This window comes from Macrosteles quadrilineatus, unplaced genomic scaffold (genome assembly GCF_028750875.1).
Source record: "Macrosteles quadrilineatus isolate MER2022 unplaced genomic scaffold, UCM_ALF_1.0 Scaffold_2__2_contigs__length_208266976, whole genome shotgun sequence".
In the NCBI taxonomy this organism is placed as follows: domain Eukaryota; kingdom Metazoa; phylum Arthropoda; class Insecta; order Hemiptera; family Cicadellidae; genus Macrosteles; species Macrosteles quadrilineatus.
This window is the reverse complement of record NW_026542595.1, coordinates 105976516-106264873: the sequence shown is the minus strand read 5'-3', so window position 1 is coordinate 106264873 and position 288358 is coordinate 105976516. Positions and strand designations below refer to the sequence as shown.

Sequence of the window (288358 nt, the reverse complement as noted above, 5' to 3'; positions counted from 1 at the left end):
TTGCGTTGTAGTAGTGGATTGTCAATGAATCTAAATGTATTTAAATTGGAAGCTAATTTGTATAATGGAAGGGACAGAAAGTTATAGGAATCTAAAAATATTAAATCATCAACAGAGAATGAAATGTACTTTTCCATATCTTTGGCTATGCAATTTAATTTACGACCAAACTTTGCAAACTTTCCCAAGTGTTGCATTATTAAATGACCCTCATAATTTTTTAAGTTATAGAAGAATACTGGGATTTTCTTTGTTACTTTATAGTTTAAATTACAATCATTGTGGGCAGCTCCACGGTATCGGCCAGATGAATGACAGTGATCACGTACCCTATCAAAATATAAGGGCTTTTCGCAAATGTGACAGTGTGTTGAGTTTTGGAAAGATACCTCTTGCTCTGGAGTCATTTCAAGAGGAATATATATCGACATTTGACTTTTAATGAAGTCATAAGTCTCAAACAACCGTTTGAAAAACGCATCCATAAAATGTTCACCACTATATAACTCTTCAGAAATAATCTTAGACTCTTTCACTACAAATGCAAATCCAGATGGAGTATGGTTGTTTGAGTTTATATAGCATTCAAAGTCTGCATAAATTACAAATGGGGCTTTAAGTTAATATTTATAGTTTTTAAATTGTAATGTATCTTGTTTAGACATTTCCACTCGTTGGGCATCAAAGTTTTTACAATACATTATGTGACGTTCTAATTTATCATTAGTGTAAAAATGTTGTAAACACAACTTACAAAAATACTTCTTGTGGTCTTGTTTTGTTGACCGTAGCATTAATCTATCAAAATCACGAATTAAACAGTAATGTGATTTACGACCTTGTTGTAATAGTAATAAATCTATGTGAGTACTACTATTCAATTTGGTTGTTCTTAATGGATATATACATTTCTCATCTTCAACCCCAAATACATTAACACTTATATTATTTTGTCTTTCAAATTTATCTATATCAGATATATTCACGGGATACTTTATGTTTGTCATATTCAGCTGACTTTCATGTGGTACATAATTGGAGACTCTATTAGGATTTTTATTTTTAGCATTCCTTGGATATAAAGCTGCTATTATCGACCAAAAGAAGCATTTATTATCAGAATGTTTTATATTTAACACTGCATAATTCGATTTAATACTCTCTGGTGTAGGGATATATGACTTTGGAGTTAGGGGCTTATACTTGTAAACATGTAACTGCTAATATTTAGTATGGTCATAAATCCATCCACTGCCTTGGGCTTGATTTTTGTGCATGGATGCATCAATCTTTAAAAGTGCATTTTCAATTTGAGGCTTTAAATCTCTCTTCTCAATAGTTAAGGTAGTAAGGCTTCTAAAATCCGCAATACATTCTTTCTCATTAACTAATTTTCCATTTTGATCCATTGAATATTTCATAAATTTAATTCTCCTAATTAAAGTCCATTTTATCGGAAGAGGACAAGACTTTAGAGTATTTTCAAGGTCAGCTCTAATCGATTCACCGACAAATTTAATCATTGGATATGGACATTTGATGCAAGAGTTGGCGTGTCTTTTAAAATGTACAACAACATTCGTTTTACAGAAATTAAAAGTCTTGTGACTTTGTAATATATGTGATTTTAAAGCCACATTATTATCACAGATTAAATCGCAAACTTTGCACAGTTTCACCTTCATTTGATGTTTCAACTTGTAGTGTCGAATCAAGTTACTTTTGGTGGAGAGCGACACGGAGCAGTGTTGACATGACGGCTTCATTATAAGGTCTCGGGCTGATGTCACCTTTATTTATAGACTTTTCGAAATTTTCAAAAATTTTTAACCAGAAATTGTGAAATTTTCAAATTTTTTTACTAGAAATTAAAAAAAATCAAACAATTTAACTAGAAATTACTTCAACAGGAGGTCACCCACCCAGGACTTAATCAAGAGCTGCCACTAGAGACGAGAAAACCGACCATGAGTCGGGAGCGAGAAGCCTGCCCATGGGTCGGGAGCGCGACCGGGAGCACGCCATGAGCCGGGAGCGCGCTCGAGTTCGCGTGCAAACCTCACTCGATTTTGAGAATATACATGTGAATGGATGTGGATTTCAAATAGTAATAGAGTTGTACAATGGTATTGAACATTGTATAGGCTTGTATAGGCCGAGAGCTGGATTTTTAAAAAAGTGGTCAAAAAAAGCTCACCATGTTAATCTTATGGGAAAAACGTGCCTAAAGTGGCTTCATACCGCTATATTGCCACTACTTTACATTTACACCTGTAACGGTCAATAAATGTAAGAAATAGCTTTTTTAGCTTGATATCGAATATATTTATGGGGAATAAGTAAGAAATAAGGTTTGACAATTCTATAGGGATATGTGGGCAAAGATCAGGACTTTTGGAATTGGTGACCAAAAAATTATCACCATGTTATTCTTATGGGAAAAAACGCCCCAAGTGACGACTCTTTGTCCTATTGCCACTACTCCACTAATCCACGAAATTTCACTTCAAAACAAAACTACTGATCATAACCGATTCATCGTGAATATATTGCGTCTGCGTCTTGCCGATCCGTCGTCGACTCTTCGGCAGTGACAGTGGTGCTTGGGCTTGGAGGTGGCGCGCCGGCAAGCATGACTCATACTCATACGTCTTGTACAGCTAGCGTCAGCTAAGCTGGCTCATGGTGGCCTGTGGGCCTGGCGCGGCACCATAGGCGGGGGGAGGGTGGAAACTAGCTTAAGACCGTTCTGAGAACATCGGACTGTCAGACGTGAGGTCCCGCGTTCCGACCGGGCAACTCTGCGAACATCTCGGCTGACTCACGGTTTGACGTCCTAAACAAACTATGACTAATAGAGAGGGCGCTGTTATGACAAATCTTGCACGTTCCTAAGCACTGTGTCTACTCAGTAGTGAGTTTTGCTTGTGCAGTGTCACAGTGGATCGTGAAGTGGACTGTTTTCATAACGAAACGTGTGTGAGTTTTTTTGTCATGGCAGAATTTAAATCGAAAGTAGGGATTGGTGGTAAGGTTTTAAATAGTCAGAGTAGGGAAATCGTGGCAAATGTTTATACATTTATGAAAGAGGAGTGCAAGAGCGGCATTACAATACCACTACAGAAGGCGAGGGAGCGGACCGCAGCAGCAACCGGTGTATCTCAACGCTCTGTTACCCGGATAAACAGCGAACTAAACGCTTTAAAGGTGAGTGAGGATGATAATAAATCTTTTTTAACACCTCACAAAACAAAAAGGAAGAAAAAGCCGATTACTGGCCTAGACCATTTCGATGAATGTGTGGTTCGTAGGACTGTCTATGAATTTTACATAACAGAAAAAAGACTGCCGACGTCAAAACTGTTGCAGAATTCTCTTAAAGAAAAGTTGAACTTTCAGGGAAGTCAATCAAGTGTTCGGAGGATTTTGAAAAAATTAGGATTTTCCTGGAAAAGGACACAGAATAATCGGAGGATTCTAATTGAAAAATCTGAGATTAGGGAAAAGAGAATAACTTATCTCCAGTCACTCAAGCGATTCAGGTCGGAAGGGAGACCCATCGTGTACATGGATGAAAGTTACGTATGTTCAGATCACGTATCTGGGAAAATGTGGTCGGATGGATCAAATAATGTTTTGCATACGCCCGTGTCCAAAGGAGAAAGACTGATAATAGTTCACGCTGGAGGGGAACAGGGGTTCGTCCCAAACGCTTTGGCCATGTGGAAGGCAGGCCAAAAATCCGGCGACTACCACGACAACATGAACAACAAAAATTACATGCAATGGGTCATAAATCAACTGATACCAAACTTAAATCCTAACTCTGTATTGGTTATTGACAATGCGAAGTACCACAACAAGCAAATTGATAAGGCCCCGACTTCCAATAGTAAAAAAGAAGAAATGACAAAGTGGCTTTCCGAGCACAACATTTCCTACGATCCAACAATGCTAAAACCTCAACTTTACAAACTCATTCTTCAACACAAACATCGATATGTCAAATATGTCCTGGATGACATCTTGGAAAGGGAAGGCCACAGTGTACTGCGTCTGCCCCCGTATCATCCTGATTTGAACCCAATCGAGATGATATGGGCAGATGTAAAAAACTATGTTGCATCACACAACACGACCTTCAAATTGTGCGATGTGAAAAAGCTTTGTGAAGAAAAGTTTTCTTCGATATCGCAACAGGATTGGGAATGTAAGTGTAGGCACGTTAAAAATGTGGAAAATGAATACGCCGCCAAAGAGCCAGCCATCGATGAAATAACGGAAAGTTTTATCATTAATGTAGACGACAGCACCAGCGACGACGAGGGAACGAGCGACTCCGATGAATTCAGCGATATGTCTGGGATTGAGGAGTTATGATGGACCAACTCCTGATGGACCCATGGGGTTTGTGGCAGTTTAGTTCTATTAAGTTATTTCTTGTAAGAACATTTATTTGAATAGTTTTTTAATGTATGATTTAAAAGCGCAACCTAAGCACCCATGCTCCCTAGTTACATTAACAACTGTTCATAAAAAGTGTTTAGAAAGTTTAGTTTATTAATTGTTAATGGATGCAGTGCATACAACCATACAACACATCTAGCATTTTGTATGCCGTCTACTGAAGCGCCTTCAAGAGAGCAGTGAGGGCAGTAGACGCAACCCGCATGACGGCAGACAATATTTTTAACCTAGGCTAGTACAGAATTTCTATCTATCGGTCACGCGCCAGCTTAGCTGACGCTAGCTGTAGTCAGTCGGGCGCGAGGCTCAGGCTCGGTCCCGTCACCCCGCCGCCTCATCAAACGATGTTTTGCATTTGCACTCTTTTGGTCGATAATATTTTGTACGAATGAGATTCTCGTTTTTAAAACCGGATATCTGTACTTTATTGTATTATTTTCTTTCTTTCGCAAAAAGATTTACCTATTATTTAGCGTGATTGGTTTTACACCTCGCGGCGCTCTATCCTCCATCCTAAGGACGGCACTGATTAAAACAAAATAAACCAAATTAAATTTTCTCTCTCATCAACAACGTCTTCTTCTACAGTTGAGGGAGTTGAAGGGGGGGTTCTGTCAATCAGCCAAATATAGAACATTAGTCAGCTTCTCCTGTCGCCGAATTGAGTTCCAATTCTGATTTAGAAGACGATGAAGAAGAAAATCATGAAACTTGCGATGCAGCTAAACAACAACTCGGGTGCTTTATTTGTCCAAACGAAAGTGACCCAATCACAATTAAAAAAGCTTTCATGGAAATACATCCTATTCAGGTTGTAGAAGGAAAAGGTGTGAAATTGTCATTTGAGCCTTCTAAACTTTATTACACACTTGCCAAACGGTGAAAAAATACACAGAAAGTGGTTATCATATTCAATTGAACTGAATAAAGTGTACTGTTCGAGCTGTATGGCTTTTGGAGATAAAAGAACATAGAGACTCCACCTTTGTTGCTGGTTATGACGTGTCTTCAAAAAATGTGTACAAGTCAATAGAAATACTCGAAAATTCTACTCATCATGGACTTGCTGCTAAAGCAGCTTTTCAGAGTCAAAAGGGCTATGATATTGCAACTCTCCTTAATACCAAACAAACTAAACAGCAAGAAAGTGAAATTCGAACCAGAAGATTAGTTATCCAACGATTAATCGACATAGTTTTATTTATAGGAAGGCAAGGCATTGCCTACAGAGGTGACAAAACAGAGGCAGCCTACGCTCTAGATTCTTTGCAAAATCATGGCAACTTTCTTGAACTGGTTATGTTAGTGTCAGATTATGACGTTATTTTACAAAGCCACGTAACAAGCTGTATCAAAGACAGCAAAAAACACAAATTAAGAATAAATGAGAAAAAAATCCACAGGGAAGTGATTAAAAAAGCCCGTTGGACGAGGATCACTGTTAACCTTTTTGTCAAAGACTTTCATTAATAAGTTAATCAAGACGATAAGCTCGATGGGACGAAACATTATTTTGAAAGACTTCAAGGATAGCATAATCTATAGTGTGATGGTTGACAGCACCCAAGATATATCCGTGATGGACCGACTGGCAATATGTGTCCGCTATGTCGTCCAAGGGAAAGCATATGAAAGACTATTAGATATTGCCATTGTTGATGACTCAAGTGGACCTGCATTGTATGAGCTTATTAAATCTAAATTGTCAGAACATGGCATTGCAACAACAAATATAGTTGCTTGTTCATTTGATGGAGCTAACAACATGAAAGGCTGTTACAATGGGCTACAAGCCCATGAAAGACAATAAAGATCTTTATACACACTGTATGGCACACGTACTAAATCTAGTTGTAGCTGACTCAACAGTTAAGTTATTACAAGCTGAGAACTTGTTTTGGCTAGTTGAAGAATCAGCCGTTTTCCTAAGCTCATCGCACAAAAGAATGACGGTTTGGGAAAAAGAAACCAAAAGAAAACATTCCGCTCATGAAAAACTGTACAGACTCCAGAAAATAGGAGCAACGAGGTGGTGGAGCAAACATAAGGCTCTGTCGTCAATTGTTGATGAAGAATTCTTAAACAGTAATGACAGTGTAAATACTGCTAAATTCTTTAATTTTATTTCTGTTTTTAATGTAATTTCTGATGGAAATTTTGACAGCAAATCTCGGGTCACAGCAAGTAACCTGATAAGTCAATGGTCCAAATTTGAAAATCTGTTCATGTTCGTTTGTCTTACTAGATTTGTTTTTGATCACTTCCCCTGTTTCAAAGAACCTGAAATGTAAAACAATTGACTTAGCTTTGGCTTGGAAATTAGTTGATAAACTGCTCCAGCAAGTTAAGGAGAAAAGGAATGACACTTACTATGAAATGTTGTACGAAAAAAACAAAAACATATGCAAGAGCAGTCAATCTAAAGCTTCAAGAAAATGACATTAATGTCCAGTTAGAGTTGGACTTTGAAAGAAAAAGAACTTCAAAGAAAAAATTAATGCCCGGTGAAAAATCAAAAGATCAAGCTGAATTCATCTCTACAGATCAGCAATACAAAATTGTTTATTTTAATATTTTAGATTGTGCGAGAATGAGCGTAGAAGAAAGATTTAGCACAAAGATTTGTTACAGGATTGTTCTTGGTTGGACCCCAAAAAGTTTGAGTCTATCTCTAAACTAGAAACATTTCCCTTAGAAGCCTTGCTTACCATTTCTAAGTAGTGTAAAATTGAATTAAGTCGGCTGTTAATAGAGTTGCAACAATTTGCACAATACAAAAGCTCCATACCAACAGAGTCCTATAAGAAGTACGACGGAGACGGAGACGTGTAGGCCCTACACCGACGAAGACGACGAACACGATTTGGAAAGGGACCCAACCGATGAAGTGGGACTTAATGCCGATGTGAACTGTTCTAATAACGGACAATGTTATGTTATCTGTGTCTATCTTGCGCTTTTTCTGTTTTGTATGAACTAACTACTGAATCTGGACTTTTTACTAACCTGTACATTGCGTACAAATTTGTAATAACGATTCCTTGTATTCAGGTGACATGCGAAAGAGTGTTTTCCAAACTTAAGATAGTAAAAAATCGACTTCGGTCGTCTTTGAGCCAAGACCTTAGGCCAAGATTACTTTTTATGAATGTTGCGAGGGATTTGTTTTATGAATTAGATAAAGACAAAATAATAGATGCAGTTGCTTCAACAAGTGAATTGCTTACAAGGAAACTTATACTTTAAGGCAAGAGGAGTAGTAACAAAAAAAAAAAACAAAAAAACAAATAACGTCAATTAAAATAAACCACTGTCATTCTAGAGGGTAATTGTTAACAAATAAATAAACATGATTAACGATGTTAGTATTATTTTATATATCCTAAATTTGTCATTATTTTTACTACATAAAGCGCTCAGCAACTGTGAATTATTTTATCACTTATAATAAAATACATTCCTTAATTTTAAAACGTTTTCAATTATAAGCAAATTTACATTAGGCATATGCTGCAGTCTTAAAAATAATGTAAATATCTTACTTCAATTATTGATTAAGTAAAGAAAGAAAAAATAGTATAAAAATATGGCTGAATTAAGACTTCCTAATTAGTGCCAAAATAGCGTTACGTCATTTTCGAGCACCATGCTATGGAAAATAATACCCCGGTAGAGGGCGCCAAATGTTCCCAGTACGGGTCTGACTATGCCTAAGAAAGGCAGGTACCGGTAGTGTGATTTAATGGCATATTTCTTGTCACTGATGAACATTTTCAGATTAATAAATTAAGGTGGTACAAGTAATGTGGAGTTAAACATTTACGAGGCCAACCAAACAAACAACAACGGAAGGGGGTCGTAGCAACTACATCAGGTTGTGTACGACAATCTTTCTCGATCTTTATTTGCTTGTTTAGAGTTAAGTTTTTTGAGTTACAGAGAATTTTCGAATTAACATAAATATTACCCGGGTTCTCTGGTTTGCAATCCAAGGTAGATACATATTTTTTTTGTAAAAGAAATTTACAAATAAATTATGCAAGGTAAATTATAATTTTTTTTTGTATTTAGCACAACGGATTAATTAAATTCTATAATTTCTCTTTGTCTTATAAAACTTTAAATGACCAACGAAAAAGCGTAATTTGAGATCTTCTCTTGTAGCAAGCATCCTCTAAAACAAGGCCACGTCTTTGGTGCGTGGCAACGTCGCACCGGCTGGCCTATTGCATGGCAATAAAAGAAAAAAAAAAAACGAGTGTAATCATAAGCATTGTGAAGATGCTCTATTTGAATAAGCTGTTTAGGTATACCGGGACTGCGGCGTTGCCACTTTTGCCTCACCGAGGCCTTGTAGTAGAGGAGACTTTGCTTGTAGGTATGTCTTCTGACCTGACAAATTGTCCTTTCTGATGGAGTATAGATTCTAAGGTTATTTTAAAGGTAAGAAAAGTTATAAAAACCACAATTTAAAAAGCAAGCTTTTTACACTTTAGCTATGTATTGCAATACGATTTAACCTTTACACACAAACGAAAAACTTATACTACCGAAGAACTGCCTTCTTCCATAGATTTCTCTTGCACACAGTTCAAGGAAGCAGTAAAGGAATACGTAAAGGAAGGCTTTTCGATGTCAATATTTAGCTTGGACGTTGACGACTTCTCTAACCCTGCTGCGTCCGTCCCGTGCATCACAAACTGGAAGTCTATTGGCTCTAATAGACAAATCTGTCTAAGAGACGTCACATCAGCACCATCAGCACACTGAATCTTCAGCTCAATTTGACTCAGAGATATACTATAATTCCATCCATCCTCTCTAACTGTAAACATACTGTCTTGACTGATATACTCTCTCAGTATACTCTGTAAATTAAGTTTGACAAGAGTCAGAACAATGAGAGCCTCTGGACGGTATGTTTCAATACAGCGGGTTTCCATTATGTTGAACTTTGCAGTGAGATGGTCAAAGTCTACCACACAAAGGACACCGTAGCTTGTAGGAACTATGGAGCACAACACGTGTGGTAAAGTCGTCAACAATCGAGAGACGCAGCGAAACATTGAGTCTACATCGGTCGAGTTTATACCTCCCAGAGTCGAGGTTATATATTTTGAAAGCTTGGTGAAAGTGCTTTTAAGTCGATCTCTTCCTAGAAAACATCTTTTTTTAGCTAACCTCGAAGTGTTGTCGAGTTCTGCTAACCATGAATATGATATGGGAGGCAAAGAGTTGTTTAGAATCAGCGGTAAAGTAGCTGCGTCTAAGACTTGAAAGATTCCCACAATAAACCTCAGAGAGGCTTCACCCCTCAATGCTCTAGGTAGGCGATCCTCGTGGATATTTAAAAGTTTCTGCTGACATTTCTTCAATGCTGAGTTGGCCCTCTTGCACATTTTGTGTAAAGCCATGGCTTTCACGTACTTCCCTGCTTCATCGAACGCTGAACAAGTTTTGCGAGCATTGTCGATTTCGTCCCAAGGTAGTTCATTTATGATTTTGACAATTATTTCTTGAGGAAGTTCCAAAATATGTTTATTACTCACGTAATTACTTGACATTTTGTATTTTTGGATTTTAATTGAATTTAAAATCAGCTTTTTAAAATGTAAATCTCTATGGAAACCGTTTAAGGTGTTTAAGTAAAATATGTTTTGAATTTAGTATCAACAAACTTGGTAAATTACTGAATTCTCAGTTTTCCGGTGAGGCCGCGTCAAGTCGTTATCTACAATATGCCTAGATAAGATGCTTCGAGAGCCGTGCTGGAAACGACCGTGGCTGTGGAATCAGCTGCCTCGACACTGGTAACTGGGCCCCTGGCTAAGCTGCGGGACAAGGTGGACCTCAACGCGGCGCTGGACCGGCTGACGGCTTCTGCGGCACGTGGTGACAGTGACGCCTTGGACTCAATCCTCAATGAGAGTCTGCGTGGTGAGACAAACACAAACGCAACCTGAGAGTGAGTAAATCTAGTCTTAATGGGGAGGGGGTGGGGTTCAGATAGGTGGGATTGATCTTGAAATTGTAAAAACAGTCTCACTGATTGAGGAAGAGTTGACCTCGGGGATCCGCCCACTACCGTTCCGCCGCCAGGTTAACTGGCTGAGGGAAGTGGCAGAGACAGTGACCTTTGAGGCTTTCAAGTGGGACGTGAGGGGTAGATTCTCGAGGCCGCTCCCAAGAGACAGGAAATTGGCTCTCCTCGGGCTGCGGATGGGACTGGTGGGTGGCAGTCAAGGCCGCAGGTGGGGCAGGGGAGCTCAGAGACCTGGAGGCCGTCCTCGCTAACATGGCCTTGGCCCTGGTCGGGACCTGGCTGCACGGGGTGGGTTTGATATAGTCAAAGGTTTGATTTAATCGAAGTTGCCATCATTCAGAGACTGTTACGCCGCAACAAAAGGAAAGCGGTAACTCAAATTCTAGGTGGTGACAGCAGAATCTACCGTGGTGGAATGACGCAGTGGTGGAAGATCATTTTGAAAGGGTGTTCCCAGCTGGCGACTTTCAAGTCGGGCCAACTCCCCAGGTGATTCATGAAACCTGTATTCCTCACGAACCAATTGATGAAGATCGTGACTTGGTGGGTGAGATAACCCTCAGGGGTCGTCAGGGAAGAGTCTGCTAGGCCGGGCCCGCTGGGGTGGGCTGCCAGTACTGCACCTGGCCCTGATAGGTTCCTTTATTGGGCGCTCAAGAGGGCTTATCCAGAAGGTTTGGTGCTGGCGGCCACCTTCAGCCGATGCCTTGCACGGACCCGGCAAACTTGAAGAAAACCAACATTGTGCTCATCCACAAAAAGGTGACGCTCATAACCTAGACAAGTGAAGGAAATTGACCCTGGCTTTGTGCATTTCAAAGGTGTACAATGGATTCCATAATTGGCAGCAAGTGGGCTAGGAACGTAAGAATTTCCTGGCCCCAGAAAGGATTCATGGAACACGAGGGATGCTAGGAGCACAACTTCATGATTCAACCAGCCATCGATAACGCTAGGAGGGGAGGCAAAAGAGTCGTGCTTGCATGGCTTGACCTCTCCATCGCCTATGGTTCTGTACCACACAGCTACCTGTTTCATGATATTCAGATCCAAGTGTTTACTGATGTGGTGAGCGAGCTCTAACACAGGTCATCCACGAAAGTTCGCACATCACAGGGTTTTACCGGACCTATACTAATTGAATCAGGGGTGAAAAAAGGCTGTTGAAGGACCATACAGTGTAGACAACGATGAAAGGGATGTTGTAGGGATAGGTGAAAGTTGGTAAGACGATTCAAATGCTGTTGGACAGGCTGTTGAAGGACCATACAGTGTAGGCAACGATGAAAGGGATGTTCTAGGGACAGGCGAATTTTGGTAAGTCAAATCAAATGCTGTTGGACAGGCTGTTGAAGGATCAGGCAGTGGAGGCAACGATGAAAAGGATGTTGTAGGGACAAGTTTGTGTTGTTTTGACGATCCAAATGCTGTTGGACAGGCTGTTGAAGGACCATACAGTGTAGGCAACGATGAAAGGGATGTTCTAGGGACAGGTGAATTTTGGTAAGTCAAATCAAATGTTGTTGGATAGGCTGTTGAAGGATCAGGCAGTGGAGGCAACGATGAAAAGGATGTTGTAGGGACAAGTTTGTGTTGTTTTGACAATCCAAATGCTGTTGGACAGGCTGTTGAAGGACCATACAGGGGAGACAACAATGAAAGTGATGTTGTAGGGCTAATAATCGTGGTAAGATGATACAAATGCTGTTTGGCAAGACTCTTGAAGGAACAGACAGTGAAGACATCGATGAAAGAAAAGTTGTAGGAACCAGTGAGTGTTATTTTGATGATCAAAATTCTGCTTGACAGACTGGTGACAGACAATACAGTGGATACAACAATGAATGGGATATTGTAGGGTATTGAATACGTGTTGGTAAGACGATCCAGAAGGTGTTGGACAGGCTGTTGAAGGACCAGTGTAGATTTCAATGAAATGAATTTTGTAGGGACAGGCGAGTATTGGCAAGAGGATCCTAAAGCTGTTGGATAGGCTGTTGACGGACCATACAGTGGATAAAACAATGAAAGTGATGTTGTAGGGCTAATAATCGTGGTAAGACGATCCAAAAGCTGTTAGATAGGCTGTTAAAGGACCATACAGTGGAGAAAACGATGAAAATGGTAATAGGGAAGGGCTGGTTGGGAAAGGGCTAATAATCGTGGTAAGACGATATAAATACTGTTGGGAAGACTCTTGAAGGAATGGGCAGTGAAGACATTGATGAAAGGGAAGTTGTAGGGACAGGTAGGTGATCAAAATGCTGTTGGACAGGCTGTTGACGGTCCATACAGTGGAGAAAACAATGAAAGGAATGTTGTAGGGACAGGTGAGTGTTGGTAAGACGATCCAAATGCTGTTGGGAAGCAGGTGGAAGACCAGGCAGTGGAGACAATGCTGAAAGGGATGTTATAGGGACAGGTGAGTGTTGTAAGACGATCCAAATGCTGTTGGACAGTCTTTTGAAGAACCAGGTAGTGGACACAATGATTAAAGAGATGTTGTAGGGACAGGTGGATGCTAGTAAGATGATCAATATGCAGTTGGAGATCCCGTTGAAGGACCAGGCCAGAAAGCTGTAGAGACAATGCTGAAAGAGATTATCTAGGGATAGGTGAGTGTTGGTAAGACAATGCTAATGCAAGAGGCAGTTAAAGGACCAGGCAATGAGGCTGTTAAAGGACCAGGCAATGAAGAGAACGCTGAAAGGGATGTTGTATAGACAGGTGACTGTTGATAAGACTGTCCAATTGCTGTTGACAGGCTGTTAGAAGACCAGCTAGTGGAAACAGTATTGAAAGGGGTGTTGTAGGGACAGGTGAGTGTTATTTTGATGATCCAAATTCTGCTTGACATACTGTTGACGGACAATACAGTGGATACAACGATGAAAGTGATGTTGTAGGGCTAATAATCGTGGTAAGACGATCCAAAAGCTGTTGGACAGGCTGTTGAAGGACTAGGCAGTGAAGAAAACGATGAAAGTGATGTTGTAGGGCCAATACGTGTTGGTAAGACGATTCAAATGCTGTTGGACAGGCGGTTGACGGATCGTACAGTGGAGAAAATGTTGAAAGGGATGTTGCAGGGACAGGTGAGTGTTATTTTGACGATCCAAATTCTGCTTGACAGACTGTTGAAAGACCACACAGTGGATACAACGATGAAAGTGATGTAGGGCCAATACGTGTTGGTAAGACTAGCCAAATTCTGCTTGACAGACTGTTGAAAGTCCATACAGTGGATACAATGGTGAAAGTCATCTTGCAGGGAGAGATAATTGTCAGTGAGACAACGCAAATTCTGGCTGTTGAAGGACCAGACTGTGGAGACAACAGAGATATTGTAGGGACAGGTGGGTGTTGGTAAGACAATCTAAACTAGTGTCCCTGTTGCTCGAATTCAAGCAATTGCTAAGTATTACAGGCGCTATTTTAAAATAAAAAACAGTCATAATTTCTGATGACTTAAATAAATTTAATTCAAAGATTATGGAAACAGACCCTACTCAAGATGTACATAACAGATTGATATAACCAACATTTATTGTAAATATCTTATCATTTTTCAAAAGATGATCTTAGTATTTTCTACAAATAGTCTTACTCATAGCCGCATTAGGTTGTCCATAATGATTATAAATTTCTAAAAAAAACATCTTTATTTCATCATCTTGTTGGTGTTCTATGACTTTCCTACAAGTTTGCAAATCGGCTTTTTCTAGTAATGATTGCTCAAGAAATGCAGTAGTGTTAATTCAGTTTTCTTTTTAGTATAACAATTTATCCAAGCTCTCTCCCTTTTTTCCATTGTAATATTTACGCCAACCCAAATAGTAAATATTTCATTTCAATCAAGCAAGTAGATGTTTTTAGCAAACTGTTAAATAAGCAAACTTATTGACTGTTTACAATTAACATATGTTCTTCTTTTCACTTTTAATTTCTGACAACAGCTGGAGTTTCAGAACAATGTTTTTTTCCCATGTTAATCTTATGGAGAAATATGAAACTGTAAAGGGCCCCAGGGCCTCACTCAAGTTTCCTGCACAACTTCATGTTACGCTCTTTCCAATTCAGTAGTTTCGAAGGAGTAATTGTCACAAAAAACCTGCTTGCGTATTAAATGAGTATATATAGATTCTGTTAGGCAGGCTGTTGAAGGCTAGCCAGTGATGACAATGTTGAAAGGGTTGTTGTAGTTATGACAGGCTCATGCAGTGAAGGAGGCGATGCAGGTGTTGGCAAGTCTGGTGATACATGAACTGGTACTGAAGGTGTTGGGGTGGTTGGCAAATCGTTGACAGTTTCAGATGAAGAGAAGAGCAAGTCGCTGTCAAAAGTGTGTACAACCACGTCCAGTTCCACTATATCTTGGATGTCTGCGAGAAATGAGTCTGTCAACTAGTATGTTGGACAAATCTAGATCGACAAAACCACCATTTTCAGTCCACACATTGGAAACTGCTTCGTCTGCTTTTGGGGCTTCTTCTGGTTCATCCAGTTGGTTATACAAAAACTCATCAGCTTGTACTTCAGTTGTTTTATCACGGTCAGATTCATGTCCTAACTTTAACTTATCCTCTCTTGTTACTACATCTTCCATCATTTAGATTTAGTCATGGTCATATTTATTCAATCCTGTTCTTGGCATTTTGTGGAGGTCACAGAATTTTTGCTTTCGTCTTGAAACGCCCTGGCAATCCCATTTCCATTTCGTACCTTCCAGTAGCATAAATCCCCTCTGTGGCCAGGTTGCCTGCCACAAGTTCTTCTGAAGAAAATGTCTTGTTGCTTCCCTAGAATCCAAGGTGCTTCCCAAAAGAACGGGATGGGATTCAGGAATTAAGTCCAGACCTACCTGGGGTACGTTTTTCCCTGACATCATACTTCACAGGGGTTTTCTTTTAGACGACTTTTACGGCAAGCAGGACTTACTGTTAGAACTGCTTTGGGCCAACATTGAAAAATTTTAAAGACACCGCTATTGGTCAAGAAATGAAGAGTTGGTCAAGGGAGACCAAAAGGGAAGAAAAATTTTAACTGACGAGATCAAGCCAAAGATGGAAGAAGACTTGATCTCTGGAAAGAGAAGGGTCTGAAGATAAAGGAACCCTCCCCCCTTTTAGTCGCCTCATACGACAAGCAGGGGATACTGCGGTCTATTCTGACCCGGATACCGCACGGGGGGATTAAATATTATATTGAAGTTTCCCTCACAAGCTTATTATGCAACTGGCTCTCATTATGGTGTATTATGCTAGAGAATATTCCAAATTATTATTCTGTTTTATGTCTCTAACCAATGTACTGTACTTTTTGTATTTCATTTTGAATCTCTTACATTGTATTTTTGTACTTTATGTTATCATAATATCTTATATAATATGTTATCTTATATTTCAAGATACTGAGATCAAATATTTCCAACACTCCATTTCTTGTTAGGTTATATTGAATGTTATCAACACTGAAATTATATCAATATTTTGACCAAACGATCATCCGAAAATGTTTATAATTGGTTTACTTTTGTAAAAAGGGAGAGCTATTACATTTGACCAATTAACGTAATAAAGTTTCCTCTATGTGACGTATGTTACGTCACTTAGCCGAAGGTCTGAATCAGTCTCACTAATAAAATGGCCTTCTCTGAAGATGCTTGGTCTTAATGTTCCTGTGTCCATACCTAAAAAGTTTGAAGATAAAACAATCAACATAAACACAACACGTTTTTGATACATTTTTATTTTAAACACAACTTTTGGTCAACTATTTTACATTATGCAGGGGTCAATATTGTTCTTAACAGATTTTTTTCAACATTTTACATATTTTACACAACTTCACATGTTTTCAGAACCAAATTAGGAACGGAAGAAAACGACGATTATAGGATTAAATAACAAGTTATTAAAAAATGAAACAAAAGCTTAAATATTTACAATAAAACAATAACTAACCCTTTATTTAAATATAAAAATGATCTAAATAAGCTTCTTTTTAACCGCATTCCTATTTTAAAAAATACAGGTAGGTACTGAAAACTAATTATCGATAGAAAAATTAAATCATTTCTATCCCTATAGAATGTTTTAAATTTTTTGAATTTAATTTCATAACAATTTAACAGGAATGAAAAAGTGATTACAACAAATGAAATAGGTTTGAGAAGATTAAATCAAAAACAAAAAAAAAGTATTTAAAACACTATGTTACCAACACCAGTCCCTCATAAACAAGAATTGACCAACAAAAGAGGATTTAACATAATGTGCCTGACCATATCACAATTTGCTCGTTTGTGAAAACAATTCTGAAATTTATGGCACACTTAAAACATAAAATTGAACTAGTAGGCATAAATTAAATATTTTAAATAAATAAACAGAGTTTGGCTGAAATAAATATAATTGTTAAGATTTTTAATGAAAAATACTTAGCCTGGAATGTATGAAATAAGTAGTTATTTTTATTAAAAATAATAAAAAATTGAGGAAATAATAATTCTTTTCTACATTTTGATTTAAGTTTTTTAGCAAATTTCCCATATAGGGAATAAGCTATTACCGTAGTACTCATGGTAAGACCTGGACCCGGGACCGATTTACTTTTTCATTTTGAGGTCCCCAGAGGCCAAAACACCATCCGTTCAAATTCATATATATATATATATATATATATGTGTGTGTCCGTTAGCGTGATAACTCGAGCAAAAATGATCCAATTTTGATGAAATTAGGTACAAACGTGTACCTACGTTTATTTAAACGAGTTCGCGAACTAGCATAATTGGACCATGGGAACAGGGGTTTATGTGGGGTTTTATGAGGCAAAAATGGGGTTTTCCAATTTTTAACCATAAAAACAAAAAGTTTTGTGATTTCTTTCTCAACCATTTTGTAGAGCTTAAAAAAAGAAATAATTTAGTATATCGAAGCGCTGTTGTATGCCTAACGGTCACGGAGAAAATCCAAAAAAAGTGTAATTTAAAATTCCCATGTTATTCTTATGGAGAAAATTAAAACTGTTGTAGTTTACTTGTTTATAGATATAGGCCTATGTTGATAAATTTTGGCGTATAAAGTTTATACTATTGACATATGGTCAAAAAACATGTTTCACCTTCCCCGTAGCAGCAAGCCTAAGCACTCGTTAAATCTAATGTTATTTAAATTGGGAATAAATGTCTTATTTATAGAAATATTTTAGTAAAAATGTAACCAGACAAGTTGAAATTCGCTTAGTCTGCAGGTTTGCTGCGGCGGGGGTATTTATAAATAAATTATAAACAAAACAAAATTCTTAGTTTTTCATTGTTTTTTATGAAATAACTACATTTTATAACAAAATATTTATACGACGTTTTAATATTTTAAGTATAAACAGTAATAATCAACACGAAAAAAAGTAATTTACCTTACTGAGCAGCCTAAGGAAAAACTTATCCAATAACACTAGTTATTCTATTTAAAAGAAAATGAAAAATCAGTAAAAAAACATTATGCTGGTAAAAATATAAATTGTGGCATAAAACTATCATAATGAAATAAAAACTTGATTTTTCATATTGTTTATTATGTACAATAATATTAACTTTATAAAATATTATCTTTGAATATAATGAATAGATCCTGATCAGAAAAGAAGATATCAAAGCTAATCTTAAGAGTAAAATTTTGGTTAACCTAAAATAGGATTTGTTAAATTTTATTTGGCCAAATTAAAATGTAGCCTATGTTCAAGTATAATTTTCAAATTTTTTGCAATATTGCGACATAACTTATGATTTTTTTATATAATTACAAAACAAGCAAAAATTCAAACAATTTTTTAGGAAACTTGGGACAATAACCCTTTCATTGACTTTTGTACTATACTGAAGTAGACATACCATCTATATGGACCAGCTGTCGCCATTTTCATTAAAAAAGAACATATTTGTATGAGCCAGTCACAGATTTCGCTAGTGTCTAACATTCTATTTCTTATTTTTTTGTTACTGAGTTAATGTGACATGTAAGATGCTACGACTTACAATAAGTCATCTTATAAATTTGACTTGCTTTAAAAGTATACATGTGCGACAGAAATCAGTGGTTTACAACTGTCAGTGGCTCACATCAACTACGGCCAATTTGATTTCAAAACTGGTGACAGCTTTAACATGGGAATGAATGTCTAGTTCTTTCAATAATCAAAGGTGATACTCAACAACTAACCGTGATAGAAATAACGACCTCGGGAATATACAGGGTGTCCCATAAGTCAAACTATGTGCAATGGTTTTATGGTAAAGAAAAAATCAAGGATAAAATTTGTTCGGTTAACCAGATATCCGCCATTTTGTATTTTTCACAAAAAGTGATTATATTACGACTGTTCCAACCAATCTTTATGAAAATTTATATGTATATTAAGGTAGAAGAGGTCCATACAAAAAATTATATCTTGATTCAAATAAAATTTTAAATTGACGGCAATTATGAAATTTTGATTTGCATCAAGATACATTTTTTTTCTAACATGGGTCCTATGAGTTTTTTTTTTACCCATACAATCATTTTCTGGAGTTTGGCTGTTTACTTACGGGACACACTGTATATATATTTTTTAAATAGGGAAATTCAGTCAGTGCTTACAAACGGTCTATTATTGGTTTTCATTTCAGTAATTCTTAACATGTACACACCCAAAACAGGATGAACCAAAAACGGTTTAAACACACAAATGATAACTCAAAAAGAGTTCAACTGATGTTAAATCATTACAAGATTGTGTTGAAGATGGTCTTCAGTAGCCTCCGTACTTTTCCTGAAACAAAACATTTAAGGAGTTTTAGTACATTTTGTAGTTAAAAAGTGAAAATTACATCTGATGTAGGTGGATTCTATTTTTTTCTGTAAACAGGTTTATGATTCAAAATTATATTTTTAAGAGGTAATAGTTGACTATCCATATTTCTGCTTTTTACAGAAATTATTTTTTGTCCTAACATAAGTCTACAAACAAGTATAGAAAGGTAAATTAGGAAAAAAATAGTTCTTAACAGAAATACAAATTGAAACAGTACATATGCTAACAAGTATATTAATACTGTATTAGTAAAAGTATTTTTATTATATTTCATAGAGTTTAATAAAAGATATAAAACAATAACGAGGAACAGACACATCACTTTTGGAGAAAATAATACATTCAAATCAAAGAAACGATTATTTCTTGAAATGATTACAAATTTTAAACAAAATACTACACAAAACTAAGACATATTTTTCTGATTACCTACTCCGTAAAAGAAATCAACTTTAAGAACTATTTCTTGAAAATAAAAAAAAACATATTTTAGTATACTAAAATGTATTTATTTTATAACCATACCTGCTGTGATAAACGTCAATGCCAAAATACAGAAATCATGTATTATGACGATTTACTATATTCATTACACAATTTAAAAAGCTTATTATCAATTGGGGAATGAGGGGTGACAGCTTCTTCAACCGTCTTTTAACTACATATTTTTATAAAATAAAAAATGTAACTGTTACAGTGATTTCCAGTAATTAGTATAAAAGTACACAATTAAACATACTACTATCTGTAATCATAAAGAAGTACCCATTACCAAGTAGTATTTCTATATCGAAACTCTCATCATAAATCAAGACCGAAAAAGATAAACACAGATGAAAATATTTATTCAAATACATATAAAAATCCTAACTTATGTAATTTAAAGGAGTTCACATTGATCGTTAAGTGCCATCAAACGTAAAAAAATATCAAATAAAACACATTAATATGGTGCAAAGGGGGTACATAGAAACACAACACTAAGTCTGTGCTTACCGACAATTATCACTCCAACTGGTCATTTGCGCTGTGAAGTAAAAATACTATCACTGACTAAATATTCTAAACACATCGGTGTTAACAAACGTGAATAAAGTTCGGGAAACTAATCATCAGGACAAGAGCCCACAAACCTAATGCAATATGAACCAGAAGGCGTAACAACTATCAAAATACGCCCTAAGGCGTAATTCGCCTAAGGTAATTCATAACTAAGGTGATGTGTACTGAATTTTCACTCCACATATTGTTTCACAATATACAGGTGCTAATGCAGTCTTCCATTACTAGCATTTTAGGTTAGGTTGAAATGGATTGGGCTGGATTAATCTTTATTGCTTAGGGCAAATTGTACTCGTGACAGCATTCTTGAAAAGATCCTATAAATATATTTTTGAAGAAAATATGCAATTTACTTTTCTCGATAAAAATGCATGGTTAAAGTGAATAGCTATCAAGGCAGTGATTAACAGCAGAATTAGATAACTGGACGTTTGACAAAGGGAGAAAAATACATTGATAAAAAGAAGAGCGAGGCAACCAAAAGCTATTACTCGCTCCTAGTGACGAGCCTATGGATCGGCAAAGTAATTGATAGAAGGGAAAGGAATCGGTCAAACCCTATAAAAAGGGCTGAAGCGAATCTGGAGGAGAACAATTGAAAAGGGATTAAGAAAAGAAAAAAACTGAGAAGAGGTGAGGTCCCAGGTGGAAAAAACATTTGATGTTGCTGTTTTCTTGGGGCCCTAGGTTTTAACTTAGAGCTGCAGGATTTAAGTAAGAGAGGACAACTGTAAGGGGTATACCAACTAAGAAAACCAATATTAGCAAGAAATTACTATGTGATCGAAGACTTCAGAAGACTTGGAAGAAAAGTTGACATGACAAAAGGAAGAAGTCTTCTGGAAACATTTTTGTGGAGAAGATTGACTTTGATTGAACACAATATTATTTTTATATAAGATTGAATATACATTCAAAACCGTTAATCCCGTGTAAGAATTCCGTATTTGTTTGTTAATGAACAAAAAGTCACACGTGCAGTACACAAGTGAGGTTATCTACCTTATCAAAAAAATCCTCATCATCCAGCTATAAGAAACACAAACCTTGTTTTAGTTGTGAGAGATTCAAAGAAGAAAGCTTTAAACTTTGAAATGGTTAGCATGTTTGAAGGACATTTATTTTAATGTTTCAAAGACGAATATTTGTTTTAGTAAACTTTCATTTATCTAAGGTGTAGTGGCCAATATTAGAAACCCAAGGGTTTTTCAACACATTTTATAAAATGGTTTTTCAAAATTTATGCAAATTTTGAACCATACGAATGCTTAAACAATATATCGGACTAATAAAGTTATTTATATACATACCACTAAAATATTATTCTAAAACTTATTTACAAAATTTCCTTCCCCAACCTTCTTGAATAAATTTATATTAATATCAACATATAAAGTTTTGTTACTGCTCTAAAGTAAAATGAAAATAAAGATAGGATTGGATTAAATCACATTTATTTTTAGATTAAATAAATAATTAGTTGTGTTAGTGAGTTAATGGTTTTCACTTTCATGAGTAGAAATAGGAATAAACAGAGATGGTATGTTGATCAGCAATGTTAGCATAGCTCAAACTTTAGTAAATAATGGCAACTCTTTTCTTTCTGTTGCTAGAGCATAGATCTAGTCAATAAGGAGGACTTTAGAATATTGAGAGTCCACATAAAAAAATACAATATTTGGTCAGTATTTTCCTAACTACTCATTAAATAAAACTGTGAGCAGTTACCACACAAGAAAGATTTTATAATTTTGCTTTGGAAACCAAAAATTCTAAGGTTGAGAAAGATTTATCAATGAGGATTGATGCTATGGTAGGTAGGCTGAAAAGAAATAGCTTTTTGTATGTACAGTAGATTCTTAATCTATACTATTATATAAAAATCTAATGGTGTCTTTCTGTATGTGTATTACTAATAGCATTACTAATGCAAAAAATACTGAACCAACTGGGCTTAAATTTTGTAAAAATATATCTACCTTACCAAGGACCATTATAGGACTATTCACATTTCGATACTGACCGTAGGCTTTGCCCCTTTGGCTTTAAAAGTTCTGAGATGAAGATTTTAAAAGTAAATATTGATTGGTCTCCATGGCTGCAATGAGAACACTAACCATGTTTGTTTACATTTGCTTTGACAGTTTAATGTAAACAAAAAGAACTGCTAAATTGCATATTTTATAATTTCAGACAGCTGATACAAAGAAATTAGATATAACTAGTGGCTTTTAGGGGCAATAGCCCCTATATATATATTCTAGTAATTATTTTGTACCCTACCTTGAATTATCGTTTAACATTTTTGTATATTATAATATGTATAATATGCCTACTTATTAGATACCTGCATATTGCATTTTGATGTCTGTCTGCTCTGTTTAAAATAAGAATTTCAAAGGACATGCGGTAAGATTGTAATATAAACTTTCTAATTATAATACAACTAAGGAACATTTTCCAATAATAATTTTCATTACAATTATTTATATCTATATATATTTCTTTGAATATAGATGAATTAACTTAGAAAAACACAGAAACAATTTCATCATCCAAATTGTAAAATGCTGCTATAACAAAATCTCTCTGAAAACAAAATTTGTTTTATAGTATCTTTTTTGGTCGATTCCTTGGTCTTCATTTGGTTCTATTACTATTTTAACATCATCTGGCCGCTTTACCCGGCTGAATGCAACATAAAGTTGACCATGGGTAAAGAGTGTTTTTTTTTTTTATAAATGCCAACTTTTGTGAAGATTTGGCCTTGCGTCACAATTTCACCAAATCAAAGTGGTAATCTATACACAGGAATAACTTAATGTTCATCCGATGCTCATCGTGCCAAATCTGACGCCTGTTTTCATTTCGAGGGACAATACCTCTCTGCGTGGTGGTCTTCCGACATTATACATTATTAGTGTGCAAAAGAACAATACATTGTAAAGTATTAAGTTTAAAAGTATCAAATTGTTTGTTCAAAAGATTTTATCTCATTTACACTTTGTGTTGTTTACTAATTCACAAACAATTTTACAATAACAAAATAATCCACATTCAGGTGTGGTTATAATTTTTTCAATTTATATAATCACAGCTGTGTTTACACTAAATAAAAATACATACAATTAGATTCCCATGCTATTTAAATGTGAATTATTTTATTCCCTAACAACCTTTTGGTGCATAATTAAGAATAATGAATAATTTTCCCCAAAATTTCATGCCCAGACCTTTAAAATGAGACCTCTCCCAGTTTTCTACGACCTCCCGTTCGCTCACAATTTCATTGTAAAATTGTGGGCTTACGGAATTAGATATATAGATGTTTTCCATAACTATGAAGTAGGTTTATTTTAATCTAACGTTTTATCATGGATTATTTGTTCTAAAACTATGTCAATGATTATGGAAAAAAAAGATTCTATAACAGTTGCTGTATCAACTCCGGATCTGCTTTGGATTTTTTTAAGCGTCTAAGTTATGAAAATAATGTTATTGATATGTTTTCATGGAAACAGTATGAAAATTACAATGTATAGCTGTTTTGTATGAATTTGAAGGCTACTTTAAAACGAACTGCTAAATATGTGTTAAGATTAACATAACTTGCACATCACATTGTTTTTTATATGTATATTTAGGTAAATTAAGTTATTGAGTTTTGCTAAACCTATGCTTAAATTAAACTAAAGAATATCATCGATTACTAAATTGTATGTCCTTGATTTCTGTTTTACATTTACTTTATTTGATAAATTTATTATTTGTGTTTTGCCACACCACTCATTAAATTAAGCCAAGGAAAATATCATACAACTAAGCAGTACACAGTGTTCATTTGTTTCTAAAATCAATTAAATATCTGTAACTATGTTTACTTAATGGTACGTGTGAAAATTTAAAGGCAATGGACGATGAAACTGATTAAAAGAACTGATTTGTATATTAAGTTGTTTGTTGATATTTTTGTAGAGTAGAATCAGAGATGCAATGAAACATATACTATATTTGCTATTACATTTTTTAGTCCTTGATGCTTTGATAATCATATTAGTTTTGTCTGCTGTCTTTAATGCTAAATTATTTGTTTAACATTTTTAATAGTATAGATATAGTTTCTTTAATATTTCAAAATACTGTATTGATAAGGCACAACAATATTTCAAAAGTTTATAACAGCTGACATAGTTTTGCTAATGATTTATTGTGAGTGAAGAAACTGAAGATGGAAGAATTTGTGATTTAATATGAAGAAGAGGGAAATTTAAAAAAAATGCTCATTTAAATTTAATAATTAGTATTTGTGCAACTTCAAAATTGAAATTTTAAATGTCAATAATAAATAAAAAGATGTGTAATCAAGGGAGATGAAGTAATATGTTAATAATGTAATGTGTTATACATGAAATAATCATGTATGTCGAAGTTTTATTCGATGATTTGGTCAGTTTTTCTCATATCAGCCTACACTAGATTTAAAATTATCAAAACCAAAATGTTGGTATCCACTACTTACCAGGTTTAAAAGTCATAACTTAAACGTTTCTATTAAGGCCATAAAAGTTGAACTTTGTCTCTAAAAGCGTTGGCGGATGTGTAACTATTATATGCAGCAGATGTAAAGATTGAAATGTTTCTATTTTGTGTCCTCTTCCCGTTGCAAAGCACGGGTTCAACAGCTAGTATCAAATATATGTTGATTGAAAGTACCAGAAAGACTAGTAAAATATAGAAACAGAAACTCCGCAATATAATGATGACGTGAGAGATGATAACTTGATACTGATAGAAAAAGAAATTTAGCATGCAATAGTAATGTGTCATTGTTTAAGAGCAGTAATCAATTGTACAAATATAAATAAAGCAGTAAAATAAAAAGTAAAACACAAAAGGTAAACAGACCAAAGAGTCAATTTACACAGTTTAAGTTGTGTAAAAGAATTTAATAATTTTGTTGTGTAGAAATATTGATCAAAGATCTCCTATGAATTTAGAAAATGCAAGTTTCGACACTTATCCACTACAACAAGAAACTTCCTTGTAAATAATAGACTTTTAAGTACAGTTTTCTTAATTTTTAATAAGTCTATCGAGGCAAAAAAGATCCTTAAACTTAATTTCAAGTTAGTTATTGTGACCTACTCCTTAGTTAACCAATAAAAAGGGTATTTAATTAGTCAAGGTGAATCCGTCAAAACCAAGAAAACGCATATAGTCATCAAGTTAGTATTAAATACATGTAAGTCCCAAATACGTTATTTTCACCGCCATCCAAATTTGTTACCCTCCATTGCCACCAAAATCTAAAGTGGCTTTCTCATCTTACCTGCGGAATTGTTTTCCAAGTCACTTTTAATAAAGTTGCCTTTTAGAAGTGAAACTAATAGTATTCATCTGAATCCTATAAATAGAAAGTTGCAGATAAAATAATTTTTTCCCATAAAGAATATCTAACATTCTTGATTAGTTAACTGGCACAACTAACTATATAGTAGGCGTAACACAAAAATAAAAGCCCAATTCTACCGAGTTATAAAAATGTTAACTTTAATCAAGGGGAAGAGGGTCTTTATCAGAAAATAAACTGTTAACAGTTTGAACAGTAAAACTAAAAAAAATGAAAACACATCATGATTCCACTATTATACTTTTTTTAATACTTAAGTTAAAAAAGCGACCATACAAAAGTAGGTATTTTAAGCCAAGTATGAATGGAGATGAGTGGTGCAATCTTGTAGTCTTGTTAGTGACTAAGGCCGACATTCCTTAGACACAGGACTGTTCATAAATAGCCCATACAGTTAATGGCAACTAATGGACCTACAGTTTATAGTGGAATCCAAAAATTTTTGCCTTGTAATTTGTAATTAAATAAATGGTCTAATTATCAGGATAGTACTGCGGATAGTCGTAGTACTCACTAGTGCGGACATTAATCCACAACAGGGGGTATCGCATACAGTGCATTCCTATAAATATCCACAATTCGTGACCTCCTAGTAGCTGGATTTCAGTAGGACGCCATCGTCCCAGTCTAAGTTGACAGTAGTGGAAAATTAAAAGATACAAATTGACTATCAACTCTTAAAAATGCTGCTGACATAGTTTGGTTTCAATAAAGGTTAGTTATCTGTTGATCATTTAGAGAGAGTACGAGAAGAAAGGGCGATAACCTTGAACGGGTTATGCGCCACACAATATTCAGCCTTATTCCAACACACCATGTGGTGTTTCGATGCCAGTTTTTTTCAGTACACTGATCTTGAGAGTTAAATTTACGGACAACCCTCATAGTGAAGATGTATTATTTTTCACACCCATTACCTGGAAGGATGACATGACTCCGTTGGCCAGTGAGCTCAGCTTGCCTGCGACCTTGGTCACACCTTGACGTACGCTTTCCTTAACATCATCCAAGTCTGGCGTCTGCACACCGTAGCCACCACCAGGCAACACCTCCGTGCGGTTGAAGTAGTCTGCCGACGATATACTCGACGATCCCTCAAACCGGGACAGGTTCGTTTTTCTCTCCCACTAAAAAAACATTTAACAGCTTGTGAAATTGCATTATTGCGGAGCAAAAAATTTGCTTAGGTTTGAATGTCCACAGCGGTCAGGTATTCCCCTGGACATGTAAAAATATCATGGTTTTCAGGACAGAACCATGTTTATCAACAACATTGTGTACCTTCTTCAGAGCAGTAAAAGCCTGAAACAGCACACTATTATAGTTATGTGACAGTTTTACCCTTACAACCGTGAAAGTCTTAATTCTGTAACAAACTTACGCTACTGAGAGTGTAAAATGTTGAAAGTTAACTTACAGAGGTATCGCCCGAATCAGCGAAATATTGGTCTGACGAGATCGCCTTGGCCGTTCCAAACTTCTTCTGGGCTTCTCCACTAGAAGGAGAAGGAGTGGTTTTCGGCGCACTTCGCTCACTATTCCTCGTCGCCGGTTGTCTTCTCTCGGGTTCCTCCCATTCCTTCTTCGCCGGCTTCTTCTCTTCCCAGTCTGCATCGTTTATCGATTCTCTCCAACCTTTACTCTTCGGTTCGCCCCAGCCCCCGCCGCTGCTCTCGCCCCAGCCTGAGCTACCTTTGGGTGTGTTTCTGTTGGAGATTGATTCCAACACTGATAAGCCGTCCATCTTGTTGTCGAAGAACGATTCAGTTGAAGACTCTGTCGGTGTTCTATTTCCTTTTAACCTGAAATTATTTTTTCAGTAAGAAAGATTATAAATCTAAAAAAATAAAAAACTTACATAATGTTGTCTTTAGTAAAGTGACTACCGGTACCAAATAGTGTAGCTATTAGATTTAGATGGTTTTTACTTTTTAGACACATTCTTTTAGTTTTACTGAGAAGCAAATTTTCAGTTTTTATCATAAATAAAAATTGTCATCAAGGATTGAAGTATTCAATTTGCTTTAAAATCCCCAATATACATTTTAATGGAGATAGATAATATACTGACCGCCACATAAGTAAGTTAATGATACTAGCCTATAACAAAGAATTGTTATATAAGTGAAAGGATGGATAGTGAAATAGATTGGATGAAAGGTTTTCGCTTAGGTTTAGGTTTTGTCTAGATTTTGTGAACCATGAGGTAAGCCCATGTTGCACTTTCCTTGTGAGGATAGTAGGCTCACCTGAATGGGAAAGCATCCTAGCATTTTAATGGAGATAGATAATATACTGACCGCCACATAAGTAAGTTAATGATACTAGCCTATAACAAAGAATTGTTATATAAGTGAAAGGATGGATGGTGAAATAGATTGGATGAAAGGTTAACGCTTAGGTTTAGGTTTTGTCTAGATTTTGAGAACCATGAGGTAAGCCCACGTTGCACTTTCCTTGTGAGGATAGTAGGCTTACCTGAATGGGAAAGCATCCTAGCTGGCATAAGAGACACAAAACTTTACACTATATACACGAAAACTATATGAACTATAAACACATCAACTCACGGTTTAAGCCTGATATCTTTACTAAAAATTTGAAAAGTCCTCATAAACATTGATCACTCACATAGAGGTAGAGGAGAAGGCATCAAAGAATTCGTCATAGCCCGTGTCATCATCGTCCCTGGTGTAGCGGGAGTTGGACGTCTTGACAGGAGACTCTTGCTCGATCCTCTTGATGCTTGTGAAGGCGGAGTGTGAAACTCCCCTACAACATTCCGTATCTTAACCATAAAATCATCAGGTACATCACATTTGTTAAAAATAGAACTAAAACTTTAATTTGCTCTAGGTTTGCTGTTACAAGGTGAATAATTTCAAAGTAGGAGTATACACATTTCTGGGCTTGAAGTACCAATCGATGAATTTTAGAGTAAGGGAAAATATTGTTAAAAGTACTAAAGTGTTTGTTAGTAAAGTAGGTAATAGAAAAGGGAATACAATGATAAGGGGTAATGATAAATAGTTAGAAGGACCAGAGAGGTAAAATATAGCAAAATGGAGATATTAATATAGAGAATATGAGAGAGAGAAAATAAAGACACTTATTAATGGTTAAAAGAGAACAAGACACTGTTTTATTTACATTTTAAATAACATCTGTTAAAAGTAGAGAATAATTTAATATGGGTGCAACCACATGTTGCTGAGAAAAGAGTTAGTTTTAAGTAAAACAAAGTGGATAAAATAAAATATGTTCAAGTTTACTGAGCATAAGGAAGGTAATAACATTACATTATTACATTTTTTATACCAGATTTAAATTAAATGGAAATGCAACTAAGATCAAGAGAAAGATGACCTTATAATAGATGGATGACAGTTTTTGTAATGGATGGATGGTATTAACATTGAACACACGAAACACCTACGCCGCATCAAATCTGCACACAAGCGAATGTTCATTTCCATTTAGTCTAGCCAAACAGATATACTGTACTGATGAAAAATGTATGAAAACTAATTCTTTAGAAAGACAAAATAAACTTTCTACACTACTTGGAGGACATTTTTAAAATATTCACAAACAATACGAGCCTTAAGATGTAAAATAACTCACGATCTTGTGGAAAATCCCATCCCCAGACGTTCAACTTGTTGAGCTTTTTTTGGGTCTGTTGTTTTTAATTTTTCCTCTTCTTTCTTCTGCTGCTGGCTAATATCCTGGTAAGCCAATCTCATAGAGACCATCTGAAAAGATATGATCTGTGGATAATTTTGGCATGTACCTAACATTGTCTTAAACTGTAAATGATCTCTTAAAGTCTGCTGACCTTTTTAAGTATTGAGTGATTGAGGCGGACAGGTGGCTGAGGAGAAGGAACCTAAATAACTAGAAAAAACATTTGTAAATTGAGAGCACAAACCCAATTAAGGCAACAACGGTTGTTAAGTAGGTAATGTTTTCTTCAAAATGATGGATGTCATGACGAACAACACAATCGTTGTCTGATCAACAGTTTCCATAGGACGGTAGCAGAAATGGACATTTAAGTGTAATTTTTTTATAAAATTAGATTGATGTACCTAGTTGAATTGTAGGAGTACTGTATGCGAGTGCCCGATATTTTCGGTTTGGGCTGGGACAACAATTGGCCCAAGAACAAGATTTTGATTGGGAGAAACGTTGTGCAAATCTGAAGTACTATTTAAATATGGATGTGCAAGCGGCTTGATTTTCAAGGCCAGTCAATGTTCTTTTAAACACAGAAAGTATCTGCAAAGTCCTGTAATTAACAATTCACAATTTATCGGCGATCATGTGATATATTCACTGTTTTGCTGATGATGATGTCTCCACAACAGCAGAAGATGTTATCAATTTCACAGCGATCGTAGAAGATGTTCGCAATATATCTGCAACCGCCGGAGACATTTGCAATATCTCCGCAACGTGATTGTGTAAGAAAATACAATACTTTAACTAAATGGTAACTTTTTTCAAACTATCTGGTCAATGCTGTCTCACTAACCTGGGCTTCTTGTTCATCAGGAGACTTTTCGGGCACAACTGGTGTTTTCTCTTGAGCCTTCAGCTGGTCTGCAAGCTCTGCCTCTCTCTCTATTGCAGAAAAGTCAGCTTTTACCCTCTGCGCTCCCAGACCTCTCTTGGCTCCCAACTAAAACAAAAATAAATTATAAAAACAAGTCACAAATTTATCCTTCTTCTACCAAATTTCCTTATTAAAGATTAGCTTTACTGTAGGTGGCTTGGTAAAATCTATACCTAGGACCTATTAAAATTTTGTTTACATGGCTCCGGACAAAACCAGTACAAATTTGTGTATATGCATAGAAATTTTTTTTAACAGAGGTAAATAGCTGGTCCAGTAAAATCAGCTGGAAATTGTAAATCTACCCAGCATTCTTACAGTAATAAAAAAAGGCATAATAATTGGAGTTTCTTCAGTATGCTCTCAACAAAACTACAAGGTAAATGTTAAATATTAGACAAGGGACAAGTTGGATGCTAGTGATAAGCTAAAGAAGAAGCTACAGTCAGATTTTGACGACCCAACTTCTAGTTGACTCTCCAGCAATGTTTTAAGAGACACTTTGTGGTTAGCATTACTTGATGATGAATGAATGCACCAAAAAGTAAAGAAGTAAACATGAGATAGGTTTGTACAGGCATGATGCACTTTCACAACTAACATAGAAGGGTTTAAAATGTTTTCTCTTTAAAAAAATTAAAATTCTGTTAGAATCTTCTTTAAAATGAGTTATTTTAATCATTGTTGAGATTAAACGTATAGATTGTGTTTTCTTTACCCTGTATTGTAGTTGCTAGTAGCTTGGGGAAAAGTACTCACCCTAGAAGGTGTTAAAAGTACTTTCATTAAATCTTGCAACTTCCCAGCCTTGTAGCATAAAATATATACATATTATTACTTTGTGACTGTTTTTTCTACCCTAATGTCCTTTTTTAGATCTCATTCATCATTGGACTATCTATCAATAATATATTGAACGAGCAACCTCGAATTTGAATTTTTTAAAGTGAGCAATATAACACCTCAGCAATCCTGACAATTTATCTATTTTATTAGGCTACTGAATTGATTTCTAAAATCAAAAAAACTATTCAACTCACTCCTGTTTTCTTGGCGGGCGGCTTTCTGCCCCCGATGATGGATTTCCTGTCTGCCTGAGGTTCCACGACGTTGCTGAGTGCTGCCTCCACATTAGGCCCTGCGCCCGGGGGCAGCATAGGCTTGCTGGCGGTCGTCACATTGCCATTGGTGCTACGGTTGTCTACATTTAGATTCTGCTGTAAACGAAGGACAATAAGAGAAACAGACCTGTAGTACTTAGATAGGCTTAAAACCATATGAAAAGGTAAGGATTGAGTCAATTAGGGTAGCATGTAGAGAGAGCCAGAGAAGGCTAGCAAAATCGAATGTTACACCACTAGACGCTTGTGGTACTAAATTAATCCAACAAAAATTCATCGTTGAGATGACAAAACAAAATTAGAAAAGCAACGGCAGTGAGGGAAGCCTTATTTTGCGTAAGCCTTTCCCTAGTCTAATTAACCCTATCTTTGCCTACTAAGATAGGAAAATGGAGGATTACACACCCAATACTAATTATGTGAAGCTTTGGATTATAAAAAACAAAATGAGTTACTAGGACGCATACAGAAAGTAAAACAAGAATGCAAAGCAGCGCCAATAGGAAAACATTCCCATGGCTAAACTCATTCCATAGGTAGAGGTTACCGAATAAAACAAAAGTATAAAAACTCAATTATTTACTTAAATGCATTAAAAATTAATTGATTTGTTTAGATATATTATTAGTACCATAATATTTCATGGATTGAGGTATGTTTCTTAACTACTAGTACATCAGAATACAACTTTTTTGATTGATTCAACATCGATGTTTAGTCAAATCAAAAACTTACTTGATTGTCGTAGTTAAACTGTGATTCCGTAGAATGTTCCGCAAAGAAGTCGACTTCTTCCTTCTTTTCTTCTTTGCTAGTTTGATGTTCGTGGGAAGGCTCTATATGCAACTGATGGCAACACAGGTTAGTCAATGCAAGCAAACACAACACAAAGTTTGACGATACATTGGGAGAATCAACTCATGCAGTTATTTGATTTCAGTTATCTTAGATTGATTGTTTGATTAAAATGGTTCATTTGACTGAGCAAAAACCATTTTATATTAATTATCAGCTGTTCAAAATTACATTTCATTATTTCATTTTTTCAACTAACTACGTAATTTCTTGTTCGTGTTTTGTTCTATACACAAATAATTTTGGCAAAGTAATAAAAGTAAAAGAGCAAAAGATCTATCGGTATGAAGCAGAACAACAAAGAATAAGAAGGTTAAATCATCAATAAGGGAAAGTTTTTTTATCCGACCGACATAGCCTAGGTGTTCTCTTTTTTTTCTAAAGAGGGCTCTGACACACCAGATAACATTATTAAAATATGGTATAACTACTGAGCACTTTATAATTTTCCAATCGCCAATATATGGTGAACAATGTATAACTGTTGTAACGGTTGTAAATTTTGACCAGCTCTAAGTTGATATTACAACCGTTAGTAAGCAAAAGGTGTTAGCGGCGCGGACAACAAGCTGGTTTGGGGACAAGGGTCAACCCCGATAACAGCGAGTAGCTTACGTCGCCGGCCGCTGGAGGCCGCTGAACACGGGAGTAGTCCGTGATATCACCGCTGGAGCTCGCTACTCCTGCGGCTGACAAAACCAGAGCCGCGGGCCGTCCGAAGACAGTGAAAATCAGGAATTGAGACGATCAAAGTCAAATAGTGAAGAAGCCCAACTGAAATCCCAGTTTAGTATCTCTGGTGTTGGCCCGTCTTTACTCTCAAGTCGAGAAGTGCTGTAAGTGTAATTTAGACTATTTGTGAAATAAAGCCCTTGCAGTTATATTTCAGATATTTTAGTTTATTTTATTAATTTTACTTTAGAAAGACCGGCGAGTTAGCCTGGCAAGTAGGATTTTATTTTATTTTATTAAATTGTTGTAGGTTAGAAAGACCGGCGTGTTAGCCTGGCCAGTAGGATTTTATTTTATTTTATTAAATTGTTGTAGGTTAGAAAGACCGGCGTGTTAGCCTGGCCAGTAGGGAATTATTTTGTTTTATTTAATTAATTTGACTTTAGAAAGACCGGCGAGTTAGCCTGGCAAGTAGGATTTTATTTTATTTTATTAAATTGTTGTAGGTTAGAAAGACCGGCGTGTTAGCCTGGCCAGTAGGGAATTATTTTAGTTTATTTTATTATTTTTACTTTAGAAAGACCGGCGAGTTAGCCTGGCAAGTAGGGAATTATTTTATTTATTTGAATTGTGGTAGGTTAGAAAGACCGGCGAGTTAGCCTGGCCAGTAGGTAATTAGTTTAGTTGATTTAATCATTTTTTACTTTAGAAAGACCGGCGAGTTAGCCTGGCAGTTAGGGACAGGGTGACATTTTAACATACTGCATCGGTTGATTTGATTAAGACCGGCGAATTAGCCTGGCACGAGACACGCGAGAACACCCAGCGTTGGCAATTGTTTTAAAGGTGATCATTAAAGCGATGATGAGTGTGATGACACTGTTGACCCCCTGTGGTGAGGTGTCACTCTGAGCTTTAACAGACAATAAAGACGTTTTATTCAAAATTGAGTAGCGGAAGGACCTTGGAGGTTCCCAGCTCGACTCGAGCGATTCCGAGCATTTTATTTGTAAGGCGATACGGTAGAGGAGCGTAGTACGGGAGAGGCCTCAGATAGGAAGGCCGCGACCCCGGCGCGCCGTAGCACCTTACACTGTGCAACCATAAGTACTGTGTCTCAAAAACTATTACTATTAGATTTAGAGAAAACTTTTAATCATAGGAACTTTAACTATTTTTTTTATCCCGTTTGAGTCAAGGTACTATCATGGATAAAACATACTAGGCCTGCCTTAGTAGATTTGTCATCCTTATGGACCAGCTGAAAACAATTTTATAGTTACTTCCGTCCAATTCCGCTAAGATTGTGTTTTTGTTTACAATTAGTTTTTTGTTATTTCAGATATAAAACCTCATTTAACCCAGTAAAACGATCTATTCATAAACAATAACTCATCCCCTACCTAACCTACTAAAGCACAGAACATTGAAATTAACCATATACAAAAGTAGAAATAAAGTTTCATCAACACTAGCGTCCAGTGTCACCAACATGAACTAGACACGAAAACGAGCTTCAAATTTTACAATGCGATGAGAAGTCTACTTGTGTTGGTTAGTCTATGGCACTACTTTGTTTTATGCAGAAGGAGTAAATAAATAAACACAAAACTACACAACCTACCAAAAGGGTAATCAAGGTTATGCATAAGCAAGTTCAAAAACAAATCACACTACAGCTGTAATATACAAAGCTAAATATAACTCACTTTTCAAGCAAAAGCAAAGAAATAAAATGATGTTTGTGGAACTGTTTATGTGATTTTTCTATTGTAACAAATAAAAAATATACAACAAAAAGTCTTAAAAATTTTAATGACAGTTTTTCTTTAGAAAATTTTACAGAAAATCACTGTAATTCTTTAAAGTTTTATAAAAGTCAATTGAAATGTTATTTTATTATAACTTTAACAAATGTAGGTATTGTGGTTAAATTTCACAATTACTGAATACAAAATTTTCACCTTCTATTTTCAAAATCCCACAGCCTATGTAACGGTGATTTAGTTTAAGTGTAGATTAGGAATAACTTGCATAAAAGTTGTTTAGTCTAAGAGGATGAGTCGTTTTATCCCTCCAACCTAACGTAACCTAGCCAAAAAATGTTATCAAATTTATTTTAGACCTACTTCATTTAAAAGTTAGTTATTTAAATTGTAAACTATATTTTTAATAATCAATCAAAATTATCTTTTTACTTTTTGAAGCAAAACAACTGATAAAATGTTCAATAAACGATTAACTTCACTTGGGTCAATCTAATCAAGTGCTAAAAAGTAGGGTATGTTTGAGCACACAGAAAAATCAAGCGAGAAGCTAGCAAACTAGCAAAAGCTAGCGAGCTAGCAAAGCTCACCGATGCTCGTCCAAGAAGGAAACTCACTTCTCGAGGACTGATTTCCAGCTACAACATCCAATTACGTTATTCTTACAGAAACGCATACCACATTTAACACTGTTGGCAATGAGTGAATTTGGTACTTTGGTATTATATTGACCTCAACCATTAAAGGTTAAGTTTTAAAGTTATTCGTACTTATTTAAGACTGAAAGTTATCAAAAGAGTACAAAAGTAGGAAGTGCTACAAAATAATTTCATACGTTGTTCTTTCATGCATAGTTTTGATTTTTGCAACAACACTTTGTCCTGTAAAAATCAAACTGTCCATATAATACCAAAGTACTGCGCAAATCTTTATATAAACATGCATCTACAAAAAAAAAAAGAAAAAGCACTATACAAAAATTTATATCTCCAACAGTAGAACCTTGACAACATGCCACCCTTAATAACGAGCCCTTATCAAATCCCCCCGAATTTGTTCACCCCTAATTTACAAGTACTCGCAAACCTCGATATGCAATCTTATTTATGATTCTCATGAGAGTCTTGTTATCGAGCTTCTACTGTACTAGGTTTACACCTACAACATGCCGTTTTCAAAACAATCGCCAGCTTTAAAATTGGACACCTTGAGATTAAAAAATTAAAATATTTTTGTCTTATTCAACTAAGCCTATATTTTAATAGGCTACAGGGCTTTTTTTGTGTGTTACGGTACACTTGTAGGACTTAAACTTAGGTGACGTATTCTCTTTGAAATAGTTGGTGAATTTGTAAATGTAGACACTACCAATTTGACATAAACGTTTAAAAGTTTAAATTATTTTTAATATTTATTATGGATAAATCCCATACCTGTAAATAACACCGGGGCCAAGGATTATTTGTTGCAAAGGTACAAAATTCTTTATAGAATACGGAAAAAATCCAAGAAATCCAGATTCCCAGTTGCCCCTAACTTATTACTAGCTTAACCAGTAATTCCGTTAAAACAAGATGAAAACTTGTTAAAATTATATAACACTAACCTTGGTGCCATGTATTCTCATGGCATGAACAGCTGCGGTGTGCAACTTTTCCCGGTAAAGCTGTGCAGCCCGAGAATTGTACTTCTGCTGAGCATCCGTGGTTACGCAGTTGTGTTGACGGAAGAAAGATTCCTAAAATGTAAACAAAATGTATTAGGCTACTAAGATAGAAATAGACTAGGCCCTATGTAAAAATTATTTTTATAAGCTTAAGCCAACCTACTCAAAAAATGTATAGCATCGAAAAATACAAAAATCTTTGTGACAACCATGATTTTTAGCATATTTAAACAGTAAGTTATCTGGGAATCTGATTCCTACAATTGAAAATAAATAATATCAGTAGGTAAATAAAGCAGGTTTCTTCAAAACACAGAAACAATTTTCAATACCGTAGGTACATGTTAAGTTAAATTACATACGAAATTGGTATTTAAAAACCGGTCTGATAAATATTTCACTAGGTTACTTACAGCATTTGCGTTTCCACCCAACTGCATTTGTCTCAACTGAAGCCATGTCCAGTTGGTATCGAGCTGCGTTGACCGCACAAACGTCAGGTGAACACCAAGACTACGATGGACAGCAGAACAATCGATGCAGATAAAAACTCCATACGTTACACTTGACCATGTTGGTAGCTTGGCATTGCAGTCAAAACATGACTGTAAACATATAAATATTTATTGATACAAGTCTCAACACATATTAAATCTAATTCTGAAGTTAACTTAGGCTACAGTGTTAACCTTATGGAGGTCTTTGCCCAAATTGTCTAGAAACTATCGTTTACTCGTTTGGGCTATTGTTTGTAGGCTAAGTCATTATATTGTGTGGTTAATGATTATTTACAGTGTGATAAATTGTAGCCTAGGCCAAAATACTAGATATAAGTTACCTAGGCCGACGTAACCTACTGATACTCTAAGTTACCATCAACTGTATTTCTTTATTACTAAAGACATTTTTAAGATCATTCCCTCAATGAATTTATGTAGCAGTACACAAAACTGGCCTTAATACCCACAATTACATAATTTACATTTTGTCAATGTAGGCCTATTAATACAAGTTAACCACTTTTCATAATGTAAGTTAGGCCTGAGTTACCGCATCTAATTTAGCAAGTTAAGTAAAAAAAAAAACGATTTAGGCCTACGGTTAAATAGAATTGTCAATTACTTCTATGGACAGCAACAACAACAAAATTGTTGTAGCCTAACAATTTAGTAGAGTTGGGAATCGATAGTGGATGTAGCGAAAATATCGATGTTTTGAAGCCAACAGGCGATGTTTTTTCCATCGATAGTTGTCCTCTGATATATTTTTAGTATGGATATTTTACTCTGATATTGGGTAGCCTAATTATGTCGACCTCCAGTGAACGCTCTAAAAAGATATATATTTTGATATCTCTGTTCGTTTTATAGCGCTGATTCCAAAAATGATAGGCTAGGCCTAGATATAGTTTTATAGCAGTACAAATAGTTTCCTAGTCTAGGCTTATTATAAAGTAATTTAGCATTTGGTCGATGTCTTACTTAAAATCAATGTTTTTCTCCGATATTTATCAACATTTTAACTTACCGGTAGATATTTTTTACATCAATGTTTAAAGGCCGATAAGTTAGGCCTATGACTATTGATACTAGCCTAATATCGATGTTACTGATTCGATGTCGCAATAGGTACTAAGTTATTTTCTTGATTTATCTAGCCGGTAAAAATTCAGTTTCCACAACTCACCTAAAACGCACTTCCTGAAGTGTGAAACTGTGTATAAAGTGTATTAAACGATGTTTTGGACTTGACTGACGGGCGGAAAAGTCATTAAAACCATAAAAATATGACCGAAAATATTAATATCGTAATTTACAAAATAAATATTTTCTGTTACATTTATGGTTTTTGATCCCTTTTCTGCCCCTCCGTAACGTCCAAAACGTCATTCAATACCCTTTTTACACAGTTTCACACTTCAGGAAGTACGTTTTATGTGAGCTCCGGGACACAACAACACCAACGCAATCGATGCCTAAGAATCGATGACGCAATCAATGCCTTCTAAGAGTCAATGACGCAATCAACGCTGTAGAGGGTAAAGCTTGCCGGCAGCTTTGAAAAAATGGTGGATGCACTTTCCCGGCACTTTCCCGGCTCTTCACCGTGCTTTACCATAAACAAAACAATGTCAGTCCGCGATCTACGCACACTGTAAAAAAACTTCACTGCACAAGAGTCGCACTGAGGTTCGTTAATGTCAGCCATATCGGAACAAACTACCAAAACTGGCAAAAACTGACCGAATGAAGACGAAGCACTAAAGGTAAATACCCAGGACACCGTGATTAACCATAAACAAGACAATGTCAGTCCGCGATCTACGCACACAGTCCAAAAACTTCACTTCACAAGAATCGCACTGAGGTTCGATTACGTCAGCCATCTCGGAACAAACTACTAAAACTGGCGAAAACGCCGAAAACTGACCAAACGAAGACGAAGCACTACAGGTGATTACCCCAGGAATCACCCGCAAAACCCCCAGGAATCACCCGCAAAACCCCCAGGATTCACCAGCAATCCCCTCCAAAATAGCTATGTGATCCCGCAAACTCCATATTAGTACACCAAATTGCAGCGCAAAAACTTTTACCATGTAGCACAACCGTCCCGAACCACTTAGCAGAAGTGACAAGCGCTGGTTGAAAGTGAAACTATACAGCAGAACCACGGCCGCCTTTACGGCCGCCATGGCAGAACTGTTGTTAAGTAACTAAAGTTATGCAGACTTCCTGTAATAGTATTCATATTTGTATTTTGTATTGAAACTATTCTAAACTAACCAACCCTAACCAAACTTGCTGTATAAACTCATTATACAAGAAATATGAAAAGACATGTGGTGAAGGGGGCCGGACATTATGCGGGTTCTTGGCTGCATTAAGTCCTTTGAAGGTAGGTTAGATTAGTGAAGTTAAAGTATAGGTTATAGTTGACCGGGCTGTTTATTTATGTAAAATCTACAACGTTTTATCACTATTGGAACATTGGCTTAAACAACGGTACCATTTCAAAAATGCAAGCATTTTTGAAATCGTAGCCTCGTTGTTTAAGCCAATGTTCCAATAGTGATAAAACGTTGTAGATTTTACATAAATAAACAACCCGGCCAACTATAACCTATACTTTACCTTACTAATCTAACCTAACTTCAAAACACTTAATGCAGCCTCGAACCCGCATAATCCCCGTCTCCCCTTCCCCACATGCCTAAATAAAGTATTTCCGAGGTTATTTTACATAGTCTACAACCCAGTGGTATGATGAGAATTATTACTCTTTGCCTTGCTGACTCATAACCAGTGGCCAATAGCGAAGCGTCAACAACCCAAGTGACGTATCATTGGCCAATAGCGACGCGACAACAAACCTAGTGACGTGGCATTGCATTTATCCCTGATATGTGCAAAAAATCCCTAAAATGGGGATATTATCCCCAGTAATTTTGATTTTTATCCCGTTTTAGGTACTTTATCCCGCATATAATTAAAAAAAATTCCCATATTCGTTGTACAAATTACCCATCTTCCCATGAAATTACCCTTTTGTCTCGATGTTTAAGCGACTTTTTCCCCCCACCCAAAACCCCGGATTCCCACTCTGTCCCCTAGTGAGTAGGAATAATGGCTGATAACAAAAACCCTGTTGTCTCGATGTTTTAGCGAGTTTAATTATTTTAGCGAGTAAGGAAGCCTCGGCGACAAAAAAGTTATTCAAGCGAGTTGTAGTATTGATGTCAAAGAACAGTTTAAGAACGTTTTTAAGTGCGTTTTAGGTGAGTTGTGGAAACTGAACAATAACCCAAAAACGGCTGCACTTTACTTTACGTCCTACACTCATTCGAATAAAAAATATCGATTATTCGATTGTTTCATTCGATATATCGTTTGGTTAGTTAGGTTAGGTTAACCTTACCTAACTAACCAAACGATATAACTTATCGAATAATCGATAACTTATATCGGTCGATATTTTCATTCGCATGAGTGTAGGACGTAAAGTGCAGCCTCAAAAACAACCGTATGAAAATATCAAATATTTTTATTCAATTGTTCCATACGATAATTTCATTCGGTTGTTTTTGACAACAGATAGGCCTATGGAAGTCTACCCAAAATCTACAATCTGACATGGTAGACCAGACCTAACCCACATGACATGAGTTAACATGGAATTTTGTATTCTAAGCAGTGATGGTTAGGTTATTATATTATTTCTATTGGATGTTGTGTTATCGTGTTTTATTTTATTTACAAACTAGGCCTAATTATTGAATCGTTTGATTGAAATCGAAATTCAAATACGGTAATCGAGTTAAAACTGCCCAGCTGAGAGTGAATGATGTCAAGAGACAAGTAGGCTACACGTCAGCACTGGGAATATTAGGAACATTTAAGATTAAACACTTACCCGAATGTTATTAACAATAAATATCTTTAAAACTTACCTTATTTGTGGGAATAGCCCTTAACTTCTTGAAAATCAACTGAATATCATTATTGTTAGGTGATTCGTCAGACATTTTTATCTTGTTGATTGTCTGAGTCTATCCCTGTCACCATTTGACATGTGCCTGTTTGATCATTGGGATTGGAAGGAAATGTCAATGCCATTGCCAACTAGTGTGTTGCGCATGTAGAAAAGCAAGTATACTATATCCAGCCTTTTACCATAGATTAAACATACTGCTCAAGGAGTATGTTTATTAATCTATACTTTTACTTTATGTACATCAATCCACGGCCAACTCAATCAGCACAAAACATAGTTAATCATTGACTATATATCTTCTCGTTGGGGAGATATATAATCAATGGTCGATAAAAAACGCTACAATGTCATGACGATATATCCAGCGGATGTAAGTGAACATATTGACATAGCTAACCTAATGTTTAATCAATTTATAATTTTCACGTTGAGTCACCTCCCCACAAACCACAAAAGTTTCCACCAAGTACTAAGTTATAAAGGCTCTTGCCGAACCAAGACCTGCTGGATGAGGATTCAAGTATAGTATACACCTTTAGTAGAATTCTCATCCTCATGGAACAGATGAAGTTGGGTATAAAACATGTTTTATCTATGGCTGAAGCCAATTTTATCGTTAGTTTTGTCCGGTGCACTTAAGAGGTGGCATTTTATTTTTTTCTCTTGTAATTTATGCCTTTTAAAACTGCGTTTAACCAAATAAAATGATATAATCATAAACAATATCTCATCCTCTAGTTATATAACCAAACAGTAAAGCACAAGCCATGAAATTCACTCTAAAATAATAGAAACAAAATTTTGTCAACTCTAGCCACCAGTATCATCACCGGACATGAACTAGACACGAAAAACCAGCTTCAAAATTTAGAATGGGATGGGAAGTCGAAGTCTACTTTTGTTGGTCAGTCTATGCATGTGCCCTACGATGGCATCCATTGATAGCAACCCTACAGCATCCCGGAAAGGGAATACACATATTCACGCTAAATGGATACCGTAAACGAAACACTTGGACTTGGACGAAACACACTACATCTCTTACTACTTGCAAAAGGGGTACAGTACCTAATTGGATTGGAAGTTCTGCCACAGAATGATAATAAAATAATTTATAAATAAAAATACTTTTTAAAAATGCCACGTTTTTAAACACACTCAAAAGTATAAAATAATTTATAAAATGTTTAGAGAATAAATACTTGTAAGATTTAAAACGAAAAACGTGGGGCGCATGCTGATTTACAATTAACTTCACCTATTGAACTATTATGATCTATTGCATGCACCCCACGTTTTTCGTTTTAAATCTTACAAGTATTTATTCTTTCAACATTTTATAAATTATTTTATACTTTTTAGTGCGTTTAAAAACGTGGCATTTTTAAAAAGTATTTTTATTTATAAATTATTATCTAGTTTTTAGTCTTAAATGTGTAATATGTTAAATCTATTTTATATAGCCTCTTAATACATAAAACCCAAAACCTTATTATCTGTAATCAGATGTTTTATCGTTACTTTGAAATGATTGTTTTATATTTTTAGAATATCTCGGGAGCAGAACCTGTACCGCTTAACCTCTGCTCTTCTAACTGTAAAATTTAAGTATTTACAGCTGACTTAAAGGGGCGTAGCCCAAGGGAAATATGAAAATTGAATGATATAATATTGCATTGTCTTCCATTTGTAAGCTATGTTTCAAGTTTCAAGTCTCTAGCTCATCGGGAACTTCGTTTAAAATTGATATCAAACTTTGTAGGAAAGCGAATGAGCTAATAAAAACAAACCCATGGGGCGTAGTTCAAGGGAGATATGAATATTAAATGATATAATATTGCATTGTCGTCCATTTATGAGCTATGTTTCAAATTTCAAGTCTTCTAGCTCATCGGGAAGTATCAAAATTTGCAAGAAAGCGATTTAATAAAAACAAGCCCATGGGGCATAGCCCAAGGGAAATATGAAAATTAAATGATATAATATTGCATTGTCTTCCATTTGTGAGCTATGTTTCAAGTTTCAAGTCTCTAGCTTGTCGGGAAGTTAGTATAAAATTGATTTCAAAATTTGTACCGGACAAGAAAGCGAGCTAATAAAAACGTTTTAATAATAATCTTCAATCTGACTAATTTAACAACTATAAAAATTTATAGGAATATGGGTCACGGGTAGAAATGTAAGAATAGGGGGACAATTAAGGAATCTGAAAAAATAAACAGAATTGGTTTTAATTATTTTTTGCACAATTGTTTTTTTTATCGTTTCAAATAGTCAATGAAAGCGTCTCTTGGTATGTTAACATTTGCAATTGATTTCATTCTTTTCTTTCCTTCTGCCTGTTTCTGTAACAGCTTCATTTTTCTTGTTCTATCTCCACCATACTGAAAAAATATAAATTTTAATAGTTTATTATAAATTGTATGACCATTCTCATAGGTCTATATCTTTTTAGATAATCGTTTGCAGTGGTTGTTCCCAGGGCGAAGAGTCTACATAGGTGTTCATCATCCCTCTCCATTGAACCCTGAAAAAATAAATCTTAACATACATTTAAAAGTGTGATTGTCAGTTAAAATAAAAAAAAGTTTCAATCTGGCTTGCTTATGACGATTAACAGGTGAAATCGGAGGATTTGGACATAGTTCTCTGGAGGTGTTCAACAAATGGCTTTAGAAAGTCATAAAATTTCCCCAGGGGAGGACCTAGAGGGTGTTTCATACCCTCCTAAACCCCACGGTAGCGCCCCCTTCTTGACAAGGTCCTAGAACCTTGTCCTAGAGAGGAATCTTGTTTATGGGGAGACCGTTCCCTTTCAGCTCTTGTATATTGTGCGGGAAATATACTTGTGACAAGCAAGGAACAGCCTGAGTGGAGAGCACTATGCAGAAATTTTTATCACATAGAGCACAAAGGTCTTCCTCGGCCGTGAGCGTTGTAGTACATAAGGGCGAGGGGGTGGTGTTGGATATTACCTTAGACAATAGCGGCTAGTGCTAGACTCTTAAGTTTACCATTGGATGTTTCCTCAGTAACTTACTTCTTTGTGGTGATGTTAATATTTTGTCTGATGAACATGGATTTTTGTAGCTCAAAAGATTAATAAACAGGCAGCAGTGTTCTCAAGACCAGCCTTAAAAAAGTGGAGAGCTCTTTGAACAAAATGTATAAAAATAAATGTTTCTAGTACTTACAAGCTTAGCAGTGACATCTTTTTTAAAAGCTTTAATGGTTTCTCTTGCGATGATTTTTCCTCCAACGGCTGCCTGAATGGCCACCTTGAAATGCAAAAAAAAAATTACAACTACCCAGTAAGCACAAGCACGTGAATTTCACGTGATAATCACGATATTAGTTTCTGCCAAGCAAGATTAAATTTTGAAGAAATATTGTATGGTGGCATCCATGAAAGCCTTCTATCAATATTTAATTATTTTACAATTTCCTATGTACCAACAGTCAGGGAAAAGAGAAAAGTTAAATGTTATCAAAAGTAAATTACAATCAAAAACATGCTCTGAACTAACAACCTAATGTTGAAGCAACCCTTATTGTACACAGTAAACTGTAGTTTTTTTATGTTTGTAATACATAGTCTATTACAGTGTGAAAAGCAAAAGTGAAAAAAGTAACTTCAATAATAGCACACTCTTTGAGAGTCTTTCATCTGAATTTCCATTTAGCAAAATTCTTCATGGCTCATTTAGCCAAGATGTCTACTAAATTACACAGTCTACTAACACTACTATACCATCTTCTCTTACCTCCACCATTTGTCTGGGTATAAGCTTCACCAATTTTTCACATAGTCTCTTTCCCATAGACTCTACTTTGCTCTTGTGCACCACTGATGAAAGAGAGTCCACGGGTTTTCCGTTCACTCTAATTTCAAGCTAGAAAAAAATTTTTGTTATGAGGCATATTTATCATTTTATTGATACTTAATTACTTTTAAATGAAATGGTGACCATAAAAGTAGGTATTTTAAGCCAAGTATGAATGGAGATGACGTAGGATGAGTGGCGCAATCTTGTAGTCTTGTTAGTGATTTGTGAAAATAAAGCCAATCATTTTAATATGGCCTATGAACAAAATATTACCCATTACTAATTTTTTTTAGACAAATATTAATATAATATAGTATAAGCAGAATATGAATGAAGGGTGTACCTATATAAAATGGGATTAGATGATCTGTTTCCTTTAGACCACTTAAAAATAGCTGGGTGGTTAGTACTTGCCTGGTTAATTAAAAGGGTGCCACTTCGATCCTTAAAAAATCGGTACCTTTTTGGTGGTTCAAAACTTTGCCCTACTGTTCTTGATTATTGAATTTTAAATAAATGATCCTGACTAATTAAACATCTGATCTTAGTCATTAAAAACAAAGATGACCTCTTTCAATTCTTTACTCTCCTTGACTTCATATACCACTTAAAATATGCACCTAGATGTGTGTTGTCTCAAACAATTTTTTTTTGTTTTTATAATTTATTTATAGTAAAATCAAGGACTGCTGTGGACTTAGGACAGTATCCAACTGGCAACCTTTGACATAGTACACGCTACCTCTAAGAGGTCAAATCTGTATTAAGATCAGCTGATAGTAATTTTGAAGTTTATCAGCTGACTTTAATCCTCAACTATACCATGGATAAAACCATAGACAAATAGAATAGATACAGATCGTCAGCTGTGCTGCGGTTAGCACAAGTTCCGGCGTCCACCGCTAGGTTTAACTTGTAGTTACGGCGCACACCGCTGCATGCGCTGTGTGCGCCGTAACTACACGGCAAACCTAGCGGTGGGCGCCGGAACCTTCCTTTGACAGTTTATATTCATTCTATTTGTCTATGATAAAACATACTCCTTAGTAGATTTCCCATCCTTATGGAACAGCTGAAGCCAATTTTATTGTTAGTTCTGTCCAGTGTACTGTAGATGTTGTGCTTTGTTTACAATTTGTTTCTATCATTTTAGGGTTAGTTTCTCTTGATTTGTGCCTCACTGTTTGGTATAGCTAGTGGACAAGTTATTGTTTATGATTAGATAGTTTTATTTGGTTAAACGAGGTTTTAAATTACTGAAATAGCAAGAAACGAATTGTAAACAAAACACAACTCACCGGACAGAGCTAACAGTAAAATTGGCTTCAGCTGTTCCATAAGGATGGGAAATCTACTAAGGGGTATGTTTTATCTATGACTACCTATACTCACTTTGACCAAATTTCCAGGCTTATAGCCATGATCTTCATAGTCAAAACTAGCGTAACCAGATGTCATAGACTTAATAGTATCGTGGAAGTCGACGATGATTTCATTCAACGGAAGGACGAACTGAAGCATCACTCGGTTATTGTCGATCGTTTTTAAGTCTTTCTGGACGCCTCTTCTGTCGATGCATTCAGGAATAATTTTGGCGACATACTCGACTGAAATGGATAAAATTAATTTGAGTGTACATTGGATTTTTATTGTTATTCATCATTAAAATTTTGTTTGTACTGTATTCGGAAGTTCTATCAGTATTTTGATCCTATTTTGGAGATATTTTGGCTTTACCTCGAGTTTACAGTAACTAGAAGCTGTTTAATTACTTAATTAAAAAAAATTCCCTTAGAGAAAGGCAAGACTACGCTAAACGCTTTAAATTTTTTGATAAAACTAAGGTTGTGACGGTATTTAAATTTTGTAGCGAAAGACTTACATTATTTTATCAATATTCACACAAACTGGAAGCGGAACTTTATTCCGAGGATTGTGTGAGAGATGATATGGATTTTGAGATTTGACCTATCACACAAGAAGTAAGGTACAGAGGAAACATTCGAAGGTACACTTAAGCGGTGTCTAGGGAAAAATCCAACCCCCCCTCACCCTTATGTACTACAACCCTGGCGGTAGAGGAAGACTCTGTGCCCTGTACGATACGAATTTCCGCAAAGTGCTCGCCACTTAATTTTTTCCTTGCTTCCCACATATACACATGTATTATACATGTATTTCCCACATAACATCGCACGTTCGTCCCATAAGTAAGATTGCTCGGTACCTTTTTTCTCAGTGCTTAACAACAGATTAAAGCACTCTGAGTAGTGTGAATTTATAATTCTACATTTATTTTAGGGTCCCACCAATCCCACCTTATTACCCAATCTTATATCCCAGAAGTCTCATATATTTGAAATATGAGATATTTAATTCATCTTTCTTTGTGAGTATAATAGTAGGTAGGGCCTATATAAAATGTTTTAATAGGCCTACAGTTTATCATTTAGCAAAAATTTTTTTGATGTTAGTATTTACTTACTTGGAGTAATAATGGTTCCCAAAACCATAGGTTCAGAGATTTCGTCAATGTCCTCACGTTCTGGGATTTTTGATGGATCAGAAATAAGTACTTCATCACCTCTATATTCTGCAATAGCTTTGTTGGTTGCAAGTTTTACTGAAAAATAGACACGTTGATGAGTTTTACTGAGTAGGTTGTAAATACAGTAATAACAATATTTAGCGGGTAAGTAAGTGTGCAGTATCCAACATTAACTACCTATATAGTGCACATGGACAATTGTATGAGAGTCAATATCGATTTTGGGATGATTATTATTCTGATTACTCACCCTTGTAAGGTACACTAGGTGCTGTCATGACTGCCTCAGCTCCATACTCCTGCTCTAGTCTCTGGTTGAACACCTCCAGATGCAACAGTCCCAGGAAGCCTACCCTCCATCCTTGACCTAGGACTACATTACTGACCATGTCTACTGATTGTGATGTGATTACTCACCCTTGTAAGGTACACTAGGTGCTGTCATGACTGCCTCAGCTCAGGCCCGTTTTTGACCATGTCAGCGCCCTAGGCACAACTAATAGTAGCGCCCCTTTGCAATATATAACAGGGTGACCACCAACCGGGAAATCCGGGAACTAAGCGTGAATTTTTTGAACTAGGAATTATGTGTTAATTTTCTATTTCTACCTGGAATTGTCAATTTACAACAGTGACGTTTCCGTGACCACGGGAGACGGGAGGCGATAATATGTCTCCACAAGGCCTCGAGAGATGATCAGAACTTTGCCGCGATCGCATGCGATGATAATAATATCTAAACGACCGCGGGATATGATCATGATTTTACCGCGATCGCGCAATACGATAATGAGATCCACAGAGCCGTGAAGGATAATCAGAATATTGCCGCGATCGCATGATACGATGATAATGTCTAAACGACCATGGGATATGATCATGATTTTACCGCGATCGCGCGAGACTATGGTAATGACTAAATGACCGCGGGATATGATCTTGGTCCACAAAACCACGGAAAACAGTCAGAAATTTGCCACGACCGCGGAAGACGATAATGATATCCACATAACTGCGGGGTATTATTAACATTTTGCCGTAATCGCGGGAGACAATTACGATGTCTTCACGACAGCGGGAGACGATTACGATGTCTTCACGACCGCGGGAGACGATTACGATGTCTTCACGATCGCGCGGAGACGATTACGATGTCTTCACGATCGCGGGAGACGATTACGATGTCTTCACGACCGAGGGAGACGATTATATTATGTCTTCACGAGAGCGGGGGACGATTGCGATGTCTACAGGATCGCGGGAGTTACAATAATGATGTCTACTCTACACGGCTGCGAGGAATGATCAGAATTTTACCGCAATCGCGTAAGACGATGATAATGTCTACTCAATCACGGGAAAGATCAGAAATTTGCCTCATTCGTGAAAGACGATGATGATCTCCAAACAACCGCGGGAGATGATTACCATTTGCCGCAATGGCGGGAGAGGATGACAATGCCTCACGACCACGGGAGGCGATGATGTCTTCACGGCTGTGAGGGATTATCAGAATTTTATCGTGATCACGCAAGAAGATGATAATGTCCACACGACCCCGGGAAAAGCTTACAATTTTGCCTCATTCGCGGTAGACGGTGATAATCTCATCACGACCGCGGGATGTGTTCATATATTGCCGTGATCAAGGAAGACGATAATCATGTCCACACATCCGCTGGAAATAGTCAGAACTTTGACGCGATCGCGGGAGACGGACGATGATGACGTATATACAACCGCGGTAAATAATTAACATCTTGCCGCAATTGTGGGAGACTGTTAAGGTGTCTTCACGGCCGCAAGGGATTATCAGTTTACCGCAATCGCATGCAAAAACGGCCACAATTTTTTTTCTTTTTTCCAATTTTTTGGCGCCCCTCAAAAAAGCCAATTGCCTCGCGCCCTAGGCACGTGCCTACCTTGCCTATTCGGTAAATCGGCCCTGCCTCAGCTCCATACTCCTGCTCTAGTCTCTGGTTGAACACCTCCAGATGCAACAGTCCCAGGAAGCCTACCCTCCATCCTTGACCTAGGACTACATTACTGACCATGTCTACTGATTGTGATGTGATTACTCACCCTTGTAAGGTACACTAGGTGCTGTCATGACTGCCTCAGCTCCATACTCCTGCTCTAGTCTCTGGTTGAACACCTCCAGATGCAACAGTCCCAGGAAGCCTACCCTCCATCCTTGACCTAGGACTGGACTGAAATTATGCAAATAGATTATTTAGATATGTTTACAATCAAATTATTTTATTTTCTCCGCCTTTACATAGCACATATTTGTAACATTTTACATTTTATTGGATACCTCTACATCGTCGATGTCGCCCCCGTCTTGACGTATGCGTGTGTCACAAATATTGAAAGCTTCTGAATGATGAATCACTTTTCTATTACAAGTCCAAAGAAATAAAATAATACAACTGTACACCCCAAAAGGAAAACTTAACAACCAAAACATTATCCAGGTCCAAGGTTATAGCCATGAGCTTGATCAACAATTTTCTGTGGGTCAGGGCAACAAGTTGTATAAAATAATTTACAGAACACTCGCAACACATAACCAAACACTAGGCTAAATGAACCTCCATGAACCAACGGGAATAAATGTTAAATTTTTACTAACCTGCTCTCCTGGGTTAGAGACACTGCAGGATCGTTGAGTGCCAATTTCTCTATCGCATTTCTCATATCAAGGTATTCCGACTGGTCCATGGGGTAGACTCCGGCGAAGACCATGGGTCTGGCGGGGGTGAAGCCCATCAGAGGTTCCACGGAGGTAGACGAGTGATGTATAGTGTCTCCTATGTGAGCCTCCGCCACGGTGCGCATGTTGCAGAACATCCATCCCACCTGGCCTCCTACACTGGCATACCACAGGGGTCAGTTCTCAGAGTGACGTTCTTCATATTTGTGAAATATTATTTGCTTAGATTTTGCTGTCAATGTTGTTTGATATATGGTTATGATTAAATTTCTACATTGAAATAAATATTGCAAGTACAGGAGTATGGAGTAAAATTTAGGATGTAGATGAGGTGTAGGCATAAATTTAGAGAAGTTTTATATCCTTTGTCAATTGTACTTGCCCTTTAGGCGTCACTAATTTATTATTTAGCTATAGTAAAACTGGCTTTGATAAGTAAAAAGATTTGGCTGCTGGTACTCCAGTGGTTTCTTTTTCTATAAAACTAGATATTTGGAACTCTCAATGTATGTTGCAAACAGAAACAACTCTAAAATACACTAGCCCTCACATTAAGTGAATAAATGGTAGCAGAAAAAGGCTAAAATTTACCGACTACTTGGTTATAGGGCTAGTGTCCTTCGATAAATGTGCAAGACATTAAAGTTAGAAAAACAAATTTTGTTATAAGTTTCACCAATGTAAGAATCTATTGACTTTCAATTCAATTCAATTCAAATAAACTTTATTTGTAAGTAGCATATACATATACATAAATAACTAGTGTACCTGTTGCTCGAATTCGAGCAATTGCGAAGCATTACAGGCGACTCAAAGATTATGGAAATACTCACGAACTACACAACAGTTAGATATAATCAATATCTTTTGTAAATATCTTATCTTTTTTCAAAAAGCTTATCTTGTTTTTTAGTGTTTTCTACAAATTGTTCCCTCTCGTAGCCGCATTAGGTTGTCTATGACAACGATTATAAATGAAAAAAAAATTATTTCTATTTTTTCTTCTTGGTTGTGTTCTATGACTTTTTCTATGTTTACATTGTTTGCAAATTGATTATTTTGATGATTGCTCAAGAAATGTAGAACAGTGTTAATTCAGTTTTATTTTTAGCCTATATCAAATTGGCCAGGATTTCTCGCTCTTTTCCATTGTAATAATTACACCAACCCAAGTTTCGTCTACAGATGCAATATTAAACAAATATCACCTACGTACAATCACCAAGAAGTGGTAAAAAAGGCAGAAACCAACCCATACAGTAGATATAAGTTAACTCCAAAAGGAATAATTTTAAGAGTTACTGTGATATTAGGATTTTCCACTGATTTGGTAATAGAACATTATATTGCAAAACATGAATCGATGCAGGAGAAAATCCAATTTAAAATCAGAAAAACCCATTGCAAATAGGCTACTGTACTTCATTTTGACAAATTCAATAAATCACAATTTAAATATTAACAGCTGTTTCATTAAAAAGTAATGTAGAATTATGCATATGGTCGTAATGTAAACAAATCTGAAGAGGCAACTTTAAAGGCTTCTGGGGTAGAGCCCCAAGGGAATTTACCTCGTTCCTCTTTTGATGGCTCATCTACAGACCAAGACCTTTCTTTAGATACCCCTACAAAGTTTTTACGCCCAGCCGTTCTCTCAAATTAGCTATGACAAAAACCCTGTTTTCCTCCATAAGAATAACATGGGATAGGAATTTAAAGGCCACTGGGGCAGAGCCCCAAGGGAATTCACCATGTTTCTCTTTTGATGGCTCATCTACAGACCAAGACCTTTCTTTAGACACCTCTACCGAGTTTCTACACCCAGCCGTTCTCTCAAAATAGCTATGACAAAGAAAAACTGTTTCAAATTAATATATACCCTAGTAGCACAAATATATATTAAATACATATCAATAAATATATTTAAAATCTATTTTATATATCTCAAGTGTGTATTAATGTCAATTTTATATAATATTTAAAATATATTATATATATATATATATAAAATATGTTTTTGAATCTATTAAATATTAAAAAAATATGTTCCAATAATATATTTTAGTGAATAATATTTAAATAAAAAATGTATTTAATATCTCTTCCAAACATCCAATGAGGCCTAAACATAAAAACATAAAATAATGAAGATTTAGTATGAAAAACACAATTATCAGTTGAGTAAATTGATGAAATAGTTCATAAAAACAAATTTTGAAAAAATTACTGGATAAAATTTTATGGCCCGGGTGGGTCTTGAACCTGGGTCCTTCGACTTGTGAGCCTCTTACCTTACCTCTGAGCTACTTGTGACTGTTGCTAACAATTGTTTTCAAATGGTGAAAGAGCGGCCGTCAGTTGCAATGGTTGCAATACTTGAAAATTTTTTGATACTACAGTATATTATGATTCTGTTAATCTGTTTTTCCGTAATTCGTTTCTTAAACGGTCACCAGTCGCTAGCACCCTTTTCTAGCCAATCATTAGATATTTCTATGATCACATTCATTGTCACATATTACAATTTAAAAAATAAAACCCATCAACACTTTTTTTTCGTTTGACCCAAATGTAGCTGCCGAACATGTATACTGCCTCTTAACCATATGCGTAATTTTTTCTTTACGTGCATGATGAGTGACACCATTCAGAGTACGTATTATTATTAACTTAATTTTAACGCTTTCATAATAGCAATTATCATATAAAAAATGCATGTATAAATTGATAGACACTATAAAAAAACAAAAAGATGCAAATTATTTATTTGCTAATTATAAAAGATTATATGCTATAGCCTATATTCTACAAATATATTATCATTTTATTAATAAAAATAAATGACGTTTTTCAAAATATATTTATAAATACTTTAAATATATAATATAGTTTCAAAAATATTTTATATATATATTTAAAATATTCTCAACACATATTTTTTTTTAATATTTAATAGGAAAAATATACATATAAAATATTTTTATTATAGATTCTATACTTATTTGATCAATATATATTATGAATCTATTTTATATATTCAAAACTTATATTTAATTTATATTTTGCATTGCTTTTTGGTAATATTTTAAATATATATTTGAATATATCAAACTGTTATTAAAGATATATTATTTATATATTTTATTTGAGGTTCTATCAAATACAACTTTAAATATATAAAATATTTATAAAATACATATTTGTGCTACTAGGGTAGATGTCAAAATACAGGTATGAAAAAGTATAATCAAAGGTTTCTTAAAATTATCAATGCATAAATTAACTTTTACTAAATAAAAAAAAATTGATCACCTAAAAATTTACAATACTTATTTTAGCAATTTTTGAATCAGTTGGAGTGTAATCATATCATTATCTGCACTGCAGTATTAAGTGATTTTGATTTTTCATATTTACGTTTACTTGATCGAGGCTACACTGCCAATAAGGTACTCACAGTTTATCTGTAGGAACTTCATGTGGTCTCAGAAGTCCAGTTCCTTTCACACTGTACTTCTGTTTGGTGTGGGCTGAGACAATTTCATCGCCGACTTTAATCTCTCCATCACGTACATACACCAGGGCCACAGCGCCGCGGTACTTGTCGTACCAAGTGTCGAAGATGAGAGCTCTCATTGGCGCAGAGCGATCTCCAGGGGGAGGAGAAATCCGCTCAATTATGGCTTCTAACAGCGTGTCAATGTAGATTCCTGACTTGGCTGAAATCTGTGAAGACAAAAACAATGGAGTAGAAGAGCTCGTTCATTTTGTTTGGAACTTTGGTAGTGATTGATGGTGCTGGATTATTTACAGCTGCCAAGATAGCAAAAACAAGAATACGCTGCCAAAAAAACAGATGGGATTTTTCAATGGGGCTCCTCGGTAAAGAAAAATATTATACCAGTTGGAACTGGGAAATCGAGTCTGCAAAGATTTTAATTTTGACCAGTAAAATATTATTCTTGCTAAATATTAGATAGTGTATTTGTTGTTTGTGCTCACTGCTGTTTGTTCATGTGAGAAGGTTTAGCCAGCGGTTAAGAGGGATAAGATAAGAAGAATAAGAAGATCGGAAACTGTAAACCAACAGCTGACCTGTATGTGGTTTTAACATAGAAAATATTAAGGTTATAAAAAAAATGATTTATTTCTATCCATACAAAAATGGCAATTAATCGCAATAACATAGCTAAAAGAGCACCCTAATCTTTAGCCCTGCCACTTTCAATTTGAATCCAGCTAATTTAATCTTTTATCAGATTATATATAGTGCAGCAGAACATTTAAATTCCTCACTTACCATGAGAACGTCTTCTGGATCAATGGAGAACAAATTGAGCAGTTGATCTTTGCACATCTCTATATTGGCATTCTTTAGATCAATCTTGTTGAGTACAGGCAGCACAGTGAGGTCTTGACCAAACGCAAGGTAGAAGTTAGCTACAGTCTGAGCTTGAACACCTTGGTTGGCATCCACCAGTAGAATCACACCTTGACATGCTGCTAGAGATCTACAATGACAATTACAGCAGAGTTATAACTTAATTAACTTATTTCTAATTCAAACTACAAATCGCTATAAATGATCATGATTTTTTCTCTATAATCAACTTTGTGCGGCAAAAGTAAGCTACTCCAACTTTCAGCTGATTGCCAATATTGCAATATGATTGGATTGGATTTAAATTACACTTGACATGCTAGGATGTATGTTTTAAGGCAAAGATGAGTTAAGAAGAGTTGAATTAATGAGATGACTGCTTCACTGGCCAAGATTACCTGGTTCTCTAACGAGTACCACGTTTGATCAAAGCCGAAAGACACAGCTGTTAAGAGCCATTAAAAGCATCTGACTTTTCTCAAGAACAAATCTGCGACCTCCCAATTACCAGGCGAGCGCTATATCTACTTAGCTGATTAGAAAGATTCCAACCTTAGACAAACATTACCTTGCAACTTCATTTGAGAAATCAACGTGGCCAGGAGTGTCGATCAGATTCAACAAGTAATCTTCACCTTTATATTTGTAGAACAGGGAAGCTGTCTGTGCTTTCACTGTTATTCCTCGATCCTTTTCAACTTGCAGCCTGAGGAAGCATTAGTTCCGTTGAGGAAAGCAAAAAGATAAATATAAACTTACTTGTAATAGTATATTACGTTACTAGTCCTGAAAATAAGTGTTTACCGGACGAGGGTGGTTCGTCGAGTACGGGATTACCAAACGAGTCCGGTACACACATTTTGGACGAGTTAGATACGATAGTTTACGCCATACTACTAAATCCGTACAAATCCTTGTATATTTCCACCAACTAAAGGACTAAAAATCACTAGTTAAATATCTAAGAGAGGTTATGTTTTTGTTTATAACCACCTAAATACAGTATAATCATAGACTAACAAACAAGGTTTTAAATGGCTGTAATAACGGGAAACAAATTGTAAACAAAACACGACCTCTACATAAACTGTACAGAACTAACAATAAAATTGTCTTCAGCTGTTCCATAAGGATGAGAAATCTACTAAGGGAGTATGTTTTATCTATGGTATAATCAACTGATTGGTGTCCGGTAAAACTCATTGCAGTAGTAGTACGTAATGAAACCCCATTTGATAAGCTGGTGGCAAACAGCTGTTTTCTGGACTATATCCTTGCGTGGGAAGTTTGTCAAAATAATGTAGTGTGGCGTAAAAAAATTATTAGAAGATGTCCATGTGGCTGCTGATTTAACAAGTATTTGACAAGAATAGAGTTCAGTTGGCTTTTCCAAAGAAATTATTAAAGTCCAGAGTTTTACCAATACAATAAAGATCACACTACATAGCATAGCACTAGTAGTGAAGTGAGGCGATATTGTGTGGAAACGGTGTTCTGTAGGAGACCTTTTTTAGCGGATTTCTTATACATAGGGGATAAACTATTACCGTAAGTCTCATGGTAAGACCTAGACATGGAACCACTTTACTTTTTCATTTTGCAGTCTCGAGAGAAAAAAAAACACCGTCATCTGTTCAAATTTGTATACATACTGCTGTAGTATACTGGTTTATGGATATATTTTGATCAAATTTAGTAAATTTATTTATTTAATAGCTGTTCACAAATGTTTATTTCATATTAAAATCACACTTTATGCCATTTCTTGTATCAGCAAACTTAAATTTAAGGAAATTTTGCTGACATCTTTAAGAAAATATTTTGTCGAATCAGGCAAATGGATATTCTCTTAGTCGGCAGATTTGCTGCGGGGGTAGAAGATGTTTTTATTCATAACAAAGAAGAATATCCAACCAACGGAAATTTATTGATCTTTTCTACAAAAAAGTGCTGTTAAAAATAAAACTGATGCAATTTTGGAATCCATATTTTTTCTATACTTACTTATCGAGGACTTGCTTGTTATCTGCTTTAGCAGTCAAGGCTCCGGTCATTTCCAGTAGTCGGTCAGCCAGCGTGCTCTTGCCGTGATCAATGTGAGCGATGATACTGAAGTTGCGGATGTTCTTGAGAGGTATATCATTCATCACGGTCCAACCTGGTTCTTCTCCTACCCCAGAACCATTGTCAGTTGTTTTTGAATCAAAACTGTAAAAAAATATAATTAACGGTATTAGCAAATTGACACACACTTTCTCCCATTAGCTTGTCAACAACATCATGGGTAAGGTGGGAGTAACAGTACTTTATGGGGAAATTACAAAAGCTGAAATAAATTTTGAAGTGTAATGTTTACAACATTGGGAGTTACAAAGATGAAAGGACCATAACAAACTAAATTTTAATCAAAATTGTTTGAGGTAATTTTGTGAAAAACTAAATTTTTGTAATTGTATAGAAAAGCCACTATTAAAAGTAAAATAAAATAAAAATAGCCTGGTGAATTAGTACCGGTACCTAAATACCGAAATTAATCAAAATTGGACTACATAAATTTTAGTCTTAGCTCTGTACATATCCACACACACAGACATAATTTCAAAAACCACTTTTTTGGGTTCAGGAGGATCCAAAATATATATTTCAACCCATAACCAAAGCTCAAAAATGTTGAAAAAAACTATTTTTTTTATTATTATACTTGATATATACTGTAGGCTATAGGGGGAGAGAGTAAAAAGAACACAATTCAATAAACCACTCAAAGGTGCTAAAAGCCTAAAGTTCTATTTTCGCTTTTAGTTTTTTGTTATTGTTGATAGTTTACATAAATTACACAACATATGATACTTGCCTACCGTAAAGTTCCAGGATCCACATCAAAACTGAGTTTTTCCGACAGGTTAGACTTTTCATTCTCTTTGACGTCTACATGATTTGTTTCTTGTTCATCGTTCAGTTGACTTCTAACTTTAATTCTCTGTTGATCCAAGTATCGTGAGGTGGTTTCGACACTATGCATGAGCACATTTTAAAAATTATACGTTGAAAAGATATACTTAATTTAGTTAGTTATTTTAATGTAAAATAAATGGCTAGCTTACTCTTTTCACATAAAACTAATAAAAATTGCATAAATATTCCCACCAATAAAATTATTCAAAATCTACCTACCAATATAATTGCACTTTGTTTACCTCAATAATTTGTTATTGAATTTTAATTCAGAAATATACATTCAGAAAAAACATATTATTGTACCGGTTATTTGCCGATTCAGTTTTTTAACGGCAAAGTTTTGATTAAGAAAAGTAAAATTTATAAATTCAACTTACATTATATTTTCAATTGTGACACTATTTCCCTTCAATGAATCTTCTGCAACAAAATGTACAATTTAATAGCTAATTTACTGTTGTATGATGTTAAAAAAAAAAAACATTCTAGCCAAACACTACTGCATAAGTCTATTATCCAAATTAAATGCTCTTGGTAGAAAGTCATTACAGTTTGTTTAAGTGTAGGATCTAGAGGGAAAATTAAAAAAAGTCTTTAATTGGCCCTCGTGGTTACGATAAACACAGTAGTACTAATACAAAAACTACTTAATTACCAAAGATGAAATAGTGCTGGATTTATTTTTCAGTATTTATTTTCATAGTACAATATGGGAAAGTCTCAATGTTTTATTAGTTTATATACTTCAATCAAACATTCATAAATTAAAGCTTATTATGTATTTAAAAAAAATGTTCGATGTACCTTTTTCTATCCTTGGATTGCAAATATTGTTTTTCACCAACATTTCTTGACTTTGAATTTGCAAAACATCAACCGTTTCCTTTTGAAAATTTTTCAAAGTACTAAAGTTCTCCACTGTTTGAATTTCACTTGAATTCTGTGGTCTGAAAGTCTTGTTACTCTTTTTGTGAAGATATCTTGGTGGGAAAATTGTATTTGTGTTGATGTGATATTCACTTTCTTTAGATTTTGCAACAATATATGAGGATGTATCAATTCCCTTGGAAGAACATTCATTATTTACTAAAAACAAAAAACCGTACTCAATGAATGTTTTCATAATCTACTTTTTCAATACAAAATTTGAAATAAATTGCCATATTAGCACTCTATATAAAATTATACATCATAATACACAATATGCTATTTGAATAATGTTTAGGAATTAATTGTAACAGGTTAATGGTTAAAGCCAGGTTTTCCTAGGCACGAAAGGGGAGCTCGGAGGGAGGAACGCGGAGAGCGTAAACTCCTCTTGTCTTAGGTAATTTAATGATACTGAGTATTTTCCTAGAAGCGGAGCAGAATGCTATGTTGATCGCTTCTCCGCGCTCCTCTTCCGAGTCTAGGAAAACCCGGCTTTACTAAGAATGTGCATTTACTGAGCCTAAAGTCTTATTTCCTAGTCTTATTTATTCAATAAGACTAGGAAGATTAAAGAGAATTTAGTTATAGTTTATGAAGCCAAACACCTTGGATTGTATACATGGCCATGAGAGTAAGAGAAATTCAGTCAGTTCATCCTAGTACTGGTCCTGCTTTGCTCAATAAATTCTAGACAGGCTAAATTAAATCTTTGTACAGAAAATGTAAAGAGCAAATGCATCTTCTCAGGGTAAAACCTTGTAAGAGAAAATGCAAAGTTACGAATAAACTTTAAATACATTTTAATTCTATAATCACTCTTCAAACACAACAAATCTTACAAAGGTTTCTTTTATCCAACAGGCCAGAATGAAGATTCAACCTATTTTGTTCAGAAAGCCATTCCAATCTTGCATTGTTCAATAGTTGGCCAGTGGAACCTTTACAATATTGTTCTTCTCTTTTCACAACAAACCCTAAAACATTTCAAATTATTAATGCACATCAGCTTTAACCCTTAAAGTCCCAAATAATGGTTAAAACCAAACCTTAATAATTAATTCATTTAGTTTGCAATAGTGTGATGTACAATAAATTTATAAAACTTTTGTTCAGTGACTTTAAATAATGAAATTAATTAAAATAATAATTTTAATTCACCCACCTCTTGTAGATTGGTTTCCCATTATAGGGTATGTTTCAGTTATTCACTAAGTTAACATTATAACATGATAAAATATTTTTTAAACTACTTTCACAAACATAACAACCCAACAAACCTAACTAATGAATAGAAAATCACATGAGTGTAGATTTAGATAATTAATCATTTGTTATCTGAAGCTATTTGGGGCTAGTAAATCAGTGTTATGTGACAGTTGTTTCATAAAAAATAAGTGTATTGATAACTTGTAAACTAATCATTATCAATTTGAAAGAATAGTTTGTAACACTATTTTATTAATGGAAAACAAGGTGTGACTCATTAACAAAAATAGATTGATTTAAACCTCAATTAGGCTATTTGAAAAGTATAATCTCCCCACAACTTTTATGACTCTTCTTCATCACTTGGAAACATTAAACTATTTTCTAATTCTTTTTTAAAGTTTTTCCCCTCAAGAACTGAAATAAAAAATATAAACTCCAAAAGGAGTTAACTACTATTGATATTCTAAAGAAATTATGGTAGAGAAGAGAAAGCAATGAGATAGTCAGGAAAGTATCCTGCTCGAGCAGTCTGGAGCAATTAAAAATAACCTCAAGTTCCAATTGAGAGCAAGAATAGGTTATGTGCTATAATTTACTGTATACCTTTTTACACGGGAATATCACGGGGACTACCTTGATGCAACCAGCCCCATCAAAATGTCAAGAAACGGGCGAAGCTCACCGGCGACAAAGTACTCCGACGTCAAGGTGACCTTCTCATCCTGCACTCCCCTTTATACCTTTAACCATGGCTACTACCACAGCCACCTCTACGCGGCGAGCGAAAAGTGGCAACGTTGCATCCGTGTCTTGGTGCGCGGCCGTCTTAAGCACGGGTCACACTAGGCTGGCATCAGCGGCTAATTGAAAGAAGCCGCGACTGTCAGCTTAATGTGACCACAAAATTCGCAGCTGACACAGCCTGGATTGGTGAGCCGGTGCTGCTGGTGCCAGCTGCTGATCACCATCGGCTGGCGAACAGCCTAGTGTGACCCGTGCTTTACCATTACAGTGAATGGAGGAGTCGCGTACTCTACGTACATAGTCGCGTTTCTACTACCCTTAATAATTAGTAATGACATCGAACTTGTTACTACAGCATGCCAGATAGATGTGATGTGCTTGGATGCAAGAATAATTACGAAAGCTCAATTAAAAATGAATAATACATACAGTATTCTAAGATTCCAAGTGATGCGCCGCGTAAGAAACAATGGCTTCCTGCTATTCTTCTGTCAAATTAGACATCTTTAAACAACTCTCGTTTTTGTATAAAAAATGTTCACGAATATGAACTTAGATTTGTAAAATAATGTAAGAATAAGACAATGATTCGTGTAAATATAGACGCGAGAAGCGAGTTGTAGGTATAATCATTGAGTATAAACCTAACTCAATGGTTAGGTTTATACTCAATGGTATAATATTGCCGTACTATTTCCTTATATATTTATTTGTCTATTTTATTGATCAAAGTTGTTGTTAAGTGAATAAAATAACTTATATAACTAGCACTTTGAAGAAATAAACCGGTGTTTCTGTTAAGTAGGCCTAGTATAAAATATGTACTACACCATCTAACAATAAAAGCATCATAGCATAGACTAATCAACACTAAGGGAGTATGTTTTATAAGGGAGTATGATTTATCTATGGTTTTATCTATGATCATAGTCTCCGACTCCAGTCTGAATGTTGATGTGATAAAACAATTCTATTAATATTGAGGAAAGCCATATGGAGGCCTATCTTCTGATATCGTTTATAAAATGAAATACGTTTGCTTGGTAATAATTATTCAAAGAAAATAAATTATTTAGTCAGTATGCCTTCAAAATGAAAAGTTCAAATTTTGTTGTCGCTAACTTATGGATTCCTCAGGTAGACTAAAAAATAATATTTCTATTGAAAATTGAAAATTAATTTTATTTGAACAAATTGTTAGATGTTAGTTTCTACAAATCCCAATGTCTCTACAAATATTGAAGTGGCAATAAGTTAGTCCTTCTGTATTACTATTCTTGGTATAGTAGCTATATTTTGTAAAATTTAAGTCCAGTCTGTCTAGTAGTTTTTACTATGTTGAATAACACACATACAGACACCATGAGATTGTTATATCACATAGTATAGATTATCAAATTAACAAAGGAAATATGTAAAGTCCATCTATTTCCACATTCATCGTACTTACAATACGATATATGCGTCCAAAAACATTTCGTTTGTATATTTTTAGTTTTAGAAATATTGTGGTATGTTGCAATTCTTCACAAAATAAAAACCTTGATTCTAATTTGTCTATTTTACCATACCCTAAATCCAATAAAATATGTAATTTAAATACTTTCATTCATTGATACAGAGCAGCAATACTCTCATTGATGTTTATAGCCTAGCACGAGTGCCGGACGCAGGCGGCGGGTGAGTGCGGCGGGTGAGTGCGGCGTTGCCAGTTCGAACGTCGCGGCCTTGTATTAGATGTGGCTGTGCTACTACTTAAGTAGCTTGGCCTTGTTTCGTGCGTCTAAATAAAACTATTTAATCATAAACAATAACTCGTCCCAACCCAGATAGCAAAAAATACTTGATTAAAACTTGAAACAAGTTTGATTTGTCAAATCTGCAAACTTGAATCAAGTTTGCTCGGATGGGTCCGTAAACTTGATTCAAGTTAATATCATGCGTCGAAGTTCCCGCTCTTCCAGTTTGAATAAAACTTGAAACATCTAATTTGAATAAAACTTAAAATTTCTAATTTGAATAAAAATTGAAACATCTAATTTGAATAACACTTGAACTATCTAATCTAAATATAAATTGGAAAAATACTTGATTCAAGCTTGAAATAAGTTTGGTTTGTCAAATCTGCAAACTTGAAGGATCGGGTTTGTAAACTTGATTCAAGTTAAAATCATGCGTCGAAGTTCCCGCTCTTCCAGTTTGAATAAAACTTGAAAGATCCAATTTTAATAAAACTTGAAATATCTAATTTGAATAAAAATTGAAACATCTTATTTAAATATAAATTGAAGAATACAAGAAATAATTCTTTTTTAGCCACTTACAAGCTCTTTTTTTATTTCTGAAAATTTAATTCATATGCTTTTACCAGGATTCACACAGTCTTACATGTAATAAAAATTTCATATTTTTTAGGTTGAGATGCATAGCACAATATAATCTTCCAATATTTCAGATAATTAATTTTTCACAATCACAACATAATCTAATAACTTCAATGCCTCTAGTTGTTAAATGCCAAGACAACTTCTCTAAATAAAAAAGCGAGATACCATCTAAAAACTTGTTTTTTTTAAAAACAGGAAAACATGAGTTATTATAGTTTTCAACCCTACAATTTTACATATTATTACTATTCAGTACGCAGAATTCAGAATTATTTGAAATTAAAAATAAAACACAAGAGATAATTTGTCTAAATAGATTTATATTGAAGATTTACATAACACATTTACATTTGAAAATGCCTCGCGTATCTTTAAATTTCAACAAACAGTTCCTTAAAAAATTCCCCATTTTACGATTACTTAAATAATACAGAGTAAGTTATCTATTCAACAAGATCTTCATCCCCATTGAGTGGAACTTCTTCCCCACTATCCACAGTGGCAGGTTTTTTCCCTCTGAAAAAAAGTCAAAACAAATAGAATCAATATTAAATTTAAGGATAATCAACCAAAATGATAAATTTTGTATCTGGTATAAAAAAATAGGCAAGTAAGCAACATTTTAAACTAACGCAGTTAAACTCACAACCAGTGTAAGTTTAGTGAAAATTTATGAATTTATTCCTACAATGATATACAAATACAATATATGATCTTCACAATAATATTAGTACAGTATTAATTATTAATATGTATAAAACACAATCACATTTTTATTGTCAAAAAATGCTAAACACAAGCCCAGGATTGTTTTCACATTACTTCAGACAAAACCTAGGCGTTGCAGCATTATCACTTCGATAAAATAATTAGGTGAATCTGCGGGATTTTGTATTTTACGGTTTAAGTATAAAACTAGTTGAGCGAAGCTCACTTTCCCTCACTTTGTAACTTCTTTGTAAGAGCATCAGAATGTAATGGCTTGACCAATTGATATGAAATTTGGCCAACAGCTAAAGAATACTGAGCACAATGTTTAGGTAAAAAATATTTGCAAATTTCCTTCTGGATTTTATTTTACAGGTCACGCAATTTCGCTTGTTATTTTAATATAAGTTGAAAGAAAAATTATATTGGGTCTTTGACATATGGGTTTATCTCGTTTCATTTAATTAAGATAAACATATGTTAATTGTTTGTAACTGTTTTGTTTACATTTCAATGTTTACTTTCATCCTAGGTAAAAGTTGGAATGTAACAGTTTATCAATGGAAGTAACAGTATTGCTATATTTGTTTTGAGCATGCCTCAAAGGCCACGTCGTAATATTGGTCGTCGCACCAATAACGCAAATATTGTAAGAGAGTGGCGTCGTGAACAAGAAGAACCAGATGAAGCAGTGGCGGAAGAAGCTGATAATGATAGGCAGTTAGCTAATCAATTCTAACATGAATTAGATGCACTAAAATTTTACATTTGCACTAACTGTCATCGCCAACAACTAACAGCTTCAAGCAATTTTTTGGTGTTCAAACCAATCACCGATTTGTTCGCGTTGTCGTTCAAATGCAACTAAATTCACGGCGTTAAATAATATGGATGTGTCAAGTGTCCCGAACAAATTAACTGACCTGACGATTGCAGAACAAATTTTGATTGCACGAGTACATCCCGCTATGCGCATTTACAAAGTACAAGCAAATGGTCAGGCTTTTATCAATTCTTATTCTTAACTAAATAAATGAACTATCAGATAAATTTGTCATTCTTTAGAACCTAAATAATATCGGGCAAACAAACGGTGAATCTGTTGAAAGGGAACATATTGTACAGTAGGTTGTTAGCTGCTTTAGCCATTAATCTTCAAATAATGCTTCTCTCATTTATGCGTCTAAAGTGTAACGGCAGACCACCCTAGTGATAGTTCTTGGTTGGTTATCCTAAATATAGCCAAGATATTTGTTACAAATCTTGCTCATACTTTACAAATATATATAAGCTTTCATTTACTGTATAAATTAACCCAGGTAAGCCCAGCATTGCTATGAAACATGAAAACCCCTCTACAAGAATAAAAATACTAGCATTTTTCTTTTGGCGAATTTCCCTATAGGAAAGTTTCTATTACCGTAGGTGGCATGGTAAGACCTAGGCCCGGAACCGATTAACTTTTTCATTTTGATGTCCCCAGAGCCCAAAAACACCATTCGTTCACATTTTTATATATGTATATATAGATTATATGTCAGTGAACACGATAACTTGTGTAGGCTAAGTTAATTTTTGTCGGATTTTGATGAAATTTGGTTTGAAGGTGTAAGGCGGGATAAACTTGAATAAGTTCGCGAACCAGCATGATCGGACCATGGGAACGGGGTTTTATGGGGTAAAAATGGGTTTTTCTAATTTTTGACCCTTTAATCACAAAATTTCCCAATTTCTCTCCAAACCTTTTTAAAGAGCTTTAAAAAACAAATGATTTAGTATATCAAAGTGTTTTTGTACAATTATTGGTTACGGAGAAAAAAAATATATATATTTTAAAATTCTTATGGAGAATAGTGTAAAATGTCGTAGTTTGCTTGTTTTTGTCCAAACTTGGTAAATTTATTTATTTGATACTAAGTAATTAATATTTTACTAAAAAACACACTTTTTTACCCTCCTTGTAGCAGCAAGCCTAGGTACTCATTAAAGCTAATGTTAATTAAATACATTTAATTGAAAATCAATTCAGGCAAATGGAAATTCACTTAGTCGGCAGGTTTGCTGCGGCGGGGGTATTTTTAGCTTATAAAGTACTTGAGTAATCATAATGATAAACAATAAAAAACATTTTTATGAAAAACCATTATGCAGTAGACTCCTTTTTACCCGATCACCTAGTAACCAGACTGCACTCAGCAGATATATTTCTTAAACCAGACAATTTTTATCAGTACGGTTTAACCACACTGGATCGGCAGGAAGTGAGCGGTGCTGAAACAACTTGTCTTGTAGGATAGATTTGAGACCATTCATCACATGTCTAAAGATCAAAATATTTAAAAGGCATAAAGTCTTGGCATCTTGTGTTTTGTTTACAGTAATTATCCCAAAGTGTCTATAGTTTGGCTATTTTTACAGAATTAACATTATTGGCTTAAATATATTTTCTATTAGACTTTTATCATGTAACAAGTATGAGGGCACGTCAGTTTCAACTGTCTCCTTCCCTGTATAATTGAATCCACTGTACAGTACAGTAGAACCCCTCATATCCGGCCACCACGGGACCAAGCCCCTGACCGGATAACGATTTGGCCGGATAAACCAACCTACTATGAAAATGACAATTCATACCTAATAATAATAGGTAATCAATATATGCAATCAAAAGTATCATTTAATTCTGTCCTGGGATTATTTTTAGAAAAATGAACATATGTTTGTAATAAAGGAAAAAAAATATTTGTAGGTTAAAGTCATTAAGTAATGAATGTACAAATATTATGATTCCAGGTAACAAAACATATTAAATGGAGGTAAAAATGACAATAAATTGTACTTAAAGATCATTAGGACTTAAATGGTACTTGCATTTCTACTCAACATTCTTAACCATTTTGTGAAATACAAAAATTAATGTACTCGTACTGTACTGTACTTAAACCCACTTTGGAAATAATCAGCCAACTGATCAGAGGTTAGGCCTACTAGCTCAACTGAGTATAGTGACTCAGCCAATAAATGTATAAGCAAACAGATAAATAGTGAGAACAATTTATTTTATGACTTGAGCAGTCACAAAGACTAGTGCTTGCATCTAAACGTCTGTAAGCTGTGAGAAAAAAATTTTGATATTGGCTTCCTGGAAGGGGCCGGATAAACAGAGGACCGGTAAAACCAAGGCCGGATATGAGGGGTTCTACTGTATTATTAGGCTACCAATGGCATTCTATTAATGATGAGTTGAATAGTTAATTAGTGACAATTTTTTATCCTTACCTTCTTTCACATCTGGTTTTGGCTTGTTGAAGCCACTTAGCAACAACGCTTGTAACTTTGGCTTCCGTGACTTCACTTATGCCCAACATTTTCTGTGCAGCAGCTAAAAAAAAAAATACTTACAATGAACTTAATACAGAATAATAGCCTACAATGAACTTAATACAGAATAATAGCCTACATTTAACCCCTAAGAACTAAAGTTTGTCTTCCCATTTCAAACATAGGGTTAGGTTTAATTTCTGAAGTTCAAGATTTTACTTTCATATTAGGTATCCTTAGTATTTTAATAAATCAATTGTTTAACAAGTTCGCTACTGATCGGTACATGCGCCGGTAGGGCGATCAAAATAGACCGATCCTAATATTCAACGTCACTGATGGACTAAAGGTAGTAAATTATTCAGTAGCGATTAGTAATAGCGATCATCAGTAGCGATTATCAGCAAGTTTGGTTAGTTAGGTTAGGTTATGACAGTTTAATTTTTATATTACACATATTATAATTTTTTTTATTTTTTTACTCTCATTTCGTCCGTATTAAAATTCCGCAGGTGAAATAAAAATTGTGCCACCCCTACAGTGCCTATCTTAACCGCTTCTGGTTAAAAATAAACCAGCTGTAGGCCGATGTGTATAACTTTATTTAGAAGATCTTTATTACATAACCTGTGTCTAAACTTAAGCCTAGACCTAAGTTATTTTAGTTATAAAATATTTATATTAAAACACCCAGGTACAGTTCTGCAATAAACCTACAAAAGGCCTATTTTATATCATTAGATGCAACTTTTATTCGATAATTTAACTTAGGTAACCTTAAAATATTAAGTTAAGTTAGGATTATGTTATTTTCCCATAAAATACTTAAGTAAAGTTATAACTTTAAATGTTTGACTCAGATTAAAATGTTTCATTCGATGTACCTAAATTATTAAGTTTAACTTAGGTCAGAGTTTCTCAAGGTGTGGTCCGCAAGCATTTTTTTGTGGGGTCCACGAAAAACATTTTAATCTAATTTATTTTTATATGTATTGTATATTATATTATACTAGCCTATTTTGCTATAGGCTAAAGGATTAAAATTAAGAAATATGCAAAAAAACTTAAACCTAAATAAGTAACCTAAATAAATAACCTAGCCTACTTATTTATTTAGGTTTAGGTTCCTTTGCATTTTTCTTAGTTTTGATTTTAATAAGTAGCTTAAACTAGCCTACAGTTTTCTCTATATCCTACCTAATGACATCTAGTGATACGTGTCCGTTCCAAACCCTATCACTCACTGCTATCCTATCCTATCACTATGTATTTTCTATCGATCGTCTATTGATACTTCCCCTAGGGTCAAGTAGAGCCTCGTCTTCTAACTCCTCCCTGAGGAGATAGTTTAAAAAGTTACAACACGCACTCATGACCTCACCATTGTGAGTGCTGATGAAAAATCGTACGACGACCGTAAATCAATTGCTCTAAGCAAAACGGTCGCCGTAACAGCGATAGTAACTGAGCGATAATCGCTGTGCGACTATCGCTACAGTCGCTCCAAGCAAAATAGGCCTTAAGTTAAGTGGACTAAATCAAAGTAAGTTAACCTAACTTAATGCCAATTTTAGTTTAATGGAGAAGAAATGAGGCTACCTATATCAGAAACTAATCGCCTGAAAGCTGACCAGACTCTTACTGCAATTAAACGTAGGTTAGGCCTACTGCATTTTATCTGACAGTGTCACTAACAAAGTAGGCTAAAATACTTATCGAGTAGGCTACTGAAGTAACTTAGCTCTAAGTCCCTAGCCCTAAGATATAAGTTACCTACACATTAAAACATCATGGTATAAAATATGGCATTAAGTTAAGTCTAAAGCTGGGTTTTCCTAGACGCGGAAAAGGAGCGCGGAGAGCGGAAAATCTATTAACATGGCATTCCGCTCTGCTTCCTAAGAAAACAGTAAGATTAAACTATTTAAGACAAGAGGAGTTCACTCTCCACGCTACTCTCTCCCCGCCTAGAAAAACCCAGCTTTATAGAATAGTCTACAACGTAACTTAGGCCCATTATGGCTAATCTAGGCTATAACCTACCATAGTCTATACTACAAACAGTGAAGACAATGCCTAGGCCTAAGTTAGACCATACCGGTACCACAATACCTAAGTATCTTACATGGAGAACTTGATATCCAAGCTGGTAAAAAAAAAATGTTTTTATGCATACAAACAACTCAAACAAAGTTAGGCCGATAAGTTGACAACACATTATCGGTCATAACCTATTTAAATACACTTCGCCTCTAACCTTTTTATTTTTTAGGCTAGGCTAAGTTACTCATTGCACGTAGGCTTACCAACTCAAAAGTGGCTAGCTTTAGGCTATACTTAGTTCTTTCAAAATTTTCACTGATTTTGAGTTTACTTAATTTCTTCCTAGGCTATTCTTAATTAACTTAAGACGATTTGATTTTGTTAGTTACAATCCTTGACTTGAGTTTACTTATTTTGTGCTAATAAGAACTTACCTTGATGGATAAGAAGAAATAGGCCTAGATGAAACTTAATAAAAAATCAGCTTTAACAATAATATAATAACTTGAACAACTCAGCACCACAATATCGATATTCTCAACTCAATGAGAGAGATTGAGAATGAAGAATCACTCACAAATACTAAATACACAATAAACAAAACAAAGCAATATGGCCGATGGCGTCTTCCTTCAAGTGTCGGTCCCACCGTTAGCGTCGTTCCCGCTCGGAATTATGGGTAAACTTACACTCGGACTCGACTCCAATTCGAATCCAACGTGATAATTAAAAGCTGTAATTTCAAGCCAACGTAAGCGTAATGGAAGTGCATTGTGGGTAATATTACACTCGACTCGGATTCGAATCTAATGTGATATTTCAAAGCTGTTAATACAAGCAAGCGCAAGCGTAATAGTAGTGTGTTTTGTATACTCGAATCCAGTTTGAATCTAATGTGACATTTCAAAGCTGTTAATTCAATCCACTGTAAGCGTAATTCAAGTGTGTTACACGAAGTTGACATTTGACTCGAGTTTGAATCTAAAGTGACCATTCAAAGCTGCCATTTCAAGTAAAAGCAAGCGTAATTCAAGGCTTGAATCAAGCTTACGTGCTATCTGGGATAGTAAATAATTAAACAGTAAAGTACAAATAATTAAATTGACTCTAAAATAAATAATAGAAACAAAGTTTTGTTTACACTAGCGCTCAGTGTTACCAACATGAACTAGACAGACACGAAAATCGAGCTTCAAATTTTACAATGGAATGAGAAGTCCACTTGATTAGTCTATGATAATAACCTTGTTTTGAGCTGACAATAGGTATAGAAACTGTAAATTAAGTGTACTCTGACTAGATTTAATTATTGCCCTTGTTAGATTTATAATCAATGCACTGATATAAACTATTATTGCCCTGATTTTGGCCAGACTGCTAATACTAATCAGCTCAGCACGAAATAAATAAAAACAGCTGTCCATCAATTAGCTCATCAGCTGTTATGTTTTGTTATGAATTTGTAGTTTGATAGTGAAAGTGAGCTGCTGTAACTATACTTAATTCCTAACCTATAATAAAATATTAAAAAGTAGTATATTCATCTATTCTTATTCAAAATAATTCAAATTTGGTCCGATGATAAATATTGTCTTTTTTATAAACAGTTTCAACCAACGAGAATGCAATTCAATTTATTGTAGGGTTTTATATCAGGGTATTATAGGCTATACACATTTCTTAAAGGTTGGGCTTGTGCCTATCTGAGACAATGTGGATTAAACCTATTCTGTCAAGGAGTGCAAATTATCAATCAATTTTAAAGTTTAAAAAATTTAGGGGAGACATTTATTGGTGTCGTTGTCAGAGGTAAGACAATTTATGTTATTACTTGGGTCTGTTGAAATAACTAGGAAAACTTAACCTTTCCTGAGTTCTTAGCAGTAAATTTAGAACTAGTAGGATTTTTGGGATGAGCATTGATAGGTCAACCATCGTTGTACCAATAACATTGTTGCGAAAACATCGATGTTTTTGGGATTAAAACATCAATGTTTTTCAGGTTTTTGTCTGTTTTTGTACTCTCAATGCTTGGCAAAAAACATTGGTAACCTACCATCGATGTAAAAAAAACCTTGATGTTTCAAAAACATCGACTATCGATGCTCATCCCTACTAAGGTAGTAGCCTAATAGAATTTTAGAATGAATCATCTTAGTATACTCACAGCTATTCTTGACAGGCTAAAGATAAAGTGCTAACATTGCTTCCTACTCGTTACTTTTACTCCAAAGCGTGGTATGAGGTCTTCAATGGTTTGAAATTCATTGTGTAGCCCCTGAACTGTTGATTAGGCAAACATTTAAGGTACCTACCTACCTTCATGTCCACAGTTCATAAATGTATGGTCAAACCCACTACGGTACATGTTTCGCCTATACATAAGTTAGGCATTGTCAAGTGATCCTTCAAGAACGTTACGTTAGCGGTACGGAGGCAGAGCCTTTTACCGTACTGCGACCGGTAAATAGTAGGCCTACTAAGTGTTAAATGTTTCGTACAATGTAAACTTATCGTGTTTTGTGTATTTATTTAAATATTTTTTGACGAGTCTACATACAATGGACGAAACGTTCTTGAAGAATCACTTGACAATGCCTATGTATAGGCGAAACATGTAGTGGGTTTGACCATACATTTATGAACTGTGGACGTGAGGTTATGTAGGCCTACCTTAAATTTTAGTCTTCTATGGTAATAATGTTTCATGTCTGAAATGATTCAGTTTTCAAGTGTCATTTTACTCATTGGTAAATTAATCTAAGGTAGGTTTGATCTACCAGAACCTTACTGTCTGACTGTCTGTCCGTTAACTGACAATCTGATACAAAAATGAAGTGCACCAAATCAAGAAGTAGCCTAAGCTCAAACCCCTGTCTATTTGTTAAATCAATCAAACTATAGGCCTAATCTAGAATATAGGGCCTACAGCTAAAGTAAGGGAAAAACTTGAGTTTGGGCAAATGTTGGGAAAAGGATGTTTAATCCTACGAGAGACTTTTCTTTAGTGATCGAAGATTTTGACTCTTGCGTCTTGTAAGATAGATGCAGCATCTGGTTAAAGATTTCAGCAATAAGGTTATTAATATGTATTGGGATGACTTATTTATTTACGATTTTGTATTTCAGATATATATCTACCAGTCTAACACAAAACTATGGAGAGAAGGTTGAAACTAAGTCCAATGAAAGCAAAGTATCAAGTGCAGAAGAAATCCCCCAGAAGAATATAAGAAATTTTAGTATAATAGCTCACGTTGATCATGGGAAAAGTACTTTGGCAGATAGGCTTCTGGAGATGACGGGAACATTGGTGGCAAACCCAGAAAATAAACAAGTGCTTGACAGGTGAGCTGTTAATTTTTGCTATTCAATTAATTATATTACAAAAGGCTATATTTAATGAGTAGGTAGGTAACTTGATATCAATATTTATCTCACAATCTTGTTAATATCAGATTGCAGGTAGAGAGAGAGCGAGGCATTACAGTGAAGGCTCAGACTGCCTCATTGTTCTACAATCACCAAGGAGAAGAGTATTTGTTGAACCTCATTGACACACCTGGCCACGTTGATTTCTCCAATGAGGTTGCCAGGTAGTGTATTTTTAGAAAATGTTTACCTTTCCATAGTATGAAGTCCTAAACACTGTCCACAAAAACTAATTTTAAAAGAATTTTTATTTCTGTGTCCATAAAGTGTAAGGAACATTCATAGTTTGCTTAAAATGTCTACTGCCATTGTTTATAGTACCACAGCAAACAACAAAGTTGAATTTGGTACTTCCTTTTAGCGAATTTCCCATATAGGGAATAAGCTATTTTATATTCTTGTGATAGTCAATGAGCACTGAAAACAAATGCAGGTCAAATCTGCTTTAGCAAGGACATAATTTTAATTTTGTTTTAACTGAATTCCAAATAAAGTACGGTAGTTATTTTAATTTTTATTTGTTGCCGACCTAGGATCTTCATGGTTCTGATCCCTCACTTTACCACTAGTTTTGCAGGGGACTTAAAGCCACCACAGAATTGTTGGGAAGACCTACTTATCATTATCATTCTCTAAATGTTTAGGTCTCTAGCAGCATGTCGAGGTGTGATTCTACTGGTAGATGCCAACCAAGGTGTTCAAGCTCAGACTGTAGCTAACTTCTACCTTCCATTTGGTCAAGACCTAGACCTACTTATCATTATCGCTCTCTAAATGTTTAGGTCTCTAGCAGCATGTCAAGGCGTGATTCTTCTGGTAGATGCCAACCAAGGTGTTCAAGCTCAGACTGTAGCTAACTTCTACCTTGCGTTTGGTCAAGACCTAGACCTACTTATCATTATTGCTCTCTAAATTTAGGTCTCTAGCAGCATGTCAAGGTGTGATTCTACTGGTAGATGCCAACCAAGGTGTTCAAGCTCAGACTGTAGCTAACTTCTACCTTGCGTTTGGTCAAGACCTAGACCTACTTATCGCTCTCTAAATGTTTAGGTCTCTAGCAGCATGTCAAGGTGTGATTCTTCTGGTAGATGCCAACCAGGGTGTTCAAGCTCAGACTGTAGCTAACTTCTACCTTGCGTTTGGTCAAGACCTAGACCTACTTATCATTATCGCTCTCTAAATGTTTAGGTCTCTAGCAGCATGTCAAGGTGTGATTCTACTGGTAGATGCCAACCAAGGTGTTCAAGCTCAGACTGTAGCTAACTTCTACCTTGCGTTTGGTCAAGACCTAGACCTACTTATCACTCTCTAAATGTTTAGGTCTCTAGCAGCATGTCAAGGTGTGATTCTACTGGTAGATGCCAACCAGAGTGTTCAAGCTCAAACTGTAGCCAACTTCTACCTTGCGTTTGGTGAAGACCTAGACCTACTTATCATTATCGCTCTCTAAAATGTTTAGGTCTCTAGCAGCATGTCAAGGTGTGATTCTTCTGGTAGATGCCAACCAAGGTGTTCAAGCTCAGACTGTAGCTAACTTCTACCTTGCGTTTGGTCAAGACCTCACTGTGCTGCCTGTACTCAACAAGATTGATCTAAAGAACGCTGATCCTGATCTCTGCAAAGATCAACTCTTCAACTTGTTCACCATTGATCCGGATGATGTCTTGATGGTTAGTCCTTCAGCATGGCAAACATTTTTTCTAGTTAGCATTCTGAATAATTTGTCATGTAAAAAGCAAGCCCAATTTTGATTTTAAATGATATAGTACTCTCTAGAGTCTAAACTCCGTGGAAATACCGACTGAGCCACTGACTCACAATGTGTGAGAGCTTTAGCTGAAGATTTTCAAACATAAAAACTGGATAAAAACTTTTTACTCTTTTGGTATGTCTGAACTGTGTACTCTAATGTTATGTTTTGTCCGCAGATATCAGCTAAAGTAGGCACTGGTGTGGACAATGTGCTCAAGGCAGTGGTAGAGAGAATACCACCGCCTCCTGGAGATAGGGAAGCTCCTCTACGGGCTCTCATATTTGACAGGTGGGTCGATTATATACATTCATTTAGTAATTTGATAGTAAGGATAGTTATTTGTCTTACAATACTCATAAACAATTCCTTATACTGTATTCCAATTTTTAATATACAACTTTACGCAAACAACTTTTTAAATTATCAGTTAACTCTCTGCCAATAAACTTTTGGGTACTTATAAACTCACAGTATAATTGCATGCCAAAAAGAGTAAACTCATCAACTCACTATACTGTTAACCCGATTTCTGGTTAACTGACATTCCAAGAGTGTGCCAACTCTTTGTTAACTGCTAGTTAATGACTATACATTAACTCTATACTCCTTACTAAACTTGTGTTACCTCGTTAAAGCTTTGCCTCATTCAGAATTGTACCAAAATCTCATAAATAAAACTCCTTCCTCAAATCAACTTACAACTAGGTCATGACGGTATTGGTAACTTAAAGGTGGCTTAGGCCAGGGTTTTAACACGTTCGCTGCTGACCGCTAGATGCCGGGACGGCACCAGGAGCTGAACTAACGCTCGCCGCTGCATAAAAATTGCTGCCGATACACTGAATTACAGTAAAAACAACAGTAGTTGTGCTGGATGGCAATGTTCTGCAATAAAACTGGCTTTGGACATAGTACTAAGTGATTCAGATAGATAGCAGCACTACCCAGGTTGCAGTCGGTAAGTAGTATCACTTTCTAGCAGGTAAGAGGTGGGACAAAGCCCTGTTCTAAACGACCCTGGTGATGATTTTGGGAAACTATATTTTTTATTGTCAGAAAAGTACGTCCCCACGAGCTGCAAAGAAATATAGGACGCTCGTGACGAGCTGGCTGATCCATGGTAACGTTAAACATCAATGAACGGCGACGTTCTGGAACGTTCCTAGCTCCTGGCGCCGTGGCCCGTTTGACGTTCTGGAACGTCCGTAGCAGCAAACGTGTTAAGCACTTTTTAATGAACAGGTTTAACAGCTTTCTTAAGAAAATAGATGAAATTACTCTATAATTGCACAAATAAACACTCTAAGCTACTTAGCTCCTTCTCTAATAGTAGAGACTTTCTAAGTTCTCTAAACGGTACAACTAGATAATTAATGCTTTTAAAGAAGTGTAACTAAATTAATGTTTCCAGCTGGTATGATCGTTACCGCGGAGCCGTAGCTTTAGTCTACATAAGGGATGGTAGTTTGAAGGTGGGAGATGAGATAACATCAGCTCACAGCCAACGGAAATACTCTGTCAAAGGAGTTGGCTTACTGAGGCCGCATGAGGAACCTACCAACAAACTGTATGTATAAATAGGTATATTTTCAGTGTTAAGACCATAACATTCTTTAACACAAGGCTGTGGTGTTGGTGTGTGGTGTCCCACTCGCCAGCCTATTGCTTTGGCAATAACAATAATAACAAACATGGCGCAGACGCTCCATATGAGGTAGTGCTACAGCTAAGCTAAGTCTCGGTAGGCTGGGACTGTGGTGCTCGCCACAGCCATGTATTAGTATTAGAGGAGGGAGGAGGCTAGACATGGCTGCTATTTTGTTCACCCCGTATCAGGAATTTTAGCTTTTACCCAAAATTTTATCTGAGCAGCTGAGTGGTTATTTTCTCACTTTTAAATGTAAAGGTCACTGATTTAAAGGAGTTGGATTAATCCTGGATCGAGACCTTTTTCATTGGACTGTATAAATTAATTATGTAGCAAAGGTTTGACGTCAGATAGCAACAAGGCCTTTTTTAATTTTTTTTTAGTCCTAGTACTCTAGGAACGAGGTCGGATTGTTTTTCACATTACTTCAGGCTAGACCTAGGGGTTGCGGCATTATCACTTTGATAAAATCCATTGTTGATTTGGTGGGATTTGAACCCGGGACCTCAAGGACCAAAGTCCTGCACTCTAACCTCTGGTCGAGCTCGATCCCCCAAAGACCAGGTGCCTTACTAGCGATGTTTGTAGGAATGGGTAAGTAAAAAACACATGGATAAAAATATACTTGTGAAGAGCACCACTCTGAGAACTGACCCCTGTGGTATGCCAGTGTAGGGGGCCAGGTGGGATGGATGGTCTGCAACATGCGCTCCGTGGCGGAGGCTCACATAGGAGACACTATACATCACTCCTCTACCTCCGTGGAACCTCTGATGGGCTTCACCCCCGCCAGACCCATGGTCTTCGCCGGAGTCTACCCCATGGACCAGGGTCAACACGTCAACATGCGCAATGCCATAGAGAAACTAGCCCTCAACGATCCTGCTGTTACAGTGACTCCAGACTCTAGGTAGGTTGGACTGATTTCTTCAACATTGTTGATGCAATTTAACTATAATTGTTATAGTGAAACAATTTAACACTTTGATATCTGAAAGACTATTTGTTCACCCTTTGTCAGGATATTTACATTTTCTTCAAGTTTTATCTGGAGCTGAGTGGTTAGAGTTCTTGCTTTCAAATATGCGTTTAAACTATTGTCTTGATCAATTGGTTAACAAGCTGTACTGGCCGCAACATACTGCTCAGAAGCTTAGATAAATCTTACATTGTTTTTTCTGCCACTCGGATGGACATTAGTACTGACTATCATCAAAACTTTCGACCACATGGAAGGCCAGGAGCAAGAACTTCAAAACTAACAAAAATCTTCTTGATTACACAGATTTTTGTTTGTGCCGATTTGTTTGGTTGATATTTTAAGAGCAACGTTGAAACAAAAATTACTTTAGCCGGAGGGAAGAAGGCTGTCTAGCAGATATGCAGGGAATTGTGGTCAATGATATTGAATATGCAAGCAGAAGGGTCAGCTGGTTTACAAAAAACTTTTGATGGTGATATCAAAATTGGCAAAGAATGAAATGAAATTAATTCAAGTAGTGTTAAAAAGTTTTCACATTGTGCAAGTATAATGACTCTAATAGCACTAGCCAGTTGTATGTGGTGCCTAATTTATCCTTGCTTTTTTCAAAGGGTTAACTAAGTTTACAATCTTATTGAAGCTGTGGATTTTGATGCATTAATACAAGCTTTTTCCGTTAAAGTCCAGCTCTTGGTCAGGGATGGAGGGTAGGCTTCCTGGGACTGTTACATCTGGAGGTGTTCAACCAGAGACTAGAGCAGGAGTACGGAGCTGAGGCAGTCATGACAGCACCTAGTGTACCTTACAAGGGTGAGTAATCACAATCAGTAGACATGGTCAGTAATGTAGTCCTAGGTCAAGGATGGAGGGTAGGCTTCCTGGGACTGTTACATCTGGAGGTGTTCAACCAGAGACTAGAGCAGGAGTACGGAGCTGAGGCAGTCATGACAGCACCTAGTGTACCTTACAAGGGTGAGTAATCACAATCAGTAGACATGGTCAGTAATGTAGCCCTAGGTCAAGGATGGAGGGTAGGCTTCCTGGGACTGTTACATCTGGAGGTGTTCAACCAGAGACTAGAGCAGGAGTACGGAGCTGAGGCAGTCATGACAGCACCTAGTGTACCTTACAAGGGTGAGTAATCACAATCAGTAGACATGGTCAGTAATGTAGCCCTAGGTCAAGGATGGAGGGTATGCTTCCTGGGACTGTTACATCTGGAGGTGTTCAACCAGAGACTGGAGCAGGAGTATGGAGCTGAGGCAGTCATGACAGCACCTAGTGTACCTTACAAGGGTGAGTAATCACAATCAGTAGACATGGTCAGTAATGTAGTCCTAGGTCAAGGATGGAGGGTAGGCTTCCTGGGTCTGTTACATCTGGAGGTGTTCAACCAGAGACTAGAGCAGGAGTATGGAGCTGAGGCAGTCATGACAGCACCTAGTGTACCTTACAAGGGTGAGTAATCACAATCAGTAGACATGGTCAGTAATGTAGTCCTAGGTCAAGGATGGAGGGTAGGCTTCCTGGGTCTGTTACATCTGGAGGTGTTCAACCAGAGACTAGAGCAGGAGTATGGAGCTGAGGCAGTCATGACAGCACCTAGTGTACCTTACAAGGGTGAGTAATCACAATCAGTAGACATGGTCAGTAATGTAGTCCTAGGTCAAGAATGGAGGGTAGGCTTCCTGGGTCTGTTACATCTGGAAGTGTTCAACCAGAGACTAGAGCAGGAGTACGGAGCTGAGGCAGTCATGACAGCACCTAGTGTACCTTACAAGGGTGAGTAATCACAATCAGTAGACATGGTCAGTAATGTAGTCCTAGGTCAAGGAATGGAGGGTATGCTTCCTGGGACTGTTACATCTGGAGGTGTTCAACCAGAGACTAGAGCAGGAGTACGGAGCTGAGGCAGTCATGACAGCACCTAGTGTACCTTACAAGGGTGAGTAATCACAATCAGTAGACATGGTCAGTAATGTAGTCCTAGGTCAAGGATGGAGGGTATGCTTCCTGGGTCTGTTACATCTGGAGGTGTTCAACCAGAGACTAGAGCAGGAGTACGGAGCTGAGGCAGTCATGACAGCACCTAGTGTACCTTACAAGGGTGAGTAATCACAATCAGTAGACATGGTCAGTAATGTAGTCCTAGGTCAAGGATGGAGGGTATGCTTCCTGGGACTGTTACATCTGGAGGTGTTCAACCAGAGACTGGAGCAGGAGTATGGAGCTGAGGCAGTCATGACAGCACCTAGTGTACCTTACAAGGGTGAGTAATCACAATCAGTAGACATGGTCAGTAATGTAGTCCTAGGTCAAGGATGGAGGGTAGGCTTCCTGGGTCTGTTACATCTGGAGGTGTTCAACCAGAGACTAGAGCAGGAGTATGGAGCTGAGGCAGTCATGACAGCACCTAGTGTACCTTACAAGGGTGAGTAATCACAATCAGTAGACATGGTCAGTAATGTAGTCCTAGGTCAAGGATGGAGGGTAGGCTTCCTGGGTCTGTTACATCTGGAGGTGTTCAACCAGAGACTAGAGCAGGAGTATGGAGCTGAGGCAGTCATGACAGCACCTAGTGTACCTTACAAGGGTGAGTAATCACAATCAGTAGACATGGTCAGTAATGTAGTCCTAGGTCAAGGATGGAGGGTAGGCTTCCTGGGTCTGTTACATCTGGAGGTGTTCAACCAGAGACTAGAGCAGGAGTACGGAGCTGAGGCAGTCATGACAGCACCTAGTGTACCTTACAAGGGTGAGTAATCACAATCAGTAGACATGGTCAGTAATGTAGTCCTAGGTCAAGGATGGAGGGTAGGCTTCCTGGGTCTGTTACATCTGGAGGTGTTCAACCAGAGACTAGAGCAGGAGTATGGAGCTGAGGCAGTCATGACAGCACCTAGTGTACCTTACAAGGGTGAGTAATCACAATCAGTAGACATGGTCAGTAATGTAGTCCTAGGTCAAGGATGGAGGGTAGGCTTCCTGGGTCTGTTACATCTGGAGGTGTTCAACCAGAGACTAGAGCAGGAGTATGGAGCTGAGGTAGTCATGACAGCACCTAGTGTACCTTACAAGGGTGAGTAATCACAATCAGTAGACATGGTCAGTAATGTAGTCCTAGGTCAAGGATGGAGGGTAGGCTTCCTGGGACTGTTACATCTGGAGGTGTTCAACCAGAGACTAGAGCAGGAGTTTGAGTAGATTCTGACTTGAACAGTGTTTAAAGTCTTGTATTACCAATAAAAACAAAATTTTTGTTTCAATGGAATATGCTTTTTGGCTAATTATAATTTTTCACCTGAACAAAACTGCAGTTAAGTCTTGATTAGACATTGCATTCTTCATTATTGAATTTAATATAGGGAATATTTATCTCATGGTATAACCTTTGTCAATGGTATAACATAATAATTTATTTTCTTTCTTTTTGTCTGTTTGCTTACATGAATGTTTCCAATTTGTAATTTAAAATTTAAATAAACAAATTCTTAAATTTTGTGTTCTTGGTTTTCAGTAAAAATCATAGGCAAGAAAAACATTATATTTTATGGTGGTGAAGAAATCTTCGTATCCGATCCGTCTAAGTTGCCCAAACCAGACATAATTGAGGAAATATTTGAACCCATGGTTTTGGGTACCATCATCACACCAGGTAATATGATATATATTTGCTAGAATTAAAAGTAAAACCTAGTTTAATTTTGGAAACATTGCCATAAAAAACCTCGCTCCTCATTGATTTAAAACCAAGTAGAACCACAATTAAAAGTGAAAATAGAATTGAACTTGCTACGCACCATAAAGCTTTCTATAGACTTTCATAAACTTAAGCCTACAAAATTCCTTTGGCTAATGAGTTAGCCCACATTGAACTTGAAGTCATTTCTTTCTTAATAAAGATAATTCCTAATTTGTGTTTTATTTCTGTCTAATAAGGTAAGTCTTTGTCTTAATCTTATAATTATTATGAATTATTCTAAGAATAAATAGATTTGGTAAGTTACAATATATAATTTATTAATGAAATACAAAAGATAAGTTATTGGTTGAATTAGCTACAGGGTAAGTTAACAATGATAAATTTTCAAAATGGTGGGGTTCCAAAGTGGATGAAAAGATTCTCTAGGCTTAGGCCTATATTGGGTTGGTTTCTTCTTAAGTACTAATTAATATTCAAATAGATGACCTCTTAATCTTAGGGAGGGGTGGTCGTGCCGGTTCGAATGATATACTAGGCTTCTTTAAAATGCAGATAATTTAATTTAGTTATTGTTCTGAAATAAGTTAAGCTAGGTTCATGATGCTATTAATATAATAATGTTAATGTCCAAAGAAAGATTCCAAATGGTTTCACTGAATTTAATGAAATAAAATAGAATTTGAAGATTAAATTTTGAATAAAAGTTCAATTTGAAATATGTATATATCTTGATGAGTTGAGTTAATTTGGCCTAGTAGGCTATGCTGATTAAATGTCCAATGAAGATTAAATTTGTCCTTAGTTAAATAAGATGGATGATGGTTACCAAATTTGGAGTGTCTGTCTTCTTATAAATTTGTACTCTTCAATGCACTTGTCCAATACTTTTGGATGGTGAGAAATTTAAATTTTAGGTTTTACTTTGGGATTATGAATTTTAGTTTAAATTAAACACAATTTCCAGTAGAATGATGTTCACACTGTGAAGAGTTGGCAGGATCTGGGGAGAGGCAATGGTAGAAGCTCAGGAAGTCCATGTCCATTGTTGAAGTGATGTACAGCTGGTTAATTCACATGAATGACACTTGCCACAGTAATTTTGATTTTCTTTGGATAATTTTGAAAAATAATACTATATTTGATATGTTATTATTATATTGCAATTTTCTTACAATTGTATATTATTCTAAATAAATGATTATTGTTGGTTTTTGATGAGTACTTAATAGGAATGGAGATAATTTGCATAAATATTATATTGTAACATAAAATAGGATGATGTTTCTGTGGGGTGATGGGATATTATATAACATTGAACAAAATTGGATAAAATAACACATTAACAAGGAGGGACATATTAAATAACTGATAATACATTATCAGGGGCATTAACAGACATTATGAGAGAAAATATACAAAATAAAAGAGAAATTAATGTTAATGATGAATGAATGACATGTAATATTACAAATTATCCACACAGAAATCTGTATGCTATGAAATGAAATACAGATTTCGACAAAATATGAAATGGAATCATGAATCATTAATATGAATGATACTTAAAGATAGGTATGAATAACATTAAATGATTGATTTTCTGGATGATAGAACATTGGGTGATAATACAACAAAATTATAATCTAAGTTAACAAATGTGTAGGACAATAACATTAAAATGGGAAAATAGAATAGAGTGTTCATGGCCTGGCATGGGAAGAAAGGGATATTATAGCTGTTGTTCCATACTGTTCAATATCAAATAACGTTATTGTTTCTTTGTTAGGAGAGTTCACAGTTTATTAGTAAGTGAGTATTATTTATAAACTTTATCACCTGGGTATCAGTTTATGGAAAACACAATTTGTGGGGTCACGCACTCGCGATTAAGGTCCATGGCACAATTTGATTAGAGATTATGATGCACAAAAGTCTATTGATGGATGAAACACATTATGAGATTTATTAATATAGAATGTCTTCAAAGGTAGGGTCATCATTATCTATCTCGTCGATCACAGCTTCTATTGCTCGGGTTGGTTCCAAATATTTCTTGAGGGTTGATATATGGTAGGGGCCGTATAAAACATCTTCATCTTCTTTAGCTGGTATTTATTTAATAAACTGCTTAATGTTTCACGTTCTTCTGCGGTTATGTGCGTATTTGTTGCTAGGGAATTCTCTATTTCTTCTTGGGTTAATGTTTCATCTTCGATTGGATCTGTTTTTTCTATTTTTGAAGTTATTTATTGTGCTGTTAAATTTATTATATATTGGATCATCGTGATATACATCAAACGTTTCATCATTAAAATATTCATTATTTGGCCTATGGCTATCATTAATTATTAAGTGACATATTTGTCCCTCTTGGTTGCACATACAAAACTTCAAAGTAACATTGTGATTATTTATCTGCATATTTATTTCATTTGTGTTGAAATTCAGATCCATTTTAAGATTAGACAAAACATCTACTCCTAGTATTATAGGTTTTATTAGATTTGGTACAATAAGATATTCCAATGGCAAGGTGTGTTCTGCAATTGTGGTGGGAACGTAAATAATTCGAGAGACTCTTTTGGATCGCTCATTTGTAGCAGTTTTGATTACTGTGTTATTAACTGGAAATTCTTCAAATGGTGAAATTTTGGATTTATTTTCACTGAACCAGGATTCTGATATACAAGTTATTGATGAACCAGTGTCGACTAATGCGTTTACTCTAATATTATTAAGTTTGATGCTAATTTCTGGGCAACTTATTTGAGTGAAATTTAGAGATTGATTATTTTCTGAATCATTTTCTAATAAGAAGTTCTTATCACACATTATACTTTGGGATTGAAGATGATTTATTTCATTACAGAGACTTTCATAAATAGGCGCTGTAATTTTAGAGTTAACTAATGATAATTGACCCTCTCGGTTGTCGCTTACAGCGCCGAACCGTTTTCCTGTATATTTGGTGCAGGATGAGTCTGTGGCTCGTAACTGTGTGATGATTGGTTATTCGGAGGAGCACTTGGCACGTAGTTATTTTGTCTTATTACTGCGCAAAGCTGAGCTTGTTCTTGGGTTGGGTGGTTTCTGTAGGTCCGTTGGTTGTTGTCACCGTTACGTGGAGGATATCTGTCTCGTTGATATGGTTTGTTTTCATGGTTTCGGTCGTAAGTAGGATGATTGTAGTTAGGACGGTAATTTTGATGATTTGGATAATTTCTGTGTTGGTGATTGTTGTTGTATGAATTGTTGTGATATGAAGGTATCTTGGGTTGGTACGCTCTCTGATTCTCGTAGCGGCCGTTTTGATGATAAATGTGTGGTTGTTGATTTGGAGTTGTCGGTCGGTTGTTGGATGAGCTGTTGTGATTCTGGTTGTTGGTGCGTGTCTTCTTTGGTCCGTCTTTGAGGTCTTCACGTTGTAGAAGTCTTTCTAATGCACGTACGGTGGTGATGTTCTGTACATTGATGCAGTCTTGTACGATGGAGTCAAATCTCTCTGCCATCAGTGTCACGATTTCTTCTTCGGTTAGGCAAGGGCTCATAGATTGGAGTGAAATTACACGTTCTGTAAGGTATTCGCTGCGGCTGAGGGTGCCATTTGACCGGTATTTTTCTGATTCGATTTTGGCTCTTAAGCTGCGTTGTACTTCTCTTGACCAGTATTTAGCTTCGAATTCGTTGGAAAATTGTTCCCAGGAACTTAAGTCAGTCTTTACAAGTTGTAGCCATCTTGAGGCGGGACCTTCGAATGAAGTTTCTAGCAGGTCTTTGAGATATTCAATCGGGTCATAATTGCTGTTTCGCTCAAGTCCTCTGTCGTAATATCTTTTCAATTTATTAAGATATTCTTTTGGGTTGCCACTTCGGCCGTTGAATTTTGGTATTTGTCGGTCTTTCTCTTCATTTCCATTGCATATAATTTTGATTGGGCCTTGGAAGTTTTCAAATGTTTTGCTCTGTTTGAGGGTTTCCACTTCTTGTTCACATTTCATTAGATTGTGATTTAAATTTTGTATTTCAGCTTGCTGAGATTCTAAAGTTTTGTTTTGGATGGTGAGTTTTGGGAGAATTTCGTTTTGTATAATAGCCAAATTAGCTTTAGAATTCTGTTCGGATTCTTGCCTGGTTCGTTGAGAAAGTTCTTCAATTTTTTGGTCAAAATTCTGTTCATGCATTACCAATTGTGTTTTGACAGCAGATAGGATGTCATTTTGTCTCTGTTGATTTTTATTATCAGATATTGATTGTTGTTGTGTAAGATTATCAATGACGAATTGTCTCATTTGATCTTGTGATTCATCAATTTTTTGTGTGAGTTTCTCGTTGAGTTTAATCATTTCCTCAGCTTGTGTTGTCTGAGTGATCTTAATTGAGTTTATTTCGATCTGGAATTTATTTTGACTTTCACGATTTTCTGATATTTGAGTTTCTAGCGCGGTTCTGCAAGCTTGAATTTCTAGGCTATTAGCATCAATTTTATCATTGAAGCTTTGAGTGAGTTCAACTTTTAATTCATTGAGTTTGCTGTTGATTTTGCTGTTAATTTCGGCATGGGATTCGTTAATTTTGCTGTCAATTTTAGCATGAGATTCGTCAATTTTGTTGCTCAATTTAGTGTCTAGTTTAGTCATGAGGGCAATTAAAGTATTAATATCTGATGGTGCAATTAGTGTTGATGTGACAGTTGCTGTTGCACCGACAGTTGCACTAGGGTTGTTCCGTTGCCGTGTTGTTAGGTCTAGGTTACGTTCGTCGGCGTCGGCTATATTCGGTAACGATCGGCTGTGTTCGGGTGCGGGTGTCTGGGTTATTGATCCGCTAATGTGACCTTGGCTATCACCTGGCATTTTGGAAACATTCAGACTTTGTTTACTGGACAGTTCAGTGGCAACATTTGCAAACAGACTTGTAGGAATGGGAATACTAGTGTCTGATTGGTCCATGGACTCGTTGCTTCCTTCCTCTGTGTGTTCTGATGTCTGCTGTAGATGTGTTTTTTGTTCTGTGTCTATGCGTGTGATGTCATCAAGATGGCGACTTTCTTCTTCAATCTCGCTCTCGCTGTCAGTGTTGTTGTAGTCGTAGTCGTAATTTGGGTTTAGGTTAGAATTTTTACGGTTGGGTCTTAAATTATAACCTTTCTCGGCCATGATTAATTATTGTGCGAATTGTGCGTGATTAATTAGTGTTTTGTATAACGGTTTTGTATTGTTATTGGGGTTAGGGAATGTTAATTACGGGACGTACAGTACAATAGGCTATGGGTTCTTACGATCTAGTACAACTTAAGGTTAACTTAGCCTAAATCGAAAATTGCAATATTTTATGACTACCGTAATATATCATTCGAAAGCCCCACGTTGGGCGCCAAATTTGCTACGCACCATAAAGCTTTCTATAGACTTTCATAAACTTAAGCCTACAAAATTCCTTTGGCTAATGAGTTAGCCCACATTGAACTTGAAGTCATTTCTTTCTTAATAAAGATAATTCCTAATTTGTGTTTTATTTCTGTCTAATAAGGTAAGTCTTTGTCTTAATCTTATAATTATTATGAATTATTCTAAGAATAAATAGATTTGGTAAGTTACAATATATAATTTATTAATGAAATACAAAAGATAAGTTATTGGTTGAATTAGCTACAGGGTAAGTTAACAATGATAAATTTTCAAAATGGTGGGGTTCCAAAGTGGATGAAAAGATTCTCTAGGCTTAGGCCTATATTGGGTTGGTTTCTTCTTAAGTACTAATTAATATTCAAATAGATGACCTCTTAATCTTAGGGAGGGGTGGTCGTGCCGGTTCGAATGATATACTAGGCTTCTTTAAAATGCAGATAATTTAATTTAGTTATTGTTCTGAAATAAGTTAAGCTAGGTTCATGATGCTATTAATATAATAATGTTAATGTCCAAAGAAAGATTCCAAATGGTTTCACTGAATTTAATGAAATAAAATAGAATTTGAAGATTAAATTTTGAATAAAAGTTCAATTTGAAATATGTATATATCTTGATGAGTTGAGTTAATTTGGCCTAGTAGGCTATGCTGATTAAATGTCCAATGAAGATTAAATTTGTCCTTAGTTAAATAAGATGGATGATGGTTACCAAATTTGGAGTGTCTGTCTTCTTATAAATTTGTACTCTTCAATGCACTTGTCCAATACTTTTGGATGGTGAGAAATTTAAATTTTAGGTTTTACTTTGGGATTATGAATTTTAGTTTAAATTAAACACAATTTCCAGTAGAATGATGTTCACACTGTGAAGAGTTGGCAGGATCTGGGGAGAGGCAATGGTAGAAGCTCAGGAAGTCCATGTCCATTGTTGAAGTGATGTACAGCTGGTTAATTCACATGAATGACACTTGCCACAGTAATTTTGATTTTCTTTGGATAATTTTGAAAAATAATACTATATTTGATATGTTATTATTATATTGCAATTTTCTTACAATTGTATATTATTCTAAATAAATGATTATTGTTGGTTTTTGATGAGTACTTAATAGGAATGGAGATAATTTGCATAAATATTATATTGTAACATAAAATAGGATGATGTTTCTGTGGGGTGATGGGATATTATATAACATTGAACAAAATTGGATAAAATAACACATTAACAAGGAGGGACATATTAAATAACTGATAATACATTATCAGGGGCATTAACAGACATTATGAGAGAAAATATACAAAATAAAAGAGAAATTAATGTTAATGATGAATGAATGACATGTAATATTACAAACTAACCCTAGAATTGCCGATCGGTCATTTTATAGCTGACAGGGTCCTCAGTGTAGAACCATTGATTACAAAATGAGCGATACAGTATTTTACATGTGGGTCGCCGGATTTCTACCCCCGGATATTTACCCCCATGAAAAAACGCCTACGTCATTTTGACGTCACGAGGGGCGGGGCTTATACATGGTCGAGAAACAGCCCGCGACTGGAAATCTACCCCCGGACATCTACCCCCAGACATCTACCCCCGGACATCTACCCCCGGAAATCTACCCCCAGTGGTCAGCTCTGCCACGTATCGGCCAATATTCATTGTTGTAATTGATTTTATTAATTGTTTTATGTAAATCAACGTCTCTTCGGTTAATCATTACCCTCTAATATCTAGTATTAAGCATGTGATATGTCATTGCCTTGTTTAACATTATCTATCTTCCTAATAAAATAAGTTGTAACAGCCCTTTTTCACCCGAACTACTTCACTGATATTTATGATTGAGGTCTAATTTTAAATCTTAAGATTCAGCTCAACGCAAAATGGTATTTAAAACCATATGTTGATAAAGGGCTTCAAAAGTGTGACCCTTAAGCATTTGATTCATTTCCAGACAGTGATTTAAATGGTTGACAAACTTTCACATACAGTAACAGCTAACAGCGCATGCATGAGCGCGGATCGGAAGTGTTTATCACAAAAGATTGACCAATACGATTTTAATACTATTTAAAGGTTCTTCCAAAAGAAGAGAAACCGGTTAACATTGTAATAATAACTGTTATGACGTACGGTATGGGAAATATTTTATTCATTGAATGATCAACCATATTTTGTAACTAACGCAATAGTCATTATTGCTTTTACACTTATTACTCATCAAAAAAGTTAAAGAGCTAAATGCTCAAAATTTGTATTACTTCAATCTATTTATCGCAGTTATAAAATGAATTAGCATAAGCCTTGAAAGTAACCGTCAGTGTCGACGGGTTTAACCTAATTCTGTTCTGTATACTACCTTAAAATGCCTCATTTTAACATTTTACTAACAGGAAACCTGCTTATTCACTTCCTATTTTGTATTCTTATGAATGAATCTTTTGAAAACTTATTTATGGACATAAGTTGACAAGTTTTGTTTTAAGGCAGAATTTTCCAATAAGACTTTATACATGCTCTGAATATGCGAATGTGCTGCAATGGGGGTATTTAGGCGTATATATATATATATATTAAAAGATGTTAGGCTATGCTTAAAAAATTGAATGTGGCCATTATTTTGAATTTGAATAATTGTCTTATTTTAGGTATTTAAGAGAACATACTTTAAAATCCTTTCTTAGTACGCATCTAAAATCTTAGAAACTAAATTTTTTTACTACTAGGTGATATGAAAAATTTACCATTATACACCTGACTTTTTATTGATCCTCTTTCTCAATTTAACAGTTTACAACTGAATTGTCTTATTTTAGGTTTTTAAGAGAAAATACTTTAAATCCTTTCTTAGTACGCATTTAAATCTTAGAAACTATTTTTTTTACTAGATGATATGAAACATTTACCATTATACACCTGACTTTTATTGATCCTCTTTCTCAATTTAACAGTTTACAACTGAGTTTTGTTTTACTAAACAATTATTCCTACTAGGCCTACATTGAATAAACCGGAAGGTCACCACAGTTTATTCACTTTATCCTTTAAGAAATGTGTGTAAAAACAATGGTTCAGTACGATGTAACACTTGACCATGTGAAAAGTGCGCAATATTATATTATTTTCATAACTTTTTCATCTCCTGTTTACAGTTGCAGACGATCATTCATGTTTTCACAACCTGACTTAAAAATTGATCTGATGAGTACTCCTCACATTTCACTTTTAAACTGTTACTGTAAAGAGTAAAAGTTGGTCAACCATTGGAAGCACCTTCTAGGAATAAATCAAAGGCTTAGGGGTCAACATTTTGAAGCCATAATCGAAATATCCTTTTAATTACCATTTTGTGCTGCGCTAGATCTTAAGATTTTAAAAGACACCTCAATCGTAAAAATCAGTGAAGTAGGTCGGGTTGAAAAGGACTGTTACAACTTATTGAATTATAAATATGGATAATGTTAAAACAGACATCGACATATCGCATGTTTACTACTGGATATAAGAAGGTAAAGCAATTTATAAAATCAATTATACAACACAATGAATATTGGCCGATACGCGGAAGAGCTGACCAATGGGGGTAGATTTCCGGGGGTAGATGTCCGGGGGTAGATGTCTGGGGGTAGATGTCCGGGGGTAGATGTCCGGGGGTAGATGTCCGGGGGTAGATTTCCAGTCGCGGGCTGTTTCTCGAACGTGTATAAGCCCCGCCCCTCGTGACGTAAAAATGACGTAGGCGTTTTTTAATGGGGGTAAATATCCGGGGGTAGAAATCCGCTACCCCTTACATGTATTAAAGCTCATAATTCATTGATTGACTTATTTGCATGGATGTCAAGTTAAAGTTGTTGGCTATCTTGCTAACTTGGGTGTAAAATTTTTCATTGTATTGGCGTGATTAAATTCTTGTTTTCTTCGTATACTGACTTAAAAATTCAAGGTCAGCTGATGGTATATATTTTTTAATGCTATATTGTTGTATAATGTGTTGAGTCATTGTGAGGAATTGAACCCTTCCTCCAAATGCCAAGGCACCCACAGGGGACCCTTATCATTCAACAATTAATTTTATTCTCACGATCGTAATTTTCTATGTTTTCACAGAGGAGTACATGTTCAAGATAATCTCCGAGTGTATGGAGCGTAGAGGAATTCAGAAAAACTCCACCAAAGTAGACGACTCTAGGGTTATGCTTCAGTTCCTTCTACCACTCAACGAGATAATCGTAGACTTCCACGATCAACTTAAGTCCCTGACGTCGGGGTTCGCCAGTTTTGACTACGAGGACCAAGGTTACACGCCATCTGCTCTCGTCAAGGTAATTTGTATTGTATTTTCTAAATTTTTTTTGACATAATGATGTTACGAATACACTTGTATTTTGAAGTGAATAAGGTGTGTAGTGTGAATGTGATGCCTAATGTAATTTCTGGGTGGATGAGAGGTTCTAGTGCTCGCCTAGTAGGTGAAAGGTTGACGGTTCAATCCTGAGTGAAGTCAAACACTTTTTTATATTTCTAGACTGGACTCAGTTGGCCTTGGTTATTGGACTTCCAATTAAATATTCCTGACATAAGAAACAGCTGCTCTTAGAATGAGAATGAGAATGAGAATGAGAATGAGAATGAGAATGAGAATGAGATTTTTATTTGCCAGTTAATATTCCATACAAATACATTGGCACGTCAAATTAGTCATAAAATATAACATTAATTAAAATCTAGTGGAGTCAGTGTTCTTGACATATAATCTTCTATTGAATATAATGGCTGATTACAAAGAAAGTTATTTATTTTAATCTTGAAATCCTTATCATTAAGTAATCTTATGGCTATTGGTAACTTATTGTAAAATTTACTGCTTAAAATTAATGGTTTTTTATCAGTTTTAGCAAGTCTAACATAAGGAAGATTTATATTACATTTATGGCGAGTATTATGGCAGTGTATATCTCTCCTATAATCTAACTTATCTAATTGTGGTCTTAAGTATAACAGGCATTGCTTAATAAATAGAGAAAACAGTGTTAATATTTGGTATTCTTTAAAAAATTCAGTGCAATCATGGTGCCTATCTACAGCAGCTATTACCCTAATTGCCTTTTGCTGCAAATTGAAAATTTCTTTTGCATGAGCAGAAGACCCCCAAACAAGCAACCCATAGCTTATATGGCTATGAAAAAGTCCATAGTATGCCTGTATGAGAGAAGGCCGTTCTAGTTCGCCACATAATTGTTTAAGAGCAAATATACTTGAACTCAGTTTATTTTTTAAAACTATAACATGGTCATGCCAGGTCAAAGTAGAATCAAAAGTTAATCCTAAAAATTTTGGATTTCTCTCATCCATTGGCCTACTGTGTACTTCACGAAGGTTAAACAAAACAGTTTTTGTCTTATCATTATTTAGAACAAGATTATTAGAAATTAACCAGTTTTCAGCTAGCTTTAGATTATGCATAGAGTCAACCAAAAGTTGTTCATGATCTGCATGTCTAGTAATGATAGTTGTGTCGTCGGCATATAATACAATATTTGCAGGGATATTAACACTTAAATCATTAACTACTACCAAAAACAACAGAGGCCCAAGCACAGATCCTTGGGGAACTCCACAATACACAGGCTTAATAGATGATGCATCCTCTCCCAAAACTACATACTGTGTTCTGTTTGACAAATAAGATCTAAATAAATCTAACACTTTACCTTTAATGTTATAATATTCTAATTTTTTTAACAAAATTTCATGTGATACTCGATCGAAAGCTTTACTAAGATCACAGAATGTAATTGCAGCAAAATCCTTATTTTCATAACAGTCGAGAATTTCATCAACCAAGGAAGTAATGGCATGTGTCGTTGAAAGCCCTTTACGAAATCCAAACTGTTCTGTACAAAGGAGTTGATTTGATTCTAAGTATTGCATTAACTGTTTACCAATAACTATTTCAAGAACTTTAGACAGAACAGGAACAATGGCAACAGGCCTATAGTTACCTATTTCATCTTTTTTTCCTTTTTTGTAAATAGGATGAACTTTACTTATTTTAATGATATCAGGAAACACACCTTGAGCCATACAGTTATTAATCAAAATTGTTAATGGGGTTACTAAGTAAGGTATGGTCTCCTTAATGAGAGCATTTGTCATTCCAAAATGATCCGTGCTTTTTTTTGGAGCTAACTGTTTTACTACATCTAAAACATCATTTTCCGTCACATATTTAAAAACTAAATCTCTAACACTATCAGGTACTACTTTTTTCCTTAAATAATGAGTAAAGTTACAACAATTACTTATTCCTACATTTTGACTAGAATTTACATTATCACAGGCAGTATTCACAAAATATTCATTAAATTCATCTGACTTAAAATAATTATCTACTCTACATTTGCTTGACTTATTTTTATGTTTATTTACAATATTCCATAAAGCTTTTGTTTTATTTTTGGCGTTTTCTATGGCATTAGCATTTTCCCTTTTTTTGGCATTTTTAATCTTACATCTATACACATTTTTAAGTTTTCTGTACTCATTTCTATACCAAACAACATTTGTGTCTTTATATAAATGGTAGAGAGAATCCAATCTTTCTTTAAGTTTTTGTAGCTCTGAATTATACCAAGAACATTTGTTGGAGGTCTTCTTTTTCCTTTGACATTTTTTTACATGTTTTACAAAACTAAGGTTAAAATAAAAACACAAAATATTTATAAAACTACTAAATGCTAAGTTAACATCGTTAATGTAAAATACCTCTTTCCAATTTTCTTTTCTTAAATAATACTTGAGTTCTCTTATACCAGCCTCAGTTATTTTTGTGACCGTTTTACCTTTACATACAGGAAAGTAATCCTTCTCTTCCACCCTATAATTATAAGTAAAAACTTGAGCAAGGTGATCACTAACATGTTTATTAACCACAGAGGCTGTATAATTATTTTCTAATGAGGTGAATATGTTGTCCAAACAATTATTACCTCGCGTAGGCTCATGAATTGTCATATGCAACCCATACATACTAAAAAGGTTTAAAAGATTTACAGAGTCACTATCATTACTAAGAAAGTTAATGTTAAAGTCGCCACATACAATTGACTGTTTTTTCTGCCGATTGATTTGACTTAGTAACTTTTCTAAGATGGTAAAAAAATTTTGCACATTTCCATTAGGACTACGATATATGGTTACTAGCAATAAATTCATGTTTATTATTTCAACAGCTGCTATTTCACAGTCTAAATCAACAGATAATTTATTCATATCATCCATTACTTTGATACATGATGGGTCATAGCGAGAAAAAATTGCTGAGCCCCCATGAATTCTAGAAGTTCGGCAATAGCTAGTTACATGATGAAGGTCGCTAATTGAACATATGTTGATTTCATTAACTTTTAACCAGTGTTCAGTTACACAAAGAAAATCTAAATTCATTTCTTTTGCAATCAATTCCAATGTATTGACTTTATTCAGAAGGCTTTGACAATTTTGGTGATAAATTGTTACAGTGTTTTTTGTGTGAACATTATTATAACTTTTATTACCTGTAAAACTATTGATTTTTTTCTTGTTTGTAGTTCTACCATTTATTAAAACATTATTACATTTGCTGGACTTACTTAAGCTAATTTCATCACAACTAGTAAAATGTATTAAATCTATGGGTGGGTCAGAGGGTCTAGTTGTTGTCGATGAACCGTTGAAGCCGGTGGGGTGGAGTTTCCCGACAGCAACTCTGTTCCTGGAGGAGGTGGTTGGCTTGTATCTCCTGGTCTCTGAGGGCATCTTGACATCACTGGTACAGACCCACCAGGCTCTTCTGTGTTAGATTTTCTTACTAATGGTTCCGGCAGTGTTTCCTCCAGTGGATGGTTGGGCTCAGGAATATGTACAGCAGCCATGTTAGGAACTTCTGACAATGGATTATGGGTCTGAAGATCGATCTTCTCCATGGGAGCGTAAAAAGACTTTGCTATCCCACAGATTTTTTGGGATAACCATAGTTTACCTTTGTTGTTCAGGTGCAAGCCATGGTGGGTATGAAGGTGCCTCCCTGCTTCATATGCATTTACCATCTTTACATTGGAGTAATTACAGCTCAGTTCACTCAGGATTCTATTTGTTTTCCGAATTTCCTCATTAACACACGACCACTCTGCAAGATCATATCTATGAGGAATATTCACCAAAATTATATGTTTATTAACGTGTTCGTCAAGAGCATCCTTTATTATACTTATAGCTTCATGTGCTTCATTACGTGAAACATCATTAGTCCCGCACAAAACTACTAATACATCTTCCTCTGTCAGCTTCTCACCCCTCAGGTTTGCTGGGTTAAGAACAAGCTTCGCCCCCCCACCAGGAGCTACAAAGGCCACCGTTTCGTGGGACTGAAGAATATTATTTATGTTCCGAGATAACTCACGTCCATGACTATCAGCGCACACCAACATCCTATAATCAGGCTTTTTTGGATTGTCTTCTGCTTTTTTGTAGGCCTGATTCGAATGGGTATCTTTGAAAGCTGTCAGTTTAGATGATGTTTTCCTTCCAGAAATCTTTTTCTTCACAGGCTTACTAATAAACTTATTGGTGACTTCAGGTGCGGAAGAGTCAGGTCCAATAGCACAAATATCGCTCCTGTCATCGTTTTCTGCTACATTAGCATCATGTGCTGTAAGAATATCAAAACGATTACTACATGGAATATTAAATGATAGACTTTCATTTTGAGTTGGAATTGGCCTTTGTAATACCCTCCTATCATTACTCTGAACGTTTTTTAAAACTGGGTAACAGTGCAAACACAGATTAGAGTTCTGAGAACGGAGATTTGATACCTCACTTTCTAGGGTATTTTTATCTTGCTCTAACACTTTAATAATAGCATTAAGATTGTTTACTTCCTGTTTTTTTAGATTTAATTCTTGTAGAATAATTTGTGTTTGATAGTCTTTAGATACAGGTTTAGTTTTAGTACATTTGTTCGATTCATCATGTTTTATAAGCTCTTCCCTAAGCTGAAACTCGGTTCTTAACTTACTCTCAAGAGTTTTAATCAGTGCATTTTTTTCCTCTATTCTCTCATTGTGAGTTGAAGTCATTGTTCTTATGTCAACTTCTTTTTGCTGCAACTTATCTTCAAGTTCCATTTCATAGAAAGACTTTTTATTCTTCATTTCATGCAACTGTTGTTTCAAGTTTTCATTTTCTTGGAGGATAGCGCCACCAATTTCAGCAGCGAGGGAAAGGTTTAATTCAGATTCAACAAACTCATTTTCCACATTGATATTAGATGTTTCAGTAGCCAAACCGTTTATACATGAAGGACAATTCCATTTACCTAATTCTAATTTGGACATCGTTTTTACATCAGAGTATGTCAAATTTATGCATCTGAAATGGATCCATTTACCACAGGGACCTGTGCAAAGTATGGCACTACTTTTGGCGTTCTTGTTGCAGACTCCACAACTGTACACTCTAGGTCTATCCATTATCTACCCTTTACCAACACTTAAGTAAAGGGTAAATTGTGCAAGATTTTTGGGTTGACTGTTCAATAATATACTGGATTGGTTTTGCTGCAATGAAAAAAAATGAGACTTAGATGCTATGAGGTCTATTCTGTTGAGAAACTACTTCCCAAGTTGAAAGTTGTAAGCCAACTATTGGTTGAAGGTCTATTGGCTGAGGATGAGGTCCATTATGTTTTGAACTGTCTACACAAGTTGAAGGTCGTAAGCCAACTCTTGGTTGAGGGTCTATTGGACGAGGTCTATTATGTTGAGAACTGACTACACAAGTAAAAGGTCGTAAGCCAACTCTTGGTCGAGGATGAGGTCTATTATGCTTAGAACTGACTGCACAAGCTGAAGGTTGTAAGCCAACTCTTGGACAGATGACAAATGTGATTCTGTTGACAGCACTGACAGTGGGTAGTGTGTTTTGTGGTTATGAAATGTCAGATGTGAAATTGGCGGTTATTTTAATGTTCTAACATGAAATGATTAAATTTGAAGGCAAACTTAGACAGCCCTAATCCAAGCACAATAAAACTAAAACTGGATGGATTGTAAGTATGAATGTGAAAAGATAGAGTCCCTAGCTGTTATATGACTCACTGTAACTTGTAGGTTAAGTTCGTATCACTCAGAAATCACAAAATACTAATGAAACTTTATAAAACTAGTTTAAATGAGGAGCAAACTACTGAATTGTTAGTACTAGCAGCCATCTTGGATCAAAAAAAAGATTTGTTAGTCAGTAACAAATCTGCTAAAGGCATCTCACTCCACTCTATTTTCATCCAAAAATCCGTGTTTACATGAAGCTTGTACACGGGCAGGTTATCTGCCTCAGGTAACTTGAAATACAGTAAGGGAGGCAGGTAACCTGTCTGGTAATGGCTTCATGTAAACACGGATGTAAAGCCTCCATACACACTGTAAAAAGTAAAAAAAAGAAAAGCATGGTAGTAATCGCACAACTGTTCACAGTTATTATTTCATACATAACCAAACAGTACCTGGGGACCGAGCTTTGCTCGGGGAAAATTATTAGTTTACTCTGAAAAGTATTGCAGATACATTAATCCACTCCCAATCTCCACACTGCTCACCTCCACTACTTACTTCACCACTCCCTACGTCGTGGACCTGTTTGCCCTCCTTCCCTATACCATTTTAAAATTGCAGATACATAAATGCCACAGACAGTTCCCACACTCTGCACTGCTAGCGTTCCAACTTCCTACACCATTTCCTACGTCATGGACCTGTTTTCCTCCCTTCTCGTAGCATTTTAGGATTGTAGATACCTTAATGTAACTCCCACAAACAGTTCCCAGACTCCAGACTGCTCACCTTTACTACTTCCTTCACCACTTCCTACGTCGCGGACCTGTTTCTCTCCCTTCCAACGGCATTTTAGGATTGCAGATACCCTAATCTAATCGTCATTAACAGTTCCAACACTCCGGGCTGCTTGCCTTTACTACTTCCTTCACCCTTCCTACGTCGCAGACCTGTTTCTCTCCCTTCCAACGGCATTTTAGGATTGCAGATACCCTAATCTAATCGTCATTAACAGTTCCAACACTCCGGGCTGCTTGCCTTTACTACTTCCTTCACCCTTCCTACGTCGCAGACCTGTTTCCCTCCATTCTCATAGCATTTTAGGATTGTAGATACCTTAATCTAATCGTCATAAACATTTCCCACACTCCGGACTGCTCACCTTTACTACTTCCTTCACCACTTCCTATGTCGCAGACCTCTTTCCATCCCTTCCCATAGGATTTTAGGATTGTAGATTCCTTAATCTAATCGTCATAAACAGTTTCCACACTCCAGACTGCTCGCCTTTACTACTTCCTTCACCACTTCCTACGTCACGGACCTGATTCCCTCCCTTCCCATAGCATTTTAGGATTGTAGATAACTTGATCTAATCGTTATTAACAATTCCCACACTCCGGACTGCTCACCCTTACTACTTCCTTCACCACTCCCTATGTCGTAGACCTGTTTGCTCTCCTTCCTTATACTATTTTAGAATTGCAGATACATAAATGCCACAGACGGTTCCCACACTCTGCACTGCTAGCCTTACAACTTCCTTCCCCATTTCCTACGTCATGGACCTGTTTTCCTCCCTTCCCATTACATTTTAGGATTGCAGATACCTTAATTTAATCGTCATAAACAGTTCCCACACTCCAGACTGCTCACCTTTACTACTTCCTTCACCACTTCCTATGTCGTGGACCTGTTTTCCTCCCTTTCCATAGCATTTAAGGATTGCAGATACCGTAATCTAATCGTCATAAACAGATCCTACACTCCACACTGCTACCCTTGACTATAGAATCGAGTAATCTTCAGTATAATCTTTGCTAAATAGTAACAACTGATGTTTTTCCTTTTGTACTGTATTTTGTTTTGCTAGTATACTGTGGATAAACAAATTACAAGTCTTTTGTTTACTTTTTCCTTGTTATTTAATTCAGCCAACATGGTTACCAAGCAACCCACAAGACTAATGTTAAAAAAATGTGATTTTCAGTTTCATTTTTCTACGTAATTAGATTTTTGTTGGCAGTTCTAATTGCAGTAAACTCATTTTTAGGCCAGAAATAAACTATATACAACATTTAAAGAAAATCGTCGGAGCCGTTTTCAAGATCTTTGTGCAAGCATACATACAAGCAAACTTTGCTCGTATTAGAGTATAGGATGTAAGGATTTTTGTTCGTTTATGTTATAGTTTCATGATTCACAATTATTGATTTTGAACATCTCCATAAATAAAAATACTGTATAGTAATCATGATTGTTTTTTTAGCTGGACATTGCTTTGAACGGTAACGTAGTGGATGCGTTGTCTACGATAGTGCATTCCACCAAAGTGACGACTCATGCCAAACGTATGGTGGCAAAACTAGTGGAGATCATACCGAGACAAATGATTCATGTAAGTAAATAACGTTACAATTCTAGTCAACGACTAATAAACTCGCTGAATTTAGCTGACAAAATATAGGATGAGTTTTAGTTGCAAAACGCCTTTGCGTATAAATTCCTCACCTCACACACATTTACTGACATCTAATAAAATATTTTTTGTGCTGCAAGTCTAGTGGCTAGAAAGCCGAACTTCTGTTCTGAGGGCCACAGGCTCAAATCCTGCCAATCACCAATGCTTTTTGGCTATGAGATAACGTTATTATAGCTCAGTGGCTCGGAGCCCACTTTAAGATGTGTTGGTCCAAATTTACTAGAAATCAAATAGGATAGATCTTAAAGGCTAGGATAACTCTATACTCTAAAAGCTATTGAAATCTTTTTTATTGACAAATTTCCCTCAAAGGAAGTAGTTATTACCATTGGTAGCGCAGTAATACTTAGACCCGGGACCGAATTACTTTTCCATTTTGCTGTCCCCAGAGGCTGAATCAGTATCTGTTCAAATTATTATATATGACCGTGAACACGATAAGTTGAGTAATTTTGGTCCGATTTTGATCCAATTTGGCATGAACGTGTAGGGCGGTATTAACTGTAATGAGACTGTGAACTCATGTGTCATGAAAACAGGACATTATAGGGTTTCAAAATTTGTTTTACCCTCCAAATCTTTACCCTTAAAGGTCGATTCACAGTTCACACACATCAGTCCAGTCACAGTTCAGTCTCAGTTGCATCTGAAATTCGTCAATCTGTCTGTCAGTTGGTTCCATTCAGTCTTCTGTCACTAAATGATATTTGCAGTGATGTTAAAGCAACCCTTTTTATGCTAATAGGAGATTATAGTAGGTTCCTTAATTATTTTAGGATGACACAAGATGGTAAAGTAAACATCTGTAATGAAATGTACCATAAACCTAACAAACTTACGTCAAACACATACGTCGCACAACTGTCAGGTGTCCGAACAATCCAAAAATATCAATAGAAGAAATCTGAAATTGATTGACTGATGCCGGTGTGAATGCATTAACGACTGACGGACCTGTGCCGGAACTGCACTGGATTAGTGTAGATAGAGAAAATGAGTGTAAATTGTGCTACCTTGTTTGTTTATGGATATATTTTGATAAAATTTGGCAAATTTATTCATTTCATACTACACTCTTGATATTTGAGGAAAAAACTCTTTTCCTTCCTTAGCGGTAAAGCTAATGCTATAAAAATTAGAAATATAATTTGTTTAAGGAAATATTTAAGTAAAATTTTAATTGTGCAAAAGTAATTTTGCTTATTCTGCAGGTTTGCTGCATCAGGGGTATTGTATTTAAAATTACATTTAAGTTTACGTCTAGGAATGTTACCTCCCTAAGATCTTTTTTGGTTTTCAGATTGCTATCCAAGCTATGATAGGTTCAAAAGTACTTGCCAGAGAAAACCTCAAGGCTTTTAGGAAAGACGTCACAGCTAAGCTGGTAAGTTTACAAATAACATTTACCTGAATCTAGATAATGTCAGCAAAAAACTAATTTTTCGGTTATTAATTCCAAAAGGAATAAAACTTTGAAAAATTAATTATTTCTCGGACTCCTATCAGTCAGTAAATTAAGAAAATGCAAAGCTGTAGATTTTAGCATTATTTCAATTGTTGCTTTTTTCTAGTACGGAGGTGACGTAACAAGAAGACAAAAGCTGTTAAAACAACAGTCTGAGGGGAAGAAGAAGATGCAGAAAATCGCCAACATCAATATACCGAGAGATACTTTTATTGAGGTGCTCAAACGGTAGCGAGTGCTACAGATTTTTATTGTTATGGCTGAGTTGTCTTGGTAATGAGTAAAATATGTGACGAGTGGCGTAGTTAAAGAGTCATCTGATCAATCAATACCTATTGGGACGAGTCGTTTCGTTACTCGATGCCTCCTATTCCTCGTATCATTATTAAGAATCAATCATAGAAAATTTACGATTTTAAATACTTTTTATTGGACTGAAAGAAATGCATTCTTAATCAGCCACATAGCTTTTTGTTGACATTAAAGGTTTAAAATACCAAGAGTCATTTATTTCAATGTACGGTATTTTTTAATTTTAAAGTTACAAACATAAACTTTATGCATTTTAATTCTGCTGTTCTTAAAATCCACCTATTTCGAACTAAAGTTAGAAAATTATTTATATTTTGAAATGTTAGTCCGCAGCTGACTATGTCAAATGTTGGCATTCCTTTTCAAAAATTCAAGTTATGATATCACAAATGTTAAACAAAGCTGGCAATAATGCAGCGAACGACGGAGATACGGTGGAGGTTGGTCATGATACCTTTAACGTCAAATGTATTAGTATAACAGGTAACGTTGGAAAAGGTAGTTATGTCTCGATGAACAATAGAGACACTTTGATATACTAAAATGTTGCAGCAACATTTTCATCTGTGATTGTGACAACGTTGTTATTCTCTCCCGCATAAACTGCAACATTTTCATATTCTTTTGGGGTCGCAGTAATAATGACTACATCTTTTGCAATTTTAGTTTCACATCAATTGTGACTGGGGCGATTTGCAATAGATTTATTGATATTATTGAAGAGGGTTCGGTCCCAGTTAGTTCAAAATAGCGGGACTCTAATATGTGTGAATATATTTCAGTTTCCATTGCAATACTTATTTAAATCCATATATTCCCTTGATAAAAAAAAACCTTGACAACTTGGCCAGGTTATATCATACTGTTTGTTAATTGTCATTTTGTTAGTAAAATTATTTTAAAACCACTGCTTGGATTTATTCAACCTTATAATATTGTAAACTAGTGTAAATTTGAACAGTTTACCGGTATGTGAGGTATTGTTTGAAATGTTCATGATTTCAGATATCACGGTTTACTTTGCCTACAATTTAAACGATCAAACTTTTTTTAGGAAGAAGTGAAATAGTTTCAATTACATGTACAAAAAGTTGCTTTCCACCTATTTACTTGTTGTGGGTGCATTTAAGATTCATGTAAATGTTAAACCCAAAAAGTGAACACAACATTTTATTAAAAAGACGAAGCTGAGCAATAATAACTTCTTTATTTATTTTTATATCTTAGGTGTACAAATCAGAGTAAGCACTAAAAAAATGTTTAGAAAATGTTAAAATGATATTTTTATCTCAATGCTAAAAAATTGGTTCTGCCGATTACTGTTTATATTAATATCGTAAATCAGTAATAGCCAGTATAATTGGGTAGGTAGCTGTGTGGATGTAGGCCTAGTACTTAACTATCTCTTAAGGTCACTTGTTCAATCCTGAGAAATGACAAGCTTTTTTGAGGTTTAACAGTTAAAACTGGATTCAGCTGTCCTCTGCTTTGATAGACGATCCTGGCTACAGAAACAGCTGATCATAGTCAGAAATGAAGCTTTTGAGTTTTATATAATCACTTCAATGCACATCTTTCACTCTATTTTCTTTTAGCAAATTTCCCTATAGGGAAGTAGCTATTACCGTAGGTCTCATGGGAAAACTAGAGCCCGGGACCGACTTACTTTTTTCATTTTGATGTCGCCAGAGGCCAAAAACGCTATTCGTTCAAATTTTTATATGTGTGTCCGTGAACGCGATAACTTGAGTAACTTGTGTCGATTTTGATGAAATTTTGTATAAAGGTGTAAGGCGGGATAAACTTGAATGAGTTTGCGAACCAGCATGATCGGACCATGGGAACGGAGTTTTATGGGTTTTGGGGAGGGGGAGGGGGTTATGGGGTAAAAATTGGTTTTTCTCATTTTTGACCCTCAAAACACAACATTTTCCAAATTATCTCTAGACCTTTTTAAAGAGCTTAAAAAACAAATAATTTAGTATATCAAAGTGTTTTTGAACGGTTGAGTGTTGCTTTTTTTTAACCTACTCAACTGAAGAAACACATTAAAAAAATTGTGGTGGACAGATAAAAAACTTGGGAGCAGGAAAAGTAACTTATGATCAATGGGAAATTATCACCCAAAACTTGATCTTAGGAAACTATGTTTTTTCTTCAGCTACCAATAAAACTGGCTTCTTTCTGAACGGAGAATCCTACAAATATATAAAACAATACCATTAGTCTATGTGAATAAAATATAACTTGGACTAGGGAGTGAGGGAACAGAAATTTTTGATGTGAGATGTAAGTGATAAGGTCTTATCAGGCCATCTACCGTCCAGTCAATAGCTACACAGTGAATATGGATGGTTTCATGTTGCAGTTTATGCCATAAAGCTGGGCACTATTGAAACATTTGAGCATGGATAAAACTTAAAAGTGTAAGTAAAATATTTAAATTAACTTTAACAAATTTGGAAATGTTTTGAGTTTTGAAAATAATTAGGGTTCGATCTTTGAAGAACAAGTAGCAATTTACAATTTGGATTAATAAAAAATAAATAATGTAGCCTAGTTAATAATCAATTTAAAATTTAGCAAAACAGAAATTAGAAAAATTGTATGTCGTAGATTTCAAACTTGAACCTAGTAGGGTTAGATTTACAAATTATTCACTGTATTATTACACTGATCACATTGTCTGGACTTTTTCAATGTATGAAATAGTTGAATGACATAGAGATATGATTTCTCATCTACACTACACTTAGTTTTGTACAGATTTCCAAGTTCACGTTTGTAATACATAATTTTCAGAACTAAATGAAACTGATGATTTTCGCTTTCAAAACCAAAGCAGCTTCTAACAACAATGTTATCTTCACAGTGATTATCTTATTTTCAAGGTAAGCATTGATCTTTCTTTATGATTGATAAAAATTTTTTAACAGTTGGCTAACCCTTTTCCAGCAACTTTTTACACATTTCGATGGTAATATATTGAAATCTAACTTAACTTTGCTGTCACTTAACAAAATTTTAATCTGTACATAGCCTGTACAGATGAAACATATCCTTTTTAAGTACAATACATCAAGAAATCTTTTTTCGTTAAGCTAGCACAAACTAATTAAACATTCAATATTGTATTTTGGTCTATCTAGAAGATCACAAATTATATGCTTCAGACTTGACAAGAAAATGTCAAGTAAATCACGCAAAAACTAGCTTTATAGGTGTTTGGAGGGAAAAGACTTGACTTAGGAATTTATTAAGGAAAGAAGGGATGGAATAATAATATACACAACTAACTTGCCCAAGAAATGTGATACAGCACAAAGAAAGTTATAAACTTGATATTTCGCCCTTACAAGGGGCTTCTTTAGAAGGTAGGGGCGATTACAAAATATCAAGCTTATTGTGTTGTGATCTTTCCTTATGTTTTTAACTACCTAAAAATAGTCTAATATAAAATGTCAACAGGTGTTTGTATCTTCCACAGAAATTCAGCCTAAGATTTATCTAAGTTAAGTTTCCGTTTTCAAAGTAGATGGTTTAACCTTGGGCTATGGAAGATGATTGTTGGCGTTGTTGAACTAAATACTGGCACATTTTTTAGATACATTGCAGAAGTCTATCTTCGGAGCAAGCATAAAAAAAAATCCAAACATTTTTAGTTTACTTGTAGCTTGTTCAGAGGCTGGATTGCTACATTGCATCCAGAACGACAGCTAGTATTTTCACCTGTTCAATAATGCGGTAGTTCTTCAAATACCAAGATTCAACATTTTAAATTCTCTTTTCTCAGTTTAACCTCAACAAGAAGTGACACCCAAGCAGTCGGTGGCAGAACAATCATTGACAACAAAGATCCCTCCAAAGTCCCTCTCAAGAACATCCGCAACTTCAGTATCATCGCTCACATTGACCATGGCAAGAGCACTCTGGCCGATCGTCTGTTGGAAGTCACAGGAACATTACAGAGCGACCCTGGCAATAAGCAGGTTCTTGACAGGTAAGTTATGCATTTTATTGAATTTTAGTCTCTTGATCACATTTCAATACTATGAATTGGTGAATATACTGAAAATACCTGCATTTATGTAATCTTGAATGTTGTGTTATGGCAAATAGTTTCGATTTAAGTTATGGAATCATCTTCCGGCTAATACTAAATGTCTTCTTTTGGTTTCATTTTAAGGTTGTCCAAGCTTACACATCAAAAGAACCCCCACATGGACGTAAAAACATGAACATTTAGGTGAAAAAACAAAGATAATACTGTAGATAGGTGGGACACGACTTGATTGGATGAAAGTTGTCTTTAGACCGGCAGGTCAACGTGGTTGTTGCTGACGTCGTACCCGTGATTCCTAATCAGCTACCCGTTCTCCAGTATCTTAATTTCAGTGTCATATATATAATTTGATTCAAATGAAATCTTGTCATTGATGTTACATTCTAACGTTGTTAAATTCAACAACCGAAATATCAAATATACCTATGTGAAACTAAAAGTCGGCTTCAGGGCCTATGCTCTAAAAGGTCTATGTTATTCCTTGGTAGCTGGATTGCTACTCTGATGCCTTTTTCTCTCAATTTCATTATTATTTATTGATAAATACCGTGAGTTTCTACCGTTCTCTCCTATTGCGATGTTCTCAGATTGCAGGTAGAGAGAGAGCGAGGCATTACAGTGAAGGCTCAGACTGCCTCATTGTTCTACAATCACCAAGGAGAAGAGTATTTGTTGAACCTCATTGACACACCTGGACATGTTGACTTCTCCAATGAGGTTGCCAGGTAGAACTAGATTAAAAATATTATTGTTTCTTTGTGTAAAGACTAAATCATAAGTATTTTTGCCCTTGGACACTAATGTTGCCAAGTCTTGACAATATAGGTACTTAATTTTATAGCTCATCCAAATTAACTTTTTATATTCTACTGAAGTTATTGTTGCTAAAAGTTTTTAAATATCCACAAAGCTCTATAAATAAAGTACAGTAGTGTATATTAATCATGAAGTAGAAATAGCTCAATAGAAGAAGTGTTTCCAAGATTGACAAAGTTTAATCTTCATTTACAATTTTAAGCAATACAGTAGCATATATTGAAAATATTCCCTTAAGCCGCGTTTACATGAGGCAGGTCACAGGACAGGTTACTTGCCTCTTGTGTTTTTTTAAGTTAGCTGCGGTAGGTGACTTGTCCTCCAACTGGCTTCGTGTAAACAATGATTTATAGATTTATCATCCTTGTATATTAAAGCCAAGTTTACATGATACCAGTTGGTGAGACAGTTGTCTTTGCCGATTGGAATTGTCACCACATGATTGCGGGATTGTCGGAGGCCAGTTGTCCTTAGACTACTAGAAAACAGATTTTTAGGGAAATTGTGAGAGCAGTTGGTAAGACAATTGGCCTAAAGTGTTTAAACAAGGCCAATAATTTTATGCCAGTCATTTGTCTTCTAATAATTGTCTCACTTAGGGTGAAAACACAGTGGAACGTCGAGGCTAGAGTGTAGCGGAGAGCGCAGCTAACCGGGTTTAAGATCATAGATGTACGTAGGTGCGCCAAAACATAGTGAAGCGGGGAGCGTAGCGGGTACCCTCGTCAACACGCTAGCCTCTCCGCTCTGAAATTCTACCCCAATTTATTTACCTCGAGGGTTTAGTCAAGGGTCGAGCCTCAGTGGTCAAATGGACTAAAAAATGAAGTCAGTTTGTGAACACTGTCCTGTTTGGGAAAAGGAATAATTTTATTAAAATGTATTAATTATTGATATCGTGTAATTTGTCAAAAAGGTACAATTTTCCCAGTAAGTAACATATTTATTATATAATCTATGCTGTAAACAGTTTTTTTTTATACAATGATTAGAAATTTCTATAAATATATCGTGGCAATTATTATTTTAAATATGTAGGCAGTTTTTTTAATGAATGGCCACTTTGCTGTGTTTTAATATTTTCACCATTCATTCACTTCCTTACAAAATCAGTACATTTTCATTTTACGCTCTAGATTAATCAGGTTGAAAGTATATTAAAAAGTATTGTAAAATTCAACCTCTGACTCTATACCGTTGCCGCTCCACTGTGTGCATGTGCAGCTCCGCTACCATCGGGGGTAAAACAATTCCCAGCTAGGCTCTCCGCTTCAATCTAGCCTCGCTGCTCCACTATATTTTAAAACGTTTTTATTAGCTCGCTTTCTTGTCCGGTACAAATTTTGCAATCAATTTTATACTAACTTCCCGATGAGCTAGAGACTTGAAACTTGAAACATAGCTCACAAATGGAAGACAATGCAATATTATATAATTTAATTTTTATATTTCCCTTGGGCTACGCCCCACAGGCTTGTTTTTATTAACTCGCTTTCTTGAAAATTTTTATACTTCCCGATGAGCTAGAGACTTGAAACTTGAAACATAGCTCACAAATGGATAACAATGCAATATTATATCATTTAATTTTCATATTTCCCTTGGGCTACGCCTCATGGGCTTGTTTTTATTAGCTCACTTTCCTACAAATTTTGATATCAATTTTAAACGAAGTTCCCGATGAGCTAGAGAGTTGAAATTTGAAACATAGCTCACAAGTGGATGACAATGCAATATTATAGCATTTAATTTTCATATTTTCCTTGGGCTACGCCCCACTGGCTTCCAAATTTTTCATGTTTACATTTTGAAAGAATGTAAATATATCAATTAATTAAAGTCAGCTGTAAATACTTAAATTTGACAGTTCAAAAAGCAGAGGTTAAGAGGTACAGGTTCTGCTCCCAAAAGATTCTTTATACAAACAAATATTTCAAAATAAAGATAAACAATCTGGATTGCATATATAAAGGTGCATGTTAATAATGCCATTTTTTATTTATTTAATATTCAAACAATAATTAAATAGATTGATATATTTATAGTTAGTAGGTAGGCCGTACATCCAATCTAATACATAATTATATGAAAAGGAACTCAAATAAACCTTAGATTTCCCACATGCCTGCACGACGTCCAAGTGCCATGACGTCCAAAAGTACAGTAACTGCCAAAAATATAGTCTTTCTACAAGCTTTGGACGTCGTGGCACTTGGACGTCGTGAAACAGCGCACTATAGAATTGTAAAAAATTAACATTTGCGGGAGTGTTGCACGACGTCCAAAGTCGCTGCCAGTTGCACGACGTCCAAGTGCCACGACGTCCAATAAACATTTGACTGTTGCAGGACGTCCAATATAGCTCAGCGCTGTTGCACGACGTCCAAGCTCCTCCATGATGACTTGCCGAATAGTGTTCTCTCGTGTAAAATGCTTATGGAACGTTTATTAGTTATATATACATGGTTATATGTTCTTGTTCAGAAATATATATATATACTATGAATATTTGAACCATTAATTGAAACATCATAAAGTAAAAAAAAAACATAAAAAGAAAAAATAAACAAGGCAACAGTTGGAAAACTATAAGGTTCAGGCCTACATTGTTTGAAAAATGCTGACATTTTGTTAACAACCGATCAACTTCATTATGTTTGGAGTAAGCTTTTAAATACTTATTTTTTCAAGACTAGATGAATGTACATTGATCAACATGATCTTTGAAAACTATTTTTTATACCCTCATTTTAATTTTTATTAGTATAAAGAATAGAATGCCTTTTTCGAACTGTTTTTTAGGTTTCAATTAAATGTCTTTATGTCGCAAATATGTTTATTAATAGTATTCACTTAACAATGATTTAATTTCATTTCAATAAATGTTGTGTTTGTGTTTTGATACACCACTTATTAAATTGCAACCAATGAGAATCTATATAAATAAAATTAGAGTTTTGTCTGTACATTGCTCAGAATCATTCATTTGTAGGTTATTTTTACGTTTTATACATTAAAGAAGCCGAAACAAGTCTCATCTAAATTTCTGTCTGTCTGTCTGTCTATCTTTCTGTCTTTCTGTAACACTCAAGATGGCATTTTACGCAATCTTCTCCAGGAAAACGAGAGTACCTATCAAGATCCAAGTCATTTTAATGTATTCACTGGATTGGCGAGAGTGTCTTTAGCCATTAAAATATGGCCTCACTACTTAGTAAATAAGATTACGAACGTTCACAAATGCAGTTTTGTGCGATTTTTGTCAAGTTTTCGTCCAATTTTTATCACATAATGATCTATGAAATAAATAACGAACAGCTGTTCGGATCAAGATTATTTTTTCTCGCTGTCACTGATATGTTTACAAATACCACAACCATTTCCGATCACTTTTTGAAGGCAAAGCCCATCCAAGTGAGATTAAAATCGTTGTCTAACATAACGGATTTAATTAATCGCAAGTGGAATAATATAGTGTAACCATAAATAAAATTTAATAACATCATCCAGAGGAACCAGAGATTCTTTGTGTATAAAATTGTTCTTGAGTTTTGATAAGCTTGAATCAGTGTTGTATAGGGCTGGGAAACTTGAATGTATTAATGATCGTCGCCAATCTTACCAATCTTACTAACTCATTGACGGCGCTTCAATGGTGGTTGTGTAAAGTGTAAAGTAAAAAATCCCAACTGCAGTGGATGATTGTAACAGAGGTTTACGGTTTTTGGATGATGCTAAACTCGCTTTTCCAATGTGTCACTTTCTGTTCCTACTCACTTACTGTTCACCGTATGATGCAATCGCTGGACCATACAGCCAATAGGCCCATAGCCCATCTCTTGGGTACTTACGCCTACCCAATTATTCATAACAACCTTTTCGACGACGATCCTTGATACCGGAACTTTTCCCTAGAATACACGGCCTCCCCTTAAGAAATAAAATTACAAACGTCCAAAAACCCAGCATTGCGTAATTTTTGTCACATTTCATTCTAATGTTTAAAGATATACCAATCATTGTTTAGAGAATAGGCCTGCGTAATCTATTAAATAACAAACAGTTGTTTTTATAAGGTTGTTTTTTTTTTCAAACTGACACCAATAAGTTTACATTAAAAGTTGTTTACGAATAAAGCAATTAAGCTTAATTTAGCTTAATTAATGGGAAATTATTTTGATTGCCAAAAACTTTTCACGAGAAAATCCAAAACCAAGAAATCAACAACCTTGGGACTTGATTAACGCATTTAATTTGTCGGACGTAATTCTTAACTGTAAACGTTGGTTTTTGGTACTGGTTTTTTTCCTTAGAACCGTTGGTAGCAGCAAGAGTCATTTTTACGTACCAACACATCACTGTAATTTACAAATTAGTTATCGTTGGTGTTGCACTTTATTTATACAGTGGTATTACAGCCTTATTCAATTTAATTGATTTCTTAACTGTATAAGTTTTGCTTTTTCTGTCTGGATTCCAAAATGTTAGTTTATGCTAAGAAAATGATAACTCATTTAAGTAAAACATTTGTTTAGCAAACCATCATGTTTCCATCATAATCTGTTGTTTACGATTTACGTTGTTTATGTATCAATAGTTCGTGGCCTATTTTGGTATTTTTTATTATAGGTTAAATTACCAATCTAAATTGTCTATAGTACGGGTACTTCATTTTATAAAGTAAGCCATCATTTCGACAGCATTTCGGGTTATCTTCGATCCAAGCAAATATTAATTGTTATGATAAAATTTGATGACATTGACAAAGATTTCAAATTCTAATTTTATATGTACTTTGTCATGCTTAAAACGTAGCAAATTCCCTAATTAAGTTCTGTATTTTTGTGTGTATGTCTGTTGGTAACGCATTATGTTATTTCTCAGTGTCACGAAAAGGACAAGAGCACCTGGATAGTGAAAATGTCAACCCGAATAAAGTGTTAAATGGTGAGGTTGAGGTAGTACTTTAAATACCTTTTACCATTGTGGGAAGTAACTTTCAACTATAGGCCTTAGGGCTATGCCTCATAGATCTAGGCCTATAAAGCTTTTTTTAGTTTAATCATTGGATTTAATCATTTATTTAACATATGGACCAACACGATCCGGGTGACATTTAATTGTGAAGCATTTGTTTTGGCTTGAAACTGTCAGATACTGTATTTGCGAAGGCGTATATATAATAGTTTTGCCAGCATATCTGAAAATATGCAAACCAACTGCTTTTCTTAATATAAGAAGGTTTCAACTGACTCCCGTGCGTAGAACGGGCACACAGCTAGTATCATATAAATAAGTCCCCAACTCTAAAATACAACGCACATGAATTGAAAATGTTATAGGTTTAATAGTACTGTAGCGATTCGAATATCAATAAAGTTTACGTATAACAATAAATTTACATATTCCTAGATTATAATTGAATGTGTTTACGAAGGAACACCACAACCTCAAAATTCAACATTACAGTATATTTACTCAAGATTTATTGTTTTCATATATAGCACAGTTGATGTTGCCAACTAGCGTGGGAGCGGAAGTTCTGATAAAGGCCGGTTCTCGGAAAAGTAATAAACTTGTAGTTTGAATAAAACATTCTTTTAATTTTGTACAGGATTCATGGGATCCTTAGCATCAAGTACAAACTGCAAAATGTGTGTCGAAGGTCTGATTAGACCTTCAGCAACTGATCCGTTTTTTACCTTCCTTTAATTTATTCATTTTCATGTTGTGCTTCATGTAATATACATAGACTAGAGGGCCGCTCATGCCCTTTACAAATACATTAATATTTTCACACTAATACAAATCAATATCGTCATTAGACAAGAATTAAAACATAAAATTGATAAACAAAACCTACCACGGCATATTCTTGGACAAGTATGCCTACAAACCTACGATAAGCATGTTTGTTATTATTATACTTAACCTACAAATGCTACGACTTAGGGCATACCTGCTTTCCTAGATAAAACATGCGAACTTTGCGAGTGCGACGTGAACTTAGAAAAAGACTAGTAAGAATTTACAACTGTGAATTTCTCAGAATTGATTGACAGTTCAGACGAACCTATGGCCACAGACTACGGAAACCTACAGTATTATTGTATTAGTATACTGTATTTGTATTATTGTGTTACTAGTAGAGTATACCCGTCCTTCGTACGGGGTTGTCATATATGTATAAATGCTTAGGCTATCGCAGTTATGGGAGAGGACACGGTTTAAAAAAAAAACTGGTCTGTTAATTATACGGTATCCTATTGTGTAGCACACATCTACCGTAGTCCTGAATCCTGATGTTCTACCACTGCACCTAGACCATGGAAAAAAGTAAAGTTCTCATTGTGTACCACAACTTTTTTTGCTAGTTGGTTCAAATTAGCTGTGGTCATTAATGCAAACAAACAACATAATAGTGCTGCACCCTGTTTGGCGAGCCTTATAACTTTTTAATGCTGTTTAATATCATAGAACCAACTTGTACAGTTGAAACGGCTGACAAAATTCTTTAATTTCTTTAAAAATGAATTCTCATAAGGTTAACTAGAGAAAGTCCAGAGCCAGAGCCACCGGGGTGGAGACTGAAAGAATTTTTGAGGTAAGAATATGTTAATCGGGGATGTCATCTATCATCATATCAAATTTCAAGTATTTTTCGCGTTTGCTTGTCACAAACATCCATCCATCCATCCATACATCCATACATCCATGGTTTGCACTGTAAACAAAAAGCTATCACAATAGTTCCAAACCGACAAATAGGAAAAATAGGAAAATATAAATAAATATGGAAAATAGGGTAATTTTCTTAAATATTTTAGTGAAATTATATAACCAGGCAAATGGAAATTCAGTCTACAGATTTGCTGTGGCAGGGGGATTATATTACGTTACACAAAAATAAATCAAAACATAAACCTCATAACACTCAGGAAAAGGGCCTAGGTTGATAGGGCAATGATTATAGATTCTTAATTATTTCTTATATCCATGATGAATGATTTCTTTTAAAACGAATTATTCCCACTGTTTCACAGGAAACATTTTTAACCATTGTAGTAACATCATTATAGCTTAAAAAGTTGATTGTTTACATAATATTTAGCACATTTGGCGGATAAAACTTTTTTGAATTCGTCATATTATAAGTGTATGAAAATTCATATATTTGTGTGTTCATATATCTACTAATCTCATTTCTGTTCAATGGAAGTTATACAATTTCAATAATACCGGTACTTAAATGGGAAGTCTTACAGCTGTTATAAAACTGTGCATACATTTTATCTTACGAGTAAATTTGTTACCAATTGATATAGTATGACGATTCTATTCTACTGCAGTACTTAAAATTATTCTACCACTACTCACATTAAACCAACCATATTTACTTTAATATACCATATTTTAATTACCATATTTGCTAGTGATTAATTTATTGTATTAATCATACAATATAGTGAATAGTGTAGTCATTTATTTATTTCGTTTCTATGACATAGCTCTCTATTTTGTAGAAATCAATTATGCAATCATAACAACAGAAATAGTGCATCATTACATTTTGCGGTGACATAGTATTTATTTTACATATAAAAAATTTAAGCTAATGCAGTAATTAGTTCAATTAGAACCATTGAATATTGAATAATTTAAACATTAATCGAAGACGAAGCGGTTGACAACTTTCAAACAGTTGACTAGGACTAGTTGCCTTCAATAATTGCAATGCGAACTGTATGCAGTGAGGTCGGCAAACAGTGTTCACAGTGTGCAGGCACTTTGGACGTCGTGGCACTTGGACGTCGTGCAACAGTCAAATATTGATTGGACGTCGTGGCACTTGGACGTCGTGCAACTGGCAGAGGCTTTGGACGTGGTGCAAATGATACTTCTTTACAATTCTACAGTGCGCTGTTTCACGACGTCCAAGTGCCACGACGTCCAAAGCTTGTAGAAAGACTATATTTTTGGCAGTTACTGTACTTTTGGACGTCGTGGCACTTGGACGTCGTGCTACAACTCAAAAATTACGTTTTGGACGTCGTGGCACTGGAAAAATATTATTGGACGTCGTGGCACTTGGACGTCGTGCAACACTCCCGTTATATTTATAGTTAGTAGGTAGGCCGTACATCCAATCTAATACATAATTATATGAAAAGGAACTCAAATAAACCTTAGATTTCCCACATGCCTCTGTCCTAATCTGATATAGATGCATGAAATAGATTTAACATCCACACACATTAAAAACTAAAAAGTAGAAAATAATTTATAAATAAAAAACTTTTTAAAACAAAACTTTTTTAAATGCGCTAAAAATTAGAAAATAATTTATAAATATGTGGAGAGTATAAATACTTGTGAGATTTAAAACAAAAAACGTGGGGTGCATGCTATTGATAATTATACATTAGTTCAATAGGTAATTGGTAATAGGTAATTGTAAATTATCTATTGCATGCACCCCACGTTTTTCGTTTTAAATCTTACAAGTATTTATACTCTCCACATATTTATAAATTATTTTCTAATTTTTAGCGCATTTAAAAAAGTTTTGTTTTAAAACAGTTTTTTATTTATAAATTATTCACCTTTACTTGGCATTGTGTAAACCCAGGTTAACTGAAGACAATTTTAAGGTATGTTCAGCTGTACTTGATCAATGGATGAAAACAAATGGCCGTGACTTAGAGCACCTGATTTTAGTCAGTTAAGATAGACAGATCTCACTTAATTCCAATCTAATTTTGCATTCATATTAAGCTTAAAATACACACTTAAGTGGTGTTTCTCAGAAGTATTGATTAATGATCATGAAATTATTTGATTTGTTAGATCTCTTGCTGCGTGCCAAGGAGTTGTGCTTCTCGTAGATGCTACTCAAGGAGTTGAGGCACAAACTGTAGCTAACTTCCACCTCGCGTTCTACGGGGAGTTGACTATCATCCCAGTCCTCAACAAGATCGACGTCAAGAATATCGATGTGCAAGTGGCCGCTGATCAACTCGCTAAGCTTTTCAGTTTTGATCCATCAGAAATTCTTAAGGTTGGCTGAAATTTTTTGAATGGCTTTAAGATTATTATGCTATGTAGAATTTATAAGTATAAGCATTTTCACAGTAAGCAAAACAAAGATTTTTAATAATTTTGGAATTATAGAACCAGCTATCTCTTTAAACATTGCTGTTTAAGTTCCAGTTGCTACATAAAAAGAGCCTTATGGCTGGTATGGTTCTGGTTATGGCTTGGTATGGTTTGACAAGATTTAGTTTCTACAGATCTCTGCCAAGGAAGGTACCGGAGTGGAGGAAGTGTTGAAGGCTGTAATAGAGCGAGTGCCAGCCCCGCCTGGAGATTCCTCAGCTCCGCTCAGAGCTCTCATCTTTGACAGCTGGTTTGACAAGATTTTGTTTATACAGATCTCCGCCAAGGAAGGTACCGGAGTGGAGGAAGTGTTGAAGGCTGTGATAGAGCGAGTGCCAGCCCCGCCTGGAGATTCCTCAGCCCCGCTCAGAGCTCTCATCTTTGACAGCTGGTTTGACAAGTACCGCGGCCCCATAGCTCTGGTGTACATCAGGGATGGCTCGATGACTCTGGGAGATGAAGTTATGTCAGCTCATAGCAACATGACTTACACTGTCAAGTCAATGGGGATCTTGCGGCCTCAGGAGCAGCCTACCAAACAACTGTGAGTAGGGTGGAATATACCTGTGGAGAAAATAATAAAAATATTTGAAGACAAGCTACTAGTTAGATCCTGATTCAATAATGGACAAAAATTTTCCTTTTGTGTAATAGCATTTGAAATAGCTTTGGCTTTATCATTCCAGACTGAAGGGCCAGGTAGGCTATCTAGTCTGCAACATGAAGTCTGTCTCCGAGGCTATGATCGGAGACACTTTCCATCTACGCAGTGTGCCTGTAACACCCTTGCCAGGGTTCAAACCTGCACGACCCATGGTTTACGCAGGCGTGTACCCCATGGATCAGTCTCAACACAACGCACTGCGTGGCGCACTCGAGAAACTTGCACTCAATGACCCCTCCGTCACTGTCGCCATCGAGTCAAGGTCAGCAGAATTAATTGTTGAATATGTGTTTGTTATGTGAAGTTAACTTTGGAGTTATGACTCAACATTTCCACAATTTGAATTATTTTGTTAAGCACCAAAAAAGTCAAAAGTTCAAGTTGGTGACAATTATTTAAAGGCAATTGACGACCTTCGGAAGAAGTGACAATGTTCTTGGGAAAACCTGAAGAAGGCTCCATTGTGAGCCAAAAGTAGTTGTTTCACAACCAATTGGGTTATCAACATTACAGGTATTTAAACCACTTTAATTGTATCTTGATAATCCTGAGGCTACCAATTCAAAAAAACTTCCCTATTAGTTAGAGCACCAGACGTTTAACCTGGTGTACTGTGTAAATCCCGGATGGGCATACGGGAGGGACGATGGCTAAAGGTGTGGTGACGTCATATCTATAGTGGCTAATGTCTTCTCTTGAGGCAGCAGGATTACCGTAACGAGACGATGTGTTTCCAGCAGCGGTCGTGGCATAGTTGGTAGCGTTTCGGACTGGTGATCAGGTCTCGAGTTCGAAACCCGTCGAGGACACTAACTTTTTGTCAAGGATTTTGCTTTATTTGATTATTATCTTATATCTTTTTTATATTATCAGCAAGTTTGGTTGGTTAGGTTAGGTTATGACAGTTTAATTTTATAATTAAAAAGTTAATTATATAACTAAAAATTATAAAATTAACTTAATTTAAATTTTTCAACTTAGCGGTTCTAGCGGCGAACGCTGACACTATGTTAGCCATCGTCCCTCCCGTGTGCCCCACCGGTGAAATCCAGCCAATCACCGTTTGTTTTTGGCGTTGTGATAAAGCCGTGACCTGCTAATTTGGCCCACCAATGGATGTATTTAGACTGGAAAGAAATGTATTTTATAGCTTTGTTACTGACTACGACCAGCTGATTTTGTAGCCAAGATTATGTATAAAACCCAATGATTAAAGGCAGCCGTAGTTTTAATTCTACAAAAATCTCAAATAAATTTTCTCATCAAACCTACAACAATACATTTGGTTTACAAGCTTTTACAAGAAATTTGAGATAAGCTGTCGGACTCTATCTTTTTCCGATATAAACCTAATTAAGTTGATGGTTTTTCCAACGTATTTGATTAGAGTGTATATTAATAGGCGAAGATGAGTGAAATAAAATGATTAAAAGTAAAATTAAATTTATAATCCAGTTTTGTACCATTTGTGTCCTAAAAGAAACTATTTTGGTAATTTTTTCTTTGTCTAGTCCAGCTTTAGGCCAAGGTTGGAGGGTAGGCTTCCTGGGACTGTTACATCTGGAAGTCTTCAACCAGAGACTGGAGCAGGAATATGGAGCTGACGCTTTGATGACTGCCCCTAGCGTTCCTTATAAAGGTAAGAATTTGCTTTGAATTCTTACAGTTTGGTTTCAATTGTATAATTTATCAAGCCATAAGCACACACAAATACAAGATCATGCTAAAAGAAAAGTGATAGGTATTATTGAAAGTCTTTCTCAAAGGCATGAAACTTCTTCGCCGAGTAGCAAGGGTCCAGCAGATACCTAATCCTTGATTATCTAACAAAACTTTCATTTTGGAAGCGCATAAAGGTCACTGGTAACTTTTAGAATATATTTGAATTGTTTACTAAATTTATTTTTCAAATAATTGAGATTCCGTAGTTTTTCATAACAACTGACACTAGTTTTAAGAAGATCATTTTTAACACTGGAATTAATTAATGCAATTATTAGCACTCTTCTAGTTTTTAAATGGAAATCCTTGGCTAAAAAATACATAAAGAAAGAAGGATAAACAAATTTACGCAAAAAAGAGTTCCAGCCACTTAAAGGAACATAAAAAGTTCACAGTCAAATTAGTTTGGTATTTCGTCTCTACAAGGAAACTTCTGTAGAAGAGAGTAGTAGAAAAATTAAGTTAGTTAACCAACGATTCCTTCTTCATTAATGATTTCTAACTATTCTACTTTATTAGAAGCTAAAACTCAATTAACCTTTCCAATCAATGATTAAACTGTCCAACGATTTCAACAGTTTTTGATTTGTTTTTTCAGTGAAGATCAAAGGTAAGAAGAACATTGCCAGGTTCAAGACAGATGAACTCCTTATCTCTGACCCGTCAAAGCTGCCGGACATTGACATCATCACGGAGATACACGAACCAGTGGTCAAGGGGAGCATCATCACACCATGTGAGTTGGTTGAAATTCTGTTGTGATACTATAGTCTGTATTATGGAACCTGTCTACCTGGGACTGGCCCAGGCCTTGAACCATTGGCCAGTTCCCAGGTGTACCGATTTTCAAGAGACAGGTACCATCATATAGACTATAAGACTGGCCCAGACCTTAAACCATTGGCCAGTCCCCAGGGCTAATGAGTTTCAGGAGACAGGATCCATCATACAGACTGTAGGGCTGGATTATGATTCCTGACTCGTGGCTAGAAGCTGCATAGAGGTTTAATTGCTAAATGTTCAGTCATATAAGAGCCAGGGGTTTCAGCTTTTTGTGGGCTCACTGTTATTATCTCTGGTGATTTTGCTAGGCATCTAATCTCCCTTTTCGATGGACCAGTATTTTCTCTAAGATGGAATAGAAGTTTCCTCTGTGTCCCGCAATTCTATTGGTGAAGTGGCATTCTAAGCTTATTTTAGTACCTGCACTAATAATTTCTATTAATCTTCTTTAAGCATCAGAACCAGACGACAACTTCTTGTACATATTATAGATAGGTTGCTGACTTTCAGCAGGTTGCTGATAGGTTAAGAGTTTTCAATCTTAAAAAAATTACAACCAAAATTTTGTATTAAAATAAAATGTACAAAAGGCAAAAGAAGAGTGTTGAATAAAATGAGATGACAGCTTAGTAACTAAGATCAGCTTTTTCTTTAGCAGCTAACGATTGTGGAAAATTTGTCCAGTTTCGAACAATTAAAAAACTTCAGAATCTGCTTAGGATTGAACATTCCTTAGACTAATAATATTCACTCAGCTATTTTATAAGTGGTTACAGAAAAGTAGTGATCAATCTAACATTTTTAGCCTGCCCAAGGGTATGATCCCTAGCTGACTGGATTAAAAAGGTCTACTGAACCTAGAATGTAAAACGTTCTTCCGTTCTGTTCCAGACACATATATGAACAGCCTGATAACGCTGTGTACTGAGCGTCGAGGATCACTGGAGAGTACGAGCAACCTGGACAACACAAGAGTCAGTCTCGGCGTTCGTCTACCTCTCAATGAGATCATCGTAGACTTCCACGACAGAGTTAAGTCTCTCAGCTCGGGATTCGCAAGCTTTGATTACGAAGACGCAGGCTATCAGATCTCCAATCTTGTTAAGGTGACTTGTATAAAAAGTTATTGGTTAATAGTTTTATTTATTTTCGGTAGAGCACATTTTTTTCTGAAGAGAAAGATGCTACTAATGGAATGTGGTTTAAGCCCTTCAAAGTAATTTGGGAGTCATGGGAAGCTATTACCTTCTCATTGAAGAGAGAGAGAGAGAGAGAGAGAGAGAGAGAGAGAGAGAGAGAGAGAGAGAGAGAGAGAGAGAGAACTTTATTATATAAGCATCGAGCTTAGAAATAGTGTCACAAAAGTAAAAATTAAATACATGTTTTTTTTTGTTTTTTTTTATGTCTTTGGCTTCTTTTTTTTTAAAGTGGCATTCTTCTACATCGGGCTTCAAACTCCTCGATGCTGTAAACAGGCTCTTCGAGCATCCATTTCCGAAGTCTTCTCTTCATTGTCCCTGGGTTGCCGGCTTTGATATCCATTGGGAGCAGGTTAAAAAGTCTGGACCCAGCATAGGATGGCTTCTTAGAGAATCTGGAGGTTTGGTGGACGGGAAGGTTGAAATTAGCTTGGTTCCGGGTATTGTGCTGATGGATATTTGAATTCCTCGGGAGGTTAAGGGAAGTAGAAAAGGCAACAACCTCACAGATGTAAATGGCGGCCAGCGGAAGGATTTGGAGAGACTTGAAGACGCCCCTGCAACTCTCTTGCTGCTGGAGGCTCCCGAGAATTCTCACAGCAAGTTTTTGTAGAACAAAAACTCGCTGAGTGACTTCCTTTGCACAGTTTCCCCATAGAATTATACCATATCTAAGATGGGATTCAACGAGTGCGTGGTATGCTGCCCGTGTTGCATCGGCTGTTGCAATACTATTGATCCTTCTTAGAGCAAAGATGGAGGAGCTGAGTCGTTGGCAGAGATGGTCGATGTGGGCACCCCAGCGCAGTTCCTGGTCCAGGATTATTCCAAGATGTTTTATTGACTCGGTAGCTTGTATGTTAGGGTGGCAAGTGACGTCGTCCTTAAGTTTCCCAAAGAATACTTGCTGTGTTTTGTTTTTGTTGAAAACCAGGTCATTGTTGGCACAGTAATCCATGGCTCTTTTGATGGCGAGAAGGTTGTTTAGCTCAAGGGTCTCCAGTTCATTGTTACTGGTTAAAAGTACCGAGTCATCCGCAAACATGACGGTGTGGCTATGCTGATCCATGTAATCAGGGAAATCTGCTGAAAACAGTGCGAACAGGACTGGGCCCAAAACCGAACCTTGTGGCACTCCCCTCGATACGTCTAACAGCTTAGATTTTACCACGCTTGTTGTTCCATTTGCAGTGTGCCTAATTTCAACTAGCTGCTGTCTATTGGAGAGGTAGGAACCAAACCAGGCGAGTGCTGAACCATCTATACCAAAAGTTCGAAGTTTCTCTATGATGCGTTGATGGTCCAGGCAATCGAACGCCTTGCTGAGATCCAGGATTTCCATATTCCAAGTTGTCCAGGATGTGTTCGATTATATCTGTTACAGCGGTGATTGTGGATCTGCCAGGAATGAAACCATGTTGTCCCTTTGGCAGAAGGCTCTTCTGGTGTAGATACTTCTGGAGACGGGCCAGAATAACTCTCTCCAGCACCTTTGAAAACGTGGGGACCAAGGAAATTGGCCTATAGTTGCCCACTTCATCAGTTTTCCCTTTTTTATGAAGAGGGTAGACCTTTGCGATTTTCATGGCACAAGGAAAGGTTGCTTGAGACAAGGACTTATTGACAATATCGGTCAATGGTAAACAGAGCTCATCTTCACAAAACTTCAACATCCTGGAGGAAATATCGTCCACTCCAGTTGATGAGGTTGGCCTTAGAGTTCTTATTATATCCCGGATCTCGTCATTAGTTGCTGGATGAAACAAAACCAACCCAAGGTGATCCATAGGTGGCTGGAGGAGCTGATGGATTTGCTGGTCATTTTTCTGTGAAGGGTTGGCTCTAAGTGTTTCTTCAGCTATAGACGTGAAATATTCATTGAACACGTTTGCAATCATGTTGGGGTCTTCAACAAGTTCATTTGATATATTCAATCTCCAGGTAGGATCTCTTGGCTTATCACATGCTCTTCTTTCTGAGTTTATAATATTCCAGATTGCCTTGCTTTTATTTGACGATTCTGAGATTACCTTTTCACTTGCAGCTTTCCTAGAAGACTTTAGTTTTAAATCGTAAGACTTCTTCTTCAGATTGGCTTCAAGTTTGTCGCATTCTCTTCCGGTGATCAGGAACCTGTTCTGGGCTTGGATGAAATTGGCCTTCAGTAAATGTACATCTGGATCATACTGGAACATTTTTTGGCGAGCATTTTTACCTCTTTTTGTTTTGTACGGACATGATGCATCTAGAGCCAATCTCAGAGTTCTCATGAGGTGTGAGAGAGATTCATTCACATCAACCGATTGAAAGCCGTTGTCCCACGACTCCTCAGCTAGAAGTGCCTTTAACTGTGACAGATTATGGTTGCTTAACTTTCTGCGAGAAGAAATTGGCTGAGTTGTAGTTTTTGCAGGTAAGTTCAGAGCGCAAAGCTGACCACTGTGGTCTGATATGTGTTCGTGCATTATTTTGATATTGACCTGTTTTGGGTCTAGATTAGTGAAGACGACATCAATCGATGATTCAGAAATACTAGTGATTCTTGTTGGTGGCAGATTTGCTCTGTATATGCCAAAGGACGCAAGAGTATCATTAAGGGCTTGATTTTCCTTCTCCTTTGATGCTTTGAGACTGTCAATGTTCAGGTCACCAACTATGCATATAGGGGCACTGCTCGGGAGTGTTTCCAAAAGGGTTGATATTCGTGCCAATGCTTCGTCAAGAGTGCCTCCAGGAGGCCTATAGACGCCGATCAGGTACAAGTGTCTTCCTCCTTTGAGAGATACTTTTATGCCGGCCATCTCACAAACAAGTTCAAGGCAATGACGTCTCGTTTCAATTTCTTCAACCTCAAAGCCAAAGGATTTATGTATGTAAATAGCACAGCCACCTTTTTGATGATGCTCCCTACAAAAATATGCAGCGAGTTTGTAGTTTACCAAATGAGTGCTGGTGATTCTGGATTGATCGAGACCGTGTTCAGTTATAACAAGTAAGTTAGGCTGTAGAATACTTAGACAGTGATCAAGCCGGTCAATCTTATTTGCGAGTCGGTCGACATTCTGGTGATAAATTAGTATTTTTTTAGCGATGAGTTCATGAATATTCGGCTTCCTTGCAGTGCTTTTCTTTTGACCTTCTTTCTTCGGATACTCCCTAAAAAAGAGTTTCCTGTTGCATGGATTGAGGTTGCTTGGTTGTCGAGTTGCAATGAAAGTTCAGAATTTTCATATCTATCCGGCGCGCAAACATTCTTCTTAGATCTTCCTCCTGTTGTCTCTGAAGTTCCGAAGAAATTGTTCAAGATATCTTCTATATTTTCATTGGGCTGAAGAAGTTTTGCTGTTATCGGTGGATTGGAAGACAATATATTCTTCTCCGGGGTTCTGTCAGACACTGGATGCTGGGTAGAATTCTTCAAACAAGTTTTGCCTAATATTGAAGCCCCAGTACTATAGACATCCAAGTGACCGCTGAAGTGCTTGTTGGCTCCAGTACTACCAGAAGTTGTATGGTCAAGTGAATTTCCTGGAACAGATATGGTCTCCTTCAGCATCTTGATATCTGTCTTATTTTCATAAGATATTTTTTCCATGTTTGAGAGACGATATTCCATAGCTCTGAAGTTATTGAGTAAAGTTTGAATTTCCAGGTGTGAGTTGGTATGTTCTAAGTATGGCTTCCTATTGTTGTTACTGGGCTTTGGTGTTGTGTGATCATTACTGGGCTGCTGGTAGTTTATTTCCTTGTCATTAGACTTAATTATGGTTTCGGGTTGGTTTATTTTTTCTTGTTTCTTCGCAAGGGACTGTTCTTGATTTTCATCGTGCTCTTCAAATGTTTTTTGCATATTTGTTCGTAATTCTACTTCTCCGTTTAGCTTATGGTTTAATTCGTTGACTTTTTCTACTAGATGAGCCTCTCTCTCCTGCAGTGTGTTTACTTCATTCCTAAGCCCTTCGTTAACTGCTGTTAAGCTATCCAGATGCTGCTGAAGAATTGAATTATCCTTTTCAAGTTGAGAAGCTTTTTCTAGGAGAGAAGAACCTATTTCAGCTGCCATTATAACGCTGTTTTCTAACTCTTCGCTATTGCTACTATTATGGTTTACTTCATGGTTTTGGAGCCTGTCAATTAGTAGGGCGAGCTTAGCATCAGAGCTACATGTATTTTTTGGAGTCAAATTTTGACTAGGTGGGTGGAGTTTTTTTGTTTTTGTTGTTCTGCCATTTGTCTGTGCTTGTTCAAAGTCGCTGACCCCAGAATTTTGTGATGTTGATGTTAAATCGGAGTAGTAGAATTGGCAGGGGGGACATTCCCAAATAGCATTTAGGTCATTAGTCAAATTAATATAATGATCATCGGTCATTCCCATGCAATTGGGGTGATACCATGTCGCGCACACCCCTTCACAAAAAATCCCTTTCCCACAGTCAGAAACTATAATATCACAAAGTGGGCAAATAGTGTTTTCCATGCTAGATTGTTTATAGTGCTTTTAAAACGGTCGAGAAGGATATCGAGATGGCAGTGGCTTAAGAAAAATCCTGCGTGGAGTTAGTTCTTCTTTCTCTATGGATGACAGACGGCTGTTATTGGTTGTTGCTGTTTGTTGTTATTTACTTGGAGGTTAGGTTATAGAGGTTAAATTCCCATGTGGTAGAGGAATCAGGGCAGAGTTGTGAGTTTTGTGCGTCAAGTTGCTGTTAAATTTTACGTTTGAACATTTAGCAACTTACGAATTAGTTGGATGTGACAGATAAGATGGGTTAACGTCGTTAACGGCAAGGTGATAAGCTTAATTTTTGTTATATCCCTCTGATCCCTCTACGTGCACGCCTCTAATCATGTCCGCAGCAGACATGGTTGGTCATTGGAAAGTTGGAGGCACTAAAGCCTGGTTTACACGGGTCGAGTATGTCAGACGAGTTATTCGGCCCAGTTACTAGGCCCAGTTGTTGATTTGTTCAACTCGTCCGGTACTTGACTGGACTGTCTACACGCATTCCTATTTTCACTATGGTGTAGGGTATTGTGTATACCGTAGCTTTCAATAAGTTAATTGTTGTTTGAGTTAAAAAATGGCCCTTCAAGAGCTTAATACTGAAGATAGCTGATATAAAACTGAATCACCACTTAAATCCAGAGGTTGTTTAAAAGCTTTTTTTGCAAAATAACGGTGATGAAATAGACCAATAAAGTGAAAGGTGAAATTCTCATTCTGAAAGATAAAAAGATTTGTTACAAATTACCTACTATATACTGTATTTCTTTAAAATAATATATGAAGGCAGCCAAAAGTTGCCTCCTTGGAAATTAAAAATTTGAAAACACTGTTTTCAATGTGTTCATTGCATAGAACACATTTTTAGGGAGTGAGCTTTCTAACGACCCATTGATAAGTAAAATCGGTCCAGTAGAACTGTAGATCTTGTACAACAATTTTGAAAACTGAATTCTATAAGAGTAGATTTACGAGACAATGCAACACAATACTGTGTTCAACTTGTACTTGTACAAAATCACTTGTACTGTTCAAATAAACCATTGAGCATTAAGGGTGAGATAGGCCTACACTACTCACTGAACTAGCCTCAATACTGATCGTTGTATGTGATCGACCATCGACTCACTCAGCGACCACAAAAAATAAATTCTGTGGTCGCTGGACTCACTTGATATCAGTAAACAGGTTTTTCGCGGGCAAATCGTGGTGGTGGGGGTAGCTACTGGGCCGAGCAACTCGGTTTTCAACTAAATCACTCGACTCACTCTCAACTGACCTCTTTTTATCAACTCGCCCGTTGCTCGACTTGCCTGCATGTCTACACCATGCGAGTTAAAGAGCGAGTGGCAACTCGCACACTGACTCGCCCACCGTACTCGACCCGTGTAAACCAGGCTTAACATCTAAGTAGCAGGATACCCCATTGGATTTTTATTCCAAGGCAATAGCATTAGATTGCTTTTACCCACTGATCAGACTTCAAGGTTATAAGGACAGTTCTTAATAGAACTGTTGTGTAATCCTATGGTTAGTTTATACTTTGGTTCAGTTTATATTTTGGGCAGGGAGCTCAGTCAAAAGTTTAAGTAACAATTTTATATTTTCGGAGTAGCAAAATTATCCCAGAACCATAGAAGGCCTGAGATAATTCAGGAAACTAGATTTGAGGTCATAAGCTCGCCCCACCACTCTTGAGGTTAGATAAGGTAGGTTCTTGCGAACCAGAGAGTCGGAGTCTTCCGACATCGTCTACAGCCAACACCGCTAGACATGACTCTCAGTCTCCTGGTACTGATATTAGCAGGTATGTGGTTATAGACTCGAGAGATTTACATCGCCCGATCCTTGGTTCATTAGTAGCCATCTGAATTATTTAGTCTATGGGGAATTTTACTGTGATGTTAGGATGTTAAGATTATATCTATCAATGGGTGTGAGTTCAGTTTTATTCAATCCGCTAAATAAACTAAACATTAGTTGCACGCCCGAGTATTCATTTAGACAACTCCACCCTATAGCGTATTCAACAGAACCAACTCAGACTTCTCGCAAGTTATAAATTTGTATTACCTTACAATTACTAATACATGGTTTGGTTGAATTAAAATTTTCCAATAACCATGCAAAAAGAACATATAAAACCAAATACAGAGATTCTTTGTTTCCTTTATAGTTTGCTACAATTACAACTCCTTGAATATGTTCCAGTTGGAAATCATGTTGAATGGAGAAATCGTGGACGCTCTATGCTCCATAGTACACGAGTCCAAGGCACATGTTGCTGGTAAAAACATGTGCGAGAAACTCAAGAAACTCATCCCCCGACAGATGGTTCCAGTGAGTATTTTGCTTTTTACGATTTAGCAATAAAATCATTTTTATAATCAGTGCGTGGTTTGTTTTTGTGGCCAAACAATCGCAGTACCATTAATTAGGTGTGCACCCTTAGAGGCCAAACAAATCACAACGAACCTCTTTGGTTAACGAGGGTTACCTGTAGGTTGCCTTAGGCTACACAGTAAATTTAAGGCACAATTTGTGCTTAATTGTCTGGCCCAAATGCAATGAGTGAGGGTAAAGTGCAGAAATGGGTTAGGGAGTTAAAAATGACCATGCAAATGTCCAATTTGGAAGGAATTGTGTTTTTGGTGGGTACCCAGACTTCTCACAGAAGACCACAAAGGAAAAAAGTTTTTACGTTTGGCACTCCCTAACCAATTTCCTTACTTTACCCTCACTTAAATTAGGTACTTACGTCAGTCATCTGGCTATGAATTTCGGCATCGGATAAGTTTCTTGTGGTCAAAAAAAGTATCATTGACCTTATCTCGCATGCAATGGGAGATTCAATAATAAAAAATAAATTCTAAACACACAGTTGAGCGTTTACGTCAGCTACAAAGCTGCAAGTGGCGCCGCGCCATTCTGTTCAATAATGACAATAAGCGGCAAGCCAACTCGTTGCGGAATACATGTGAACTATGGAGCTATACGCAAAAACATCCTTTACTTAATAAAACGCCCATGATATATTTTGTGTCTATCTGGCTGAACAGTGTGCACAATAAGAGGATGTAAAGCTTAACCTGGGCAAAGAGAACAGTAAGTGTTAGTTAATGCACACTTTTCCCCTACTTTTCTCTACACAAGAATTCAGAAAAATCTGATTTTTCAAGACCTCCTTACTTACTCCGTATTGAAAACAGACCATGTATAGTGGACAATCGTCCTTTATTAGTTCTTGGTTTACATTATTTATTTATTCGGTTTTTCAAGAATCGTCTCAACTAATCATTGAATCATAAAATTATGGCATTGTAGATTGACAAATCCTATTTGTGTAATTTATAAAACTAGGCCTCCTGGAATCAAGCCACTGGTAAATTTTTCTATAACTAAAAAGGTATCGTTAAGAGTTTTTTGAATTGATAAATGTTATTTCAGGTCATGATTCAGGCTGCGGTGGGGGCAAAGATCGTTGCAAGAGAAACCATCAACCCTTACAGAAAAGATGTGATTGCAAAACTGGTAATAATCATTTCTTTACTTTTTGGATGAAACTAGTTCATTTGTACTTTAAAATCCTTTTAGCAGTAGTAAACATAAGAACATGTCTCAGTCTAAAAATTTACTTATATGGATTTGAATTCCTCATCAGTCATTCTAAATATTTAAACAGTGTGTTATTGGTTTTGTTTTTTTTAGCAATTTTCAAACACCACTTATCATTTTCAGTATGGAGGAGACGTCAGCAGAAAAAAGAAACTCCTGACCAAGCAAGCTGAAGGAAAGAAGAAAATGAAATCAATTGCAAAAATAAACATTCCTAAAGATACGTTCCTCAAAGTTCTTAAACAGTAATATTTGATAAAAGTACCAAGCCAACCAATTTGACATATCCATTTTATTCCTCAATTTTGAGACTTTAATGTAAACCCATGTTATAGACTTTTAATGTTAAAAGCTTCATTGTGACTAACATAAACATGTGAATCATAATTGGAAAAAAACCTACAAAAGCAGCATTGAACAAATTTTTAAAGAGATATTGCTATTTGTTTGTTATTTGTTAAGGTTAAGCATCAAAAGGCAGTCTTCATGACACAAGAATTTTGTACAAATATAATATAATACTTTAAAAAAGTACTTGTAATATTTTACCTGTAGCTGTATAGGAAAGCTTTTCACAGTCATCAAAACACATTTTACAATTTCTTGGTTGGTACAGTCTACTCTTCAACACCTACAGGTGCAGGTAATTCAAACATTTAATAAATCAAAACTTTTGATAATTCAAAATAAAAGCTCAGTCCAGCTTTTTTAAACTAAAGGAACCCAGTCATTTAGCTGATACTGTAGTTAGAACCATTCATTAAAAGCCAAATTTCAAACCATACAAAAGCTACTGGCTTTTCTCAGGATTGAACCGGCGACTTTTGATTACAAGGCTAGCGCTCTTTACGTCTGATGTCATATCTAAATTACACGTCATCTACATTTTAAACACATCAAGAAATTTTTGGGACAGCAAAAAACTGTTTTATAGCTAGAAACAATTTATTATTTAAAAGTATGTTACATGTGTACAATATTTTTAAAATAAATACACAACCTGGGACTCGGTTTAACAGAGATAAAAATAAACAAAATACACTTTACTACAATATTAATATATCCTATCTATAATGGGTTTGCTTTATACATACATAATTACAGATACCTGACGTTGAGCAGTTCGGTACCGCTAGCACTCCACTCGTAACAATAAATATTTCAAAATATCAACAAAACTTTAAAGAAACATCGCATACGACTTATTGTACAATCGACTACGAAAACAATACTTTTATACAAATAATCATAAGTACTAACAATAATTGCTTTTCATTAAGATTAAAATAATAGATGTTGAATAACACGTGATTGTGTGCAAACTGATAGAAATAAAAACATCAAAACACCTAAAATGTTTGAAAGATGTACTAGGTACATGAAGAAAAATAAAACTAAATAATCAAAAAAGGAATGTTCTCAAGTATTAAATAAATATTTTATCTTCTACCTAATAAACAACAAACTAAACTTGACTAAATAATAAATAGCACAGCGTATTCAATAAAACACTAATTTTGTTAAGTGATTAATACTTTGCACGACCAATTATTTAAAAAAAAATACTAAAATCGAGTCTTTGGTGTTTTTACCTTTATCAGTTACTGAAAATACTTTAAAAAATGAAATGATCGTTTTAAAACCACTTAAAAAAAGCAAAACATTACAATAGAAGTAATTTATTACTAAATAGAGGAAGATAAGTTTAAAACAAAACAACAGTTTACGAGATGTGTCTATTACACCACTTCAACATAGTTGGCCGGATAGAGACCGACGCGGCCGTCTTTCCTGCCTTTACACCACCCCTGCTCATCTTCGTCTTCTAGCTTCTCAAATACATCACCTGCGCAAAAAGTTTAACGAGTTAGAACATTTTAAGAAGGTTGGACCATGTCAGTGGTGCTTGTATGCTCAAATAACATGTATCATACATCATTCAACACACACACACACACACACATTGTGATGTATCACATCATACATTGGTTCAAATAGCTCAACTTGCCACATTAAATCAAAATCTCCTGCAATAAATTATCATTCAATTCAAGAATTTTAAAATCAACAATACTTGTTTTGTGTGTTCGCTGAATATGCTTGAAAAACTTGTATGTATTTAGGTAATTAATTTTCTATAAGAAGGATGATTGTTTTATACCTCGCCATTAAAAACAGTACAAATTTCAAATTGATCAAATCTAGGCAAATGTATTGCTCTTATTGCGTGATTTTAAAGTAAAAAAAACATTTAAGGTGCCGTTTTCCAGCGCTTTCAAATTTATTTAGTTTTCTCGTGCTGCTGTAGTTAGGATTTTGCTGACTGCTGGCACTGGGCTTTTTTTGGTGAATGTCAGACCCAATATGCGATGAGCGCAAGACATTAAGAAATCAATATGCTTAACTAAATAAAAATTCTTTCATCCTTTTAATGTGTGTAATTTTAGCACTTTCTCACAGCGCTACTGACCTTGTTTAAAGCTCAGTTCATCACTCTCCGCTCCCTCATAGTCGTACAGCGCCTTGACTGGGACGCCAGGTTCTCCGTTGTCTACCAACGCGTCTCCTCCCTCCTCGTCCCACTCCTCCTCTTCAAACGGGTTCCCTTCTCTGCTGCCCGTCGTGCCGTTACCGTTCCTGCAAACAATACTAGCCTTAAATCCTGACCTAAAGCCTTTTGCGAATATTGGTAACAGTGATGTGTCTTAATCAGATGACAATAACTAATCCGATACTTACGAAACCAAGAGGGTGTCTGATTACCAGAGTAGTTACCTACCAGAATTATCCTAAAATAATATTAAACTAAATATATTCTTACCCAATTAGATTCCAAGTTCTAAAATGTTTACTTTTGAGATGGGAAAACGTTAATGATAATTCCTTAAACAGGTCTAAAGTGACAGGTTTTTTTCTTTATAATAAAATACTTACGTGATGGTGGTTGCAGTTCCGTTATTCTCAGTCTTTTCTGTTTTCTTGGAGTCTGTTGCGTCCGTAGAGATGACACGGTTATTGGCCATTTGACTCGAGACTGGCGCTATTTTCTTGGTCGACGACTTGTGATTAACTGGGGGGAACTCCTGACAAAAGCAAAGAAATGTTAATTTTAAAACCATAATATTAAACAAATGATTTTACCAAACTGATCTTCTTGTATAGGCAATGTTTGGTAAGGTCTTGAAATGAGCATTAAAATTTCAAAATAGGTGGTACCATAGTCAACAAAATATAGTGCAATTACTAATGAGAATATTGATCTAGTAAATAAAAAATTTGGAGTTGAGAAATTACGTTTGTTGCAGAATTATCATCAACTTTACAATAACAAAATTATAAGCCGTTTTCTAGAACATAGTTTAAATGTGACAAAATGTATTCTGATCTGTTACTGTCTTTCACTAAGCCTACTTAAATCCCTAGGTTGATATTTTGTGGGTTCGAATTGAATCCCAACGTCAAGAACGTTAAACTGATTTTTTTTGTTAAACACTTATTTAAAATGATTTAACAATTGTCAATAATACTGTAAAGTAATTGAATATAATTATTACCACTTGTAAATAAATGAAAACAGTTTTTCCGTGCAAGACATAGACACACAGTGTGTATTAATTTGAGTTATTAAATTATTTTGTATCACCAAAAAATAAATTAGTATGAAAAAAAAAACTTAGGAGTTAGCTACAAAAAACATTAAGCACTAACAGCGTCATAATTCCTTGGTACATTTTTGACAAAATTCAATTCCATGCCAAATAGACAAAATGCAACAACCAAAGCTACTTACGTTTGCAAAACTATTAGTTTGCTTGGAAACGGAAACTCAATAAAACAATTAAAGTATAGCAAATACAATCCGTGGATGCAGTGGAAGAACATTTTTAAAACCACTTGATGACGTTACCAATCTTCAAAGTAAAAATTTTCCCAATTTTGTAAATTGTATCAAATTTGAATAATTTTTAGTGGGAAGAGTCCTCAAATACATTGAAAGTTATCCTTGCCAGAAAGGTCTATCTTTGTTTGTTTTTAGGTCAGTAGACCTACACCTACAACTTAAAGTGGGAAATATCACATCACATCACTTGATTTTGGCAATTGACGGGATAAAAACAAAGGAATCCAGCATTAAAATTCCAGACTCTTAATACACCAGTCATGCCCCTTTTTTAAATAATTACTTAAGTAACTAACAAATATATTTAAAAACAATTGGGCTTCAACAATAACTTACACTCCTGTAATCCTAAAAGCAAGGTGGGACATTTTGAACTTATGAACAGCTATAGTACCTGTGCTGTCAACTTGGGGGCCAAGTTTGGAGTTACTACGATTGTTATTTAGATTAAACAGTTCAAAATCATTGAAACACTCGATTTTTGGTACCGATAAGACGATACTTTTTAGTGACTTGAATAGTATGAGATAATTGGACATGCAATATTTTGAGCCTTAACGATTTTAAGATGGTTGCCTGCTCCCAAAATATGTTCCCTCTCTGATTCTGCATTATAAACTTAATCATTGCCTGCAGCAAGGTGCAAAACTAAAGGCAGGTTTGGGTATCTTTATTTTAGTAGACTTTTCCATGATCTTTGGACCTTAAAATGATAATCCGTTACTTGTCAATGTCTTTTGTGCCCCCCTGGTTAAGCAGTGACTTCTGTGACTCCCTACTAAAATCAGTGCCTTCCGTGACTCCCTAGTAAAATCATTAACTATTTAATAATTTCCGTGACTCCCAAGTAAAATCATTGACTATTTAGTAATTTCCGTGACTCTCTAGTAAAATCATTGACTGTTTAGTAATTTCCGTGACTCTCTGGTAAAATCATTGACTATTTAGTAATTCCCGTGACTCTCTGGTAAAATCATTGACTATTTAGTAATTTCCGTGACTCCCTCGTAAAATAATTGACTATTTAGTAATTTCCGTGACACTCTGGTAAAATCATTGACTTTTTAGTAATTCCATGACTCCCTGGTAAAATCATTGACTTTTTAGTAATTTCCATGACTCCCTAGTAAAATCAGTGACTTCCGTCACTCCTCAATAAAATCAGCGTCTTCGATGACTCCCTAATAATAATCAGCGTCTTCCGTGACTCCCTGGTAAAATCATTGACTGTTTAGTAATTTCCGTGACTCCCTAGTAAAATCATGGAGTATTTAGTAATTTCCGTGACTCCCTGGTAAAATCATTGACTGTTTGGTAATTTCCGTGACTCCCTAGTAAAATCATTGAGTATTTAGTAATTTCCGTGACTCCCTGGTAAAATCATTGACTGTTTATTCCGTGACTCCCTAGTAAAATCATTGACTATTTAGTAATTTCCGTGACTCCCTAGTAAATTCATTGACTATTTAGTAATTTCCGTGACTCTCTGGTAAAATCATTGACAATTTAGTAATTTCCGTGGCTTTCTAGTAAGATCATTGACTTTTTAGTAATTTCTGTGACTCCTTAGTAAATTATTCACTATTTAGTAATTTCCGTGACTCCCTAGTCAAATCAGTGACTTTCGTGATCGGTATCAGTGACTTTATTGATCGGTAGACACACTGTTCTACAAGGCTTTGGGATTTACATAAAAATAAGTGGATTACAGGAGTGAATGTTTCTAGCTACAGCTACGGTAGGGAAGCAAGCATACATGCAGATCCTCGCCGACAGGCCGTTGGTTGATGAGTGTGATGCTTCCGGCCGGCAACGCCTCCTTGCTCTTTCCCTTGGCGATCTCTCTAAATTCCTCTGTGTAGTCCTGACACACAAACACATGCACATTGCTCACAACACATAACACTGCTAGCACATCGCACATAAAACGCTGCTGCTTGTCTACCCATAGCATCTAAGCAATTTATTCTGTTTCTACGTTTATAAAGAGTGTATATAAATGTACCTTTTTGGTACGGTTGGCTCTTGATAATCCATCACTCCATGGTTTGCAAAGGCGTAACAAGAATGAAACAAGGGGAAGTACCAAGGGCCTAGAGGGGACGATGACGAAGTCGGACAACGATCAAGTCAGACAACAATGAACCCAGACACTATCCGAAGTGTCCCAGTTTAATGTTGCATGCAAACGACGAACCCTTACATTTTTAAAAAGTGTCCGGAGTTGGCGTTGCATGACACGATGAAGCTGGACATGTTTAACTGCACCAAATTTAACGCCACACGCAAACGACAAACCTGGACACTTAATCTGACCTGGTTTATCGTTGTCTGAGTGTGTCGTCCAAATTTGGTGCAGTCCTGCCTGAAGGGTATGGAAAACCCCAGTAAAATGGAGGGTCTGGGGTGAAAAATAGAACTGTAAAATGACGTTTATACGCAATTTTAAGTCACAGGAGTAACTAGGATGACGTGATAGTTGCAGGAGGTTTTAGCTCAATTATTCGCCAAATTTAAGTAGAGCTCTAACTATCTGAATCAATTGGGACCGTACCACTTTTGGATAATCAAAGATTTATATAGTAGTTTGATTTTTACCTTAATTCGGGAAATCTTCCAAAAAATCCGCCAGGTTGTGCCTATAATTTATCAATCTATCTTCCAATTTTTTTTCTAGGTCAAGGGGAAGTTTCGGATTTTCAAGAGTTAGTTGTATTTAAAAAAAAACAGTATCCTGCAGAGAATAACAAACTTTTTTTGTAATTGGCTATGGTGATCCCTAAACATGCTCAACATGGAGTAATTTTTAAGAAACCTAATTCATTACGCATTCAAGACACATAAACAAAAAATATGACAAGCAGCAGCTGAACAAAATATCACATTTATGCAAAAGACTAATTCAAAATGCTTTGTGTAATATAAAAAAATACAATAAACAAATACCACATCATTGCTAACAATTGAGAGCAACAACACTAGCAAAATTTGCAAATAACTTTGAAAATGCAAATACAATCAAACAAATGTAAAAAAAAATTAAAAATAATATTTGCTGATGGCACCAGAGAAATAATAGCCTATATTAAAATACTTGTAATATATTTCTCATACATGGCGAGTTTGTTGTATACATGCTGTTTCATGTTTATTACATGTGAAATATATTGACAAAACCTATTTTTGAGTGTGAATAAAAACATATTATTTAAAAAACTCAGTAAATTAAAAACTGTTTTTAATCAATTACAAAATGTACCATGGTTGATAATGCTATTTTACTTCTGTTCTTATTTTGAGTGTGAATTTACAAAACAGTAAAATTAGTTAAAACACAAAAAAGTTACTGTAAAAGTAAAACGATTAGAATTAGCTCAAGTTTTAGCTCAACACATTAACCATAACATGGAACATAAAGCTATTAACTTCCAAAACTTGCGTTTAACAAGCAACCAACGACATCTTACTTGGATGTCATGCGGGGAATCTACGTATCTTACCTCAAACTGTGGCCAGTTCATTGCCATATTTACTCCGTGGTTATTCGACCACCATTTCAAGTCTTTTTCATGGTCTGCATTGTTTACTGTGTGGTAAAACTCTTCGTAAATCTGAGGTAGGCTGAAAATGAAACACACAGTTAGTAAACTCACGTAGTTCATAAAGTTGAATATTTATAGATAGAACTGTCCCAGATCTTTGGGATTATGAAAAACGGCCCTGACTAAAGAGGCAGTTGGTCTTAGTGAGTAAGGACACTTTCACATTTGAGTTCACAACAGATTTTGTTGATATCAGCAAATCAGCTATTAACATTTTTGAACATTTTGTTGCCCATGTAAGCGGGGTTTTTATCGTGTTGTCAAAAAATGTAAACTTGAAATGTTTAAAATACTCTTAGTTCTGCTATAGACTTATTATGGAAAACATTCCTGCTGTAACCACTGAATAACATTGACAACATCGAAGTACAGAACAAACCCGCTAATCTGACACCTACAGGGCCGGGACTTTGGTCAGAACAGTGAAAAAAAATCAGATATTCCAAGAAGCAGTAGCCTATGTTCAGGATTTGCCGTGATCGCGGGAGAAGATTATGATTTTTCTGTTACCGCAGGAGATATTCAGGAGTTTCCTGTGATCATAGATAACATCAATAATGTTTCTGTCATAGCAGGAGAAGATGATGACGCCCCTGCAAGTTTGTGAGTTGTTCAATAAATTTCCACAATCGCCAAAGACAATTTCTTCCATGACCACAGGATATGTCTTAAGATTACTCCGTGGCTGCGGAGAGGTTCAATATTTTGCCACAATCGACCATGATAAAGTTTCCATTGCTGCAGGAGATGTCCAAGTTTCGACCGCGATTGTGGGGGATGACGATAACGTCATCCACTAATTTAAAATTTCTATCTTACTCCTTAGTTTTTGGTTGATGTGACATCAAAGATACTATAGTTTATAATAAGTTATTAAGTTGGTTTCACTTTGGTTTGATTAAAAAAGTTGTCGTCTACGAAGAAATCTGCAGCTGACATCAGTGCGCTTCTTCTACGGATTCAACTACTTATAAGCTATTAATAACTTGTATTCTTACAAACTGTACAGCTTAACTGTGGGAATAAGATGTCTATTTCTTTTAAGGAAATCAATGATAGCTTACTCAGGGTCCTGTGAGATATTGAGGCATTTGTGAATAGAGAAAAGAGTTTCCTTGAAGAAATGAAGCCTCTGAGCCTCCATTTCCTGGCACTTGTCGAATACTACTGACATATCTTCCATGTATTTGGGGTTGTAGCCGTTGAGTTCCTGCAGAGCCAGTTCGTACCTCTCCTTGCACTTCTGTACCTCCTCTTTGGTCTTCTGTACCCTGTCTTGCATCTTCTTCACCTACAACAGAAAATAGACATGTAGAGCATTTTTAGGCCAAATCTTGTTGGTTTATTTATGCCATTGGCATTTTTTACGTTTTGCAGTGGTTTAACGTATGATCTTCTTGCTCATGCATTTTTTAATAGCATCATCAATTCATAGCCCAATCACATATGGCGTTTGGGTCTGGAATTGATCTAGCAGAATCAAACCACTGATCTTAAGATTTATAAACAAGACAGCTAAAACTACAAAGTTTGTATACAAATTAAGGTCTATAACAAGCTTTTTTCGCAACAAAACGAGGAAGTTTAATCAACTACTAGCAATATGCTCTTCACTTTAATTAATTTCCACCAATTTAACTTTAATTTCTCTTTTCAGCACTCAGTTTTGTCATAAACCATTATCAATTAAATTAAATTCAAAATTAACATGACCCCCCCCCCCCAAGGGCAAATTGTGTTCTATAGAATTGTGGTCTAAGGGGTCTATCCCTCAAACCATTGTCAGTACATGGATGTGTGTATGTGAGTGTGAATAAAACTGATAGAACATTACAATACCCCCGTCATAGCAAACCTGCATACTAAGCGAATTTCCATTTACCCGGCTTGATTTCTACTAAAATATTCCCTATAAATTTTCAGATTTTATTTCCTATTTAAATAACATTAATTTTAGTGAGTAGTTAGGTTTGCTGCTATGGGGAAGATGTTAAGGTGTGTTTTTTCAATTGAAATATTGATAGCTTAGTATGAAATAAGCCAAATTTGATTAAAATATATCTATAAACAAAGAAAACTAGAACAGTTTATTTATTCTCCATAAGAATAACATGGGAATTTTAAATTTACAATTTTTTTTAATTTTCTCCGTAGTCAATGAACATTCAAAAACACTTCAATATACTAAATTATTTGTTTTTTTAAGCTCTTCAAAATGGTCTGGAGAGAAATTTAGAAATTTAAAGTTTTTAGGGTCAAAAATGAGAAAAACCCATTTTTACCCCATAAAACCCCCTATAAACCCCTGATCCCATGGTCCGATTATGCTGGTTCGCGAACTTGTTCGAATAAATGTAGGTTTACACGTTTGTACCAAATTTCATCAAAATCGGATCAATTTTGCTCGAGTTATCGCGCTAACCGACACATATATAAATATATATAATTATATATATATATATATATATGAATTTGAACGGATGGTGTTTTTGGCCTCTGGGGACCTCAAAACGAAATAGTAAATCGCTCCCGGGTCTAGGTCTTACCATGAGACCTACGGTAATAACTTATTCCCTATATGGGAAATTCGCTAAAATGAGAGTAAGGAGAGGGATTTTTGAAAAGGTAGTTTAAATTTTCCCGATGTTGATAATATCAGTCGTTCATCAATGTTTGATCGGGACAGTGTCAAAAGTTAGGGAAATTCACAGAATACAGATCGACTGTGTATGGGATAGCCTAACTGATGGGAACCATCTTTACGACTACCATAGACAATGGTACACTGTGAAACATACTCGTCTGCAAGCAAAACTTCTTTAACTTTTGTTACTTTCTTCATAAAAACTGATGTACATCTACAGTTGTGTTAGTTGACTAACATGTACAGCCTTCAGAAATCTGCCAAAACCGCTCACAGTTTTTACGCCCATACACTTTTCTCTAGACACATTCTGTGGAAATCTAATCTAGTTACTGAAAGAATTTTATACTTTGCAACAGCCAATAATATTGGATTCTATCATTGTCACCTACTAAAATAAGACTTTTGACAATGTCACCTGTTTTATAGCTATGCTATGTACGTTATACAGTTTCATTTGACTTTATTTGTTTCTAAATCACATACTTTTAGTCGTGTTATTCATTTATGTAGATTATTTGTAGACTTCATCCACCTTTTTTTGTCTATGATGTCCAGGACTCATCAAAACACCCACAAACACACATAAGACAGGCAATGGCATCGAAGTTCAACTTTTTGCCGGACTCACAAAAAATACATTCTGCTACCCCAGGGTTCTAAAAAATATTTTTATCCTGAACGCAAGTCGAACGCCTAACCAACCGTGGATGTTAGCATGGTGTATTTAAAATTTGTTAAAGACGAACTATAGCAACTATGAGATAAGGCCAGGGGCATGAATGGCTTATCAACAATGGACAATGCACCTACCCCTTCCCTTGCCCGTTCTCCAAGTTCAGATTATCTGCCAGTCGTGGTTAGGCGTTCCACCTGCGTGTGGGATAAAAATAGTTTTTTCCAACTCTGAGGAAGCGCACTTTTTTGTGAGTTCCGCAAAACGTCGGACTTTGATGCCATGGACGATTGTGTGTCTTGTATAAATATGTGTTTTGACGAGTCTTGGACACCATAGACAAAAATGGTGAGTGAATCCCACAAATAATTTTCATAATTTAATTGATTTGACTAAGCATAGAGGTAGGAAAAGGCTACAAAAGAATGGTGGAAGAAAAGACCATGACACTGCTGTTACGATTGATTGAATGTGATACATCCTCTTCATAAGCTCATTGTCATTTATTACATTGTGATAAAATTAGATCTATTTGAGGATTGCGCCAAGTACCTTGTACACAACGCAACAGCAGATAACAGCTGACTGATGGAGCAACTGGTTTATCTCGATTTGACACGCTTTTGAAACTATCAGATAAAACTCTTCGACTTACACCAAAATATAATTTTAAAAATCTTTTAAAGTTTCAATAGTTTACTTAAACAATTGGTTGATACTAACTCCAGGTGTTATTTACATTGACATAACTTCACAAAAACTGGTCAAAACATTTATAGATACATAACCTACAATTTTTTTTAACAATTATTTTAAAACCCTATAATTTGTGTCACATTAATAGGTAACAAACTTGTAGATCATTAATGAACTGAATATTCATTGACTATTCGTATGGGAATACCTAAGTTAGTGTAAGGACTAATGGATTATTCATGAATTGTGGTACGAAGTTTAACTTGAATACAGAAGGGACAACTAGCTTGAAAAGGAGACAACAACATATTATACATATATTAATAACCAATATTGTTGTCCTTTTTGATAAATAAAATGAATATAATTCTTATATCCAATATATATTAGCCTTTGAACGCCAAAGGGGTAAACAATCTTTTAATACAACAAATAACATCCACATTTTAAATAGACAACATTCTTTCATTTGGAAACTTCTTTTTCATCACAATGTTTTTAGCCGTTTTACAAATTTATTGGTAACCAAAAGCTACATATTGCTGTCATTTGTCATTTGGGGACCGAGCAGGTTTTTACATCCCTATGGCCGAAAATCAGCTGCATATTAAATACTTAATCAGTATCCATAGCATTGCAATGGACTTGTTTTGTTGTCACCACTGCTTAAACTATTTTTTTTTTACTGATTCCTCTAAATATTTCTTCACATAACCATAAAGTTGCAATTGTGTTGACTGTTAGTATGCATATTGTGTATATTTTCTCAATTTTGTATTGTGTGGTGAAAAATAGCGTTTGTATTTTATCGGTTTTTTTTTCGGCTGAAAGGGTTTTGAAGCTCTCGGCCGTTTTAACAAACAACTGGAGCCGGCATAACCTCATTTTCGGCCCAAGGTACAAAATATACTATTACTATGTTTATAAAATACATCTGCACATACACAACACTTGTATTTGCAAGTATAATTCAACCAACCATCTACAAGAGAAGTGTTCATTACTCTATGTAAAGTACAGTTGGATTGCATGAGAGTAAGAGTACTTGTCTATGTCATTGTCAGCTGTTGTCATATGTATATTACTGTCACTGTCTCCCGCCCTCATTTATTACTCATTTCTGATGTAGACGTGTGTCATCATAGTTAATGTCAGTGTTGCGCTGTTAATTTTGAATTAGGATTATGATAAAAAAGCTAGATGAAAATTAAATGAAAATATTTGAATTAAATAAATAATAAAGACTAATTGAACTTCCAATAAATAAATTTTACTTTTATTTCTGATAATCGAGGAAATGTGAAATAATTTTTTTGGACAATGAATTAAGCATTTCAATTTTCTTTTACCCAAGAAAAATATTAATGTTTGACCATACAATCTTTTTAAATTTTTTTTACTTAGACAAATGTTCATAAAAGCAGTTTTGTAATAGTTTTGTCAATTCCACAGAATATTTATATAATTAAAATAATTTCATTAGTAATAAAAAAAAATTGTTTAAACCTATTTAAACTTTAATTACAATATATAACAAGAATATAGTTTCTTGTGACGTTCAAAATTAAATAATAAATAAACTAATAAAAAAAAAACTTTTTCAAGAATGTTGTTAAAATCATGATAGTAAAGTTATATACATATCTAAACTAAGGAATCTTCTCTAAACATTAAAACAAAAATAAACACAAATTAACTCTGGAATTTGGCCATTAGTTATGTAAAATGCATAAAATAAAATAAATTTAAAGCTGGGAAAATAAACTTAACCAAAACTCAATCATTATATGCCAAAAAAAAATATTTACTAAAAACCCTATTAAAATTTCACTCTTTTGTACTTAATAAACAAAGCAAAAGGAAAGTTTTATGTGGTCAGGTGTAGTTGGAACTTTTACGATCCGAAAGCTCTCCAGTAATTCCTCCACTCAGAACTTTTCCACTTGGTTCGCTTTTATTACCTCCGGATTTGTTGTCTGATTTATGTTTTTGTTTTGAAAATTATATGGAATAATAGAACAGAAAATTGTTGTTGCGTTGAACTCTATGTGTAGCATTTTAAAAATAAAATTAGATAGAAATCTATAAAAATTGAAATTGTTTTAGTCAAATCTTTATGTACATAATAAAATACAAACATGTTTTCATACAAAAAATTTAAAATAAATACTGTATTAAGTTTACAGTTTTAAGACATTAAGAGGACAAAACTATAAAAATTACTTTAATCAATTCTCGTTAGTAAATTTAGGAAAAATTATTTTTTTTAATCGAAGTTGAATAGTTTTTGTGGAACAGTAATCTTAACATCAATGATAGTTCAGGATTACTGGTAAAAAAAAAATTCCATAAAGAACATGGAAAACATGAATAAACATTATTTTACCTTTCTTTTTAAGATACCTCAACAAATTTATTTTATTACTTTGTGAAACACGTAAGCGAGATGATGTTAAAAAGTGCAAAAGTAATTAAAACCATTATTTTACAACAGTGTAACATCAATACACTTTCAGTTTTTTAATCGTAAATTTCTGTTGTCACTTAATTAATATACAGAAACATACCATGATATTGTTTAGATGTACACTATTTTATTTCTGTTAATAATTATTAATTTTTCTAAGTCTAGCAATTTAAAGAACTTTCTGCTTACTATCGATTCACCATCACATTTCAGTCTACTAGGGTGACAGTTAATAGAGTTGAAAATAGTCCATAATTTCTACTAAAATAGGTTTATCAAATCATTTGGCAGTAAAAGTTGTTTTTACTAAGTCGAGCAAGTCACACCTTGAAGTCATGATGTAAGTTATTTAGGTGTTGTAACACTGATAAGAGAAATATCTTGAGATAACAATTATTACTAATTGATAAGACGACATGACTTGGAGACAATGATTTCATTGTGGCCTACTTTCTATTGTTGAAGGACTTGTGAAATTCTGCTTCGAAATTAGAGTAATTATAAATATACAACTCTCTCTATTTATATTTATTTTAAAATTGTAATAGATATAAAAAGTATTATAAATGTAGAGCAAAAGTGCTTTAGTGTAATTTGCTTTAAAAGAAATTATATCAGTGCCCTTGAAAAACAATTTGTGACTTTTCGATGATATTGATATGAACAATTTATCGGTATTATGCATAGATTATCCTTTTTTTCTTAATTTTTTTTAGTAATTAAGAAAAAAAGCTATTTTGTACTGGGTTGAGATAGGGATCTCTGGTTTTTGCTGACATTCTTTTTAACTGGTGACCTTTAAAATGAGGTGTTACTTGATGGGGATTTACATTTAACATCCAGAAAAAATAGGGATACTAACAAAAGTGTACTTTTGTGCTACATAGAGGTGTGCAGAGTTTGGTTTTCCTGAGGGTTTTTCCCAACCCTGTACAAAATTGTGTTTTTCTGACATAAATTTTGTCTCTTTCTTATGTAACCTACAACGACATTGTTATAGTATCATGACTATCATGATTCTACAATCAATAGAATATAAATAAATTCCTCCTTTTAAAATAATATATGTTAATTTCAATGTATAATCTAGTTAGTAAATAAAAATCAAACCAAATTGATAGGAAGACAAGCATAAACTACTAATTATCTACTGTTCATCATTACCTACAATTAAAATTCACTACACAAACACAATTAACTAAGCAAATATATCGCAACAAACAAAAGCAAAACAAGGAATTGACAACGCTCACCTTTTTACTTAAGGAGCAAGAATAAGATTTCGAGGAACTTTTGGGCAGGAGAGGGGTGGGACTGCTTACACCCTGAAACTTTTCTGGATGTAAAAAAAAGAATATGACATGAAAAATAAAAAAATTTCTGAACCAAGGTAAAACCAAGAAAGATTTTAAATAATTAAATAGGCTGGTGTAGAGTATATTAAAACAACTCAGTGTTATATTTTAGTTTTAAATATGTTTTAAACTACTTCTTTAACAACAACTGAACATTGAGCTTTTTTTTACAGAAAAAAAAGAAAATTATACTAATAACGAGTAATTCTCAGAAAATTAATTAAAAAAACTAAAATAGAATCTCATTAACTTACTTTTGATAAAAAGTAAAGGTGACATTATCATTCATAAAGAGAGAAATGTGGAATGACTCTAGTTAATTAAGAGTTTTAATTACTTAAACATGAAAGACTGCTTTCTTTTGAATGATGATGCAAACTCAAGTTAATTTCAGAATTTCAGTTTATGGTAGGATTACACTTATACTACCAAAACTGCCTTAAGGGTGGTGAATATTTATATTTTGGACCAACCTGTAATTGTATTATTTTTAATGACTATTATTAATAATAACTAGCTAATATCCGTGTTTTGCAACAGAGAGCATGCTGAAAAGAAAATTTGTGTGTAAATCTGTTGTGTAAAATAGTTAGCCTATACATTTGCATCTGTTTTCAAAAAATAAATTCAATTTGACTACTTAGTGTAAAAACATACAGACAGCGTAGCGTAGCGCAGCGCATGTTTTAAATCAAACCCGTGCATTGAAATGAGGTATGACATACTAGTAGCGTATTTCGGCGTAGCGTAGCGCAGCGCAGCGCAGCGTACGACCGAGGAACAAACTATTTTGTTTTTCTCAGAGCGTATTGGAGCGCATTCGACTGCAGACACGCTTAATAGCCCAGTCAATCTAGGTTTTTACCCGGAAATGAGAGATATAAAGCTAATTTTTCCACATATGTCCGTTATGGTATGTAAAATCACACCCTAAAAGTCCCCGCCCGTCCCCTAAGTGCTTCCCCTGTTTTACCGAAATTAAGGGGGGGAGGGGCGCGACTTTTTAAGACGTGTCCGTGAACGTGATAACTTGAGTAATTTTGGTCCGATTTTGATTAAATTTGGCTTGAAGGTGTGAGATGGGACAATCTTGAATGAGTTGGCAAACCAGCATGATCGGACCATGGGAACGGGTGTTTATGGGGGTTGTATGGGGTAAAAATTTAATTTTCTCATTTTTGACCCTCAAAAAACAAACATTTCTAATTCATCTCCAAACCATTTTAAAAAGGTTAAATAATCAAATTTTATAGTATATTAAAGTGTTTTTGTAAGGTTATTGGTTACAAAGAAAATTCAAAAAGTTATAAATTTAAAATTCCCATGTTATTCTTAAAGAGAATGAGAATAAGTTAGCTGTTGTAGTTTACTTGTTTACGGATATATTTTCATCAAACTTGGCAAATCAACTTAATTTATACTAAGCTATTGATATTTTACTAAAAACCTACTTCGTTGCCCTCCCTGTAGCAGCAAACCTAGGTACTTGTTTGGCATAATGTTATTTAAATAGATTTAATTAAAAATCTAATCGGTCAAATGGAAATTTGCTTAGTCTGCAGGTTTGCTGAGGTGGGGGTATTTTCATACAAAGTTGCACCATCCTAAATTTTCTTTATCAATGGTTTTCGTCAAAACATTACTTATTTTTTTACTTAAAAAGTATATTTAAGCTGGTAATAGTATGAATAAAAGTAGATAAAGTCAATACTAGTCTCTTTTCTGCACCAATTGGTCTCCTCCCAATCTTGGCTTCTCTCAATCATCCTTCACCAAACTAAATATGTAATCGAACGTTGTAGTCGACCTTCTTGTGTAATTCTTAAACCGAGACTCGTGTTTCCTAAGGATTAGAAATAAGATGTATTCACCATGTTTGTCCCTGCCTTTACAAACTTTGTGCACCCCGACACTTCTACTGATCAAAAACTGCTACCTTAAGGTATATTCAACAAAACTTATACGAGTCGTCTTTGAAAGAGCCATCCTCTATACTGACTGATGTACCTTTAAGACCGTCTACAACCTATAATGCGCTACGCTACGCTGCGCTCTCTGTGTGTATTGGACAAAGCTGCGCTCGGCTACGCTACGCTGCGCTGCGCTACGTTGCGCTACGCTACGCTGTCTGTATGTTTCTACACTTAGTTAGATAATTTTTTTTCTAAGTTAGGCTAACTTAGAAGGCTACATAATACGAGTATGATGAGGCGCTCATGCACATATGAAAATACTGTTCCCATATGATGATTTAATTTGTAAACGATACGCTTAAATGTTTATATAGTTAAAACACTTACCCACATTTTGTTTTATCAATAGGGGGAAAAAATCATACGTCATAGGACACTGTAGAGAAGCAAAAACAAAAAGTTAGTTTATATACATTTCCCAAAAATTTGACATGTTTTTAACAGGCCTCTACCTGCAGTTCATTGTGTAAATATCACACAAAGCAAAAATAATGCAATAGTTATTACCTTTGGTTGGAAGAGCAAGTCCTATTACTGATCAGGACACAAATTTTATCTATGTAAAATCATACATGAGCAAAATACTATACGTAACCATAGGCAAATAGAATTGAATATAGATCGACAGCAGTGCTGCGGTTAACATAAGTTCTGGCGTCCACCGCAAGGAGTGCCGTGTAGTTAACACACACGTGCTACGTAACTACACGGCAGTCCTTGCGGTGCTAACCGCAGCACTGCTGTCGATCTATATTTCTATTTGTCTATGACATAGGCCTAACTGTTCTTTTAGCTTGTTCCATATACGCTAACCATTGTCTAAAAAAACAAAGAGATATTTAATTGATTTTAGAATGAACAGTAATAGCTGATTTTTGTAGTCTCCTTGGTTTAATTAAAACAGTGTTGTAAGAAAACAAAACCACTCGCTTCACAAAATGTAAAAAAAGCAAGTAGGATGTGCAAGTTATGCATGCAATAATGCCGCAACCTCTAGGCCAAGCCTAAAGTGATGTTAAAAATTATTCCGGGCTAGAACCTAGTGCCCAAAGATGTGATGGTGGGACATAATTTTTAGCACACATAAGAAACAAAAAATTAGTCTGTATACGTAGGATTTTAGAACTGCTTTTGAAATAAAAACTAACCTCAAATGAATAAATCATTCCATCACAGTATTAATAGCAAGTATCAAAGAGCTATTTGAGAAAAAATGGCAAAAAGTTGACTCTGTAAAGAACAGGGAAATATATACAGGATAAAAAGGTATTTTTCTTTGTATAAGGAAGGATAAAACGGGATTTTCTCGACCAGGTAAGGACGATTTTGGTCTTGCGGATACACTGAACACAGTAAAACAAAGACTTTCAAAAAGCAACAAAGCGTAAAAAAAATATAAGGAACACACAAACACATAGAGTATATAGTGTTTGGTACGTGCCTGTACCTGGTCCATGGAAAAGGAGCTGTCTCCTGTGGCGTTCCGCTCCTGATTGGACGCAGACTTCTCCTGTTTACAGGCCGTGTGGTAGTCAGACTTGGCCTTGTTCACTTTCTGTAGCAGCTTCGCCCACGGTTTCTGCGCCTTCTTGAACGCATCCTCCATCTCTTTGCGTTCTTTGATTTGTATCATTGACTGAAACAAGAAAATTGAGTGATGAAGATGAATTGATGTTTTTAAATTCTTATACAGTTAAGGATAAACACAACAACGCTTATTAGAAGTGTGTACAGTTTTATAAATTTTGGGTTAGAGAGAAGATAAAAAAATAAAAACTGAGAGAATAAATTTAATTTATGTTTAGTTTACGTCGTATCAAATTAAAATCAGCGTAACTAAAAACATACACACATATTATAACATTTATTGTATAGGTACTGGCTCGTTTGAAGAAATAGCTTTTTGTGTATCAAGAGCGTGAAGTACGTCATTGCCGCTCGAGAACTGTAGATGGCCGCAAAAAGCTTTAGCTGAGTGTCGCCACACATTTTAGAGCGGCAATGACTGTTTGAGTTCATAATAAACAAACACCAGATTTTTCCTACCACCATAATTAACCTATAAATTACACACAGATTAACTTTTTAGATGTTTGTAAAATGTCATTTAGGTTATGTTTGCTTTTTCAAGGTTATGTTATTTGCTTACCGGTTGTTAAATAAGGTTCCCGATCCGTGGCTTTGATTGGTCTAGAAACGTCTACTGGGAAATCAGCTGATTAGCAAGCGGCAATGAGATACTTCGCATACTGTTTACAGGTATAGCAATGGGATCATTTCTATGCAGTAGTAGGATAACTTATTTTCCCGTTTTGAGGTTAGTTTCCAATGTTGAACACTAATAATATGTAGTAATAAGTATATGTAAGTTTATAAATTTGTTTTTTAACTCTGTTACTAATTTGACAACGTTCATTGGAAAATATGAAGAATGTTTTTTATTCGGTGCAACAATGACATAAAGTTTAATTGAAAGTAGCTGATGAGTTGCTTTAAGGATTTTTGACATTAAGGTATGTAAACCACTAATATACGAGGGTAATTATTTAAGCAAGGGCTGTTTTAGTGTATGGCTCCGTAGTTAGGCTCCTCACTGCATACAGGCTTTATTTTTTTAAAGAATGACACCGTTTGCAGCTTTGTAGCTGTCGTGTTTGCTTCGCTGTGTGTTTTAAAATTTTTTTAAATTATTGAATCTCCCGATATTTGCGAGATAAGGTCAGTACGTTTTTTACCACAAGGAACATATCTGATGCTGACATTCATCGCCAAATAACTGAAGGTTAGGGCCCTAGTAGTGAGGTAGTGCAGAAATGGGCAAGGGAGTTTAAAAATGGCCGTGAAAATGTTCATTTCGGAACATATTGTGTTTTTGGTAAGTACACGAAAAGGTTTTCATTGCTATTTTTACACTCCATACCTATTTCTGCACTTTACCCTCACTCATTGCATTAGGACGAAAAACTTAATCATCTGACGATGGTGTTGGCATTGCATATGTTTCTTGAAAAAAACCTTATCTCGCTTTCGGCAAAAGATTCAATAGTTTTAAAATTTTTAAAAACACACAGCGAAGCTTATACATCAGCTACAGAATTGCAAATGGTGTAATTCTGTTCACAAATGATGCCAGTAAGCGGCGGAGAGCCTTGTTGCGGTATAGACGCAGACTACTGAGCTATACGCAAAAATTGCCCGTATTTAAAAAACAATCTTTGTAACCCTCAGCCTTTGGAAATTTGATAACTAAATTCTTTTAGCTAATCCACTTACCTTGTGGTATGTATCTTTCTGCCAGGTCTTGACCTGTTGTATCGCGTCGTTGACCAAGTTGTCTTTAACTTTGAGGTGAAGTTCACATAGTCTGTCTGCCTCTACCAACACACCTTTCCAAGCAGCTTCCGTCGTACCATACTCAGGCCCTACACAGAGTTACAAATCAGCACTTGGTCAAAATCTGCAATTATGCTTGGCCATTTGTGTGATGAAATGTATGAATTTAACTATTTAGTAAACTTTATTTTTAAATGACTAAGGACAAAAATAGGATGTTAAATTGTCTAAGGCTGTTAATGGCTGTTAAGACAAACTCCTCCTTCAAAGCACAAACCCAGATTACGCTTCTGAAAGAAAAACCGTAATGTCCACTACTGTACAGAGCCTGCTTTAGGCAAACAATGACAAAAACAATAAAAATAACAAGAGAAAATGCTTTCAATAAATAAATATATATTTGGCTCCCAAGGCTTCTAAATGAAAAGTTATGATGGTCCCACACAATGGCAACACCAATAGTCAACTTCCCAATAAAATGATTTACCCCAAAAATTACACCTAATAAACAAAACATCTAAAATAAAAATAATTACAAACAATTTTGTTTAAAGTACAATAATTACACCCCTTTATCTTCAGTTTATATTGAAATTCCAATATAACTATTTAACACAAGCTTTTTACACATTCTTAAAAGCAATCAACCTCAATTTCAAACCCTGTGTTTAAACATTTTAAAAGCATGTACATGCTTTCAAATGCAACTCGACTCTGAAAAACACTTGTGAATGTTTTAAATGCATGGTGAAACCAAACTGCATTTTGCAGGACTCATTCATTCATGCTTTGTGTCAAACAAACATGAATAGTGTTTGAGTTTAACTTTACAGTCTTGTTTGGTCTAACCACCACCATACCACATTGGGACAATAAAACATGGTTGAGGGTTCACTTTAAAAATATTTGACTTTGACCTGTTTTCGTCAGTTGTTTTCCAACCAAATTCATGAATTTATAACAACCTGAAAATTTTGACTCATTAACCTACATCGCTAGAAATTATACAATATTGTGAAAGAAGAAACTGTCTCTTCTATTGTGTGTTTGTTTTTAATGAAAGAAAAGTTACTCTACACATAGGGTGGGTAATTTACCTTTACATATTTTAAAATTACTTTAGAAATAAATTAAAGATTGATTTGTATTCATTGCAAACAAAAACTACAATGGATAATAATCAGGTGTGGGTGTGTAACTGATTTCTACAGTAATCTTGAAGAACCATATTATTTTCTTCCACCTGTTCACCCCATTTCAAAACACAGAATCTTTTAGCAAAAATTATCTACAGCACAAAAAATAAAATAAAAATAAAGCACCCTAATTTAGAGAAGCCTAATTAATTATTATCAAAGTAAAAAAAAATGTCCTTCCACCAATGTAAAATATTTAATCACAAATTTATCAACACAAAGAAATGTGTCAGGCCGCATAGTCAGAAAAAATTGCGCGATCAGAGACAACACAATCGATAAGAAAGAGTAGACAGCCAACTTTCCGAGGAGAGTTTGCCTGATCAATGATTCAGGAGGGTTACGGAGGTCACTTTCCATCAGCGGCTGTCTGCGACAGGCTTTCTACCTGACTGAGGCGATGCAACGATGCAACTGCACCTGTGCATTACTACTGACTAACTAGCAGACTATGTAATTTTATAAGGTTTGGCAATGTTAAGAGTCCTTGTAAGCTAGCGGCTATCTTTGATTATTTCAAACAGCTGCTGAAGAGTTGTTTATCATGAAAAATATTTTTTTAACACCAAAGTGATTAAAATTTAAACATCTAGGACACTGAGATTTGTGAAATTTTCTTTTTAGTTTTGAATTGTTTTCTCAAATGGGAGTCCATGGAAGCTAACAGCCATCTTGGATTTGCCCGCCATAAGAGCAGTGTTATTAATTTCAAACAACTGCTGAGGAGTTATTTACCATCTTGAAATATTTTTTTCAAACACAAGAGTAATTTAAATATCTAGTGCAAGTACTGTAAAATTAGAAATTTTCATTGCAGTTGTTTGAATTGTTTTATGAGTTAGAATGTCTAGGCTCCAAGGACTTTCAAAAGTGATGAGACATTTACAATTGTATTTAGCAGTAGAAAGTTTTGAAAATTTGACTTAGGTTGTTTATGCTTGTTCTTTCATTGATTCTAGCCCAATTTTTTCACATTACTTTAGGCTGGGTCTAGAGGAGGTTGCAGCAGTATCACTTAGAATCCATTGGTGAATGGCCTGATTTGAACCCGGAACTTTGAGGTAATAATTATGACTGTATACCAGGTTGATCGAATCAACCCTTCAAACCTTCAACCAATCGCATCGCAAATATAAACTCAATAAATGATTCAATCACTTAGCGTCTTTTAAACTTTTTAGTTTTAATGACAAATACAAATCATGTGCTATGTATTATAGGACAATATAAACTGATTTAAACTGACATAGGAGCCTTTTCAGTTGTGCCTAAGTTTGTCAACTTCATGCTTTTACTGACACAAATTTTATGATTTTTCCAATCCATTGTACATGTTACAATGTACGAAAAACCCATGAAATTGAAAAAATATTAGCCTATACTATAAACCGACCATACTACAATATAAAGTATCCTGAATGTCTTCACATACTGCAGTAAAATGAACAGTTACTGCCTGCCTCAGTCTTCTGTACCATAAAAGATTACATCATATGGCCTGGTCACACTCTTCCCTGGCTGCATAAATCAAACTATCTTCACAATTTTAGTACACTTTGACCTTTAGCAAATGCTCACACTTAACAGCCCCATAAAATTACCACTCAATAAAGGTAATATGGGGCAATCATGAAGCGAAACAATTAGGTATTTGACAATATAAAATCAAAAAGCTTCTATTGGTACAAACAATTTGGGAAGCATATTCAACAGAAAATATCAAAGTTGTTTTTAATCAGTGACTTGTCTTTTCTTACAAGTAATTTTCAAAAATGCACTTTGCTGCAGATAACTCAACCAAAGATATTGTAAATGTAATTCTTAGAATATCCAATAGAAATTTGTCAACATTGCATCAACTTTGATCAAACCATTTCCAGTCTACTCTAGTGTCTCATTGACAAATCACACTGTCTAGTCTAAATTGCTTGTGAAGCACTATTTTCTATATAGCATTTGTGCAAGATGGGCATGTATATCCAAAATTGGTATTTTTCACTGCAATATTTTAATCCTCTTCATAGGTGCTTGCCATTTGAGAATTAGAGGATTTAAAAAACCAGAAGAGAAGTAGTTGATGATAATCGTACGAGGGAGAGTAGAGTAATTATATCATGGTTTGGATATGTGGGAAGAATGTGAAGAGGAAATTCCAAGGAATGGAGTAGATGGTGATACAGGGCAAAGGTGCAGAAGAATGTGGCTGGATAAGATGAAAAGGGACGAGGAGAAGAGAATTGTGTGATGGAAGATGGTTGAGGAAAATTAACTTTGAAGGAATAGGGGAAGATTGAAAGAGCTAGTCAACTAGTCAATACCTAAGAATTGAAGAAAATATTGTCGGAATTTAGTCTTCGGGACAAGACCGATTGAACTGACAGAAATACTGGCCGACTTTTCGGATGCTTTTACAAATCGTTCTTCAGGAAAAGCTACCATTAAATTGAAGAACTGCAGAACAATAAAGAATTCAATTCTTCTTCATTTTAGTTGTGCCTTGAAAATGAAACAATGTGAAGCATCAAAAACCTCAGCAAGTATTTTTGCAAGGCGGGTTTACCTCAGACCAAAACTTAACAGTATCTTTCACTGGAAGCCTGCCTTTTCTAGTTGAAGAAGGATATGTATATACAGGGTGGTAAAAAAGTCCCTGGACAGTTAAATATTTTAAAAAATGATGCAGATAGAGCTACAATACTTGGTACAAAGTTACAGGGCATAAAACTCTATTTTAACACATATTCAGTGATCCAATAACTCTTCAGGGGGACGGCCCACAAGGAGTCGGAAGAAAATCTTAAATGTAAGCATAGGGCAATATGCACATCAAATTAAAGGTCTTTTTTAGTAGAATACAATGCCGCAAACCGCACTTCAAAAGGTTGATCCTGCGCAAAATGACAGTTGTTTAAAGATTCATTTAATTTACATTGCTATTATACGCTTACTCCTCAGGGGGCAGGAATCGGAAGAAAATTGTTAACGTAAGCATAGGTCGATATGCACATCAAATTAAAGGTCTTCACTAGTAGATTTCGATGCCGTAAATTCAAGCTCAAAACAATGCCTGAGTAAAAAATGGCAGTCGTTCAAAGATTCAAAATGGCGGATTCAAGAAATCTTTGAACATCTGCCATTTTGCGCAGGATCAACCTTTTGAAGTGCGGTTTGCGGCATTGTATTCTACTAAAAAAGACCTTTAATTTGATGTGCATATTGCCCTATGCTTACATTTAAGATTTTCTTCCGACTCCTTGTGGGCCGTCCCCCTGAAGAGTTATTGGATCACTGAATATGTGTTAAAATAGAGTTTTATGCCCTGTAACTTTGTACCAAGTATTGTAGCTCTATCTGCATCATTTTTTAAAATATTTAACTGTCCAGGGACTTTTTTACCACCCTGTATGTGTAGGATATGTGTCTATGTAACCAAAAAAGCTTGGATTACAAATCATTCAACAGGCCTATACACAGCTTTTGAGGGAGATCATTTAATGATCCTGATAGGAATATGGGGAAAGGATTTTGTGAAAAGTGCAAAATCATATGCAGCCCCTGCACCAATGTTTGACCTAGCTAACCGTCTTTTGCTGGAAACATAGCACAATCAGAAACCAAATAACTCACTATCAGAAATCTGACAAGGTAGGCAATGTTCTTCAGGACCTGTCAAACAATACGATTGAAAAAACTCAAAGAGCACTGTAAAATTGAAATAAGTATTGCAATAGATGGAAAGATTTGCAAATTCTGATATAAGTTTACTCCTTAAAAGTTCTAACTGTTTTCAAACTGAAAAATGCAACAAGTAAAGTACAAAGTTAATAATATATTCTATCGCAATTAGTATTTTGACAAAGCACATCCAAAAGTCAAACCGTCCAAATTCTACAATGCATTTGAAAAACAAGTTTTATTTTAAAAACATGCATTTAAAAAAAACTATCGCATTAGAAAGTTAAAAGTTTTACTAAGTAAGTACCAATTAAATGAGACATTAAAAACAAGCCCCTATGATAAAAATCATTGCTAATATCAGAATTACAACAAATTAGATTTTTTTTTAAGGCAATAATCCATAACAAATACTTCCGAATGATTTATCATGGTAATAGGTCAATTTTAAGATATATTTTGTTGAGTATGTGTATATTTTGTTTACCTAAGTTTTTTTTTATTTCTTGTTATTTTATCAAAAGAAATCAAGTTTAACCACTCAAAGGATCTTTATTGTTGACAAAAATTTGAATCACTTTAATATGCACAAGGTAATTTAACCTTATACTGTACATATTAGCGATGAGTAAAGCACACACTAATTTAGTCTACATCAGCGTGTTCATGTGTAACGAGACATAAATCGCTCACTACAACAGATTTATGATTTTATAATAGAATAACAAGTTTACTTGCAGTATCCACAGTCAGTGTTTTTAGAGTGACAAATTAATTGCAAAATACTTAGAGTTTATTCACTGTGTCAAATATATTAAAAATTTTAGGTTCCAAAACGGTAAAAAGCAGACATTGCAAAGTCAACTTTAGGAGTATGCAAAAAGTTCAGTAGCGTTTGGCAGCAGTTTTTAACTTATTCATAGCCAAAAGTTGTCTTGTTCAGAAGCAATTTTTGTAGTCTACGATTTTGATTACGCTTACTGTTAGTTTGTCTCCATTAACACAATGTACTAACAATGTCTCAAGGTCATACTGAAGTAGTCATTGTTATAAAAACCCACTTGGCTAATTATAATGGCTTTAAAAATAACCTCTTTGAAGTTGTGATTTATTTATTTCACCTTGCATCTAGTTTATTTATATATAACAAATTTTGATTAGATAAATATGTAAATAAATATTTTAATTTATAAATGCCTTTTTTTGGACAAACAATTAAAAGTTTTAAACTGGCTTTAGTAAAAAGTAATTTTTATAATACTTTAAATCAAATATTTAATTTGAAATTTGAAAATGAAAACTATGCAGTTAAGTAAAATAACATATTCAATAACAAAATAATATAGACGAGCATCTGTAAAAATATTACTAAATTATTTAAAACTGATTTTTAGTCCCCAAAATCTGATTAAAAAGAGTTTTATATGTAAAAAAAAACTCTACAAAACAGTATTTCTCAAACACAAAGAGTAACATTTTGAAAATCCCACAATATTAAAATTTTTCACAAAATGTCGACAAAATTTAGGTTTCAACAATAAAAAAATTTAAAAAAACTAGTGAAATGGAATGTATTTTTTTTAAGCATAGCAATTATAGCTTAGCACTAATAAAATACTATAGATTTAATTCGTTCAAATAATTAAAAATAATACAATCATGCCTCAAGAGTCAAACACTTAAAAATGCATCATGCTGGATTTGTTAGAAAATGAAGGATGAAATATAGATGAATGAACTGAATGCGTGTTGATTGGATGAAATTCAATTTCTGCTGATGAATGATTTACATGCCAATTCAACTTCGCTATGTTATTACAGGCATAAAATATCCAATACTCACAAGATTCTGCGATTATGGGCAAAAATTAAACAATCAAAAAATTAGATACCCTGTCACATTGTTTAACTTGATTTATCTAGTTCTAGTTATCCAAAAACTAGTTCACAACATTAAGTAAGAGAATTTGTTATAAATTTAGTTTGATTTTAAAACAATTTAAAGACAATTTTTTTAAAGTTGTTCTTGTGTCAGAGTTTTATACTATAATGAAAAGTTTTAATAATGAAAAGTTTCCTTAGCTGCTCAAAAGTTAATGTTACTAGACTATGAAAATTTGAATGTTAAAAATTAAAATCACATTTGACAGTTAAAGTTTTTAGTTGTGTTGTGGCAAAAATTCATTTTTCTGATTAAAATGCTCGTGAATTTTGAAAAGAAAAAAACTTAGGCCCGCCGCACATTGGAGCAAGGCGAGGTGCAGGCTAGGTGCAGGCGAGGTGCAGGCGAGGCGCGGCTATTCTGTAATACACATGTTTAAATGGAGCACCGCACATTGAGCAGAGGCTGCGCGCAGCCTCCGCGCAGAACAGCTGCAGCCTCTGTCAGGCCTCCGTGGCGTTGTAGTTGGAATACAGTTTTCCTGCACCTCGCTCGCGCCAGTGTTGGGTTTCAAGTGTTTTGTGAGTGAATGATATAGAAACGGAGCATTAATTCAGATGGCTATATGTTTTTGAGCTTTGCATTCCTTTCCACTAATGCCCCTTTTAATCAAGTTATGGATATCATTAAACTGTTATTTGTTCACACGAAAATATTCTCTAAAAGACCGGTCTGGCAGTTCAGTAGTTAAAACATACTCCCCATGGCTTAATCTTTTTTCGTGTAATCACGTTTTCAAAAACGTTTTTTAAGTTTTTTGGATAGCGATTAGAGTTAAACTAAATTATTAAACTCATAATTAGAATGAATAAGGTCCAAAGAATATTTCTCTACTCGCGACAGTAGGACCAAAGCTAGGAAACCTCTGTCCCGCCTCGCTTCAATGTGCGGTGACACGAAAAAGTCCCCGCTCCCACCTGCACCTAGCCTGCACCTCGCCTGCTCCTGGCCTCGCTTCAATGTGCAGCGGGCCTTATATTATTTTTTTCCTTAAAATTTCATCTGCATGATCTAGCATTGCAAGAACATAAATTTTTATTTAAAAGGGTGTAGAACTGTAGATCCAACATTTATCCATCAATCAAATAAATAGAAAATTTCTTTGATCTGTAATCAATCAAAATTAATACTTAAAAAAGAACTGACCTTGATAACTTTGTTCCACTTCTTACTTAACCCTTATTTAATCTAAAGGTTTATTTTTCCCTTTTACAAGAGTACAGTAAAACGGATCGTGACCATCACTCAAAAGTAAAAAAAAATCAATTTTATTTCTCAAATTTTAATCTGCCTTCCTCTAGCGTCTCATGGATCCAAACTGTTATTACACTTCAAAAACATTTTTAAACCATTTCAACAAACATCAAACGTTTCGTAACGGCCACACTAATAGACTTGTTCACTTGTTAACTGACCTTTTTCGATGATTTCGTTCCACTTCTTCGCCCACCCCTTGAGGTTCTTCGCGTAGGCCTTCTCAATGTCTGCTCGCTCCTGTACCAGAGCCATGAGATCGTTGCATAGCTTATATCCGTCTTCTATCCGTTTGGTAGTTCGCTTGAAGTTGTTCGGCTCCCAGAAGGAGTCGCTGGTTGCGATGAGCATCGTGTCGTCACTGTGGTGAGACATCTCTCAAGATCCACCTGCGGAAAAAGAAAGATCGTTAAAAATCAGGAGGAAAAGAGGATTTTGATGGATGAATGAAGCTGAATACAACAATCTAAAGTGGTCCCAGCTAAATGATATGACTGTTGAACAGCTGGGCTAAATAATGACAAATTCACAGTTGATAAAATGAAAAAAATCAAAAACGAAGAAAAGAAACAAGACATTTTGTTAGGACACTCAGGTGCACGACAAAAAATAGTATTCAACTCAGAGTATGCTTGGGTAGCGAGCTGGTCTAGGGGTAGAGTGCAGGACTTCAGTCCCGGAGGTCCATTGTTCAAATCCTGCCAAATAACTAGTAAATTTTATCTAAGTGATAATGCCGCAACCACTAGGCCCAGCTTGACGAAATGTAGAAAACGAACCAGGGCTAGAGCCTGGTGTCCTAAAGAAAAAAGTACACTATCTGTAAGAAGTATTGGATGACGCTTTAGACATCATAAAAATATTATACCTAGCTATCTAAATGCCCTTGATAAATTACCACCATTACTTACATTCTTTAGACGTCTACATTCAAGTGACACCTATAAAGTACCAACTTACACTGAACATCAATTAACATAGCAAATCCCACAGTTGTAGATTATTACATCTTACAAGTGAGACAATTTGGCATACTCCAGTGTGATGATAACAGACTATATTATCTGACCAAGAGGTAATTTCTCTAAAGTCGCTTGATTCGTTCTATATTCAACAATTTTAAAGCTTATAGCAATTTTCAAAATTTTTTTAACAAATAGATTAATTATAACATTTTCAAAGTATTTTTGAAAAAAAAAAAAAAATAGAACTTAAAACATTTGTGTGCAACCAGTTTCATAACCTAAAGAAAGTAAAAATTTGCGTTGATAAATCAGGAAATATAATTACTAACATTTAAAATAGATTTAACCAATAAAATACAGTATCAAAATACCTGAAAAACTTTTCATAGTAGCCTACTTAAATTAAAAACTTTAATTTACGACCATTATTTTTGTTTGGACTTTCCAAAGTTGTACACTTGCATAGAAAACTTTTAATACAAATTAGTGGGCTGGTAATATGATTTTTTTCAACATAGCTAGAAAAAGTAAAATAAAAAAATGTCTCAACAATACAAGTGTCAGAGAAAAAGAAAGAGCTAGAGAAAGAAAGAGTGATATTTTTCAGTTCAGTGTTATTCACAATGACTCACCCATCCCATTCCTCTTAGCTGTATTTCTGATGATCTACATTGTACAATACAGAAAATAGCAGCTTTTATCCAGATTTCGCCAGTCTTTTGTCAAACTCTGTTCAACTTCATATGAATATACGTAGTTAAAACTTTTTTTTCTGTTTTAAAGGTCAATGAAAATATTTATGAAAGCGGAACTACCATTTTTTTATAAACTAAACTTATTAGGACATTCACTTTAATCGACACTTTAGACTTATAAAGTTGATCAGGAAAACACTTGTAACCGATATTTATTCAAACTTAGGAAAATTCTTAATGACAATCTTCAATAACATTCAGACTTAGGTAAATAGCCAAGGAAATAATTAATTGTAAACCATCTTTCCTCTTTCCCGAATTGTCTTTTAAGCTATTTATTAAGTAACACATATGTTTTAACATAAATAACAGCAAACAAAAAATAGTAAATATTCAGTATTACGCCAACTAACCACTGATTGTTACTTCTAGCTGGCAACAATTACAATTCTTGAAGGAATTCATTTTGAATAATTAAAAAATAATATTTACATAATAGACCTATTTTAATATTGTTTGGACAAATATTAAAAAAAATTGATTACTATCTAAGTATTGATTTATTTATTATCTATTACTTGACAAAGGGCTAATTTAAACAAAGGTCATAGAAACAACAAACTATCCTTTATGTCTGGCTAAAAAACAGCTAAAACTCTTAAAGGAATTATTTTTTTAATATATAGATATTTATTTAAATAAATCTGTAAATTGTATCTTTTTTTCTATAAAATTTATGAAAATTATATTGCGATACAGTAATTACAAATAAACAAAATTATTCTACATAATAATTTGCTACTGAGGAATAAAAATACCACAGTAAACTAATAAAAATAATCTAATAAAAAAATAACTCAAAAATACATCAAATTGAAAAAAGTGTACATTTAGTACTATTTACAAGAACAAACTCTATGGTACATTATTGGTAACATTATCAACTCGGAACTCTTAGTTGCTAGAACTCAGGAATTTCACTGGGTTGGCGGAAATGCTGCCAACGTAGAATGAATATAATTGTAGGAAGAACATTTAACTGTCACAAGAATGTTTCTCACAAAATCCATTCCTACAGAGATTGTGAATTCCGCAAGTTTAGAGAATATTTTACTACTTGCATTGCTTGTAACATTATATCATTCTGACTTCTTAAAAAAATTAATCTCGTGAGAAACAAGGTTAGAAATTACAGTAAATAATTTTAACCGCAAATAGAAAATAAATAAAAGGTAAATGTGAAGTCTGGACCGTAGAATAAAAACTATTTAATAGTGTTTCTTTAAATATTACTTTTGTTTATGAGTGAGACAGGATTCAAAAAAAAAATATTGCAGCAAAGATAAAATTTGTCGATAAGATATTACGTAAATTACATAAATATAATTTTTCAATTGTATGACATTTATTGATTCGTCATAGTTTTTACATTAAACAAATGAAATTTTTTTTAATTATTGAAAACTGAATTCAACCATTGGACATAATTTATGTAATTTTTATTTTACGTGAACAAAGGACCAAGAACTACATTTAATCTAATGTTTGTTTGTAAAAATACTAGGTGGCGCAGAGGCATCCACAAAATTGAGCGGAGTCATCAAGGGTTTATATTATATTGTTTTGGTCTTACTGCAGTAATACTAGCCGTTTTTAATGCATGCGTTGCGGGTCTAAAGTAGCAATTTTACTCTTTAGGAAGTAAAAAAGTTTTTATCCTCTATGGAGTAAAAATAGTGTTTATCCTATATGGAGTAAAAATCAGCCGTTGTCAACTCAGTTGTAAATTTCTATTATAAACGATTGCATGTATCGAAATATGTATCGATTCGTGCTTCGAAATTATTTTAACCTACAGTCTACAGTCTCGTCCCAAAGCGTTTTAGCTTTGCAGATACATTAATCCATTCCCACATTCAACACGCTCACCTTTACTACTTCCTTCACCACCCCCTACGTATTGGACATATTTCCCTCTCTTCCCATAACATTTTAGGATTGCAGATATATTAATGTAATTGCCAAAGACAGTTCCCACACTCTGCACTGCAAGCCTTACCACTTCCTTCACCATTTCCTACGTCATAGACCTGTTTCCCTCCCTTTCCGTAGCATTTTATGATTGCAGATACCTTAATCTAATCGTTATAAACAGTTCCCACACTCCGGACAGCTTGCTTTGACTACTTCCTTCATCACTTCCTACGTCGCGGACCCGTTATCCTCCCTTCCCATAGCATTTTATGATTGCAGATGTCTTCATCTAATAGTCATAAACAGTTCCCACACTCCGGACTCCTCGCCTTTACTACTTCCTTCACCACTTCCTACGTGACGGACCTGTTTCCCTCCCTTCCCATAGCATCATAGGACTGCAGATACCTTAATATAATGGTCATAAGCAGTTCCCACACTCCGGACAGCTTGCCTTGACTACTTCCTTCATCACTTCCTACGTCGCGGACCTGTTATCCTCCCTTCCCATAGCATTTTATGATTGCAGATACCTTAATCTAATCGTCATAAACAGTTCCAACACTCCGGACTGCTCGCCTTTACTACTTCCTTCGCCACTTCCTACGGCACGGACCTGTTTCCCTCCCTTTCCATAGCATTTTATGATTGCAGATACCTTAATCTAATCGTTATAAACAGTTCCCACACTCCGGACAGCTTGCCTTGACTACTTCCTTCATCACTTCCTACGTCGCGGACCCGTTATCCTCCCTTCCCATAGCATTTTATGATTGCAGATATCTTCATCTAATCGTCATAAACAGTTCCCATACTCCGAACTCCTCGCCTTTACTACATCCTTCACCACTTCCTACGTGACGGACCTGTTTCCCTCCCTTCCCATAGCATCATAGGATTGCAAATACCTTAATATAATGGTTATAAGCAGTTCCCACACTCCGAAGAGCTCGCCTTTACTACTTCCTTCGCCACTTCCTACGCCACGGAACTGTTTCCCTCCCTTTCCATAGAACTTTATGATTGCAGATACCTCAACTCAATCTAATTTTCGTAAACAGTTCCTACACTCCGGACAGCTTGCCTTGACTACTTCCTTCATCACTTCCTACGTCGCAGACCCGTTATCCTTACTTCCCATAGCATTTTAGGATTGCAGATATCTTCATCTAATCATCATAAAGAGTTCCCACACTCCGGACTGCTCGCCTTTACTACTTCCTTCACCACTTCCTACGTGACGGACCTGTTTCCCTCCCTTCCCATAGCATCATAGGATTGCAGATACCTTAATATAATGGTCATAAGCAGTTCCCACACTCCGGACAGCTTGCCTTGACTACTTCCTTCATCACTTCCTACGTTGCGGACCCGTTATCCTCCCTTCCCATAGCATTTTATGATTGCAGATACCTTAATCTAATCGTCATAAACAGTTCCAAAACTCCGGACTGCTCGCCTTTACTACTTCCTTCGCCACTTCCTACGCCACGGACCAGTTTCCCTCCCTTTCCGTAGCATTTTATGATTGCAGATACCTTAATCTAATCGTTATAAACAGTTTCCACACTCCAGACTGTTCACCTTTAGTACTTTCTTTAACACTTCCTACGTCGCGGACCTCAAGCTAGTGTCGTCATTTGATTATTTTATGATCCATACCACCGTTTATTTTCTAATATCTGTGGAATAATGCTATCAGCTATTTATTTATCTACTGCATTCAAAAGTCAACAGCTGATCATATGTCTTTGTTTATGTGTCAAATACTGCTTCCATAAGGATTACATTGAAACTTTGAGACCCAGTGGGGCGGATTCCTGAGAGTTATTTTTAACGCCATATAGATGTTGGCACTCACCGATATGGTCTTTATCACCATCCAAAATTTGAAAACGATTGATTCAGCCGTCTAGGAGGAGTTTGCGTATTGCGAAATGCATAAAAGTCGACGTATAAGAGCTTCGCTCGCTCCGCTCAAAAATTTAAATATTCGATTACATTCTTGCTTTTACACACGATTTGTAAATCCATTTGAATTTTAAATCATTAGCATTGTGGATAATTTTTTGTTTTACAAAGTTACCTTTTTTCAACATCCAATTATGTACTTCTGAGGTTCTTTTTATCTCCTGCTACAAGATTATTGATTGACATTATTTTATCCATCGACAAAATTTTAATACGCATGAAAGAAGCATGAAAGAAAAATAAAACCGTAAAATCTCATAACTTTTTTTGTATATTAACTACAGCATGTGGTTGGTGAACCGGTGGTTGGTGGTTGTGGTTTGAAACACCGGTTCCGGTTCATTGATTGTTCATGTTCACAAGCTCAGATGGTAGAGCATTATCTTTTAACACTGGTGTATTAAGGCTGATTTACACTATACCAGTTGGCGTTCCAGTTGAAGTTGCCAGTCACTGGATGACAGCGACTAGCGTGTAAGCATGTCCTGCCAGTAGGTGGCAGAGCCGGTAGAACAAATATTTTTGTTTTACAGGCATGCCAGTTTCCCCCAAATAATTATCCAGCTGTATCATGAACACAAAACTCTGGAATATGTTTAACCAAGATTACCGAAGTCGTGATGTGCCAGTAAGCGTTCCAGTCACTCCTTGCCAGTGACCTCCCAGTCAAATCTCTACTAGAATACCAGAAATTGGCAACGTGTAAATGGGCCTTTACAGCCAATGCAATAAAAAGACTACATAGGTGATAACGTACTAGGAAGACAGGTTTAAAATGTAAATAAATAAGAAATTTAAGAGAAAACCTTGATCTTAAAAGGGATTAAAATGAAATAAATAAAAAGAAAACTTGGAATAAACTTATCTTACTCATTTTTATTTCCTTCATTACCAAAGAAATCAAAAACTAAATGCAAACATAGTCTTGGTAGCATAGGTAAGTACCACAAGGAACCGTTTTTAATACATTCAGACACGAAGTTCCATTGAAAATGATTTAACCAACACATTTTCTATGAAATTGCATACATAAATCACAGTGCACAGTTCGTATCTATAAAAGTTATTTAGAGTGATTTAGCCAATAGCTGGCCAATGGTAACTAAATCAAAACCAATATGATGGATGCTATTGGTTATTTGAGTTGATTTATTGTGTGATTTTAACCAGCCAAATTTAAAGATAAACACATTTTTTATGTGAGCAATGTTTGCTGAATATTAATATTCAATGTGTAACTCATTTTTTTTAACCATTTGTACTACAAAATAAATAAAACATTTGATTATATTATTAATTAAAATAATGCGTTGCTACTCACTATTTGAGTACAGTTTTGATTGTGGCCGAATTTGGCCCATGAACATCTAAAAATACCTATATTTACAATTTGAATAATTAATTTTGTCAGACAATTATTTTTAACAATAACTGTAAAGGAAACACAACAAGAAAAAAACTGTTGATAATATTTTAATTTTTGATGAACAATCTAACTCTGTATTGTTATTAATTTTACTATGTAAATTACTGTCAATGATAGGAGGGAATCTGAGGTTCATAACCTGAGGTAAGAGCTGCAGTATTTAGGTCAACTTGTGGAATATCTAGGTCAAGTCAACAAGTAGAAGTACAAATCCAGGCCTCTATTGATCAGTTCCACCTCCACATCTAGGCCTACTTCCATCGGTACAGAACAATTCATAAAATTGTGCAACTTAAGAATAATAGGCAGGATGTAACTGAACTTTCAGAAACTAAAAAATCCTAAGAATATAAATTTTGACTTGAATATATTAACTTTTTACCCTAGATGATATTATTCTTAAGTCTCAGAACTAGAGTAATCAGATAAAAATATATATTAATTTTAAAAAATGGTTACCTTACTAAATACCAATTGGTAAAATGTTCAACAGGAAAAATGTTAAATTATTATTTATAAAATTTTTTATTAATTTTATAAAAAACCTTTATGAAAAGAAAATATAATCCATTGATTAAATTTAACTTGAAATTTATTTATTTAATTTGCCACATTTTTTTTATATATTTTGATTTAATTAAAATCATACTTTTTTTATTTTATACAAAAACATTTTTGTATATTTTCTTGGAAGGCTTCTGACAAAAATAACATTCAAAGTGTGTTTAACTCATACACATAATAAATCAAAAAAAGCACCCATAAAAATCAATCGTTTACCATACAACGAAAGGGTTGCTCTTTATATTTTTTTGGAGTTCGGAGTAAACATAACAAAGTTACAATTCAAACATTGTTCTTAGAACAGGTAGCCAAGTGGGTTAGTGATTTTAGTTTTTACTCAATTCCTCTTACAATCTGAAGGTATCAGAATCGATCCTAACCTATGAACATTTTATCAAAAAACTTTTTCCAATGAAAACCCATTATGACAAACGAAAATTTGCTTAGTCAGCAGGTTTGCTGCGGCAGGGGTATTTCTATCAATAGACAGAGTAAATATTGAGAACTAAAGTAGACTCAACAGTGAGGAAGGTCACTGTAGAGTCAACGGAAAGTGACAATCATGACAGTAACTACAGGATGTTACCAACAAGGAGGAGGTGTCAGATGATTGGTGTTGTGTAGTCTTGCATCTCTATTATCTCTTCTGTATCTGCTTTGTATTAGTTTGAGATTACTGTACAAATATTTCCAGCAAAATAAAATATCATTATTAATTTTGTACTGCAGTTGAAACAGGCTGACAATAAATGTGACATGGTCTTAAGTAGTTATTCTCATCCATAGGGTAATAAGAGTCGATAGGGAAATCTATAGGGTAAGAATTAGTTGAAGCCTCCTCTCCGCACGACATTGGTGTGTGGCAACGTCGCACAGGCCTATGGTGATAACAGTAATACAGATATCCATTGGGCAGTGGAAGCTCTATTATGAATTAGTGCAACAGCTGTTTCGGTAGGCCGGCGGTGCGGCGTTGCCATTTTAGTCTCGCCGCAGCCTTGCATTAGAGGACGTCGTGGTTTGATTGGAATACAGTGTGTTAAGTCCCGGAAAGGTATATTATATTTTTAACCACTCTTATTCACAGTTTGAATTAATAGACCTAGACCTATGGCACTCATAGAAAGAAATCCACTTTCGTCGGAGCTGTCGTTCTTTTCTCTCATCAGGGAAACGGCGCACGAGGAGTACGTAGTACGTGGACAATCTTAAAAGTAAGCATAGATTGATTGTTGATATGGACATCTTGGTAGAGAATGTTCATGTGGCGGAGTTTAAAACATTCTTTAAAGGGGTATCTGATGATCAAGCAAACTTAATCAAACTACAAAAGGTAGCCGGTGACATTTTACAAGGACGAACTAGGAGACGATAACAAATAAGGGAAGAGACAATTCTTCCAAAAACTTGGATGACCTTTCCCGTGTTAAACTTGAAAGAATGATGATCCACCCTATAACAAACTAGGCAGAGTCTCTGGTGTTCATTTATCAAACCTAGACGAACTAGTAAAGTTGTAAGAACTTTAATATGATGAATAATGAAGAATATTGGATAATCCTTAAACAAACAACAATGATATCTAAGTAGCAGTTGCAGAAGATGCATTATTGCACAAGGTGCACTGCAATGCGTGTCGTGGCCGTGTCAGTTTAGCGGTGACGCGATCATGGAGGCACTGCATGACGTCACAGTTCAAGGTCACGTGTCACGGTCAAGGTCAAGGTCACAGCGGGTCTCCGGTAGCGTCTCCCGGCTGTCACCTGAAGAAGCGTTACGTCACGGTTCGAAAACAAGGAGAGATAATGTTGCAGGTGGTTAGTTTATGTTCATATTGTTTGGTTCTCACAAAATTAATTGTTTTGAAGTAAAACTCACCCGGCGGTGACACAGAATGTTTAGAGGGACTAAGATATTGGTTGGTAAAAAATTGGTTAGAATATCATTTATGGTGCATACCAATAAATATAAAGAGGTGCGTGTAGTACTTGAATAACGTCACAGAAAACCCAATCTTTAAACCAAATGTTAAAAAAGTTGTGGGGTTTTCTGTCTAACAAATAAATGTTTGTCGAAGGAATACACACGTATCATCCAATTTGCCGGTAAAACTTCCAGGTTGTGCAATTAATTAATTAAAGAATGATCTAAAATATCACGAAAAAAACATACATTACAAGTTATGTTTAAAAATAATACAATCACAAACTAAACTACAACATAATAAAGATAATAATAAAAGTATACCGAAGAAAAATACCTCCAGAACTGACAAAATTGTTTAGTTTATAAAAGGGATAAGTAAGGCGCTGAAATCGATAAACGTGTGTTAAAATATTGACAAAACTTTGTACATGGTCAACTATGTCTTAAAACTAGCCCAATAGAACCCTTAAGCAAACTACTACACGTTACGAGGAGAAATAATAGGAAACTTCGGGTTTATCTTTTTGTTTATTGTATGCATTTATTCACTTTTATTTTCAGTGGATGTATATTTAACCCAGTATTTTAAATAAATAAATATTTTTTATTGCCTTGACAATATACATTGTATCGACAGGACAATTAATTAATTATTAAAGGTATAGGATTCATTTACACTCTTTATGATTTCATTTTTAAATTTGGATGCATTTTCATTGAAGTCTTTAATAGAATAGATCGAATCATCAGTGAGGATATGTTTTATTATTTTTTTAATGTTAATTGGTAATTTGTTAAACAATTCATTCCATTGTAATTAAGATGTTTGTCATAAAACGTGGATTGTATAAGAAAATGTTTGTGATCTTCTCAAATCATAATTCTTCACACATAATTCATGATTTTTTGTGAATTTCTCAAAATTGTTCTTAAAAAATAGTAATGTTTCATAAAAATAATATGAGTAAAAGGTCATTAACTGGTAATTAAAAAAAACTTTCTTACAGGATTGACGTGGTTTCAATTTAAAAATATTGCTTAATAGAGACTTTTGTAATTTAAATGTTTGTTTAGTTTAAAAAAAAAAACTTCCCATGTCTTGATAAAATTTACAATATTTGAACGTGTAACTATTTAAACAAACCGAAAAGACTTGTACTAAAAAATCTTACTTTATAATTTCAAACCTGCGATCAGACGGTTAAAATTAAACATACCAACCACATATTGACTAGCAAAATAATAAACCAGGAACACCGGAAGGTAAAATTTCTCAAACTCCCAAATATGTGGACTTCCCAATAGCGGGAAAGTAACCATTAATTAGGCTTGGTTCCACACGCACCAATTTATCCTGACCACAGAGAAAGTAAAATATTTGCCCAAAAACATTCTCTTCCTGCAAATAGTGGCTGCGAATATGTTATTTCGTAAATGCATAATCTCCGAAGTCAAATACAATTAAATAGTTTATTAAACCAATTTAACAGGAGAATATTTTACACTAGCCAAGTCAATAAAAAACAACTAGTAAGACAACAAAATAAATTTGAAATAATTCTAAATATATTATTTTATTTTATATTGCAGAACAAGAAAAAATATACATCTCCAGTCCAACGACGCTATGATTTCCCGATGACAAAGATGTAACAAATGATCAGTTTGGATTAAAATCCATCTAGAAGAATTCAAAACTTAACAATCTTACTCTGGTTACCGACCTGCTATTTCATTCACGGCTTAATTACAATATTTACAACAATTGGCTTGAAGTTGCTCAATGATTTGTAATAGCGACCTCGGAACTTCGCACCATTGCCTACAGGTCATTAGTAGTAAAATAGAATGCAATTGTACCGCTGCACTATACAGGGTGAACCACATAAACTGTGCCACCAAAAGTGTTTAAGAAACTAAGAATTTTTTACGGCAAAGCTTTAGATGTGGAAATTCGCCATATTTTTACAATTTAAATTATAATATGCATTTTAAATATCATACCACGATTTTCAGATAGGTAGTCTAAAGCGGAAATCTTAAAAATTACATTTTTAACTGAGGGATTCAGATTTTACGTGCAATCTGAGGATTTTTTATAGGTTTTTCAAACCTAACCATTTAGGATACATTAGCAGTGGAAATTTAAATTTTTGTTTTGGAAATCTTGTATTGTATTGGGTGAAATTTATTAGAACGATATTTATATTATTACTAATTAAGCCACTCATTCGGTCATGTTTTCAAATACAAAACTGACACTAGGTGACCAGTGTACAGGGTCTTCAAGGAAGGTCTGTTGAACTATAAAATACGTACGATTATAAGTTCCATTAAGATCGGTCGGAGCAGTTCAAACATAAAAATTTCAATGTTTAAAAAACAAAATTGTGAATACCTTCACATGAACCCTTTTATTTTTTTGTATCAGGAATCAAGTCCCGAAGTCTTGACAAGTTTTTGGGACACGCTGTAGATCGGGTGTCTTTTCAAAATTTAAAACAATACGGCTCAACGTAAGTATACAATATTTAACAAGTATATTTTTCCGGTCAGAATCATTACTAGCCTAGAAGTTTCTGATAATGAGGCGTTCAACCAATAACACACCAAGATATGTATATCGATTTTGCACTAAATACACCTCATTATAGTTCCAACCTTGGTTTTACGATCCAATTTGCCCGTGAGCTATAGCCGTACATAGCGGATACGGTAAATGATAAGACAGTAGTGGTGGAGGGGGGGGGGGGCGTGGGAGTCAAGACTAGAGTGAAAGTGCCGCCGCAAGGCAGCATTGTTTACATTCGCTCTCATATCAGCTGTTCGCACCATTGTTGCAGGAGTGCCAACAGCGCAATAATTAAATGCAGCGCTAAACTCGCACTATATAAAGTGATTGGGGTTTTAATCGGACGTTATCAAGTGAACTTTGAGGTGATCGATTTCGCAAGTACAAGCTGAAGGGGGTTTTAGGAAAAGGTGTAACTTATAGAGTATATAGTGAAACTTGTAGAGTCGTGGGCAAATAAGATCTTTATTAGTAGGTATTATAGTGTGTATAAAAGTAGATTTTTTGAAATGAAATGAACAACGTCTTAACTCGAAAGACAGTTACTAGCAATTCCTGTATGGTAAATGTTGGCGAAATTACACACGAAACGCAAAATAACTACACTACTATTATATCAATTATCAATTAAGATGGGGACACTACTATTCCCAAAAAAGACTGTAAAATGAGAAGACATGTGCAGTTTTCTTACTGACTTGACTAAGATCACAGAAAACGCTGGTGGCGCTGCCTACGGATTGACAGGCAAAGCTCTCTCAAAACACTTAATGCTTTTTACCATGCGGTTGGCATTCTGGGTTATAGTAGTACGTTTTCTGTGCTAAGATCAGCTGTTTTATTCACTAGGATCCTTTATTTGCAGCCCAATCAGGGACAGTTTGGTCCAGTTTCACAAAAAAAATTATTGACTCTTCTCAGGATCGATCCGGCAACCTTTTGATTGTTAGGCAAACACTATAACCACTCAGCTACCCAGCCAGTCTTAAAACTTAAAACCTTTATACGTAGTCTTACTATACTAAACGTGAAAATTATACTTGCACAAGTCAAATCCAATGGTTTAATAGACATACATATAACATGCAGAAGAGTAGCCAGTGTAGCCAACGGTCAATATCTGACAATAAGCAGGGTGACTAGCTTCGGCGTGACAAACAAAACAGAAGATCCCAACAAAAGCCCATTGTTCTAGCACAATGGCATGTTTTGTACCACAGGTGTTCCAGAAGAGAATACCAAATCAGAATTGATGCGCTGGAAGCCCACCTTACCATGACTATGGGTAAATGTCTTATCATCTTATAGCTATTAATTTATATTGACTTCAGGTGAAATACTAAGTTTTATTATCCATAAAACGATACTTACTTACTGAATGGGTTTAATTGTGAATTTGCTATGGACTCATAGTCATAAGTCATAATATGCCTTCAAACTTATATTAGAACATTTTATATTCTATGACGAATAAGTATGTTAGGAAAATTATCTTCCTTGCAAGTCTATTACACTTAACAGCATCTTAAAAAATGTATCTTACTACACTTGATAAAAACAAATCTGAATTTAATTTGAACCAAAATACTGTATATAATCATTAGAATTACCTTTGTATATTAAAACATATTTTGCTATGATCCTGAATGTGTCAATGTTGATATTTTCTGACAAAATGCCTAAGTTACACAATAAAACAACTAAGGCTTGGATCGTTCCCTTTTATTAGAATCCAAAAGAAACCGAAATATGTAAAAAAAAACGAATGAAACGTTTAACATTCAGTTTAACTTTTATTTATGAATATTCAGAACCTCTCCAACAAAAATCATGGAGCATCAAAATCTCTATCGCAAATCATTTCTTTATTACACATCTCATCGGGTGTTTTCAATATCCCATTTTATTCTCGATCCGATCAAAGGAATTAAATACCACTTCACAGACTCAATTGAAAGCAAACAATACAACGTCTGATCGGATCTTCTCGTTCGATAATACAATCTTTGTTGTTTAAAACAAATTTAGAAAAAAACCACTGCCTTTTATGTAATACGTATAATAGTGATAGTTTGCTTAAAAAATGTGTTTAATTTTTATAACAATGTGTTTAGACATTCCACCCCCATGTTAAATTTGTAGCCAGGTTTTTTATCAGAATTTTCGTAGTTGATGTGAGCCACCTACACATTGCGCTGATCTAAATTACTAAATTCTGTCGAGTACACAAACTTTTTTACCAAGTCAAATTTAAGGAATGACTTATTGTGAGCTTTAGCAACTGTTATGACCCATAAACCTGGTCAGCAACAAAAATAAGGTATAAAATAGAATTTTAGACACTAGCGTATTCTGTGACGGGCTCACACAACTACGTTCTTTTTTAGTACAATTTTTTTTACAGTTGGTTCATATAGATGGGATGTATACTTCAGTATCCAATAGTCAATGGTGTTTTGGTGGAGAGGGTCTTAAATTAACACAGTACTAGCCTGAAAAGAATATTATATTTAATGAAAATTGACAGCTTAAGAAGAACTTAAAAACACGGGGTGATACCATAAGTAGCCTAGCAAATGGCGACAAACAAAATTTGGACCGAAAGTCCAAGACATATCACCAACCAGGGTTCTAACAGCTTACGGCATCTATGGCGGGTTTGAGACTGAGTTGAGGAGGTTATAATGAAGTGTGTACTTGGATGAAGGAGTGGCCAGTCACGACGTAGTACTGGGGGTCGTGTACTGTACTATGCAACTGACACTGGAGTGTATTTAAAATTCCCGGAAATTCAAAATCGGGCCTATATTCCAAAAATTCATGAATTTCCGGGAATTTACGATTAACTAGCAAGGTAGGTTTGTAAAATGTTAATTAATAGGTAAAGAATTAATTATATAGTTTAATCAAACACAACAACTAAATTGTGTTTAAATTTAAAATTTAGTATTTTTTTGTCATACTGCAACAAAAACAGCTGTTTTCAATACATTCATTGTGGGTCAAAAGTAGCTCTTATAGTAAATAGGGAGTAAAACGCATTTTTAATCCCTAGGGGGTAAAAAGCCTATTTAGTCCAAAGAGAGTAAAAATCAGCTGTTGTAAACTTCGATTGTAAGCAATCGCATGTATCCAAATTATTTATCGATTGACTTAATCAGTTGTAGCTTATTGTTGCATTCTTGTCAATAGTTCGACACAACAAACAGCAACACTGTTAATATGCAGGTCGTGCTGCTTTTGCGCTCTAATCCGGACCCCCCAAAAGGATTAGCAAGGGTCACTTAATCCCCGATCTCGTTTGCGCTTTCTTCGGTGTCCGGAAAGATGGGGACAAGGAAACTTAGGGACACGGAAACTTGGGGACAAATCGGGTTTTGAGCCGAAGGGGAGGCAAACGGAGGCTGACTAAGCTCTGAGAACAACTCATTAAATCGACTCGTTCTCTATTGTTATTGTACCTAGGTCTAGTTGTAACTACGACTTGTTGTATTTATATCTAGTTGTATCTCCCCTTAAATTTGGTTACTTTTGTAGAGCTTAGGGACAACAGATTTAGTACATTCAAGTGTTTTTGTAGGGTTATTTTATTAATCACGGAGTAAACTCGAATTATAAATGATTATTCAAGCATACATTTTTTAAATCAACAATACTCTTGAATATTTCCAAAACAATAGCTGAAACTTCGTGAGGATGTTATAGCCTCCAAATTATGTTATACGACCGTGAACATGGGTGAATTTCTCTCGTTTGTATTAGAACAATAATACAATATAATTCAGGAACAACCCGTGACTAGCTATTACTGAGAAAGATTAAAGAAATACCTGTTGTAAAATGTAGTCGTAGGCATCTGGTACAAAGTATTCCACCTATTGTTTAATCCAAGCAAACGCATAAACATTCAATATCAACGCTGTATGTCAAACCGTTTAGGAGTTATCAGTTTTTTTAATTTTTTTTTTTATTTATGAAAAACACATAAATACAGACAGACGGAAAACTAGGCACCCCAGACCCATGTTCCTATGGTGAAATTCGTTTGTCCTGACCTAAGGAATAACGCTATATACATGTCCAGAGAGTTACGGGACACTCTGTATAAAAATCTGTAGGTTTATATATCAAGTTTTATTTTAAAAGTGTTACAAACGAAAAAATTAGCCTAGCCTACTCCTAACTTCTATAAAAATACAAAATAAATATAAAATGCCTTGTAAACAGTTGTAACGAACGTACGTAATTATATTTCAAAAAATACATTGGGCCATTTTCACCAACTTAGCGAATATAAGAAAAAAGAGTTTAATCCCGTGGCGGATCCAGCCAAGGATCCCTTGGCCAGAAAATCTTTAACTATCGGGTATATCATGTAACATATTTCGCTTTATTTTTACAAAGTCTTGTAAACCAATTTGAACCCCTTAAAAAAATCACTAAATTTTCGTTAAAAATATATGTCAAAATATTCAATCTTGAGCATGCAGTCCTGTAATTTTCCCAGAGTAGGCCGTAATATTGTAGTATTGTAATAATGAGCCGTATTAATAAAGATGAGGTAAACCTTTTACTTGCGAAAATTCGAGCAAATCCTTCAATCTGTATTAATAAAAACTAAAGCAAAACCTTTTGCTTTAGAAGTAAAAGGTAATCTATAGAAATTTGAGGTTTTGCTCATGACTTGAGTAAATGGTTATTAATAAAACTCACCATTTACTTTTTCTTTGAAGTAAATCCTTCAAAAATGATGCATCTGATCAGTAGCAGATTATACGTTTAAGTAAAAGGTGTGTGGTGGTTTTAGTGTGGTGCTAAATTTTAGCGAATTTCCTAAATAGGGCAAAAGCTATTCCGTAGGTCTCATGGTAAGACCTAGACCCATGACCCATTTACTTTTCCGTTTTCAGGTCCCCAGAGGCCAAAAACCTCCTCTGTTCAAATTCATATACATGTTTGCCCGTTAGCACGATAACTCGAGCAAAGGTGATCCGATTTTGATTAAATTTGGTGCAAACGTGTAAACCTACGTTTATTCTAAGGAATTCGCGAATCAGCATAATAGGATATGGAAACGATGGTTTATGAGCGGTTTTATAGGGTAATTGGATTTTAACATTTTTTACCCTAAAACATAGATTTTAGCAACTTCGTTCCACGCCATTTTGTAGAGTTTAAAAAAACTATTAATTTAGTATATCAAAGCGATATTATGCGCCTAATGGCTACGGAGAAAATTAAAAAAAATGTAAATTTAAAATGTCCATGTTATTTTTATGGAGACATTTTTAAACTGTTGTAGTTTTCTTGTTTATGAGCATTTTTTTATCAAATTTGCATTCTATCATACTAAACTATTACATTTTATATAAAAAAAACTTTTTACCCTCCCTGTAGCAGTGAACCTAAGTACTCAGTTAAACTAAAGCTATTTAAATAGGGAATGGATGTGATATTGGAGACATTTTAGAGTACATCCAATCAGGCAAATGGAAATTTACTTAGTCTGCAGGTTTGCTGTGGCGGGAGTATTTTGTTTACCTCCTACAAAGCTATCAACATTTCAATAAAAACACACCTCAACACCTTCTTTGAATCAGCAAACCTAGGTACTCATTAAAATTAATATTATTTAAATAGGAAATAAATCTGACAATTTTCAGGGAATATTTTAGAAGAAATCCAGCGTAATTTATTTAGTCTGCAGCTGCGGCGAGGGTTTTTGTGGTTATACAGTACTGCATGCTATCTACAAAGTGACAAATAACATATGTTTAGTATTCATTTGTTTATGTTGTGTTTGTAAATATTTACAAAACTAATCACAAAGCATATATGATGATTTCTATAAACAAATTTATTATGTACCCGACTAACTATTATCATCAACCAAATTCTATGTCTAGAAAGGGGTTAAGATTCTAGGGGTAAAATCAGGGGTAAAATTCCGGCCCACACACTCTAGATTTTATAATTTAGTTTGTTATGATTAAATTTAAAGCCAGATGCAAAACCATTACACGGAGTTGGCACAGTTAAGCCTTCGAGGGATATCAGTCGACAAAAATAGACAGGATCAGACGTGTAACATGTGATGTTCCTAAAGAACCATTTACTTCCGAGCAGAAGGATTTGCTCGGAAGTAAAAGGTAATCATTATTAATACGGTTTGAAGGATATGCTTTTACTTTTACCTTTTACTAGAAGCAAATGCTTTTGCTTCATACCTTTTCCTTTTGAGCATATCCTTCTTTTTATTAATACGGCTCATTGTCTTAAGCGTTTCCAACAAAAATGACAGCGGATCAGAAATTCAGAGATAAAATGTCCATCAGACATAAAAGTAACCAAATACACCATGATCCGACGCAATGTGCAAACAAAAATACAATTTATTTTATAACGTTTATCGTAGGCCTACAAAATCACAACAATATTAGAATTTTAAACTAATTACGTCAGCATATCTTAACAATGTGTCATTACATTATATTCAGTAATATTATTGCATGGAATGCATTTATATTTTCTGTAATATATATTTAACTTACCCAAAATGCGTAAAAAAGAAGCTAGCAAACCTAGGCGATTAGGCCTGGATCAATCAGTACTTGACTGACTTTTAAAATTTTTAGGTTTACTGTTTGGAAATATTCAAATTATGATTTTGAAGTCAATCCCGTTACTGTAACTCTGTGAACTGAAACAGGAGAACGGTTCGTTCTAAAAGAGTCGTTTCAGAGCCTAGTTCAGCTAATCTCTCCCTCCCCCCCGGTCGAACCCCTATTTGTCCCTATCTTTCCGTGTCCCTAACTTTCCTTGTCCCCATCTTTCCTAAACTCCTTTCTTCGGGCCAGGTAGCCAACGTGACGGTATTCCCCTTTAGACAACTATTTGTAAACAAACCCTTACACACTGGATAAATATTTGTAAATAAGTCTACTCCTTGTGAACGCAGCCGTGACAAAAAACTGATCTAAAGACCAAGTGGCTTGGAGAAAAGATTGTTCAGTTAGGAGAAGAAAAAATTGGGAAAATGGACTTTATAAAATGTGTGGGGTACAGGGCGAGTGTAGAGAAATAAGTTTTCCTACAGTCACCCGACAAGGTTGGCTCCCTTGTACTGTTTATACGTAGTACAGAAAGCTGCTAATTGCTGCATATTTATACTTTGTCGTACGGTTTATACTTTGTCGTACGGTTTATACTTTGGCGCACATCAGGATTCTAACGAAACAACACAAAACAGCGTGGTTCTATTATGCACGTAATCCGTGTACGCTTGGAAATAGGTTGGCAAAACTTAAAGATAATAATACTACGAACAGCTGATTGACTATTATAACTACGATTTAACCTGTCATTTCGTGTTTATAGTTTACGTTTTCTTCGGTATTTCTGAACTTTCTGGACTTTTCTTTTAAACGTTTTAAAACACTCCTACAATCTTAATAAACAAGAAAATATCTTTAAAGCATTTTTTTAGGCGCGGAAACCACTGCAAATTACAAAAATATACGGAACTATTTTTTCAAGTCGCGGAGCACATTGCTTGCCGAGGAAAAATTAGCGGAGTGATACGGACCAGAGACTAACTTCCTCTAGGGCACCTATTTGTGTTGCCAGCTGAACGGATGCATTGCACGACGTCCAAGTGCCACGACGTCCAATAATATTTATTCAGTGCCACGACGTCCAAAACATAATTTTTGAGTTGTTGCACGACGTCCAAGTGCCACGACGTCCAAAAGTACAGTAACTGCCAAAAATATAGTCTTTCTACAAGCTTTGGACGTCGTGACACTTGGACGTCGTGAAACAGCGCACTATAGAATTGTAAAAAAGTTAAATTTGCGGGAGTGTTGCAAGACGTCCAAAGTCGCTGCCAGTTGCACGACGTCCAAGTGCCACGACGTCCAATAAATATTTGACTGTTGCACGACGTCCAATATAGCTCAGCGCTGTTGCACGACGTCCAAGCTCCTTTATGATGACCGGTTACGATGACCGGCTACTTGGCGAATAGTGTTCTCTCGTGTAAAATGCTTATGGAACGTTTATTAGTTATATATACATGGGTATATGTTCTTGTTCAGAAATATATATACTATGAATATTTGAACCATTAATTGAAACATCATAAAGTAAAAAAAAACATAAAAAGAAAAAATAAACAAGGCAACAGTTGGAAAACTATAAGGTTTACATGGTTTGAAAAATGATGACATTTTGTTAACAACCGATCAACTTCATTATGTTTGGAGTAAGCTTTTAAATACTTATTTTTTCAAGACTTACATTGATCAACATGATCTTTGAAAACTATTTTTTATACCCTCATTTTAATTTTTACTAGTATAAAGAATAGAATGCCTTTTTCGAACTGTTTTTTAGGCTTTAATTAAATGTCTTTTTTCGCAAATAATATGTTTATTAATAGTATTCACTTAACATTGACTTAATTTCATTTCAATAAATTTTGTGTTTGTGTTTTGCTACACCACTTATTAAATTGCAACCAATGAGAATGTATATATATAAATAAAATTGGAGTTTTGTCTGTACATTGCTCAGAATCATTCATTTGTAGGTTATTTTTACGTGTTATACATTAAAGAAGCCGAAACAAGTCTCATCTAAATTTCTGTCTGTCTGTCTTTCTGTCTTTCTGTAACACTCAAGATGGCATTTTACGCAATCTTCTCCAGGAAAACGAGAGTACCTATCAAGATCCAAGTCATTTTAATGTATTCACTGGATTGGCGAGAGTGTCTTTAGCCATTAAAATATGGCCTCACTACTTAGTAAATAATATTACGGACATTAAAAAATGCAGTTTTGTGCGATTTTTGTCCAATTTTCGTCCAATTTTTATCACATAATGATCACACGAGAAAATCCAAAACCAAGAAATCAATCACCTTGGGACTTGATTAACGCATTTAATTTGTCGGACGTAATTCTTAACTGTAAACGTTGGTTTTTGGTACTGGTTTTTTTTTCCTTAGAACCGTTGGTAGCAGCAAGAATCATTTTTACGTACCAACACATCACTGTAATTTACAAATTAGTTATCGTTGGTGTTGCACCTTATTTATACAGTGGTATTACAGCCTTATTCAATTTAATTGATGTCTTAACTGAATAAGTTTTGCTTTTTCTGTCTGGATTCCAAAATGTTAGTTTATGCTAAGAAAATGATAACCCATTTAAGAAAAACATTTGATTAGCAAACCATCATGAATTGTTTACGATTTACGTTGTTTATGTATCAATAGTTCGTGGCCTATTTTGGTAATTTTTATTATAGGTTAAATTACCATTACCAATCTAAATTGTCTATAGTACTTCATTTTATAAAGTAAGCCGTCATTTCGACAGCATTTCGGGTCATCTTCGGTCCAAGCAAATATAAATTGTTATGATAAAATTTGATGACATTGACAAAGATTTCAAATTCTAATTTTATATGTACTTTGTTATGCTTAAAACGTAGCAAATTCCCTAATTAAGTTCTGTATTTTTGTGTGTATGTCTGTTGGTAACGCATTTATGTCCTTATTTCTCAGTGTCACGAAAAGGACAAGAGCACCTTGATAATGAAAATGTCAACCCGAATAAAGTGTTAAATGGTAAGGTTGAGGTAGTACTTTAAATGCCTTTAACCATTGTGGGAAGTAACTTTCAACTATAGGCCTTAGGGCTATGCCTCATAGATTTGTTTTGGCTTGAAACTGTCAGATACTGTATTTGCGAAGGTTTATATATAATAGTTTTGCCAGCATATCTGAAAATATGCAAACCAACTGCTTTTCTTAATATAAGAAGGTTTCAACTGACTACTTTAAGATCCCCGTGCGTAGAACGGGCACACAGCTAGTATCATATAAATAAGTTGCACACAGGGTTCTTTTGTTTCCCCAACTCTAAAATACAACGCACATGAATTGAAAATGTTATAGGTTTAATAGTACTGTAGCGAATCGAATATCAATAAAGTTAACGTATAACAATAAATTTACATATTCCTAGATTATAATTGAATGTGTTTACGAAGGAACACCACAACCTCAAAATTCGACATTACAGTATATTTACTCAAGATTTATTGTTTTCATATAGCACAGTTGACGTTGCCAACTAGCGTGGGAGCGGAAGTCCTGATAAAGGCTGGTTCTCGGAAAAGTAATAAAATTGTAGTTTGAATGAAACATTTTTTTTTCATTTTGTACAGGATTCATGGGATCCTCAGCATCAAGTACAAACTGCAAAATGTGTGTCGAAGGTCTGATTAGACCTTCCGAGATTTAGACCTTCAGCAACTGATCCGTTTTTTACCTTCCTTTAATTTATTCTTTTTCATGTTGTGCTTCATGTAACATACATAGACTAGAGGGCCGCTCATGCCCTTGACAAATAAATTAACATTTTCGCACTAATACAAATCAATATCGTCATTAGACAAGAATTAAAACATAAAATTTATAAACAAAACCTACCACGGCATATTCTTGAACAAGTATGCCTACAAACCTACGATAAGCATGTTTGTTATTATTATACTTAACCTACAAATGCTATGACTTAGGGCATACCTGTTTTCCTACATAAAACATGCGAACTAATTGCGAGTGCGACGTGAACTTAGAAAAAGACTAGTAAGAATTTAGAACTGTGAATTTCTCAGAATTAATTGACAGTTCAGACGAACCTATGGCCACAGACTACGAAAACCTACAGTATTATTGTATTAGTATACTGTATTTGTATTATTGTGTTACTAGCAGAGTACCCGTCCTTCGTACGGGGTTGACATATAAGTATAAATGCTTATTGCAGTTATGGAAGAGGACACGATTAAAAAAAAAAACTGGTCTCTTAATTTATACGGTATCCTATTGTGTAGCACACATCTACCATAGTCCTGATGTTCTTGCACCTAGACCATGGAAAAAGTAAAGTTCTCATTGTGTACCACACCTTTTCTTTGCTAGTTGGTTCAAATTAGCTGTGGTTGTTGTGTGTCCTTATGGTTATTATTGTAGCAAGTGGGGCTTAATTAAAACTTCGCATATTAATATAACATACATTTATTAGGAGCTCTATTAAAGATTTTACAATTCGGTTCTAAGTCCATTTTGCAGAGAGCGAGTCTCCTTCTTAATCAAAGTGAGCTGGTGCTACCAGTGCTGCCAACATAGCACTTTCAAACTAAACTAACAAAACTTTACTATATATAACAAAACAACTCACAACACCTCCCCCTTAAATCTTTTATCCTCTAACTAACAATTTAACAAAGTTTCAAAATTATGAGCATTAGCACTTTTATAATCTTACCAGACAAAGACTTCTGAAATTTTAAACAATCATTTCCTAACCTATCAAACAACATAAGAATTTTCAACCATAAACTAAACATAATACTTTTCATCTTCAAAAATTACCAAAACTTGTAGGCTATTAGTATTTCAAACGTTATTTACCAAGTAGTGCCTAAACAAACCCTTTATTATCTATAACATCTCAAATATAAAAACAACAATCAACAAGCTATCGTAAACAATCAAGCTAAGTCTGCTCAAGTGTATGATCGAACAACTAAGCCTAAAGCTGAGTTTCAGTTAAGGGATCCAGTTTATGTGTACAATCTTGTTAAAAGGGTATGGGAACCAGGTCAAATTGTAGCTCTAACAGGTAGTCCTAGATCTTATATGGTTAAGATGAGTAATGGACGAGTGCTGAGAAGGAATAGTTTTCATTTAAGGTTGAGGTCTGAAATTGGACGTAATTTAAATAGGCCTATTGATGATCAGAGAAATTAATGACTCTTTTGCCTGTGCATTCATATACTTATTACAACTAGCGCAATTTAAGGCAGAACTCCAACGAGTCCTGGGTACGTTTGATTATTTTAGGGATTATATTCCAAATATGTCTAGTCTTATCGGTCCACTTAGAGAGTTGCTAAAGAAAGATGTGCAATGGCAATGGCTGCCAATTCATAATGACTGCATTGAAAAGCTTAAAGTTTCATTAACGTCAGCACCAGTTTTGGCACCTTTTGATTGTAGTAAGCCCATAGAAGTTCATGCAGATAGCAGTAAAGATGCGGTTGGTTTCTGTCTGATCCAAGAAGGTAGACCGGTAAGTTTTGGATCACGTAGCCTAACTCAAGTAGAATGTCAGTATGCACAAGTAGAAAAAGAGATGTTGAGCATTGTAGTAGCAGTTAACAAGTATCACAATCTTGTGTATGGTAGGAATATCACTGTTTATAATGATAGCAAGCCCATTGAATCAATTATGCAAAAGCCTATACATAAGATTATGTCAACTAGGCTACAACGTTTTAAGTTAAAACTGTTGAAGTATGATGTAACGATTAAATATAGACCAGGAAGTAGTATGGTTGTTGCAGATATGTTGTCCCGAACTAGACAAGTTGCAAATGTAAGTAGGTCTGATAATAGTGTAAAAGAAAACAGTGAATCAGATAGGCCTACTGATAAAGTTGTTCCTAATGAATTAGCAATTTCTGAAGCTAAAAAGTGTGAGTTTAGGGTAGCAACAAAAGATGATCCTGCATTGAACATTATTTGTCAATATTATGCTCAGGGTTGGCCAGATAAGTCAAAAGTTCCAGAACATGTAAAGTTATTTTATAATCAAAGGTGTGACCTGTATGTAAATGATGGTATTGTATTCTTAAATGATAAAATAGTAGTACCTTGTAGCCTAAGAACAAGTATGCTCAAGTTGTTACATCAACATCATTTTGGTATTGAGAAAACTAAGGCCAGGGCTAGAGAGTTGATATATTGGCCAGGTATAACTAGAGATATTGAGAATCTTGTGGTAAATTGCGCTAGTTGTAATAAGTATATGAATGCACAGGCAAAAGAGTCATTAATTTCTCATGAAATACCTGACCTACCATTTAGCAAAGTAGGTGTGGACATAGCTGAAATAGGCCCTAACATCTATTTAGTTGTTGTAGATTATTTGTCGAAATGGGTTGAATGTGTACAAATGTGTAACAAGACTACTTTAGAGGTAGTGAGATGCTTAAAACCGATTTTTGCTTGTCACGGTATACCATTGAAGGTTGTCGGAGACAACAATCCTTTTGGGTCATTTGCATTTAAAGAGTTTGCTAAAGAATGGTGTTTCGAAGTAGTTAATACAAGTCCATTATATCCCAGGTCAAATGGACAAGTTGAGAGAACCATTCAGACAATAAAGAAAATTCTGAAAAAATGTCATGAAGTTAGGTCAGATGTTCAGTTAGCTATTTTAGAATATCGTAATACGCCTGTTGTTAATGGGTTGTCACCGTCTCAAATTCTTATGGGTCGCAGGTTGCGTACTAAAGTGCCTATCACAAAAAGGTTGCTCCAGCCAAGTTTATCTAGTCTTAGTAATGTCAAACAAGCTATCGTAAACAACTCACAACAGTGGTCATTAATGCAAACAAACAACATAATAGTGCTGCACCCTGTTTGGCAAGCCTTATAACTTTTTAATGCTGTTTAATATCATAGAACCAACTTGTACAGTTGGAACGGCTGACAAAATTCTTTAATTTTTTTAAATATGAATTCTCATAAGGTTAACTAGAGAAAGTCCAGAGCCAGAGCCACCGGGGCGGAGACTGAAAGAATTTTTGAGGTAAGAATATGTTAATCGGGGATGTCATCTATCATCATACCAAATTTCAACCTTGTCGGTTTAGTATTTTTCGCGTTTGCTTGTCACAAACATCCATCCATCCATCCATACATCCATGGTTTGCACTGTAAACAAAAAGCTATCACAATAGTTCCATACCGACAAATAGGAAAAATAGGAAAATATAAATAAATATGGAAAAAGGGTAATTTTCTAACATATTTTAGTGAAATGATATAATCAGGCAAATGGAAATTCAGTCTACAGATTTGCTGTGGCAGGGGGATTATATTACGGTTTACACAAAAATAAATCAAAACATAAACCTCATAACACTCAGGAAAAGGGCCTAGGTTGATAGGGCAATCATTATAGAATCTTAATTATTTCCTATATCCATGATGAATGATTTCTTTTAAAACGAATTATTCCCACTGTTTCACAGGAAACATTTTTAACTATTGTAGTAACATCATTATAGCTTAAAAAGTTGATAGTTTACATAATATTTAGCACATTTGACGGATAAAACTTTTTTGAATTCGTCATATTATAAGTGTATGAAAATTCATATATCTGTGTATCAATATCTACTTATCTCATTTCTGTTCAATGGAAGTTATACAATTTCAATGATACCGGTACTTAAATGGGAAGTCTTACAGCTGTTATAAAACTGTGCATACATTTTATCTTACGAGTCAATTCGCTACCAATTGATATAGTATGACAATTCTATTCTACTGCAGTACTTAGAATTCTACCACTACTCACATTAAACCAACCATATTTACTTTTGGGCTAGTGATTAATTTATTGTATTAATCATACAATATAGTGAATAGTGTAGGTAGTCATTTATTTATTTCGTTTCTATGACATAGCTCTATTTTGTAGAAATCAATTATGCAATCATAACAACAGAAATACTGCATTATTACATTTTACGGTGACATAGTATTTATTTTACATATAAAAAATTTAAGCTAATGCAATAATTAGTTCAATTAGAACCATTAAATATTGAATAATTTAAACATTAATCGAAGACGAAGCGGTTGACAACTTTCAAACAGTTGACTAGGACTAGTTGCCTTCAATAATTGCAATGCGAACTGTATGCACTGAGATCGGCAAACAGTGTTCACAGTGTGCAGGCACTTTGGACGTCGTGGCACTTGGACGTCGTGCAACAGTCAAATATTGATTGGACGTCGTGGCACTTGGACGTCGTGCAACTGGCAGAGGCTTTGGACGTGGTGCAAATGATACGTCTTTACAATTATATAGTGCGCTGTTTCACGACGTCCAAGTGCCACGACGTCCAAAGCTTGTAGAAAGACTATATTTTTGGCAGTTACTGTACTTTTGGACGTCGTGGCACTTGGACGTCGTGCAACAACTCAAAAATTATGTTTTGGACGTCGTGGCACTGGAAAAATATTATTGGACGTCGTGGCACTTGGACGTCGTGCACCACTCCCAGCTGAACCTAAAAACGTGTTGTATAGTGTTTGAAAGACTAATTATTTATATAATTTATAGTGACTGTAGGAAAAATATAATGTGTAACACGAGTGCAAAAGGTCTTTGCTCACTAGTTACACAAATAACTATTTAAATATAGGGTTAAGTATTATGTAGCCTATATATTTCTTTTATTGTTTGTTGTTTGTATTGTAAATAGTTAAATCAATATACATCTATAATATTTAACATATATAACATCTATAATATTTCAATTACTATATATATATATAATTTACTCTTTTTCAGATTGATTTTTGTATAAATATGTTTACGCATGGGAATGGGGATATATACTGAGTTAAAAGTATAAATGTGTAATGTTTTAATAAGCCCATAATAGAATACAAAGAGTACAGCTAAAGAAAATACTAGGCTAGTACTTAATTTTAATATAGGATTTTAATATACTGTAGTTCACAATCGAGTATGATATTCAATAAGAAAGCAAGTCATAACTCTGAACTCTGACCCACTCGACTCTGCATGTTAGGTGTCTACTTATAACTAATTATACGATAGAGCAGGAATTACAATCCGCATTTAATACAAACGGATATATTTTACAAATTATGCCGCCAAAAAGCGCAAACGAGATTTGCCTGATGGGGTACCTGTGGGCCCGTCTGGGCTTGAAGCGCAAACGAGATCAACTTTCTACCTGACAGAGGATTAGAGCGCAAACGAGGTCCGCCCAATATGCAGCCTTTGACTATTCATACAACTAGACATTCCATTTAGTCGCCAATTTTTTAATCAAAATTGTTATAGTTTATGTGAGCCACCGACAGATTGCGCTGATCTAAATTACTAATTTCTGTCGAATACACGATGTTTTTTTACCAAGTCAAACTTTTGTAATGACTTATTATGAGCTATAGCAACTGTAAGTCGTGGTATTTTTTGTAATTTTTTTTACTGTAATTTTTGTCATCCACAAGGATTACATAATAAAATAGTCTATGGTGAAAATAAGACATAGGCCTATGTCTAGCTAGATATAATATATGATCCATGAATTATTTCAGCAACAATATATAGGGTACAAAATAGAGTTTAGTCACTACCATATTCTGTATTCTGTGTCTGGCTCACATAACCATGTGCTTTTTCAATAAAAAAATTTAAAAAAATGGCAAATGTTCTATATAGATGGGATGTCTAAAGTATCCAATGATGCAACTAACATTGCGTCAATAAACAACCAATCTATAAAAAACCATAAAACGATCCATTGACAATTTAAACATTTAAAATCTACAGTATCACTAACAGAAATACAGGTGTAACCGGTGTAGGTGCGGTAAAGTCGGCTCTATGCAAATCAACATATCAACATCAACAACAACATGTAGTGGGGGGAGAGGGGTCGTTCATACGAAGAGGTCGACCTTCAGCGGACCATCGGACCGTGAACCACAACCGGACTACGGACTACGGACTGAACCAACACCACAGGAACGTTAGGTTTTGGAAAGATTCCACCAGCAGTAGGGGTTTAAGTTTGTAAATAAGAGTTCTGACCTTAAGAACGTTAGTTTTAGACAATATGTCACCTGCAGTAGGTTTCGAATACGTAATGAAGATTTCTGACCTCAAGAACGTTATGTATTGGCAGAAACTCTACTTGTAGTAGGTATTAAAATACGTAACGAACAGTTCTGACCTCAAGTAGCCTACATTGGTTTTGGTAAACATCCACCTTCATTAATTTTAAAAATATGTAAACAAGAGTTTTCACCTCATGAACGAGTTTAATCAATTTGCTGACGTGTTTTGATGTTGACTGTTTCTTATATTTCTTTTTCTTATATTAGTTTCTTATTTTCAGTTGGATTTTAAGATTTGCGCTTCACTTTTTTCAACGCTAAAGGATAAGAAATTGTCAACTAAATGTATTGTTGTTTTCAGTTTAAATGCTTTAACTTGGTTAATTAACAATAATAGTACTGCAGTCCTCATCAAACCGAAGAAACTACAAAAACCAATCGAAACTAAATACTAACCTTAAAATATTATGATCCAAACTGAAATAAATCTGAGTGTGTTTAATTTATGGTTAAACCTAAGTGACACCTTTTAAGCTGGTATCACTAAACCTACAACCAAACCAAACAAAAAGCTTAAACACAAAGTTAGACGAACTTGTTGTGAATGATATATGGCAGACTAAAGCCCGACTAATCCTATGTATTCATGCAGAAATATGGCTAATGGAAATTTTATGAGTAGGATATAAATAATAAGCAATAAATGGTTCCAGAATTATAAAAATGCAATTATTAATACAGAACCCCGTACAGTATTTCGTGAATACCTTGAGCCTATATTACATTAAATTAGGCCTCATGGTAGACCCAGGACCGTTATAATTTTTCGTTTTGATCTCCCCAGACACCAAATTCACTCAGTTCAAATTCATAAGTTATTCTTATGGAGAATAAGTAAACTGTTGCTTCTTTATGGATTTATATTTTAACTAAATTAAGTAGATTCATATATTTCTTACCAAGACATTTCACTAAAAACACACACTTTATTACATTCCCTGTGGTGAAATAGTCTGCAGGTTTGCTGCAACGGGGGTATTTGGATTTCATTAATGAGGTACTGTACACCTTCCAACCATATGCAATTTGAAATATCTATGGCAATGTGGCCTGTGTCAATTCTATAAAACCCAATACAAAAAGTTAAATAAATAAATAACTTAATTTTCTAAAACATTTGTCATTGAACTAAATTTTGAAGTCGAGCTAGCTCAATTGGCAAAGCCCGTAAAGGATGTTCCATTAACTAACACATTGTATGGGTTTTAACCCTCCTATAATTTTCCCATTTGCATTTTCATGAAAAGACGAAGCAGTATATTTACGACGGGAGCTGGTCTAGTGTTCAGAGCGCAGGGCTTCGGTCCTCGAGGTTTCGTGTTCAAATCCCGCCAATAACCAGTGGATTTCGTATTAACTGATAATGCCACGATCCTCTCTAGAACTAGCCTTAAGTAATGTGGAAAACGATTCCGGACTAGAACCTAAAAGAAAAAAAAGTATCTTTACGAAACCGTTCAAGCATATCCCACTACTTACGGATGCTTGCCTTTTTTATAGATCGTAGAAAACAAAGCATTATGTGATCTGATTTTGTCATCGTATTGGATCATAGAAAGCTAAAGACTTCAAAAGTACATGGCGTTAACTCCCAAAAGTGCCCCAAAGAATTCAAAAAACCGTACATGAACATAAGTTTAACTTTCTTTTATCCTGCTATGTGAAGATTTCAAGACTATTTCTAAGTAATCCAGGACATCAACCGATTCCTAGGTTTCCAGGTCACATATGAACGCTGTGTTCGCATTTCTTTGACAGAAAGCTACGAAATATAAGTACAGTTATCACAAATGTTTAACAGTAATTTCTCCTTCAAGATACAGCACCTACATAAAAATACATAAAAAAACGAAGTACATTGTTGGTGTTGCCTGTGTCGAAAAGATTCTTGTCGTCGATTTGAATTCGATCACAACAACCACATTTATTATGTATTTATTGTCTTGTTAAAACAGTTTAAGTGTAAAAATATATGTTTCAAGTGAGATTAGAAGTTTTTTACTTCCCCTAACTAAAAAATGTGCAAAAAAATCACCAAACACCCAGCTTATAGATTCATTCTACTCCAAAAATTAATTTCACAAATTTCTCTTCAGTTGACCTATATATTTAGCACCTAATTTCCCCACCCTGTGTATGTTTTCCAGAGTTCCCCATCATCGTGTAGGTCAACATGTCACGACAAGAACATACCATCCATCACGGAGGCCGTTCATCGTCGGCGCCGGCTGTTTGAGATTAAACTCAACCCAAGCCTCCAATAACTCTTGGAGCTCGCAAATCCTTGCTTGCAAAACCTCCGAGAGTGTTCCAACACCGGAGAAACATTGAAAAGAGCCACAATGTTATTCTACACCCTGTATAAATGAACGAAAACATACCGTGTTCACTATGACAGCCATGTATGTAATATCTGTCTGTAATATATATCTCGAAATCCAGCGGAAGGATTTTGACTAAACTTTGAAATCAGAGACTTATAGCCCTAAAATTGTGATAGGTACCAGTCACTACCTCGGGAAAATTAAAATTTCTCTACACAACTCATTTGAAAATTCAACAATTTAACATTGGTCTTATGGGTTGCTTAGTTTATAACCGAGTGGGATCGTCTGTGTAATTTTGTTCCTTTTTTACTGACCAAAAGAAGTTTTTCCAAGCCATGTCAATCTAATAGCCCAAGATCAAGTAAATGAATAAATTCGTAACTTCATTGCCTGTCATTATTTTATGGGTTGCCTTTGCCTGGCCTCATTCCAGCAATTTAAGACTGACATGGTAAACATCGCAATGATAATGTTTCTTGGTCGCTAGTCAAGATTCGAACCATCAAAACTCTATTAACGTTTCTTAAGATCAAACCAGCAACGTAAAACAAAATAAAAGCATTATATACTTCACGGGAGTGTACCTAAATGTTAAAAGTAAAAGCTAAGGACATAAAGATATTTTGTCTCGATAAACCTTTAGCACTTAAGCTTCATCAGGCCAGGAAAGCCATTTTAAATATTTTAATTTCTCATCCACTAAGTAAATCAAACGATGACGAAACGGTAACATTTCGTAAAACAGAGTACTGTACCTTAAAGTCCCCCACCAATTTTTGTAGACTGAAAAACTAAAAGGTAAGTACAATTGAATATTAGGTGACATAATGAGAGGTTCATCTTACTATGTTCTCAAAATAAATAGCTTGGAGACAGCTGGTCCATATATGAGATGTCTACTTCAGTATCGAAAGTCAATGCTCTTATCAAATTAAAAGCCTCAAGAGTTTGACGTCTTATCAACTGATAAGCTGATAGTACCAAACAACACCCAACATCTGGATGTACAGTATAAGTGTGAGAATTGATTCCCTGGTTTAAATACTACTTGAAGAAAATATAAGAGTAAGATTCCAAATACTTCTTTATGTGTTAAAGTCGAGATTTTGACAATGTTTATACATTTAATTGTGTAATATTCGGTTGTTAGTTGGATCTTGTATGGTTAGTTTCTGGACTCAAGTCACTAATTTCCGATGAGTTGTTAATTAATATTACTGCCTTGCAGCAGGTTTATTACTGCCTTGCAGCAGGTTTATTACTGCCTTGCAGCAGGTTGAAGTTAGTAACAAAATCTAGGTTTGGATGGTTTACTTACGAAAGAATGTTAAAATTCAACTGACATACGAATAGACAATCATGGGAATTAATGTATTAGTTTTAATCATCTTTTATAACCACAAATACTTTCACAGATAAAACTAAAAGGCAATAAACGAAACAACCCTAGCAATATTATAATAGAATAAATATAAATGCAAATTTCAAACACGATCCACAAACACTGATACAAAACAAGAGGTCCGTATAAAATGGCGGGAAAGTCACGTTTTTGGCGTCAACTACGATATTGCTAAAGTGTTTGTAGAATACGATATTAGGTTTGTGTTTACACTAGACCTGGGGACTTGTTAGTTTTTTATCGTCGTGGATTTACTAAACGCCACAAAAAGAATGTGTTGCGAGGTTGGTTGCGAGAATAGCAAAACCTAATAATGCACTTCTTACCTTGCTTTCTGCAAAACAGTCAATCGTCAGGCAAACTTTACCAAACATAAAATCCTAATGATAACATAGTTTGTCAACAGTTTAACCATTAGACTTATCATCCCATTGTATATTTTGAAGCTCGTTTTTCGTGTCTAGTTCATGTCCGGTGACACTGGTCGCTGGAGTCAACGAAATTTTGTTTCTATTATTTTAGGATAAATTTAATGATTTTTGCTTTACTGTTTGGTTACATAACTAGGTGACAACTATTGTTTATGATTGGATTGTTTTATTTGTTTAAACGAGGTTTTAAATTACTTAAATGGCAAAAATGTTCTGAACAAAACACGACCTCTACTGTGCACCGGACAGAACTAGAACTATGAATACTTAAGCTGTTCCATATGCATGAGAAATGAGAAGAATGAGAAAGGGAGTAGGTTTTTTCTATGCTTAAACATAAGCCAATGTCTAATAGTACAGGATCATAATGTTTGACAATATAATGAGAAGATTAAAATACGGGTCTCAAGTATGTAATCCAACAAGATAGCCCGAATCTTATTTTTTAGGTCACGAGGGAATTGTATACGCACCTTTAGAGCTAGAGCTAAGAAATCTCAAGTCACAATATTTAATAGAACAATCGAACGACCTCAAGTAGAGAAAATGCAGGAACTTTTTCCCACCCCAGAGAAACCAATCCATCATGGTTTTCTATTTTGGGGGAACAATAGCTTATGACGGTATGCTACCATGCAGCTGTGAAAATTATCAGTGATAGTGGAATACGAGCCGAGAACTCCAAGTTCAGACCTTTAGCCACATGACCAAGCGCACCAAAAACTGATAATAATTTAAAAAAGATTTAATTCAGTACTATAATTATGCCTATTATTGTTCTATGGTGTCAGATTCTTGTAATATGATTCATTAATCCGTTTTATGTTACCTATCCTTGAGCTATTTAAATTGTTAAACAATATGTCAGCAAAATCGTTTTTAAGTCTTGGTTTTTGGGAATAGGTACTGTAGATGTCTACTTCATTGTCTAATGAAAATATTTGCTTTTCAGATACATTGTGGCAATCCATCTCAGAAGATAGGCTACAATTTAACTGTTAAATTGACCAAGTTGTTCAACAGGCAAAAATACTAGCAATATATCCGAATATGGAAAGGCATCCGAAAACTCGGTCAGAATCTTCACCAGTTCAACACCGTTTATCCCCAGAACACCGTCCAAGATCTCAAACTTTTTTCGTCCCAACTTCCTAGGACACAACATCCAAATTCAAGCCCGACATTAGCACATAAAAAAAATTGTGACTGGCGGTATTTGAACCCGTGACCTCAGGCTCCGAAGCCTTGAGCTTTACCGCGAAACTAACTCGTTCCCCAAGATTTCACAGCCCCAAGATTTGTGTAGTCTACTTTAACCATAAAAGTCCACCACCTTACCAGACCAGGACCAAATTCCTTGGCTTGGACGACCAAGTATTTCCTATACGTTTGGTCACAAACCCGCCCCTTAATGTCTCTAGACACCAACTTTAGGAACGCTGTCCGTTAGTTAAGGGGAGAGAGTAGCAGAATGTAGAAGCAATGTCTGTCTGTGGTTGTAATTGACTGTCGTTACTGTTAATGAGGATAGATGTAGATGGTGGCGTGAATCGGCGAGAGGAACGACCATTAAAGCATAGGACAAGTAACACAACCTTGTGGGACACCTATCTTGTTTGTACAGGAAATCTTATTAAAAAAAGGACCAGTAAGGGATCCTTAGGGGACATCTAACTTCTTTGTACGAAAACGTCTATTAAGACATGGGGCCCGTAAAACAACCTTGGGAGGCACCTAACTTGTTTGTATGGGAAAGCTTATTAAAACATAAGACCAGTAAGGGAACCTTGGGGGACATCTTTCTTGATTGTACTGAATCGTTTAAAGCATAGGACCAGTAACCCAACCTTTGGGGACACCTAACTTTCTTGTACAGGAAAGCTTATAAAACATAGGACCAGTAACACAACCTTTGGGGACACTTAACTTCTTAGCACAGGGACGTCTATTAAAACATAGGACCAGCAACACAACCTTAGGGGACACCTAGCTTGTTTGTACGGGGACGTCTATTAAAACATAGGACCAGTAACACAACCTTGGGGGACACCTAACTTGTAGGTACGGGGACGTCTATTAAAACATAGGACCAGTAACACAACCTTGGGGGACACCTAGCTTGTATGTACGGGGACGTCTATTAATACATAGGACCAGTAACATCACCTTTTCGGACACCTAACTTGTACGGGGACGTCTTTTAAAACATAGGACCAGTAACAAAACCTTGGGGGACACCTAACTTGTATGTACGGGGACGTCTATTAAAACGTAGGGCCAGTAACACGACCTTGGGGGACACCTTACTAGTTTGAAAGGGAACGTAAATTAAAACATAGGACCAGTAACAGAACCTTTGGGGACACCTAACTTGTACGGGAACGTCTATTAAAACATAGGGCCACTAACACAACCTTTGGGGACATCTAACTTGTACGGGAACATCTATTAAAACATAGGACCAGTAACAAAACCTTGGGGGACACCTAACTTGTATGTACGGGGACGTCTATTAAAACGTAGGGCCAGTAACACAACCTTGGGGGACACCTTACTAGTTTGAAAGGGAACGTAAATTAAAACATAGGACCAGTAACAGAACCTTTGGGGACACCTAACTTGTACGGGAACGTCTATTAAAACATAGGGCCACTAACACAACCTTTGGGGACATCTAACTTGTACGGGAACATCTATTGAAACATAGGACCAGTAACACCACCTTGGGGAATCACCTAACTTGTACGTCTATTAAAACATAGGACCAGTAACACCACCTTTGGGGACACCTAACTTGTACGGGGATGTCTATTAAAACATAGGGCCCGTAAAACAACCTTGGGAGGCACCTAACTTGTTTGTATGGGAAAGCTTATTTAAACATAGGACCAGTAAGGGAACCTTGAGGGACATCTTACTTGATTGTACTGAATCGTTTAAAGCATATGACCAGTAACCCAACCTTTGGGGATACCTAACTTTTTTGTACAGGAAATCTTATTAAAAAATAGGACCAGTAACACCACCTTTGGTGACACCTAACTTGTACGAAAACGTCTATTAAAACATAGGGCACGTAAAACAACCTTGGGAGGCACCTAACTTGTTTGTATGGGAAAGCTCATTAAAACATAGGACCAGTAAGGGAACCTTGGGTGACATCTTACTTGATTGTACTGAATCGTTTAAAGCATAGGACCAGTAACCCAACCTTTGGGGACACCTAACCTTTTTGTACAGGAAAGCTTATTAAAACATAGGACCAGTAAGGTATCCATAGGGGACATCTAACTTCTTTGTACGAAAACGTCTATTAAAACATAGGCCCAGTAACACAACCTTGGGGGACACCTAACTCGTTTGTACGGGGACGTCAATTAAAACATAGGATCAGTAACACAACCTTGGGGGACACCTTACTCGTATGTATGGGGACGTCTATTAAAACATAGGACCAGTAACACAACCTTGGGGGACACCTTACTAGTTTGAAAGGGGACGTCAATTAAAACATAGTACCAGTAACACAACCTTGGGGTGACACCTGACTTCTTTGTAGCAATGACTAAGAAATCATTTCATCCCTTGTCCTTGCAACAGAATTCCGTCGCAATACCCATAAACATCACATTGTTAGGCGAACACTATAACCACTTTACCCACGTCAAACACGATTGTAAACTGATTACAACTAGGAATGTAGTCTTGAAGGAAGCCGGTGGTTATAACGTGCTAGGGTAGACCCTAGGGTCAGTAATATAAGCAGTCGGGAGGACAGTAAACGGGAATGGCCGACCCCACTTACAGTAATCACGGAGATATGTGAAATAAGTGGGGCCCCAGCATGGCACCTTGGGGTACTCCATTGCGCCCCACTTTGCTGGCATTTGGACGCGTCGCTCGGTACAAACTAGTGAGTACAACTAGATAGTTTGTGGTCGGTAAAGTGACACCAGTAAAATGTATCTTTTATCATACAGAGCCAAATTGATACAAATGTAAGGAGTCGTTAACAGGGTACACACCAGAAGAGGTAAAAGGACGAATGCGAATTCAATTAAAGTATTTAAGCGTCTTCAAATAGACTTACTGTGTTAATATTACAATAACTCAATTTCGATAGGCCACACCCGTCTTTATCAGACCAAATCGGGCATTCAAGCCTAGTTCCGATTGAGTCTGATAACATACTTAATTAGTTTATGTTTAAGCTGGTAGAATCATTGACTATAGGATTTACAAAAGGTAGGTATAACCTTTGACTATTGGATAAATATATAAATATGGACCAGCTGTTGCAAATCTTTTACTAAAAAAGAAAGCCAGTCACAAAATGATCTAGTGTCTAAAATTCTATTTTCTACCTTATTTTTTGTTGCTGACGAAGTTGATGGGGACGATATACAAATTATGTCGTTACATTTACAAAATCCATTAAATATTTTTGTTTTGTGTATTGGACAAAACAATATAGATGTTTAGATCACCTAAAAACAAATATGAGAGGACATTGTCACATTCAGTTCATGCCACAAATTTAAGAACATAAACGGTATGTTTCATAAATATACAAAAAATTACGTCACTTACATTAACAGAGCCAGCAGTTTTCGTGTGGTGACATAACAGCTGATTTGTAGGGGTTTTTACAGTTACATTTAAAAAGTAACAAATAACAAAAAACTTGCTCTTTTTCTAGCCATTGACGTCATTTGCTTATAATAAATACCGTTTCAGTTCTAAATTCGTGGTTCATGCTAATACTCCTGAAAGGAACTAAGATTTTTCAAACGCACTCCACCTAGTAGATCCACACAAGACCAAGATGACCTCTTTCGCAAAATACATCATTGCAAGTCTGGTGTATATCCACTTCCCTGGCACTAAAGACACGCTACAAGCCCCAGAGCAACGGTCAGCATCAGTGGTAGCCAGACAGCAGATGTTTTAACACTAGAGTGAGAAGCTGCGATGTCCATATCAGGACCGATGAATGGGAGGAGTCTACAGGCCTTGACTGGGTGAATAACCTATCCTCTACTGGTCGTGGTGTGTTTCATCTGCGGTTACTATCAATCATCAAACTGTATCACTGGTTGATGGTATATACAACAGTATCAGGACCGATGAATGGGAGGAGTCTACAGGCCTTGACTGGGTGAATAACCTATCCTCTACTGGTCGTGGTGTGTTTCATCTGCGGTTACTATCAATCATCAAACTGTATCACTGGTTGATGGTATATACAACAGTATCAGGACCGATGAATGGGAGGAGTCTACAGGCCTTGACTGGGCGAATAACCTATCCTCTACTGGTCGTGGTGTGTTTCATCTGCGGTTACTATCAATCATAACAGTATCACTGGTTGATGGTATATACAACAGTATCAGGACCGATGAATGGGAGGAGTCTACAGGCCTTGACTGGGTGAATAACCTATCCTCTACTGGTCGTGGTGTGTTTCATCTGCGGTTACTATCAATCATCAAACTGTATCACTGGTTGATGGTATATACAACAGTATCAGGACCGATGAATGGGAGGAGTCTACAGGCCTTGACTGGGTGAATAACCTATCCTCTACTGGTCGTGGTGTGTTTCATTTGCCATCGTATGATTGGTTGATGATCAGTATTTAACCAAATACACGTTACAGTGACTGCATTTATTATATGGTTGCTATGTTTCAAGGGTCTTTGATAAGACGCGGAACACATTTTCTTCTGCTGCCCCCGATGGGACATGATTCGCCGGGACACTAAACATCTTGGGGTGCTGTCGGTTGAATCAATTTGTGAGACCTTGCTGGAGGACTGCTGGACGCACTTTGTCCAGAATATTTTTCAAGTGAAAAAGATCAATCTAGATCGGATCACAGTCTAGATAGTGTAAGAACTGAACGGCTAGACACGGTGTAAGCCATTGGGGCGTAGGCAAACTCCATTGGCAAACTCGGCCTAGTTCTGATGAAGTGCGTCATGTGTTCCCAGGTTGTCCGAAGAGTAGAGAAGGTTTTTATTGGGTAGTCTCTGGGTCTTAAAGCCGTTGGAGTCCCACACTACAGGCTAGTCTTTTGTGTACAAATGCATTTTTCCACATCTCCCTCGATAGGGGTCTTTGCTGTACACTGAGAAACCCTAAGGACTTCCTACACATCTCCAACCATCAAGGGTGTTCTTCATTTTGGTCTCTTTCATCTAGACCTATCAATCTTAATTCTTCTCTTGCTTGGACGATTTATCCTGTCTCGACTGTAGTATATTTCATCCGTCATTACCACTAACTACGCTTAATTTACTGAATGTCTAGATGAATTTATGTGTCTACAGACATTCCTTTATTTTCATCCACAGACAGACATGCGTTAAAGTTATAGCCATGGTTGAAGTATAGGCACAAACCATTTTACCTACAGACGTCAATCAGTGTAGCTACGAATTATTATAAAAATCGGTTAGCTACCATAACATCATTCACCTTTGCTCCAAATTTACTAAAAAAAAGAGTCGCGTACTATCCATTCCAAGTTTTAGAAAATTAATTGAATTTACCCTAATTAAGACTCAGAAATTTGCTAAGCCATTAAAATACCCCGACTCAAAAAACTCGATTTTGCTATAAAGTGATAGGGTATTCATAATTTCCACGATCTTCAAGCATCCATAAGTGAAAGTACAACTTAAACAAGTAGGAAGATCGCAGGTTTATTATGTTGTTCCAATTTTGACGGAATGCGCTTCGGCGAGGCCGTTACTTAATCAAACAGTTATGCATGGCCGGGAACTATCCCTTTCTATTGCAACGAGGTTGCCAAACTCGACCTTCTTCATGTTTACTGTGACTATCTCCTCGAAACATGTGTACACTACGACTCAAATTGGCCAGAACTGGGATTTAACAAATGTTTTAATTTAAGATTCGACCCAAACGAAAACCCTTTTACCAAACACCTGCATTAAAAAGTAAATCTTTGGACAAAGTCACTTCAATAGGGGAAAAAATCGTGTTGAACTCTATTACTATGGTACACGTTTGGGTGAAGGATTTCAGTAGGCTACTTTTTCTTAATTCGGGTATAAACATTTCTAGGACAGTTATAAGCAAATATTGTAGCAAGAAATACAATATACTTAGTATAGTGGAACCTCGATAACAAGTCAACCTCGATAACAAATATTATTTTCAAATCTCCTTGAATTCATTTTCACTCTAATCACATGTTGTTTCAAACCTCGATATAGGCCTAAACTCAACCTTTGTGTCAAGTCGTATTTAAAAATCCTAATGAAAGGCTTGTTATTGGATTATACTGTATTGAGTACCGTAAACATGCAAGGTCTTTCCATCATCAAAATCGGAATGGTCCCTGATCCAAACATTGATTGTATCCTCTTTCTGATTCAGAAAATATTTCATTTCCCTAATTCAGACCTGAAATAGTTTCTCTTCTAAACTCGATTCATCATGGGAAATACTCGAAACTGTGTGCCAACTACCGTAACAAGTATCGTGTAGCTCTTATCAGAACCAGAATGGTTTTCAATTTTGATCCTGAAATCTCATGTCTGATTCAGAAAATGTTCCATTTCTTAATTTCTGGTCCGCCACTTTCGTTTACCTCCGAAACTAATTTTTCGTGTAAAAAGCTGCATAGAAACGTATCACTCCAGATGTTTTGCCTTAAAGTGCCACATTGGCATCACCAGGGTCGCAAGGGCACAGGCGCGGCTGCGTGTGCATCGCGCGTGCGTGTGTCGGGTCAGGTGGATTCTACAGAACCGGTCCTTCTCCCGCATTCCTCTCCCACACGTCCCACAATCAATTTGAGCCTTTGCCTCATCTCCGTAAACTACGTTTTTAAGGGTCCAAAGCTGCAGGAGAATTTCCACCATCAGCCTTCAGTGATGATACCGTTGCTCAAGTCTCAAGAGGAACTAGTCTTTATAGCTATGAATCAGATGGAAAAATCTAGACAAAGTACATGTTTCACAATTAAATTGAGCCTTTGCCTTGTCTTACGATAAACGTTTTATAAGTGTCACAAGCAGCAGGAGAATTTCCACTGACAGTTTAGAGTGACGATAACTTTCTTTTGATTAAATCACATCGCCAGGGTTGGGGATCAGATGGAAAAATCTAGACAAATTACATGTCCCACAATCAATTTGAGCTTTTGCCTCATTTTACAGTAAACTACGTTTTATAAGGTTCCCGGGCTGCAGAACAATTTACACTGACAGTTTTGTGTGGCGATACCTTTGATCAAACCACTTCACCAAGGCTGGGAATCAGAAAAATCTAGAAAACGTACATGATTCATTAATTATTTAATTAACGGTAAAATAATTCTGATTGGATTGAATTTCAACCAGCTGTACATGAGCTCACAACATGGATGTAAGTAGAGCCTCGACAACAAGACTCTCATAGGGATTATTATAAGATTTGTTATCAAGGTTGGCTTCTTATCGAGGTCTGTCATATCATGTGATTAGGGGTAAAACAAATTCAAGGGCATTTTAAAATGACATTCATTTAAAGGGCGACTTGTTATCGAGGTTCCACCAGTAGAACCTCGATAACCGAGTTACTCAAATTATTATCTAATAAAACTTCTTATAAGGACTGCTAATAACATGTGATTATGGCTAAAATAAATTCAAGGGTATTTGAAAATGACACTTGTTATCGAGGTTCCACTACTCTATTCTAAATAAACCGACCAACTTCACGAGTTTGGCCCGGTTTGGTCATTCGATCCGGATCAAAACGCCGAGTCAACAAATTCACGTGCGTTCAGACTACACCGTAAACCTTGACCTTTGCACACATCCATCGATTTCCCACATTTTAGCCGATCCCAAAACCATTACCAGCCGCTACTGTACGACCCGGTGTTGACCTCGGTTTTATAGACTACATAATCGTAATTAACTGGCACATTACACAAGCGGAACCAATCTCTCGGAGGTAACGGACTGCATGGTCCGACAGTGGCAGAGTTTGATAAGGATGCAGCGTGAAGAAAACTGCATGGAGGATTGCGGGAGATGCGTGCAGAAGTCATTTGGTCAGGTAGTCTTGAAGGCAAAGGTTGAAGGACATTTGAAGAATCTTCGGGAAATTATCTACTTTTACAAGGTATTTCCGGGTTGTTCATGCAAAAAGTCAAGCGGCAGATGAGGATGGAAAGAGATATTTTGGAAAAATGCTTTTGGAAGTGATCCCGGCATCAGGAAATATTTACGAACGAAAAAACAGTGGAGATTGGAAGAATGTTTCCATAGCCTTTTAAAGATATGTTTTCAGAGGCGTTAGAAGACTGTTTTGGAGAACGATGAAGTTTCCATAGCCTTTTAAAGATATGTTTTCAGAGGCGTTAGAAGACTGTTTTGGAGAACGATGAACCCTATAAGTCGTTTTTACGATTGTTCGCAGAAGATCAATCGCGTTAAAGGAGGAGGTAAAAAACACTTTTGATGAAATACATACATTTATAAGCCATCATTAGCTTATGGTTTGCCGGATTTCATCGAAGGTAAGGGTATTTTATTTAAGAAATAGATTACAGAGGAGACGAATATATGAATGTTTGAAGGACCATTAATGTCACTGGAAACCATCACCAAAATGAATCGGGTAATTATGAAATTAAGGTTTCTTTGAGAATATAAGAAGCGTCTTTCAAATACCTTAAGTTCATTTAATTTATAAGTACCTGGGGACCGAGCTTTGCTCGGGGAAAATCATTAGTTCACTCTGAAAGCAGTCTTAGTATTGGAGATACATAAATCCATTCCCTATGTACTGGATTTCTTGTTACATTTTTAAATTCATATATACCGTATAGAATGTGTACAGGTACTTACTTTCTTTTCAATCCATTAGATTAACAGGAAGTAAACTGTACCTGAAACAGAACAATAAATAATGTAAACTTTTGTAAATTTAAAATGTACCTAATCAATATTAAGACTTGCATTAAAGATACAAGTAATAACAACACCTAAACTGTATAAAGGAGTATTCAAACGCATGTCTGATCAAAAGGTATCCATGAAGACGAATCATTCCACCCCAATAAACCTATATTTGATCAAAGCCTCAATCAGTTGAAAGGTCACTCACCCAAACTTGACATGGAGATAGTCCAATCTGACATATCCAAACATACCTGATCAAAGATCAAACATTATCAGCCTCAACAAATATTCTCTTCTGGACGAAGATACGTTTTAAAATAAACACTCAACAATGATTAAAATAATTAGGGCCTACCTCTTCTCATAGTTGATTTTGTATACTACATGTGAACTTTTCATATATAGTAGTAAAATACAGTACGAAACTTACAAAATAGTGTTTCGTAGACCTATCTAGACACTTCAGTGTAGGTATTTAAAAATTAAAAAAAGTTTTCTTTCCAAATACATAACATCTTTACAGGGTACATTTAAGCTATTTTCTGTTTGATTTATAACTATGCTCAGGCAAAACAATAGTTTACAAATATATAGTTAAGGTAAAAATTACATAGTTTTGACATCATAAGATGTGGAATTGCCCCTGAACTGGTTTATAACTAATATAATGGTTTAATTACCTTCAGTCTCCAGTTCAAAGTAAGTCGATTGCGACCTAGGTTTCAGCACGACGTTGTGCTATCATCAGGCTTCCAGTCGAAAATGTTCAGTCCATTGGACGTCGTTTGGTAAAAACTATGTACAGTTCACAAGACACAAACACATACACATTTACCGATCGGTATTTACAAGGGGAGAACTTGACGTCCAATGGACTGAACATTTTCGACTGGAAGCCTGATGATAGCACAACGTCGTGCTGAAACCTAGGTCGCAATCGACTTACTTTGAACTGGAGACTGAAGGTAATTAAACCATTATATTAGTTAAAAATTACATTCATAAAATAACATTTAAATAAAAAGCACAACCCAAAAAATACCTTCAATAGGTCAATGATGATAAAGTGTGCAAGAAAGTACTTTAATTTTAAGATGCCACTTTATAATTGTGCAATTGTTAAAAATACAGAACACGTATATGAAAAATCTACTTTTTTATCGCAATAGTACTAAATTTGGTGCAGCAAAAACATAAAACTGAATTTTTCAAGAAATTTCTCGATATAAAAATACTGCGTTTTTAAATTATAAACTAATTAAATAATTTGCGAGCTAATTTCTCTACAAATTACGCCAAACTGCAATTCGATCAAGAGGCTTCGTATCTTATTGCATCTCATCTTATCAAGTCTATGGTCAGTTTATTGAAACTATCAAAAACACCGATACTCGTTTATGAAATAGCAACAAATGACAGCTTAACTACGAATGAATTGCCTCTAAATTGGATGTTCACTGGTATAATCAAAGGCAATTGAGGGGCGAACAAGTTGGATAATCTGTTTACTGGTCGTCCAGATGACAAGCATTCATTACAGTCAGTCAGCTGTGTAATACCTGTCGTATAGTACATTTCCTCACTAGGGCGTAAAGAGACTCTATTCTAAACAAATTGGAAAATTATCGAGGGTTTTAATTATACTGTTTGCTTAATTGTGTGATGGACTATTTTTCGTCACATCACACGGTGGAGCAAACTAATTTACAAATTCGCTATTGTGAACATGAGGCTGTTTTGTAAGAAAGGTATTTCGTCTATTACTAATGTGGTTTTGTCCATTACATATCGACTGATATGGATATGTTGAACTGTGTTTCATGTAATAAATAGCTGGGTAGCTCAGCGGTTATGCTCGCCTGATAATCAAAAGGTCGCCGGTTCGATCCTGAAGAAAGCTAACATCGATCCTGACTTGTGATCGAAGCTAACAAATGTTTAAAATGCACAGTTTACGTAATCGAGAGATTTTTACTCCATAAGGAGAAAAATAACTACTTTGCACCCGCAAAAAAGTGATACCCCCTTACCACTGGACAAACCTAAATATTCTTGCAGGATGGTGTGGCGGTGAAAAAAGTGTGTTAAAGCCATAAACTAATACATGGTAGTATTTTAAAATTAATTCTTTGTGAATACCAATAGTATAAAAACCATGTAACTAACCAAAAGTTTGATTTCAACACTAAAATAGATTTGTACTCAATTTTTTAGAAGTTTAGGCTTTTGCTGCAGTTTTTAACAATCGAAATATATTTTTTTAGTTTCGCATATGCAATCAAGTGTTCTTCTACTATTAAATCGTATTTGCACTGCTAAATGACGCAATGAACTCTGTCCGACAACTGTAAACTACGTCAACATTGTTGCCACGTCTGGCACACTTGCAGTAATTAACACCATTGATTATATATGTAATGTAATACCTAGTTAAAATATCTCCCCGTCCACCAAACCGAGCAGCTGTAGTAAATTCATTATGTTTACACCACCTAAAATTACACTTACTGTATAATCTTTACTAATCGAGGCTTTTCCAGTGCGTCAAAGTAAGGTATTAACTGGGGCAATTTCAATATCCCAAAGCATGTAGTACTCCGCCTCACTATAGGATTACATTGTTTGTATACGTATTGTCCTGTTTAATTATCTAGTAAAGGTTTAATCAACGTTTACACCCTAGAATCAATATTCTATAACGTCTCTACTATAGTCTGTATGATGGAACCTGTCACGTGACCCTTCGTCTACCATTGTGTACGTTTTGTCATGTATAATAGTTTAGATTTAATCAACGTTTACACCCTTACAGAATCGATATCCTATCACGTATCTACTATAGTCTGAATGATGAAACTTGTCTCTTGGCCCTTTATCTGGTGGTAGGTTAGTTCCGCAGATAATGACCCTAGGGCCATAAATGGGTAGGTTCGTTCCGCATTTGAATCTGGTGGGCCCCTTAAGTAGGTAGGTTATTTCCGCATTTATATTGACAAAGGTGGGTTACACTCCATTAGACAAGGGTAATTAGCCTCACTAAAAGGCGACGTAGAATGAATATTGAACAAATTTAAGTTAAATATCCAAAGATTGGATACGCTTGTATCCGATTCGAAATTCGGAATATTTATGATACAAACTCTACATATTTTAGGTTCAGGATGTAAGAAAATCACCTGTTTCATAAATGTTAACAAAATTGATCTTAGTAATAATACTGATTTGACTAGCCTATCTAGTAATAATCCTGCACAGATACCGTACACACTATGATTAGTTGTGATAATAGTTATGTAAAAAATCTATGAACACACAGAATAGCACGCGGTCTAGATGCTTGAATTCTCCAAGTGATTGCAGCCACATACCATCCTCGCGTACTACAAATACACAAATACTCTCTTCCCCCGATTCCCATATTTTAGGAAATATTTTTTTGGGAATTCCTAGAAATATTACACCGCATTGTTTACTACAGGGAATACAGCAGAGAACATATTTAGTTTGTTGTCAGTATTTACAAGACGTGTTTATTATAAATGTTATTATCCATGCGTATCTATGCGTATCTGTGCGTATCTATGCGTATGTATTTCCATTAGTTGCATACGCTTTTAATAGGGTCTTTTAAACTCATAGAAAATTATGACTACTAGTTTTAATATAGCTTCTGTAGTGCCGGTACTAGACAACTGCTCGATTTCGAGCAACAGGTACACTAGTTTTGTTTTATATTTTTAATTTGTTATAAGATGCTTACAAAGTTTAAAGTTTTTCCTGTGACAGGTTTAGTTTACCAACTGAGCTATTAGCATTTTGTAACATAAGCGTATTTAAGCAGCAGCTGGTGTAATGTGATTTTTTTAGTTTTAAGATTGCGGCTTCGCAATAATGATTGGGATAATAATCTTCAATATAATAATAATCAATAATAATCTTCGCCCTTTAAGATTGGGATCGGTGAAAGAAATATCTGCATCAGCTATGGTAAAAAACTAGAGAAATCGTTACAACTGGAACATGCTACTTCAACTTTAACTCATTCAGAACTTGCTTATTTTTATGGATTATTTCGGTTGACTGGCATTTTTGTACGCTTCACTGATCTTTACAATTTCAAGAGATCTATTGTTGAAGCCGTCAAATGCGGAACTGACCTACCAGATTATAACCCACCCTACGGGACCCGGATTAGTGTAGGTAGCAAATGCGGAACCAACCTACCCCCCTTTATCTAGCTAGGACTTACCCGGGTGTTTTACATTCGCCCCAGGTAGACGAAGGGTCACGAGACAGGATCCAACACACAGACTATAGACCGTATTCGTGGTCGGTATTGTATCCGATTAATTGCCGCTCGATTTTCCGCGATTCCGCCGTTTTTGCGCCGCGATGTGAGAAAATGCCGCCCGGCCGTGAACTTGAGGGTCGGCTGTGAAATCGATTACGTGAGGAACCGGGTCCCGTGTAACGGCGGTCGTCACCGGCCACTCAATGACGCGCCTGGGCGGCGGACTGATAAACAAAATAACAGGGCGACGGACAAAAGCTGTGTTTGTGTAACATTACAAAGGCCTAGGAATGTGGTGGGTCACTGTGGTGAAATAGGGTGGCCGAGCTTTGCTAGAGGATTAATTAAGTGGACACTACTGTGAGGCATCACTAAGAATACTAGAACAGAAAGCGGTGTGGTCGTAAACATAAACGAATTACTGGTGGATCACTGTGGTGAAATAGGGTGGCCGAGCTTTGCTGGAGGAATTAAGTGGAAACTACTGCGAGGCATCACCACGAATACTGGAACAGAAAGCGGTGTGGATCGTAAACATAAACAAATGACTGGTGGATCACTGTGGGGTGGCCCAGCTTTGCTAGAGGATCAATTAAGTGGAAACTACTGTGAGGCATCACCACGAATACTGGAACAGAAAGCGGTGTGGATCGTAAACATAAACAAATGACTGGTGGATCACTGTGGTGAAATAGGGTGGCCCAGCTTTGCTAGAGGATCAATTAAGTGGAAACTACTGTGAGGCATCACCACGAATACTAGAACAGAAGCGGCGTGGATCGTAAACATAAACAAATGAACGGTGGATCACTGTGCTGAAATAGGGTGACCGAGCTTTGCTGGAGGATTAATTATGTGGACACTACTGTGAGGCATCACCACGAATACTAGAACAGAAAGCGGTGTGGATCGTAAACATAAACAAATGACTGGTGGATAACTGTGGTGAAATAGGGTGGCCGAGCTTTGCTAGAGGATTAATTAAGTGGAAACTACTGTGAGGCATCACTACGAATACTAGAACAGAAAGCGGTGTGGATCGTAAACATAAACAAATGACTGGTGGATAACTGTGCTGAAATAGGGTGGCCGAGCTTTGCTAGAGGATTAATTAAGTGGAAACTACTGTGAGGCATCACTACGAATACTAGAACAGAAAGCGGTGTGGATCGTAAACATAAACAAATGACTGGTGGATCACTGTGGTGAAATAGGGTGGCCGAGCTTTGCTAGAGGATTAATTTAGTGGAGACTACTGCGATGCATCACTACGAATACTGGAATAGAAGCGGTGTGGATCGTGAACAAATTATTTTACTGGCCCGAAAGTAAACATTAATTAAATGGAACTGTCTAAACCATGTGTTAGTATAGAATTCGGGCCATTTAAGTCATTTGTTTATGTTCATGATGCCGCTTTCTGTTCCAACATTCGTGGGAATCACGGACAATCAAGTATTACTGTACAGGGTAGCTAAAGATTACAAGAACTTAAAAATCACGAATTTAAAAAAAAAAAAAAATCCCGGGATGCCGAGCTTTGCTTGAGAAGGGTCAATGGATAAGTGGGAATAACAGTTTCAAATTAAACACAAGAATCACAATTTGTTACTCTGGGAAAACAAGTGTTAGTAAAAAGGATGTAAGATCGACAGAGTAAAAGGATAAACTGAGAAATCACCCAAAGAACAAGTGATATTGTATTAAAGATTTGTCAAAGGATCAATGGCATAAGAGAAAAGACTGAGATATGTCCATTTAGCCAGGTGAATACATATACAAGGCTTTCAAAACAAATGACGAGGCAGATTTTAAATCTGAACATATTTAATATCTACGAGCTTCTGTATAATATTTGTTTATTATGTAAACATTCACAATTTTTTTGTTTTCAAGAAGATTCTGCATGTTAAGAAATGGATTATTTTATAAAAATATAAATATATATATATATATATAAATATTTATAAATATATAAAAATATTCCATAAAATACTTTTGATAAAACAAAAAACTAACATATCAGACAGAGTTGCATCGCAATTTTTCCCCCTTCTGTTAAAAAAATATTAAAATTGGATAATTAAAATGTTACTTTGAAATTTTATAACACTATTCAGTCATATTTGCTCATATGTTGTTTAAATCTTTGTTATTTCTCCAACTGAATGAAGCACGTACTATAGGTGTAATGGGTCAAAATTATAGAGGGGTTAAGTTTTATATTTATTATTTAATTGTCAGTAGGCCTATTCCTTACCTGGTTGGTGATAGTGGTAAACCTCTCATGGTAAGGTAAATAGGCTGTTCTAGGCCTATCCTTTTTGTTGAAGTAGGGATAACCTCACTTTTGGCAAAATCACTAAAGACACTATTTTTGAGATTCACAAGTCACAGTATTGCATCGTTGTGTACAAAACGATAAACCGTTTCCGGGTAACCCCCATACCTAGTATACACCTTTGGGAAGTACGGTCAAAGTTGTTGTTTAGGCTAGGGTGGTGAACCGCGATCACGAATACAATATCACGTACATAACATGCATACACTTTGTCGGACCCTAAGCTACACGTCACGGGTGGAAATTATACTTTTTGTTTAAACCAGAGACGATATTAAAGTTCCGCAGTATAATTTCACAGTCGGCGCAGGTGAATAACAACAGTAACAACATAACCTGTACCACTAGTCGGCTGTCTTGGCGTTGTGTTGTGACAGCGCCAATTTTGAACTCGTGACGTCACCGATCAGCTGGGAAGTGAATCAGCTGATTCCCCATCCCTAAGGGGTTAGGGAGGGGGAAGTAGGGAAGATCCCTTGTGGGCTAGGGATGCGACGACATTCTAATTCTGCGATTTCCAGTGTTAGGACGTGTCTTGCTTTGAAACGAGTGATTTTGCTAAACGTGTGCTTTAGTGTGTCAGTGAAGATCCCTGGAGTATACAGGTAATTCGCCGGCTTTATCTTAATAGTGTGTACTATTATTTTTTATTATTTAGATTTAGCGATAAACCCTCATTTTATTCTTTTAGACGTAAAACTCACGGTAGGATCTTTGTCGGGTGTTAGAACTTGCATAAGTCCGCTTTAGCGTATGCTAGGGCTCCCGTGGGTGGCAATAAGGAGTTTTAGGGATACAAATTTCGTTTAATATTGTGTTTACAATATATATTGAGGGTGACGGGGTTATAGCGGATATTTTGCCGGGATATTCAGCAGGTGTTGAACTGCTGCGGCAAAGCGGGCAAAGTTGAACCCGTCTCTGCAGGTCGTGCAAACACGAGGTCGGGTGGAGCACGCTAAGTGTATATTCACTATTTCGCTAGTAATAATATTCTAAGTGTTGAGGTTGACGAAACTGCAACATTAAGTTGTTTCAAAATTTCGTTGAATGGTTTTTCATTATTTTTAAATTTAATTTAATTAGCTGTTCCCAGGTGTGAACGATGATGATGGTACAGTAGCGTTGTTGGTTACCGGTACTGAGTTCACACCTGATCCACACTACATTTTTGCGTCTATACAAATCTGTACCTGTGCTAGGTTTTGAGTTAATTAAATCAATAATTTTTATCTGAACCCTGGAAACTTCCCAGCACGCCGACTTGAGCGATCCGCTGGCGAGAGTTGGTGACGTCTTTCCCGCTTTAACTACGGAATAGCGCATATATTCCGAGCGGGAAAAACGGCACGTTACATAGGACCATAACTGCACTTGAATGACTCCTCCACTTATAAAGAGCATAAGACAACAATGGTACAATACCCACAGATCTCACTTACTTTCTACAAGTAACGGATCTAGTTTTATAAATCCGTGAGAAAAGACTAAGTGGTTTCTAAAATAATACACTACTGTTATTTTTTACAGGGAATACAGATAATTTCTAACTTCGAATATGTATGAAACTATTGCATTTTTCCGCATAGCGAGATGAAAAATTTAATAATAGACAGAGAACTAAATGGGTTTCACTACCTTTATTTACTCTACTTAGTTTAGTGAATTACTTAGTATAAAAAAATAAAATAAATTATAATCTCAAACTGATTAATAGAATATAAATAAATAATGAGTAATTAGTAACTGAAGATTAAAAAGTCTTAAAGCCATTTAGACATTTAAAAATAATTGGTTACACGATAATCCAATGTGACTGAACAATTATTTTGAATATATTTTTAAAGAGAATCTATCTACCTTTATGTGTTTCTAAACTCTTTACCAACCTTACAAGGTAATAATTCTGGGTCCATAACAAATTTAAATATCGGATTTAAATCGTATGTTTACTAACATAGCCACCATTTTGTATTTTTCATAAATTAAATTTGTTTTCTCAATAAAACTTTGCAATTTTGCATTAATCTTAAGCGTGTCACTGCAAAAAATATCAAAATTTTTAAATTTAAAAATCGATGCAAATTACTTTTTTGGACAAGAATAACTTTTAAACAGTCGAAATCGTAGAAAAATAAGTTTTTGTATTTATTAGTTTAACTTATACAGTATATATGAAATTATTTATCAAAATTTATATTAATTAATTTAATTTAATATTTTAATTATATTAAAATACACAATTTGTGCACAGATGTCCTCGTTATTATAAAATGTACTGGAAATACAAATTTAAAAAAATTTCACAAGAATTTACAAATTAAAAAAATATTTTAAATGCAAATTTTTACACACTGTAAGCTGAGATATTACAAGTATTCTAAACTTATTCTAAAGTATAAGAATGAGGAAAGATGTGGATCAAGATATGTGTGGGATTTAATGCAGACTCAGCTTAACGATCTGGGGTTTATAATACAGTACTTGACAGATAGCAACCCTTACTGTATTGTGGAGCTCGCCACGAAATATACAAGAACACTTTAGTTCCAAAATGTAACAAATTTTGTTGATACTTAGTTACGATGATAATAATTACATTTTATCGTGTTTAGTTTTACCACTTTACAAAGTCTTTTTTAGAAATGTAAAAAAAAAATTAGTTCAAATAAAAAAAAACAGAAAAATATTAATGGATATTTTATAAGGATTATTTTTAATAGTAATAAAAAAAAATATATTTCGATTACAAAGATTAAAATGATAAATTTTATTTTTATATTAAATTCCTATTTTAGTGGGCTAAGTCAGTATGGAAAAATGTAGTACCGGTACCTGATATTCAGAAAATATTTTAACTAAAAAAGACTACACATTTTTATTTTTATAATTTTTTTTTGTTTTACTTGGCTAAGTCAATGTGGAAAATATAGTACGTACCATAATGTTATGATGGTAAATAAAACCTGTATTTTATTTTATCATTTTTAAGCATTTTACTTGGCAAGGTCTATTTATGAATATTAAGTAGAAAAGTACCAAAGCTGATGGGGAGTGAGCTGGTCTAGTGGCCGAGCGTGAGACTTCGGTCCCTGAGGCCAAAGGTTCGAATCCCGCCAATAACCAATAGACTTTATTGGAGTGATAATGGCCCCGACCCCTAGGTTTAGCAAAAAATAATGGAAAACACGATCTCGGGCTGGAGCCTAATCAACGTCATACGACAAATAAGATGATTGTGATGATAAAAATCCCTGGTTTTCAAGTGTTTCAGTTTTTGTTTAACAATTAAAAACCTTTTGTTTGTACCATGCTTTAGTTGTTTACTAGCTCAAATAATTTTACAAATATTTTGAAAATCTAAAGGCTCGATCACCACCAATGCTTGATCCAAATGCCATTTTGCTATCAATTTATGCATAATAACGCTACCTAACAAAAGGACGACTTACTTGAAAGAAATAAGTGTTTATCAACAAGACCAGGATTTATGTATACGGTTCCTACACCAGAAAACGTAAAACATACGAAAATCGTAGAAAACAAATAGTGGGCACTAACAAGACAATTTGGTAAACTCAAAGTCAAATCCACAAAAGAAACTCGATATTCAAACACGGTGTGTACACTCGGGGCCTCGTTTGGGACTGTTTTGAGTGGTTTTCGATTGTTGACGCGGCGCCCAACCCATCTGGCGCCCCGTCACTCAAGCCATGTCTGCGTCAAATGACAGATAAATTGACCGTGCATTGATTGTTCAACAACCTGTAGAATAAATATGCATTCAATGCAATGAATAAATGTATATTTTGTATCGAGAAATTATTTACAGGCAGGGATGTACAGCTTTGAAAAGTGAAAAATGTACTACAGTTTAGAATGTTGATAGTTGAATTAAATTAGTCTGGTCAAAATCAGACCCCTGAATATGCCACACAACGTCACAGAGAGCATAGGGTGACACTAAAATCTTACCTTCAAGAAGTCAGGCAACCAAAACCAAGGTAAATATAATATAATTTAATTTCTTGAAACTGGGATAGCAAACAAAAAAGTATTAACTAAGCTACAAGTAATGTAATAAATAGTGCCTTTCGTAAATATGAATTTAGTGAGAGGAGAGTTATGGGGAAGATTTCCATACCGTCTACGACACTTTCTGGGCTACATCAAGTAAATGGTCTGTATCAACATTCGCCTGAAACATTCGACTCTGCGTAGTGAAAACTTTCAATTTCGGAACAGCAAAAATTTTTTATTTCACTAAACATGGCTTTTAAAACTTTTTATTTTATCAGCAAGAGCTTTGTTGTAGTTGATGAAGCGACTTGAGCAGCAGATGTATAATAAAATAACATATATAGTAGCTAATAATATAATGTAACGTGATTCACCCAATAAAAATCATCGATATTTCTCTATAGGATAATCTTTAGCTTCATTCCTCTGACAAAGAAACACCAATAATGTCATGCCTATGATCAAAAGTATCAGCAATTATACTATGAAAGTGGTATGCCCTAATCGAGAAATAATTCGTGGCATTCCTCTTTTATGAATCGTCTCTCTCGGTAAACGATTGATTAAGAATATTTTTCCGTGTCATTAATCTAATTAAGGATCAAATTTTGTGCCGTTCTCAATATTAGTCACTAAACATTCTTTGATTATTGTAGGTACCATCAAATTAAAAGATCATTAGTCCAAAGCAACCAAAACCTCAAAATAGTAAATTACAGTAACTCAATTGGACAAATTGAGGACTTGATGCAATTTGAATACAGAATCGTACGTAAATTTGTGGTTGGACGGTGACATAGAAAGCGCCAATGCATTCCTTCCGCACCTCTTGAACCTGACCGTGAATATCCTCCTGAAGGACCAAAGGTCAAGAAGACCGCGCCTAGAGACAAGGATGTGCTATCTGTGTCGCTTGAAGATTGGCTGATTGACTCACCGTGCATACCAAATAAGCGACTGTATGTTAAATTACCTCACTACGCTAGGATACTTCTCACTTGGTGTCTACACAACGAGGATGTGTGCCTTACCTCCTAATATTGTTTTTCAAGAATCCACAATTGCTCCTATGTCTACATCAAGATCCTACTGGCACTCTCATTACAATATATTTAAGGGGAACATTAATTTATTTTTGTTAGAAGATTAACAGACAGAAATGATGACGTAAAGACTCTGATCTAAAATTAACTAATAATATCCTGCGTGTCATATAAAAGTGCGTCTGGCCACCTGAAAGTTATAAATACGAAGACGGCTATTTCAAGACCAACTCAGGTTTACAATTTGCTTGAATAACGGCTAACGCATCTAGACATTGGAAGTTTATTGTTGCAGCCTTTATAATGGAAAAATAGGGAATGAATGATAAATTGTTAAACAAATGCATTACTTTACAGCTCTTGTATAGCACATTGTGTTATGTAGAATCAATGTAAAATCTAAAATTTCACATAAACGAAATATTTCTGTTTCTTTAATTATAATTGTTCTACATGATTTGAACTAGGCTTAGTTCACTAGAAATCTTATTTGGCACGGTTTATTTACTCATTTACATCTTAATATGCTAGGTCTCTATAAAATAGCACTGTATGTATTTGTCAAAACGTACTATTTTATTCCAAGAACATTTGAACAATTGGACGGTAAAAACTCTAGATTTTTACGAGAGGAAGAAAACTTTCACAGATAACAGAGGCGGTCCAAGTCATGTCATAACATAAACAATGTTAAAACGTGACCAGGAGTAGACACATACCGTACCTTATAACTATACATCATTTATCTCTCTAACAAAAATTCTCTACCCTAAATATCAAATTGATAGCATCGCTGAAATCTTGCACAGCGTACGTAGGCTTCCACAGATTCTTATCACATCCCAAAAATTCCCTGTGGACATGGTTTCTTTGGCAGTTATCAAGATCTTCAGAAGACACTCCAGTTTTCACAAGAACACTGTAGCAATTTCTAACAGAACTTTCAACATCGATGCAAGAGTCAAAAGTGACTTTTTCTTTGAGATGACGATTGAACAAATTCCCACCAAGAATATCCGTGTTGACGTTGTCTCCGATCATGTAGAGATTTTCTATTCCAATTCCAAGTTCTTCAGCCTGTTTCTCAACCAACCTGAGGGCGTATTTGTAAGTGACAACGCCGGGTTTCCCGACCAAAACTCTGTATTGAAGTTCATCCCCGGTGATCTTCTCGAAGACATTCTCCAAGCAGTGAAGGAAAACTCCGTGACCAAATCTTGGAATTTCCGCTGTGAATCTCCACTGAAGATCCATGTTGCAAGCCAACACAGGTAGATGAGGGGTAAAATCTACATCGTGTCTTCTTGGGTCTCCATTGGTCAAAAGAACATCCAAGAGAAGTTGAAGAGAAGATTCCCACCTGATGGGTTCTCCAAGCATCACAATAGCTTCAACAGGTGAAAACTCAACATCAGGAATTGTTCGATTCACTCTTCTAGACACATCTACAGCATCCAGCATCGGAAACACCTTCACTAAATCTTCAATAGTCAATGTTTTCTTGAACCCAATCGATCTTGCTACCTCTTTCACCCGACCTTGCCCGGTGATAAGGACATTCTTCTCATGGAATTCTTTGTAACATTTGAACGGATCATGGGAACAAACCAGGTGATCTTCTCCCACCTCTATTCCCAACCATTTACTCAACTGTGCAGCCTTTTCTTTCGTCAGCTGGTTGCCGGAGTTCGTTACGAAAACCGTAGGCAAAACGAATTTCCCAGTTGAAGACGTAAGCTTTTTGAAAGTCTCAAGCACTTTTGGAATCACCACATTTCCTTGCAATATGACACCATCTATGTCGATTAGTAAGCCGAACTTCGGGTGTTTAGAATGAACGCTAAAACGCCTCAAAGTAGTAAACATTGAAAAAGCGTTATTAACTTTCCGGATAATATAACAAACACGTTGAAAAGCAGAACACATACTTAAACGAAATAAAACAACGCACAAGTTTTAACCTAGAAACCAACCAAAATAAAACTGTTAGTAAACAATAGATCCATATGACCCAAACATATTTTTATAATATGATCAGCTGATTGTGCTAAAGAAGAACAAAAATGGATCCGCATGGTGTTTAGACACTGTTTTGATCAATTATTCAATGGTAACCTGTCTACGGATGAATTATGAGTAACCTACTCTATTTTATTTATAATTAATTTTTACTACGTAAAACATTAATAGCTAATTAAAGAAAACTAATTTTATTTACGTAAATGTTCACATTCAATTTCACTGTAGGTTATATTTAAAAACTTTTGTTTGAAAAAGTTGAATGACATCGGAGGCATAATCAAGCAATTCGTTCATCGAGTTGACAGCACAATTCAAGGTCCGATTTCGTACTCCATTTATCATTTTCCTTTGTTTTCAAGTTGCATTAATTGTTCCACATACCCACGTGGGTTGACAGCAAGTAGGACAGTGTCAAGAGAATCGTAGGAAGTCAAGAGATTAAATATTTTCCCGTTAAAACAGCCTCACAATTTTCTACCCTTTTATTTAACTACGGTTTTATTTTCAAAACCTGTTCACTAGTTAAGAAAGTGTAACCAACGTCAATGATTTTTTTTTCTTAAAACCTATTACAGTACCTGCAATGATAAATAAAGGTGTCTACACAATACTACAAATATACCCATATCTTTACATGTTTAAAATATCAGCGTTGATCTAGTTGTTAGAAAAATAGCAACGCAAATGTAAAAATAGGAACCTTAGCAGCTACATTCATTTTTATTTCTCATCAGTTATCAATCATCACGTCCATGCAACGATCAAGCGCAGTTTCTCAATCAAAAGAATTTTAAGTAACCTACTAAAATAACGTTACCAAATTTTGACTAAATAACAATAACTGGACTCCCACACATAACGCCCCCATACAATAACATTTACATATTCGATCGTGATAAGTCGTTCGCAAGTCCATACATGGGGCACACTTGCGCTCCTCATAATGATCACATTGGAGTGTTTTGGTTTGCATAACTGACGAATGAAATTCGAACTCATTAAAGATTTACGGTAATTTTTGAGTTAACATCTAAATTATTTGTTAATGGTGTATTATGGTGTTGTATCTTACATTACACATAATTTTCTTGTTACTTTATCTCCCTGTACATCGTCCGTTTATGTGGAGAAAGAATTATTGTTTTCGTCAAAATGTCCTAGTTTGACTTTTGTGTGGAAATATCCGTTTTAGGGTCCTTAGAGGCATTTATTGTAGTCAAATGCAAAGTAGCACGGGGACAAACAAAAATAAATTCTAATAGCGAAATGCCCATGTATATTTCAATAAAATCTACACAACATGCAAAATCAGCGTACAAAGTGTTCAAAATGCAATTGGTCGTTTTCTTCTCTATAGTCTGTACGATAGAACCAGTTCATGCCTCTACGTCTACATGAGAACTTTCCAATGGTTTAATTTAAAGCACGGACATTCCCAGATAGACCATCATACAAGTTCCATCATAGACAGACAGGATGCATTTTACAGACTATAGGAATACAAAGTACACTTTTCGTCCCACGAACCATGACACACGAATAGAAAACAGCCGATTTCTTGCAGCATAGCTCAAATATAAGTTACACTCCTACAGCCGAAGTTTTAACCGTTCGCAAAAAAACGTAACCCTTGACTTGGGTGTAGGTATTCGGCGAAAGCGTGATAGTATAGGAAGCCCTGAGTAGGGAAGCCATTCAATACTACATTGCTACTGTATATCTTATTAGTGTAGAGTTCTGCTGGCAGTGGGGTTGTGGTACAACGGTGTCACGCAAAAACATCACGATATAGTGCTCGAAATCGAGTATAATACCTACTACCATTGACTATTGGATACTGAAGTACACATTCCATCTACAACATGGACCAGCAGTCACCATTTTTTTTTTATATAAAAACATAGTTGTGTGAGCCGGTTACAGAATGCGCTAGTGTCTATGATTCTACTTTATGCCTAGAACCATAGATAAAAGGAGTCTAGAACCTCTATTCTAAAACTCTATTATGTACCTTTTTTGTTGCTGACATATTATTTAATGGGTCATAACAGATGCTGTATCTCACAAGTCATTCCCTCGGCTTGACTTTGTAAAAAGTGCATATATTTAACAGAAATTACTAATTTACATCAGCACAATAATCTGTTGGTGCCTCACGCCAACTTCGACGATTTTGATAAAAAAAATAAACAGGCAACCACTTTAACGTGGGGATGGAATGTCTGGTTCTTTCAATAGTCAAAGGTTCTATTTTGATTTAAAAAATACAATATAGCCTAATTACTTTGGCAACATAATTGCTCGTTGGCATAAGGTCCATTTCCTAAAACACCATTTAAGCTGTAATTGTGGTAAAAATTATCTAAACGTTTAAGCTGAGGTGGAGCGCATGGCTTCGATCCCCATGTCCCAGGTTTGATTCCCGTCCATCACCAATTAATACCGTTAACCTCTAAGCCTGGTCTGAAATCGTTTGTAAAAATGTAACGTCTTAAGGATGTGGAAGTAGGACATTAAATGTACATAGAAAAAAAATGTTTGTTACAATTTTAAGTTGAAACACCGCAACATAAGATTCCAACATTTGATGCATTTTTACGTTGGACTTATTTCCGATCGACGGTCTCCAATTAGACCTAGACCTTCTTGGAATAAACCAAACCGGTCCGGCGGTCTAGCGAATCACCGAAACACTAGGACCCTGTCCGTTACGGACTACGGTTGTGGACACGGCGAACCGTTACGGACAAGGAATGGACGGTACGACACACGATGATGAGGCTAGGGTAACAGTGGGAACGTTGCTTGTACTACAAACATGAATGAATGTCCACAAACGTTGTTAAGAAAACTAACAAAGTTCTTCCTTCTAAAAGTGCTACTGTATCACTTACTGAAGAAAGAAACCCATCCTATAAGGAGTTAAATAATGCAACCTCCTTCCAGAATAACTTTAAATAATTCAACCACATTCAAGAAAAAAATCAAACAGGCTGGCTGTTGGGGGGACCCTTCTACGCTGAAAAAGAATTTATCCAAAGGTGACTTTAAGTATGGTCTGTTTTTGTAATGAAAAAACCAACTGTAAATATCTGACACTGCACTGTTCTCAATGAAAGCGTAAATGACGGATATTGTCTGCTATCTAACTTAAAATAGTAGAGGTTTGCACTATAAAAAGATTATTGTAACGGCAAAATTAAGGAATTTTCAACCAAAAATAAACTAGGTCATCTAAGCACAAATTTGTTTGAAAACGTTCAAAAATGCACATATTACTTAGGGTACCTATAACAATACTACTTGACATGTCAATGGTTCATCTAAATATATAAAAGGCAAAGCCCTCACTGACTGACTGACTCACTCACTCACTCACTCATCACTAATTCTCCCACTTCCCATTTACCTAGGAGGCTGAAATTCGGTACACCGATTCTTTGGGCAATAAATAGGAAAACTAAGTAGTTTTTATTCTGATCGGGCTTTCGGGCTCCACCCCAGTGGCTCTGGAGTTTCCCATGTTAACCTTATGATTTTTCATATTTAAAAGGAATTTCTTAACAGCTGTTTCAATTAAACAAGTTGGTTCTGTTCTATGATATTCAATAGCATTAAAGTTACAAGGATTACCAACAGGGTGCAGCACTATTATTTTTTTAAATTTATGACTACAGCCAATTTGCAACCAAAAGGTGAGTGAGCGTAGCGAACGAACTTTAACCTGGAAGCGAGTTAGCGTAGCGAACGAGCTAACCTGAAGGCAAGTGAGCGCAACGAACGAGCTCCAACCTAAAGGTGAGTGAGCGTAGCGAACGAACTTCAACCAGGACAAGATTGAGCCATGCGAACGAGCTCACTTGTGAAGTTGAACGGGGCAAAGCCCGCGGGTACAGCTAGTCTATATATATAAAAGGCAAAGCCCTCACTGACTGACTGACTCACTCACTCATCACTAATTCTCCCACTTCCCACTTACCTAGGAGGCTGAAATTTGGTACACTGATTCTTTAGGCATTAAATAGGAAAACTAAGTTGTTTTTATTCTGATCGGACTCTCGGGCTCCGCCCCAGTGGCTCTGGAGTTTCCCATGTTAACCTTATGAGTACTCATATTTAAATGGAATTAATGAATCTTAACAGCTGTTTCAATTAAACAAGTTGGTTCTGTTCTATAATGTGCAATAGCATTAAAGTTACAAGGATTACCAACAGGGTGCAGCACTATTATTTTTTTTAATTTATGACAACAGCTAATTTGCAACCAAAAGGTGAGTGAGCGTAGCGAACGAACTTCAACCTGGAGGCGAGTTAGCGTAGCGAACGAACTAACTTGAAGGCAAGTGAGCGCAGCGAACGAGCTCCAACCTAAAGGTGAGTGAGCGTAGCGAACGAACTTCAACCAGACGTGATTGAGCCATGCGAACAAGCTCATTTGTGAAGTAAAACGGGGCAAAGCCCGCGGGTACAGCTAGTTTGTCTATAAAAACAAGATCGAATCTGATTCAAACGTCTAAAACACAAACCAATATAACTTACTTAAATGTAAGTTTAGTGGTTCTTTTGACCGGAAGTACAAAACCAAACCTAAATCTTGTTTTTAAACGATTAAGGCAAACACATGCAGTTACTTTGGTACAATGGAAGTGCTCATGCCAAAAAATAGCGCTGCCAAAGTTTGAGGTTCTAAAGCGCTAGCAAATTGACCCACAACAACTAGAATAAAACAAACACATGAGTGATTCAAAACATCATTGTGTAAAAATGATTTTTACGATTTAAAAAAATGTTTTTACTATAACAATAGTCTATTTTTGTTTGAAAAATTCAATGAATGCCGTTTTATAGCAATCCACAGTTTGATACGTGCAACTAGTTTAGTCGCTGAATATGGAGCCTTTCTCATGTTGTGCTAAACCATAGACAAAAGTAGTTAAATATATACCGTCAGCTGTGCTGCGGTTACCATAGGTTCTGGAGTTCTATGGTTCTGGCACACACCGCTGGGAGCGCCATGTAGTTACGGCGTACGCGCTACGTAACTACTCGGCGCTCCCAGTGGTGTGCGCCAGAACCTATGGTAACCATGGTAACCGCAGCACGGCTGACAGTCTATATTTAATTATTTTTGTCTATGGCTAAACATACGTATACGTTTGTCATATTCAGCTTAAGAACTCAAATAAAATTCCAAATGTACATGGATTTTATTTTAAAATTAAAAAAAAGTACACTGACAAACACCCGACTGAACACAGTACAACAACTGTTTTTGTTGTTGCTTATATGCAATTTTGTTGATTATAAAGTGCTGCATTTTGATTTTTCTTTTGAATATAGTCTTTGTCTTTAGAAATTAGTAGTATTTTCTATTCATGTATACTGTATTGTCAATCTGACGAAATAAATGAGTTATTGGCTTCTTCTTTGGAGTTAATTCTTTTTCTATTACACGAAAAGTTTCACAAAAAAAACTAAATATATTCAAATTATCCCTGCAATAACATAACGTAAAAATACTAATTTCACATCTATATATATATAATTCTGTAAGACCAAATTTTTACCAGAAAATTGTGGACGTCTGGTAAGTCGCAGAAAAGTGGGAGAGGTCTTAAATTAAAGGTCTTGACCCCAGGGACTCGGGAAAAATAGCAGAATTCCCATAAAGTTACCAGAAAACGAGATATAACGTAAAATATCCACCATAACAAATGCATAGGGACTGAAAGACGTCTGCATTCAATCAGCTGTTACTTATTTATTTTTTTTGCAATGTTTACATTTATTCCGAAAGTCAATGTTGGTAAATAATATTTCAAAATGAATTGTGTTTAATTCATTGTTTTCCGTTTTTATAATGAGTGAAGTAACTAGACAGGGTAGGGGAAGACCTGCAAGACGTGGAAGAGTGTCCATGAATCCAACAGACTTAAGAAATGCAAAAGAGAACGTCATGTAGGGCCTAACTGTGAAAGAAATCCAGAAGCTGTTTTACAACCTGTCTTTAGAAGAACGCTGGAAAATGAGTTGAGTGTTGCTTCTCACAATCTAGGTCCTCTTAAAGCAATTGCATGCATTGTGGCGCATTTCACTTCACAGAGGAGGCCACAAATGGACATTTCAACGCGTGTTGCCACAATGGACATGCCACAACCACAAGTAAATGACGAACTAAAAGAACAACTGTTTTTACATGATTCGAACTTCATAAAAAACATAAGGCAATACAACAGTGCAATGGCTTTTGCGTCGCTTTCCGCTAGACACAAAAAGAGATTCCGGGAAGTGGGCCTTACTGTCTTAAAGTTCAGGGACAAATTCATAGAATATTTCTGACTTACTACCGCGAAATGGGGAGTTGCCTTCATAATAATTAATAATAATTTTAACCTTTACATTTGATTCTCAAAATTGAAACTATAGCAGAATTCGTAAGATTACAAAACAAATCTTTAATTTTAAACTAGAAAAGATGTGCAATGTTTGGCTGTATGATTTCAGCTCTGATTCGTCGTTCTCCGCGCTCAGGCCAAACCGTGTGCACGTTTCTATTTGTTAATATGTTGTGCTATTGATTTAATAATTACGGTATTTTACAATTGTATTTCATAGGCACATCAGAAGCAACTAATATACGACTCTAACGGAAGGAAAACCAAGATTTAAAACAAGAAACACTGTTAGTTTTAAGTAACATAAAATTTATAATTTTAAAAACATATTCAGAATATTTGTCTTTTTATACATGGTTTTTTATTGTAGTCTAAATTAGGGGCTATGGCCCCTACAGGCCACTAGTTTTACCATAATTAAGTACTTTGTCCCGCATCTCCTTGCACAATAGAAACAATAACATACACTCCGGGTTGCGCCATTAACACGAAATATTGCCTTAAATTGGCTCTAAATAAGCCTTGGAGCAACACCACCTGCCACTGTTAGGCCTGAACTTGTATTTTACCAAAAATTAGTGTTCTTAAAAACATGAAAATCAAAATTTACGAACCTATGATGGTTAAAGGAGTTTTTATGGACAAAATAGTAGATTAGCTTTCATTGCTTTCTCATACTGGTCACCGGTTTTACAGTACAAAGTTTATTCAATCTACTGTAGCCTACAAGTGCTGCCTTAACCCATAATTTTCGGTTAGAATCACTTCATACATGTAGGGTTTGGATTTGATTCTTCACAAAATTGACGCAGCCAAATTTTCTAGATTTGAAAAATTCCACAAGACAATCTAATAATAATATAATATAAATACCTCGTCACAGCTCTGTAGTTACTGTAGATTACAGCTGTTTCGGCATTAAAATGCCATCCTCAGATATACATACATCCACCTGAATTGGCGTCGTTAAACTTTACACATACACGAACACGATAAAAACACAAAAACACTTAAAACAAGAGACAGGCCTGTCGCGTACATGATTGTTACGAATACGGAAGCTGACTGGACATTTAGACAACTGCTAGTTCGTTCCAGCTGTGACGGTATTATCTGCTGGACTTTGATCCCTTGTCTGTGGCTTGCTCCGTTTGATAATGTTATTAAAAATGGTGTGGGATTTAAACTGTAATTGATCATTTAGTATGGGCTCATTGCTGCTTTTTATTTTATGAGCTTTATAAATCTCATACTCTTCAAGGGTATCTAATCTATTTCCATTAATACAGGCGTGTAGAATTTCTAAGCCGTTGTCCAAATCAAGTAAGTCGTGATTGTTATCAACCAGGTGTTGCGCGAACGTGGATTTTTGCTTGTCAGTTTTTCCGTTAGGGCGATGTTCTTTGTACCTAATGCTAAAGGATCGTCCTGTTTTTCCAATGTATGTACTCGGGCAACTAGCGCATTTGATTTTATATACACCTGATTGGTCAGCTTTATTTTTATTTATCTTAGGTTTTATTACTCTTTTTTTATTACTCTTTCGTAGGCGGCCAGTTTATGCGATACGGGGTGGTAAGATGTGCTGTGAATGGTTTGGTTTGACGTGGTAGGCTTTCTATATATACTAAAATCTAATCTGTTATCCATCCTACACTCATCCTTCACTCATATTTGGGTTAAAATACGCACATAGTGGCGTCCCCATCTTAAATAATTGATAATAATTGATAATTTATCTTTTCTATCGTGATATCCAGGAAATTTATTTTATTTGATTGTTCAGTTTCCATGGTAAATTTCAAATTAGGAGTTATATTGTTGAGGAACTTGTGTAGAAGGTCGAGCTGTCTTGTGTTACCCTTGAAAATAAGAATTGTGTCATCAACATAACGGTGATATTCCGTTATCTTGTTTTTTTGTTTGTTCAGGTCTGAAAATATATATTTATTTTCAATATGGTTCAGATATACGTTGGCGAGTAAACTTGATAAGGGAGAGCCCATTGCCAGGCCATTTGGTTGACTGTAATATTTATCGTTGAATTTGAAATAATTTTGTTTGAGTGCTTCTTTTAACAAAGTTAGTAGTTCGGTAATTGCTTCAGGTAGTAAATTCGAATCTTTGTTCAGGTGGTCTTTGACTATGTCTAGAGTTTGGTCAACAGGAACATTAGTAAAGAGATTGACAATGTCAAATGAAACTAGTAAATCATGAGGGTTTACCTGTACATTTTTGGCTTTGTTAATAAAATCATAGGTGTTAATAAGGCTGTAATTATTAGTAACAAAATCAAAATCAGAACTTAACCCCGCAAAACAAAAAATTCGTCTGCGTAGATTATTCTCACCACCTACATCACAGCCTAAAGAATGAGTTGGAAAAGCATGGGATCAAACTAGCTTTCAGAACTAGCAATAAAGTTATTAATAAGTTAAAACCTAAGATAAATAAAAATAAAGCTGACCAATCAGGTGTATATAAAATCAAATGCGCTAGTTGCCCGAGTACATACATTGGAAAAACAGGACGATCCTTTAGCATTAGGTACAAAGAACATCGCCCTAACGGAAAAACTGACAAGCAAAAATCCACGTTCGCGCAACACCTGGTTGATAACAATCACGACTTACTTGATTTGGACAACGGCTTAGAAATTCTACACGCCTGTATTAATGGAAATAGATTAGATACCCTTGAAGAGTACCTATGAGATTTATAAAGCTCATAAAATAAAAAGCAGCAATGAGCCCATACTAAATGATCAATTACAGTTTAAATCCCACACCATTTTTAATAACATTATCAAACGGAGCAAGCCACAGACAAGGGATCAAAGTCCAGCAGATAATACCGTCACAGCTGGAACGAACTAGCAGTTGTCTAAATGTCCAGTCAGCTTCCGTACTCGTAACAATCATGTACGCGACAGGCCTGTCTCTTGTTTTAAGTGTTTTTGTGTTTTTATCGTGTTCGTGTATGTGTAAAGTTTAACGACGCCAATTCAGGTGGATGTATGTATATCTGAGGATGGCATTTTAATGCCGAAACAGCTGTAATCTACAGTAACTACAGAGCTGTGACGAGGTATTTATATTATATTAGTCATCAATTCAGCTCAGGGGCTAAACCATGTCTATTAAATCTAATAATGTTCATTCAAGAGAAAGCTTTTCCACCGAAGACGTTAAAGTGAAATTTGATCGACTTTGACATTATCTACATTTTCTCGAATGACAAAACCGAATTCCTCAGCAAATTAGTATTATTAGGGAGCACCAACTAAAATCACAAGGTTCATAACGTATAGGCTACGTATAACTGTTGCTTATGTACCTACTGTAGTCGCCGGTTAAACATTAGTACGGAAAGTGGTAGGTGTTCTTAACTAACAAAAGTTATTTTTTAACTGCTCAGAGGGTCACACGGGTACATAGGTGTTTACCGGACTATAGTGTAGACAATATGATGTCATGGGAATAGTCACCAGCTCCTTTACTCAAACATCACCTGATATTGTATGCAATAAACAGGGATTATGGTAACATTATGGTACAAGAACCAAAGTGTGGTATCATTGTGGTACAAAATTATCAGAATATGGTACAGGCTGATAGAATAAGACATCACATTCCCAAAGTTATCGTCAGTGTTGTAAAAAAATATAAGGTAGCCTAGTTGAATGAAGCCACCAAACAGCTGATTTTAATAACGCATTGCAGCAGAAACCCCAAAAATTTTAACAATGCCAAACTGAAAGTACAGCTAGGCCCTGGTTAATTTTAAACTATCATACCATAACAAAACTGTTAATGATAGATCATAAGATTGATAAGATTTTACTCAATAAAAGAGATAAAAACGATGGTTTATTAACATAGTGGAGAACGCCTATGCGGAAAAATATATTTCTTTTTAATTTATATCTGTTTATTGTATTGTTTATATTTTGGAAATAAACGATTTGATTTGATTTGATTTGAGACAAAACTGATAGAATGTAAACAAATATATGTACTGTAAATAGATCATAACAATTAATAAAACATATGGTTTTATCTTCAAATGGCAGGCAGTAGAGAATATACATACAGTACTTCTAACAAAAACTAAGGGAGAAAATATAAAATTTACCGGAGAGTACTTTTATGATGTGGCTTATTGAAGTAGGCTATATTCTAATTCAAAAAAATATTGCACAGCTGATCCATATAGATGGGGTGTACGCTTTAGTAACCAAAAGTCAATCGAAAAAGTTGAAGTAATCAATTACCCAATAAGTTTAAACTTTGCTTAAATACACATCCCTCCTCTACACGAGTTCCTTTTTTCACCCCCTTCACCTAAGTATTTTAAAATACGGCTGTGGTTATAATATATTAATTGCATTAAATACATCTGCGTTAACAGATTGAAATTATAAACACGACCACAAAAAAACAGCTGATTAGAGATCACATGATAAACCCAAATCAAACTCGCAAGATGATTTGTACTTTTTTTACATCAATTCATGTGTGTTCGGTTAGTGACTGTAAACACGCAGTCAGCTGTTTCTATGGCCTTGGGCACAGATGTGACAACTAGCACATTGTCAAACTTCCGTCTGCTAGATTCACACAGTGTTGGAGCTTGCAGCGGCTTAAAATCATTGAGCCATTGATTATAGGTACTGCATAATATACATAAATTGTTATAACCAATGATTGAACACAGATGTTTGTATGAAGACGTGCTAATTTATTTTGCAATTTCAATAATTAGCGAGATACAAGCGTGTACATTTTTGTATGATAAATTAAATCAGCTATAAAGGCTAATAAGCACAGTAGCTTCATTTGCATAGAAATTTCCAGGTAATCAATGTTATATCTTTTAGACTGTTTGAATATCCGCTCGGAAACATTATTAATCATACAAATGTTATACGAAAATTTATGGTAGGCCTATCTATTGTCCTTTTTGGGAATGACATTTTACTATATTTTGACAGAAAAAACTCCAAGAGCGAGAAACAACAAACTTAAAATATGAATTGAAACCAAATTGCTTATTATCCTCTACCGAAAGCATCAAATGACACTTTTAATTAACCTAATTGTTAGTGGAAGGATTCAATTTCAATGGTTCGTTAGACTCATTGTAAATAAGATCACGAAACTTCATTATTGTAATTTCGCAGAACTCAAACGTTTGTTTAAAGATCTGTAAAAGTAGTAATTGTATTGAAACACTAAAACAAATTCTTCTCGGATGGACGGATGCCATCAATCCAGTGATAAAAAAAAAATTGAAATGAAAATTCTTTATTTATAGGCCTACAGGCAATTCTTACACTTAACCTGTGGATTAAATTGTTTCAAGTGATACATTTAATAAGTTAGGCCTATTGTTGTCATCGTAGTGTCAAATAGAATATTTTACTACCAAAGTACCAATTTATCGATATCAAGACAAATCTTAATGAAAAATCATTTGAGTACCTAATTTAACCAGAGAGCATTTAGTCTGGTGATGAAATACATTTGCAACCTGGTGACGCATCGATAAAATACGGCGCGGCGGCTCAAAAACGCGCGTAAACGCCGCAGGCGGCTGATAACGAACGACCTTGTGATAAAGAAGGCACCGCCATTAAACAATGATAGCCGCTATCACACTCTGACAACATACATAGCTGCGTTTGTCATCGCTGAAATTGGCCAATGGTTTGCGAACAGAAGATAAGGTTATGTTTGAATCAGCTGATTAACAGTCCAGTTTGCACACGTTATCAAAATAATGATAATTTGATTGCTGATTAACCTCTTTGGCTATTTCTTGTTGGTTCGTTTAAAATGTGGCTTTTGATTTTAGTAGGTCAAACTATAGTTTGGTCCACTAGGCTGCAATGAATTCTGCCATAACTTAACATTGAAATAAATTAAATACAGTATTTTCAATTAAAAAGCTTACAGTGGGAAATATTGACGTTACGTTTTAAGTCGTTAATAATTCCTAAAATGTATAATCCAAAAACACTATTGTCTATAAGTTTTGGCACGGTACATTTGTTGGATAGTATTGTGTTGGTAGCTGATACTAATGTTCACAGTGTTATCATAGATTAAACATACTCCTGTTTAATCTATGGTGTTATTCTTTAAATCTTAAGATCGCTGGTTCTATTCCAAGTGAAATTGATTCTTTACAAGATGGCATTTGTTATCGAAGTGTGAATTAAGTATACTGCCTAAGGTTGACGTCAGATATTAACAAGACCATAGTTTAGATTAGACAGTTCCTTAAGCAGGAAACCCACTGGTCCGACACTCTCCGACACGTCACCTTCCGTCAAGGCTCCGACACCTTCCGACAAAAGAGTGTAGGAGTTTTGCCAACGGGTATCAGGTAGAAAGGGTCCCCATCCATGAATTCCACATACTGCGGAGTTTTGCCAACGGTTGTGGGTTGCGCGAGAGGTTGACAGAGAGAGAGAGAGATTACACGTGACCGTGAGGGTGGCTTCCGATAAGGGTGGACAAACCAGACAGGATGCTGACTGTGTTCAAAGTAATGGAGTTATGCACCTCTGCCTGTGAAAGGAAATGTATTGCATTTTTACCCTAACATAACCTAACCTAAACTAACCTAACCTAACCTAACCCACTGCGACAAGCGCATAACTGCCAAGCGTAGACAACCCTGACAATCGCTTTCCCTCCCTCCGTCACACTCTTTCTCCCACCACCACCGTTGACAAATCTCCGCACCAAGAGGTGGCCGAAGGCATCCCCCCCATCTACCTGACACCCGTTGGCAAAACTCCGGTTCCCCCGACAAAATTACTTTGCATTATTTTAAATGGACTGTAACCCACTAGTCAGACACGACACCTTCCGACACGTCACGACAACATTGCTCTCTGGGGCATTCTTGTCGGATGTCGGATCCGTCATTTCTCCACTCTGCGTGCTCCAGGCCTAGATTTTAGTCACTTTCTGGCTTTGTGTGTGATGAGTATCGACGAGCGGTTGATAGAAGCAGTTAGGGAGTATCCCTTTCTATATACAGTGAGCGATAAAGGTTATCATGATAACCGGAAGAAGGACAACGCATGGCAGGAAATAGGCGAAAAATTCGATAAAATGACAGGTAAGTGTATGTGTATCAATATTAGGTAATACAACAAGCGAGCGCTGAATTGTTATGCTCTCCACAAACAGGGCACTATAGTTAGGGTCTGGATATACACACATTATGTTTTTAAAATCCAATACACATTATAAAAAATATAGTTTTTCGTGTGTGTAGGGGAAATGTGTCCTGATTACGCACTGCAAAGTCGGAGGCCTACTGTCGGAGCCCGTCGGACCAATGGGTTAATGCCTTAAAATTGCGGAAGGCGCCGGAAGGCGTTGGAGGGTTGACGGAAGGTGTCGTGTCGGAGAGCGTCGGACTAGTGGGTTTCCTGCTTTAGGAAACGTAAACTAAATCGTTGCTAATAACACAACAAATATTTGATGTCACGGATCTGTTCTTAAGGAGTTCAAAAAAGTAGTCAAATTGTATTTGTCAATACCCATAACTCTCATAGAATAGTTCCCAAATAGAATAATTTTAACTTTTAATATCCAACGAGAACGTAATAAAACGTCACTTTTACTAGCTCAAAGGTTCTATCCGTATTATTTTCAGTTATCCGACATCCCCACAGTCTCGTTATTGTCGGATTGAGACTTGCACACAATTAGCCAAGACAGTGATAATGACTCAGGGATGTATTTGTGTTGACCTTGTGCCGGGTCAGTCACGAGCGCAAGTGGACGTTCCATCTGATCTCTGGTGCGGTGTGCGCATGCGTAGAAATCACGCAGACGTAAACACTACGCCCCTCACATTGGCCATTTATCTGCGCACTGACAAACCGTACGTTGATTGAAAACACTGCAAATATTGTGGTTGGTTAAATAACAAGCCTAAACCTCTAAGAAGAATAACTAGATATTTAACCCTTTGGGGTAGTAGGCACTAACTTAATTATGATGAGAACAGCTGACAAATTGTATAACACAAGCTATTTACTATGTTATTAAATAGCCATTTGAATTTGTATGATTTAATTTTTTTCGTAGAACGCAAGAGTATTGAGAACAAAATTTTATCAAGAGAAAGTGACGAAAGTGTGTTTTTTAATCGCAGCATTGAAGTTTCTGTATTTAAAGGTGTTTAGCTCTCATCTTTATATGACAAATTGTTTGCCAAAATGAAGAAAAATCTAAGAGAGCTTAACTCCTAGTTTAAAGTAAACGTCTTTATAAAACCACACAATGCAGTGTTAACGGAAAACAAAAAATCTGTTAGGTATTTGACATAGCTTAAAAAAAACATAAGACTTTTTATACGACAGAATATGAACAACATTTTAATTTAACAAGTACCGGTACATCAATAGAGACTGTACATACGCTAACTAGCAATGAAAAGTGTATTATCTGAAACCTACAATGTAGGTGTACATAAAGAACAATATAGTGACATAATACCCCCGCCGCAGCAAGCCTGCTGACTAAGCGAATTTCCATTTGTCTGAATTGATTTTCAATTAAATCTATTTAAATAACATTAACGAGTAGGCTACCTAGGTTTGCTGCTACAGTACAAGGAAACTAATAAAGTGTGTTTTTTTGTGTATTGAAAACCCAAAATCTATTTCCAAGTTAAATAGTCATTAAAATAATTAAATTTATGTTACCGGTATCAGGTTGTTTTCTAGAACTAAAACCTCATACCGTAGACCTAATGCACAGAGGTGAAACTTTAATTTTTAAGCAGCAAACCTAGGTAGGCCTAGCCTACTCGTTAATGTTATTTAAATAGATTTAATTGAAAATCGGACAAAAACTACTTGAGTTATCGCGTTCACGGACACATATAGTGTGACTCTTTGGGCCTACATGTATAAAAATTTGAACGATTGGTGTTTTTGGCCTCTGGGGACATCAAAATGAAAAAGTAAATCGGTCCCAGACCTAGGTCTTACCGTATAACCTACTTCTCTATAGGGAAATTCACTAAAAGGAACCAAGAACTGTTAATGGACTACCGATTACAGCCAGGGAGTAAATATATCATTAATGAATGAGTCATTCCTTCAAACAATGATAAGATAGTAGGAATTGTTTAGCTAGGAAACAATGACCTTGGCTGACTTAGCTGATATCTTGCTGCAGTAGAATAGAATTTTTCTAGAAATGTGTACCTATTAGCTGCTGTATTTACTTTATTTGTTTACCTTTGGTTTTCATTGTTTTAAAATAAAATTTCATGTAACCTACTTATCAACAGGTTTGAGAGTTTTCGTTTTTTCAACTTTTTCAAGGCAAACCAATAAATTTAACATTTAAACTAGGAAAACGATGATATTTTATCTATATGTAAAGTCATTCAAACAAACTTTGGGAATGTTTCTTTGAGACCTATTTTATACCAACTGATAAAAAGTTTACTAAAAATAAAAATTTCACCTTTGCATTATAACTATTATGAGGTTAGGATATTCTACCAGAAACAACCTAATAACGTTTAAATTAAGTTTTCTGATGACAATTTAACTTGGAAATAGATTTTGGGTTTTTAATTTGATCCTTCAGTTCCTCCGAATCTACAATAAGGAAGTTTTTATTGTTATTTGTACCCATGGGGGGGGGGGGGGGTAAAAACCCCTACCCTAATTGTGAATCATCATACAGTAAATACCCCCAGAGCAAACCTGCAGACTAAGCGAATTTCCATTCTTGTCTGATTTTATTTTCAATTAAATCAATTTCAATAATATTATGTAACGACTCCGTACCTAGGTTTGCTGCTACAGGAAGGATAATGAAGTGTGTTTTTTAGTAAAATATTAACAGCTCAGCCTACCGTAGTATAAAATAAAAAGGTTTGCCAAGTTTGATCAAAATATAACCACAAACAGTTTACTTATTCTTCATAAGAAAAACATGGGAATTTTAAATTAACAATTTTTTGAATTCTCTCTGCACCATAACTAATAACCGGATGCCTACAAAAACACTTCAATAGGTATACTAAATTACTTGTTTTTTAAGCTCTTCACAATGGTCAAGAGAGAAATTGGGAAATTTTATGTTTTAAGGGTCAAAAATTGGACCTTTGGTAGGACAAAAGTTGTATATCGTTCATTATTAACTTCTCGCTAACAGCAGAATGGTTAAGTAAGCAGCCATATGTTTCGTAGTGTAATGTGTTTACATTCAATGAGCGTCTACAGCACAGATGGTCTGTAAAACGGCGAGCTGATGGTTTACGTCACACTTTAAAACTCTAATCATGGATAACATTAGCCAAATAGAAATGTTCCACGGTAAAATATAAATCAAGTACCGTAGCTTAGTCCTGATCATAGGCCTACAATAATTTTGTACCTACTACTTTTTTCTTGAATTGTCATCAAGATGACTTAAAAGCTAAAATGTTCTAACATACGTTTATTAAAGAGTATTAATTAGAAAATATTAATTAATTGAGTTGAAGTCGCATAACACTGTAGGCCTACACAGTTAATGAATTATTATTATTAGTAGAGTCGAATACGAGAATCATCTAGAAGACACCTAGTTCTATTACAAAAATACGGTAACATAAAATTAATGCGCTTATATAGGTAGGTACCATAAGTAGATAAGACTACTCTTACTAGCTAATATTCCAACCATATGTTCAAAAAAACGGAACTTACCGAGTCTCATAATTTTGGATTCATATGTAAAAAAGTTAACTTATTTCAGCACTACACTGTAGTAACCATCGATGTATAATATGGTAGTAACTTTTAACTAAGTTAGACCTAGGCTATAGGTATTGAAATATTCTTCTGTAAAACAACATTATAAATTGCTAAAAATTCTATCAGCTGATTGTTGATAGAAACATACCACCGCACTGTCAAGTCGAGCACACATCAATTTGGCCTTGATGACAAATTAATGCAACGACGGGACATGGCACTTCTGAAACATCTGCCCATTAGTTTGCAAACAAGTGTTGGTTAGTACAAAACTTGTTGCGGTAGAAGTTTATCCAGAATTATGTAAATCTCTAATCTAATCCATGTCAACTACCTATTTTGTATTTAACCGCGTCCTCTATTTGTGGTTAATATTTGTCTATAAATGTAGACGAACCTCAAATATGTTTAACAATACTTTTTGATCTGTTGGCAACTATTTGCAGAAAACAAAAATGCAATTTTAAACACTCACAAAAGTATGTTTAACAATACTTTTTGATCTGTTGTCAACTATTTGAAGAAAACAAAAATGCAATTTTAAACCCTCACAAACTGTTGATAACATCTAAGTCAGGTAATGGTCAACAAAAAATTCTTTTAGCGTTCTTTTGATTGCAAACATCAGTTTTAACTTTGGTGTTAACAGAGCTTAGGAAACAATAACCAATGTTACATTTTTTTATACTGTAGTTTGAGAAATATTTTAATCAGATTCTAACTGAAAACCGGAGGCTATTGGTAAATTAATGAAATTTGATTTACTACTTACACAATTTATGTTTTTTTAATAGGGCTTTGATTGGAAGATTAGGTAAGATAAGTTAAGTTAGCCTATCATAATGTTACCGTAACTTACATTTTAACCATAGGCTACCATTTAAATCAGTTCGTACTACGTTTTCCTTAACGTGATTTTAACACCTTTTACTAAAACTAGGCTATCATATTTTGCAAGTATGCAATATCATTCTCTCAAAGTCGTGTTTTACTATTCTCGGCAAAGCTTTGATATCCAAATCCAACTCAGTATTAACACATTCACTAGGGTACCAGGTCACACAGGAGTCCTCACACAGAGGAGTGTGACGGCTGCTAGGCAACGTGTTAATCGATTGTTAAGAACGAAAACGAATGTTTGGCTTGTGGTTAGTCAAAGTTCATGGTTATTGATCAAATCAAATATCCCATTATAGTCTGTTGAACATACGGTACCTAACATAGGCCTACATGAATAGCTTGCGTCACATTTTACAATTAAAATAAGCAAAGACATCAGATAGCCTCCAAGACCAAAACTACAACATTTATGAGGTCTAGATTAAGTTAACAGATTCTTCTATAAAAAAATTTTCTACTAAAAATAGGTTAAGTTAATTAAAGTTTTCATTTGAATTTCTTAGGGTATGTAATATTACTTCAAACGGAAACTTTCATTATTTCTAGAAGGTAGAAATTCGTTTTTAGCCTATAGTTTAAAAGATTGTGGTATAATCAAATCTAAACTAAAAGGTTTAATTGGGTCATTAATATAAGACGTCACTTGTAATTTATTGATCTTGGTTTTAACATGATAATTAGCGTTTGAGGATGAAGAAAATCCTCTACCTAACTCCAAATTACACTCAGTTAAGCGTGACATCTTACATAGATCTAGGCCTAGTGGCAAGTGTCTGGGACAGTTATCGTAGTGTAAGTTAAGCATTTTTTCCAGGCCTGAGCTAGTGAGCTAGGAGCCTTTTTACTAGACTGCAGCCACTACATGCTAGAGCTAGATTAGATTGTCTGCTCACACTTTAGCATCTAATCAAGCTGGCGGGTAAGAATCATCGTACGGCACGTGAAGGCCTATGTTTTGTTTTAAGGATGTTAGTGTGTTAAAATCATTATTGACACCATGAATTAGATAATAGGCCTAGACTAGACCTATGTAAACAGGCTATGGTGGTAAGTACCCTAAATATAATTCAGTAGAGACCATGTAGCAAGTTAACAAATAAGACACTGCCTAATATAAACCTCCATCATTCTAAAAACCTTAGTACCGTACAGGTTAAAACTCCAGCTACTGTAACTCAGTTTCTAACCAAACCTTAGAGCAAACCATAATTTAGGAACCAATCTATAGAGATAATCTAATGACACACGAAACTACATTCTCAGAGAATAGGGCAAGCTCACTCAGCCAACTTGTTCTCTGTTATAGGTTACAAAGTAATATTGGTACTGTAAATAGGCTAGGCCTACCTTGAGATGTAGGTATACTGTTATCCAAAAGTAACTCCTTTTCGCTAGTCCACCTCCCAACTACGGAGCAGCAGATGTGAACACTTCACTAATGAACAAAACACATTAATATCACAACAAACACTTTCACGATAAAACACTAAAAATAATTTTTACAAAATCTATCAATCACTACCTTCAACTTCACGTCAAAACATTTTTAATTTATTTATTTTCAACTAGGCCTACATACAACTGACATCCGCGACGACGACACCTAAGACCTAAACTTATTATTTTTCTCCCAGATTCCAATCCAACTAAACTCAACGTCAACGACCAACAAGAAATAGCTGCTGTAGTTTCTAGAATCTCCTGCAGATGCCCTTAGCATACAGGCATATTTATCTCACAGGTGGCGCATTCTATGGGGAGTTTTTAGCAAACCGTCTGACTATTATTTCTATTTCCTATCCCAACGATGTATGAATATAATGTGTATGCTCCAAGCTCCAAGACTTATCTATAGCCACCTATAGCCAATAAAAAGAAAAACTTGTAAACTCTCTTTAGCTTAATAACTAGTGGGTTTTTATTATTTCAACAATTCCAAGGTTGCATGAATGTGTATCAGGAATTCTAAAATTCATAAAATAGAATAAAAATGTAAAAAATCTTCCGAAATATAAATTTTTATTATTAGTTTTAATTCACTTAACTTATAACAACAAATTACTAGGTATTTAGCATTTTTCATAGTTAAGGAGAGCTTCAAAAACATTTTGTTTTAGTTTTATTTATCAAACTTTTATTTCTGGGAACATCACATCACAGATTATAAAATAAGGGTGTGATGTTGTTCTTGACTTAAATGAAGAAAGATAAAATTTCAAATCCCAAAATGATCAGATTAACTGTTTGCCAAACGGCAGATCGCAGCATTGACTATTGACCCTTTTTGTAATAACTACTTGCAGTCTTTATTGACTAGCTACAAATTTTGATTACTTACAAGTTTTGAGATGTTTGTCCTTTTATCATAACAAGTAGTCCCCATTGCCGATTGCTATCCATCAATATGGTCTATGATATGAGGGACTCAGCCACGGCCACCTTTAACTCCAAGCCGCGGCGGGGTGGCGGAATTGTACCCCCCTGGAATTGTACCCCCTGCTGGTTTGTGACGTCACGATGACGTCTCATTTTCTCGACCAAAACGGCGTGTACGGGCTGGAATTGTACCCCCCTCATAAAACTTTGATATTGTTATGCACGAGTGGTTTGATTAAATCCACTGGCATCTAAAAAACTGTACGGACCGGAATTGTACCCCCCTGGAATTGTACCCCCTCAGTTAGAACTCACTTTTATTTGACCAGTGTACGGAGTGGAATTGTACCCCCCTGGAATTGTACCCCCCGTCAGTCTAGCCCTTCTTATAGGACCGGAATTGTACCCCCCTGGAATTGTACCCCCTGGTCACGGCAGAAGAAGATGTACGGCCCGGAATTGTACCCCCTGGAATTGTACCCCCCCATTTAACCGAGGAGCTTGTCTATTATGATTACCAACTAAAATTAAAACAATAGTTATGTTGGATATTAGAGGGGAATCACACGAATGTTAAATGAAGCAAGTTACCCGACACCTAATGAATTGCTTGTTGTAAAAGGATATTCTAAGAAACTGCAAATTAAGGCCATTCAGAGTAACGTGCGAGAGGCCTAACAGACTTATTTTTACGTTATTCATTAATATTTTCTTAACCTTCCCAAGTACTAACTGTTCATGGGTTAGCTTAAATTCACAAAGGTTAAAACTTTGACAAACTGTGAACTACTTTGTACCAGATACCTACATTCGGTCGGGACCACGTAAGTTTGCAGTTGAGGGAGGTGCCTATTTACCATATGGTTTTGAATGGACCAATGAGAACCGTGTGGTGTTGCCAAATCTAATAATACCAGCTGATTTGATAATATTGCTTAGTATATAATAATATTGCTTGTCACCAATGGCTGAATGCTTGTGTAATGAGTACGCAGTGCGGGAATTCAGTGCATTTTTGAGACCAAATCGGTTCTGAGATGACCGGAAACCCTGTAACTCACTTACTTGTGAGCGATTTGTTGCTTTACGAAGAATCATTACCGAAGGTCATGGCTCTTACAATAATCCCTACTAGTGTACATGTTGCTCGAATTCGAGCAATTGCAAAGTATTACAGGGGTTATTTTAAAACGAATAACAGTCATATTTACAATAAGTTTAAAAGAGTCAACTCACAGATTACCATTGTGTAACTCATGGAGATACTCTATATAACAGCAATCAAAATTTCTTTTAAATATTGTATCATATTTCATAACCTGGTATTGCTTTTTAATGTTTTCTACAAACATTTCCTGACTTCTAGCCATATAAGGTTGTCCATGTTTATTTTCGTTATTGATAAACCTAAAGCATTCCGATCGGGTTTCTCCTTCTCAAAATGCCTTGCTGTACAGAAAACACAGATCATTGATGGAGGGCCAATTGATAACGAAAAGTCGTAGTGTTAGGGCGCATTCGTAACCTAATAGTTGAGGGAACGCGCCAAGGCGCCACCACGTCAACCCACCACCAAGTCAACCCGCCATCAAAAAGAAGAAGAAGTTTGAGGTGGCGGGTTGACGTGGTGGCTCGTTGTCGGGGTGGCACGTTGACTCTAGCGTGCACGACAACCCGCCACCTCGGAAAAATGTGTGGTGGCGGGTTGTCGTGGTGGCACGTTGTCCTGGTGGTGCTTAGACATGTTCATACACGTCAACCAGCCACCTCTTTTGTGTGGTGGCGGGTTGACGTGGTGGCTGGTTGACGTCTACGTGCGAGGTGGCGGGTTGACGACACCGAACATTGAGCGTACACGACAACCCGCCACCTCATAAAATAGTGATGGCGGGTTGACGTGTCGGCACGTTGTTGCTTACATGCGAGGTGGCGGGTTGACGAGAGTTAACATGGGGCGTACACGACAACCTGCCATCTTTGTTGGCAAAAGCCACTGTTGTCTGTGTATTATAAAATGCATCACTTTTTGCAGTTTACCTGGACTTGTGTTATCTAGTTTACTGTTAAGTTAACTAGACATTAGTTATTGTGAATTCATTAATTTTCGAATCGTTTTCCTAAAAAGATCTGCCATAAAGTACACGCGCATCCACGCAAGACAATTTTTCCTTTTAATCAACGGTTATTGTTTAAAAAAATGTTTGTAAGATAAACTCACTACAAATTAACGATTTAGGGTCATTCTAGAATTAAAATAACAATATTTGTTATGTTTTCGCAAATTTTTATTGAAGACATAAAAACATGAAACTTTAATAATTTTGAAAAATAAGTTATTAGTTTCTTAGGATTTTTGTAGGTGTATACCTGGTATAATACCCATACTTATTTTGTTTTTCAGCATTATGACAATGAATTACAAAATAAGTTACCTAACAACTTCATCAATTAATTGTAATTCACGTGTGTATGGTCTAAACAAAAATCATGAAAATGTATTGTTCGGTTATAATTTCTCTTAAAACCTTATTGTGGTGAAAATAATAATACATTCAACCAAAAACATAAAACAAAATATAGGTACATCGTTGATACAGAGTACAACAGACTAAAATGTACTTTGTGTGGACTAGCGCGCACCTGTTTTTCTATTTAGAAGAATTTGAGAAAGGATACAGAACTAGACTCGACCCAACCGGTAACGTACTTTGACATCTTGAGTCAAGGGAGTCGCTTCTGCCCAGAGAAGTTCATACCAGAGAAGTTCATACCAGACAGGTATATTCCAAAAATCTCATTAGGAGATATCTTAAACCAAGATTTCTATTGAATTTATCATGCTCTGCTTGAAATTCCATTTTATGCTTCAGGAAATTCCGTACCGTTACTTTGGTATTATTCGGAGGCCACTTGTTTTCTAGAGGGATTTTTTTACCCAAGACAAAAAAAAACACATAATTAGAAAGAACATACTTTAATTAACTTACTGTCCAAATATGAAATGACTAGCTGTACCCGCGGGCTTTGCCCCGTTTAACTTCATACGTGAGCTCGTTCGCATGGCTCAATCACGTCCTGGTTGAAGTTCGTTCGCTACGCTCACTCACCTTTAGGTTGAAGTTCGTTCGCTACGCTCACTCACCTTTAGGTTGCAGCTCGTTCGCTGCGCTCACACGTCCTGGTTGAAGTTCGTTCGCTACGCTCACTCACCTTTACGGTTGGAGCTCGTTCGCTGCGCTCACTTGCCTTCAGGTTAGCTCGTTCGTTACGCTGCCTCGCCTCCGAGTTGAAGTTCGTTCGCTACGCTCACTCACCTTTTGGTTTCAAATTAGCTGTTGTCAAATATTTGAAAAAATAATAGTGCTGCACTCTGTTGGTAAACCTTGTAATTTTAATGCTATTGAACATCATAGAACAGAACCAACTTATTTAATTGAAACAGCTGTTATGATTCATTAATTCCATTTAAATATTAGTACTCATTAGGTTAACATGGGAAACTCCAGAGCCACTGGGGCGGAGCCCGAGAGTCCAATCAGAATAAAAACCACTTAGTTTTCCTATTTAATGCCTAAAGAATCAGTGTACCAAATTTCAGCCTCCTAGGTAAGTGGGAAGTGGGAGAATTATTGATGAGTGAGTGAGTCAGTCAGTCAGTCAGTCAGTCAGTCAGTCAGTGAGGGCTTTGCCTTTTATATATATAGATTGCAATTGCAATTAGCGATTTTTGAGTTCTGCCTCCCAGAAGGCAAGATTGAGTTGAATGCGTCACCGCCCCTAGCTGCCACACGAACTCCGCCGAGTAGATACTGAGTAAATACTGCGCGGTGCGCTGTAGCGGTTATGTTAGGTTGGGTTTCCTCGTTTCATTATGAATCTAACAATACAACATGAGTGACGATACCTGAGATACAGGCGGTGGTGACATGTGATGCGCGCGCTCCGGCCATTGGTCAACGACCTGACCTTGGCCTACTTGGAGGGGATTTGGCGATGGTATGTCTTATCTGGTATCATTCCATCCATAGCGAAACTAAGAAAGTTCTACAAACATATGTATGATAACCCAACCTAACATAACCGCCGCAGCACACTGTATAAGGGTGGCCTCCGGATAATATCAAAGTAGCCGTTTTTTAACTCTTGGTACAATGGGTTCGGGGTATTCCACTAATGTACTGTTGAAAATTGTATGAAATAATTGATTCATATTTAAAAGTATCTTTACTTACTAAACTAAATCTGTGTAAAACTTGTAAACAAATCAAATATAAACAATAACAATAATCACATAATAATGACATCTATATCTATCCATCTATCATCTACTAAATCTATCTATACTATTATAAAGAAGAGGTGGTGTTTGTGTGTTTGTATGAGATAAACTATAAGCATAGATTCATCTATGCTATAAGCTACTGAACCGATTGGACTCAAATTGGACAAAAATCAAGCTACCGCTCCGAGGATTAGAACTACCCCCCACCTTCGATATTGAACTAGTATCTGCTCCACGGGCTTTCAAAATTGTGAGGTGAGGGATTTTTAACTTATTTAATACGCAAGCAGGTTTTTCTGTGACATTTACTCCTCCGAAACTGTATGTTTTTGGTGTCATTTGGAAAGAGCGTAACGTGAAGTTGTGCAGGGAACTTTCTTTTTAGGGAAATAATTAGGGTGAGGCCCTGGGGCCATTTACAGGTTCATATTTCTCCATAAGATTCATGGGAAACAGACATTGTTATGTAACTCCATCTGTTGTCAGAAATTAAAAATGAGAAGAAGAACATATGTTAATTGTAAACATTATGCAATTTACTCAACTATGTGGTAGGTTTATTTATGCAATTGATTATTGAAATGAAGAAAAATTCTATAACCTTAAGTTATAAAAATTATGTTATTGATATATTTTAATGTAAACAGTAGGGTAATTTGCAATGTAGGGCATACATTTTTGTAAAAATTTGATTGCTATTTGTTTGAAAATTCAATCTACTTAACAAGTGTTTGGATTAGGCAGTATGGACTTTTGGTACATCTTCCCGTTTCGAATCACGGGCACAGCAGCTAGTTCCGTTTATTCACTAATTGTAAATAAATTATAACGTAAAGATATAATTGACCCCCCTGTATTCTGTTCCCTAATATTTCCTTTAAAGTTCCCAGTACTGACTGTTATCGGTTTGTTCATATTAAACAATCGGCCAAATACTTTGCACCAGGTGTCCACGTCTACATTTTACAACATGCATTTCGTTCACCTTTCCCAGTAATAATTCGTGGTTCGTTCCTTATTTTTTAATAATGAGGCATATTATTGTGCTATTGTTCTAAATACATACGAGAGATATTCAAAAAGGCAAAAAGAAAGAAAAAAGTGTTGAGGTAATAACAAGCCTATATTTTAATCAGGAAAGTGTTATCATCATGCCAAATTTCAGCCTAATCCCGATGTGCCCAATGAATTGTTATTGAGTGATTGAACCCCAAACAAACACACTAACATTCATTTGTAATATTAGTAAAGTAGCACTGTACTTCAACGTATGAATCAGGCCGTAACTTGAAATAAACGCTTAGGCCAGTTACATTTTTAACATCCAAATGTAATATTATTTCGCCAAACAGCGTTGATCAGTTATTAAACGGAGGATTGTGTTTTGTGAACACTACTCCTCCCTTATTTGTGGACAAATTTCAACGTTTAAGGTGTTGGTGTTAAAGGATTCGGACCAATTCGTAGTTTTGCATTAAGGTTTTAGAATTTAAAAGTTCCTACCCTTAAGGGCGTGAGACCCTTTCAAATGTCGGGTTTTCACCATGTTAATAATTGTATTACCTATCAATCTTTCTTCCAAAAATAAACTAAAATGTCCAGAAATGCTATTTAAGAGTTAGGTACATTAACTTTCTCTAAATTAACTGAATCAAAGTACAATATATTTAATGCTACGGAATATAAATCCAACCGATTTATTTATTGATAAATCAAACCGCGAAGTGGTGGGTTGTCGAGGTGGCACGTTGTCGCCTATGATCGAGGTGGCGCGTTGACGGCACCGAACACTAGTAGTGGCGAACCCAGAAAGAGCCATCACTTTAGGCACGTTTTCCCCATAAGAATAACATGGTGAGCTTTTTTTGACCACTTTTTTAAAAATCCAGCTCTCGGCCAATACAAGCCTATATAAATGTTCAATACCATTGTACAACTCCATTACTATTTCAAATCCACATCCATTCACATGTATATTCTCAAAATCGATCGAGGTTTGTACGCGAACTCGTGCGCGCTCCCGGCTCACGGCGTGCTCCTGGTCATGCTCCCGACCTATGGTTAGGCTTCTCGCTCCCGACTCATGGTCGGTTTTCTCGAATCTAGTGGTAGCTCTTGATTAAGCCTTGGGTGGGTGACCTCCTGTTGAAGTAATTTCTAGTTAAATTGTTTAAATTTTTTTTAATTTCTAGCTGAAAATTTTGAAAATTTCACAATTTCTGGTTAAAAAATTTTGAAATTTTGAAAAGTCTATAAATAGAAGTGACATTCGGGTGATATTTCATTCTGGACCATGAGGCCCACCTGTCAACACTGCTCCGTGTCGCTCTCCACCAAAAGTAACCTGTTTCGCCACTACAAGGTAATTCATCAAATGAAGGTGAAACTGTGCAAGGTTTGCAATTTAATCTGTGATAATAATGTGGCTCTAAAGTCGCATGTATTACAAAGACACAAGAGTTGTAATTTTTGTAAAAGAAATGTTGTTGGACATTTTAAAAGACACGCCAATTCTTGCATGAAATGTCCATACACAATGATAAAATTTGTTGGTGAATCGATTAGAGCTGACCTTGAAAGTACTCTGAAGTCTTGTCCTCTGCCAATAAAATGGACTTTAGTTAGGAGAATTAAATTTATGAAATATTCAATGGATCAAAATGGAAAATTAGTTAATGAGAAAGAATGTATTGCGGATTTTAGAAGCCTTACTACCTTAACTATTGAGAAGAGAGATTTAAAGCCTCAAATTGAAAATTCACTTTTAAAGATTGATGCTTCTATACACAAATATCAAGCCCAAGGCAGTGGATGGATTTATGACCACACTAAGTATTGGCAGTTGCATATTTACAAGTACAAGCCCCTAACTCCAAAGTCATATATCCCTACACCAAAAAGTATTCAATCAAAACATGCAGTTTTAAATATTAAAAATGCTGATAATAAATGCTTCCTTTGGTCAATTTTAGCAGCTTTACATCCAAGGAATTGTATCAATGAAAATGCTGAAAGGGTCTCTAATTATCTACAACATGAAAGTCAGTTAAATATGACAAATATAAAATATCCCGTAAAAATATCTGATATAGAAAAATTTGAAACACAGAATAATATAAGTGTTAATGTATTTGGAGTTGAAGACCAGAAATGTATACATCCATTAAGAACAACCAAACTGAATAGTAATACTCATATAGATCTATTATTATTACAAGAAGGTCGTAAATCACATTACTGTTTAATTCGTGATTTTAATAGATTAATGCTGCGGTCTACAAAAGATAACAATAAGAAGCATTTTTGCAAGTTGTGTTTACAACATTTTTACACTAATGATAAATTAGAACGTCACATAATGTATTGTCAAAACTTTGATGCCCAACGAGTGGAAATGTCTAAACAAGATACATTACAATTTAAAAATTTTAAATATCAACTTAAAGCCCCATTTGTGATTTATGCTGATTTTGAGTGCTTTATAAACTCTAACAACCATACTCCATCTGGATTTGCATTCGTTGTAGTGAGAGATTCTAAGATTATTTCTGAAGAGTTATATAGTGGTGAAAATGTTATGGATGTGTTTTTCAAAAGGTTGTTTGAGACTTATGACTTCATTAAAAGTCAAATGGCGATATATATTCCCCTTGTAATGACTCCTGAACAAGAGGCATGTTTCCAAAACTCAACGCATTGTCATATTTGTGAAAACCCCTTATATTTTGATAGGGTACGTGATCATTGTCATTCATCTGGCCGTTACCGTGGAGCTGCCCATAATGATTGTAATTTAAACTATAAAGTAACAAAGAAAATACCAGTATTTTTCCATAACTTAAAAAATTATGATGGACATTTAATAATGCAACACTTGGGAAAATATGATCGTAAATTAAATTGCATAGCCAAGGATATGGAAAAGTATATTTCATTCTCAGTTGATGATTTAGTATTTTTAGATTCATACAACTTTCTGTCCCTTCCATTGTATAAATTAGCTTCCAATTTAAACACATTTAGATTCATACAAAATCCACTACTACAACGTAAAGGTGTATTTCCCTATGAATATATGACGGGACCAGATAAGTTTGCAGAGTCTCTACCCCCAATTGAAGCATTTTACAGTACTCTAACTAAAGAACATATCTCTCCCATTGAATATGAACATGCTAAAAATGTCTGGACCCATTTTAATATAAATAATTTACAAGAATATCATGATTTATATCTTAAAACAGATGTATTGCTACTGGCTGATGTCTTTGAGACTTTTAGAGACCTGTGTTTAAAGGATTATAAACTTGACCCCGTACATATGTATTCACTTCCTGGATTAACATGGGAGGCCTGTCTTAGAATGACTGGTATAAAATTACAATTATTTCAAGATATTGACATGCATTTGTTCATAGAAAGTGCAATCAGAGGAGGAGTCAGTATGATTTCCACACGTTATGCTAAAGCCAATAATAGATATATGGGTGAACACTATGATCCCAATCAAGAGAGTGTGTATTTAATATATTTAGATTGTAACTCGCTATACTCTACAGCAATGTGTGAGCCACTGCCTGTGGATGAATTCCGTTGGACTAATGAGATAGACTACAAATACAATCAAAATTATGAGTTTGGTTACATTTTAGAAGTTGATTTAAAATATGATAAAAGCTTACATGATTTACATAATGACTATCCATTGGCACCAGAGAAAATGAATGGGAAATTAATACCAAATTTAAATGACAAAACTAAATATATTTTACATTATAAAGCATTACAAAAATATGAGGAATTGGGGTTGGTTGTTACAAAATACCATAGAATTTTAAAATTTAGACAATCAAAATGGCTTGCACCCTATATTAATTTTAATATTGAAAAACGAAAAAGTGCTAATAATGATTTCGAAAAAGACTTTTACAAATTGTTAAATAATAGTCTCTTTGGTCGAACAATTATGAATCAACGAAAGTTCCATGACATATATCTCAAGGATGAGTCACTATTAACAAAATATGTCACTAATCCAAGGTTTGACTGTAGCAAAAAGTTTGATAACAATTTACATGCTATACATTTAAATAAATTAGTTGTAAAGTTTAATAAACCAATATATTTGGGAATGACCATTTTGGATATTAGTAAAGTAATAATGTATGATTTCCATTATAATTATATGTCAAAATTTAAGAACAAAAGATTTCTTATGACAGATACAGATTCTTTAATGTATTCTATAGTTACAGAGGACTTTTATAAGGAAATAGAATGTGACTTGCACTATTTTGATACCTCTGGATATAGTAAAGACCATTTATTATACTCTGATAAAAATAAAAAAGTCACAGGCAAGTTTAAAGACGAATTAGATGGTCATATTATGTATGAATATTGTGGTTTAAGACCAAAATTATATTCTTATATTCCTCTAAAATGGTTATATGAAGAAGACAAGCAAGTTTTAGAGGTGAAGAAAGCTAAAGGAGCTGATGGTGCTACAGTTAAACATCTCCTCAGACATCAACATTATTTGAACTGTCTTGCAACTGGGCAAGATTACTATGAGAATGTGACAAGAATTAAATCTACAAATCATCATCTTCAAACTTTGACCATGAATAAGAAAGTACTATCCTTTGACGATGACAAGAGGTTCATTCTGGAAGATGGCATCAATACCCTTGCGCTTGGTCATTATAAAATTGATCAAACATAAATTGTATGTGTAGATATATAATAAATACAAATGTTAAAAAACTCCAGTCTTTTATTTATTTACCCTTACCATCCTCTTGATAGAATTGGTCAAACATAAATCTATATTTGCCATTATTCTTTGACCTTTCTTTGTCTATTACAAAAAAGCCATATTTAGTTTTATCCCAACATTGATGACAGAGATTTTTAAATTGGTCAAATGAAAAGTCATTACCAACATGATTGTGATATACATGTTTTAAATTTAAATCATCTTGTTTGAATAATATTAGGAAATTTACATTATCACGTAAATGTTTGTGTACTTTGCTGTAAGATTGACACAAGTAAAAACAGTTAATATTTTTATGTCGACCCATTGAGAAAAATTGTGTAATATTTGGACTATTTATGTCATCAAATACAACAACTGACTGTGATTTTACATCATTTGGTGTGATTTCACAGTCAGTAAACGTGTGTAATTTCACTTCATCACACAAACTAAATATTTCAATTATTTTTTTATATTTTTCTTGTTCTAATGATTTAGATATTAAATATAAGTTTGTAAATTTTAATCCTTCCTTTCTTACAATTAAGTTATAAATTACAACCGTCTTCCCACTTCCACTTGGACCGCAAATAACACATCGAATATTGGTGGGAAATAGACCCATTTTCTTTGGTATATTTTCCTTAGTATGTACTATTTTAAATTTGTGTTTTTGTTGAATAAAAGACATTTTTTATATAATAAAAATGGTAAAAAATGTTAATAAGAAAACATGTAAAAAGGGCAAAGGTTTATTCCTAAAGCCTTACAGGGGTCGAGGGTTATTGAATACTCTTATAAATAACCTTCCATTCCCACTTCACATACCATCATATCGGTACTGTGGACCTGGAACGAATATACGTGAGAATATAGCTAAAAATGTACCTCCAAAAAATAAACTAGACTCTTATTGTAAAGAGCATGACATATTCTACATGAATAATCCAGATACCGCTGCTCGGAACAAAGCAGACATGAGATTAGCAGACTTAGCTTGGACTAGAGTAACGGCCAAGGACGCAAGTCTTGCCGAAAGAGCTGCTGCTTATGCCGTGACAAATTTGATGAAGGCAAAAGCAAAGATGGGAATGGGATTAAAATTTAATAAAAAAGATGGACAACTACCAGCTGTTAGAGGCCGCAAAAGACGTGCCTCACTTCAGGGGGGTGTACCTAAAAAACGAGCTAAAAAATCTAACACCAAGAGTAAAAGAGTGCGGAATAGTTAATTTAGACAGTTCATCTGGCACACATTGGACAGCTTATCGTAAAAATAAAGATATTGTAATTTATTTTGACCCATTTGGAATCCAACCTCCAAAAGAAGTAATTAAATATTTTGAGGGATATAAAATCTACTATACAACTGATCAAATACAAGATTTAAATAGTTCTATTTGTGGAATTTTATGTGTATCATTCATAAAAAATATTTCTTTATAAAAATGGATTCATTTACTATAACATTTTCGGGTACAGAGCCAGAGCTAAAGTCAGTATTCTTTCCTCCCATAGAATTAAATGATGATTATGTAATTGGATTGGTAGATTTTCAAAGTTATAATTCCATATTTAATGTTAAAAAACCCCTAAATACTTTAACATATTACAAAGTAGAGAAAATTACATTACCAAAAGGAGAGATCTCAGTTGATGATTTAAACCAGTTATTAAATGGAAAACTTAAAGTTATAGTAGATAAAAATTCAGAAGCATTAATTAATACTAAATCCAAACTTTTATTCAAAGGGCTTATTCCAAAATTAAATCAACTTAAAGGCAACAAATTAACCATTAGAGAAGGTGATGATGTTTTCTATTATGACCACAATGCTCCAGTTACAATAGAAATTTCTGAAGGAACATATGAGGTGGTTGAGCTTGCAAAGGAAATTCAAAAGCAAATCCCAGACTTTTTCCTTACAGCTAATAATAAAACTATGAAAGCGACATTACTTTCTAGCCACGTGTTTGATTTTACAAAACCATGTTTAGGGTCTATTTTATTAGGATTTAAAGGTGTTTCTACTCCTGGTGTTCAGTTTGAATCTACAAATAAAATAAACATCAATAATGTAAATGTGATTAGAGTAAAATGTAATATTGCAAACGGGTCCTATTTAAATGGAAACAAATCACACACCATACATAGCTTTTAGCCAGAAGCTCCTCCTGGCTACAAAATTATTGAAGTTCCAAGAAATATTATATATTTTCCTGTAAATAAGAGAAGTTTAGATGTTGTCAGTATTACATTTGCCGATCAACACGACAAGGCAATTGACTTTAACGGAGAAGAAACTACAATTACTTGTCATATAAAAAAGATATGAGAATTTATAAGAATTTATCTATAAGTGTACAAAATGCTAGGTTCCTAAAATCAATAGGACTAAAGTTAAAATTTTCTATTAATAAAAATGGAAGATTTTCTAGACGTTACAGGGAAATCCCAATTCGACGATAGTGTGGTTAAAATTACAAATCACTCCTATGTTCCCCACAACACTTTAGCAATAAATAATTCTGATGAAATTCGAATATGTATTAATAATCAAGATTTGCTAACTCTCCCATGTAGAAGTTATCTGTATATTAAGGGAGAAATTGAAAATCATGATAAAGGTCATTTTATAAATAATGCATTTGCATTCTTATTTGATGAAATTAGATACGAAGTCGCAGGTAAAGAAATAGACATTGTAAGAAACCCAGGAATTTCTAGTCTTATGAAAATATTGAGCTCTTACAATAAAACAACTAAATTGACAAATGTAGCATTTGATTCTGACACAAATTTAAAAGAGTTCCATAAAGGTGGCAAGTTCAGTACATGTTTACCATTAGAGTTGTTAATGGGTGTATTCGAGGATTTTAATAAGGTTTTAGTAAATGTCAAACAAGAATTGGTGTTGAAAAGATCCAAAAATGATTTGAATTGTATATTAACAACCACTAGTGCTCCAGCCAGTGGCACTGCTGATACAATTCCCAAAATTACACTTAACTCTATTCAATGGGTCATGCCACATGTGATACCATCAGATGGGGAGAAGTTACAATTACAAAAGATGTTATTGCAAAATAAAAATTTGCAAATTGCATTTAGAAGTTTAGAGCTGCATGAACTTCCATCATATCCCAATACCACAAGACATACATGGTCAGTAAAGACATCTTCAAGTTTGGAGAAGCCTAGGTATATTATATTTGGTTTCCAAACAGCTAGGGATAATAGTGCACGAAAAAGAACTGACGAATTTGATCACTGTAAATTAAAAAATCTCAAAGTATTTCTAAACTCTGAATATTATCCTTATAGTGATTTAAATCTTGACTTTGAAAATGGAGATGTCTCTAAAGCTTATGAGATGTTTATGAGGTTTAGAGAGACTTACTATAATACTATCCCAGATCCTATGATTAGTAGGGCTGAGTTTATGAAGAAATATCCACTAATTATAATAGACTGTTCTAGACAGAATGAAACAGTGAAGGAAGGAATTGTTGATATTAAATTAGAGATTGAAACTGCAGACAATGTGCCAGCAAATACATCTGCATATTGTTTGATAATACATGATAAAGTGTTTGAGTACAATCCTTTGTCAAATGAGATAAATAAAATGTAAATAAAAGATGAAAAACATTCAACAAGAATTGGTTGACTCTGCAAATCAAATACGAGAGAAATATAGAGCTTTAAAACGTGGCAAGTTTCTAGAGGCTGAAGAGAGGTTCCAAACATTCCAACCTTTAATAGAGCCATTACAAGAATTAAAAAAAATCACATCAGAGAGGCCTCAAATGGAGATACTCCCAATGACTCCATCTAGAATATCAATGATACCAAGATTACAACCATTACAACCATTACAGCAATCCACTCCACAGAAATTAGATTTTGGTCTTTTAGCATCAGACTATTTAGGAAATTACCTCAGTAAAAGTAGTATGACAGACACTACATATGGTATTAGACGAGAAGCAAATAAATTTTTTATTGGAAATAAGGAAGTTGATATTGCCAATGATGATGTCACAGTTGCAAATAAAACCTACAAGGGGACAAAAGGCTTGTGGCAGTTGTTAACTTTAAAAGAACCTGAGGATTATACTCAGGTTGATTTGCAAAATTATAAAGAGATTTTGGAAACCACAAATGGACATTTAAAGAGTTACAAAGATGGTGCACCAATTTCAAGTAATAGACATACTAAATATCTTAATATAATTAAACCTCTTTTTAAATCTGTTGGTGAAGGTTTGAGACAAGTGACTGGTAATAAAATAGACTATATTTATTGGGATGATCCTAATGAGCTTGTAGATAGGTTAAGACTTCTTTGGCTAAGTCGCCAAGCCGGTAACTCAGGAGTGGATAATGAAATAGATTCCATTATTGAGGAATTAAGAGAAAGTGGAATTATTTATTAAATAAAAATATGTTTATAGATAAATTTTATTGTTTATATAATCCATATAATAAGCCTACAGAACCCAGGGCTAGTAATGAACCTACTTTAAATTTACAAGACGATAGTTGGAATTGTTTAAACCGTAAAATTGGTAATGTTAAAGATGGGGAGTTTGTAGATGATGTATCAACTTTGGGTCAGACATTAACTAGAAAAGGTGATGTATTTTTACAAGGTAAAACTAAATATGAGTTTTTAGAATCTAAGAATAAAAATTGGAATGCTAAAAAACAGAAAATTACTAATGTGGAAAAGGGTGAAAGTTTAGATGATGTGCCCACTTTACAACAGACTTTAATACGAACAGATGGTGGTACATTTGTACAAGACAATAAAAATTATGAATTTTTAGAATCAGAGAATGGTGTTTGGAATGCTAAGAAACGGAAAATTACTAATGTAGAAAAGGGTGAAAGTTTAAATGATGTGCCCACTTTACAACAGACTTTAATACGAAAAGAAGATGGTAAATTTGTACAAGACGATAATAATTATGAATTTTTAGAATCAGAGAATGGTGTTTGGAATGCTAAGAAACAGAAACTTAGCAATTTGATAGAAGGTACAGATAGTAAGGATGCTGTGAATGTTTCACAAGTTCCAAAAATGGAAGCAGGCTATTGGGATTTTAATAATAAAAGGTTAGTACGTGTTAAACCTGCCGTTGATGACACTGACTGTGTTACAAAAGAACAGACTATAACTTTTGATAAAAAAGAAAAATGTTGGGATGCCAAAAAACAATATATAAGAAATCTGCCAATGGGGGAATATTTAGATGATATTTGTTTAATGTCACAAGCTATGTATTATGATGGATCAAAATTTGTATATGGAGGAAGAAAATTTAATTTGATGGAATACAATCCTGATTTATTAGTTGCCGACCCCACATCTTTGAGTGGATTTAAGTATATAGATAATAGACCATATATACCAGAAAACTATGTATTTAAAAGAATGGAAGATAATCTATTGATTGGGGCTAATGGTAATATATTTACAGTACAAGGAAAGAGTGATGTTATAAAAAATGAATGAAATTGCATACGAACTTCATAAGCCTGCAAGAAAGAATTTCATTAGAAGGTCTTTTAAAGTATTAGGTATAAACGAAACTGTACAAATAGATTTAATTGATATGCAAAACTATGCTAGAGAGAATTCTGGCAATAAATATATTTTAACTTTAATAGATACATTTTCTAAAAAAGCTTATGCTGCTCCGCTAAAGAATAAGACGGGTTTGGTGGTTACAGAAGCCATTAAACCCATTCTACCAAAGGGGGTTAAAAACATTCAATCTGACAATGGAAAAGAATTTTTTAATCAATATTTTAGCAAACTAATGAAACAATTAAATATTAATCACTATCACACATTTTCTACAACTAAAGCTGCAATTGTGGAGAGGTTTCAGAGAACTTTAAAGAATTGGTTATATAGGGAATTTAGTGCTCAGGGGAGTTATAAATGGTTGGATTTACTTCCAAAGTTAATTCGAAAATATAATAATAAGGTGCATAGATCTATAGGAATGAAGCCTAACCAAGTGAATATTAAGAACAGTAAATATGTGCATGAGAGGTTGACTTCTAAAGTAGTGCAAGTTAAAAAGCCAAGATATAAGGTGGGTGATAGTGTGAGGATTTCCAAGTATAAACATGTTTTTAGTAAAGGATATACTCCAAATTGGACAGGTGAGCTATTTACAATAGCAGAAGTAAAGAATACAAAGCCTGTGACTTATATCTTGAAAGATGAAAATGGTAATATAATCAGGGGAGGCTTCTATACAGAGGAATTGTTAAAGACCAAATATAAAGACATGTATTTGATAGAAAAGGTTATTAGGAGAAAAGGTGATTTATTATATGTCAAATGGCTTGGGTTCCCAAGTAGCCAGAATTCATGGATTTCCACTAAGGATGTCCAAGGGAGCGCGCCATGAGCCGGGAGCGCGCACGAGTTCGCGTACAAACCTCGCACTGTCAAGTTGATGATTTTGAGAATATACATGTGAATGCATGTGGATTTGAAATAGTAATGAAGTTATACAATGGTATTGATCATTTATATAGGCTTGTATTGGTCGAGAGCTGGATTTTTAAAAAAGTGGTCAAAAAAAGCTCACCATGTTATTCTTATGGGGAAAACGTGCCTAAAGTGATGTTAAACCGGCATATTGGCTCTACTCTACATTTACACTTGTAAGGGTCAATAAATGTAAGAAATAGCTTTTTTAGCTTAATATCAAATATATTTATGGGGAATAAGTAAGAAATAAGGTTTGACAATTATATAGGGATATTTAGGCAAAGATCAGGATTTTTGGTTTTAGTGGCCAAAAAATGATCCCATGTTATTTCTTATGGGAAAACGTGCCCCAAGTGACTTTAAACCGGTAGTTCGCCACTACTAACACTGAGCGCACACGTCAACCCGCCACCTCGTAAAAGAGTGGTGGCGGGTTGACGGGGTGGCACGTTGTTGCCTACGTACGAGGTGGCGGGTTGCCGACATCGAACATGGAGCTTCACGACAACCCGCCACCTCTGATAAAAACTGGTGTTGGCGGGTTGTCGTGGTGACATGTTGTCGTGGTGGCTTATTGACTTGAGTGTGTACGACAACCCGCCACCTCGGAAAATTGTGTGGTGGTGGGTTGTCGTGGTGGCCTGTTGTCGAGGTGGCGGGTTGACCTGTACGTACACGTCAACCCACCATCTTGGTTTTTTTGTGGTGGCGGGTTGACGCCTCTGACCAAAACACCGAGGTGGCGGTTTGACGTGGTGGCGCATTGACAGCGACCCATAGTTGAGATTGTCCAGGGTCAGGTGCTGACTGTGATGAGTTGAGCCATTGACTATACACCTCTACCGGGCTATACACCTCTACACCTAACCTATAGTAGAGGTGTATAGTCGATGGTTGAGCCTTAAGCGCCACTGTTCTGTAGCTGCGGTCGTTCTCACGATTACGCCTCCTGTCTATGTTTCGTTTTCGTCGCGTTGGAGGCATTTAAAAGAAAAAACAACAAATAAACAAATTATAGCTACACAGAACAACGATAAATGCGCAAATTTAAGTTACAATCATGCTAACACGATCCGTCATAGCGACACAAAACAACGATAAATACACAAATTTAAGATACATCCATACTAACACGATCCGTCTTGGGGGTTATGTTTACACTAAAACTCAAATAGTAAATAAATGTACTCAATGCGTTTCATTAAATTGAAAATAAATAACAGCAATTAAATTATACAGCTGATCAAATTGTAAACAATTATGTTCTTCATAAGGATAACATGGGAACTTTCAAAGCCACTGGGGCAGAGCCCAAGGGACTTTTTCAAAAATGTAAGGCCAGTTTGCAAATCTACGCGACACGCTCTTTCCAATGAGACGTCAATGGATAAAATCGGTTAAGAAATGGCGGAGGAGTTCAACCGACAAAGTTTCATGTAGCGTATTAATTATATAGATATCTTCGGGCCTGCATTGCTATTTGCTTAATAGCCTCTTAGAAAAAGCGTTGACCTATGGTGTGATTGTGGCTTCGTCTTGTGTATTTTCAAAGTTTGAAGGAGATTAAAAGTTAAATTTTATGATCAGGTTTTATGTTATTAGATAATAGTGTATAAAAAGTATTACAGTAAAAACAAACTAAGCAATAATGCATTCAAGTTGTTCATGGTTTAAGGAAAATAAAACAATATACAGCCCGAGGCGAAGTAAAGTGGCGAAGCCAGATTTTTGGATAATCTCTTCACAATTATAGTTCCTTGGTACAATCACTATATTCTGTTAGGGTTTGAAAATCCAACTTATGTCACTGTAGAAGGCATTCTCTACTACTTCATTTTCATAATACCAATTACAGTAGGTTTATCGAGTGGGTGGGGGGTACAATTCCACCCCGTACACATTTGGCTTTCTGATGGGGGGTACAATTCCAGGGGGGTACAATTCCACCCCGTACATAAATATTTTGATGTTGGCAGGGGGTACAATTCCGGGGGGTACAAATCCAGGGGGGTACAATTCCGGGCCGTACATCTCCTGCTCTTTTTTATATCTAATATAATTATCCGGTTCACTGATCACTTGCCCACATTAAATAGATTAGATTTCGTTAAAATCAAAGTGTACGGGGTGGAATTGTACCCCCTCTAGGCGTGACGTCAAAATGACGTCAACGATCGCCGGGGGGTACAATTCCAGGGGGGTACAATTCCGGCGACCCGCCGCGGCCTGGTAGAATTGGCAACGTTGCAAGTAGTGTTGTCTAGTGCCAGACGACCGTTAGATAACATGGCAGATAGGTAACAGCAGCTCATTAATTCGTGTATTATTAATTTAAATTTATGAACATAAATTTATTAAAAGATTGAAAATCAAACATATAGAATTAAAAACAAAAAAATATTTAAGTTGAAGATATATTTTTATACATTTAAAAAGTGGAGTCATTATTATCAAACCCCAGTAACCAAGCTTTTGTATTTTAAAAAAATGCACAAATACCATTAACTGCCTCCAAAAGAAACAGCTGTTACGAGCTCTTACAATAGGTACTAATTGCGATGTTTCCACTTCGGAGTTCAAGGTGACCGTGACCCAGCCCTTCCACCCTACCCTTTATATGTTATTCACATTTTTTGGGTTTGCAGAAAAATAAAGTCAATAACTTATGCATATGGTAGTTAACTTCAGGTAAATAATGCGTAAATTGAAACATTTTGTACCTAAATTTTATCTATTTTCTGGCGAAGGAAGAAAGACCCCTATTTGTTATTACTTGCTATTACTATTTATTATCACTTTGTTATTACCATTGTTATTACTTTTCTAGTTAGTAATATTGCAAATGCCATCTAAATTGTTACACATATTTTGTAAAAAGGTGCAATCCGTTGGGAAATAAATAAATACATAAACCCCGACCCCATACGATCAATCTAATTACTTGGACGTATTCTGAAAGACCCTCCCAAACCCCCCCCCCCCCCTGTGGAAAGGTTAGATGGATGCAGATACACGTGCCCATGTAACTTAAATGTACTTTAAAATAATATAATTTTAATTAATGTATTTCAATAAACTTTCAAACTCGGACCATGTAGGACTCAAATCGTGCGTATTCTACAATAAGCACATTCTTGATACTTATACTTGCAGTTGCACTAAAAGGATGAAACAACAATTCTGATATATTCCATTGTTAACCCCTTATAATGCAATGTTATTCTAGTTTTTAAGAGTTTCCTTCAATTCAAGCAGAATAAACACCGAAATAAATCTGAAGATAAAGAGGATTAATGATGCTCGAGAAGATGTCCTCGTCTCCACTTAGTAAGAGACAATGACATTTTTATCTAAATAATATTAAAATCAGTTTTCTTTTATTTCCCAGCTCATGTCTCTGGAAATATTTATTTATTTACATGCCAATTGCTTACGCCAATATTATTAGTAAGCACAATGGATCATGGTATGGAACATAAACAAATGATGTTACTGGCCCGAAAATTTACATTATTATCGCTTGAATTGAACCGTCTAAACCATTATATAAATGTTATTATTCGTGCCAGTTTCTTGCCGCTTTCTCTCTCTTCTAATATTCGTGTTGAAGGACAAGGACACGGTTTATGACAGCTGCACTTATTTACCTTCAATACGATTACACCATGCTCAATGGGTTACACATATAAATTTCTGTGAAATCCCAAAGCAGATATGGAGGGTAACTAGGGAACATGTTTTTGCTGACGTTTGGTTTTTTACGGTGGCTTGTTTGTTCTTATTTGATTCCATGTTAACATTTGATACAATTTTGTTAATTAGGACATACTATTTATTTTCCATAATAAAGTCTTTTTCGTGGAACTTTGTGTTGGCAGCCTGCTTCCTTATTTAACTTTAAGTTTCTCTTTTCTGGATGAAGGAAAATTGAAGGCAAAAACTTTTCTTGTTCTTCTTTCCGCTTGTGTATATTCTTCTGCACATCAAGTGTTGTACAACGTACACGTGTAAGTAACACTTATCTAGTAAAATATATTATTTTCAACGATTTTATCTTCTTTTTAAGTTATAATATTATTTTATTGACATATTATTACTTCCCAGATATTGCAGACAGGTAGTTATTATAACAATTTTAGGATTTAGTGGCTGAGGTTATGTTCCGATCCCGAGCTTTTGACCGTCTCTAAAGAAACACGTTTCCCACTCAATAATATAGGGTAGTATTATTTTTCTTTATCATCGTGACCTACACAATATTGGTTATAAATTGTTTATTGGGGATATGTAGTAATAGGTAGGCCTAATTAACTTTGTTGGTTTTTTTAGGTTAGGCCTAAAAAGCGTCTTAGATGGTTGCACCATTGAAAGTTTGCACCTTCTTGATCTTAATACGTTTTACATGTAACGAGGTGTAGAGCCACAAAAGTATTCAAATGTCATTATTATGATACTAAGATTTCAATCCCAGGAATGTCAGGTAGATCACTTAAATGGCTGCTGGCTATTAGGTAGGCCTCGGGCATGGGCTCACCCTGTACCTCATTTCAAGACCGAAACTAGGCTGTTTTCATCATTACTTTGAAATTGCCATCGGTTTCTATGAATGATTTCCATATCGCATTAATCTTACGGTACTAAACATTTCTTTCAAATCAACTTTAACGGGCGCCGTGGCTAGGGATGAAAGATTAAGTTAACCCTTTAAGTGTTACGCGTTGCAAAAGTGACACACCCGCTTGGTGCTATGCGTAGTTTTTGAGACAAACATCGTACACGACGAAGGCTCTGGGACTGACTGAATCGGATTGTGAGGATAGAGATTGACATTACGGTACCTCTACCTACCTATAGCCGGGTTTACACGATGCCAGTTGGCGAGACAATTGTCAGGAGACAACTGACTGGCTTGGAATTACTGGCTTCGTGTAAACACTTCAGGCCAATTGGCAAGCCAATTGGCCCGCCAACTGTCCCGAAATTCAGTTGTCTCCGGGAGTAGACTGAGGACAATGAGCTGGGCCCAGTGAGGCCCCCACCCCTCAAAAACCCAGTTGTCGTGACAATTGGCGCCGTGTAAACAGTGTAGAGGCCAATAGCACTGTCTTGTCTTTTGGCAGTAGTGCCCTGGTTCACTGTAAAATGTCTGGGCAAGTGTTGGTCACGTGTAAACAGGTTCTCGTTCAACTTGCCTGGCCTACGACAATTCCAAAACCACGTGATGCCAATTGGCAAAGACAATTGTCTCGCCAACTGGCATCGTGTAAACCCGGCTTATCATTGTATTAATCATTCGGCAGATTCAAAGCTGCCTGATGTCTGTTTCTTGTTGCTTTTCAGTTTAGCTCTAATGATAACTTATTAAGTTATTGTTGCAGACAACGATGTGACGTGCATAGCCTATTTGCAAACATCTTGATTAGGCCTAACCTAATGACTGTGTGTTTAATTATGTTTATTATTGTTTTTAGCGATCAAAATAAAAGTACCTATAGTGTCAACTTATGGTGCATTATAAGAATATTTAAAGCCCCGTTCACACGGGGCGAGTTTACAAGCTACAAGCCGGATTTTTTACACGCATCTAGTAAAATAGCTCAGTGTGAACGACGTACTCGCTCAAAAGCTGCTTGTAAAAAAGCTCTGGAAAAAGTTGATGCTGCCGCTACTTTACACGCCAACTCGCCAGCTTTTGAGCGAGTAGGCGTGTAAAGTAGCCCAGTGTGAACATAGTTGCTTGTGCTTGTGCGCATGTTATTCGAAGATATCGGAGGATTTAGTTCAAGCCAGCTACTGAGCGAGTGGAAAAAGCATCGGGGTGAACGACTACAAGCGCACTCGCCGGCGTCTTTCTACACGTCGGCGAGTTGGCAAGTGGACAAGCTCCGTGTGAACAAAGAAGCACACTTGCCAACTCGCCAGCTTCTTACACGCCGGCGAGTAGTGTGTAAACTTGCCCTGTGTGAACGAGGCTTAACTTAAGTGGGCATAGAAGGGCTGGTTGATGATCCTGAAGAAGTAGGACAGTATTAAATTATTCTTCAGATTTATAGATATGGTTACATTAGGCTATGCATACTTAGCTAATTGCTAATTGTGTAAAATCTGTTTTTCACCCATAACATCTTATTTAGGCCTACCTATGTATGTTATTTGCAAATTTACTCCCTTAGGCCAAGGCTATAAGTTATGATTATATTTTTGGGATCCTCATTAAATTTAGAACAAGGTAGCTAACTTAGGGCCTATTTTAAAATATTTTTAGTTTGGACCTATTAATTAGGCTAGGCTATAAAACTTTATCAAGCGAAAGCCAAATTTTTTTGTCTATTCTTTCCGACTCTTCTTTGATTTTATAACCAGCCGACCAGGCATTCACACTGAATCCTTCTCAAATCCCACTCATTGAAGTAACTTACATTTATACAGTTAAGTAATACTTCGTAGTAAGTTCATCGTTGATTTAAGTATGCGCCCTTATGTACTTCAGGTATAGATGTTGGGGTTCTTTCGTATTATATGGAGGCCACTTAATTTACAGTGCGCTGTGGCGGTTATAACTTAAGTTAGGTTGGGTTATCATAAATATGTCTGAAGGACTTACCTCGTTTTTTTTACGAATTGAGCGATACCAGATGAGTCATAAGAAGCTTATGATAGCCTAACCTAACATAATCGCCACAGTGCACTATATAAGGGTGGCCTCGGTATTATATGAAAGTACCAATGTGGGTTTACATTGTAGATACCTACTGTAATTAACTTTTTTAATGTGATGTTAAGTTTTAATTTAATTTGTTACGTGTTTACTGGAACACTATGTTTGAAGTAATAACATGGCCATAGGCCTAGGCCTATATGATTATTGTGTTGATGGTTTTTTTTTACTCTTTTGAATACAACAGAGTGTTCTGCGTTGCTTGGTAAAGAACCGAATAAAACTGATCAACCGTTTCCTGTCGGTAGCCTAACATGGGTTATGTTTGTACATAACCATTGTACAAACATGTATGTTATGCGTACAATTACCCCCACCCCTTACCCCCTATTAATCCAATATTTCCCTGTCATAGGCATGTGTTAGCTTGCTACGATGCTTTTTAAATAGGTATAGGCACTTTTGGTGAGTGTGATGAAAAATAAATTTGATTAGAATGTTTTTTGCGGACCCCAAAATCTGCTCGTGGACCCCTAGGGGTTCTCGGACCACACTTAGAGAAACTGACATAACATATTCAACACAACATAACCTTTAATAGATAACCCAAAGATAAGAGGCAATGAATACAAATCCTTTAAAAAGCAAAAGGCTTATGGAGAATAATGGTCAGACTGGAATTTTGCTGCCATAATGAGATTCGGTTGGTTTTAGGTTTTTGGTTTTTATCACTCGCACGGCGGCCGCAATACTTTCTCTCTCTCTCTCTCTCTCTCTCTCTCATTTAGTCAGCTTACTTGCCCCCGCACTCACGATAGTCTACCTAGCGGCTGCCGTGAAAACCATCTAAAATTAAAATATTTCCAGACTGAATTTTTTACAAAGGCATTGCTCTTCTTAAAGGGTTTGTATTCATTGTACGAGGTGATGTTTGAAAATGGAATCCTGGTAGAACCTATGCCAAAATGAAGGCTATGTCGTTAATAAATTAATATACAGTTAACTCTTGATTATTCGCGGGATTGACTGGCATGAATACCGCGTGTAAGCCGCAAAACTGCCGGTAATGGTTTTCAAACATAGGTCGAAGGCACTAAAAACAACACACAAGTATTTTTAAATAAGTTAATTACACAATAAAAGATCGTACCAGATAACAAAACTGAATGACCACGCAAGACGACCTTAAAGGGCAATATATGAAATGATGGATAGTTTTGTGCAAGGTTTCTCGTCATGACAAACATTTTAAGTATATGGTTTGTGGGGGTGTGACTTGAAACTACATGGGTACTTGGGATTAATATATGGATATAGAATTGTAGATTTTTGATAAATATTTAACCAAACAATTTTTTTTTGTACCTAATGTTTTATCTAGTGGGGTTGTGATGGCCTATTCTAACAAAAGACATTTCGCCTTATGTTTCTGTACATGGAGGTTACTTTAGCACCGGATTTTGTTATCCATCTCTGTATAGGGTTTGCCCTAGGCTTAAGTTGGCTTACACACATTTTGTATTAGTTATCCTAGGTTTGTGATACAACAAGTATGATCACATACTGATCACAACTAAGCCCAATGACTATGCACAACTAAGCCCATTAATCCAAAGACATAATTGTTAAAAGTGTCTTTATATAACAAACTTAGCCTAAATGTCAATGTTTTGTTATAGGAACCCTAAACATGCGTTACCTGGCGTCGTACCTTTTGGCCGTCCTGGGAGGCAAGGACAACCCAAGCTCCGCGGACCTGGAGAAGATCCTTAACTCTGTCGGAATTGAAGTCGACAATGAGAAGTTGAACATCGTCATCAACCAGCTCAAGGTTGCTTTTGTTCCAAATTAAGCATTGTTTTTCTTGGTCTAGTCTATTAAAATATGTTGGGTAAAGTCTCAAAATAAAGCAAGTTGATTTTCAATGTCTGATTCATGACAAAACTTTGAAAGGAACCTTCTTATATGTGAACAGATAGTTTGTTTAATTTACGTGTACAAGTAGAACATTACAGGAGATTGGACACCTAGAAGGTTAGCGGGGTTGTACTGTACTTCTCTAATCTTAAATTATGCCTTTCATGTAGCCTACTGTGAGCTTTTTTTTTACTCTATTCATCATCATTAAAGGGTTTTTTTATATATCAATACAGTAAACCCTCGTTAATCCGGACCCCATTAATACGGACTTCGCTTAATCCGGACAGCCATTGGATCGCAGTTTTAATGCGCAGAATGCTGATTAGTAGCACGCGATCGTCACTGTACGACTGCGCCCGGCGATGTGAGTGTGCCGAGTGCGGGCGGATGGTGGAGGGGGCAGTCACAGGCAAGGCGTACGTGCCGTTGCCATGGTTACTGTCACAGCGCAAGGCGTACGTGCCGTTGCCATGGATACTGTCAGCCAATAGTAGCTCAGTCACACGATTGTGTTCCTCCTGCTCGTGTCAGGCCGTCAGTTGCTCCACAGAGGTCACAGAGGTAGCACTGCTGTGTACTGTTTCTAACCATTACGTTTTAGTTGCGTTGTTACGAGTTTTTGTAATTGTGCGTGGGTTTGTGTGTAATGTGAACTGTATTTGAGGTGTGTTAATGTAAGATTAGAAATGTCTTTAAGTAAACCAGTGGATTGTAAAAAACGAAAACACGTGTCTCTGTCTCTTAATGATAAATTGAAAATTATAGAAAAACTTGAAGATGGAGCTACTGTTTCAAGCATTTGTACAGAATATAAAATAGCGAAACAGACAGTCTCAGACATAAGAAAGAAAAAGGACAACCTGAGAAAATTTGTTCTTAAGTTTAATGTTGAAAAAGAGGCAAGTTCAGTGAAAAAAATGCGTCTTCCTTCAGATCCATCCCTGGACGATGCTGTTTATAAATGGTTTTGCCAACTTCGTTCTTCTGGAATGACTGTACGAGGGATTGAAATTCAAGCTGCTGCAGAAAGATTAGCTAAACAGTTAAACATTACAGGCTTTAAAGCTAGTTCAGGATGGCTGTTCAGGTTCAGAAGGCGCCATAACATCACAAACAAAAAAGTCTGTGGAGAAAGTCTCAGTGCAAATGTTGATGAAGTTGAGCCATTCAGAATTCAATTGGATGAACTTTTAAAAACAGGACAAATACAGCTGTCACAACTCTACAATTATGATGAGACTGGGTTGTATTGGAGAGCATTACCAGACACAACCCAAGCCTCTAAAGCTGAAAAAAACACACCGGGAAGAAAGATTAATAAGGATAGAGTTTCTGCATTGTTATGTGCAAACGCTGATGGAAGTCACATGCTGAAACCTGTGATTGTGGGTAAAAGTAAACAGCCTCGGGCTATAAAGAATGTAATGGACAAGCTACCAGTGCACTACTTCAGTTCAAAAAGTGCCTGGTTTACTTCAGACATCACAATGGAGTGGTTCCACAAAAAGGCAGTGCCAGAAATTATAAAACATCAAACGGAAGTTTTAAAAATTCCTAAAGATGAAGTGAAGGGCCTAGTTTTACTTGACAACTGTCCTGCACATCCATCAGTAGAAAAAATGACAAGTGAGGACGGAAAGATTAAATGTATGTTTTTGCCAGCCAACACTACATCATTAATCCAGCCTATGGATGAAGGCGTTATCTACGCAGTTAAACGCCTATACAAAAAGAAGCTTTTGCATGAAATTTTGGAAGTCGAGGAACCAGCTGAAGGAGAAGAAGACAGAAGAGGTGAAAAGACATTGCAGAATCTGAAAGAGTACAACATCAGATCGATGATCTTCAATTTTGCAGCGGCTGTGAGAGAGCTGAAGCCATCAACGATAGTAAACTCGTGGAAGAAGCTTCTCACTAATAAAGATGATGAGCCGGACACCGCTGGGTTGGAAACTGAAGATTTCCACAACGCTCTTATCAATGGTGGTGAGCGTGCAGTTACCCTAGATGACATTGAGCTGTGGTTGGAAGAAGATGATCAAGATCCAGGCCACCACATTTTGACAGAAGAGGAAATTGCTGAAAGCGTAACAGTGGCAGAAGAAGATGACGACGACGACGATGAAGCAGATGACATAAATCCCAAGCCTAAACTAAGTGAAGTGAAAGATCACATTGATTGTGTCATTAAATATGTTTCCGAAAGTAGCAATGAGCAGGTCTCTGGATATTATGAACATTTAAGACATTTGCGCCATCTCATTGTACAAGAAATTAACACAAAAGGAAGGCAAATGAAGATCAACTCCTTCTTCAAACCAGTGAAACCAGTTCAGTCACGTGAGGACAAACCTCAACCCTCATGTTCAAAGTAATTTTGTCTTTTTTCGTTGTCTCATTTTTTGTATGGACGTAAGTAAATACCAAGTGTATATTTTTGTTCAAATGTAACTACTGTATGTACTGTTTGTACAATATGTATTTTTATATTCAGAATATACATAAAGTTTATCTGCAAAAGGTGTTTCATTATATACCAGGGGTACCCAAAAATCACTGTCTTTCTTCGTTTACGATTATTTGTTTTAATCCGGACTTTCGTTAATCCGGACGACTTGGAGCCCCAATTAGTCCGGTTTAATGAGGGTTTACTGTACTAATAAATGTTAGGCCTATAGCCTTTAATCTTAAATTATGCCTTTCATGTAGCCTCCTGTGAGCTTTTTTTTTACTCTATTCATCATCATTAAAGGGTTTTTTTTATATATCAATACTAATAAATGTTAGGCCTATAGCCTATCGACTATTGGTACAAGTAGTGAAAATTTTGTTCTTTAAGTTAGGTTATGTTAATTATTTACATTACCTAACCATTAAAGAACAAACCGTTCGTACTACTTGTACCAATCGTCGATAGGCTATAATATTAGTATTGACATATAAAAAAAAATCATTGATAATAATGAATAGAGTTAAAAAAAAATTCCCAGTAGGCTACATGAAATATATTGAACGTTGTAAAAAAACAATGCCTACATTAATGAAATTAAAATTTTATATTATAAATGACTTAGGCCTATAGCTAGCTAACTATAACGACATACTGACATACTTATTGGAGTAAGAATGACAAAACTAATACAGACCTAGTACATCGATGTTTATTTTTCTATTTTTGTTTGACGGTAAATCTCATTAACATTTTGTTAATGGAATTATTTTATTGTTCGTAAATACTGAACAATATTAGTTTATCATAGTTGTCAGCTGATATTTTCCAATCCATTTATATCAATATATCAGATCAGAAAATAAAATATCAATATATTGAAAAATCATCGATAATATTGATTGTTCCCTTTAACAGGAATGTAACTTTTTTCAAAGCCTCACGTTATTAGTTAAAAATCACTTAAATTGTATATTGTACCCCCCCCCACAACACCTTTGAGGTGTACTTATCAATGTGTTTTTTTATAAATATTGTTGTGTATGTCTAGGGCAAGAACATCGAGGACCTGATTGCCGAGGGCAGGGAGAAGCTGTCTTCGATGCCCGTGGGAGGTGGAGTTGCTGTAGCAGCCGCCCCTGGAGCCGCCGCACCTGCCGCCGCCAAGGAGGAGGCGAAAGAGGAGAAGAAGGCCGCCAAGGAGGAATCAGATCAGTCGGACGACGACATGGGCTTCGGACTGTTCGACTAGGCTAGGATATGTTTTAGGTTTTTCTCTTGTTAACAATTTATTTTGCAATTTTTTATCTCCCGTTTTATACTTGTTACTATTGAAAAATAAATTATTAACAAGTGAGTTTTGTCCTTATTTTCCAGATGTTTGATTCAATATATTGCTTGGTTTGAATTTAGTTCTGAGCAAAGTGCAAACTGTGTTTCCTCAACCAGTCCTCACAAGACTGTGAGTTTGGTTGAATCAACGATATAAACAACTCATGGATCGCTGGCTCAGTGTTGGCCGCGCGGTCGAGCTTCCCCCACCATCTACTGGCAGAAGCCGACGCAGCCCATACATTCACCATTATAAAACACTTTTTATTTGATGCTCTGTTGAAATTTATAAGGATAAAATATTGCTAACGCTTGTCAAACTCTTTTTACTCGTTAAACCTCTTATGTCTGTTTTGTTTCTTGCAGAAAATAGCCCATCTGAATTCTTTAAAACTACAAATTCACTAAACTCGTTTTGTTGATGTTTTTAGACAACTGATATTGCTAGTATAATAAGTGATTACAAAGGAGAAATAGAGAAAGTACAATATTTGTAATTGAATTCTATTTTATTAATCGAAAAAATAGTACATAAACATTTAGAATAATTTTGCTAAGTTTTTGGCGCAGTGGTAACGGTATTTTTGACGTAAACGCGATATTTTTTCTTTCAATGTTTAATGACAATGTATCTTACAAAATAGGTCATAAACAAGTATGCCTATCACGTTAATGTCAAGCATAGATTTGCGGTAAAAACAACAAATGTAGTAGGGTGTTTAAGAGTTCAAATGTGTTATTTTCTGCAAGAAAAGAAGAAGACGTAAGGTTTAGAATAGTAAAAAGTGTTTGGCATGCATTAGCAATATTTTATATCTATATATTTAAACAGAGCAGCAACTTAAAAAGGTGCGTTTTACAATGGTGAGTGTATGGGCTGCGTCGGCTACTGCCAGTAGATGGTGGGGGGAGCTAGACCGAAAATAGCGCCCGCAGTGCTACTGAGAGCGCAATCCAGTAGGTTTTACATCGTTGGGTTGAATAACCATAAAAAGGTTGGTTAAAACAGTAATTGGGTCTACAAATCATACATACTTTTTACTACCCCACATTTTAAGTTTTGTTGAAACTTGTAAAAGGTTAACTGAATTGTAGAAATGTCATGCAATTTTGTTATATATGTTGTATGTTGTGTTATATGTTGTTAATAACATTACATCCCTTCACAACATTTTTGGTGGCTATTTTTTTTTGTCTAAAACCTACACAAACAAATTGTGTACTATTTATTGTTAAGTACTGTAGTAGGCTGTGAAAAACGTAAAAATAATTGTTCACCGATGGAAATGTTCTAAGCAATATTAAACGTAAAAAAATAGCTACTTACCTTTAATATCGTTTTTATTTTAAAGCTGGCATTTAAGAGAGTCTAAGACTTGAGTTATAATCATCTCTGTGGATTTATAAATGGTGAATTTCCGATTTTTGCTATTTTCATGAGCTTCAAGACCTTGTACAGGCACCCCCTTTAACTTTTTAGGATTTTTTTATCTGGCTGGTTTAAGTGCTTGCCTTACAATAAAGGCAATAAAATAAAGGTTGCTGGTTCGATCCTGAGGTGAGGTTATTTTCAAAATCAAACTCAATTACTAATTCAAAGGTAGTTTATTATCACAAATAACATATTTACAAACACAGGTATACATTAAACTTAACTTATACAACAGCAAAACTAAGTCCTTTGTTCCGAAACAAGCAATTCCTTGAAGCCACTTCTACTTAAGTGCATTACAAAATGGTTACATCTATCTTTTACAACAATAATCATTTTGCTTAGTTGCTGAGGTGGATACATGGATAATCCTTTACAATAAAAAATTATGATTTGTGAAATTAATCTTTTGCTAAGATTATGATGATATTCAAAAATAGTAAATATTTCAAAAGATCGTTAAGTAACGTTAATTACTAAAACATTATTGTTCTTTTGATTGCCAAATTTATTTTTTACTAAAAAGTATTTGAAATCCACAAGAACATAGATTGAACTTGTCATTTGATTGATTAACTAGAGTATAAAAATTATGTACTTAGGCCTAAATTGTAGTTAAACATAATTTTTAAGTTGGGGTGTTGCGGAAATCTTTGTTTCTGCTATTATAAGAATTTTAAATCCATGACAGTACATGAATAGTCAGTTTTAAATTGTTTAGGGGACCACAAGAAAGTGCATAAGGTACGATCATTAAAGTAATCAATTGTCATAATCATAAATAATTTAGTATTAGATTGTCTGGGTGTGGTCCGGAGTGGTTATAGTTCTCGCCTTCAACTGAAATTCGCTGGTTTGATTCCAAGCAAGATCGTTACTAGGTCCAGATGTTTTATCATCGGGCTAATAATTAATATGGAATTACAAAAAGGTTGATGCTAGATTGTAACAAGATCAGGGTTTTGACCGTGTTCCCTCGTAAAATGTTAAAATATCCCCGCCGCAGCAAACCTGCAGACTAAGCGAATTTCTTTTTTCCTGATTTGATTTTCACTTAAGTCTATTAAATGACAATAACATTAGGTTTAATGATCACCTCTAGTAGCTTAAGCTTACTATAAAATAAATAAATTTGCCAAGTTTAATCAAAATATAGGCCTATGCATAAACAAGCAAACTACAACAGTTTACTTAGTATGTGTAACCAATAACCATACAAAAACAATTCAATGTAATAAATCATTTGTTTTTAAGCTCTTCTAAATAGTTTAGAAAATTTTATATTTTGAGGGTTGAAAATTGGGAAATCCATTTTTTTTAAACCCGTTCCCATGGTCCAATCAACCTAATTCACGAACTCATTCAAGTTTATCCCGCCCTACACCATCAAGCAAAATTTCATCAAAATCGGACAAAAATTACCTAAGTTATTGCGTTCACAGACACAATATAAATATGGGATGGAAAAAAGTCCCATGACGGTTAAATATTTCAAAAATTAATAAATATAGAGCTTCAAAACTTGTACAGTTGCTGGACATTAAAATAATTTCAACCCATTATTCAGTGGTACGTCTAAGGGGAACGGCCCTTAGAGTCGGAAGAAAATCTTAAATGTAAGCATAGGTTGATATGCACCTCAAATTAAAGGCCTTTACTAGTAGAATACAATGCCGCAAGTTTTAACACAAACGGACAACCGAGTCAAAAATGGCAGCCGTTCAAAGATGCATTGAACTTGCAATTATATTATACGCTACATCCTCAGGGAGGCACCCGCTAGAAGTCGGATGAAAATAAAAAACTTATGCATAGGTCGCTATGCACATCAAATAAAAGGGCTTTATTAGCGGAATACAATGCCGCAAATTTGAGCTCAAAATAAAAACTGGATTAACCACCTCCGCCGCAGCTAACCCTACAGGCTAAGCAAATTTCAATTTGCCTGATTCGATTTTTACTCAAATATTTCCGTAAACAAAACATATTTATGCCACATGATGTAATTTAACGAGTGCCTAGGTTTGCTACTATGGGGTACGTAAAAAGTGGTTTTTGACCAAACATCAATGGTATACAAAGAAATAAATTTGCCAAATGTCAAAAACATAATATCAATAAACATGTAAACTACAATCGTTTTCTTTTTCTCCATAAGAATAACATAGAAATTAAAATGTAAAGTAGGCCTATTTGGAATTTTCTCTGTTGCCTTTAGCTGTACAACAATCTTTCCATAAAATACAAAATTACTTGATTTTTTAATGGCTTGATGAAAATTTGGCATTTTCATGTCAAATGGGATAATTTTTGAAAATACAAATTTTTGAAAATTTAAAACCTCATAATACCCCGTTTCTATAACCAGATCTTGCTGGTTTCCAAACTCGTTAAAGTTTATCTTGCCGTACACCTTCAAGCCAAATTTTGTCAAAATTGGACCAAAATTACTAAGTTATCAAATTCACCATAGAGAAGTAAGTTACAGAGGAAACATTCAATGGTACACTAAAAAGGTGTCTAGCACCAGTCGCTGGAGTCTAGAGCAAATTCTATTTGTCGTCCCCTCATGCTCTCCTTTCCCCCCTCGTCTTCACGTACTGACCCTGTGAGCTAAAAAACTGCTGTACAAAAATGCTATGTGGCCATCGCCGTTACGGCTCGTCTTTGCTCGGTACAAGTACATTTCCGCCCCAACATACCGGAGCTAAAAGCGCACGGTTGTCCCATAAGCTTGTATCCTATGATCTTGCTACTCTGTGCATTCAAAGACACACATATATTATATACAATCTAATCTTACTATTATTATAAATGTGAAAGTTTGTGTGTTTGTTTGTTTGAAGTTCAATCATGCATTAACTACTGGTCGGATTGAGCTAAAGTTTGGTATGATGATAGCTACTTTCCCGATTAACATAGACACACTCTTATTTCAAAGATCCTTTCGAGCTCCCCCCCAGTGGCTCTGGAGATTCCCATGTTAACCTTATTAGTGTTTTCTCCGTGTCCTTCCTCATAGCAAACACAGTGGACAAATACATAAATGCAATAAGCATTTTACCCCGTACGAATATATGCCAACCCCGTACGAAGGACGGGTACTATGCTTCAAATAGTGTTTTATATTATATATTATGACTCACATATTATGTTCTGTATAAGATATGTTCACTGCATCAGTTTGTTCACAGTACAACAGTTTATGAAGCTTAGATTTTGAGTTCCTACGTGGAGAAAATCAAAACCAACATGTAAAATTTATTTTACTGGTCCCATAAACTGCACTTTCTGGTGATCCTGAGTATATTTTGTGTTTTATATCACGATTACATTATATAAAAAAAACATACAGACTAGATGGAATAGGATACAATAACATCCCCACTATTTTATAATTGTTAGAACCGGTATGGTTTTCCTGCATTCTGATCCGTCATTGGGGAGGGCAGTTGTGACTAATTGATAAATAAGTATCTAACATTTTTTGGGAGATAGCAGGCTTACCTAAATGGGAAAGTGTCCAAACTGGCACAATAAACACAGAACTTTACTCTATATACACAAATTATAATAATTCACTGTCACTGACAGCATTTTCAACTAAGGAAGAGCGTTTTTTAAACTCTCTTCCTTAATTGTGTATATAAAGTTAAGTTTTGTGTCTCTTGTGCAAGTTAGACTCTTTCCCATTCAATTAAGCCTGCTATCCTCAAAAAATCCTAATTTATAAATAATATGTTTTACGTGTTAACAGAATTAACAAATTTATTGACAGTTCAATGTGACTGGTGAAGGTTAGCAGCACGACCTATCTTGTGGCGAAATGTGGTGAAGGGCTATACACAAGTCGCCGTCAATAGATTAATGATTCTGGCTAAGGTATCGGCTAATCAAGTCGGTAAAAAACTATACAAGGCATTTCTCTAATCCTCCATTCAAAATTTGGGCCAACATAACCAGCGTCAACACTCCAACATATCTCAGCCCTCCCCTCTCCAAATTAAAAATATTAAAATTTTTTCTATATAAATTCAAAACTTTGATACATGATAAATTCATTATTTCTTTGATGAGCTACAAACGGATAACAAATTTTATTGTTGTACTTGAAACTAAGCACAGCACTGTCTAGATTGTGTTGGTAACAATGCCAATGTCTTATCTTTCCCTCGTCATGTAACCCTGCGTATTTGGTGGGTCGAGTCTTTGGTTGGTAGAATCTGTAAAAAAACAAATAGTTTAGTTTTTGATAAAATTTAAGTTTTATGACTTATGAGAAGTTCAGGAGCCAACATTAATACCCCATCCAACATAGCCACACTCTGTTAAACCAAAACCTGGGTTAAGTGAAACTAAAAAGAAATATTGATATGAATAAGAAAATTAAATTAACTTGATAACGGGAACTGTCCCGTGTGGTGTGTTCAGTTGACTAAGACTTAGCGGAGCCACAGAGAAGTAAGATACCGAGGAAACATTCAATGGTACACTTAAGTCGTGTCTAGCACCTAGCTTGTGTCTAGGGTAGAGAAAATTCTGTTGGTCGTCCCCTTCTGCTCTCCTCTCCCCCCTCACCATCACGTACTATAGCACTCACGCTGTAGGAAGAGCCTGTGCACTACAACTGCTGTTGTAAACAATAGCCGTTCGGGCTCTTCCTTGCTCAGTACTAGTTTATTTCCGCCACACCATTCCAGAGCTAAAAGCGCACGGTTGTTCCATAAGGATGTTTCCTTAAGGAATCTTACTTCTCTGTGTCGGAGCAGACGACAACACGGATCTCAAACTGTGCTAAAGTTCAGAAAACAACTGTTCAGTATTTTAATGGATACATTTTGCTTAAAAAGTTAGATTTTAAGGTAACAGTAATTAAAATAATAGATTTTAGAACTACTGTTGTAGACCTCTTTGAATTTGAATAGCCAATAAACTCTAACCATTTATTTATAACAAAAATAGTTTGTGAAAAACAGTCTCGCCCCCTTAATTTCAGTTAGTTGGGGTTATACTGGAGTTGTAGCCATTAAATATTATGGAGGGAGAGGTTCATAGAGTTGGAGGTAGAGGTATCATGGTAGAGGTTTACAGTTGCACAGATTACATAGAGGTCTAACACGATCAACACACTCAACTATAGCAACACACAAAAATTGGAGAAAAACGTCAATGACAATGTTAAAACAATATTAAAACAATCATGTTTATTACAGTATTACATTTTGGGTATATTTTGGAATTACTAACTATAGGGAATTCGGAATGGAATGTTGTATCTTTGATTTGTGATTTTGATAGTAGGCCTAAATGATTAACATCAGTAAGGAAATTAATTTTCCGACTTTGATAATTTAAGAAATATCCCTCTAATCAGGAATCCCAATCGCAGAATTCTTACAACAAATTCTATTATGTTATTAATCGATAAAGATCAAGACTACTATTTTGTTACACGCACCAAATCCGTTTGACTTTTTAATATTTGTTTGTGTTTTTACACTATGTACTCTAAAATTTTACCTCAAATTATTTTTGTTTTGGATCGCTTTTACTAATTAGCAACTCCTTAAAAGTAATCAGTATACCAGTTTAACGATATACCAGTTGATAGAGTGTTCGGCCGAAGTTGAGTAATTCATAATTCTACATCCACCAATCGGTCAACTACGGTTCTTTAATCAGTGTATTTTCTAAAAAATACCCCCAATTTCAGTAAAAATATAACTATCCGAATTTCCTACGATCAGAATGTGGTTCAATTCCCAATTGAATTGCATAACTGGAGTTCTACTCTACATATTACTTATTATATTTAAAATTGAAATACCTGGTCACTCCAAGCCTAGAACGTAGTTGATGCCTTGCACTATGCCGAAGATAACAGGTTGCCACGCTACAAGCCACCGAAGCCAGTCTAACAGCTGACCATATAAAACATGGGGCTTCTCCCAGCTGATCAATGAATTGGAAATATACAATGTAACCTTGCTTGAACAAACACTACAAAACTAACACACTGCTAGGACTAATCATACATCAACATTTATTTTTAAGAATGTGGTCTCTTAACCTTCCATTTGCCCGTCCACATAAGCTATTGACAGTGTAGAACGTATCCAGGTAAGCAAGCGGTGAGCCGGTACAGTACAAGGGTGAAGTGAACTGATAAAATGTAGCGGCAGGTACCACGATCCCAACCCACATCACTGCTTTGTGCCCAAAGTCCGTGGAGTTACCAACTGACTTAACAACCCTTGTAGCAAGTGATGAAACCACATGATTATCGACTATCCTGCGGTAATCTTAACTGGTGTTCATTTTTAAACAACATTGTAAGAAAGGATTAGATCTTTAATTCTATCATGTTAATGAATACGTTGCTCATGTTAATGTATTTTGTTGTTGTTAATGAATTGTTTGTTGTTGTTGAACTAGGATCTAGACCACCGGGGTCTACATCATCACAAGAGCTACTGGTAAACCCAAGCCTCAAGAGCAGAATCCCACGCTCTTACCACTATACAAGCCTCACATTAGTTCCAGATTGATTATTCTCATTAGATGCAAGTTCCACCTTTTAAAATTTAAACTTCACAAACTAGTGGTACTAGTTTTGATCTTATAACCCTTCAAATAAATATACCCAATAGTGCTTTAGCACTGGATGAATTACACTGGCAATGTAGCAAGATGTAAAACCACAAGGTCATTAAACCGTGCGGCAGTTATGACTTGCGTTAATTTAGCAACATTTTCGTGTGACGGAGCAACGAATGCCCCACACTGGCTTAACATGTTGCAGTAACGATGTCAATGCATCCAAATAACGTCATTATTGGCACAGTTGAAAAATATAAATCAGAACATTTTTTACATCTAAATTTACTTTCTAAAATAGTTTTAAACTTGAAAAGTTGAATATTAAGAGAAAAAAAAAGTTCCTGGAAAACCATTTGTATGAAATATGTAGCAAAATTTAAAACCACAAGGTCATTTGACTTAGTGGCAGTTATAAACCATTTCAGGATTAACACAAACGAATAACTGAATACTAAAGTAATCCATTTGCAATCTAGGATGTCTTGTTAGTAACTTTTTTTTAACAATTGAAATAATATATTTTTAAAAATCCATTCTCATTTTTGTATGCCTTTACGGTTTAACACAAAATGAAATATAGTGTAATTAAAACTGTGAAATAGGGCGGTAAGAATAAAAATAGATTGGGGTACTACGGTGATGGGATTGGCAATAAAAACAGTTTACCAACAACATATCATGGATACATCCGTCATTGCATAAGATTATTTAGAACAATTTGACTTCCACTACTACTTGTATGATACCTTAAGTGGAATTGCAAAATAATGAACAAAAGTTTTGATTTTAATGTCTTTGGCCTACAATGTGTCAAAGATGACCAATGTTAAGTCTGGGTTCTTAAACCTAATTAAGTTAGGTTAGGTTAAATTGTAACCTTGCCCATTTGTAAATGACCCCACACAAAACCCCTAGGTTGAAAAATGCATGAACTTCTAACAATAAATCCTCATAACTTGTGGAACAACTATAAAACTTCAACAAAAAGGATACGGATTGCAAAACATCTTCTTGAGATCAACTTTCTCCTTGCAGTAAGGACATGTCTGTTTCTTGCCGACAATACACCATCCTCTGATACAGAACTCGTGGAATCTGAAATCTTATGTTAAGGAAATATATGCGTACACAACATACAAATGGTAAAGCGCTACAACAACTTCAAACTGTTTCAGCCCCTAGCATTAACTATCAGAATTCATTGTACTACTTGTATATTGATTTATATTAAGAAAGTAATTAGTTACCTTTATACTAAATTTTTGGTAGTGGCCACATCTTCAGGTTTATCCTTTTCTACAATTCAAAATCATTAATCAAACACAAAAAACATGTTGAAAAAGACACATTTAACAAAAATACTGTACAGTAGAACACCCACTATCCCAATCTATTGGGACGTAACATATCCGGATGATAAAAAATTTGGATAGTTGGTTTTTACCTAAATATAGTTGGATTTTTACCGAAATTTGGGGTATTTAACAGAAAATAGGCAGAGTTGAGCGACTGAAGAACGTATCTGAGAAGATTACACTATCAAAAATTCATGGAGGAAGATTATAATTTTCTGTAACCGCGGGAGATGAAGGCGTTGTCTACAAAACTGAGGAAGGTGTTACGGATTTTGCCATTTCGCGGAAAATGAGGGCGAGTTTCCGTGACTGTTGGAGACAATGAGACAAGACTGTGGAGGATGTTTAGGATTTTTCCGCTATCGGAAAACGATGGCGAGTTTCTATGACCGTGGAGTTGATGATCATGGCTACAGGACAGTGGAATATATTGTAATTTTTGCCACAATTTTCTTGACTGCGGGAGACGTCGATGATTCCTGCAAGAACGCGGAATATCTGAACGACTTTTCCGTGATCATGGAAAAGGTGGAACATGACTATGGGAGACGATGGAAAAAAAACTGTAAGATACGGTAAGGGTTTTTGATTTAGTCGCTATCACGGCTTCTACCTTCTTAAACAACAATTCTCATTACTGTAGTTTTAGATTTTTTCTGTTTTATTATTTCCGTAAGCGAATAAGATGATTGATGATTCCAATGGTTGGACTTCTACTATACATTAATTCAATCAACTTTGCGGTGCGTTCAAAACATGCCTTTGGGACTTGACTTGAGTAAGTTAATTGCAAGTAATTGTTAAGGATACACATGGTCACAGCTGAGTTTATACGTGTTTTCCAAAACTCCTTCCTCGTTCTCTTGCACCAGTAGTCGGTTGCCACACACGGCACATACGCCGGCCTCTAGATGTCTAGTAGGCATACCATTGGCTGTGTAGTACTGCAAGCAAATCCAAAAAAATGCAATTATAGAAACTTTGATTATTGATAGAACAAGACATTCCATCCCCATGTTAAAGTTGTCGCCAGTTTTTTAAATGAAAATTGAAACAGTTGAAGTGAGCCAGCGACAGATTGCGCTGATGTAAGTTATTGATTTCTGTTGCATAATAGTAGTTTACGCAACGATCACGTAGAGATAGTGTTAACAACACAAGTAGAAAATTTAAGGCACGAGCCTATTCATGCGAGTTGCGTACACTATTTTACCCACAACTGTTTTTTTATTAGCCTACTAATAATCACTACTCAAAACTTCTAAGAGAGGTTATGTTTTGTTAGAGCTTCAGTGCTGAAATCTAGTCAAAGGTTGATTTATAAAACATTTAAACATGTTTCAGACAGTCACTACTGAAATAAAAAACCAATAATTTTCAAACCAGCATAGTTTCAACAATATCCTTACCCCAATATGAGACGCCATCTTATCGCTAGATATTTCCGCCACGTCTTGTGCGAGTACGCCATAGTAGAGTCCGTAGAAGAGGAACAGTAGAGCGACATCCATCCAAGTCTGAGGCTTAGCATCAAACACGACGTTCAGCCCGAAGAACGTCAAGACCATAATGACATATCCGATGATCCCCAAGCCGTAGCTTAGCTTGTAAATTAGGTAAAACCACTTGTACACTAACCTGCAAACAAAAGTGTACTACTAAAATAAGCTATTATGACGGTTGTATCTAATTCTACAGGCAAGACTCTGCTTTCTAAAATCATCACAAAACTTAAATACATACAAGCCAAAGTGTTGAAAGCAAAAATTAAACAAAACGTGTACGGTAATTAATTTTCTAAAACCAAAAGAAAATAGTGCAGCAGAAACTCAAACTAATTAGAGATTTGTTGAGTGAATATGGAAAACTTAGCATCTTTGAAATCAAAAGGGAATAGAGGTTTCATGAAGCCTAAATGTTTAGTAGCCTACCTCACAGTAAAAAGATGATCTAAAAACTGTGAATGCTATATACAATCAGTTAAATAGTGAATCCATGCAGATTTTTCTAACCTTTCCTTCAATTTATTCAAAAGGATTGTCTGTAGTAAAAGTCTTGTGTCCTTGATCCCCTTTATCATAAAAAAATTTTTGACCAGCTCTATTTTTTGGCCCCACGGACACAAAACATCACTTATGAAGTTTTCACTATAAACTGAAAAAGATTTATTGTGAATTTCTGATGGAGGTAAGCCTATAAGGCTCTTTTCCCTTATAGTCCAGTGCAATTAGCATTTGGGTAAGGAAGTTCAAAAAAAAAAGTTGAAACCTGTTGGAAATCATTTATTAAGGTCTCCTGAACCCACAGAAGAAAGTCCCAGAAAATCCCATGGGGACTTTTCCGCCATTTTGAAAAATAAGTCGGCCATGTTGGATTTATGCAAGCGTTTACGGAAATGGGTGTTACTAGTAAACTAATTGACTTAAAAACCTCCTGTTTGAATAAAAATGTCTTGTAAACTCCAGGCTAGATATTAAATATAAAAATACCCCCGCCGCAGCAAACCTGCAGACTAAGCGAATTTCCATTTGCCTGAATTTATTTTAAATGAAATCTTTTTAAATAACATTAGGTTTAACGAGTACCTAAGTTTGATATTACACGTAGCCTAATAAAATGTGTTTTTAGTAAAATATTAGTAGATTAATATAAAAAAGATAAATTTTCCATGTTTAATCAATATATTTCCATAAACAAGCAAACTACAACATTTTACAATATTCTCCGTAAGAAAAATATAGGCAATTTTAAATTTGCAGTTTTTTTAATTTTCTCCATAACCATTAACCGTACAAAAACACTTTGATATACTAAATTATTTGTTTTTTAAGCTCTTTAAAAAAGTCTAGAGAGAAATTGGGAAATTTTGAGTTTTGAGGGTCAAAAATGAGAAAAATGAGGATGATTTAGTAATACGGGAAGTAAATAAAGATACGTCTTATAACACTTGAAACATATATTTACGCTTATACTGTTACTTACAAGGCGGTAAATATACAAAAGATGGTAAGTGGTGATCGATTTCGATTGGACACTCCAATCATCATCAGAGCCAATAGGCGAAATTGGATTTAGTAATACCAACATTTCAAAAAGAGTTCTCTGCTAACCCCACCAACAAATCAAGATTTATTTCACTATTAACTGTACACCTCACAAACGTGGGATGCCAGGTTTCACAAGCTACATCTAACGCAGACACTCTCATTGTTTCAACAGCTCTGCATATTTCCCCAACCAAGACATTGGTACTAGTGGGACAAGAAAGATACCTTCTTTTATTGTTGATTACTATCACTCGATGCAACTCGTATTCACGCTCATTTCTGCCAAAGGAAACAAACTTTACCACATTTTTAATATTAGGAAACTGCAAGAAGGTTTAGGTGAGTTACAACATTTTCTTTCCTGCTACACGCATTCACGCAGGTTGCGGTACAATCTATGTCATATTCAGCAAAGGAAAGAAAGCAGCCTAGAAGAAGCTCCGAAACGATGCATGACTTCGGGAATCCGATCCGTCAGTATAGCCCATTCAATGAAGATAAATCTCCTCAAGATTGCAGCAGCTGGGGAGTAATTCTTTCTTAAAATATATGGTGTTAGTAGAGAAATAACTGACCTTAACATTGCAAGGCACCACATGTACATAAGAACGATAGCAAAGCAGAGACTTATAATGTAATGGCTATAGTCAAAGAAATATAGAATATGACCTAAAAAGATTGCAAGATAATGTTTTAGGGTTTTATTTTGTAGTGTTGAGTCTGCTGATTGATATACTAAAGGTTGCCAAAAATCGGTCAATGAGAAACCCCCTAAAATCATTATCAAAAATGGTGGCTTTTCCCAACATTGGAAAAATAATAAAAAATGATTCCACATGCATCTTTTATGCACATTTTCGAGATATTGACTTAAGATCACCACCAGTATTTATTGGGTGGTTAGTACTTCATTTCGATAGGAAACACGTTTATGGCCACCATCTTGGATCCGCCATATTGGATATACATATTGTTTTTATGTAATGATAGTTTTGTGACACATAATTTACAAAACTAGATTTTCATGCTAATTTCAATGCGGGAATCCGTTTTTATTTATTTTTCGTTTTAAAGAAATTCAAACGAAAACTCTTCCCCATACATTTCTTATAGATGTTTCGTATTTTTATCATTTTTTTTTAAATATCTCCAGTTCTTATTAACGCTTGCAGTTCGTTAAAACCTTAAAATATTCAGTAATGTAAGGGCTTCCATTTGAGTTATTGATCATTGAAATCAGACGAGTTAGGGACCCGCTACGAACAAAAACACAAAATTAAATCAAAATTAAATTAAAGTTATAGTCTAAAATAATTCACCAAAGTATTGACTTTTATTTTAGCTATGGATTACATATTGGGAGTTATTTAGAATAGGAGATATCTGTATTTAAGTAAAGAATAATTTCAAAATTATAATAAATTAGTGTTAAATTAAATTATTACAACTTAAACTTTAAAGGATTTAACGGAACTTAAACTGTTGCCATTAAAAGTAAAAAAAAAATCAATTAATGCACTCTTGTCTGCATTAAAGTGGTTTTTGATAGGTATTCTAAAATATCCTTCCTCACTTCTCTTTTTGAAAACACTGTGGGTACACAATCGAGGTTCACTAAAGGTCCAGAATTTCCTCGTTTTCTATCTCTTCGATGAATAGGATCTTCAACACTTGGCTCTTAACGCTAATAGTGAGAGCAAAATAAATTTTTACACAGTCAGCAACCAACTGTTGAACTGAATAGACGCATTCTTTGACAACGGGCCTCTAAGCGATCGACGCTCAGCGATCATCGCTCTGCGTCAGACGCAACAGACGCGCCTTGGACAACGCAGCTTTAGTGCAAATTTCAACCTCGGCTCTATTCCCCCAACCAAAGCAGCAGCCCTTCAATACACCCTGAGAGCTTATCATCAAATTCAGCAGTGGAAAGGTGTTAATCTCCCAGCTACGGACTGGGGCCGGAAGCTAAGTGCTAGTCAGGGTCTAATACCTGTAACAACGCTTCAACAACCTGCTCATCAAAATCTACTTAATCTTATATTCTGCAACAGCAAAGGCAATTGCGAGAAGTATTGATTGTGCCGAAGAAGCTCCTTATCTTATTCTCATATGTGCGGTGTGCGGACTCTGTGCAGGATTTGGGTGCGGTAATACACTACCAGTTACTGAAGATAAACTTGACGACCTGTTAATCTAGTGGTAATATTAACTAGTGAATGATCCAGTCTACTATATCCACAACGTTCAAACAAAACTTTGGAGCTTTAAGGGAAATGTGACGAAAACTGCCAGGCGAAAATGTAACGAACGCTTCAATTGGTTCTTGAGTAGGATGGTTAAAATATTTAGGTAAACCCTTTTAGTGTATTTGAAAGACAATTTTATTCTCTACAATTTGTATTAACAGTTTTCCTTATAACAGCAAACCAAAAGGATACTTGGTGAAAAATGCTAATTATTAGTTACAATATGTCAAAATAAATAAGTTTTAAATAAGTAAATAAAAGTATAAAAATAAAGTAACACATTTTAGTGAATTTCCCCATGGGGAAGTAGTCTTGAGTAATTTTTGTTTGATTTTGACATAATTTTGTGTGAAGGTGTAAAGCGGGATAAAATTGAATGATTTCGCGAACCATCATGATCGGACTCTGGGAACAGGGTTTTACGAAGGGGTTTTATGGGATAGAATTTTTTTTCAAATTTTGACCCTCAAAACACAAAATTTCCTAATTTCTCTCTAAGACATTTAAATAGCTTACAAAAAACAAACAATTCAGTATCCCAAATTGTTTTTGTACGGTTATTGGTTATGGAGAAAATAAAAAAAACTGCAAATTTAAAATTGCCTATGTTATTCTGACGGAGAATATTGTAAAATGTTGTAGTTTGCTTGTTTATGGAAATATATTGATTAAACATGGAAAATTTATCTATTTTATATTAATCTACTAATATTTTAGTAAAAACACATTTTATTAGGCTACCTGTGATATCAAACTTAGGTACTCGTTAAACCTAATGTTATTTAAATAGATTCCATTTAAAATAAATTCAGGCAAATGGAAATTCGCTTAGTCTGCAGGTTTGCTGCGGCGGGGGTATTTTTATATTTAATATCTAGCCTGGAGTTTACAAGACATTTTTATTCAAACAGGAGGTTTTTAAGTCAATTAGTTTACTAGTAACACCCATTTCCGTAAATGTTGCATAAATCCAACATGGCCGACTTATTTTTCAAAATGGCGGAAAAGTCCCCATGGGATTTTCTGGGACTTTTTTCTGTGGGTTCAGGAGACCTTAATAAATGATTTCCAACAGGTTTCAACTTTTTTTTTTTAATTTCCCAAATTTTGCCATTTTGGAGCTAATTGCACTGGACTATTATGCTTGTAAAAAATAAATTCACAATCCTTTCTCAGAAATAAAGTCAGTGATGGCAGCCATCTTTAGTTGGCTTTGGCACTGCTTGAGGTTGAAGATGGCTGAGTGTGAAGAGCATCACTTAATTGACTTGTTTTGTAGCCTCTAGATAATGTTATTTACAAATAAAAAGGTTAAATACCCGTTGTTTTTAGCGTCAGTGAACCAGGTTTGTCCGGCAACCAAGGTTCATTTTCAAGCAAACCAAGTAGTTGAAAAAATCCTCTTCTTCCCTAGGACTATGAAGGTTCGTCATTAACACTAATAGGAAAACTAAAACATTGAACACAAAATTTGCCAAATTGTAATACTTAGGGGCGGACACATAGAAGTCATGACTCACCTTCTGATAACTACACCCCGCTTTCGCCCAAAAGTATTACAATTTTGCATGTTTTTTGTTAAAGGTTTTTAAGTGTTTAATGACAAATCTTCATAGCCCCAGGAATAAAGAGGATTTTTCCAACTACTTGGTTAGCTTGAAAATCATAATCATTATCAATTAAGATAGGGACACCACCTAGGTGCGTATTTTAACCCAAATATGAGTGGTGTGAGATGATCTGTGTAGCTTTTTTTGGGAGCGTTTCATAAACTCCAAATTTCACAAACTCCAACGCTTAAAATATTAAATAAACAGAGCGGTTCATAACCTCCAAATTTCATAAGCTCCAAATCTATAACATTCAAATAATCACTGTTTCACAATGTCCAAGTTTCACAAACTCCAACGTTTAAATATTAAATAAATAGAGCGGTTCATAATGTCCAAATTTCATAACCTCCAACGGTACAGTCTGGGCCAGAAGTCTCTACAGTGGTTACCACAGTCAGATAGCAGGCACCGTTCGCCAGCGCTCAACTACTGATTATACGTACATTTTAATGATTGAAGAACACTCAGATGTGTGACTCAAATATGTGTTAGCACACAATGTGCCAATCAAATTTACATTTTAGCGAATTTCCCCTATAGGGAATAAGCTATTACCGTAGTACTCATGGTAAGACCTGGTCCCGGGACCGATTTACTTTTTCGTTTTGAGGTCCCTAGAGACCAAAAACACCATCAGTTATATATATATATATATATATTTATATGTGTGTCCGTTAGCGCGATAACTCGAGCAAAAATCATCCGATTTGATGAAATTTGGTACAAACGTGTAAACCTACGTTTATTCGAACGAGTTCGCGAACCAGCATGATCGGACTATGGGAACTCTTAAGAATATATACTTATACTCTTAAGAAAGCAATTACGGAGCAACAATGATACTTCGTGTTACACCGCTACAACAGTAGAACGTGTAGCGCCTACATACCGAACCACGGCAACCTCTGCAGCGACTTCTGGCAGAGACTGTACCGTTGGAGCTTATGAAACTTGGAGGTTATGAACCGCTCTGTTTATTTGATATTTAAACGTTGGAGTTTGTGAAATTTGGACATTGTGAATCGGTGATTATTTGAAAGTTATAGTTTTGGAGTTTATGAAATTTGGAGGTTATGAAACGCACTGTTTATTTAATATTTTAGACGTTGGAGTTTGTGAAATTTGGACATTATGAACCTCACCCCTTTTTTTCCGACTAGATCAGCTGTTTCATTAGCCAGGATCATTTATTTTAATGATCAGGGACGGCTGGGTCCAGATTTCAACCGTCAAAAAGCTACTTACTTTTCTCAGGTTTGATCCGGTAACTTTTTGATTGTTAGGCGAGCACTATAACCACTCAGCTACCCAGCCAGTAATATCCTTAAAGTTTAAAACACTGATCGCCAGACAAAATTTGGATCACTGATGGTACAACAGGTATTCAGCCTTTTTATTTACTGGACATTCCAATGATTTCTGCTGCTCAAATAATTTATAATACTTTACTTTGAAATGGCGACCATACGAATGTAGGTATTTTAAGCCAAGTACGAATGGAGATGAGTGTAGGATGAGTGGCGCGATCTTGTAGTTTTGTTAGTGACTAACGCCTCTTTCACACGAAGCGGCGCGCGCCATATGGCGTCCGCCGCGCGGCGCTGCGCCGGACAAGCGTGTGTCTTCACACTAGTACGGTTTCGTGCGGCGCGCCGTACGGCACTCCTAAATATTTATTATTTTCTGTTCAGTTGTGGCTTTTACATGAATACTCCACTTAAAAGTTCAAATTAAATGAATAGGATAATTTTAAATATAATAAACTAGTGCACCTGTTGCTATTTCCGTTGACGTGTGAGAGTCAACTCAAAGATAATGTAACCAATCACTCCACTCCAGTTATCGAAACTGGAAACAAACTCACTCTGAAAACGAACGCTCACTCCACTCTGCCACGATTGTCACAACTCCATCTATCGAAACTGAAAACGAAAACTCTTGCGTGTATCATGTGTGTACTATGAACAGCTGTAATTAATACAAATTATTCGTCCGTTTAACTGAACAAAATCTTGTCTTCATAAGATATACATTGGGATTTTGATGGCCTGAGAGGCAAAGCCCGAGGACTTTTACTACAGGAATTGGTGAAAGGGGGCGTGTACACAACAAATACTTAATTTTGACACATCGTTTGTAAAACTCGGTTGATTATTAACGGAGGAGTAGTATTTCGTAGAAATCACCTTCACGTATTATTAAGTATTCGTCATATCTGAAAATATTGTATTCTAGAGGTTAAAAAAAATGTTTCATTACGTATAAATTACCAAATTATTAATTTAATACTAAATATTCTCCTCTAGTTAAAAAAGGAAATTTTTTTTTTATACTTTAAGTTGGTCAATTTGCATGAAATTAACATAAAAATATGTTTTGTAATAACTTTAAATATAATATTTTCCAATACAATGATATATAACTTCTTAATTAACTGTTGCACCCTCTTGGTCAGGTAGTTTGCCTAAAATGAGACAGCGTAGGGGTTGGGCCGTGCGGCGCGCGCCGCACCGTGTGAAAGCTCCCATAAAAACCAATGCACCTTCACCGAGTTGTCTGGCGTGGACGCCGTGCGGTGCTGTCGTCCGGCTGAAGGTGCATCCGGCGGTAACTCGCGCGGCGCGCGCCGGACGTAGTGTGAAAGGACTCATATACTCCCATAGCCCTGTGAAAGAGGCGTTTTAAGGCCGATATATTCCTTAGACACAGCTGTTAATTAATAGCCATACAGCCAATGGCAACTAAGGGACCTACAGATTATAGTGGAATCCGAACCACATTTTTGACTTGTAATTAACAAATTGGTCTAATTATCACGATAGTACTGTGGATATTCGTAGTATAGAGTATAATATAGTACAGTCTAACCTTGATATAACGAACCTCAATATAACGAATTCCTTGATATAACAAATTTTTTTTAATCCCCTAGAACTCTCCATAAGAGACTATGTATATTTTACCTCTACATAACGAACAAACCATAACGACCTTGATTTAACGAATTTCTCGTGATTTCGGCTAAAATAAGACACCTCAATATAACAAATTTATCATTGTCAGAACCTCTACATTGCGAATTTAACCTCTGCATAACGAATTGTCTACGTCTTTCCCTTGATATAACAAATCCCCCACCCCAGTATTGTTTTTTGGAAAATCTGTTTCTTTATCAAATGAAATGGAAAGGTGACGTCAACGCTTGCGCTAACATTCGTCTGCTCCTTGCACATCTCTCTGTCTGCTGTCGCTGCGCACGCAATGTTGCAACTGAGAACTGATTTCATTCACTGAGGACTGATGACGACGTAATCTGTAGTAAGCTGTGATTGGGTGATAAGTAAATATGGGGAATTGTACAGTTTTTGGATAAAGAAAAATCTAAGAAAGAATTTAAAAACAAAAGCAAAGAGGAAGAATAGCAACATCGTTATTTTAACATTCCTTAATTTACGAGTGTTTTTATTATCTTTAACTTGGCTATGAATATGCACTTTTATAATGACTTATCTAATAATTTATTGTTCTCTATACGATTTGTTTCAACTAGCAACGCCAATGCTATAGTTAGTGATTATTATTGACATTCCTCAGTTGTGATAAATCAGTACTGTACTGTAAGTAGCCTACCGGCCTATCACGGAGCAGTCAGTAGCTTACAAAACTTTCTACTGTTTTGTTTTGTTTTTTACATGGCTTATGACTACGCAATGTATTGTTTGGCTAGGTTTTAGGAGGGTTAGAACAAGCTGTGATTTTTAAACTTACAGTTTTTAACCTGTACCGAGGTCAATGCCATTGTCATGATTGCGCAATATTCAAGATCCCTCACCTTCATTATGCCGGATAATTTAGGTTCTACCATTGACTATTGGATACAGAAGGTTCTACTGTACAATGAACACTGTACTGTTAAGTATTGTAGCCTATGCTACTTTAATTGTGTTTTAATGAGGTCAAATCCCGGCCTATATTGACCGACGCTGGTTCTGAACCTCGACTTAGCGAAATTCCTGCAAACCTAACCTCTATATAACGAACCTCATTTTAACGAAATCCTTGATATAACGAATATTCAGTTCGGTCCCTTCAGATTCGTTATACTGAGGTTGGACTGTATATTAATGTAGATATTACACAGAAATAGTCCTTTTACGTCTTATTTGTACTATATTTTTAAACCATCCCAAACCACCTATAGTCCGTGAGGTTGGCGAAGGACTCTGAGGGATTAATGTCCCTTCCACCAACGCACGCGCACTCACAAGCAGGGCCCTACCTACCCCACGGCGCGGGACCCATGTGTGTTTGTAGGTGTATCTATGTGTGTGTGAGGGCTGTAATCCCTTCGAGTCCTTCGCCTACCTCACGTACTATATTCCTGTAGAAAATTATGAAAATACAATAAATGGAACTTGCCTTGGTGTTGTGCCTTGTATAGGTTTCTCCACTGCTTTTCTAACGATCAGTCCCGTTATACAAGAGAAGACTAGCCATAGGAAGATAAACCTCCACCATTGGTTTTTTAGACACATTCCTAAAGGGATGATCCACATTCCAAACAGCGTCGCCAACTGTTAAACACAAGAATAATGTAATTAATTTTGTTTTGCTTTAATAAACTGGTAACACTGAAGAGAGCTTACATATCACATATTGTTACTCGCTTTTACCTTTTACCTTGGTCCCCTTCACCGTAGTCGTAGAGACTAGGGAATCGTCAACTTCTTTTTTTATTGTTGTGTCATTGTAGTTTTTGGTATTTGTGTATATGGCATGGTGTATATTGGGTTTGTTTTGTGGCCTATCTTTATGATGAACAGTGTGCTCTTTGAAGAATTCATCTAATTTGTACGGTAGAACCTCACTAATTCGAACCTTGATAATTCGAAAACCTTTATAATTAGAAATGTTCGTCATTTCCCCTCAGAAAACCTCTAGAATTTGAAAAATAATATACCGATAATTCAAAGTTATTTTACGCTTAAACTGCAGTCTCTACAATTCGAATTTTGTTGCCGTAAGCCTCTGTAATTTGAATTCAGGACAAAAAATATGCCTGTCGAAACATGAACTGAAGCACTGAACTGATGTATTGATGTTCCCACAATGTGTTAATTAGTGTCAGTTTTCTCAAAGTCTCTACACTTCAAACTGGGACCTCCATAATTTGAATTTTATTTATTCTTACCTCTATAAATCAAACTCTGTATTTCAAACTTCCCATGATTAAAAATATATTGTCTTTCCTCTGAAATTCGAATTAGCGAAAGTCTACTGTAGTACGGTTTTTGGGTAGGACATTCTTTGAACGTTTTAACCAGTTTTTGGAATTTTATTAGTTTTAGCGAATTTCCCATATAGGGAATAAGCTATTACCGTAGTACTCACGGTAAGACCTGGACCCGGGACCGATTTCTTTTTTCGTTTTGAGGTCCCTAGAGGTCAAAAACACCATCCGTTCAAATTCATATATATATATATGTGTCCGTTAGCGCGATAACTCGAGCAAAAATGATCCGATTTTGATGAAATTTGGTACAAACGTGTAAACCTACGTTTATTCGAACGAGTTCGCGAACCAGCATGATCGGACCATGGGAACGGGGGTTTATGGGGGCTTTTATGGGGAAAAAATGGGTTTTTCCCATTTTTGACCCAAAAAACATAAAATTTTGCAATTTCTTTTGAAACTATTTTGTAGAGCTTAAAAAAACAAATAATTTAGTATATTGAAGCGTTATAATGCGCCTAATGGTTACGGAGAAAATTCCAAAAAATTGTAAATTTAAAATTCCCATGTTATTCTTATGGAGAATAAGTAAACTGTTGTAGTTTGCTTGTTTATAAACATATTTTGCCCAAATTTGGAAAATGTTTTTATTTCTTACTAACTATTAACATTTTACATAAAAAACACTTTTAACCTCCCTGTTGCAGCAAACCTAAGTATGTTTTAAACTGATTCTATTTAAATAGGGAATAAATGTGATAATTTTAAGGAGACATTTTAGTGTAAATCCATTCAGGGAAATGGAAATTCGCTTAGTCTGCAGGTTTGCTGCGGCGGGGGTATTTTATGTTCTGGGAGAGCATAAAACATTTTTGATCCCGATTTGGTTTGGAGTATTTTACTAGTTTTTGACAATGGGAGATCTATTAAATCCACATTGCTTGCCACTTACTCTCTAGCAGCTCCATACCATGTTTGTAGAGCTAGTTTTTTCAATGTATTGATTCGTGTGTGTGTTTCGGACCATGTTTCTTGTACTCTGTGTTATTTAGAACTTCTGACAAACTCCACCATGAGGAATTTGTAAATATCAGCTGACATTATGAAATGAAGTGCTCAATTCACAGCATGAAACTGCTGTAGTTGTTCAAATTACACAGGATCGTTTTTACAGTAATCCGATAATTTAAACCTTCATTAGTTAATACTGGAACCGATATCACGATAATGAATTAGTAAAAACTGGTCTCTCCAGTTGAAATTTGGTTTAGGTACAATTTAAACCCATTTGGATGAGCTATGCTTGTTAAATAGTTGGAAATAAATGTAATCATTATTATTTTAAGTGGCCAATATGTTGGACTTTCAAACTGAAAGGGATGACATTTATTTCTATGCTGACAGAGTTTAGTCTTTGACTAATGATACAACTAGTATTCCATTCCCATGTTAAAGTTGTTGCCAGTTTTTAAATCAAAATTGTCGTAGTTAATGTGAGCCACCGACAGACTGCGCTGATCTAAATTACTAATTTCTGAAAACAAGAACATTTACCAAGTCAAACTAGTGGAATAACTTATTATGAGCTATAGACACGGTTATAACCCATCAACGACGTCAATGACAAAATGTGAGGTACAAAATACAATTTTAGATACTAACACATTCTGCGTCTGGCTCACAAAACTATGATCTTTTCAAATAAAAAGTTGGCGACAGCTGATCCATTTCCAACAGTCAATGGTTTAGGCCAAAAAAGCTAGTTAGCTAGGCCTACAACTGGTAGTTTTGAACATTTCTAGATAGAAGTAACTGTCGTTACAGGGTAAACATAATCCAGACTTTACTAGAAAAAGGATTATTGCTAAGTTTACTAACCTGATAAGATTTTTGGTGTCGCTTTTTCCATTCTACTAAAATAACCTGAGCAACTATCACTGTGATGAGAAGGATAAAAACCATTTCTGTATGCATCGCTTCGTGTCCTTTGTGTTTCTCGTGCATTTTTATGTGTTCTAATCTGGATAAAAAATGAGATTAGAGATAGGCTACATATCAGTGCAGATAGAATTAAAGTTACATCGTAAACATCACCAGCTTCCTGGTTATGAGAGAACAGACAAGACAGCAAATCTGAAAGTGCTTCGACTGGATTGAATAGTATAGGTTAAATCATATTACGGAAAGCTGTTGGCCAGTGAAAGGACAAATAACATTGTAAGTACTGGCAACAAGCAAAGAGTAACTAAATGTACATTTAATTAATAAATAATTTGTAGAAATATATCAAGGCACACTTAAAAGGTTCTGTTTCGTTAAATTTTTAGACCTATGGAAACAAGAAAAACTTACCTTCTCATTTCTTCAGGTGTTAATGCTAGGTCATCAGTCTGAAAGTTACAAATTTTAATGTTATTGATTTTGTAGGTATAAGTTAGGCTACACATATTTAGCATTTTTGACATTTAAACAATTTTTTTTATGTCCCGCCTTCTCATCCTAGGTATACCTTAGCTAGGTTCTAGCCCTGAACTTTTTTACACATGACTTCAGGCTAGTTCTAGCAGGTCGCGAAATTATCACATGGATAAACCCCATTGGTGATAGACGGGATTTGAACCTGGGACATTGGACAATGAGAGTTATAATGCCTGCAGTACACTATAGCCGAATGTAGGCGAACTAAGACGAACGCGATAATGTACTCGGTGTGCTCCGTGTACATTTGGGGTACATTTGTGTTCGGGTGCACTCGCTTTTTTGGCGGTCTCTTGTCGCGAATTAAAGGAGACGAACTAGGACGAATGCTGAGCGCAGACGGGCACGAACGTAGCCAGTACACACTTGCTGCCATTTGTAGTCACGGACGCTCTCTTTATACAGTATTTACTGCAGTAGATGTGTAATTACAGTTACTAATAGTTTTTGTTATTTAATTATTTTCTACTACAGTAGAACCTCTTTAATCCGAACTAATTGGGACTGGGGGTAGTTCGGACTATTGAATAGTTCGGATTACAGAAAATATTGTTGTTTTTACATAACAATAGCTAGGGAAAAGTGAAAAATGCTTTATAAAGTAAAATACCTACATTGTTTATTTTATACAGTTGTAAACATAGGGAATAAACAGTACTGTACATTACAATTGAAATAATTACGGTGCGTATATCAATAAATAACTACTGTACTGTGTATAGAGTACAGCAATGAGGCGTTCGGATTAGTGGACGTTCGGATTACAGGGGTTTGGATTAAAGAGGTTCTACTGTAGATCTTATATAGATAAATTAATTGTACGAAGTATAGAGTGTTCTAATGAGGAAACGCTGTTATTTTTGGAACTATACTATAGTGAGCCTGTTCTGTGGCCGTGGTATAATTTAATTGAATAATTACATATATAAAGTATCGCTTAGTAAAACAAACATAAAAAAAAAACAAGCATTAATTTTAAATTATTAAGCCACTGAGAAGTAAGAAACTTAGGATACATTCAACTGGTGTCAACACCAAACGGAAATTATAGAATTTCTTCTATAATTATCTAGAATAGTCTTCGACGTTAACGTCCATGTTGCACAAAGTTTGGTACGAATGTTTCGCCGCGAATACACAATATTGGGTTCAGCACAGTTCGGCCGAAGTTAGCCAATAGTGTACTTGGTTAGTTCGGACTGCTCATTCGTCAACATTCATGGTCGCAATCTGACCCGAACATTTGGGGAAACATTCAGGCGAATGTTCGGCGATAGTGTACTGGTAGCTTAAAGGTTGAGACATAACATCATTGTGAGAATTCAACAACAAGGCATCTTGATTTTTTCGGTGTAACTTAGCACCTTCATAACACGAACCTAGCTTATTTGAAAAACTCGATAACTAAAATTTTTATCACAGGCTACTCCCTTTAGATTTGTTAATATCGAGGTGCTATATACTGTTCTTAATATTGAATCGTCTTAACAAACTATCCTTCTAGAATCCAGGACATGGTTGATTGAAGGTTTTTTCTAATAAGAACGGTTACAAGAATACATAATAACCCTAAAAAGTATAGTTTATTGTCAAGTTCATGCCTAAATAGGCCTAGTAAATTAAGTTATTGTTAGATGTTTTGACCTAGGCCTATTCTTACTGAGGTCTATACTTTATACTTACTTAATTTGAGCGTGGTTATAGAGTAGGTACTAGGAACTGTATTCTTGTAAAGTTATAGATGGGATATTGAAATTTAGAACTTTAAATACTAATCTAATGGTACTTTTTAATATAAAGTAAAATTAAATGTAATAAACCTCTCTAATGCAGCCGAAAATATTTATAGGTTATGTGTAGGTACTAAAGCCGCATAAAAGAGTAAACTAGTTTCATCGAAAAACTTATTATCTAGGGTTATAACTAATGTTAGTTGTTAACTAATTACATTGTTTACTTGTAAAATATTGACTTCTCCTGGAGAATCCATTTGGAAACAAATACAGATTTAAGACGGATTTATACAGAAACAGACAGACAGAATCAGAATGACATTTTTTATTTTTTCATGTCATCACATCTTCATCTCAGCTCAGATGGTTTTTTGTTGTTTATTTGAAATCACAGTTGAAAGAAGCTAGTTATCCACCTCTCTAGTCATTGGTGCTTTATGCTAACTTTATTTTCATATAACAAATGCCCCACCACAGCAGACCTGCAGACTAAGCGAATTACAACTTGTTTGATTACATTTTTACTAAAATACCAATAAATAAGACATACTTTTCCCAATTTAAATAACATTATATTTAACGAGTACTTAAGTTTGGTGCTACGGGGAAGGTAAAAACAGTGTTTCTGGCCAAACGTCAATTATATGGGATGAAATAGATAAATTTAGAAAAGTTTATCAACATATATCCGTAAACAACAAGTAAACAACAATTACAGCGGTGTGCGCCAGAGCCACTGAGCTAAAATTATAACTGGAGGTAGCACTGCCATGGCAGAAGTCTGTCAAGCGAGTCGCTGATTTTGTTAGGTTGGTATAGCAGTAAGTTTTCTTGCCATAGCAATAACATGGCTTCTTATAACTAGGTTGGTATAGCAGTGAGTATTTTTGTCATACTTGAATACTTTTAATACTTTAATAATATTCTTTGAAATGGCGACCATACAAAGTAGGTATTTTAAGCCAAGTATAATAATAGCCATAGCAATAATATGGCTTCTTATAACTCACACCTCACGCAAACATGGCGGCTGGCGACACGCATCTTTGACATTCAGTGCTACCTCCAGTTAGAATTATAGCTCAGTGGTCAGAGCCCAGAACATATAGACTATAGTAACCGCAGCACAGCTGACGGTCTATTAATTCTTTTGTCTATGATACCGTAATACAGCAAAGGTAATACAGTATGTGGACGGCCCCTAATGAAAG

The 288358-nt window shown here is 35.5% G+C and overlaps 9 protein-coding genes and 1 long non-coding RNA gene across 16 annotated transcripts; 4 read left to right on the top strand and 6 right to left on the bottom strand.

The window, feature by feature from the left end:
* The first annotated feature begins 3081 nt into the window (after window positions 1-3081).
* LOC128984729 (uncharacterized) lies at window positions 3082-4380 on the top strand. The gene has a single exon (XM_054404070.1). The coding sequence runs from the start codon at window positions 3082-3084 to the stop codon at window positions 4378-4380; it is 1299 nt and encodes a 432-aa protein (XP_054260045.1).
* Window positions 4381-16242: 11862 nt separating this feature from the next.
* Window positions 16243-41101, bottom strand: LOC128985977 (ADP-ribosylation factor GTPase-activating protein 2). Of its 4 annotated transcripts, XR_008490092.1 has the most exons (13): window positions 40987-41101; window positions 36950-37141; window positions 36477-36608; window positions 35461-35508; window positions 32313-32423; window positions 31497-31673; window positions 30376-30522; window positions 29463-29593; window positions 28470-28610; window positions 27256-27640; window positions 26756-26965; window positions 25758-25832; window positions 16243-19324 (listed from the first exon to the last, which is right to left on the bottom strand). XR_008490092.1 is itself a non-coding variant. In XM_054406005.1 (12 exons), exons 1-12 carry the CDS (start codon window positions 41059-41061, stop codon window positions 19304-19306), a joined length of 1770 nt encoding a protein of 589 aa, XP_054261980.1. In that variant the 5' UTR covers window positions 41062-41101; the 3' UTR covers window positions 16243-19303. The 4 variants fall into 4 exon arrangements, 3 of the variants coding, with proteins under 3 accessions (XP_054261980.1, XP_054261981.1, XP_054261982.1); XM_054406005.1 differs by lacking the exon at window positions 25758-25832; XM_054406006.1 differs by lacking the exon at window positions 25758-25832 and having other exon boundaries at window positions 31497-31670.
* Window positions 41102-43254: 2153 nt separating this feature from the next.
* On the bottom strand, window positions 43255-59651 carry LOC128986673 (translation factor GUF1 homolog, mitochondrial-like). Its single transcript, XM_054407158.1, has 16 exons — window positions 59553-59651; window positions 59230-59364; window positions 58265-58546; window positions 57838-57880; window positions 57361-57516; window positions 56507-56710; window positions 55071-55208; window positions 54422-54632; window positions 53579-53847; window positions 50041-50280; window positions 49488-49615; window positions 47343-47480; window positions 46250-46464; window positions 44795-44923; window positions 44225-44308; window positions 43255-43414 (listed from the first exon to the last, which is right to left on the bottom strand). The coding sequence occupies exons 1-16, from the start codon at window positions 59572-59574 to the stop codon at window positions 43289-43291; spliced, it is 2520 nt and encodes an 839-aa protein (XP_054263133.1). The 5' UTR covers window positions 59575-59651; the 3' UTR covers window positions 43255-43288.
* A 3513-nt stretch (window positions 59652-63164) lies between these two features.
* On the bottom strand, window positions 63165-69350 carry LOC128985758 (uncharacterized). The gene is made up of 3 exons (XR_008490071.1): window positions 69237-69350; window positions 66718-66820; window positions 63165-63246 (listed from the first exon to the last, which is right to left on the bottom strand). It is a non-coding gene; the product is annotated as an uncharacterized LOC128985758 (long non-coding RNA).
* A 923-nt stretch (window positions 69351-70273) lies between these two features.
* LOC128985976 (translation factor GUF1 homolog, mitochondrial-like) lies at window positions 70274-100994 on the top strand. The gene is made up of 13 exons (XM_054406004.1): window positions 70274-70611; window positions 71932-72150; window positions 72261-72398; window positions 73694-73904; window positions 74163-74275; window positions 75399-75554; window positions 76306-76545; window positions 77300-77427; window positions 80135-80272; window positions 89845-90059; window positions 98098-98226; window positions 99611-99694; window positions 99882-100994. Exons 1-13 carry the CDS (start codon window positions 70514-70516, stop codon window positions 100005-100007), a joined length of 1995 nt encoding a protein of 664 aa, XP_054261979.1. The 5' UTR covers window positions 70274-70513; the 3' UTR covers window positions 100008-100994.
* A 1424-nt stretch (window positions 100995-102418) lies between these two features.
* Window positions 102419-127229, top strand: LOC128987831 (translation factor GUF1, mitochondrial-like). The gene is made up of 13 exons (XM_054408867.1): window positions 102419-102513; window positions 102890-102978; window positions 103881-104087; window positions 104738-104875; window positions 113814-114024; window positions 114398-114666; window positions 114809-115048; window positions 116298-116425; window positions 117107-117244; window positions 118183-118397; window positions 125206-125334; window positions 126442-126525; window positions 126733-127229. Exons 2-13 carry the CDS (start codon window positions 102896-102898, stop codon window positions 126856-126858), a joined length of 1968 nt encoding a protein of 655 aa, XP_054264842.1. The 5' UTR covers window positions 102419-102513; window positions 102890-102895; the 3' UTR covers window positions 126859-127229.
* Window positions 127230-127535: 306 nt separating this feature from the next.
* LOC128985739 (protein kinase C and casein kinase substrate in neurons protein 1) lies at window positions 127536-231743 on the bottom strand. 3 transcript variants are annotated; one of them, XM_054405564.1, is made up of 10 exons: window positions 231459-231743; window positions 155485-155712; window positions 147197-147345; window positions 145365-145559; window positions 135177-135403; window positions 134011-134131; window positions 132267-132374; window positions 129544-129692; window positions 129080-129246; window positions 127536-128455 (listed from the first exon to the last, which is right to left on the bottom strand). In XM_054405564.1, the coding sequence occupies exons 2-10, from the start codon at window positions 155696-155698 to the stop codon at window positions 128349-128351; spliced, it is 1437 nt and encodes a 478-aa protein (XP_054261539.1). In that variant the 5' UTR covers window positions 155699-155712; window positions 231459-231743; the 3' UTR covers window positions 127536-128348. The 3 variants fall into 3 exon arrangements, with proteins under 3 accessions (XP_054261539.1, XP_054261540.1, XP_054261541.1); XM_054405565.1 differs by having other exon boundaries at window positions 145371-145559; XM_054405566.1 differs by lacking the exon at window positions 132267-132374.
* LOC128984727 (haloacid dehalogenase-like hydrolase domain-containing 5) lies at window positions 210756-211871 on the bottom strand. Its single transcript, XM_054404069.1, has one exon. It carries the CDS (start codon window positions 211869-211871, stop codon window positions 210756-210758), a length of 1116 nt encoding a protein of 371 aa, XP_054260044.1.
* Window positions 231744-252910: 21167 nt separating the features above from the next.
* Window positions 252911-261432, top strand: LOC128987568 (60S acidic ribosomal protein P2). Its single transcript, XM_054408478.1, has 3 exons — window positions 252911-253055; window positions 257386-257537; window positions 261127-261432. The coding sequence occupies exons 2-3, from the start codon at window positions 257397-257399 to the stop codon at window positions 261325-261327; spliced, it is 342 nt and encodes a 113-aa protein (XP_054264453.1). The 5' UTR covers window positions 252911-253055; window positions 257386-257396; the 3' UTR covers window positions 261328-261432.
* A 1565-nt stretch (window positions 261433-262997) lies between these two features.
* On the bottom strand, window positions 262998-287483 carry LOC128986363 (E3 ubiquitin ligase Rnf121). 2 transcript variants are annotated; one of them, XM_054406707.1, is made up of 9 exons: window positions 287372-287483; window positions 285289-285326; window positions 284815-284956; window positions 282123-282277; window positions 272204-272432; window positions 271605-271738; window positions 270433-270534; window positions 268667-268791; window positions 262998-267062 (listed from the first exon to the last, which is right to left on the bottom strand). In XM_054406707.1, the coding sequence occupies exons 1-8, from the start codon at window positions 287402-287404 to the stop codon at window positions 268671-268673; spliced, it is 954 nt and encodes a 317-aa protein (XP_054262682.1). In that variant the 5' UTR covers window positions 287405-287483; the 3' UTR covers window positions 262998-267062; window positions 268667-268670. The 2 variants fall into 2 exon arrangements, with proteins under 2 accessions (XP_054262682.1, XP_054262681.1); XM_054406706.1 differs by having other exon boundaries at window positions 287363-287449.
* Window positions 287484-288358: the final 875 nt, after the last annotated feature.

Bases quoted from the DNA above. Each gene is read 5' to 3' on its own strand.
- LOC128984729 (XM_054404070.1), top strand. From the start codon at position 3,082: ATGAAAGAGGAGTGCAAGAGCGGCATTACAATACCACTACAGAAGGCG.
- LOC128985977 (XM_054406005.1), bottom strand. From the start codon at position 41,061: ATGTCTGACGAATCACCTAACAATAATGATATTCAGTTGATTTTCAAG. The intron at 35,509-36,476 runs GTTAGTGTTATA...TGGATGTTGTAG, and splicing joins TGAGAATACATGGCACCAAG to CTGGAAATCAGTCCTCGAGA. The intron at 28,611-29,462 runs GTGAGTTATTTT...GGAATGTTGTAG, and splicing joins ATGGGATTTTCCACAAGATC to GGGAGTTTCACACTCCGCCT.
- LOC128986673 (XM_054407158.1), bottom strand. From the start codon at position 59,574: ATGGGAAACCAATCTACAAGAG. The intron at 57,881-58,264 runs GTACATCGAACA...ATTTTGTTGCAG, and splicing joins CAATCCAAGGATAGAAAAAG to AAGATTCATTGAAGGGAAAT. The intron at 57,517-57,837 runs GTAAGTTGAATT...GCTCATGCATAG, and splicing joins GTCACAATTGAAAATATAAT to TGTCGAAACCACCTCACGAT.
- LOC128985976 (XM_054406004.1), top strand. From the start codon at position 70,514: ATGTGGATTAAACCTATTCTGTCAAGGAGTGCAAATTATCAATCAATT. The intron at 75,555-76,305 runs GTATGTATAAAT...GTGGTATGCCAG, and splicing joins GAGGAACCTACCAACAAACT to TGTAGGGGGCCAGGTGGGAT. The intron at 90,060-98,097 runs GTAATTTGTATT...TTGTTTTTTTAG, and splicing joins CGCCATCTGCTCTCGTCAAG to CTGGACATTGCTTTGAACGG.
- LOC128987831 (XM_054408867.1), top strand. From the start codon at position 102,896: ATGAAACTGATGATTTTCGCTTTCAAAACCAAAGCAGCTTCTAACAAC. The intron at 104,876-113,813 runs GTAGAACTAGAT...TTGATTTGTTAG, and splicing joins TTCTCCAATGAGGTTGCCAG to ATCTCTTGCTGCGTGCCAAG. The intron at 115,049-116,297 runs GTCAGCAGAATT...TTCTTTGTCTAG, and splicing joins ACTGTCGCCATCGAGTCAAG to TCCAGCTTTAGGCCAAGGTT.
- LOC128985739 (XM_054405564.1), bottom strand. From the start codon at position 155,698: ATGTCTCACCACAGTGACGACACGATGCTCATCGCAACCAGCGACTCC. The intron at 134,132-135,176 runs GTAAGCTATCAT...TTTCATTTTCAG, and splicing joins AATATCTCACAGGACCCTGA to CCTACCTCAGATTTACGAAG. The intron at 129,247-129,543 runs GTAAGTATTTTA...TATTGTTTGCAG, and splicing joins GGAACTGCAACCACCATCAC to GAACGGTAACGGCACGACGG.
- LOC128984727 (XM_054404069.1), bottom strand. From the start codon at position 211,871: ATGTTTACTACTTTGAGGCGTTTTAGCGTTCATTCTAAACACCCGAAG.
- LOC128987568 (XM_054408478.1), top strand. From the start codon at position 257,397: ATGCGTTACCTGGCGTCGTACCTTTTGGCCGTCCTGGGAGGCAAGGAC. The intron at 257,538-261,126 runs GTTGCTTTTGTT...GTGTATGTCTAG, and splicing joins TCGTCATCAACCAGCTCAAG to GGCAAGAACATCGAGGACCT.
- LOC128986363 (XM_054406706.1), bottom strand. From the start codon at position 287,404: ATGGATTCTCCAGGAGAAGTCAATATTTTACAAGTAAACAAT. The intron at 272,433-282,122 runs GCAAGTTCCATT...TTTTGTTTGCAG, and splicing joins ATACAAGGCACAACACCAAG to GTTAGTGTACAAGTGGTTTT. The intron at 270,535-271,604 runs GTATCCTTAACA...ATAAGATTTCAG, and splicing joins AAACTCAGCTGTGACCATGT to ATTCCACGAGTTCTGTATCA.